The sequence below is a fragment of the Balaenoptera acutorostrata genome, chromosome 21, assembly GCF_949987535.1.
Source record: "Balaenoptera acutorostrata chromosome 21, mBalAcu1.1, whole genome shotgun sequence".
In the NCBI taxonomy this organism is placed as follows: domain Eukaryota; kingdom Metazoa; phylum Chordata; class Mammalia; order Artiodactyla; family Balaenopteridae; genus Balaenoptera; species Balaenoptera acutorostrata.
Genome location: NC_080084.1, coordinates 21,581,910 through 21,825,702, shown reverse-complemented (window position 1 = coordinate 21,825,702; position 243,793 = coordinate 21,581,910). Strand labels below are relative to the sequence as shown.

At 39.8% G+C, this 243,793-nt stretch overlaps 4 protein-coding genes across 8 annotated transcripts; 2 read left to right on the top strand and 2 right to left on the bottom strand.

The window, feature by feature from the left end:
* Nucleotides 1-9,900: 9,900 nt before the first annotated feature.
* Nucleotides 9,901-105,320, top strand: MTMR7 (myotubularin related protein 7). Of its 2 annotated transcripts, XM_007174021.3 has the most exons (14): nucleotides 9,901-10,013; nucleotides 46,509-46,631; nucleotides 47,848-48,010; nucleotides 56,437-56,594; nucleotides 65,841-65,969; nucleotides 72,721-72,855; nucleotides 82,386-82,518; nucleotides 94,412-94,521; nucleotides 95,587-95,712; nucleotides 97,928-97,977; nucleotides 100,112-100,312; nucleotides 101,924-102,064; nucleotides 103,399-103,525; nucleotides 104,238-105,320. In XM_007174021.3, the coding sequence occupies exons 1-14, from the start codon at nucleotides 9,990-9,992 to the stop codon at nucleotides 104,598-104,600; spliced, it is 1,983 nt and encodes a 660-aa protein (XP_007174083.1). In that variant the 5' UTR covers nucleotides 9,901-9,989; the 3' UTR covers nucleotides 104,601-105,320. The 2 variants fall into 2 exon arrangements, with proteins under 2 accessions (XP_007174083.1, XP_007174084.1); XM_007174022.2 differs by lacking the exons at nucleotides 9,901-10,013; nucleotides 47,848-48,010 and having other exon boundaries at nucleotides 46,511-46,631.
* Nucleotides 105,321-112,957: 7,637 nt separating this feature from the next.
* Nucleotides 112,958-153,508, bottom strand: VPS37A (VPS37A subunit of ESCRT-I). The gene is made up of 12 exons (XM_057537273.1): nucleotides 153,092-153,508; nucleotides 140,011-140,085; nucleotides 137,978-138,092; nucleotides 137,333-137,433; nucleotides 126,189-126,414; nucleotides 124,666-124,736; nucleotides 121,966-122,093; nucleotides 121,826-121,884; nucleotides 121,679-121,747; nucleotides 117,201-117,344; nucleotides 115,155-115,235; nucleotides 112,958-113,552 (listed from the first exon to the last, which is right to left on the bottom strand). The coding sequence occupies exons 1-11, from the start codon at nucleotides 153,214-153,216 to the stop codon at nucleotides 115,155-115,157; spliced, it is 1,194 nt and encodes a 397-aa protein (XP_057393256.1). The 5' UTR covers nucleotides 153,217-153,508; the 3' UTR covers nucleotides 112,958-113,552.
* Nucleotides 153,509-153,582: 74 nt separating this feature from the next.
* On the top strand, nucleotides 153,583-169,872 carry CNOT7 (CCR4-NOT transcription complex subunit 7). Its single transcript, XM_057537276.1, has 7 exons — nucleotides 153,583-153,737; nucleotides 155,319-155,529; nucleotides 157,375-157,568; nucleotides 161,188-161,349; nucleotides 164,098-164,242; nucleotides 166,460-166,570; nucleotides 168,214-169,872. The coding sequence occupies exons 2-7, from the start codon at nucleotides 155,413-155,415 to the stop codon at nucleotides 168,340-168,342; spliced, it is 858 nt and encodes a 285-aa protein (XP_057393259.1). The 5' UTR covers nucleotides 153,583-153,737; nucleotides 155,319-155,412; the 3' UTR covers nucleotides 168,343-169,872.
* ZDHHC2 (zinc finger DHHC-type palmitoyltransferase 2) lies at nucleotides 166,242-241,432 on the bottom strand. Of its 4 annotated transcripts, XR_009006506.1 has the most exons (18): nucleotides 241,034-241,432; nucleotides 213,250-213,276; nucleotides 212,043-212,137; nucleotides 201,953-202,073; nucleotides 198,019-198,088; nucleotides 197,240-197,272; nucleotides 191,040-191,160; nucleotides 188,741-188,873; nucleotides 185,963-186,089; nucleotides 185,591-185,683; nucleotides 181,374-181,486; nucleotides 179,499-179,573; nucleotides 176,423-176,514; nucleotides 172,676-172,845; nucleotides 172,452-172,594; nucleotides 171,752-171,841; nucleotides 168,164-168,284; nucleotides 166,242-166,551 (listed from the first exon to the last, which is right to left on the bottom strand). XR_009006506.1 is itself a non-coding variant. In XM_057537274.1 (13 exons), the coding sequence occupies exons 1-12, from the start codon at nucleotides 241,158-241,160 to the stop codon at nucleotides 179,533-179,535; spliced, it is 1,101 nt and encodes a 366-aa protein (XP_057393257.1). In that variant the 5' UTR covers nucleotides 241,161-241,432; the 3' UTR covers nucleotides 174,007-176,514; nucleotides 179,499-179,532. The 4 variants fall into 4 exon arrangements, 3 of the variants coding, with proteins under 3 accessions (XP_057393257.1, XP_057393258.1, XP_007174086.1); XM_057537274.1 differs by lacking the exons at nucleotides 166,242-166,551; nucleotides 168,164-168,284; nucleotides 171,752-171,841; nucleotides 172,452-172,594; nucleotides 172,676-172,845 and having other exon boundaries at nucleotides 174,007-176,514; XM_057537275.1 differs by lacking the exons at nucleotides 166,242-166,551; nucleotides 168,164-168,284; nucleotides 171,752-171,841; nucleotides 172,452-172,594; nucleotides 172,676-172,845 and having other exon boundaries at nucleotides 174,007-176,514; nucleotides 181,383-181,486.
* Between the last annotated feature and the right edge of the window lie 2,361 nt (nucleotides 241,433-243,793).

The following is a 243,793-nucleotide window of genomic DNA, read 5'->3' as shown; positions in this document are numbered from 1 at the left end:
TTAGTGTATGTGTTATGTACCCTGAAAAGAGACGAATGATATCCATTTATACCACTATTAGGGAATTTTGTGATTTTTAAAACTTTCTAGTCAGGGAAGTATATTGTTTAGTCAATTGTGAGTCTGTGTCCTGCTTTGGTTTTCAGGGATCCTGGGCATACAAAGGTGGTCATTAATATAAGGTCATGGGAAATCATTGTTGAGTCAGTCCCTACCTCTCTCAAGTCTCCTTTGTTCTTTAATTCAGACTTTTAGAGTTTAAACAGTGCTTTCAAAAGTTGGACCAGGGGGCTTCCCTGGTGGCTCAGTGGTTGAGAATCTGCCTGCTAATGCAGGGGACATGGGTTCGAGCCCTGGTCTGGGAAGATCCCACATGCCACGGAGCAGCTGGGCCCGTGAGCCACAACTACTGAGCCTGTGCATCTGGAGCCTGTGCCCCGCAACGGGAGGGGCCGCGATAGTGAAAGGCCCACGCACCGCGATGAAGAGCGGTCCCCACACCGCGATGAAGAGTGGCCCCCACTTGCCGCAACTAGAGAAAGCCCTCGCACGAACCAAAGACTCAACACAGCCAAAAATAAATAAATAAATAAATAAAGTAGCTATAAAAAATTTAAAAAAAAAAAGTTGGACCAGGATACCATCAGTTAAAATAGAATAAGATCAATCTTTCTCAATTTTCAGGAAAAGGAATTATCTCTCGAAATTTTTTCTCCTATAAATGTTCTTAAAATCTTTTGTGTTTGCTATTTCCAAGACCAAAATGAATGAACAAATTGTTAACAAACATGACCATAAAATTTGGGAGCATCCTACAAAGCAGATCTTTTATTGACACATTATCGTGGTTGAGATATTCCATATATGACTGCAAAAATAGTCACACATACAGTTATATATATGTAATCCTCTATCTATCCTGGTGGAATACTGTTTCATAGTCTGCAAAGACCACAGAACCTAAAGAGCTTTATGACTTCCAGATGCTCTTTAACCTAATAATGTAGAGAGGAAAGAGTTGAGATATTGGTCTTCAAGAGAAGTCACTTCCATTGGCACCCCATCACTTAAGGCTGCTCTGGGGCTTGTGGAAGTGTCCCCTGTGTACCCTCCTGCTTCTAAGGTGGAGGCAGGAGGTTTATTCCTAAAATGCAATGTTCCTTATGCGTTTTGATGTAAAGTCATATGTGGGAATTCAGTACAGTGTAAGTAGCAGGATGACTAGTACCATTGTTTGCAGACCCTTCTGAGGAATGGCCCAGAAATATAGTCATCGTTTGTGAAATCTGAGAACCAAACAACCTTCTTACAATGCGACTTTTGGACTATAATTCATTCCTAAGTTGGCGATTATTCATGCAGACTCCCTGAAAAACGACCAAATGATCAGGAACAAAACACTGAAAATAAATGTGATCTGTTCTACCTGCAGATGATGGGGTTCCCTATCTTGCGCCGTGTTCAAACTCTTTAGGCTTGTCTTTGCCGTGGCAAGACAGTCAATCACGTCTGCCAAATCCAACTGCAAACATAGGTGGTTCTCAGCAAGTTAGAGCCAGATCAAATCCTTGTTTAGTTCACCATCTTGCACAAATCTTGTTCACTGATTTTGTTTACAAAAATATTCTCTCTGCCAAAGAAGAGATGGAAAAATTCCCTTGCAGAGCCAGCATTCAAAATTACTCATTATCTCCACAAGAAACCCTAATGTAACCCAAGAACAACTTTTACATCTGTTTATTAAGAGTCTCAAGTTGTCCTGGTTATGAGATCTATGTTCATATGTATTTTGCCAATACTTAGCATCTGCATCTAAATTTTAAAAAGAAGGGGATTAAGATAAGGTTTTATTAATTACATATGACCCAAACACCAAAGATACATCTCAGATTTTTTACTAAAAGTTAAAGTCAGTTAAGTAATTTTTTTATAAAACATTGGCTTTGAAGCACAGAACATTCCTCCAAGCCTGATTGTACTTCATAGAAAAATCTTTGGGGTTTCTGGTTTTTTTGGTTGTAAAAACAGCATTGCCAAAATCCTTACAACTCAGGAGGGAGCGCCCTCCTCTTTTCTTTTTCCAGCTATTGTTACACACTTGAGATATTGTTTTTATTGTTTCCTTATGGAAAATAAGCCGGATTTTATCCTTGAAAAATGATTACTTTTCAGAAGGATTATTTTTGACCTGAAATTTTAGGAAGTATACACTTAAAATTCTCTCAACTCTTCAGTAGTTTTTTAAAATAAATAAATAAATTTTTTCTCCACAAAAATATTTGCTTTGACTCTTGACACTATGATGTGATTATTGATTATTACTTGTTTCTATTTGAAATACCTTTTTAAAGTACGCATTCTTTGTAATTATTAAAATGTTCAATGTAAATATTTGTAAAATATAAAAAAACAAAATTATAATCACCCACAAATCTACACCCAGATGTAATTGTTATGCCTGTGTCTTTTTCTTCTATTTTTTCTCTCTTTACTTTCACATACACACACACACACACACACACATTTTGAAACACAACTCAGATCACACTGTATATACAGGTTAGTATCTGGCTTTTTGGCTTAAAATTTTGTTATGAGCATCTTTCTATGTCATTAAGTATCCTTTGGGAAAAAAACTTTCAAGCTCATATAGTATTTCATATACAGCCACGCCACATTTTATTTTAAAATTCTATTTATTTTAAAAGTTAATTAATTAATTAATTTATTTATTTATATTTGGCTGCATTGGGTCTTCATTGCTGCGCGCAGGCATTCTCTAGTTGCAGCGAGCGGGGGCTACTCTTCGTTGCGGTGCGCGGGCTTCTCATTGCGGTGGCTTCTCTTGTCACGGACCACGGGCTCTAGGGCCACGGGCTTCAGTAGTTGTGGCACAGGGGCTCAGTAGTGTGGTTCGCAGGCTTAGTTGCTCCATGGCACGTGGGATCTTCCCGGGCCAGGGCTCAAACCCGTGCCTCCTGCACTGGCAGGTGGATTCTTAACCACTGAGCCACCAGGAAGTCCAAAATTCTATTTATTTTTGATATTTATTGCTTCTAATGTTTCACCAACCAAAGCGTGACAGGGAGTCTTGGGTGAACTGCAGCTAGGGCTCAGATGCTTCCAGATTGTTGGATTAGGCAGAATCCTGTCCCCCAGGGGTCCGTTGGAATACTGTTATTTTCACGGGAGCTGAAGAACATCCTGAACTTACGAAAACTTGAATGCTGCACAGATATTTGCGAAAGTCTGAAGAATTAGGGAGCCTGTGATGATATCAACCTGCCCCACAAAACCTAACTCCATCCAAAGAGAGAGAAATTCATCACGACTGAAAATGGGATCAAAATGAAAGGTACGTCCTAGCATCAGGGCTTGATGTCGGAAAGGGAGTGTGGTGGTTCTGCGTCCAAGGTTCTGACTGATCTCAGAAACATTCCGTTTCTGCGCCTGGTGGAAAACGGCAAGGTCCACGTATTGACAGATTGTGAACTCTGACACTTGGCAACCCAGGAGCTCTGCTTTGGACAAACCCTAAATGAGCTTCATGAGAAGGTCTTACCTTTCATTTCACAAGAATATCTGCCGTGGGCAGATGTCCCGCGCTGGAGCGTGACGGCGGCTTCACAATCTCACAAACTTTGAGAAGAGCCTGTTGGCAGCAGTGTAGGTGTCGATGACCACAGAGTAGCAGTGTTGACAATGGCAGCGACGGACCACAATAGGACGAAGTCTCAGCTGAGTACTGGCACTGAATGAAGCTGTCAAAGACCCAGAGTGGAACAATGGTGGGGAAAGGAAAAAACTCTCGTACTCTGGAATACTGAACATCTCTGATGTGAGAAATCCTCCAAACTGAGTGCAAGTTTGATTTTTGAATCAGAAGATAGAGGCAGCATTTCAGCTTCCCTGGCATCGAGAACAGCAGATTTCCAGCAGGTGAAGAGCAGCAGCATATTTTGGCTCTCACTGTGTCTGCTGCGGCAGGATCCTGCCCTGGCTAGCAATGTGGCAGGGGGCCACCAGCACTGGCTGTGTTTACACATTGGTTCCTCCGGAAGTATTAGGAAGAAGAGGACTCTATATAATGAAGATGGAGGCTTAGGGCTGTTGAGATTTTAGGTATTAATATTCATGTGATTGCCTTTATATTCCTAAGTTTCTGAAGCCTGAAATATTTACATTTCATAAATCATGTTGTTCGAAATATCTGTATCAAGTTGGGATCAGTGCAAACCACTCTAGGTATTTGTATTCATCAGCTTGAGTTGCCATAACAAAATACCGCAGACTGAGTGGCTTGAACAACAGAAATTTATTTTTCATAGTTCTGGAGGCTGGGAAGTCCAAGATCAAGGTCCCCCAAGGTTCAGTTTTTGGTGAGAGCTCTCTTTCCTGGCTTGCAGATGACTGCCTTCTTGCTGTATCCTCATATGATAGAGAGGGAGAGAGAGAGAAAGAGAGGGAGAGAGAGAGGGAGAGCGAGATCTCTTCCTCTTCTTACAATGGCACCAGTTCTATTGGACTAGAGCCCCACCCTTGTGACCTCATTTAATGTTTATCACCTCCTCATATTTGGATCTGCTGGGGTCAAAAAGCCACTGTCATAGATCTGTTTCCACCACAACTCAAATCAGCTAGAGACCCTTTTCTTACCCAAGGCCCCACTCAGAGCTGGTGGGCCTGACGGCCAACTCAGTAATAGGCTAGAGGGCTGCAAAGCAAAGCAACTTGCCTTTCATGCTGGAGAAGCTATTTCACCACTGCGGATGCCTAGAAACTTCACTGAGATGGCAGGACCCTGAATTTCCCCAGAAGGTATCTCCCATCCTCTGACACATGTGTGCTTTTCTTGGGCATCTTGGACCCCTGCAACTTTCTGTTCATTCCATCTGACCAGCATGACATTGTCAGTGTAGTGACCCAGCGTGGTTCTTGGAACAGGGGACTGATTAAGGTCCCCTGTGGACAAGTTGTGACAGAGATGCATAAAATTACACTTCCAGATGAAAATAAACTGCTTATGACGATCTCTGCTTATTGGAATGAACAGACAAGAGTTATTTTGGAAGAACTGCATTTGGAGGGAATGTTGAAGTGAATCTTGAAATGAACCTAGGGGATTTGATACACAGGAATAGTATGAACAAAGACATAAAGGTAAGTAAATGCAGGATATAGAAAGTGATTGATTGACTAAGTGATGCATTCAAAAAATATTTATTGAGCACCTACTAAGTGCCAGCGACTTAACTTTGCTGAGTTTGTAAAAGAGAAAGAGAAAGGTAGGATGTGACTGGGCCTTAAATGACAGAATCAGGAGATGGTACTTAATTAAAAGGCAATTGTAAACCACCTGAAAGTTTTTAAGATGGAGAGCGATGATTAGAGCTGCTTTTCATGAAGACTGATCTGGCAGCAGAGGTTAATATTCCAGCCGGGAAGAAGAAATGAGGATCTTAGAGCAATGGCAGTGAGAAAGGAAGGGGAAGGGTCAGCTGAGGAAAAGTTGTGGATGAGGAATCCTCATCTGTCTGGGTATGGGGGCCAGGTGAGGGACATCAGCCAGAAAAAACTCGAAGGTTCTGAACTTGAGCGATTGAGATTAACAAAAGAAGTAATGACGTCAAGAGGAGGTTTGGTATCAGGTAGAAGGTAATGATAATAATGATAGGAGCTGATATTATTAGATGGAAGCACCTTGAGGGCAGGACTGTGATTGCTTTGGTTCACACTTTATCCTCGGTGCTTGGCTCACAGAGAACACTCAATAAATATTAGTCACAGAATATATGCTTGATCTCACTGAATCGTCACATCCATCCTAAGAAGGAGGTGTAATTATGCCCCATTTTCTGCTATCAATTTTATTTTTTATTTTGGACTACCTCAGGCATATACAAATAAACAGGAAATAATGTAATAAACATCCATATATATATATAGATATCTACTCCTCAGCTTGAGAAAAAGAAAGTAATAGAGATATTATCATTATCTCCATTTTATAGGTAAGAAACCTGAGGCTGAGAGGGGTCAAAAACTTGTTCAAGGTCACACAGCTAGCACATGCTGGAGCTGTGACTTGAATGTAGGCCTGTCTGTCATACCTAGTTGGTGACATTGATGGGACATCCATGTGGAGGTACTCAACAGGTGGATGGAAATATAATATGTGAGGTACGGAGAGAATTTAGGATTGGAAATATTGACATGGGAATTGTCTGCATCAAAATGATGGTTGAAGGGACAGCAGTGGGAAGGGAATAAACAGTAAGTGCTCTGAGGATACAGACTTGTGTCTGAGTGATGTGCATTCCTGGAGGGAGAACAAAATATGCGAGTCTATTTTAAAACCTTGCCTGTACATAGAGTAAGAGCTCCTTTTATGCTGGTCCAGAGGGTCCCCTTTGGTTTCTAGACAAAGGGCAGAGCTGCCTGCAGTCCACAGGGTGCTTCATCTCTATGCCTGGCACAGGGCGAGGCCAAAGAAGACATTGGTATTTGGCATCACGGGCTTTAGAAAAATCCTGGAGGTGAGGATGTTATTTTTTCTAGGCAGAACCTCAAATGCAGCTCTAACCCTTTCCTACTGGGTATCTAGCCTGCTTCTAGCTGAGGCTCGGCTTGTATAGAGATGGGTGCCCTCCTCCACTCATATCCTCATGGACCGCTGAGGCTTAGTAGTGCTGAATAGGATTTTACTGAGTTTGTAATCATTAGCAATACTACCCTCCTGAGGAAAGAGTTCTTGGCTTCACTCCAAATCAGAAGTTTTAGTTGCCTCAGGAGAAATGTAAGAATTCTGGAAAAAGTCTTGCAAGTGTTTGATAAGCATCCAAATCTCCTCACGCCACTGAAGATCACAGCATTTGGGGAAGTTTCCAGTGAATATCAAGTTTGGATTTAAAAATTCCTATAGTAATATTATTTGCAACTAGACTATCCGTGTGATAAAAATTTCTTAAGGAGAGGTTCTGCAGAAGAAGTTTGGAAATGCACAATAAAGTTGAGGTCTTGGCAGATGACATGTGTCATCAGATCTCTTTAATGACATTATCAACCCCCTTGAAAAAAGATCAGAGACACAGAAGGTATATTATTTTGACTCTCAGAGTCCCTTCTCTAGAATGTCAGGATAGGCGAGGGTAGGTACAAAACTTAACCTCTAAATCTCAGTGGCTTCATGCAACGACCACCACTACAAAATGCTGGTTTTTTCACTCAAAAGAACCTGCTGTGACACTTCAGAGTAGCTCCCTGCCAAGTAATGACTTGGGGAAACAGCCTATTTTTCTCTTCATGTCAATCTAATGCTGAATAGTTTGTGGCCACAGTCACATTATATACTCAGAGTGAATTTATCATCATTATTTTCTCTATAATTTCAAGATAAGATCTCCAAATAACAAGACAAGGGAAGAGAAAGCTGGAGGGCCACACAGGTTTTGCAGAACTTTGGCTTCAAAGTGACACAGGTCCCTTTCCACAGCCCTGGTCCATGGTCCCACCCAACAGTAATAGAGTCGGGAAGCATAGTCTCCTGTGTGCCCGTGAAGGAAAGGAGAATTAAATATCTACCATTTTCACAGAGGTAGAAAAGCACTGAAACATGAGCACTAAAGATAAAATGAGGACAACTATATTGTGTGTTGTCAAGGGAAGAAGTAGTTTGATGAATATGCAGGTAACTAGGTCTTAACCCTATTGTCTGATGTTTTGCTTGATGGCGAAAATAGTTTTGTTGAATTTTCCATTCAGGATTCACAAATGCTAGCTTAAAAAATAATAGCCATTTTCCAACCTACTGGGCAAAGTGCACCTGTAGTGTAAAAAGTAAACTGATGTAGTATAAATCTGGATGTGGATCCCTCTGCAAATTATGTAGTGTTAGAAGAATACATTTTTTCTACCCTTCCTACTTCTTGCTTCTGGGGCCAGATGGAGAGATTTCTGCTCTGTGAACACTCAGAGGTGCAACATTTATCCAAATGACCCATGGTTCATAACAAATGCAACAGTAGCAAACTTTAAGAATTAAGTATATGATCCCGAGTTCACCTATTATTTCCCATATAATTAACATGGAAAATGTAGGAAGTAGGTCAATCTCCTTGAGGCTACTTTTGGCATTTCCACATGCTCTGTTGCCATCTTACTGGTCTACTTTTCACTTCCTTGGTGTTATCCATATCACTGTTATGGAACTTGGTATCCTCCTCCTCTGGGTCTCCCTTCAATTTCCCAGCATCTGCCATGATACCTTGTGCATGACCATCAGTAAATTAATATCAGTGTTTCTTAACTAAATGAATGGCTGGTTTCACTTTCTGCCCTACTTAGGATCAACATAGTCAGCTATTTCAATGATGTATTCTTATTCTAGCTCCTCTCACTCCACTGCCCTCCAACTCTTGCTGCTTTGTTCAATCTCTTCTGCCCCACTGGGTGGTGGTTCAGAGAAGCAGTGAAACATGGGGGCATGAGGCAGTGCAGAGAAAGTGAGAAAGAGCAGAGTGGCTGTCTGGGGTCAACACAGCTTGTGATCTAATAAGCTGGATAGCGATCGGGGCTGGGGGTCAAGTCGAGGAGGATTCCTCAGAGAACTGTTAGATCAAACCCAAATGTTTACTTATAGAGATTTCTTTCCCTATTGTTATTTTATTTCTAGCTTATTCTATGTTAACTTATCCTAATAAGTGGAATGAGGTCAGAGGCTGAATTGGAACCAGAGTGCTCCTGACGCTATTCCTGGTGTTTTTTAGTAACAAGAAATTATACTCTGGGTCAATTTTGCCATATGCAAACATCAGTTTACTGAACTTGTCCTAATTGCCTCCCAGAGTGGAAGGAGGATGAAATGATAAAAGATATGTGAAGGGGACATGGAAATTTAAAAAAATGCAATACTGTATTGATTAAGTAAACATTTATTTGGAAGGTTGCAATTTGCCTACCATACACTGGACAAAAAGAGATAAAAAAACCAATGTCTTATAGCCAAAGAATTTACAATCCAGGTAAAAGAGAGATGAGTAAGAGCTAGGAAAAAATTGGATAGATATTATTCTAAGAACTATGAACAGTTTTATGAAATAATTAGTTATGGTAAACCTCTACACACAGGTTTGCAAGAAAAAAAGGCGGGGGTGGGTGGCGCGCATTTCTTCCCTTTGGCTTTTCCAAATGGCTTGATACTAACAGTGGCAACAACTACTCTTAATATCATAAATGGAAGAATGATGCTTTATAATGGATGCTTTGTTATCTATATCTTCCAGTCCAGTTAGTGAGAGCTAAGTGAAGATGTCAAATGAGCCCCCAATACGGTGCCAAGGGAAAGTGTCTCTTCCAAGGGTACAGTCACAGGTTGGTGTGAGATGCCTGTCTTCCCAGCACTTTCTACGGCGCTAACACTGTTGCTATTTCCACCTTCATCCCAAACGCTCTGCCGCCTGTGCTGAAATATACAGACAGGGCCCAACAGGCCACACTGGATCTGGAGTGTTTGTGGCAGCCTTTTTCCTGCCCCACCCTGAAGTGCCACCTATCCTGGGACCCTCTGGAAGGAAGCCCATGGGAGGTGTGGAGCAGCGCTTAGTCCCATCTCTCCTCCAAAAGGCCACACCCAACGCAAGGCCCTCATTGTGTCTCGGGGAACAGTAACCCCACAGTCTTACGCTGGCTGCCCTTCTTCAGAGGAAGCGAGCGGCTCTGGCTCCCGCGACCCCAGCCAGGCAAGAGGCGGGGCGGCGACAGGCGGTGCAGGTGGCAGTGGCGCAGAGACGCGCGCGCTAGGGCCGCGCGGGCGCCCCGGGCCCCGCACGCCTGCCTCGCGCGGGCGCCGCCGCACCTGGGGGCGGAGCCAAGCCCGAGGCCCGCCCGCTCCCGGGCGCGAAGCCCCCTCCCCGCGTCCCTCCCGCCGCGCTGCAGACGCGCGCAGGTGCGTGAGGCCTCGCCCGGCCGGGACCTGCAGACGCGGGCTCGCCATGGAGCACATCCGCACGCCCAAGGTTGGTGCTACGCGCGCGGGCGGAGGAGGGAGAGCGGGAGCAAGAGGAGGGATGCTGAGCCAGCTGGAGGCCCGGCCTCCCTGTCCGGCGCAGACCGAACTGGCACCGCGAGCGAGCGAGGGAGGCGGCGCCGGAGCCTCTGCCGCTTCGCCGGGAGGCTGGGCGTCTCTTGCTGCCTCACAGGCCTAGCCTTGGCTGCTGCTGGATCTAACCTCTTGTCCTTGGAGATGCTCAGTGGACAGAGGGCTGGACGGGAGGGAACCCTAACTGTAAAGTAATGGGGCTGCTGGTAGGCTGATAAACGCTCCCTTCTGGTCTAGCACTAGGTTGCTGCTTTAAAAATTTTGTTTTTTCTGTTGGCTGCTCTGAGCAGCTGAAAGAGAAACAAGCCTTCCTAATAACAGGTGTAGGGAAACGAGTTACGTGCAGGTGCGTTGAATGCACTCGGGAAGCTTGTTGAATCTAAGGGTTCAGACCCGCCCAGCTCGCCCTGCTGCTTCTTGGTCCTCAGGCTATCAGCTGCAGTGCACCTTGCACCGAGCAGATGATCAATGTTCGCTGTAGGCTGAATATTATCAATCCTTCCATCTTCTTGCCTTTTCCAGTGGGTTGCAGCTTATAGATTCGTCCACTGGTCTGTTTTAAACAACACCAGCTCTTGCCAACTCAACAAAAGCGACTGGTCCCAGATCATTTCAGTTAAATAACACTGGAAACGTTGACCCATGTACCAAACCTTACTATTCATGGTTGTACTACTAATAAAATTTAAAGCAAAAAAGGTGATCAACATTCCTGATAAAAACCCTAAACTAGTGACAAAACCTATTTCAGGAACCTATTGGCTGTCTCTTGTTACTACCACTACAGCGCCTTGCGTTTCAGGGATGAGCTCCTGTTCAAAATCTAGGTCCTGACAGTGAAGTCAAAGCTGGAACTTAGGAGGCCCCAGGGATCGTATTCATCTCATGGGGCCATTCCTGTGCAGTAAGTCCAGTAAGAAAAATTCATTCCTAAATTCTGGAATGGTTCCTAAGTGCCTTTTTGTAAAGGCAGCTTTACAATTGTCTCATGTCAGTGGAAGAATAAAATCTTTTAGTTTGCCACATAATGTGAGTTCCAACAGTAAAGTTAAGTTGTATTGATTTTGCACTATGGAATTAAATTGTTGCTTCACAATCGGGAAATTGTAAACGTAGGGGAGAGTGCCATAAACCGCAAGATAGTTGGCTCAGAGCTTTCAGGGTTTAAGTGGTGCTAAATAATTTATTCTGGAATGAGGAATTTAACTCATGAACTCCCTCTGCCCTTGCCAGGGGCATCCTTTCTTTGTCTTGAAGAAGGGGGCTCTTGATAAAAATGATGTCTGATGTGAATGTCAGTAGTGAGAGGGTGACATGACACTGAGTGCCTTTCTTCCTATGGAATATGAATTTTGGGAGTAAAGGCCTTTTCTCATCCTTATTCAAACTCATTCTCTACAAAGCCATGTGTGCAAACCTGAACATCAAGCAATATTCTCACTTGTTCTTAAAACCCGTTTTCATAAACACCCTGTACCATAAATCTTCTATCAGGAAACAGAAAGAAATGGGGGGAAATGGATAATTGTCTGAAATTTCATTGAGTTGAGAGTCATGAACATTTAGGATAATGCAGGTGGAAAAATTAATTTAAACACTACAGAGGTTGGGGGGGGATCCAGTCCATTTATTCATTCATTTCATTCCACAAGCATTGGAGAACCTTTCCTGTGAGAAGCTCTGTGTTAGGTCCTGGGAGCACTGAGCACCAGGGAGCTCCTGGTCTGGAACGGAGGCAGTTGTAAATCTGGAGAGAGATGTGTACAAGGGACAGTGGGCAGAGAGGGCGATGGTTGGAGGATCAGCTCTACCGTAAAGGGGGAGGGAAGGCTTCTTAGAAGAGCTGAGTCTTAACACGCAAGGAGGATCAGGAGCATTGGAGATGCTGTCAGGCGGTTGTGTAAATATGATGTATTGTAATAACTCATTACTACCTCAAAGATGCTGAAAGCCTTAACAGCGATAAAGATAGAAATGATGACATGACATGATTCCTTGAGGTAAACAATATCATTTTATTTTACATTTTTAAAACAAAAAATTTTTATTTATCTTTTTTTTAAAATATAAATTTATTTATTTATTTATTTATTTTTGGCTGTGTTGGGTCTTCGTTTCTGCGCGAGGGCTTTCTCTAGTTGCGGCGAGCGGGGGGGTTCACTCTTCATCGCGGTGCGCGGGCCTCTCACTATCGCGGCCTCTCTTGTGGCGGAGCACAGGCTCCAGACGCGCAGGCTCAGTAATTGTGGCTCACGGGCCCACTTGCTCCGCGGCATGTGGGATCTTCCCAGACCAGGGCTCGAACCCGTGTCCCCTGCATTGGCAGGAGGATTCTCAACCACTGCGCACCAGGGAAACCCTATCTTTATTTTTTACTTCCAGTTTTATTGAGATAGAATCGACAGACAGCACTGGATAAGTTTAAGGTGTACAGCATAATGATTTGACTACATACATCATAAAATGATTGCCACAATAAATTAATGATCATTCATCATCATTTAGATAGAAAATTAAAGAAATAGAAAAAAATTTTTTCTTGTGATGGGAACTCTTAGAATTTATTATCTTAACTTTCATGTGTAACATACAGCAGTGTAAATTATATTTATCATGTTATACATTCCATCCCTAGTACTTATTTATCTTATAACTGGAAGTTTGTACCTTTTGACCACCTTCCTCCAGCCTGACCCCCTGGTAATCACAAATTGGGTCTCTCTTTCTATGAGTTTATTTGTTTGTTTTGAGGTGTAATTGCCCTACATCACTGTGTTAGTTCTTGTTACCCAACATAGTGATTCGATATTTTAAACAATTTCATTTTACATTTTTAAGTGCAGTACTAATTTTCACAGTATAAATGAAAAGGGACCGTACTACTTACAGAGCTTGTGTTGTAAAATGTATAATTTTAGATGGTCATATTCGTCTTTGTTTTGGGCTTCCATTATATTCTGGGGGGGTGCTGAATAGGTAGCTTGTCTTATATTGTACGATTTCATGTCTTAGGTGGCGTGTGAGGGGTATACACTCAAGTTTGAAGTGTATTTACCATGTGGCTGGCAGGGGTTTATTTTAAGAGGAAAGGAAATGCATGTATAATGTACAGTTGTCTTCCTATTACAGTGAAGTCATTTATTCTTTGTAAGCTGTGCGATATCCATCACGGCCTCTGTACTCTGCTTCAGTCTCTGGAGTGCAGTGTAAGGAGACAGATACCCATGAATAATCTGGATGCTTTGCACATCTTTCTTGCTGGTGTGTGTGTGTGTGTGTGTGTGTGTGTGTGTGTAACAGAAGCCTTTAACAGAGCATATACTAAGCAGGGTGTTTCTCTCCTGGAATGGTTCCTGTATAAGAAAAAAAAAAAAAAAAGTTCCAAGGAGGAGCTAGTTTGCAGTTGGGTTTAAGTTAGGACACCAAGCGTTACCTGTATTGCATCACAGTGAACTTCTTGTTTCTACTTCTCTGTCTGGTTTTCTCTGCCACTCTGAAAACTTGCTGGTAAGAAGAAACCCTGCAAGAAGCTTAGGGATAATTTGGGTTCAAGTGTTACTTAGTTATATATAAAGCCTTCAGGGCTTTTAGAAGTAACTTGAAGTGTTTTGTAGGGTTTGGGTTAGTATCGGATAGATGCTAATGTGTCTAGGAGCCTGGTGAAGTAATCTCTACTTTTTATGCTTTGGTCTTTCTGGAAGACATTTTTTTCCCACACATGTAAATTTGAGTTGTAAAATAGAATATGTGATGACCTCCAAAACTCCAAATAGACCTTGAAAGTGCCTTTTGTTCCTTTCCACCCCCGTCCCTGGTCTGAGCCGTTACTCTCACAGCCTCCTAACTGGTTCCTCTTTGCTTTTCTCCAATCCCTCCTCCACAGAGGGAGCCTGGCTGATGCTTTTATGACACAAATTGGTCATGTTACTTCCCTGCTGAAATTCTTGGGTGGCTTCCCTTTGTACCCAGGATATAGAGTGAGAATCCCCAGAGTGGCCTGCCTGGACGGACCCATGCTTACTTCTCAGCCTCATTCTGTGACAGTCGTCTTCTTACTCACCACCCTCTGATCACAACTAGCCTTCGTGGGTTTCTCACATGTGACAGGTTCTTTTCTGCCTCAGGACTTCTGCACTGCTGTTCCATCCGGAGGATACTCTTATCCCCGCTCTTCACCTGCCTAAATCTCTCATCTTCATAGTTTCAGATTAAATATAATTTCCTCAGGAAGGTATTGCCCAATTCTCCATCTAAATCAGGGCTGCCTGTTATTGATATATTCTGTCATGGAACCCATATTTCACCTTATGCCCCTTGTTACATAACATGTTTTATATATATGCCAGTGATTATTTGTTTCATGTCAAGCTCCCCTTTTAGACCAGGAGCCCCGTGAAGGTGAGGATCACATCTTGTTCACCCCTGTATCCACAGCACCTAACATAGTTTCTGGCGCCAAATAAGCACACAGTAAATAAATTAAGAATTGGATAATAGAAGGAATGAGTAATTCTTAATTTCAGCCCTTCAGTTTTTAATATTTTCTTTAGTAATCCAGGCCTTTTGTGCATTATACCCATGCTAGGTACCATATTGTCAGTCTTCTAATAGTATTAAGTACCTGTGGATGTCAATATATTTTATAAAATATATAGCATATATATAATGATATGTATTTTGTCATTATATATTGTTTTAATGAGACAGAATTAAAATAACATAAAATTCACCATTTAGCCATTTTAAAGTGTACATTTCAGTGTTTTTTGGTATATTTATATATTGTGTACCTCTCACCACTATCTAATTGGGAACATTTTCATCACTCCCAAAGAAACCTAGTACCTATTAGTAGTCAGTCCTCATTCCCTACTCCAGCCCTTGGCAGCCACTAGTCTACTTCCTGTCTCTATTAGATTTGCCTATTCTGGACATTTCATATAGATGAGTAATATAATTTGTGGCCATTTGTGACTTGCTTCATTTAGCATAACCCTTCCTAGGTTCATCCAACTTGTAGTAGGTGTTGGTGCTTCATTCCTTTTTTATTGCAGAATAATATTCCGTTTTGTGGATATACCACATTCTCTTTATCCTTTCATCAGTGGATGGGCATTTGGGTTATTTCCACTTTTTTGTTTATTATGAATAGCACTGCTATGAACACTCATACACTTGTTTTTTGGGAGAACGTAACTTTCCAGTTCTCTTGGGTATATCTCTAGAAGTGGAATTACTGGGTCATATAGTAACTTTAATTTTTGAGGAAACTATGAGTACATCTTACATATTATACAACTAAATCTTTTTTCTTTATATATACATCTAATAATCTAGAATGATTTATGTAGTATTCAGAACCTAGGCACTTTGGGACTAATTGTGTAAATGGGTGAAGAGATAGGTTTACATCAAAAGGGAGTATAGATTTTTATTGTTATACATTTAAACAATTTCTTAGAAAAACAACCTAATGAGATGAAGTTGTATTTACATCACTCCAAATTCACTTCTAATTTGTGATAATATGCCCTTTTTATATAGTTGAAAATAGCATGCTTTCTCTCTCTTATTGAATTTTTTGCCCACCATTATTTTGTATATATATTTTATATTCAGATGTCATCTCCCTATTTATTGTTTTAATGGTTGCATATTATTCATTTGAGTAGGGTTTGCTTAAACTGTATCCACTCATAGGGATGTGGGTTTTGTGCCCCTAGGAAAATACCTGGTACAGTTTTCTTAATTTATTATTGCCCAGAGTGGAATGATGAGAGTAGGAACAGTCTTTATAAGGATTCTCATTACGTGGTATCTTTCAGTATTGGAAAGCTTCTTTATGGTCCAGGGTTTATAACAACTCTTTATAGTCCCAGCGAGCAGAAACAAAGGGACTGCGGAGGAGAAGGTCTTGGCTCCGTATAGAGAAGTTCTTTACCACAATTACACCTGTTACAGAAAAGAAATTAGTTTATCTCTTGAAGGATTACAGGTGTCTTAAGCAGAGTCTGGATGACTCTTGTTAGCAAAGACATGAAGGTGTTTCAGGCATCTGAGGGGAGAATAGACTAGAATCCTGTTTGAATTTCCTCTGAGCCCAGTGCCCAGCTAGCCCGAGCTCCCTGCTTCTGACGCTGAGAACTTGCTGTGTCCCTTGGCAATCCATGATGACCATTGACAGCTCTAGCCATTAGGAAGTTTTCCTTACATTGAGTCAAAATCCGGCTCCCTGTAGTTTTTAGTAATTGTGTCTAGCTCTGTCCCCTGGGATGTTCCCCAATACATCAACCCTCCTTCCAGGAAATGGCCCTTTGAGGATTTCCTAGGATGCCACCACCTCCATAACCCTTCCCTCTCACCTAAGTAGTTGGCTTAGCGCTGCTTTTCTGGCAACCAACCAGTGGCTTGGTTTTACGTCCCTTTATATCCTGGTTACTTTACTCAATGAGTTAAAAATAATATATATGATTCCTTTAGGTTTTGTTGAACTGGGAGAGAGTAAAGTTTGCTAACTATTTTTTAAATTTAAATATCATCGAGCCACAGCTCAGTGGCCTTCTGGTGAGCTGACTGTGGAAGAGAGCCCTGAAGTGGTCTCCACACATTGAGCTGTGAAGTCAAGTCTCCCCTGCCTTTTCCTTGAATGATAGTATCTTACACTTAGCTTTGTTGAATGTTATCTCATTGGATTTAGCTTCTTGCTTAATCCCTGACACTGTTTTTGGATCATGATACACATCTGCTATTCTTCTCGGTTGGGTACCATCCACTATTTAACAGCCTTACCCTCTATTATTACCTCATCCATGATCTTATCCAGGGAAGAAACTAAATTAGGCAGATGTGACTTCTTAGTAGCTTAAGTGCGCCCTTATCTCTGCGGTTCTCCATCCTGATAACAGATAACACTAGTTCCCTCAGCTTTGTGCCATTTACCGTTTGATAAACTTGGCTTCCATCACCTCGCCAAATAGCTCATCAAAGAAAAAACTGAAGTAGTCTGCGAATGACTGAGTGAATCCTTCTGCTGATCGATAGTTTCCTTTTCTAGGTTCATACAAAATTCCATTAAAGAAGCCGTTTTAGAATCTTGCCTAGATTTAATGTCAAACTCACCAGCTTATAATTCAAAATTCCATACCCCCATTTGAAAATAGTGATGTCATTTGCAAGACCTCTTTGTGATAGAGATCAATAGAGTCATGAGAAGATTGGCTTTCTCTGTGTCATTCACTGTCATTATACCATCGGCACTAAGTGTTATCTCTTTCATCTTTATTTTAAAAAGTATACATTTTCAGGTTATAAAAGTGTATTTACTTTTGATTCCTTAATAGGAAAAATATGGAAATTGACCACTGTTAATATGTGAGTATATATTTGCTTGTTTAGAAATTTAGGATCACCGAATTCAATTTTGTAGTATGCTTCTTTTCATTTACCTTATTGTGGTCTTTGAAAACATGCTTTTAGAAGACTATGTGATTTTTTTATCCTATGGAAATGTCATTATCACATTAACCATTTCCCCATAAGGCTGTTCCAATAATATAATGAAGAATATCTTATGAATTAATTATTATTTGCATATAGGCTAGAGCCCTAGATGGAATTACCGTGTCATGGAAGATGAACAATTTTATGGTTGATATATGTTGCCTAATGACTTTCCAAAAATATTATATCAATTTTCAGAAATAGGGCATAGTGTCTTTCTCACTGTACCATTAATTATTTTAAAAATATTTGTTAAAGGGGGGATAGCACTGTGTTATTTCATGGTACATTTTTTTAATTTCTAGTGAGGTTGAAGCATTTTCAAAAATATGTTTATTGACTATTTTATTACTTTTCTCAATTATCTATTTATATCTTTCTCCATTTCAATAATTGTTGTTTTTTTGTGTGTGTATAGTATGTATATATATTTGTATATATATTTAACTGCCAGACTGTTTTCTGGAAGTGACTGCACCATTTTAAGATCCCACCAACAATGTGTGAAGGTTCCAGTTTTTTCGTATCCCTGCCAACACTTGTTATTGTCTGTCTCTTTTATTCATCCTAGTGGGTGTGAAGTGGTATTGATCGTGGTTTTGGTTTGCATTTCCCTAATGACTAATTATGTTGAGCATCTTTTCCTATGCTTAATGACCATTTGTATATTTTCTTTGGAGAGCTCTCTATTCAGATCCTTTGTTCATTTTTTAATTGGGTTATTTGTCTTTTTTAATTATCGAGTTGCAAAAGTTCTTCATATATTATGGATATAAGTCCCTAATCAGATATATGACTTGCAAATGTCTTCTCCCGTTTTGTCAGTTTTTTTTTCACTTTCTTCATGGTGTCCTTTGAAACACAGAAGTTTTGAATTTTGATGAAGTCCATCTTACCCAGTTTTTCTTTTGTCACTTGTGTTTTTGATGTCATGCCCATGTATATTTTTTTAAAAGCCCTTTTTTTCTGATTAAAAAGGTAATACATTACAGAAAATTTAGTTCAAAAAAGCAGAAAGAAAATAAAAGCCATGCATAATCTCAGTACCCAAGAAGAACTGCTGTTAACTTTGTATATTGTGAGCCCTTTTCTTTATATAAAAATGGAAAAGTGATATAAAACAAAATTACATTTGTTTTCCCTCTCTCTCTTTCTGTCTCTCTGTGCCTGTGTGTGTGTGTAATTTGGGGGGTGAGAGTCTGTGTTTTGTATGTCATAGTATACCATAAATATTTTTCTCACTTTATTGAACATTCTTCTGAAAAATGATTTGTTGTAACTACATGGCCTCACATGGTGTGGATGCATTATAAGTTATTTAGTGTTGGGAGGCAGTTAATTCTCCGTGGGTTGTAAACATTTCTCTTCTTTTGTCCTGAAATTATCTTTTCAAGGGTGATTTTATAGTAAACAGCCTTGGAAGAGAGAAATAGTTTCTCCCTTGGGCAAAGGGCAGATTCGTTTGCTGTCCGGGTAATAAAGACAACATTTTCCTCGGGGCCAAAGGTTGGCCAGCGTTGCTAGCAGCCCTCTTGTAAGATTGGCGTGTGTGGTGCCCTAAGCTCTGAGTTTGCTCATCTGGGACACAGAGCTGCTCTCAGTGCAGCATCCGCTGGGCTGCGGTTTCCCCTCAGACTGGGGAGGTGGGGAGGGGTGGGTGCAGGCACCTGATGCGGATGCGGAGCTCCTGCTTCCTGGTGTGCAGAGAGTAATGAAGTCCTTTGTTTCTGACCCAGGAGTCTTGTGTCTTCCCTCAGCAACCATGAAACTGCGGCAGGCTAACTTGTTAGGTTGCAAGCAGACTAAAATTTCAGACGTTTTACAGCTTTTAACTAAGTTGATTATCACTTAATATTTGATATTTAATTTGCTTCCATTTTGTCACTAGAACGAATAACTGTGATAAACATCAGTGAATTTAAATTGTTGGGCAGATCTCTCTGTTGCCTCAGATTAAATTTCTAAAGTGTGTTTTTGGGTTCCATTTCTATACATATCTTAAAGATTTTTGATATCTTCTGCTAGATTTTCCTGTAGAGTTGTGTCTGCTTTACCAGTGTAGCAGAGGAACTTTTTTCCTTTATTCTTATGAGAATGATATGTGAAGTGTGGTTTCTCATTAATTTATGTACTATAGCTTTGCTTATTGGTGAGATTGAATATACTTTTGGTGGCTGTTTGTAACAGTAGCAATATAATAATAGTACTGGTGAAAGAAAATCCTTCAGTAGCACTTGCTGTGTGCTAGGCACTCAATTCATTAGTCCTTGAAATAACTCTATTAGATGTAAGTATTATTATTATCCCCATTTTATGTATGAGGAAACGGAGGTGAAATAACTTACAAGGGACACGGTGAGGGTGCAGAACCAGACAGTATAGCCGCAGAGTTTGTTTTCTCAGCAGCTACGCTATCTTGTGTTTGGATGTTGAGAGTGGGAGAGAATGTGGTCTGGGTTTTCACTCCGGTCCGGCTTTACACTCCCAGGGCGAGGCCTTCTGCAGCCCTGCTCATATTCTTGCCTTGAGGCTGCCTCTGGATTATTAAACATGCCCCTTGTTTTTTCTTATTATTGCAGTTTGGTTTTATCGAAAGAACCAAGGTCAGCATTTTGTTTTGATTTAAGACAGATTATTGCCCAATTGTTAAAGTCTCTTCCGTTGCCCAATATTTGACAATATTGGGGAGGTAGTCTGTGTAATCAAATACACTATCTCACTTCAAAAGCAAGGCTGATAAGTTCGTTACAGTGAAACACGCCACTAGCGTGTAACGGCGGCAGTTACATTTTCTTTAGTTTTCCGAGTTGTGGTTAAGCAGGAGTTTTTTAAGCATTCCTCAAAACCACCTGCATTTCTTGAAATCCTCACTTCTAGTAGGTTTAGCAAAAGTTTAGTTGAAGTCTGGTTGTTTGGGTGCGAGTTGGGTGTGGGTACAGAACACATGGTGTGTCATAGACCTTAAGAATCCCTATTCATTCTATAGTGTATAAATGCAGGTAGCTTTCTAATTAGGGGATATACACTCTGTGTGCGTGTGTGTGTGTGTGTGTGTGTGTGATGGAGAAAATTCTATGAAGAAAAATAGCAAAATACAAGGAGAGGGATGTTGGTGGGAGTGAGTTAGGGTGGTTATCTGATAAATGCTTTATAGTACAGCCTTCCTGATAAAATGACATTTGAGCAGAGACCTAGAAGTGAGGGAGCAAGGCATCTGCTCACCTAAGGACAGCAGAGGGTCTGGAAGTAGGAGTGTGCTTGGAGTCTTCAAGGAGGAGCAGGAAGACAGGGTGGGTGAGGGGCAGGGATGGGGCAGTTGTGGGCAATGAGCTTTGAGGGGGAGCAGGGACAGAGAATGTGCGGACTTTCACTCTGGCTGTGAGGAGATCCACAGGAGGGATCCGAGCTTGGACTTACATTTAGCAGGATATTGGGCAAAGATAAACTGGGTGGAGGTAGGAGGGTAGGCAAAGCAGGAAGGGGAGTGGTGGGTAGCAGTGGAAGTGGAAATAAACAATATATTTAAAAGTAGAGTGCTAAGGATTTACTGACAGAGTAGAGATGAGAGGAGAGAAAAAGAGGAGTTAAGGACAGCACCAAGGTTGTTTGCCCCCCGCCCTGGCAGGGTGGATTGCTGAGACAGGAACAGCTACAGGAGGGGAAGATGGGAAGTGAGGTGAGAGGGAACCCAGGCCTCAGTTTTGGACACACTGAGTTTGAGATGCCTGTTAGACATACAAGCAATTTCCTTAATAGGATCAGGGAACCCCCTTAAGGAACTACAGAATGGCAATACAAGAGTGGCATACTTTTTTTTTTTTTTTTTTAAGATATGTGAGGTACATCCTTAACTTTTTTTTTTTTAATTTATGGCTGTGTTGGGTCTTCGTTTCTCTGCGAGGGCTTTCTCTAGCTGTGGCAAGCAGGGGCCACTCTTCATCGCGGTGCGCGGGCCTCTCACTATCGCGGCCTCTCTTGCTGCGGAGCACAGGCTCCAGACGCGCAGGCTCAGTAATTATGGCTCACGGGCCCAGTTGCTCTGCGGCATGTGGGATCCTCCCAGACCAGGGCTCGAACCCATGTCCCCTGCATTGGCAGGCAGACCCTCAACCACTGCGCCACCAGGGAAGCCCCAAGAGTGGCATACTTTTTTAATAGGACTGTTTCTTTTTTCTTTTTTATCACTTTATAAAGGTCTCAAATCCTTTTGAAAATAGTCTGATGTAAATAAATTCAGTCAATAAATACATATTCTGGAAAATTTTCTCATAAGCCGTATGCTTGTATGTTAGGTCAGGGTTCCCTATGGATCTCGTTTTTAAGGAGTAATTAACACTGAATTATTTTCAGTTGAATATTGAATTTTCTGTCTTGTACATAAGTAATATATTTACCCCAATAGTTTAATTTTTGTTCTTTTCCACCTTTGCCTATCATTTATCAATGATGGACAGTAAACAAATACATTTTCCAGCATGAGAGGAGTATAATATTTAAAGGTATGCTAGATTGTTCCTTTGTAATATGAAAGATTTTGCTTTGCTTTCTCTGGTTTCATCTGTTTTCAGAAAGCAAACTAATACACTTATAACTCAACAATAACAAAAAAATCAAGGAGCTCAATTAAAAAGTGGGCAAAGGACTTGAGTAGACATTTCTCCAAAGAAGATATACAAATGAAAGCATATGAAAAGATGTCCAACATTACTAGCTATTAGGGAAATGCAAATCAAAACCACTCTGGACTACCACTTCATACCCATTAGGATGGCTATTGTTTAAAAAAGATAAATAAAAATAACAAGTGTTGGCAAGGATGTAGAGAAATTGGAACTCTCAGACGTGGCTGGTGAGAATGTTAAATGGTGCAGCTGCTATGGAAAACAGTTTGGCAGTCCCTCAACTACTTAAACATAGAATTACTGTATGATCTAGCAATTCCGCTCCTAGATACATGCCCAAAAGTATTAAAAAGGGGGACACAAACAGATACTTGTATTCCTGTGTTCATAACTGCATTATTCACAGTAGACAAAGAACGGAAACAATCCGAGTGTCCAGCAGTAGAAGAATGGATAAACAAAATGTGGTATATACATATAATGGAATATACATATAATGGAATATTATGTAGCCATTAAAAGGAACAAAGTTCTGATATATACCACAGCACGCATGAACCCTTGAGACATTTTGCTGAGTGAAATAAGTCAGACAAAAAGCTTCAAATATTGGGTGATTCCACTTCTATGAGATATCTAGAATGGGCAACTTCTTAGAGACAGAGGTAGGATAAAGGTTAACAGGGGCTAGGGTAAGGGAAAATGAAAGTTATTACTTAATAGATGTAAAGTTACCATTTCAAGTGATGAAAAAGTTTGGGGATAACGGTGGTGGTTACACAACACTTTGAATGTACTTAATGCCACTGAATTGTACACTTTAAAATGGTTAAAATGGTAAATTTTATGTTATGTGTATTTTGCCACAAAAAAAAAAAACCAAGCAAAAACATTCCCTAACACATAACCAGTGCTGAATAAATAGTGAGTGAATTTGTTGAATGAATGAATGAATTCCAGCTATGCTTAATTTGACAAATGGACATCAGCTGTTAGCATGGTAGTGGAGGGGGTGACAGTGTGGCTCTGAAGTCAAGTGACCACCGTTTAAATTCTTACTCTGCCACTTCCTTATTAGGTATATGATTTTTTTTAACTTTAGGCATAATTTTTAAAAATGAGAAGTAATTCACATAACCATAAACATCACACTTTTAAAGCATACAATTCAGTGGGTTTTGTTATATTCACAGTGTTGTGTAACCATTATTACTGTCTATCTAATTTCAGAACATTTTCATCACCCCCAAGAGAAACTTCATACCCATTATGAATACCCAGTTTCATACCCATCAATTCCAGTTTCTCTCTCCCCACACTCCTGCAAACACTAATGTACTTTTTCTTTCTACAGATTTGCCTATTCTGGACATTGTATATAAATGGAATGTTACAGTGTATAGTCCATTATGACTGGCTTCTTTCACTTAGCATAACATTTTCAAGATTCATCCATATTGTAGCCTGTATCAGTATGTCATTCCTTTTTATTGCTGAATAATATTCCATTGTGTATATTCACCCACATTTATTTATCCATTCATCAGTTGATAAATATTTGGGTTGTTTCCACTTTTTGTTTATTATGAATAATGCTGCTGTGAACACTTATTTATATACAAGTTTTTTGTGTATGTTTTCAGTTCTCTTTGGTATATACCTAGGACTAGAATTATTGGGTCACATGGTAACGATATGTTTAATCTTTTGAGACGGTTTTCCAGAGAGGCTGCACCATTTTATAGTCCCGACAGCATTGTGTGAGGGTTCCCGTTTCTGTGCATCCTCACCAGCACTTGTTATTGTCTGTCTTTTTGATTATAACTATCCTAGTGGGTGTGAAATGGTCTCATATGGTTGTTTGATTTGCATTTCCTTGATGGCTAATGATGTTGAGCATCTTTTTATGTGCTTATTGGCTATTTGGGTATCTTCCTTGGAGCGATATCTATTCACATTCTTTCCTTTTTTACTAACTTTTTTTTTTTTTGGTGCAGTTTTAGGTTCACAGCAATATTGAGCAGAAAGTACAGAGATTTTTCTTATACCCCTCCCCCACCCATGCATAGCCTCCCCCGTAACCAGTATCCCTCTTGTTATAATTGATAAACCTACATTGACACATCATTATCATCCAAAGCCCATAGGTTATTAGGGTTCAGTCTTGGTGTTGTACATTCTGTGGGTTTGCACAGATTTATAATGACATGTATCCCTCAATGTAATATCATCCAGAATAGCTTCACTGCCCTAAAAATCCTCAGTGTCCCACCTATCTGTCCCTCCCTTCCCAACCCTTGGCAACCTCTGTTATTTTTGTGTCTCTGTAATTTTATCTTTTTCAGAATGTCATATGGTTGAAATCATACATTAGGTAGGCTTTTCAGATTGGCTTCTTTCACTTAAAATATGCATTTAAGTTTCCTCCATATCTTTTCATGGCTTGATAGCTCATTTCTCTTTAGTGCTGAATAATATGCCATTGTGTGGATGTATCAGAATTTATTCACTCACTTACTGAAGGACATCTTAGTTGCTTCCAAGTTTTGGCAATTAGGAATAAAGCTGTTATAGACACTTGTGTACCAGTTTTCAGCTCCTTTGAATAAATCCCAAAGAAAGTAATTGCTGGATTACATACTAAGAGTGTGTTTAGTTTTGTAAGAAGCTGCCAAACTTACTTCCAAAGCGACTGTACCATTTTGTACTCCCACCAGCAATGAATGAGAGTTCCAGTTGCTTCACATCCTTGTCAGCATTTGGTGTTGTCAGTGTTTGGATTTTAGCTGTTCTTGTCAGTGTGTAGTGGTAAATCATTGTTGTTTTAATTTGCATTTCCCTGATGACACATGATATAGAGCGTATGCTCATTTTGCCATCTGTATGTTTTTGGTGAGGTGTCTGTTAAGGTCTTTGGCTCATTTTTTAATCAAGTTGTTTTTATCAGAAATGTCTTTTGCAAATGTTTTCTCCCAATCTGTGGCTTGTCTTTTCATTTTTTTGACTGTATTTTGCAAAGCAGAAGTTTTTAATTTTCATTAAGTCTAGCTAATCAGTTCTTTCTTTTGTAGATCACGCTTTTGCTGTTGTATTTAAAAAGTCATTGCCAAACCCACGATCATCAAGATTTTCTTCTGTGTTATATTATAGGTCTTTGTTCATTTTTAATTGTGCCATCTGTAAGGGACCTCCTTCGTGGTCCAGTGGTTAAGACTCTACACTTCCACTGCAGGCGGCATGGGTTCGATCCCTGGCTGGGGAGCTAAGATCCTGCATGCTTGGTGCCGTGTGGCCAAAAAAAAAAACATACGTGCCATCTATATTTTTATTGTTGAGTTGTAAGTCTTTGTGTATTCTGAATACCAGATCTTTCTCAGATATATGACTTGCAGATATTTGCTTCCATTCTGTGGGTCTTTTTTTCATTTTCTTGTTATTCTTAGAAGCACAAAAGTTTTTAACTGTGATGAAGTCCAATTCATCTGTTTTTTCTTTGGTTGCTTGTACATTAGGTGCTATATCTAAGAAACCATCGCCTAATCCAAGATCACAAAGATTTTCACTGTGTAGGTCTTTGATCCATTTTGAGTTAATTTTTGTATATGGTGTGAGATAGCGGTCTGCATTCATTCTTTTGCATATGGGATTCCAGTTGTCCCAGCATCCTTTATTGAAGGACTTATCTTATACCCTTTAATTATCTCCACAACCTTGTGGAAAATTAATTCACTATAGTTGCACGGACCGTAGATGCCTGGGTTTCTTACCGGCCTCTCAGTTCTATTCCTTTGATCTCCATATTTATCCTTAATTAGTACCACACAATCTTGATTACTGTAGCAACATATGTGATCTTGAATGAGTCACTTGAGGTCTCCCAAAGCCTTGATTTTCTCATCTGTAACTCATTAGGAGACTAAACGAGAGAATACATTTAAAACACTTAATAATGTGACATTTAGTAAACTTCAGCTGTTTTTCTTAATTTTATTATCATCATCATTGCAAAAGGAGGTGGTCACCGGTTTGTATGCTGGAAGAACTTCTATGAAATTTGAGAATAAAAATTTTTTTCTTTATCCAAACATTTCATTTGATTTACTCATCCACTTCCTCACGTTACAGTGGGGTTGACTAGTTTTTCCTCTGAAGGCACTCTACAAAGAGTCCCTTCCTGTCACCCAACTCTAATTCACACCCATACCTGAGAGCATATTTTTCTTTTATAAAAAGTTAATTTCATCAAATGCGTGAATTTTAGGTAAGGTGTCAAGTTTTGCTCAGGAAGCCTCTGTCGTGGCCTCCCTTCCCTGGAGAAGAAGCCTCAGTGACATGGTCCAGGATTCCAGAGGGAGAGTCTTTTTGGAGTGGATGTGTGGGGAAGAAACTGAGAAAACACTCTGATTTTTTGTTTTTTTCTCTTTTAGTGGATGAAAGTAACATGGTAACATTGGTGTCTGCATTAAAGCTTTCAAAAGGGATACCATTAAGACATGATATACCTTGAAATATTTGAATGCTTGTGAGGAATGATCAAGACATGAACGTGTAACCTCCTACATATGTCCACTTTGGACATTTATTTATTTATTCATGAGTTTCAACATTTCTCACTTGAACTCACATTATTGACTGATTTGGTTTAGTTATCACTTCTGTCGTATCTCCACAGGCACACAGTGTCTGGAATGCTTGTTTTCACAGAACAGATGTGCGTGTATTTTCTCATCCTTATTTAAAGTTTATTTTTATTGGTTTTTCCATTCTGAACGGGACAAGCTGTGAAGTATGCATGAAATTAAACCTCTTGACCACACACCCAGGGTTCCGGGACTCTGTCCCGTGTGATGGATCCGTGTTGTATTCTTCTGGTGCACTCAGAGGGAGGCCGAGAAGCTCATTTTGTACCATATTTCTTAGGCCAGGAACAGTGTAAACTATTTTCTTCTGGTGCCCTTTCCCCTGGTGGACAGCTAGTGGGCAGCTAGTTGAAGCCTTTGGGAGTTAAAGTACTTCCCAGGACACAGGCCCAGCCCTTCCTCCCTCAGCCATTTAAAATAGTTTAAAAATAACCCCACTTAACGTTTTGTGGCAGGCTGTGACAACTTTATAAAAATCGTGTGTTTACTTTTCTCCTCTTTTTCGTGTATTAAAACACTGTTCATCACAGATTCCCGGAGAAAGAAATTTACTGCCAAGCTCTAAAAGAAAAGTTTCATTCCTCAGGGCATGTAGCAAAGCACAGATTATTTCGAATGTTCAAGGTGGAGTTGACTTCCACGTGGAAGTGAGCTGCTCAGCCTGCATGAGTAGTGGTGGTTTACCAAAGGGGTTCTGCCTTCTTGAGCTAAGCGGATCGATTCAAAGACCCTCTTCATGCATGTATTCTTTCACTTGGACCTTCAGCAGCTCTTCCTTGAGTGCTTTCTGTAGGCCAGGTGCTGCTGTAGGCCTTGGAGATCCATCCAGTGGTGAACAAGACAGGCTCCCTAGTGGAACCTGTGATGCAACTTACGTTGTAGGGAAGAATCAAGCAAACAAAAAATATTCCAATATTGCAATATAGATATAATTATGGTAAGCCAAGACCTTGGAAAATCGTCCACTTTTAGAAGGTTTATCTGCCAAATCCTGCTACCTTTCTTCCCCTGTAAACCTTCCAGGGTGGGCTTCTCAGCCCACTCAGAGTGAAAGGCAGTGTCCTAGCATCCTCTTGGAAGGCCTGACAGATGGCCCCGGCTGCCTGTGGCAACTCGTCCCCACTGTACACCAACTCTGGTCCAGACGTCCCACCTCTTTGTAGCCCCTTGAATTATTCAAAGATCTTCCTGCTCAAGGTCTTGCAGTGGTTCCTTTTGCCCGGAATGCTGTTTTCCCAGATTTCCTTGTGGCCGTCTCTCTCACTTCCTTTGGTCTCTACTGAAATGTCCAGTCATTTTCTAGGAGAGGAAGTCCCTGGACATGCTGACGCCCCTCCCCACCCAGCTGCTTATCTTGCCTCCGTTTCCTCCCTGGCACCTTCAGGCGTGCGTATATGTTTGTTTGCTTTGCTTGCTTATTTGTCATTGCCTGTTCCCTTGCCCCCCCGAACAATGCAAGCTCCCTGTGGGCAGTGACTTTGTCTTGTCCACCGCTGTAGCCGCATTATCCAGAACACTCTGTGCCTGGCACAGAGTAAAGGTGCACGGTGAAGATTCCTTGAATGAAGGAATCAAGGAAATGGTTTAATGTGACTGGGTCCAAGCTTCACTGTCTTTCAACAGCCTTCTTTCTTCTTCGTTTTTTTTTTTTTTTTTTGAAAAAATTTTTAATTGAGGAGTAAGAGACATATAGCAGTATTCTTAGTTTCAGGTATACAACATAGCGATTCAATATTTGTATACATTGTAAAATGATCACAATAAGTCTAGTTAACATCTGTCTTTTTTTTTTTATAAAGTGTTGCACTTTATTGTTTTTTTAAATTTTTACACTTTATTTATTTTTGGCTGTGTTGGGTCTTCGTTTCTGTGCGAGGGCTTTCTCTAGTTGCGGCGAGCGGGGGCCACTCTTCATCGCGGTGCGCGGGCCTCTCACTATCGCGGCCTCTCTTGTTGCGGAGCACAGGCTCCAGACGTGCAGGCTCAGTACTTGTGGCTCACGGGCCTAGTTCCTCCACGGCACGCGGGATCTTCCCAGACCAGGGCACGAACCCGTGTCCCCTGCATTGGCAGGCAGATTCTCAGCCACTGTGCCACCAGGGAAGCCCCAACATCTGTCTTATTTTTTAACACAATTAAGCCAGTGTTCCCCAGTAGTCTAGTGGTTAGGGTTCGGTGCTCTCACATTTATGCTAATATTTTATTAATTCAAAAGTACTTTACAAGAAAATACAAATATGGCTTCCAAAAAAAATGTTATACCTGGATATAGTACCAAGTTCACAGATTTTCATTTTGCAAGGACTATCAGGCTCTAAAAAGTGAAGCAACATTGTAACGAAAACTTTAACCCCAAGGATTCTCGCAAAACATTACAAATGACAGCACGAAAAAAATCTTGCATAGTAACTCCAAATTTAGTTCTACAGTGTACCCAGAAACTGGCAAGACATGGTGTCTTGCACAGTCTCAACTTTTCAAATAAAGAATGTTACAAAGAGCTATATAATCACAGTAATCACATAAAGAGTTTATGACCTAAAGCAAAATGACCTAAAATTTCTTGAAACTTGTCAGCTTCTATACCACCTGGGTAACGTCTTCCCAGTGTGAAGACTAGTTTTTTGTTGTTTTTTGTTGTTTTTTAAAATCTCTAATCTAGTTTAATGGTGCAGCTTTTGTTTTTACCTGCTGGCTTGTGTTCACAGCACTTTTGAAGACTGCTTGTTCAACCATAGCTGCATCCTATACCCCAGCTATGGAGAAAAAGGTAAAACCTCTTAGTCCCATGGCACTTAGTTTTTTGGGTTTTTTTAAGAAATTGCATTACTCCATTTTAATTAATTAATTTTTTAATTTATTTATGGCTGTGTTGGGTCTTCGTTTCTGTGCGAGGGCTTTCTCCAGTTGCGGCAAGCGGGGACCACTCTTCATCGCGGTGCGCGGGCCTCTCACTATCGCGGCCTCTCTTGTTGCGGAGCGCAGGCTCCAGATGCGCAGGCTCAGTAGTTGTGGCTCACGGGCCTAGTTGCTCCGTGGCATGTGGGATCTTCCCAGACCAGGGCTCGAACGCGTGTCCCCTGCATTGGCAGGCGGATTCTCAACCACTGCGCCAGCAGGGAAGCCCGGCACTTAGTTTTAGTTTTCACCTTCGCAGATGAAGTTTGGTGTTTTGTTTTGTTTTTTTGTTTGTCTTTATTCCTTGTTTCTTGTCCTTGCAACATCTTCCATCACTGAATATTACTTACCTTGTCTGAAAATTCAAATTCAATAATAGAGCATTCCTGGTTAATCATACCTGAATCTACCTATAAGCCCTCACATGCTTTGTTTTTACCATAGTGCTGTTAACTTTCAGTCACTGGACATGCGTGTGCTAAGCATTAGGGCACAAAGATGAAAAACACATAGTGTGCCCGTCCTCAAGGAGCCTCTCATCGAGGGGTTGCAGTGTTGCTCTGATGTCATTGTAATGGTCCATCATTTCAGGATGCCAGTAAGCCAAGGACTGCATCTCCTTTTTCCTTCTTCCCACAGTTCTAATGTAAGTGTGGGCCTGCATTGTTCATGGTGTTGCAGGGAATATTGGAAATAAAAGAACCTTCCTTGAGAATATGCATCCTGGGAAACAATTAGAATGGTTCAGTAAAAATAGCATGTAATAAGGCAGTGTAGAATAAATGGGAAATAAATAGTATTGACCAGAAGTGCCACAGCAATTCCCAGTCACAGAGAGGATGATCTCTGTGGACTGAGATGGTCACAGAGAGGCAGTACTGAGGAGGCGGGTCTTGGGTGTTAGGCTGGAGGGGACACACTGTGCTGGGTGAGTGACGTCCTCATGCTCCTGGGGACCTCAGAGCTCTGTGTGACGGGGCAGTTGTGCAGTCTTTCTAATTGGCCCTCAGAAGAGGTTTCCACATCTTTGTGTCTGCACGGCATTCTGCTGTAAACTCACTTCCCAGAATGGGAATGATGGGCTCCCAAGGGGTGTCCTGTAAGATGAGAAAGGGGGAAATGTGGTGCTGATTATAGCGTTTGTCCTTGGGGGCTCGGAGCCCGGGGTGAGGCATGGGAATGTGTAAATGGGCTGGAAACTGGCCGTGCCCACGTGGACAGGCTGTACCCCTTCGCCCTCTGGCACCGACACTTGTCAGGAGATGGTGGGAGGGGCAGGGGTGTCTACCGCTCGGTTCTCTCTGTGCCCAGGCTGTCTCCTCTCTTTGGACGAACAATGAGTTCCATTTGGCACAGTTTGCCCTTGGAAAACTGGTTTTCCATAGTTTCCAAAGAGCTATATGAGTAGATGGTTTAGTCCTTTGCTAGCGGTGCCTTTGTCAAAAATATGTCAACTTCAGAAGCGTTTTAGAATTTTAGAAATATTTTTAGAGGAAAATCATCATCATAAAATAAGCCTTTGCTTTCTATATTGCTTCCTAGCTAGGTCTTATTCCCCCAATATTATTTTATTTTTCAAAATGACTATTGTTTTTAAGCCAGCTATCTTTAATAGGTTGTTCCATAGGTTTATTCTATGAGTCACAATGGGCCCAGCATCTGTTCTTCATTTATTTTCCTCTTAATCTCTTTCTTCCTCTTTTTCTCTTATTTATGCTTGTTGAAAATGGTATTTTTGGTTGAGGTTATTTTAAGGTGGTGTTGAAATAAATCCTGAGACTGTCCTCTTGTTCAACAGCGCATGTTCTTTTAAGCCTACACATCCAGGGTCATCCTACCAAAATAAATTATATGGGCCCTGTGCAAATCTCTCAAGTGCCTGACTTTATTTATGAGCTTGGCTGCTGGCATAACGTTTATAGTTTCCCCTGAGCAAAAATGGGCTCCCTTTTCTTTTCTCTGTCTTTTCCAAGAATTGCTAGCAATCTCATTTCTTAAGTAGCTATAGGTCTGTGTCACTTACTATTTTAGCTTTATTATCCCCCTCAGGGAATTTTTAGAATTTAGTTGAATGTCAGTCAAATCAACTGTTTTATTTATTTATTTATCTTTGGCTGCACTGGGTCTTCGTTGCTGTGCGCGGGCTTTCTCTAGTTGTGGTGAGTGGGGGCTGCTCTTCGTTGCGGTGCACGGGCTCTAGGCGCGCGGGCTTCAGTAATTGTGGCACATGGGCTCAGTAGTTGTGGCTTGCAGGCTCAAGAGCGCAGGCTCAGTAGTTGTGGCGCATGGGCTTAGTTGCTTCATAGCATGTGGGATCTTCCCGGACCAGGGCTCGAACCCGTGTCCCCCTGCATTGGCAGGTGGATTCTTAACCACTGCGCCACCAGGGAAGTCCCAAATCAACTGTTTTAACAATTGTATAGGTAGATGGAACTCAACATTGTGCCTATTTATAGGCATTCAGGGCTATCTGAAATCATCAAGACATTTCCTTTACCTTGGCTTAAGCTGGATAAAAATATCCTTTTCTTTTTATTTTTTTAAAACAAAAAAATTTTTTAATTTTGGCCGTGTCCCGCGGCTTGTGGGATCTTAGTTCCCCAACCAGAGATCGAACCTGGACATGCAGTGAAAGTGCCGAGTCCTAACCACTGGACCACCAGGGGATTCCCCAAAACATCCTTTTCTATATAGGAAAGTTGACTGACTTTTTTCTTCTTTTAAAAGCAAATTTCCCACAACTTATATTTTTCAGAGTATAACCTTATTTATTGGAATTATTTGGAGATTTGTAGATCTGTAGAAATAAGTGTGTCAAGTACCTATTTCTTGTGTGGAGAAAGGTCTTAAATTTTACAGCCAATTGGGGAAATATGTAGATTCTTCACTTTGAAAGCTGACACACTAAACATCCTTATAACATGCATACAATTCAGAATCTTTATTTTCATTGTCCTTTTGTGCAACTAGCATAACAGAATATTCTGGATAAACCCATTCATTCTTTTACCTCTTACTTTTGAAAATTAGATCAAGATTACCGGAATGAACTTTTCTACCAATAGCTACCCATGGGTGAGTCTACACTCCTTGGATTTTGAGTCTGTTTCAAACTGGGTTTTAGTCTTTCCAGACCTGAACCCTCCTACTTCAGTTAACCTGCCTGATACTGGCTCTGTCTGGGCAGAAGTTGGTGCTTGAGGGTGTAAGATTGAAGAGGCGGGCTCTGTAGGCTAGTAGAGGCTGCCGGCGGAAGCCGCAGAATGGGGGTTATCTGCGCATGCGCAGATTCTGGTAGCTCAGTATGTCTTTGGAGAATAATCAGTGGCCTCTATCATATGATTTTGGCGATGGTTTTGGGTATTAAAAAAGGAACCTGCTGAAAAGGTAAGGTGCTGCCAGGCTGTGGGAGGCCCTGATCAGTAGTACTGGGAGCACTGAGGCTTTGAACAGCGAGTGATGTGACAAAGGCGTGAAGTAGGATGACAAGCTGGGAACAGAGGGCGTGGTAGCCGTGCGCCGGGCTCTGGCTGCTCGCCGTGCATTCTCCCGGGCTCCCTGAGGGCCCACGCCTGCTCTGCCCACAGTTTGTGCGCTTTTGTGTAGCTCACACCGGGCCACTCATCACGTCACTCCTGTGACCACTGTGACTGGCTTAAGTGTACGCATAGGACCCAGTGAAATGCAGCGAGGCTGCATGGGCTGCGGGGAACGCATCCGGTGAGGCTGGGTTTCTGGAGCCGTCGTGAGCCGAGAGCCGAGAGCCAGCAGAGAGGGAGGGGCCCCTGCCGAGAGATGGGGGGGCGCTGGGGGCTTTGAATCCCTGGCCAGTCTGATCGTTATGGTTAAATGCTTCATTAAAATCCCTTTTGGCTGCAGCCATATGAAGTTCAGACTTCTGTCTCTTGCTCCTGAAAGAGTCCTGATAGGTGGAGTCAGGTAATCTGCGGGCAGTGTTACTAATTAGGAGTCTCTGGGTAACTGGTCTGGGTCCCTGGCACAGAATAGATACTCAACAAATTAATAACATGAATTAATAAATTAATTACATTAACAAAGGATAAACTGATGGGTGGCAGCCGTCTCAGGGATTTTTAATAGGTGCCTTGCTTTGTAGTATATCTGACTGTATTGACTAAATTTTAGAGAATAATTTGGCTTCATAGCGGGATACATTTTTAAAAGACTTAATTTTTTAGGCAGCTTGAAAATAGGATTATTTTCATGCAGTCTGAATGTATGTATCCTACCCGCATCTCTCTCTGTGTTATGTCAAAGATATTTTATAAATTTTATGAAGGGCAGGATGTCTTAAGTATTTCTTCTGGTTACATGCCATATATTTTCTTGGATTGCGCTTTGTGATTTTTGCCTTTCCCTCATTTCTTCTCCAATATCTGACCTCTGAATAAAATGGTCCTGGGAAAAGACTTTCATTAGTTTTATAGTTTTAAACAGATTAAATCTGCCTTTTGGGAGAAGGATTGGTGTTTCTGATTTTTCTACCAAACGGCTGGATTAGAAAACTCCTGAAGCTTCCTGACTACCCCCGTTTTTTTAAAAATAAATTTATTTATTTACTTATTTTTGGCTGCGTTGGGTCTTCGTTGCTGTGTGTGGGCTTTCTCTAGTTGCAGCGAGCGGGGGCTACTCTTCGTTGCGGTGCGCGGGCTTCTCATGGTGGTGGCTTCTCTTGTTGCGGAGCACGGGCTCTAGGCGCGTGGGCTTCAGTAGTTGGCGCGAGGGCTCAGTAGTTGTGGCTCACGGGCTTAGTTGCTCCACGGCATGTGGGATCTTCCCGGACCAGGGCTCGAACCCATGTCCCCTGCATTGGCAGGCGGATTCTTAACCACTGCACCACCAGGGAAGTCCCTGACTACCCCCTTTTATGAGTTCAAGCAACTTTATGCAACTAGGAAAAACGTGTATCTCTTAATTTCTTTAATTAAAAATTTTTTTGCAAACCAGTCTATTATATGACATTTTACCATGTGATTTTATTTTTTTGATATGGATCATTTTTAGAGTCTTTATTGAATTTGTTACAATATTGCGTCTGTTTTATGTTTTGGTTTTTTGGCCGCGAGGCACGTGGGATCTTAGCTCCCCGATCAGGGATCCAACCACACCCCCTGCATTGGAAGGCGAAGTCTTAACTGCTGCACCGCCAGGGAAGTCCCTACCATGTGATTTTATTTTTCCAGTTTTATTGAGATATAATTGACATAGAACATTGTATTGGTTTAAGGTATGCAGTATAATGATTTGATATACGTGTATATTGCAAAATGATTACCACGGTGTTAGCACTCATCACCTCATATAGTTAACAGTTTTTTTCTTGTGATGGGAATTTTTAAGATATACTCGCTTAGCAACTTTCAAATATACAATACAGTATTGAAAGTACTTCTTTTTAAATTGGAAAAATCAGATGCTTTTTTTCCCTATTATAAGAGATTATGACAATTCCAAGTGGTCTGAAGAATGTTTTATTGCTTCATTTTTTTCTTTATCTATGTCAAAATATTCTGCAACTATCACTGAGTAGCCCGTCTTTTTTGCAAACTCTGTCGGTACCACTACTGTAACAGGGGAAATGGAATCACAGACACAAGGTGAGCATTCAGTGGGAGCAAGAATGAAATCTCTGAAGTCTCTGTTATGAACTTGTTTGTCAGTAATTACTGTTTATTCATAACTACAGAGATGGACGGCTTTTCTCTTTCTCTCTCACACGTGTAGTTACTCGCAGGTGGAATCATTCATTGTCCAGGAGCTCTGCATTCAAACTTAAAACATCCTACTTGGCCTTCCCTGGTGGCGCATTGGTTAAGAATCCACCTGCCAATGCAGGGGACACGGGTTCGATCCCTGGTCCGGGAAGATCCCATATGCCACGGAACAACTAAGCCCACAAGCCACAGTTACTGAGCCCTTGTGCCACAACTACTGAAGCCCGTGCGCCTAGAGCCTGTGCTCCACAACAAGAGAAGCCACTGCAACGAGAAGCCCATGCACCGCAACGAAGAGTAGCCCCCGCTCGCCGCCAACGAGAGAAAGCCCGCGCGCAGCAACGAAGACCCGATGCAGCCAAAAATAAATAAATAAAATAAATAAATTTATTAAAAAAATAATCCTACTTAGTGCCACAGGGACACCTACCATAAATGAAGCATTTCTATAATTGATGCGCGGCTGGTGAGAAGTGCACCTTGATTGCTGACGTGGTTCTCCTGCTGCCAGAAGGTCATGGCACCTTATGACGTGAAACAGGCCAGAGCAGCTGTCATGACTCTGGCCAGCAGGTCCTGGGACCACGTGGGAGCCAGGCTCTCCAGACCACCTCAGTACCATGGCGGGCACGCACCCCTCCAGACCAGTGAAGTGAAGAGACGGCGTTAACGTGGCCATTTTAACTTAATGCTCTACACCGAGTTATCAGTGCTTTAGCTTTAGTCAGGACTTTGTACGTGTTAACCGTGTAACTCTGTCATTGAAATTTTAGGGAAAATGGAGGATTTACAACGTTAAGCTTGGACCGAGGGGGTAAAGTATGGGAGCACATCTAGAGAACGGGTGTGGGCGTCAGACACTTCTGGTCTGAAATCTGGCTCTGCCGCTTTCTAGCTGAGGGACCTTGGGCAGTAGGTCTACAGGCTGCATGTGTATTTTATCATTTGCTCAGTGGGACCACTATGTCTAGTTTTCAGCCAGGGTTAGAAATAGTGTGCGGACAGCACTTAGTACAATACCTGGCACTCAGCAGTTGCTCAGTTAATGTGAGTGTTGTTGTTGTTATTATTACCATTCCTTCTTTCGTCCCTTCTGCTCAAGGGAGAAGTTGAGAGGAATCTTCCTCAACGGTGCTTCCTTCTTTACCTTCAGCTTTTCTGGAAAAGTCCTGGATTGGCCTGATTGTGATTCTCAGCAGATAATGAGTGAGTGAGCAGGTAGTGGGCGCTGCTTGAAGCCAGCACAGCCTCCGTACCCAAGACTGTGGATTCCTGAGGCCGGGCTCTGTCCTCGGGGGCTTCTCTCCGTTGGGCCCCGAACACTGGGCTGCAGTGCAGCCCCTGGGCCACTTTCAGAGAGCGTTGTGGCATCTGCCGTGGCCGAGGCTGGTGCTTCCTTTCCTTGGGAAGTCGCGAGAGCTTTGTTGGCCAACCGCAGTACCGAGGGGCTAAATTTCTTGAGATTTAGTATTGAGTCGTTGTCGTGTGTGTTTTCACAACTGCTGTTTTCTGGGTTTTCTAATGTCTCTCTGAAGCACCTCTGAGTTAACCTGTGCAAGTGTGGGAAGGCATTAAATACCTGTAGGTAGCTTTACAGGAGTCAGAACCCAGACAGAGTCGCTCAGCTGCCTGCACCCAATGGTTCCCTATCAGAACCAGAACCAGAACCAGAGTCGAGGCCTCCTGACTCACAGACAAATATTTTACTTTTCATGTTGCTGGACTTAGAAAATGTCATGATACCAAATTTAGCACGACAAACTATTTATCTAGTTGCTTTTCTTAGATTAGAACATAAACTTGTCTTGGGTTTTGGCCGCTGCAGACATTTTGATTTCTCCCTGTTCGGCAGCCTCTGGATCTCTTCCCCCGGATGCCTGGCCGTGACCCTCAGCCTACTTTACACGGGTTAGAGGACTCGTCTTCAGCCCAGGCAAAACCGGTGGTCAGTGCCGTTCATTTCCCTTTCTTTCATTAAAAGGTAACCCTACACTACACTTCGGACTCCCTGTCCTACAGAGCAGCTTTTCTTTTCCAGATAGTCAGAGATGATTCTAGAATCCCAAAATGTTCAGTAGTCCAGTATGCAACCTGCAGGGTGGAAAGTAAAGACTTCTGTTCTATTTAGATTGAAATTAGAAGGTGGTGCAATGGAGAATGGCTGTGATGGATGGGGGAAGGACCCAGCCGTACTTGTGTCCTGTTTCAGGCCTGGCAGTGCCGTGGAGGGGCCCCGTGTTTTCACTGAGGCTTTTCAGCCTCGGCCTAGAAAAGCTGATGAAAGCTTTTTTCCCCTCAATCTAACCTCAGCAGAGCAGGGATGGGAATGAAAAGGCTATTAAACTGGGGCACAGCCTTCTCCATTGAGTCTGTAAGATTCTTCAGGATGGACAAAGACTCCATCCTATTCAGCCTTTTGTTCTTCCCAGAACCTAACACCGTGCTACACAAAGGCATTTTGTTGAGTGGAATTGGATGTTTACTGTTCTTTCTTTTGGTTCTGAGAATCCTGAACGTCTCCTCGTGCCAACATTCGGGTTCCCGTAGCCCATTCCCAGGCCTTTTGTCTTTGGGTTTATCTCAAAGAACAATGTTCCCATAGTGGTTTGTGAATATAGTTTTACAATATAATTTTCTCTTAAATCATTCTGTTTTTAAAAAATAATTAATTAATTAATTAATTTTTGGCTGTGTTGGGTCTTTGTTGCTGTGCGCGGGCTTTCTCTAGTTGTGGCGAGCGGGGGCTACTCTTCGTTGTGGTGCATGGGCTTCTCATTGCGGTGGCTTCTCTTGTTGTGGAGCACGGGCTCTAGGCATGCGGGCTCAGTAGTTGTGGGTCACGGGCTCTAGAGCGCAGGCTCAGTAGTTGTGGCGCACGGGCTTAGTTGCTCCGCAGCATGTGGGATCTTCCCAGACCAGGGCTCGAATCCGTGTCCCCTGCACTGGCAGGCGGATTCTTAACCACTGCGCCACCAGGGAGGTCCCAGCATTCTGTTTTCAAATACTAATTTCATGTATAAAGTTGCTTAAAATAATTGTTAACTGGTTATCCTAAACATGTTAATTTTGGGTAACAGAACTAGAATGACCTCATAGGCATTCACCAGGGTCCACAGCCTCGGTGACCTGTGAGCTTGGCCTTTGGAGCTGGATAGACCTTAGCTCCAAGCTGAGCCTTCCCATGTACTGCTTGTGTGACCTGGGAAGATTTGTTGGGTCTCTAAACATAGCAGTGAAATGAGGAATATGTGAGGACCTAACTCATGGGGTTATTGTGGGGATTAACTGAGGTCAGATATGCAGTGACAGCACAGTGCATGGCAGAGAGTAAGTTCTCCAAAAATGTTTAATTGTTGTTTTTATTATTATTATTTTGGTAACTTTTACATAAGGCAACTGACGGCTGGGATTGGCCTGACCCATGCCATGTTGGTAGTATTTTGAACACCTCCATTCGATTCCCTTCAGAATTCCAAAGCTCTTCCCAGAATTTCTGCTGGTTCCCTCGGATGTTTGCATTTTCACAGTCTCCTCTAGCATAATCTGCTCCCACTGAATTAGTTCAGGTTATAGATTGTTTCACCATCCGTTTAGGCATCTCTGGTCCATGACTCAGCTGTGTTGTATTAAACCCGCCTCTTACTTAATTACACAGCCCTTGTCCAACCCATCAAGGCAGTATGGTATACAACCTACCCTCCTGAAGATTTGGGGCAAAGGAAAGGTTCAGTAAAGCAAAGGCAGAGATTAGATTTTTCCTCCCCATCCCTGGGTTTCTTTCCCCTGGCACTTTGCCACATAATCAAAAAATGCTTAAAATAAGGTATACATATTTTCTAAAATACACCAAAAGATTCACAGTGCTTGTGGTTTTTAAAAAAAATTATTTTATTTATTTATTTTTGGCTGAGTTGGGTCTTCGTTGTGGTGAGTGGGCTTCTCATTGCGGTGGCTTCTCTTTTTGCAGAGCAGGGGCTCTAGGCGTGTGGGCTTCAGGTGCTGTGGCACGTGGGCTCAGTAGTTGCGGCTCACGGGCTCTAGAGTGCAGGCTCAGTAGTTGTGGCCCATGGGCTTAGCTGCTCCGCGGCATGTGGGATCTTCCTGGACCAGGGATCGAACCCGTGTCCCCTGCATTGGCAGGCGGATTCTTAACCACTGCGCCCAGGGAAGTCCCAGTGCTTGTGTTTCAATTATGGGACTAGGGTGATTTTCTTTCCTTCTTCTGTATTTCTGAATCTTTAAACATTGCATAAATAAGCATGTTTCTTAATTTTTAAAAAGACCAGTTTTAAAAGCTGGAGGAGAAGCTTTGTAGGACTGGGGAGACTTCAGTACAAGCAGGATAAACACATCCTTGCCCAGTGTTCCTCGTCTCCTTTTTCTAGTCCTTTAAAACGTGTTTCTCACGGTTTCCTCCGAATGGGAGTTATTTTATTTCCTGTGTGCATCACAGTGTGAGACGCCCCCTGGTTGGCAACGCTCGTAGGCTTCTTTGTCTTGACGTGCCTGTTGCTTCTGGAAAGCTCTTTGCATGCTTTGGTCTTTTGCTGCTCCGGGATGGAGTTCGAGTGGTCAGGTTCCCAGCTCTGGCTTCTGCCCTCACTTCCACAAAGAGTAGAATCTCCACTTTCTCAGCTCTGATGAGTTCACTCCTCCAGCCGTTGTGTTATGGCTTCTGACCCCAGGGCTCCCACGACCCCTTCTGCATCTTCCGTGTTGCTGAGTCCAACGGGCATTTTACAGTTCTTGCCTTACTTGATTTCTCAGCAGCATTCGGCATAAACATTCTCCTTTTAAACCACTCCCTCTGCACCCTCTCCCCTGACAGCACGCTCTCTGGATTTTCCTCCTAACTGGCCATTCCTCCAGGTTTGCTTTTCTGATTCCTCCTCTTCCCTCAGAGCTTTAAATGTTGGATGCCCTCAGATCTTTCCTCTTGTCACTCTGCATGCTCTCCCGAGGTAACCTCTTTCAGTTCCATGATTTCAAATATAATTTATATGCCAGTGACTAAAAACTTAACTGCATTTCAGCAAACCTAAGACATCAGTGACTGTAAGATGCACTGAGATTTTATTTACCACAGAGAAAGAAAAAAAAGTACTGCCAGTTAAATGCCACAGTGGCTTCTTACCACATTAATCATAAGATACATTCCATTTTTGGAAATGTCAGAAAGTGAAAAATGTACATTCAAGAGTTAATGATAATAGTGTAATATCTTTTGCATAGATGAATTGCCATTTATTTGCAGAGCACGAATGCCAAGTGTGTCTTAAGCGTGGTGTTCCCAGGAACATGCAAATGAATTGCAATAACTTTGTCTTAAGAAGCTGGTGGTTTCCTGGGCCTCCCTGATGGCGCAGTGGTTGAGAATCCACCTGCCAATGCAGGGGACACGGGTTCGAGCCCTGGTCTGGGAAGATCCCACATGCCACGGAGCAACTAAGCTCGTGCGCCACAACTCCTGAACCCGCGTGCCACAACTACAGAAGCCCGCGAGCCTAGCGCCTGTGCTCCACAACAAGAGAAGCCACCGCAGTGAGAAGCCCACACACCGCAACAAAGAGTAGCCCCACTCGCCACAACTAGAGAAAGCCTGTGAGCAGCAGCGAAGACCCAACGCAGCCAAAAATAAATAAATAAAATAAATTTATATAAAAAAAAAAGCTGGTGGTTTCCTAAGAGTCATTATCTCTCCAAGTATGAAAGAAGCCTTATTACCATATGGTTTATTACATGTGTAGATGAGGTAGAATTAAGTTAGCCCGACAGTGAAGCAGAGTTATGGAACCAATGGGTCTTCATGATGGCATCCAAACTCTTGAGATTTATTTCATTTTTTCTAGAATTGACTGACTCTAGCATCACAGTCAAGAATGTTCTGGCTGTCTTAGTGTAAACCACGTGGTGGTCCCTGCACAGTGCTCCCCATCTTCACAGAATTTCTCAGATAACGGGATTTTAATTTTTATTACTCGTTTCTTTTATTACATCACTGGGAAATCATGCTGTTGGTGTTTCCCTCATTGTTTTTTATTTTTTCCCTCCCTCTCCTTCAGCATTACTTTTGACAGCTGTGAGACCTGTGAGAACGATCGCCAGATCTTGAAATGTAATTTTCCTGCAGCAGCATCCAAAGTTAACAAAAAGACATGGAAAAATCTCATTAAGTGTTCTAACCTACCACCATCTGCAAACCTTGTTCTTTTCCACTGAGGTTTTCTAAAAATAATCTAAGTGGTATAGCTTTCTTCACTTCTATAGGGAGAATAATTCATACTAAATACTTTGGCTTCAAAATACTATCTTATGTTCAATGTGGTTACCCTAATAAAATTTTGTTTCATTGGTTCTAAGTGCAGAGAAAATTATTTACATTCTGCATTTAGATATTTTTAATTGCTATATCAACCCTGGACCTCTGGTTAATTTAGCTAGGCACATTTCAGCATGCAAATGAGTTTTTCCCCATAGAAATGTCCTAAAAATAATATATCCCCTTGCTTTTCTCCTCCCACAGTCTCTTCCATGATATCTTTCTCATAGTCACTTCAAAATAGAATGTTTAATGACAAACATTTAAATACCATAATCCGGTTGCATGGGAATTGAAAAATATTCTCTTTAAAAACTCTTGGGTCAAAGAAGAAATAAAAACTGCAGTTATAAACTATCTAGAAAGTAATAAGAATGATAATATTGCAAACAAAACTCTTAAGATGCAGCCAAAGATTTACCTGGAGGAAAATGATTGGACTTAAAGCTTGTTATTAATCAAAAAGAATGAAAATTGATGAGCTATTAACCCCAAGAATTTAAAAATGAGCAAAGAGGGACTTCCCTGGTGGTCCAGTGGTTAAGACTCCACGCTTCCATGGCAGGGGACGCAGGTTTGATCCCTGGTCGGAGAACTAAGATCCCACATGCCTCATGGCACAGCCAAAAAGAAAAAAAAAAATTATAAAAAAAATTAAAATGAACAAAGAAACAAAAACCACATGATATACTCAAGGAAAGCACGTTAAAACATTTATTAACAAACACAAGCAGAAAGTAACGATTGGAAAAGAGAAAAATTAAGTTGATAAATCCAAGACCTGTTACTTAGTAGAAAAACATATGCATATCTAATCACAAAGAAATAAGAACATAGTTCACAATATTAGGAATGAGAGAAGGGGTAAGGAGAGAGGGATTTACCCACAGACAAGAATTAAAAGATTGTAAAGAATTTGAAAATCGGCAATAAGAAGATAATTTGAAAAGAAAATAGATGTCAAAATGAGATTTAGTAAAAAATAGAAACATTGAACAGATCTATAATTGCACAAAAAATTGAATGAATTATTAAAGTATTGTTTCTATATAAAGAAGTGCCCATATTTGTTTCAAATACTAAATAATTTGTATGTTGAAAGCTTCCTAATTAATTTATGTAATTTTAACTGTGATGATTTCTTAAAAGCATAGATGCAAAGAAACCAAAAAGGAAAACAAGAATAAAACAATTATAGCAGATAAAATATAAGGAATATTGAAACATTAACACACCGATTCCAAGTTGGTCATATACCAAGATCCAAGCCTTCTTTAAGGATTAAGAAATCTGTTACTATTATTAATAGCACAGGACTAAAATAAAAAAGTAAATATTCATCCAAATATATATTTAAAAGGCATGATGTTCATTCCTCATTTTCAAAAATCAAAACTCTTATTAAACTAGGAGTAGGTCACTTCCACTACGTGAGTTTTAAAAAATCAACATCAGACTCAAGGGTAAAATATAGGAAGTGTTCCCATTAAAAACAGATGTGCACATGAAAAGATGTTAACCATTAACCATTAGGGAAATGCAACTAAAAGTCACAAGATACTATCTCATACCTACTAGGATGGCTATGATCAAAAAAAAGAAATTATTTAACAAGTGTTAGCAAAGACATGGAGAAATTAGAACCCTTATAGATTGGTGGTGGGAATGTAAAATGGTACAGCCACTTTGGATTTGGAAAATAGTCTGGGAGTTCCTCAAAAGGTTAAACAAAGAGTTACATATGAACTGGCACAATTCCACTCCTAGGTATATATACACCCAACGTATGTCGTCATAAAAACTTGTATGAGAAAAAATTTGTATAAGAATGTTCATAGCAGCATTATTAATAATAACCAGGGCTTCCCTGGTGGCGCAGTGGTTGACAATCTGCCTGCCACTGCAGGGGACATGGGTTCGAGCCCTGGTCTGGGAAGATCCCACATGCCGTGGAGCAACTAGGCCCGTGAGCCACAACTACTGAGCCTGCGCGTCTGGAGCCTGTGCTCCGCAACAAGAGAGGCCGCGACAGTGAGAGGCCCGCGCACCACGATGAAGAGTGGCCCCCGCTTGCTGCAGCCAGAGAAAGCCCTCGCACAGAAACGAAGACCCAACACAGCCAAAAATAAATAAATAAATAAATAATTAAAAATAATAATAATAATAACCGAAAGGTAGAAACAACCCTAATGTCCATCAACTGACAAGTAGATAAATAAAAATGTGGTATATCCATATAATGGAATATTTTTGACAGTAAAAATAAATGAAGTACTGACACATTCTACAAATGGATGAACTTTGATTGAAACATGGATTGAAAACATGATGCTAAGTGAAATAAACCAGTCACAAAGTACAACAGACTGTACGATTCAGTTCATATGAAATGTCCAGAATAGGCAAATCCATAGAGACAGAAAGTAGATTGATGGTTGCCTAGTGCTGAGGCAGTTAGTGGGGAAAGAGGGCTGACTGCTACTGGGAACAGGGTTTCCTTCTCGGGTGATGAAAATGCTTTAACATTGACCATAGTAGTGGTTGCACAATGATGATCTACACAATGCTGTGAATATACTAAAAAGCGTTGAGTCGTATACTCTTAATGGATGAATTGTATGGTATCTGAATTCTGTCTCAATAAAACTGTTATTAAACCAATGAAAAGCAACACAAGAGTGTTGTTACCACTGTTATTTACTGTTATTCTGCAGGTTCTAGTGAATGCCATTAAACAAGGGGAATGAAGATATAAATATTGGAAAGGAAGAGATAAATTATTACAGAAAATATTCCTGTCTACTCAGAACATCCAAGAGACTTTAGTGAAAAAATTATTAGAACTAGTAAAAGAGTTTGGTAAAGAGGCAGTTATAAAACATACAAATAAAAATTAAGCCATAGGCTACTATCCTTACTATATAAACAGTTTTCATGAATGCATAAGAAATGATGACCACCTGGTATGAAAGTAAACCAATGATGTGAGGACTGTTTATGAAAGAGACAGACTGATGAATAACCATGTGAAAGAATGTGGAGCACTGTAGTAACAAAAGAAGTATTTTTTAAAACCGTAAGCTGGTAGGTTAAGAACACTGCTGTTGAATAACCATTCTTGATACACATAGACATTCACAAGGCCTCAGGAATGATGCAGCATAAATTGTATGCCCCCCAAATATAGTAAATACCTAATTCTTTATTTGCCTAATTAGATCCCTGGAAATTGGGAAGAAGTGGGACAAGACCCTCAAGTACTGTTCCCAGAAGGCTGGTTTGGTTCTAAGGGCTCAGAGGAAACTGAGGCAGTGGAATGTGTGGAGTGATGTTTGCCCTTGGAGTTGTCCTGACGATCCTGAGGGGTGTCCATTCAGTCAGCTGTCCCCGCAGGGCTTCCTGGAGCGGTTGAGAAGCCTTGGGCTCTCCAACTGCATCAGCACAACAGCTTCTATGTTAGACTAAAGAATGGAGCACATAGGATTCACTCGTCTCTCAGCTGCCTCATGGAAGCAAGTCACCATCCTGATTTGAGGGATGAGGGTTGAGCCAGTGTCTTTTTGTAGACGGTTGATCCTTGGCAGTAGTAAGTAGCATTGCTAAGCACTGCCATCCTTACTAGAATGTTCATCGAGTGTTTGGGGTGGCTCTGCCTTATTGGAGTCGTCCTTGCTGCTTTTTTCGTTTGCCTGGTAGAAACTGTCTTGTCATTTCCTTTACATTTCATATTGAAATGATCCCGATGCACATATTCTTAAAATTACTCTACATTTCAGAGATGTATGCTTGATAAAAGTTGTTTCCAGAAGTCTCCTGTAGCAGTTTGAATTTTAGCTCAGGGGTGAGAATTCTATTTATTAGAAAGATTTTATTATAAATATTAGCATCTTAATTTGGTAGATTTTCTTGGTAAGCATGCAGAACATCTTCTGATACTTTTTGCTCCTACTAGTTTATATGGAAGCAGATAACCTTGGGGCCATTTCTACAACTGAGAAACACATAGGAAAATACATTATTTTTTTAATAGAATGTGATTCATATATAGTTAATGTGTAAACTCAACTTTCATGCGTATGCTTCCTGCCTTAAAATTACATAATTACAGTGAAGTAAAAATGTTGACCTATTTAAAACACAGAAAGGGTATTCTTAAAGAATAGGATCTATACATGGGGAGGGGGAAGGGTAAGCTGGGACGAAGTGAGAGAGTGGCATGGACATATATACACTACCAAATGTAGAATAGATAGCTAGTGGGAAGCAGCCGCATAGCACAGGGAGATCAGCTCGGTGCTTTGTGACCACCTAGAGGGGTGGGATAGGGAGGGGGGGAGAGAGATGCAAGAGGGAGGGGATATGGGGATATATGTATATATATATAGCTGATTCAGTTTGTTAAACAACACAAACTAACACAACATTGTAAAGCAATTATACTCCAATAAAGATCTTAAAAAAAAATAGGGTCTATAACTCTTTTGTGGTACATTTAAGGTTATATTTAAGGAATTGGTGAATTTTTATCTTTTGATATACAGAATCATTGTGAGATCTAATTAAGAGGGCAAGTTTTGGTTTTTATTATTGGGAGAATTTTCAAAATCATATTTGGATTAAGCTCGAGATTACTTACTGATTGTTTTTTGTGAATAGCTTTTTTGCTCTACTATAACCCTGTCACATTGATTTCTCTAGGTTGAAAATGTCCGCTTGGTAGATGGAATATCTTCTAAAAAGGCAGCCCTTGGTACTTTGTATTTGACGGCTACTCATGTCATATTTGTGGAAAATGCACCTGACACAAGGAAAGAAACATGGGTATGCATTCCTTATTGTTGGCTCTATGTGTTTTCCATTGTTTTAAGTAACAAGTTTTGACCCTCTATTTTTTTGTTTGTCCTCAGGGTGAGGAGGGTGGGATTTGGCGTTTGGGTGTTCAGAGGACTCTTTTTGGAACGTGGGTTTTTCCTTTTTTCTGTAAAGGGTCACATCCACTTGATCTATTTACTCATTTTAAGCACTAATTATTTGAACATCATCAAAGATAGACATAGAAATAGCCAGAGCTATAAGTGCTGCGTGTCACAGCTGTCAAGTAGAGATTCAGTAATGTTAGTGTACCAGATACAGCATCTACACAGTGCTTTACTTGCAATCCACTTTATTTGTAGCTTCCTGTAATGCAGGCCATGTAGTCATTTTATTATGTTGTCTGCAGTTTTCTCATAATTTAAAAAAGAAAAAAAAATCAAGGGAACAGTCCCATCATCAGGTATTTCTGCTACATAATAATGAGACCATTAGATAGTTCTTATTTTATATAGCCACCCAACCATGACATTATGACCAGAACCAGAGTCCCTGAGTGGTAGATTTTGCCTTTTCTGTAGTCTGTAGACTTTATCTTTTCAGCAGAAGGTGACAGGCACTACTTAGTGGAGAGGAATTTAAAGAATGAAGTGTTGCCACTGAGGGCTGAGCAGAGAGAGACCCTCCTGAAACCGCCAGAGCACTTCAGCATGATTTCCTTTCAAATAAATCTCTTCTGCAGCCTGCCTGACCACCAAGAGCTTCGAGAACAACAATCTCACGTTGCTGTTGAACTTGAGAGCATTCCATGTGGGATTAAGGAGCAGGGTGGCACCTCCCAGCGGAGCTGTCTCTAACTTTTGTTGATTGCAAGGCTTATTTTACTAACTTCTCATGACCTTATTTAATTTTAGCTACTCAGTGCATTTCAACATTTGACGGCCCAAATGTTCCCTTACCTGGACCTGTGCAGAATTGTATGCCGAATAGTTTGCTTCATATAATTAGCTTGGATATCAGAAAGCTTGGCATTGAAAAATAAAATGATAAATTCAGACAGTTGGCTCTTACCCCAAACACGTAGGTTCTTGTCACCTGAGTGCAAGCCAGCTGAAGGTCAGGGAGTGTTTCTTGTCTATGCGTGTGGCTCAGAGATCTGTGTTACTTTTTGTCCTGTGTATCTGTTATTTGTGCTTAGTTTACCCACATTAACTTTTGGTGGTAGATTCTTCACAGTCAGATTTCCACCATCGAGAAACAGGCGACAACGGCTACCGGGTGTCCTCTGCTCGTTCGCTGCAAGAACTTTCAGCTCTTACAGCTCGTCATCCCTCAGGAAAGGGACTGCCATGACGTTTACATCTCTCTCCTCCGCCTTGCAAGGCCAGGTAGGGCAGAGCGGCTCGGCATTCAGCGTGGGACCCACTCTTAAGACATTCACAGATTGTGTTGAAGAAATATGGAGAATACTTCATAATTACAGTACTTTAGGAATTATCCCAGCCTTCAGATGAGGCCAAGAAATCTGACTGATAGAGTTCCTTGTCTTTTGAGGGGGGGGCCTCTGTCTGAGTTACTTACTCTATGAGCTTCTTTCATTATTCGTAGTTTTTATCTTGGAGGGGGTTATAGTTGTGCTTCACTTTCGGGGTGAAATCATCCCAAAGTATGCCCTTCTGATACTGTGGTGGTCAAGCCACCTTGACTGAGCCCTAAGACAAAACCCACAAATTGTTTTGTGTGGAAAACATTGATATCAAACAGGTCTAGTGCAGTTTTCCCTATTTGGGGGCTTTTAAGGTTTGGTTTCTGTTGCTTTTTGACAGTAATATGTATTTCCCAAGGTTGGCATAACTAGACCTTTGTTAGCATCAGTGAATGTTTGGGGTATGTATATGTTGATTCTCCTAAACAAAACCTCCTTAAGTGTTGTGGGAAGAATGGCTGATTTGAAAAATACATGCTATCAGTTACTCTCTGGTTACATATCCCTCATCTTAGGGTCTTTAGAATTATAGCTTATTATGCTTTAAGTCTAAGAAATTTATAGCTTACTATGCTATAAATGTATGAAAATCTACACAGGTGTTTTCTTGTCTATGTGGCTTGTGTGAACTGTGGGGTTCCTTTGTTCAGTGTCTTGGAAGTATACAGTGAAAGGAGGTCATTTGTGTAACAGTAACATCCATGGTAGTGTTTACCCAGAAGTCATTAATAAGGGAGATAGGACATGCGCTTATAGTTACTTTACTAAATGCTTTTTGATTCAGGACAAGAAGTTTGATTGTAAGCTCTTCAAAGCATTTGGTTGGGTCCTCAGATTCTTATGATACGACTGTATTGTCTGTTGAGAGCTAAGAGCTGAAGTTACGTGATGGGAACGTCAGAATCTGATCATTTTGTCTTGACTTTGCTCCCCTTTCACGTCAGCCCGTTGAGGCTTTTTCATCTCAGTGTGTTGAAAAGAACTGCCGAGTTAGCCAGAAAAGCAGTTGAACTTTTTGGAGGGCGCACTATAATTGGAACAGAAGTTCTGGGAAGATGTACGTGAGGTTGCATGCAGCAGAGAATGCGAGGGGAATTGCGCGCCAGCAGTTTCTGTGTCACTGATTAATGGATGCACCGGATGATAAATGTGCTCTGACCGGATTAATGGGAATTAGGAATAGCCCAGAGAACTGGGAAAGGGCTGAGGCACTGGAAGAGCAGATCACAGTGGCGGTGAGGGCTCTGGCCCCAGATGACAGTGAATGCCCAGATTCACATTGCGAGGGTCCCCAGGGAGGAACATCACTGTGTTCCCCTGCTTTTAAAAATATACACTTTTTCTTAAAGATGAAGTTTTGGGAGTTCAGTATTAGCTGTAGCCAGAGACCAAAGAAAGAAATTATAGTCATTAATTGAATTAAAGCCATTACCGTAGACGATTTTTTAAAAAGCCACCAGCATCGTGAAACATTGGAATTAGAAATGCCGGTTTATGTAAAACATAGTACTTTAATGAGTATGGGAAGAGGAAATAGAATCCAAGCAGCTTCACAGTTTAATGCTAAAGGCAGTGCTAAAATTAGGGCATATTACAGCCTGTCACCTTGGAAGCAGGGTGTTGAATCTGGGTGGAGGTGAGGCAAGGTGGAGGGAGTTTCCACCAGGGGTGGGGTGGCTTCTCAGACCATCCCAGGACCTTTTACAAATTACACCTTTGCACTTCTCAAGGTATTTCAGAAGAGGGGTGTGTGTGTGTGTGTGTGTGTGTGTGTGTGTGTGTGTGTGTTTGGTGGGGAAATGACTTTGAATTCCAGCAACACAATATCCATCTCTGGGGTTATTGTGGTTGGTCACCAACACAAATCATGTGTTTTCACCTCCCCTTATGGGCACAGCTAAGGTCCTATAGAGGACACTTTTTTTTTTTTAACAAAAGAAGAAATGTTTGGGACTCCATTTCAGTCAAGGCCTATGAGGGAGATAGCTTCAAAGTTCTTGAGAGTCTGTCTTCACTGAATTACGATTTCTGGGATAAGGGTAAATCAAATGACTAAAAAATTTGTCTAGATTTTATTGGTTTGTCTTTCATATGAATTCAGATTGGTCAGAATTTGGTCATGGACTCTGAAAGATCCCAGCAAAAAAATAACGTAACCAAATCCAGTAAGCTCTTTAATTCTTCGTAAAGAAATAAGTTAAAATAGGGCTGTGGCCCAAATGAGAAAATAAATTAATGCTGTAGATCTGATGTACTAATAAGGTTATACATTTTTCTGATTTGAAGACCCCTGTTTCTCAGAGGGCTTCCATTTTTCCCATGTTCTTTCTTTTCTCCTCCCTCTAATTAGCCTCCTGCTATTTATTTTTTTGTTATCAATTATCTTTCCCTCTGTAATGTTCTTGGGCCCTTTAATATTTAAGCCATCTCTTTTGTTTATTTTCCCATTTTTTATTAAATTGCAGTATTTTTTCAGCCCATCTTAGTCCCTAATTCTTCAGCATGTTTACTATGATTTTTAAAAATCTCAGGATTGGGCTTCCCTGGTGGCGCAGTGGTTAAGAATCTGCCTGCCAATGCAGGGGACACGGGTTCGAGCCCTGGTCTGGGAAGATCCCACATGCCACGGAGCAACTAAGCCCGTGAGCCACAACTACTGAGCCTGTGCGTCTGGAGCCTGTGCTCCGCAACAAGAGAGGCCGCGATAGTGAGAGGCCCGCGCACCGCGATGAAGAGTGGCCCCCGCTCGCCGCAACTAGAGAAAGCTCTCGCACAGAAACGAAGACCCAACACAGCCAAAAATGAATAAATAAATTTATAAAAAAAAAAAAATCTCAGGATTGATATAGTCTAATTTGCTTAATTTAACTTTTTACTGTTCTTATCTAAGTGCCACTCAAGCAATTTTTACAGTAACAATTTCCTTTTTATTGATGATACTAATCTCTGGGTCCAGTAGCCCTTTATTCCTAAGTGTTAACTTCCACAATCCTGATGTTTAATTCGAGCACTTGTTTTTTCAAAATAGACAAGAAAGTTCTCATTTTTTTTTTAATATGCAAAATCCAATTAATAGCTGTGTTATCTTCTCATCCCTCTTTAAATGGTTTTTCAATTACGTTTATTTTCAGTTGCCTGAATTCATTAGGGCATGTAGAGCAATTTAACTTTCCTTACTTTGGGTTCTAAAACCTCTGTGTCCTTCCAGTGACTGCTGGTGACTTTTCCCTTTCCTACCTCATCCTTAACATTGTGCTGATGCTAATTCACGTTTGTGTTTCCTTTCGATTTTTTAAAAATTTGCATAACAATCAATAATGTAATTGTATTATTCAGGTTTTACATTGGTTGTTACAAGTTTCCTTTCGATTTTTAAAGTACTTTTGATTTTAGTATAAATTACCTTCGGTTTTTCCCAGTTAGTCAATAATAAGAGAGAATGCCCCCATGTTTGTTTTTTTCTGTTTTCCTAACTGCTTTGTTCTGCCCAAAGGCTCTCTTATTTGGTGGAATGAACACCCTTTCCTTTCTTATGGGAGGAAGGGGCAGAGGTTAGATGCAGAGACAAGGCCATTTGTAGGCTTGGTGCTTCCAGGTTGAAAGAGTTTCCACTTGATGGCCCATATCTTCTCCAGGAGTAGAAAGTGGGATTATCTGAGCGGGAAGGAGTTGATGAGAGCAGTAGGTATCCAATCGATTGCAGCCACACATGCTTCCTTGTGTTAAGGCGTGCACTGAGCAATGATGCTAAAATAAGATAGTCAGTCCCATCTGTGTGTCTCTGTGCTTGGGTGGGGCTCATGCCGTCTACTTAGTCCTGAAACACTGACTTGGCATTCTTAGAACCATAGACAAAATGCTACTCATTCTTAGTTTAATGTAGTATTTGAGAAATTGCCATTTTTCTTTCTAAATAGAAGTCTGCCCTTGTTTAGCAATTATATGATTTAGGTAGGTAAATAAAGTAAGTGCTAGAATGATTTCCACATAAGCTTTTCTGAAAATTTTTTTAATTAGAGGTGCACATTCAGTTTACTGCCCCCGTCCAAAGGCATGCTGAGGGTTTGCTTCTTGTTGGAGGAGCTCTTGTGCCCTCCTAGTCCTGAGGCCCCAAGGGGCGAAGCCTTCAATGCATCCCCTGTTGAAGGTGCCAGGCCACGAGCAGCAAAAGGCATTTTATGTTGGATGTGATGGCCTAGACTTTGCGATGTGAAAAGCCAGTGGAGTATTTAACGTGTTTGTTTTAAGAGTGGGTGGAAAATCAGGGATTTGGTCTTCCCAAAGCACATAAGTATTTTCTCTCAGTTCAGATTCTGTAAAGACCGGAGATTTCTCAAAGCCCTACTTTGGTTGTTGTTGGTTTCAATTTACCTACCTTACTTATCTTAATAATGTTGATTACTAAACATTCTGCTATGTATTTTGCAAGAGATGGAGATGAGGGAACAAAACATTATGAATGGGAAATATTCAGTAAAATTTACATCTTTGTTTTTTTTTTTTTTTTTAATTTTATAGCTACTTTATTTATTTATTTATTTATTTTTGGCTGTGTTGGGTCTTCGGTTCGTGCGAGGGCTTTCTCTAGTTGCGGCAAGTGGGGGCCACTCTTCATCGCGGTGCGGGGACCGCTCTTCATCGCGGTGCGCGGGCCTTTCACTATCGCGGCCCCTCCCGTTGCGGGGCACAGGCTCCAGACCTGCAGGCTCAGTAGTTGTGGCTCACGGGCCCAGGTGCTCCGTGGCATGTGGGATCCTCCCAGACCAGGGCTCGAACCCGTGTCCCCTGCATTAGCAGGCAGATTCTCAACCACTGCGCCACCAGGGAAGCCCTACATCTTTGTTAATGGTATTTTTTAATTTCTCAGAGTAGGCAGTTCTTAGCTGAGGGCTTCTCCTGGGCTGGCTTCTGGGTAAGAAGCTTGCCCACATTAACAAGACTGAGCTTTGACTGACAAAAATGTGTTTCTCTGCCCGCATGTAGAATTTTAGGTAAATTGGGCCAAAGGTATGGTTGATCACCCTTTTCCTTAAAAATAACTGAAAGAGAAAATTTCATTATTTCAGTGGCAATCCATTCTGATGTCTCCTAATTCAAGAGTGATCTTCTCAATGTCGGTGACAAGTTATTCTTGCATTAATTTATGTGCAGTTTCCTCACCTCTTCCCAATGACAGCAAGAATGAGCCCATACCTAGAAAAGTATCAGTAGTCATAGAATGATTTTCTTCTTCTACCTTTAAACCTATTTGTAGGCATTTAGCAAATGAAATTTAACTTCTATTATTACCCCATCTTCCTTAGATCTTCTTTCACTGAAGGAACTGAGGCTTTCTCAAGAGATTCTTTTGGCATCTTAAACAAATTGCATTTGTGGTTAACGTTATGATATCAGAAGCCTGAGTCATGAAAATGGTACTTAGAGATGGAAAACATATGTCAGTGTCGAGCCGACCGTTCCCAGAACAGGATGTCAATTTTATATGCTGTCTGCTCAATTGGCTAAGATGACAAGAAACCGTTTTTACTGGAAGTGTCTGTGCTGTGTGTGTGTGTGTGTGTGTGTGTGTGTGTGTGTGCATGTACCTGTATGTGTGCATTTTCTTTGCTGAAATCTCAGTATGCTCAATTTTCAAATTTAGAAATATAACATTGAGAGAGACTGAAATAGACATAGCTTATCTCACTGATAAACCCCAGTCTTCTTGCTTCTTTTTTACAAGAAAGAGTGCATGTCTAATTCAAAAGTCTGGTACTTAAAATATGACCCTTATCTTATCATCCTTGTAGATGAGTCATTTCAGTAGTAATCAAAAGAAGCTGGAAACTTGAGTTTTGACCTTAGGCTGCCTGTGTATTTTTGCGGCCTTTTGCTGGCGGTGAGATGCTTTGTTGGACCTCCAGACACACATTTAGGAGCATTAAAGTGTCCACGCTGAATGCCATTGACAGATGAAGGAACAAATGGGATGATCTAAGAAAACTGTAAGGAGAAAGAATTCTGTTGAAAAAAAAAAAAAAAGATTAGGGGGATGGTTGGAAAGAAAATATACAAAAGCGGCCCATCTGGGGAGAAGAGAGAAGGGTCTGCCTTGTGGGGGGGGGGGCAGAGTGCCTGGTGGTGAAAGCCAGACTCCCTACCTCCTAGCTGTGTGACCCTGGGGACGCTGCAAAACATCCCTTTGCTTCGGATTTCTCATCTGTGCAAGGAGAACTGTCATGATGCTTACTAGATGGGTCAGTACATTTAATCAGAACAGAATCTGGAATGAAACAAGGGTTCACTGAGTATCAACCACGATTTATTCTCACCAGAAATGCTTTGATTTGCACTGTCCAGTAGGTAGCTCCTAGCCACACGGGGCTATCGAGGGCTTAAAATGTGGCTGGTCTGAACCAGGATGTGCTGTTTGGTGAGAAATACACATGGAATTTCAAAGACAGTACAAAGCAAAATGTATAAAATATTAATACGTTTTGTATTCCGTATATGTTGAACGATATTTTGGGTATACTGGGCTAAATAAAATAGTTTGTGAAAATTGATTTCACTTTCTTTTTACGGTTTTAATGTGGCCACAAGGACATTTTACATGACATACGTGGCTTACACCGTATTTCTGTTGGGCAGCGCTGGCCTAGTTGCTTCCCTCAATGTGGCAAGGCCAGAGCAAGAAAACCAAATCCTTGATCTTGCTGGGGATAGCTGTCGGGCCTGGCCTCACAAGCATAAAAGGTGATGCGTGAAGTCAGAGATGCCCTGGCACAACTGAAAGAAGGCTGTCCTCACACATCCTTCAACTCGCGCCCCGTGAACAGGGTCCCATGTACTATGAATGGAAATTTTTTAACGAATCCTGTAAATACTGTACGAACAGTACAATTATGACATTTATGTAGTTGTTAAAAGTTCAGGTGTTTCAAGTGCAAACATTTAAGTGTATTCCACGGTTTTTTCAACTGTTTTGTCATTTAGCACTGTTTGAGCATCAGAACATGGCAGTGGCCTGACCTCTGTGTATCTCTGAGAGGCCATCCCAAATTTGAGCTCGACATACATAAGCAAATTTGAGTTCTGGTTTTCTAAGGAATACATATGTTCTTTTTTTTAAAAAATTGAACTATAGTCGATTTACAATATTGTGTTAGTTTCAGGAGTTCAGCAAAGTTATGCATATATATTCTTTTTCAGATTCTTTTCCATTATAGCTTATTCCAAGATATTGAGTATGGTTCCCCGTGCTATGCAGTAAATCCTTATTGTTTATTTTATATATAGTGGTGTGTATCTGTTAATCCCATACTCCTAATTTCTGCACCCCCCCCCTTCACCTTTGGTAACCATAAGTTTGTTTTCTATGTCTGTTTCTGTTTAGAAATAAGTTAATTTGTATTATTTTTTAGAATTCACATAAAAGTGATATCATATATTTGTCTTTCTCTGTCTGACTTACTTCACTTAGTATGGTAATCTCTAGGTCCATCCATGTTGCTGCAAATGGCAATATTTCATTCTTTCTTATGGCTGAGTAATACTCTATTTTATATATATATATACACACACACACACACATATATATATCTCACATCTTCTTTATCCATTCATCTGTTGATGGACACTTAGGTTACTTCTGTGTCTTAGCTATTGTAAGTACACATATATTCTTTTTTTTTTTTTTTTTTTAATTAATTAATTTATTTATTTTTGTCTGTATTGGGTCTTCGGTTCGTGCGAGGGCTTTCTCCAGTTGCGGCAAGCGGGGGCCACTCTTCATCGCGGTGCGGGGACCGCTCTTCATCGCGGTGCGCGGGCCTTTCTCCATCGCGGCCCCTCCCGTTGCGGGGCACAGCCTCCAGACGCGCAGGCTCAGCAATTGTGGCTCACGGGCCCAGCTGCTCCGTGGCATGTGGGATCTTCCCAGACCAGGGCTCGAACCCGTGTCCCCTGCATTAGCAGGCAGATTCTCAACCACTGCGCCACCAGGGAAGCCCCATATATTCTTAATTACTTTTTAATCTCCATATTTTATGTGGTCTGAAAATATATTCGCTTTCAAAAGCAACTTAAAAAAAAAAACAAGATGGGGAAGGCCATGCTCCTGAAAGAAAAGCAGTTCTTGCAAAGTTGAGTTCAGTTGTCCTGAGGTCTTGTCGTTGTTGGGAAGAGGTGGGTGAACCCACCTCAGAGACAGGGTACCCCTGGGAGAGCCCTGAGGGGTGAGGAGCTAGGCTGGCCTCTCCAGCCCAGACAGAATGCATTTGGGAAAATTTGATTCTGGCTTTGACTTGGCTTGATTTGGCTTTATTCTGCCCTTTTCTTTTTTTGCAGTGAAATATGAGGAGTTATACTGCTTTTCATTCAACCCCAAGCTGGATAGAGAAGAAAGGGAACAAGGCTGGATGCTGATCGATCTCAGTGAAGAATACAAGCGAATGGGCCTCCCTAATAATTATTGGCAGCTCAGCGACGTGAATAGAGATTACAGAGTGAGTGGAGGCATTTGGTGAAATGCAGATACTTAATCCAGATGAAACCATGATTTCACATAGTTTAGCATGACTTCTGTTTGATCTCCTTCAATTTTGATAGCTCTTTGTGGGTACAGATGTGTGGATTTCCAAGTCTCCCTTGGTTATTGCCGGCTCTGTTTCCTACTTGCACCTAGAACCAGAAAGTTTGAACAGGGCCACCTCAGAGACCATCCCCTGTAACGGATGAGGGAGTGGAAACCCGGAGAGGCCCAGCGGCGGGCCTCAGGGCCAGCACCTCCCTTCTCCCAGCCAGTCTTTTTATAGCTCAGTGAGTGACGGCTGGAGAGTCACAGAGGCTCTGCTGGCAGCTTGGCATGAGCTCCTTTCTGTGCTCACTGAACTCTTGATTGGTACACAAGGTCACCAAGAGCCTTCCCTAGAGAAATGAGAAATATGTCTGCACTTACAGAAGGGAATGGGCGATGCAGGGAAGCAGGAGGGGCAGAGCCAATTCCATATTCCCCCTGAGGGTGGGCTTACGAATCAGTGTTGGTTTCCCTGTTAATTTTTAAAGTGTTTTCAGTAGTAAGAGTACATAAGAACATTGCAGAGAATTTACAAAAGAGAAAAGAGCCGGCATCCCATTGCCCTAACATTCTTCTAGAAGGTTTTAGATTTTTTCTTAATTTTTTTCTCATCTGCATAGTTCAATAACTTTTTTCTTACATGAGTAATGCATTTCATTGTTTACAATTGGAAAATGTCAGGGCAGAGGAGCCATTCAAATATATACAACAAAAGTGGAATCATACTACATATGCCTTGTGTTTTGCTTTTCTTCACATAGCATATTGTGTTATCCTGTCAATAAATATATTTTATATCATTTTAAGACATTATATAATATGACATAGTATGGCTATATCATATTCTATCTGTCTGATCTCTAATTTTTAGACATTCAGGTTATTTTTCACTATTTTAAATAACATAGTGAGAACATTCTGGTAACTGTACCTTTGCCCATGTTAAAAGTCTTTTTTTTAAAGACAGATTCCTAAAGGTGGAATTTGTATGTCAAAAGGTTTACTCAAATTTGTGTACATATTATCAAAAAGAACTGCAGAAAGATTGTACCGATTTATATAAATTCTCAACAGTTGTGTAGGAGAATGCTTGAGTCTTTGTACCTTGACCATTAAAGAGTTTATTTCTTAAAAATCTTTTGACAGCTTGATAGTGGGATAAGTGATTTCTCAATTTAATCTTCACGCCTTAATCTCTTGAATTGTAGTTTCGTACATGCTGACCATTTATATCTTGTCCACTCTTAATTGACCATTTCTGGCTGCATATTTTGAATCCTGATTACTTTCTTCACCTTACCATATGGATTTTCTATATTGTGACAGTATTCATATCAGTAATTAAATGACTGTGTAACATTCCATCAAATGAATGTACCATAATATACTTAAATATTTCCCTATTATTAGACATTTAGATTACTCATAATTTTTGCCATAGGAATAGTTCCGGGAGTAATATCTTTGTTCATATGATTTTCCCCATATTTTAAATTATTTTCTAAGGATAAATTCCCAGGACTAATTACAAGGCATAAGAGGCTTAAATCTTTTTCTTTTTAAGATTTCAAGCAGGCAGGCCATTGATGTTTTTGCTTTTGATCAGTATTTGGTTGTTAATTTCTGTTCCCTTGTATAGCAAGCAGTATATGCGACCTGTAAGATTTGAACTTTGGGGACTTTTTGAAGATTTATGTCTTCATAAAACACCCAATATTTGATTAATTATCAATATTTGATTTTATCAATGTTTTGAGTCTGGAAAAAATGTATATTCTCTGTTATTTGGGTATAAAATTCCGTCTCCATCTAAATTAAGTTTCTTATGAAATTTTGGTCCCTTTGTTCACTTGATTTCTGACAGAGGTATGTAAAAATTTCCCATTATGATTATTGATTGGACGTTTTCTCCTTACATTTCTAAAGTGTTTGCAGTATATATTTTTGAAGTTATGTTGTCCAGCACATAATGGTTTAGAACATCTGCTTGGTGTGCTTTTTATCAACTTAAAATATCACTTTTTCCTGTGAACGCTTTGAATTCTGTTTTGTATTATTATGTTTCTACTGTTTTCTTCTTTTTGTCAGAATTTGCCTGGTAGAGCTCTACTTATCCCGTTACTTTCAGTGACCCTATATGAATGTTTTGTCCTTTTAAAAAATATCTAACAGTGGGAATTCCCTGACGGTCCAGTGGTTAGGACTTGGCACTTTAACTTCTGAGGCCCAGGTTCAATCCCTGGTCAGGGAACTAAGATCCCGCATGCCGCAGGAAAATAATAATAATAATAATTATTAAAAATAATAATAATCTAGCAGTAGTTATCTTTGGGTTGTGAGGTGGAATGTTTTGTATTTTCTCAAATTAGGTATGGTTAGATTTTGATTTTGCAGTAACTGATATCTATGACATTGTTCTAGATACTATGCTTTGTGGCTTTACTAGTCATGTTTTTCCCCTTTTCATATCTACAGCTAGATAGTTTTTTTCTTGTATTTGCCTGTAATAATTTTGGAAATATACATCTTACTGCTTTCTTCCATTGATTATTGTTCATTTGAAAACAGCTGTTTATTTATTATGCCACTCTTCCAACATACACAAAACTTTGAAAAATATGAAATGAACAGCAGGGACCTGCATACTATGTAAGAACAAACATGGCCAATGCTGTTAAACCTCCTTAATATTCCCTCCAAATCACTTCCTGCTCCAGGGTCATTGACTGCAATTTGGTGGTGTCATTCCTTTCTATTTATAACGTTTCTACGTTTGTAAGTAGCAGCATGTAGTATTTTTTCGTGCGTTTTTTTACACTTTCTGTATGCGGTATCATGCTGAATGTTGCTTACTGAAACTTGACTTTTCACTCAAGTTGTATTTGTGAGATTCATTGCATTTAACAAACACCTGTATAATAGTTACCACATGCCAGGCTGTGTTCTAGAAACTTAACAAATGTCAGCAGTCCTGTGTGGTAGGTGTTGTTATTATCCCTGCTTTCAAATGGAGAAACTCAGGCAGAGACAGATTAAGTAACTGTCCAAGATGTAAAGAAGTTAGTAACTGTTGAAGCCTATAGCTCTTGTTTACTCATTCTTCACTATTGTATTATACTCCATTTTACAAATATACCATAGTTTAAACTTTTATTTATTCTTTTTCTTTTATTTCTCTCTTTTGTTTTACCATCTCAAATAAAGCCGTTATCTGGCTTATATATGACTCATAGTACATTTTGAGTTTCTACCTAGGAGTAGAATTTCTGAGTTAGAGGGTATGTGGATTTTAGCCTTACTAGATCTTGCCAGATTCTTTTTTATTTTTAAAGATTTTTTTTTTTGATGTGGACCATTTTTAAAGTCTTTATTGAATATGTTACAATATTGCTTCCGTTGTATGTTTTGGTCCTTGGCCGTGAAGCGTGTGGGATCCTAGCTCCCTGACCAGGGATTGAACCTGGTCTCCCCACATTGGAAGGCGGAGTCTTAAGCACGGGACCGCCAGGGAAGTCCCATTATTGCCAGATTCTTTTCCAAAGTGTTTGCATGGACTTACACATCTAAGATATGATTTCTCATTACCCCACAGACTTACCAACAGTTGGTATTTACAGTGTTTGGCGGTATCCCTACTTATTGACCCAACAGTCTTCTGGGAATTTCTTCTAAAGAGTTAGCATAAACGCACAGTGACATACACAGTTATTTATTGTAGCATTGTTTATCAAAGCATGTATTAGAAGAAACCCAAATTTCTTTAATAGAGGACCAGTTAAATAATTTTGGGTCTATTCGTATAATTAAATTAGTGTGTAGCCATTAAAAACATGTAGAGTATTTCCATGTACTGATAAGGAAGGATCGCTAAAGTATATTGCTAGGTTCAAAAAAGCAAGGCACAGTATCGTGAATATAGTGTGATACCTTTTATTTTAAAAAAGAGGGAGAAAAATAAGACTTGTTCATATGGATGTGTAATTGCCCCAAAGCGATAACCTAGAAAGTAGGTGGGAATGTGATGAATAGAACACAAGGGTGAGGATGTGCACCTTTTTGTATTGTTCTATTTTTATAACCATGTGAATTTATTAACTAATCAAAAAGTTAAATTTGAGAAAATGCCGGTTGAATTGGTGTGAAATAGATCTCAGTGTGGTTTTCTTTACATTGCCCTGTTGTCATTTATAGCTGTTGCAAATATCTCCTCTTAGGAGATATTTATGTACTGTGCCCAGAGTATCTTTTAATCCTCAGAAGTTTTGAGTTGTCAATGTTTCCTATTTTGTTTCATGGTTTTAGCATATTGTTTAAGAAAAAACCCTGGCCTGTTTGCTAACCTTTGTCCCAATTTACACTGTATAATTTCCATAGTTACATTTTCACTAATTATGATTATTATAGCTTTATAGTAAATCTTGATATTCTACAAGTCAGGTCCTTCCACATCCTTCTTCTGGATATACTGAATGTACAGATTATTTGGGATAGAATGGCCACTTTCATGATACTGAATTTTCTTTGTAATTACTTTTAAATCTAACAATCATAATCTTACACTGTGAGTGGGCATTTGGGTCCTTTTTGTCTCAATCATTATAAAGTATCTGGCTAATGTAATAGTTTGTTCCAATGCTAAAGCCAACCTTTGCAGTGAATTTTTAGCCTTGAAATTGAAAGGCAGGAAAATCCTAGTTTAGTAAAGAAAATTGGATATCCTTTTAAAATTTAAAAAAAATATGACACACCCTTGGGTGAGGAAGAAAATGACACTAAGGCACGTCTTGTGGAATAATATTTTCTTGAAAACACAGGTTCTTGTTATTTTTGATGAGGTTTCCTTCTAGACTTAACACCACAAACATGACTCACATTTAGTCACTTAAGTCCTACAGTATAGAGACTGCAAAACATGAGTTACTCAGCATTTTTTTCCCAAAAGTAATATACAGCAAACCCAAACTAACAATCAACAAACTGTTGAAACAGAAAAGGTGAAAACCTAGGGGATTTTCTGATTTTACAAATATCATTGAAATAGGGAGAAAGATGATGAACCCTCACTTGTTACCAGTTAAAAAATATAATAAAAGTTGGTTCTATCAAAATATTTCTGACTGTTAGTCCACTGGGAAGATTATGTCATCATCCGTTACTTTTGCTTTTAACCTCATGGTTGAGAAAAACCTCTACTTTTTCCTCCCTTCTTTTTTTTTTTAATTTTTATTTATTTATTTACTTATGGCTGTGTTGGGTCTTCGTTTCTGTGCGAGGGCTTTCTCTAGTTACGGCAAGCGGGGGCCACTCTTCATCGCGGTGCGCGGGCCTCTCACTATCGCGGCCTCTCTTGTTGCGGAGCACAGGCTCCAGACGCGCAGGCTCAGTAATTGTGGCTCACGGGCCTAGTTGCTCCGCGGCATGTGGGATCTTCCCAGACCAGGGCTCGAACCCGTGTCCCCTGCATTGGCAGGCGGATTCTCAACCACTGCGCCACCAGGGAAGCCCTCCTCCCTTCTTTTATAAGAGTTATTTCTTTCTTTTCACAAGTTATTTGATGTAAGTGGGGCTAGTGATGTCATCTGATGGAGAAGAAGCTTTTGTCCATGGTGGAAATAACACCATACATAGCGCACAGAGACTTAGGTTCCAGAACTGGCACTGCCCTTTTCTCTCCATGTGGTCTTGGGCAGGCTAATTATTATTATCATCATCACCTCTATCAGCACTGCTGTTATCCCTGTTTATAAGACACTTTCTTCTGGTAATCTAACTCTCTAAGCTAAGATTTCCTTTCTGTAACCTAACTCTTAAAATTGTCTTTCTTTAAATAAAATAATTGGCATTCATTACTAGGTTAAAATTTTAATCTATTTCTCTTGGAATAAAATTGAAAGTATAACCCAAACCAGTAATTTTAAAAAATCTTGTTTATTTCAGTTCTCTACAGCTATAGTTTATATATTATGTATTATTTTATGTATATATAAATCATTTCATGCTGCTCATACCCCTTTTCTTCTCCCCATTACATCATAAATTCCTTGAAATAAATTTTAGGTCTTAAATGTTGAAGAAGACCGTTGTCTTTATAGATATATCTCAGTTCCTGACAACTAAGCCTCACCCTAAAGTGCTCAACTGAGTGAGGGGTCCTCGATAAATACAGAGCCTTGGCTGGCCCTCAGGTGGATACTATGCTGCAGTGGTAAATACATGTATTGGGAGGTTGTAACCAGGGCAACAGAGATCAAAGACTCCTGGGAATGTGAACTCCTTGAGACCAGTAAATCTTTTGTTATTCATCACTGCTCTAGCACCTAACCTAATGCCTGGCACATAATAAGGATTCAGTAAACATTTTTTGATAGACACCAGTATTCTATGATAATCATCACACTTCTAAGAAACTAGAACTTAATGATTCCAGCCACTAAAAAGAAAGGATGATTATGTAACATGATAGAGGTGCTAATTGTCACTACAACGTCAGTTGTATTACAATGTACAAATGTATCAAATTAATGTTTTACACTTTAAATTATACAGTGTTATATGTTAAATATATTTCAGTTAAAAAAAAAACAACTTGTTGAATGAATGAAACAATTACCAAAAAAGATTCCTCTTGGCCAGGCGAAGCTAGACATGCAGGCACTCCAGGCAGGCTTATTTAGCGGAGGGCAAAGAAAATTGTTCCCTTATTAATTAAAAAAAAATTACTCAGGAATTGTCTTAACTTAATCCACTTCAGTTGGCTAAGGTTTCGGAATCTGGTGGCATAAATTGCACTGCGCTGTGCATTATTTGTTGTCAGAGTTTTAACTGCAACTGTGTGAGCTTGCTGCAAAAGTGATAGCCATCAGTGCTCTCCAGGACTGTTGTTTTAATTTCCACTGCAAAGTGCCGTCTACTTTCAGGAAAGCAGGATGAATTTACTTTTGTCCAGCTTGGTTAAGAAGTGGTATCTTGAAACTCCGTTAACTGGCGCTGTGAGTCTATTTTCCGAAGCACCGATTCTTGGCGTCTCTGGGGGCGTGGGAGTCCCTGTACTGGTGACATTCTGTTCCCTGCAGGGAGGCCGTGGAAGCTGGTGCAGCCTGACCGCCTTGGACGGGGCTCAGGTTGTTGAGCTCCTGGTGCTCGCGCAGGCCAGCCCCACAGCTCTACGTTTCCTGCTCTGTGGAGAGGCGGAGCCGTGGTGCTCTGAGAGGGCGGGAGGGTCTTCCCTGCTCTCCATGGGCAGAGGAAGGACCCTGAGAGGATAGAGCACATTTAGCTCCTTGAGTCGGTTGGGGCTGAGGGTATCAGGGAGAGTGGGCTCTGAGCGTTTACTCTCTTGGCCCCATACCAGGGAGAGTGCACATGGGGCCGTGACTGAGCCAAGCTGGGCGCCTTTGACCTTGGGAGGCCGTACATGGACACGGCATTTACCATCCCACTTACTCTGTGCTATTCAGAAAGGCCAAGGGCCTATGCAGTAAACATGTTGGGAAATCTCAGCCATGACTTAATTATTCTTATTTCATTTAATCATAAATAACTTTGTGATTCCTTAGTGCTGTTAAAGAAAGTAGGTAATTCCCAACTTACTGAAAACCTACCAATGTCCTTTTTAAAACTGCTATTTTAAGAAAACGTTGTTAAGTCTGGTGCAATGACTACATGTCTCTTGAACTCAGACGCGCAGGTGTGGTCTGTGTAGTAATGTTCTGGCTGCCTGACTCCAGAGAGGTCCTGACACCAGATTTGCAGGGAAGCAAGTGTAGTGTCTGTGGGCAGTAATTCCAGTAAAATCTCAGGTTCCAAGTAGGTTGGACCATCTGTTCTTGGTCTGGGATTTTTGTCTCAGTGCCAGAGCCCACGTTGACGTCTTTGGTAATCTTTCCTAAAATGCCTTTGGGGAAATGCTTTGGGCCTGGGAACTTCACTTCTCTGGCCCATCTGTCTCCTGCTCAATGTGGTGCCCAGGCTGGAAGCAGACAAGGTAGGCAGGAGGGCAGACGAGGGAGGCGTCGTCACAGAACAACTGATGTGAGCTTTGTGACGGGTTCTCGTGCCCTTCGGTCCCGTGGTTCAGAGTGGTCAGGGCGGGCGGGATGGTTAGAGGACGTGCAGACACACATTTCCCCTGCTGCTATACCTGCTTGAGGACTCTACTTGAAGCGCCCCAGAAGGTGCTTGACTTCTAGGAAATAAACAAAGGTCAGGAATTGCCATCTAAACGGTCCTCGTGTTGCAAAAGGATGGATTGGCTGCCATCAAAGCAAAATATGTGTCGAGCAACAAGTCGACTACTATTACTGTGGCCACCATTCCCGTTTCTGTCAGAATTAATGGTTGATGAAGAGCCTTGTCACGGGTGTCCTTGTATCAGCCCCGGGGGATGTCACTTCTGTTCCGTGTCACTTTTAGAGAATAGCAAGTGCTCAGTAGTTTGACTTCTTGAAGGTCATGAAGTTGGCAAGTTGGCGCTAGGATTTAAACCCCTGATTTCTGACAGAATTGCCAGACCATTCCAAGGCGCCAGAGCTTCCACGGGGGGAATCACTGCCAGGGATGCACAGAAAGAGTAAATCATTTCTTACCACTTCTAAAATCGTCACGTAAGAAACAAAAAGTTGTTATAATGTGTGGTGAAGGGTGGGAGCGCAGGGGAGAGGAATTGGGTTGGCCCCTGAAGAGTGGGTGGGCTTTGGGAAGATGTCCGGGGAGGGTGTTGGCTTGACTGTCACCTCAGATAGGAGCGCACAGAGGGTGTGTCAGGGACAGAAAGGTGCCCTGAGGAGGTCACCACTGGTGCTGGCATTTTAGGACATTGTCTTCCAGGGTCAGGCTATCTTAAACAGGCAGCTAAGGTTTTCTCAGTTGCCAGGATGCAGAATTGCAGTTTGTCCCTTTTCGATGAAAGAAATGCTCGTTTGTCACTGTCATACCTCCCACAAAGAGCCCTTGGAGAGAAGGGGCAACGCCTGAGGGCAGGATGTTAAAGAGTGTCTTGCTTTGCTTCACTGTGATTTCTTAGAACCAGCGCTTCATTTCTCTGAAGTGGCTCTGTTAACTTGGTTAAGAAAACTTAAATATGCAACCTGTAAGCCCAGTGAAATGGAATTTCTGGTGGCAGTTTGCAAAGCATGACTAGATTGCCTAAAATATCCCCTTGTGCTTTCCACAACAGGTTTGTGATTCTTACCCTACTCAACTGTACGTTCCCAAGTCGGCCACGGCACCCATCATAGTGGGGAGTTCCAAATTCCGGAGCAGACGACGATTTCCTGCCCTTTCTTACTACTATAAAGATAACCACGTAAGTCTCAAGGCATGCTTTTGTTTCATGCTTTGCTTTCCTTCTTTTATCATAAACAGGCCTTTTCCAGGGACTTCTGCTGTGTGTGGGGGTTTGAATTCTTTTTAAAGTATGTGGATATTGCTGTGTGTGTGGTACGACATGACACAACACAACTGTGCTTAAACCCTTATCTCCTGTAGAAGTTGACCTTCCATGTTTATTTGACAATAAAGGAATGGGAAAGAGTCACAACACACCTAACCTTAATCGTCTGAGTGAGCGCCGTCCTCTCTTCTAACTGGTCACCTTGGGAGGCTCTGTACTGAAGAGCCTTCGGAATGCCTATTTTAGAAAAGCCCCTAAAAGCCGTGGCACGTTCTTTTTCCTTCTTTTTTTAAATGGAACATAAATATGTTTTCTCTGTATCTTCAGTATAAGAAATCTTTCTTTATGGAGAGTGAGTTTCATTGTTTAAAATAATATTGGTAAAAGCTAGAATTAGGTTTGTCTGCAACTAAGAGAGACCATAAGTAACCGTGGCTTAAATAGGGTAGAATTTTATTTTCTCTCACATAAAACTCCCCAGGTCGGCAGTCAGGGCCTGGTGTCCTGGTTCTGCTCTACTCAGCCCTCAGGGATCCGAGCTCCTTGCACCTTTCTGCTCTGCCAGCCCTGGGGTGTCGCCCTCATCACGTGGTGTGAGAGGTGACTTTAGTACCAGCCGTGACCTCCACGCGGCAGCAGGTGGAAGGGGGCCCCGTGGTGCCCTCACTGCTTTCGGAGGAAGGTCCCCAAACTGCCATGTGACAGTACTGCTCTCATCCTATTGATCAGAACTGCACAGGGCAGGTGGGAAAAGACAGTCCTGTGGGTAACCATGTAAATCACAGCTAAAAACTGTGATTCCATTTCTGTGGAGGATGAGAAAACAAATTCGGGGAGACAAGAATGATCTTCGTTACCTGCTTTAGAGGTCATGTGACTTTAGCCAGGCGAAAACCGTTTGGTTTTCAAGTGAGATAACATAGCCTCATTTGACTTTAATCCCAAACTATAAACAACTGCAACAGATGTGTGTGAGTGCGTGTGCCGTGCATGCACCTAGAGGCAGGGCGTGGGGCAGGACCTATGTCCGCTCTTAAAAGGAAGCTTCCAAGAATACACTGAGCAATGCCAGCTTGGCCAGAGTAAAGCGTATCGCCTTCTGTGGCGCCTACTTTGAAGGGAGATCTTCACTCAGCAGTGTAAGGTCTGTTCATTGAAAGGATATAAATGGTCTTATTTTCAGTTACACTCACGGCTCTGAAATGGCCTAAAGAAGGCAGGTATTTCATTAATGTCCTGTACTATTTGACTCCAAATATATCTCAGCCTACACAGAGCTGGCCCAATGGTGAGAGGCAAAGGAAGATGTGAATCTCTTATTTTCAAAAAAATGATGGGATGAAAAGGGATGTGGAATTTCATGATGTATTTGAATTTAGGATGCCAGTAACATTTACTTTTTTTGTAGCATCCATTGATAAAGAGGTAAGAGAGGAGAGGGAGGGAGAATCTTTTATTGTTGTGTCAGAGGTGGGGATGGACTAGGTGTTTAAAAAGTGAGCTTAGTCCTTATCCTACTTCTTTTCCTTCAGTTTTGATTTTCTTGAGAAAAGGGATTTTTTGTCAGTGTGAGTATTATAAAGGGCAAACATGTAATGTCTGAGGATAGGATAGAATTTTTAGCAGTTAGGCCACAGAGGCCAGCTTCTTTGCCTCTTGACGTCGGACCCTCATCACCCCATTCCCGCTCTCGTGCGCTGTTCTTTACTGGATCTCCAAGCCCGGAAATGAACTCACACAGCCATCAGTTATAGTTAAAAATAATTGATTTCCTGTACTTAAAATTTTAAAGCAAACAGTACTTTAAGTTTTAGCTCTTCTTACAAGATGAAAATAGAGAAGGTTTCTAAGCATTGCTGAAGTATCTGGTTGCCCAGGGAAATACTTCACGTACATGCATGCCCACTCTCCCACCCCCGCGACCTAAAATCTATGCTGCAGGTAGAATACGATCAAATTTGTGGTTTTGTAACAACGCTCAGGTTTTAATATCCAGGTTAATTATGTAAGTGCTTCCAAGGTGACCAGGGATTTTTATAGCGGGAAATAGCATTAGCGAAGGTGGATTTCTGTGGTTCGATGGGACACACAGGAAATATCAGTGCAGTATTTCATGCTATTTTTGCTCAGAAAAACCCACACATAAACCAGGCATCTTCCGTGAAAAGTAAACAGCTATAAGGTACCTAAGTTTGCAGACCTTTCTTTCTTCCTTTTTGTGATTTTAGACTTTTTAGACTTGAGTATGTATTCCTACGCCAGTAGAACTCAGGCTTGGGAATAAGAATATCACATTTTCTAGTTAAATTCTGTTCCTCACATAGCCCCTTGTTCCCAAGGAGCACTGAAGATTTTGGTGGTGAGATGAGTTGGCCAGTGTTGGGTAGTGGGAATTGGTGATTAGATTTAGAAAAAGCTTGACATGTACCTCATGTCATGAACAGGAAGCCCCGTTGAGACTCGTTTGATATAAATCCCCCCGCTGATGGTACACAATTACCTTTGGACCGGCTTTTATCATACATGGTGTTGTAATCACTTCCTGTTCACCCGTTGGTGGGGTCAGGATTCCTGCCCTAGGGTTACTGGGCTGGCTGAACACATGACATCTGACACTGGACAAATGAGGTTGACAGCAGCTTATTAGTTACATATGGCCACTGCCCAGGGGAGGAAGGCACTGCATGCCAGGCAGGGCTGTAGGAAGGTTGCACTCAGGAATAGAGTGAACCAGCAGAGATGGTGTGAGACAGGCTTTGTAGTATCAGGAGGATGAGTAGACCCCTGGTTCCCAGGAGAGCATGTGATTGGCTGGTTTGAGTAATTCCATGGGCTGGCAGGGAACGAAACCCACTACTCGGGGCTGAGAAGGAGGTGCATCTGGTCCTTTGGGAGAAGGGTTGCTTAGCTGGGGACTTTATCCACGGAAGCAGAGTATGGAAGGGAGCTTGCTGCTGACCGTTTGAGGCCCTCCCAATTTTACCAGCTCTTAGGGGCAGCACTTAATGTTAATTTCAGGCCTGAAACCACACATGAGTTATATAGAGCCATCCAGAATCCTTCTGGATATCAAACCGTCCAACAGCTTTGTAGATCACAGTTAGAGATGTATCAGTGTCACTTGTGTTTGGAAGCTGCTGTGTCCTTTGTTCTTTCTTACTAAATATTTTAATTATTTTTAAGAAAGCAGTTCTGCTTTAAATCATTAATAGCATGGTATCCCCAAATCACAGTACAAATCTCTGGGAAGCCCAAGTCTGAAAGATTTCCAAAGACGCAATTTTCCTTAAGAAAAATATAGACCTTCTTGCCCTTCTTTTATAAATAATGTTTATTGAAACTTACTGTGTGTTAGGCATAGTTCTAGGAGTGTTATATACCTCATCACACTCTGTAGTTTTGGTATTATTATTATCCCTGTATTAAAGATGAGAAAAACCAAGGTTCAGAGATGATAGGTAAATTACCTAAGATTATATAGGAAGTGAGAACACACCTTGGATTAAAAGCCAGATCTTTTTGAATCCTGCCTCTTAATTCTGTCTCATGCTTCTTGACTTATTTACACACATGGGCGCTATATGATGTTGGTTCAGAATCCACGTTCAGGAAATATTTTGCTTGGATTCAACTCCTAGCTCTGTGACATTGGGCAAGTTCCTTTACCTCTCTGTGCTGTGGTTGTCTCATCTATAAAATGGAGCAAATAATAGATCTTACCGTATATGGTAGTTGGGAAGATTAACTAAAAATACACAGAGTTCTTCTAATAGTGCCTACCACATAGTAAGCATTCAAAAAATATTGGCTGTTTTAATTATCAGTAGCCTTTATAAATGAGGCTCTCATGACAGTTTACCATTGAGGAGTCTTATCTCTGCTCTCAGGAGGCTGACATCAGTAAGGAATGCTGCCAGGTGATGGTGCAATTCTGTCAACAGTCTGACTCTCTGCGGTGTGTATAGGGTGGACGGAGCACTTAGAGACCACTCACCACTCTTTACAGAGCGGACAGCTCTAGGCCAGCAATCACTGAGTCAGTGACGAATTCTGTTTGGAGCCTGTCTATAGATTATTAAGAAAATGTAACTACAGGATATTAACGTGGGGCTTCCCTGGTGGCACAGTGGTTGACAATCTGCCTGCCAATGCAGGGGACACAGGTTCAAGCTCTGGTCTGGGAAGATCCCACATGCCGCGGAGCAACTGGGCCCGTGAGCCACGATTACTGAGCCTGCGTGTCTGGAGCCTGTGCTCCGCAACAAGAGAGGCCGCGATAGTGAGAGGCCCACGCACCGCGATGAAGAGTGGCCCCCACTCGCCGCAACTAGAGAAAGCCCTCGCACAGAAACGAAGACCCAACACAGCCAAAAATAAATAAATAAAAATTAAAAAAAAAATTAACATGTAGTCTGTTTAATATATCTGGTTTAATTTATCAACTACATTTCATAGTATAACTCTGTTCTGACTTAACCCTTCACTGAAAACTGCTCTCAGCCTGAAGGTAAGTAGTAATAGTTGTCACTAATTGGCTTCATTTCATGATTGGACCTCCACTAGTTGAGTGAGTTTAGGTGCGCCGTATGCTTCCTTGGACAAATTCTCCCCATTGAGATATGTTCTCTTCCCCGTCTAGCTCTTCTGATAGAATCTAAGAAACTACCTGATGGTAGCTGTCCTTAATTAGTATTTCTTTAGCCAGACAAAGCGAGCTCAGAATTGTTTTCTCTGCAGTCAGAGCGGCTGACCTGGCCCCTCTGCCCATCACAGGAGACAGGAGCCTGGATGAGCGCAGGAGAACCGCCTGCGGCGCTTCACTCCGTGCATCCGGTGCAGCTTGCCTGCTGTCCCCAAGCCCCCTCTGGCCCCTGCCGTCACTTTGCCTTGCTCCTGGCCGTCCCCTCGCTGGCCGGCCTCCCGTCCACGGTCAGACCCCCGGGGCCCTTTCTCCTCCACTCTGTGGCTGGACTTCCGCTGCCAACAGCTCGAGAGTTCAGCAGCCCTGGGGCCGCTCTCTTGCCCCTTTGCTTTGCTTCCCACTCCGCGGGCACCGGCCCCCTGAATTCTGGCTGCAGGCACAGAGTTCCTGGAGCCCCTCAGTAATTGCCCCTCTCTGTCACAGAAGGTACTGGAACCCTCGGGTGGTTGCCCGGTTACTTGTCTGCAGTTCTCGGTCCTGCCAGGAGGTTCTCTGCTGGAGGATCATATAGTTAGTAAGAACCATCCCTGCCTTCTCCAGTGAGGAGTGCCAAAGCTCACCTTTTCTGGAGAAACGCAAACCCTGGCTAAGGAGTGCTGGCGTGGGCTTTAAGGACAGTTAAGCTGTGCTTTAACTCAGAGCTGGAGTGGCTTCCAGGATGAAGTCCTGCATGCGGGCGCCCTGAACGGGCTGGGCCACGGCTCTTTTCAGGCGAGGTTTCCCTGCTCAGCCTGCCCCGAGCCGGGGGGCTGCCTGCATCCTCTTACACAGCGGGCGCCTGGGCTCTGTGTAGGTTCTTCAGAAGAGTCATTCCTAGATTGTATTTGGTGATTTGAGTTCAGTTTAAATGTTAAAATAAATCTAAATCCATAAAAAGTACTTTGCCCACAGAAGTGTAAGTTTTACAGCTGTGAGGTTGTGGCTATACTCACCTATTAATAACTCAGGGAAATGTTTATGCTGTTATGTATATTGTTTATGCTGTTGTGTATATATATTTTTTTAATTAATTTATTTTTGGCTGCATTGGGTCTTCGTTGCTGTGCACGGGCTTTCTCTAGTTGCGGCGAGCGGGGGCTACTCCTCGTTGCGGTGCGCAGGCTTCTCATGGCGGTGGCTTCTCTTGTTGCGGAACACGGGCTCTAGGCGCGTGGGCTTCAGTAGTTGTAGCACGTGGGCTCAGTAGTTGTGGCTCGCAAGCTCTAGAGCGCAGGCTCAGTAGCTGTGGCGCACAGGCCCAGCTGCTCCACGGCATGTGGGATCTTCCTGGACCAGGGCTTGAACCTGTGTCCCCTGCATTGGCAGGCGGATTCTCAACCACTGCGTCACCAGGGCAGTGGTGTGGTGTACTCTTAGAACCGCAGAGTAGGGAAATCGAAGAATAGAACGCAGATCAGTTCCCCAGAAAGACCGTGCTTCCAGCTTACCTGGTCAGCCCAGGTCCACGCCTGCCGTCCTTAGAAGCTAGCAGCTGCCTGGGCTTCGTCACCGTGAAAACGCCCCCATTTAGGGTTAGAATTGGTTTTCGGTATTTGTGATGTTTCTAAATGGGCTAGTAAATGACGGAAACACTAAAGAAGTCACTTTTATAATTTTTATAAATTTTAGGAGAATAGTTACTTACTTTATATTTCTACTTTGGCAGGAAGATGAAACAGTAGTGGTGAAGAGGAAAGTAGGATATTTAACTGGCTTTACGTTTCCTAATTTGGGTCCCACCTAAACATCCTTACACATTTCTAATTTCTTACACAGAGAAACTTTTGCACTGCTTGCCCATGTAGTGGTTTCTTGACTTGAATTAGAAAGAAGGCAGCCTCGGTCTCCAGAAGGCACTGATACTTTTACGAGCTAGTGGTGGGCGTCAGTGAACTTTGGGGCCTTGCTGTGGGGATGGTCTTGAGGGTTCTGGGGAGGTGCCGTTGCACTGCTGCCTGATGCTGCCGCCTTGCTTCCCCCCAGGTTTCCATCTGCCGCAGCAGCCAGCCCCTGTCTGGCTTCAGTGCCCGGTGCCTGGAGGACGAGCAGATGCTCCAGGCCATCAGGAAGGCCAGCCCGGGAAGCGACTTCATTTACGTCGTGGACACTCGGCCTAAAGTAGGTGTCACCACGCTGATGTCGTCTTTGCCGCTCTGAGTCATGGAATGCGAGATGAGGCCATGCTCCCTGACCCGCTCAGGGAGCCCCATCTGCAGGGGGGCTGTTTCCCTTTGCACAGCCGTGCGTAGCTGCCCTGCTCAGCTGCCTTCTGGGGCCCCGGAGCTCCTGGAGGGCCTGACGTCAGCAGGTACTTTGGATATTTCCCCTGCTCTGAGCATTGTGCTTGGTACATAGCGCACACGATGAAAGTGTGGTTTCATGTTGGAGATGACTCTCCTAAATATACCAAATTATTTTTTTGGTTTGTTTATAAAAGGACCTTTCCTTCTCTGTGGAATTCCTACAGTTCAGTTTTTGTGAGATATTCACCTCTTCTACTGCAAATTCCACTTGTAGTGCTCTGTAGCTATGACTTGGAAAGATTTGCAAAATGTAATTGTTAAGTAAAAAAAGAAAAGTCACAAATTAATATGTATACTACTGTGTCTACGGAAAAAAACAAACTATAGTTAGGTAAAAATGTAAAATAGAAATTAAAATAGAAAATTAAAATAGAAAAAGATCTGGAAGGATAAACACTAACCTATTAAAATTGCATGGAGAAGGTGGGGAGGCTTGGGGGAGGTAGAGAACTTTCTACTTACCTCGTTTGAAAATATTATTTTATAATTACGCAGGTATTCATATATTAATTTTATAATTTAATAGAACAACCAACAGGAAATAATCTAGTTATCAACGGGTGGACCAAGTCCATCTTACGCTTACCACCCACTCAGCTTGATATGTTCTTGACACTAGTCAGGGTTAGGTCAAGTATGATTTGTAATTTCACTCCTTAGACCCATTTCTTTGTAAACCAGCCAACACATGGAGTCCTCAGAGGGACATGCCATTGAATACATGGAAACAAAATCACCTACAGGGACTGGAGTATATGGGACAACATGAGGTGACAGAGAGAAATGGCCTTGATTCAACGTATTTGGCACAGGAATTCCTTGCCAGTTATGAAAATATACCTGGGCCTGTGACTGTGAGAGAGAGCTGCATGCTGTTTCTCCACGTGGGTGTGGAACAGGTCCAGGATATACCACGAAGCAGCAAGAGTGAGCTACAGGAGATCTGTAGTATGCCATGTATGGAATAATAGTTAAATTATACAAATTATACGCTGTTCTATAGTTTTTCATTGAAAAAAATTTGAGGGTATGTGTAGTAAACTGTTAGCAGTGGCTTTTCTTGTGAGGTGAGAGGAGGATTTTAAGAAACCTTTATTTTGTAAATTACAGTGTGAAAGAATTTTTAATCATAAAAAGGTTGAAAGAACATAAGGACTTCAAAATGTTACACATAAAAGTTACCATGTGACCCGGTAATTCCACTCCTAATTTAAGAAAAATGAAAACATATGTCCACACAGAAACTTCTAAGTGAATATTCATTGTTAATAATAGCCCCAAAGTAGAAACAACCAAATTCCATCAGCTGAGAATGGATTAATAAAATATGGTATATCCATTCCCTGGAATATTTGTTGGCTATTATTACTAAAGGAATGAAGTACTGATAAGTGCTACAACGTGGATGAACCTTGAAAGTGTTAGGCTAAGTGAAAGAAGTAAGTCACAGAGGATCACATATTGTATGATTCCATTTATATGAATGTCTCTATGACAAATCCGTAGAGACATCAGGCAGGGTGGTGGTTGCCTAGGGCTAGGGGAATGGGAGGAAATGGGAGGCGACACCTGAGGGGTAGAGGGTTTCTTTTTGGGGTGATTAAAATGTTCTAAAAATAGATTGTGGTGACGTGGTATATTCACAGTTCTGTGACTATACCAAACACCATTGAATTGTATACTTTACATGGATAGATTGTATGGCATGTGAATTCTATGTCAAAGAAGCTATCTAAAAAAAAAAGAACATAAAGACATAGAGGGCTTCCCTGGTGGCGCAGTGGTTGAGAATCTGCCTGCTAATGCAGGGGACACGGGTTCGAGCCCTGGTCTGGGAAGATCCCACATGCCACGGAGCAGCTGGGCCCGTGAGCCACAACTACTGAGCCTGCGTGTCTGGAGCCTGTGCCCCGCAACGGGAGGGGCCGCGATAGTGAAAGGCCCGCGCACCGCGATGAAGAGTGGTCCCCGCACCGCGATGAAGAGTGGCCCCCACTTGCCGTAACCAGAGAAAGCCCTCGCACGAACCGAAGACCCAACACAGCCAAAAAAAAAAAAAGACATAGAAACATTAGAACAGGAAGGAGGAAATATGACCAACGGCCCAAGTCACTTCAAAGTCTACACTGAAGTTAGGAGTGGGTAATTACAGACAGGGTCTATACTCGTGGCCGATAAGAGAAATCGTGGAAACTGGATACTATCCGTTGTGTAGCCACTCAGACCCTGGCAATTTCGCTGCTTCTCTGAGCCCCATTTCATTAAATATTGTGATTCACGGTCTCGATCACTAAGTTTGATGTCTTCCTAGTGTAAGATCACTCACATCACTGCCCTCAGAACAGTTCCTTCCTCTCTAACGGGAGGGTAGCTGTGGGATGGCCGTGGAGGGGTGGGCAGTGAGGATGAGTTACTCTCAGATGCCAGCTCAGCAGACCAACCTTGCCGGCCAAGGACAAAACATGTTGCAGCTGGATCACATTCTAGTAGATGACAGGTAAAGGATTCCCTTGCTTTTGGACAGATTTTCAAAGCACAGCAGGGAAGAGCTTCAGACTGGGAAAGAAATAGCTTCTCTGCTTGAAGGTTTTCACTCGAAAGATGCCATGCTCTGACTTTTACTGCTCTCTTTCGATTTGTGCTTTCTCTCTGCTTCATCCTTCTCGCATTGACTCTTTCCCTCCCGTCATTGTGCCTTTTGCGTCAGGACAGTGGAGCTGCTCTGAATTTCCTAACGGTCAGAGACAACTTAATGAATGCCTGTCTTAGACACACGTACTGAAGACGAGATAAGAAAAGGACGGGAAAACAAGGCCTTTAAAGTGAATTGGGGTGCCCTTCTCCGATTCCATTTTCCTAGATTTAAATAGAGGCAGACAGGTTCGCCTGCTGCTTTAAGGGCCAACGACCCAAGCGTGTACTACGCTATGCAAACCTTCCGGGAAATGTGGCAGCTGTTGAGCCAGGCATAGTCCAGATGTAAAATAAATTAATCCAGAGGATTTGACGTGAAGGGTATATTTAGCACTGAGTGCGTTTGCTCTTGGCGATAAGAAGTTGGATGCTGATCCCTTAAAGAAAATTGGTGTCTCATACAAGTCGTGCCCTCTTCCTATTTCCCCAGGCACACACACCTTCACAGGAGTCTTCACCCGTTTGCTTAGAGCTCTCATTCTTTAAAAGATCACGTCTGTCGATTTTTATTCCTCGGTAGCCAGGAGACCAGGTCCATGTTTGCTGTGGGTGGTGGACAGACAGACGGGCCCTGGCCAGGTTTGCTCACAGGTTTACTGAAAAGGAAAAAGGCTAGAAGTCATTCTTGTCCTTGGAGCAAGGCTCGCCCCAGATGCTGACTGTTCCGATGAAAGCTTCTGCATTGCTTGTTGATATTAAAATCTCAGGAGGCAAAGGCAGTGAGGGCCTCAGCATGAACTGAGTATCTGTTAAGAAAAAACATACCCTCGAGGTCATATGTTGCTGCTAGAATTTGGTGCATTAAGAAGATAGGAGATCATGTTGATGCCATAGTTGTTGGATTTTAAAATGATATCGAACTCCTTCTATCTCAGCCTCGCTCATGGCTTTAACATTACTTTGTTCCAGGACTTTGCTGAGCTTGTAAAAATGCCAGGCACATTCCCATTCAATTCTTATAATACTCCTGCAAATTAGGAGCTGTTCTTTTCTTTTTATGGGTAAGGTCTCAGATTGAGAGAGGTTCAGTCATGCGTCCAAGGTCAAGCCGTTCAAATCTAGGCTTATCTGGCGCCCGAGCCCACGCTACTTCTGTTTGATCACGGTCTGTGGACAGTGATATCCAGGGAAGTCTTTGGGTCCACCGTCAGGTTCCACAGGGTTCCCCCTTCCGAGCACATCTGCAGTGAGGCTGGAGACTCGGAGCTGAAGGACCAACCACAGGCTCGTACACGCTCAGGCCGGGGCAAGAGGCGTGAGCCGGGCTCTGACGCCGGCGGCCTGGGAGGGGTGCTGGGCTGTGGAGGGAAGGGGCGAGCAGGCCGGCCAGGGGCTCAGCTAACGCCCGGCCCCTTGTCCTGGCTCCTTCTCCAAAGACAGCTTTGTGGTGAAATGGCCTCTGATTTCACCTTGTGAGCCATTCTTTAGCTGTGAAACAGGAGGTCATGTTGGAAGTTTTTCTGTGTCTCTGGAATCAGTAAGTAGGTGGTTTCCTCTCACTGAATCCTGTGAGGAGGGGATCTGGGAGTATCTGTTGCAGAGATCGGGGTGCGTGACAGAGGGGCAGCTAGGAGGTCACTTCCGCGTGGGACGTGTGGCCGACTAGTTCCACTGTGGCAGTGAGCAGGGGAAGGGGAAGTGGAGCGACCGTGGCGTTTAGTGGCAGTGGGGCATCTGCTCTCCCTTTTTGGCAGGACAGGGATGGAGGGGGGACCTGTGGGTCCAGGGGACACTGAGAAAGAAAGTTGTACGTGAGCCGTCTTGCGGAGGCCCAGCTCCCACCCCCCAGCTGGAGGTTCCCAGCTGCAGCTGACTGTGGGGTACGTGCTGGGGAGGGAAGCCGGGGGCCTCGGAACAGGCTCAAGCCAAGGTGGGTCTCCATGTCAGCGAGCTGTGTGCCTCCTCCTCCCAGGAGCCCACAGACTTGCCCCAGGATTTGGACACTTAATGCCAGAGAGGGCAGCGCTGGTCAGCAAGTGTTAACCGGAAAAGTAGTGACGACCAATGGAGAGAGAACAGCAGTCTCGTCCAGCTTTACATAGAGATATCTACCTCCTCTTTTATCCCCCTCTCTCCCTCCCCCTCCCCATATAAAGATAGAGCTAGAAGAAAGAGGAAAAGGAAGGTACCAAAGCAGACCCCTCACCAGTCCAAACGGCCTCTAATAAGAGAAGGAGAAAATTCTGCATCGTATATGGGGTTGGGATTTTCAGTTGAGCTGGACGGTGATTTCCTTTCTGATTGTATTCCAAAAGTTATTAATTCTTCCTTCGGGGGTAGGAAAGGAGGATTTTGATTAGCACAGTTGTAGACAGTAGTTGCAAGAAGTAAAATCATCTCTTATTTTCATGTTTATATCACAAGATAAGATTCTTCATTTCACCAGATACAGATGCAGGGAGAGAAAAGGACCATTAATTGACACTGCAGGCTAGACCATGGTCCAGTCCTCCTGCCAAGATCAACTTCAATTCTCATTTTCCAGCCACGTCAGATCAGGTCCTGTCATTCAGGTACAGAATGTGCTCTGCTGAAATAGACTCAGAGACTGAGATGGTGACCAGGCTGACCTTTAACTTGATATGCAGATTATGGTTGACTGAGTTTCCATGATTTTGATGTGTTTGATTGATGATTTAAGACTGGGGGGGAAAGAATCTGATTCAGTTCTTTTTTTAACATTCTTGGCCTGTTTGCCTCTCAATCTCACTCTGTTACGCATTTATTTGGTCGGTCAGCCCGTCAGTAAATCTTCACTGAGTGCCTGCTCTGTGCAAGCTTGATGCATAGGGTTCTGGCCATAAATGAGATCAGCCACCTTCCTGCGGAGCTCACGTCCTCTGCCCCACTCCAGTGGATCTTCTCTGTCATGGATACTAAGTCTCAAATGTTTCAATTAAGCCTGCTCGGAAGCCTTCAGTGGCTCTCTACTGCCACAGATAAAGTTAGAACTTCTTAATTTAGCTTGTGTGTAGGGGACCCTGATAATTTCTAGCCTCCTTTCTTGCTGCTGCCGCCAGACTTGAACCTTCCGCTGTGCTCGCACTGGTTGATTCACTGATACCCACCTGCTTCTTTGATTTGGTCCCCTACCTCTTCCCTTTCTCATCGCTTCATCTGGGATGCCCTCCCCCTTTCTCTCCATGCTTCCTGGTTATTAAAGCCCATCTCAAGTCCTCCCATCATGAAACGTTACCCCTGATGCCCTAGGCCACGTGGGGCTGTTCCAAATTCTAACTACTGCCACCGCCTCTACCAGGCTCTCAGCTCCTGCCCAGTCCTGGTGGGTATTATCTGTCGTTATTTGGTGCTGTGTGCTTGCACTTCCACACTTGATGATAAGCTTGTGGTGGCTGGAATCACTTCTTATTCACGTTTTTATTCCATTCAGTGCCTGGCACACAGTAGGTGTTCGTTAAGTGTTTGTTGAGAGTGAGTGAGTTTTTTTGTTTCACTTATGAGCTTCTTTGCACCCAAAGATGCTGAGATGATCAAATAGCAGAGTGACCTTGGATTAGAAAACAGGGCACTTTTTCCAGTACCACTTTTCAGTTGTCTGTTGTGTTCTTTAAGCATAGGTTGAAACTGGAATGCAGTTACCTCCATTGTTTTATCTGTTTGAGAATTTTTTTTTTTAAATTAGACTTTCTATTTTGAGATAATTGTAGATTCACATGCAGTTGTAGGAAATAATACAGAAGGATGCCTTGTACATTTTACCCACTTTCCCCCAGTGATAACATCTTGCAAAGCTGTGTACAGTATTGCAACCAGGATATTGACATTGATAAAATCCACCAATCTTGTACCGATTTTCCCAGTTTTACTGTAGTCGTGTATGTGTGTGTGTGTGTGTGTGTGTGTGTGTGTGTTTAGCTCTGTAAAGTCTTATCACATATGTATGTTTGTATATCCAGTACCACAGTCCAGATACAGAACAATTACATCACCACAAATAACCACTAATCTGTTCTCCACCTCTGAAGTTTGTCATTTCAAGAACGTTCTGTAATTGAAAACATGTAGTATGTGACCTTTTGAGGTTGTTTTTTTTTTTCACTATTTGAGAACTTTTGGGAGCTGAAATGAACAGCTTGTTTCTTGCCTGTGAAATGGAGTTCTCAGCCTAAGGGACAGGGCACCAAACTAGACTTAGTGTTTTATTTATGTAAGAGATACTCTATCTGAATGAATATACATATAGGTCCAAGATAGCTTCTGAATTTTTTTATTAATTATGAAACTGTATTTCCTGCTTTGAAGGGTCAGCTGGTGCCCCATTATCCTGACAGGGCCTGTAAAATGTGTGGAAACCTTGAGGAAGTACACTTTGGATGGTGGATTAAATACTGCCACCTCCTGTTCATCATGAGAAGTACCGTTGACTTTTAAGAGGCCATCTTTTGTGGCTCCTTTGCTTTTAAAGACCATCGATGAATTCTCCCAGGTCATAGGTAATCAACTACTAAAAACTGTGAACATAGGGTCCTAATTATAGATTAAAGTAATAATAGTGTTCTGGTTTTTATTCACTGCACTGTTTAAAAAGAGTATGGTATGTGGTGAGAAGGCTTAACTCGAATTATTCAAGATACAGAATAAACATAAGGTTCATGTAACATAAAGATACTTACACGTATCCTATTAACCATTTTATTTATGAAGCTTGTAAAGAATAAGCCAGCAACTTCGGAAAATAATTATACAAACCAGTGATATTTTTATAATAGTATGTTTCAAAAGAACAATGTCTATAGGTAATTTTAGAAAAATTTTCCTCGTAAAATATTTTTAACATTTAAAGCGTGAACATCAGTTGTCTTAAAAATAACACTATTTTTATATTTTTTTCTTTATTGAGACCAAACCCTTTATCCTTCTCATAGCATGCCTGGGAGAAAAAGGGGACGATCTTTTCGTAAATGGGAAACAGGGTAGTGGGGCGCGCCCCAGCTGATGTCACGTGAGCTGAATCACGGAGCAGGAAAGTGAGGGGCCTGCCATATGTTTTTCTTCTGTTACTTAAGTTACAAACCCACTATATCTGGTTTGTAGCAAAGCCTGGAGGAGCATCTGGAGTAGTATTGGTAGCCGCTCCCCACACGTGCCACCTCTGTCTGTCTGCTGCAACAGCTGCTAAATTGGTATAGCCTTCCATTCATTTCTGTTCTGCTTAACCCAGCATGCATAAACGTAAATGCATGTCTGTAGGTCGGCTTGTTTTACAAAAAATGGGAGAATCGTATGAATATTATTCTGGAGCTTACTCTTTTCACTTCACATGTCATGGCCCAGTATCTCCTCTCTTCTCCCCTCCCTCCCCTCTCCTCTTTTTTTTCTTTCCCTCCTCCCTCCCTCCCCTCGCAATATCTAGACATCTATATATCTGTCTATCTCTATCTCTGTGTCTCTACTTGAGCCTATTAGAAGTCCAGGGTATGAATATACCATAATTCATCCAATCATGGCCCTATGGAGATATTCATAGGTTTTCTGTTTTTTTACTCTCAACTATTATTAAAAAAAAAAAGAAGATTGCAGTAAACATCCTTGGACGTCTGTCTTTATGTGCTGGTATTTTAATAGTGTCAGAGTCTCACACATAGGAAATCTGGGTCAAAAAATATGTATGCTTTTAACTTAACTTGGCTTTTTTAAGCTTAGATTTTTGAAAAGTATGACTGTCCCCCGAGTGCTGCATTGTGGTCCTAAAAACTGGTATTTTTTTGGTGGTGAGTGCTCTGCCTGGGCCAGCCTTCCTGCCCTTTGTGGGCAGAGGAAGAGAACGGTCAGTGAGTGTTGACGTCTAGGATGCGATGACCCGCTTAGCTGAACAGCAAGAATGGAGTGTTCACAATAATACATTCATTCTAGAAATCTGTGTGTCTCTCAGCTAAGGCAGGACTTGTCCCCTTCTTGATTTTAGTTACACAGGAATAAGGCAGAAGTTTGCATATCATAAATTTCTTCTTCAAAGTCCATTACCATTTAACCCAGTTTGCACTAGGAACCGTGACTTTTTATATATGAAATTATGATAATGAATGTGGTAGAAGAAAATCCTCTCTGGAGATTTAAATAGGGTGGCCGGAGGAAATGTCTCTGGAGGCTTAACACCTGCTTGCCCTCTCTCTGTTTTGTTCAGCGATTCCTGCTCAAGGTTGAATTGGGTACCTGAGGGATTCTTGTAGGCAGATTAGAATGACATAACTATTCCTATACGTTGATGTGTTTATTGGCATTCTAATACTGGAAGATATAATAATTTAACTTACAGAGCTTTATGTTGCCAACTGTATCTGCTGATATTCTTCTGCCAACCTAAGGCTGTCATGTTTGGTATTAAATTGGGGCGACTTGGCTCTGTACAGAATCCCACATTGGATTTGGCATCCCTGACAGGGAACGTCTCCAAAAGGGCTTATCTATAGGATGCTTCCAGCTCAGAAAATGTTCCCACATCAACAAACTGATGTTGTTGAATTGTAAGCTCAGCACGAGTGTCTGTAGCTACCTAACCCAGCACAATGTTCCCGGGATTTAAAGCATGTTTCTGCGCATCATGTTGCGTGTTCTTATGGAGAGCCGTGAAGTGTTGTGATTGTTTCATGACTATCACTGGTGACTGTTCTGTTTTGCTGCCCACTGCAGCTTAATGCGATGGCAAATCGTGCTGCAGGGAAAGGCTATGAGAACGAAGACAATTATTCCAATATCAAGTTCCAGTTTATCGGGATAGAGAACATCCACGTCATGAGGAACAGTCTGCAAAAAATGCTGGAAGGTAAACCATTTCCTTATGCACAGCATTTAAAAAATGCAGTTAAATGTGTTAATGCCAAGATGGAGTAAGATGGTGTCTTGATGTGAAAATTGTGCTTTACTGTGATGTTGTTTGCAGGGGTGGGATCATTTGGGAAGAATATCAAAATGCAGGGACTCTTGAAACATTTAACAGCTATTCTCTTCTTTTTGTGTGTCATCGTGGAGTGGTTTTGTCACGTGGTGTTGGCTGCCAGGCTCTCTCCGGTGGCACCTAACACCGAAGATAAAAGTGCACGGGGATAGTTTTTCTTTCTCTCTCATAATAGTAGTTTGACCCATATTCAGGACCATTTGGAGATGAAGCAGTCCTACATCGAAAGCAGCCGCCAGCTGCTCACGTGTGGACATGAGGTTCATAAGCTGAATCCGAGCGGCTGAATGGCCATTAGGAGGATGTTGGGGGGTCCTGGTTCTCCCTTCCATCAGCAGCAAGTGCCGCAGTACGGCCAGGCTTCGGTACTCACAGGGAGAGGAAGTCGCAGAGCCGGGTTATGCAACATAGAGGAGTTATTCATGTGGCTACACCAGCTGTAAATGAACTGCCAGAAATCGTATATTCCAAGCAAAACCAGCTTCGTTTCCTGCTTACGCTCTTGCGCTTGTCAAGGCCCAAGGAGCAGTCTGTTGTCAGGTCCACCGCTTCTCCCTCCTGTGGGAGCCGAAGAGAAAGAGCGTGCATAACCCAGGGCTTCGTGCCTCTGGGCCAGGGGAGGCTGTAAATGCTGGGCTCGCGCTTCGGGGGGGAAGCCCTGGGGAGGCGGCGCTGTGTGCCAGGGAAGCGGGCGGTCCGGTCTGCACGGAAATGCGGGGTCTGTAGTGAAGAGGGACAAAGAAAGGGCTGAATTCCCTTTTTCTCGGGATACACGTTTGCTCTCAGTAACTCGTGCAGTTCAGTGCTTAATCAGAGCAGGATGTAATGAGAAGCTAGCGGTGGGGCTGCAGGGACTTGAGTGTCACAGACAAGCCTGATTTCCATTCTCCTTCCTGGATTCCTGGGGTCATCTCAGTCATTATGAGACCTTGAACACGTCATGTACCTTCTTTGGGGCTCTGTTACCTGCTATAAATGGAGAGGATTGGACTAATAATGTCTGTGGACCCATCCAGCCCTGACAGTCTGCAAGTCCACACTTTGATGCCCCTGATTGCAAATAGTTTAAAATTGAGGGTTTGAATGGTTAGACGAAACCTCTTCCTGCATCTTAAAAAAAAAAAAATAACGGCCCCAGAGCTATCTATCTCCATCTTACCTCCACGTGAAATTTGCCATGTCTCAGGTGACAGGAGCATGCCTTGGGCATTGAACTTCGTAAACTTTGGGAGATTATCATGGGCGGTGTGGTTCTCCCTGTTATAAGCTGTGCTTTTCACACAATGAAAAACTGGACTAGCTTGGTACTGTAATTGAACGGGTAGTCTAGTTTTAGTGTGAAGAGTGTTCATTATCAGGATCATTAAAAACATTTGTATGCTTTATATTTTTCATTTAGTAATTTCATAAGCTGACTTTTGAGAATCTATATTTTCTTCTATGCAGAAGGTGGCCCCCAGGAGTGCTTGTAACATGGCGATTTGGCTTTTGTTTTAAAATGAGCATTTACTTGGTTTCTTATTAGGAACCATGTCTCCTGCCCTCATACCTTTGGTCTGACTCGCTATTTCTAAAGGACCAGCGAACTGACCGAGTTCCGGAGGGAGGGCAGCCCGTGTTTCATAAGGGATCATGGTTCTTCTGCATCACTTTTTCAGCTCTGTGTCAGTGCAGTAAGCAAGGACAACTTTCTGGATGCCTTTCAGGGGACTTGACCAATGTTTGACTATCTGTTCTTACCAAGTAAATTATAAACTGCTCGTGGAAGCTCAGCTGATGAACTGATGCAATCAGACCCACCTTTTGAGGCTTTTATCCTTCAAACAGCTGTCTTGGCATCAAAGAGATCGGAAGGTTTGTACTGCTGGTCACTTGGTAGGAAGCGGAATAATGCATTTCCTTCATGATTATTATTTTTTTTCAAAATTTCTCTTATCAGGGATATTGATATTATCAGGATAGATTCTGAATAACAGAAATGAAAAATTGTTTGCATTCTGGCCCGAAATAGCCCTGTCTGTGAGCAAGAGCTGCAGGGTATTTCATCAGAAACTGAAATCTAGGACCAAGTTCACATCCGATGTAGGTCCTTTTATGGAGCTGATTGATTGCATGTTAACTTTGGTTTCTAAGTTCTAAACCAAACTATTTTGTGACATTCGCACCTCCCAGTGAGATAATAATGAAGCCTTTCAGTTATGTAGCAATTGTGTGATTTATTAAGTGCTTTCCACAGAGCCTTTCCTCTTGATCATATAAATAATGGCTTTTCCCTCAAATAATAAAAGGATGCCTTATATTTTCTTTCTTTTGTTGTTGTTGAAACAGGCAGTAGAAGAACCTGGAATAGGCTCTTTCCGTGGCTGAGGAAATTGTTATCAGATGTGGAAATAAAAACCTCCTAGGGCATCCTTGATTTGGGGGGAGGAAATCAGTGATAGGGAGGGAGAGAGGGGCACATGGAATTACCTCACATCCGGGCTTTGAAATTGAGCCGCACTATCGCGCCGCTTCGTAAATAAATACCTGTTTTCAAGGTAGGCGGGTGTTTATGGGAAAGACATGATGGCAGTGACACCTTCCTGTTTTTCAGTCAACATGTTCCACCTTTTGTATGTTGCCCAGAAAATTGACCTTTCTCCCCACCACTAGTTTCGGCGTGCCTGGATTCTATATGAATCTTAGATTAATATTGTTGGCCACAGTGTAGTTCTGTATAACTGACCCCTCATTCATTGATTTGTGCATTTAACTAAAAACAGAGCACCTGCTACGTGCCAGGCTTCCTCAGTATTTTTACTTAAATGATTCACGAATGGGCAGACCTTGAAGATATCGCAGGTTCGGTTCCAGACCACCTCAGTAAAATGAATATCGCTATAAAGTGAGTCATACGGATTTTTTGGTTTCCCAGGGCATGTGAAAGTTATGTTTACCCTATCCTGTAGTCTATGCCGTGTGCAATAGCATTAATATCTAAAAAAGCAATGTATGTACCTTAATTTAAAAATATTTTATTGCTTAAAAGATGTAACCATCATCTGAGCTTTCAGAGAGTTGTAATCTTTTCACTGGTGGAGGGTTTGAAATATTTCGAGAATTACCAAAATGTGATACAGAGGTATGACGCGAGCAAATGCTGTTGGGAGAATGGTGCCGATAGACTTGCTTGATGCAGGGTTGCCACAGACCTTCAACCTATAAAAAACACAATATCTGTGAAGTACAGTAAAATGAGGTCTGCCTGTATTTGATTTCACAGCAATAGTGTGCTGTACGTAATATTATCTGCACTTTATAGATGAAGAAAGTGTCTCAGTGAAGTTAGGCAACTCAATCTAAGATAATTCTTTAAAGAAAAATAAGTTGAAATAAATAAACATAGAAAAACATTTAAACTTGCTCTGATAATTAAAGAAATGTAGTTAAAACCTCAAAGTACCATTTTTCTCTTAAAAATTTTTTTAATTTAAATAAAATTGAATTTATTTAAATATTTAAATTTAAATACATTAAAATATTCAATACTGAAAAGAATGTGGTAAAACTAGTACTTTAAATATTTCTAGTATCATTGAAATTGGCAAGAGATACCTAATATATTTTGTTCTGAGATACATATTTTTACCAGATTAATTCCCCTTAGGGACTAATCCAAAATATGGTTTAAAAAAAGAAAGACATATAATACCTGTTTTGATATTAGTGTTTTATTTATAATAATAGAATTTTGGAAGCCTCAGGAATGTTCAACAATAGTAGACTGACTAAACACTCTACCTTTTGATAGAAAATTTTGCATCCATTAAAAATGATAAATGTGAAAAATATATTACTAACATGGGAGAACATGTATAATGTAAGTGAAAAATTCAGGTTGTAAAATTGTATACATACTCTGATTTGCTATACAGTAAACCATATTTATGAAGAACTTCCAGAATGATAATTGGATTAGAATGAGAGGACGATGGGTGAATTTTTTCTTTTTCCTTCTTTATTTACAAAATTGTCTATGGTTGGTATGTTACATGGAACACAAACGATACACACTTATCAGGTCACAGTTTCTGAGAGTCACGAGTCTGGGCATTTCTCATGTGTCAATGGGAAGCCAGGAACCCTCTGCCCAGGATCTTACAAGGCTGCAGTCAAGGTGCTAGCTGGACTGTGTCCTCATCTGGAAACCTGGATGGGGCAGAACCTGCTTCCAGGCTGATGCAGGTTATTGGCTGCATTCAGCTGAGGGCCCTGAGCGCTGTCAGCTGGCGGTCACCCTTAGGTCCTAGAGTTCTCTGCCATGTTGGACCTCCACATAAGCTGTTCACAACACGACAGGTTATTCTTCAAGACCAGTAGGAGCGCCTCTCTCCAGTTACAAAGTCCGGTGTATTACATTTTTAATTAAAAAGTTTTTAAAGACATACCCTTCTTGGTATCACATAACAAAGCAAGAATTGAGCCTAGTACTTTCCATCATTTCACCGTGATCCTCGTTGATCTGTGGTTCTTTTATTGGACAGGCTCACAGATAACCACCCACATGGTAATGATGATATAACATTTATGGGGTGATTATTATGTACTGGACACTTAATTTTTTAAATATACTTATTTTTTGGCTGCGTTGGGTGTTCGTTGCTGCACGCAGGCTTTCTCTAGTTGCGGCGAGCGGGGGCTACTCTTTGTTGCGGTGCACGGGCTTCTCATTGAAGTGGCTTCTCTTGTTGCAGAGCACAGGCTCTAGGCACACGGGCTTTAGTAGTTGCGGCACGTGGGCTCAGTAGTTGTGGCTCATGTGCTCTAGAGCACAGGCTCGGTAGTTGTGGTGCACGGGCTTAGTTGCTCCGTGGCATGTGGGATCTTCCTGGGCCAGGGCTTGAACCTGTGTCCCCTGCATAGGCAGGCGGATTCTTAACCACTGTGCCACCAGGGAAGTCCCAGACACCATACTCGTAACCACTTTGCTTTACAGTCTCTCTAGGTGGTGGCTTGGGTAGAAAGTGCCCTGGCCTGAGTGTCTGAAGATCTGGGTTTGGGTTCTTGCCTTAGTCTCTGAGTAAACGTGAACAAACCTCATTTCCTGTATTTGTAAAACAATGTAAGCAATATATCATTGCTGTCTAACTCACAGATTTGTTAAAAAAGATTCCTTGCAAACTGTAAAGTGCTTTCCAGTATAAGGTGCATTATGCTTTTTCTTGGGAAGCAGTACTGTAGTTTAAAGTAAGCACTGCGTAAAATGGACAAGCTAATGGGCTGTAGATTAATTCAGGCAGCTAGGCAGGTATTTGATAGATCCCCTGCTTTCTTATGGGTGGCTTTTCTTAATTTTTTTCTTCAAGAGACGTGGAGTAAGCACAATTTCAGAGGCATGGAAGTGCTTGCCTTGTGATACGGTCTGTGTCCACTCAGCACAAGTTCATCGAAAATAATTTAATAAACCCCATGCCGGGCCCGGTGGATGTTTTCTCAGCAAGTTGTCTGACAGAGATACAGACCTCAGCCTGACAGATGATCAAATGGAAGCAGGTCCAGAGCACAGGAACAAAGGCCCGGTGCCCATTCAGCAGTTTGGACAATGCTGTAGTGAAGGGCTGTTTGTAAGATTCAACTGAAAAGATTGGAATCTTTTTAGCAGGCCCCAAGTGGTAACCACTTTTATCGTTTCCCCTAGAATTGGGGACAGTGATGATGGAGAAAGTTTTGTGGTAAAGTCAGGTGGCCCCAGGGATACGTGACTTGTGCTTGTGTGTGAAGGTTGTGAGGCCCGATTGTTCAGAACCTTTGTTGGGTGTAGCAGCGACAGGTGAAAGCAGAGAACTTCGAGTGTGTTGTGGGGGGCACCACGGCCGTGGGTACTGTGCTCGTGTGACGACTCCCTGCTCTGGCGTCCCTGCCTGGTGCTCGCGGGTGCACCAGGGTCTAGAAGGGGACAGTCCCTAACACACCCGGCTCCGAGGTTCCCACGAAGTATTTTTCTCTGCTCAGAGGTAAGGTTGTAACTCTCAGTCCCGGTGTCCTTTTTATTTGATGCTTTCTTCCTCACCTCGTTACTTTATGTGGTGATGGCTACGTAAGCCTGGAAGAAATGGAAGAGGTCAACCCTTTATAGTCACATTTAAGTTTTTCATTTCAAAGTGAGTATTTCCTGTAACATGGCCTACAAGTTTATGCTATGAAGTTCTACCAGCTATGAGCTAATGAAAAGCTATAAAGGTTGATCTTTTTTCGGTTCTCGATCTTCTGACTTTCCCTATTATTAATTGCCTGAGATTACTAACCTATTAGACGAGACAGCCAATAAGACCTGGCTGAAAAATCTGGTCACCCTCCCTCAAAATTTAGCAATGTGGCATGGGTTTCCACACAGAAAACCTACTTTCCCATTAAAGTGAACTGCATAGCTCCACCCAGCGGAAAGGTTTTTTAATAAGTGTTCTGCTAGAGCAACAGGTCTCTTCGTCAGGCTCCACTAGTTATCAATCCGTGGTCACTTGGAAGAAAGAAATGCATCAAGGGTGTGTACCTGGCTCTCTCTGTGTTGTAAGAGGATGTAAAATGTGGCTGGATGGTGTCGCCCGACCTAGACTGAGATCTAATGCTCTAAGCACTGAGGCAGAGAGGAAAGAGCGTGAGCTTTAGGGCATACGTGTTGTGGCCGGGACTCCAGCTCAGTTATTTGCTGGCCGAGTAACCATGGATGACTTAGTAAACTCTTTAAGCCACACTTGCTAATCTGAAAATTGGGAGTAAATATATGCTGTATGGTAGATAACGAATGTAGAGGAAATCACTAGGAGCTGCATAGTTATTTCAGACAATCATTTGTACATCAGACAGTTGTTGAGAGTTTTCTATACGCTGGGCATTGCATAGAAAAAAAGCTTCATTTATTAATACAAAGTGATGTTACTGATTTTGATGTAGGGCAGAAAATCATGGCGGGAAGAGAAGATGTTGCTTTCTCAGAAGTGATCTTCCTGAGGGCTGTCCTTGGGTAGATCAGATGGTTGAATGTTTTAATTGGATGTCAAAGCCAAAGACTTCATCTCTGGGTGATTTTAGCAAAGGAGAGGACAAGAGAAAACAAAGATTTAATGGGAGAAGAATGGCTATTTTTTATCCTAATTATGCTGTATCTTGATGTTCCTTGGGACAATTCAAAGATCGAAAAATTTCACCCTCAGAATTATTGTTTTCATTTTATTCATCATGACAGCTAGCTTTTGGATAACTAGGACATTTACAAAAGGAGCACTTATAGAAGAACGTGTCTCCCATAAAACTAAAGATAGACATGACTCATATTAGCCACAAGGCGAGCAGTTTTTCCGTAAGGCTGCAGGTGGGATGGGGCAGTTCAGCGTCTGCTTGCCAGTGACAATGTGGCCTCAGATTCGATGGGTGCATTGGTCCTGCAGCTTTGCTCAGCCGGTGTGATGAGCGTGGAATGCTTTTCCACCAGTTACGTCCCCAGCTACGTGTACTGCTTATTTCACCACTTCTGTTATTTGCTGCCAACATCTTAATCTCAGATGGTTTTCGGCCTTCTCTCCAGCATTTACCACTGATATCTTACATCCACCCCGACTTCACAGGCTCTCAGCACCCCTTCCTTCTCGCAGACTAGACTTCTCTATTTTCATCTGCCTTACGTTTCCTATTTAGACTTGCTCATTCCTTAAGCCCTGTCTTTGGTTGAGTTCCTGTTCACTGAGAGAAAATGACCAAATCCCAAGCCTTATATATGGTAAATGTAACATAAATGGGCATATGTATTTTAAAATTTATTTGTGGCAAATTGTGTCTTTAGACACAAAATTCATATGCAAAGCTAATAAATGCTAATAGGGCATTCTTTTGTGAACCAGCTGCTTGATTTTCTTTAGGTCAATGGTAATTAGTATTACTGGAATGTGTGTGTGTATACATGCATTTACACACACATACATGTTTATTATAGCTCGACACAGACACATACTCATGCCCACGTATGTCTGCATATACTATTATCTATGCTGCTAACGCAAGCGGTGCTAGCACAGGTGTGCAGAATTTAGGCTGGATCGCAACTTACCACTTTCTATTAGCATCGAATTCTTTAGAGGAGGACAACGCTATTCAAAAATGGCTTTCTTGGCATTGTTAATTGTGTGGAGATTCCAGGAAATAGCATCCTAAACAAAGCTGGAATCTTATTGGTGTCCAGTAATATACAGAGAAGCTAATACACAGATCTCTCCAATTAATGGAAAGGCCTCTATAAAGAGGGTCCATGTCAGTTGGCAGGGGTGGGGAGGAGAGCACCACTGACATTAATAGGCCGAGTACACTTCACTGCAGAGTTGATTCTGTCACCAGGGTGGGCTGTAAGTAAAAAAGGGAGACGACAGGGCAGGCTTTACCAAACACTTCTGTTGTACAGGCCATAATTAAGTCATCTTTGAATGGTATCACCTGCTGGGATGTCCAGTTGAGGGAGATTACCATCATTTTGCTAGTTCTTTGAAGGCCGTTTCCTTGGGCTTGGGTTTTTGACTCCAAAATGGGAAGGAGACAAATCAAACATTAGGAGAGCTCAGGTATGTGTCTGGCTGGTAAGTAAGGGAGGGCCATGTACCTTCCAACTTTAGATCTTAGACACAAGGAAGACCAACCCCACAGGGTTCAGGTGGAGACTCTGCACCCTCACTGATCCCCACCCAGTCACTGTGTAGGAAGAAATGAGCTTGGTGTAGGAAATAGCTAAGGAAGATCATGGAAGGTTCATTTTCCTCCAAGTAAATTTCCTATTTCCTCAGGTGCCATAATTATCGATCTTTTTTTAAGTGTTGTTTTTATGTGTTTGTGGGATATAGTTGCCCTGTTATGTAAAACAAATGTCACTAGACCCAGGCACTAAACTCCAGGTTAGTATAATAAGTCTGGTTCTCTGTGATCTGTGGCTGACGCCTCTGAGGTCAGCTGGAATGAACTTTGTTCAGCAAAATGGTGTGTAAATATTGGTTCAGCTTTGGCAACAAGGGTGAACCGATCAGTATTTCTGCCTTATCCTGAGTTTATCCAAACAAACCCATCAGTTTTATATTTAAAAATCCAGGCGCTAATTCTTGGAGTCTCAAGTGTACCCCCATCTGTCCACGTGTATTAATCACCTGTGGGCTGACGGCTCTTAACCATCGCCGCTCAGCATGTGAGGGGAAACACTCTCTCAGCCGCTCCCTTGCGTGAAACCTCGGGAGGCTACTTTATTGAATGTACCCAGTTTTAACGTTCCCGAAAGCAGATGTGTTAAACAAGGAGCCATCCTCCGTGTGGAAGGAGAGGAGCTGACCTGGGAGAGATGCGGCAGCTGGTCCCCTGGGCCGTGAGCCAGTGACGAGGGTGGCCTGGGCATCCTCTCCACAGCACCTTTTAGGGCCTTGCTCTGTGAGCTGGCCGGTCCCCTCTTGCCACTGGCACAGGCCACCTCCCAGTTAGCTGGACAGCCTGGCGTCTTTATTTTTAAACTTGCTGTCATTTCCACACCTGGTGGGAAGAGACGGCAAAAGGGATCATTTGTTCTTGGACTGAGCTTCAGAGCTTGGATGCCAAGATATCCCTGTAGCTCCCTGGACTTTTTGAAACGAAGGAGGATGCCAGCTAGCCCTGAACCCGATCGTGACCACCGGAAACTTGGGCTAGTTCAGTGGAAAAAAAAAAAAAAAAACCCACAAAAAAACAAAAAACTGTTTGCAAGTCAGTGTTATCTGCAGAAGATTTAAAGGACTCAGGGGGTCCAGAGACTCTACGTGGTGGAATGTGTGTATTTTAGGATTAAGTTGAACGGTCTGGGTCACGGCCGGGGTTGGACAGAAAAGACCAAACAGCAGGCGCCCGCGGGAGAGGCCGCAGCACGGAGGGTGCGGGGATTGCGTCGTGCGCGCTGCTCGGAGGGCCTGGGCAGCGCTGCGGCCAGCCCGGCCCCGTCCGCGTGCCCGAGGGCAGAGCCACGCCCGGCCCAGTTTCTCCCCGGGGGTTGCAGCAGATTCAGCGTCTGTCTCCACACTGAGTACGTACAGCCCGAGGTCACGGGAAGATTTTCCCAGGGGCGCCCTGGCTGGATTGCTCTATGGCACTGACTTCCGTACGTGCTCCTCCCTAAAACTGCCTCGCCTGCCTTAGAGACGCTCCTCCGTCCAGGTGTGAACCAGCCGTCCTTTCCCACCTCCCCTGACGAACTGCCCTTTTGCCACCTTACAGACGGCGAACACACCTTCAGTCTTATTATGGTGCGTTATTCCAGGGTGCCTGAGAGGGTACATCGTGTTAAAAATCAGTGGAGGGGCACATGGGCAAAAACGTTTGAAGACTGCAAATCAGGTTAATCTTCCTGGAACAATCTACGTCGCTGCTGGTGGGGAGCCGGCAGCACTGTGACCTCAAAGGGACAGTGTCCTGAACCAGGGCGATGCTGGAGAGAGCTCACTTCTCCAGCTGGGCTTCCAGCTCAGGGCAAGCTTTTGGAAGGAGGAGTTTGGACTCTTGCCTGAACATATTCATAATACGGTTTTTTCTTAAGAAGGGCCTTAAAAGCTGGGAATCTCGGTGTTATTTTCTTCCTCACTGCTGCCGTCTGTGACTCAGAATTTAACTACTTGTGCTTTTTTTGTGTGGCTCTTATGTTGTGGGAAATACGAGTGAACCCTCTGCTATCTGGCATATTTGAGGGAAGGGCATCTGATAAATTAAGCATTGTTAACTGTTTTTATGTATTGCAAATGTGCAATGCTTTCATAGACTTAAAAGTTGAATCTGGGAGTTTAGAGTTGGAAGGGCATTTAGATATAATTTAGTACACCTTCCCTGTTTTAAACATGAAGAAATCAAGGCCCAAAGAAATACACTTTAAACAAACAAAATCTATGGAACATTATTCAATTTTCATTAATTTATAAGATTCCTCAAAAGGGCTTTTATAGGTATGAACCCCATGAACTTTGGAATGTCATATTTGTGATATGTAGTCAGATGCTGAGCCCTAAAGTTTTTTCATGCTTCATGTTAACTAAAAGATAAGCTCTCGAGATGAAATTGTGATAATATTATAGAAGTGTTTACACACCTGCCTTAGTTTTGTAAAATATAGGTATCATTGGAATCCTGGATTATCTTCATTTTCAACCAAAGGGAAAACCCCTAACCTGATGCTCTAGAAGCATTCAGAAGTGCAGGGTCTCATATTTAAGTTCACACGCTTTACTCCCTTTGGGTAGGGTTGTTGGTAGGAGGAGTTCGATCATTTCCATTTAAGACTTCTAGGACAGTTCTGTTTTGTATTTTTACTGCAGTCCGCAACTGAAGTGCTTGGATGATGGAGTTCTAGTTGGGAAAGTGCTGGAGTTCGTTATAGGAGTCTTTTCCTCCAGGGCATTCTTACTCAAGTGCTTCTTGGTGGCACATTTTGAATATCTTTGCTGGAAGAATAAATAAATCTTCTCTTATTTTTACTATGGTAACATTCAATGATTTTCATTTATTAGGGTTTAAACTTTACCAATATAATACTCCTAAACAGATGTGTCCCCTGTGACCAAAGAAGACAGAAAAGCCTTACTTGGAACTGTTCAGTAGAATGAGTAAGCTTGGGCATTTATCTTGACTCAAGTCTTCCAGAAAATACTACAGTGAAGGAATCATTAAACTGCCTGCAAATATGATCACATGTAAAATGAGAGATTTTCTGTATTTTTTTTCTGTAACACAATTTATCTTGCAGTGTGTGAACTTAAATCTCCCTCCATGAGTGATTTTCTTTGGGGACTGGAGAACTCTGGCTGGTTGAGGCATATTAAGGCCATCATGGATGCAGGAATCTTCATTGCAAAGGTATGCGAACGCAGAGAACATAAATTATGGGGCAGAGCGGCCAGTGTACTCTGACTGCGGAATGGAGATCTTGTTCCCTCGCATGAGCTCCTCTGTACTAAACTGGGTGATACCAAAGCTGGCTTTGCAGACCTCCATGAAGTTTGCCCTCTGAAGATGGGATTTTGTGAAAGAGAGGATGGTGTTCAGTTGATAGTATATCATCAAGGCGATCAAGTGGTAAAATACTTTCAGAATGGTCTCTCTTCAACTAGGCTTGGTCCTGGGTGGAGGGAATAATTTTCTATAGGAGGGTACATCCAAATGTGAGTCACTTGAGTGACCGAGGCCTGAAGCTTCCACCTTAGCAAACAGCTCCCCCTTTTCAGTGACGGCAGAAGCAAGTCATGTTCCTGAACCTGGCAGGTAGATTCTGTTCTGCCAGAGGAAGATTTTGCTGCAACTGCTTTTGAATGCATTGTCTATTTTGTTGTTCAGTGCGTTTTTTTTTTTTTTTAAATAAATTCCCCTCAGATTTATACCTAAAGACAACCATATCTTTTCTGATGACATGGTATGCTCCCCTTTATTAGATAATTCATTTAACAAATATTTATTCAGTGCTGGGCACTTTTACTTGGCTCTTATTCTTTTATCTCTAATTTCATAGTTTTACAATTTGTAATTTTTCTCTTTTTCTTTTTGAAAATGATTGCAGCCAGCAGCAGCTCCAGAATTTCATTTGGAAAGGCTTAAGGTGGAAACCCGGCGGGGAGGAAGTGAGGGTTGAAGGTGGGCTAGGAGACGTTCACACAGGAAGCCTGCTTGTATATGGTACAGAAGCCGGGCTTGTGGCTTCTGGATATAAGGGAAGGGAAGTGACGCTTCAGTTACCGGCACCAAACCTCTCCTTGGCTCCGCCCTAACTACACAGGGGCGTGAACACTCAATAAATGAAGGAACAGGTTTTGGTATTGATTTTTTGCCTGTAAATCTTTTTTTGATTCTTTCTGTGAGTACAAAACCAGAGCTAATTCTGATGATTTTTCCTGTTGATAGCCATCCTTTGCCCATCCTGTTTTTCAGGCAGTTTCAGAGGAAGGGGCAAGTGTGCTTGTTCATTGTTCCGATGGCTGGGACAGGACTGCTCAGGTGTGCTCGGTGGCCAGCCTCCTGCTGGACCCTCACTACCGGACTCTGAAGGGCTTCATGGTGAGTGTGGCCGCTTGGCCACTGTCCCACGCACGCAGCGCCTGGACAGAATGGACCTCTCTTCTCACAACTGTTGGCAACTTTTTCCCCTCCTCATCAACATTATTTTTCTCTTGGTAGATCAGCATGATTAATTAAAGGGAAAAAGGGGAAACAGGCTTGGAATAAGAAGGTGAATTTCTGGGATTTTGGAGCCAATTCAAATCAATGCTATTAAAGGTGAATTTGGGGGCAAATATAAAATATCTATTTAGCAGTTTGTAAAATAGTTTTATACATCATTTGTATTAATATATTTCAAGTTTGATATATATTTTCAAGTTTGAGGTAACATGACTATAAAACAGAAAACACTCTCCAGAAAAAATATTTGGAGAAAAAACTTTCTATAGGAAAAAGTGTTTTCACGTACTGCTTTTATATTTTAAATTGTCCTTCACAACTCTGGATGAGAATATTGAAAACTTTACAATGTTTTTTTTTTTTTTTTAAAAGGATTTTCTTATTTATTTATTTATTTATTTATTTATTTATTTTTGGCTGTGTTGGGTCTTCGGTTCGTGCGAGGGCTTTCTCCAGTTGCGGCAAGCGGGGGCCACTCTTCATCGCGGTGCGGGGACCGCTCTTCATCGCGGTGCGCGGGCCTTTCTCTATCGCGGCCCCTCCCGTCACGGGGCACAGGCTCCAGACGCGCAGGCTCAGCAATTGTGGCTCACGGGCCCAGCTGCTCCGTGGCATGTGGGATCTTCCCAGACCAGGGCTCGAACCCGTGTCCCCTGCATTAGCAGGCAGACTCTCAACCACTGCGCCACCAGGGAAGCCCTACAATGTTTTTGCATTCTTTGAAATTATGGGTACATCCTCTCCTAGATTTTGCACCTCTCAGATGTGCATCAAAACTTGACATGTTGCTTCCAACTGCAGAATATTTGTGTTAGTTGCCTGGAAGGGTGAAGCTTTGGCTAAGCCAGAACCAAAATCTTAAAATGACTGCAGGGACTTCCTAGCGGCTGGGAGATTACCTGGTTCCTGCCTCTTGAACCATGATTTGGTAGAAAGTGCTTCAGAGGATCCTGAATCCATGCTTGGGGTAGATGCTGAGCCAGGAAGCCTGATGGGGTAGCTCTACTGCTAGGTCTCCTTTATCGAGTATTATCAGCTGACACTCTGGGGACAAGAGAGAAGTGGCAGGTGTCCACTCTTGGGCTTTTTCTTTCCTTTTGTTTTGAATGTGTCAGAGAACTTCCTATTACCTGTGACAGCACTGAGACTTCAGAGTGACATTCCTGCTTCAGACCCCTCCCCTGGACTGAGGTTAGGGGCTGGAGTCCTTCATTTATGTCTGGAGAGTGGGGAGGCTGAGTTGCACACCACTGGGAGTCTCTCTCCTTCACCAACATTGGCTCTTTTTGATTCCTGCCCATTAAACTTAGGAGTTGTCAAGGCCAAACTTCAACCAGTCCTTACTTTTTTTAAGGGAAAAGCTCTGGCTGTTTTAGAGCATTGGTGATATTGATGGTACTATCCTATAGTATTTGATTAAAAAGTTGGTTTTTTTTAATCCAGACAATTTGAGAGTATAAAAACTCATGTTACCCCTAATTCCAAAGCAGGGCTGAAACTTCTCATATGTTCCAGACCCTCATCATTCTAGAATTCTTCTAAAGTATACTAAAGATCACTGGAAAGCATCCCTAATTGTTTCTTGTAAAACGGTTAGTATTTGCTATTATACTGATAAGCAGCATTGCCTGTTGGTTGAGAGTTGGGCTAGATGGGCTGTGGTGGCTTCTGGAGCTTGGTTACAAGGTGGCATCAACTACTTCCCAGTAGCGTGAGCTTCGGTGAGTATTTAACCTCTCTTTCAGTTTCCCCCTCTCTAAAATGAGAGTGATAATACCTACCCCACAATGAAATGAGATCGTACATGAAGCAGTATGAACAGTGTGCATTGAAAGCACTCTGTGGGTAGTGGCATTACATTTTCATGTGTCCACTCCTGTTTATTTTTCCTATGGAAGGCTTTCAACTTTGCCTTCTGACATGCACCTCTATAGCGGTGGATAGTGAGTGCTCGTTCATTTGCAGGTTACGGAGGAGAGTGACTTCTGCTCCAAGAACCTTTGAATTCAGAATCCTTCAGAATTATTGGTGCTGGTCTCTTATTTTCCTTCATTTGCTTCTCTCCATGATATTTATATTCTATCTTGTGTAGGTATTAATAGAAAAGGACTGGATTTCCTTTGGTCATAAGTTTAATCACAGGTAAGAAATATTTTAAAATCTGTTGTAGTGAATGTTTAGGATAAAAAAAATAATGTTTCTGAAGTTCTCAATTGAGTGGGGGAAAATAGCCTTGTTTTCAGAGTTTCCTTGTGTATCTTATCAGGAAGTTAAAATTTTGTTGAATATGTTTTATCACAGATAAAGAAGTTCTAACTCGAGAACGGTTGGTATTGACTGAGCAGAACTAACTAATGTTAAGTTCTTCCAGAAGAGACAGAAGCTTGTTCATTAATCGACCTAGAAAGGATGGACTCTCCCTTCCTTCCACACACATTTGATTTACTAAATTATTCCATTTTTGAAGTGCAAACATTCATTTTAAGCTGCACATTGTGAAATGCCTGTGGAACAGTTTCTCTTTGATCTTCCACAAGGGGAGTTAAATTGGGCTTATCCTGCGGCATTTGTGTCCCAGGCGTCTCTGGAGAGCTAATGTAGGACAGCGGCCCAGGCTTTGAGCCCAACAGATCCAGCCTCAAATCCAGGCTGTGGCATTTACTGTGTGGCCTTGGGCGTCTGTCCTCTCTGAGCGTTCGCCTCCCATCTGTTTAAAGGGGAGACCCTCCCTAATCCACGGGGTTATAGCAAGGCTTTTAAAAGCGTGTATGTGAATAGCCCAGCTCCTTGCCTACTAGCCCATCTACTGGGCTTTCAATAAACAGAAGCTACTGGCCTCATTTGATTAGTGTGGATGGTAACGTCTGACTGGTGTTCTGGTGTCTCTAATCCCTGAATGTTATGTGTTGTAGCTGGTATGGTCTCATCTTTTAGAGGTAAAATTTAAATTTAGGCAGCATGCTGATAATAATTTAGAGATTTTGATATACATTTTTGATTGAATGTTTTCCTAAATTAAATTCTGAATTTATGGAGCTGCGCATATTTATTTTTGTAAGTTTTTGCATTTAGCATTAGTTGAGCATTTATTATGTGGTTTTCTGGAATTCTGTTTTTATAATTAATTATCTTTCCCGGAAAGCACAGTGATTCAATTTTACAAATGAGAAAATTAAAGCCCCCAAACAATTAAGTAACCTTAAGATCAATTGTTATTTTCAGTTTTGGGGGTTCCACTGACTGTCTGCTAGGCACTTAGGATCTCTGAGGTAGAGGATCTGTGGCAGAAAGAATATAGAAATGGCTGATAAATATGTGTCCTGTGAGGAAAGAACATATTGGGCAACCCCTTTTTAAAGCTACCAAAGGTGAGTGGGACTAAACCTTTTGAGAGGTTTCCAGGCAGTTTCTAATGTTTCCACCCTGGAAAAAACTACTAAACCCGATCCTTGCTCATTCCTATTTCTCAAGTTGATTATCCGTGTCTGAGAAGGTGAGGTTCTATATTGTTATTCTGTATTTGATGTCACCCAAATCACCCTTTTGGATTCTTTCTAAAATTCACGTAATAGTATAAAGGACGAGGCAGTCTTCATTTAAAAATCAATACAAACATGAGGGAGGAGATTCCTAATGTACTCTTTTTTTTTTTTTCTTTTCTTTTTTTTTCCTAATGTACTCTTGAGAACAATGATACGAGAGATATAAAGGTATATGGGAATCTGTGGTCACGTGGAAATAAATTATTGACAAGTTTTAACACTGGTCTAGAAATGGAAATACCCCTAGAAACTTGGGGAACCAGTTTTTTAAAGCTGTCTTTCTTCCTCTTTTCTTCCCAACAAAACCATGCAAAAATGAAAAACTCTGAAGTTGCTTAGGCATTTCTTCCCATTCTCCCCCTGGTCACTAATTAAAGTGGAAGATTTATTTCAGAAGTTCTGATGTACTTTGCACGTTTGAATGAAAGGTTGCTCTCTCCATGGAAAGACTCCTTGAATTCTATCTCTAGCACTAACACTTCTCTTTTGTAATTATAACGTCAACATGTCCCTTCTTTGCCCAGACCTTCACTACAAAGTTTCTCTTGACATTAGAATTTAAAAAGTTATGTTTTTCCACTTCTTCTGCATTCCAGGTTTATAAAATAAGATCTGTTTAGGAACTAGGGTTGCTTCTATGATTGTTTTTGCATTTATAGCTTTCGAGTTAAAAAAACAAAAAAAAGAAACCCCCAAAAACCTTGCTGTAATGTCTCTCACACTTCATTTGACAGATATGGCAACCTAGATGGTGATCCCAGAGAAATCTCTCCAGTTATTGACCAGTTCATTGAGTGCGTCTGGCAGTTAATGGAACAATTCCCCTGTGCCTTTGAGTTTAATGAGAGGTTTTTGATTCATATTCAACACCACATCTATTCCTGCCAGTTTGGAAACTTCCTATGTAACAGCCAGAAGGAGAGACAAGAACTCAAGTAAGTGTTTCAGTGTTTGTTATCGAAAGAGTTTGTGACTGAGAATTTCAGATGGCCTTTCACAGTTCTGAATACTGTTTTAGCCACACATCTATACTGACAGAGTAAAGTTATTTTCTTTTTCCTGACATCACTTTAACAGTTTAATACCATCAGCTGACAAAGATAGGTACAAGTCCATTTTGCCCAGTTCCTGCCTAATGTCCACAGACAGGTAGGTAGACTTCACATACTGATAATGGAAAGGAAGCTTCTTGGAGTCAGAGAAAGCGATTTTTGCATTTAAAAGCAAAGAGTCAGACATCTTTGGCGGATATACTGTCATAAGAATTGCAAGTACAGTAGCCCCCCCTTATCCATGGTTTCGATTTCCATAATTTCAGTTATCCAAGGTCAACTGTGGTCCGAAACTATTCAATGGAAAATTCCAGAAAAAAAAACGATTCATAAGTTTTAAATGGTGGGCCATTCTGAGTAGCACAATGAAATCTTGTGCCACCCCTCTCCATCCTGCCCGGGACCGCCTGTTACTTACTTAGTAGCTGTCTCGGTTATCTGATTGACTGTTGAGGTTAACACAATGCTTGTGTTCCCAAGTAACCCCTATTTTACTTAATACTGGCCCCAAAGTTCAAGAGTAGTGATGCTGGCATTTTGGATATTCTTATTATGCCTAATTTATAAATGAAACTTTATCATAGGTATGTACGTATAGGAATACACAGGGTTCAGTACTGTCCACAGTTTCAGGCATCCACTGGGGGTCTTGGAACATATATCCCATGGATAAAGGTGGACTACTGTATAACTGGGAAAGTAAATTAGAAACTCAGGTCACTCTCTTATTCAGATTAAAACTGGATTGCTTTTATTGAGAGGGAAAAAGTAGATGAAATGTGGACTTCTTATAAAGTCAAAAACTTAACACAAAGTGACTTAAGAACTGCAAATGAAAGAACATTTTTGAAATTTTTATAAAATAAAATGATTTTAAGTGTGGTATATATAGTATCAGATTTAATTTAGGAAATGATCAGTTCAAATAAAATAGACTCTTACTAGTTTTATAGTGCCTGAATGGAAAGAAAATGACTTTTTCCAGTAGGTACTAGTTTATGTTTTCTCCAAGAAACTTTAATTCCAATAAATCGTAATGATTTAAAAGTAGCAGAGTACATCCTTTAAGCTCACCTGTTTTCCTAGTAGTTTTGTGATTTGTTGGGCTAGATTAGCAAAAGGGGCAAATGTCATAGGAATTCAGTGAGAATTAAATGAGAGAAAATATGTGAAGCAGTTAAATAGTACCTAGCAAATAATAAAAATCCAATGACTATTTGGGGAAAAACTCCAAAAAAATTCTTGTGGTTTTATTTTACACTCAGAGGGATTAAGCATCTTGCTGAGGCCAGTATGGAGAGCAGCAGAATCAAGACTGTTACAGAGCTCTCCTGCTGTACCATGAAGACACAGATTGCAAATGTCCCTGCTAGGGAACAGGGACACCTGATGTTCAGATAACAGTTTTTGATCCCTTTCCAGCTTTACTGTTACATGCCTGCTGTTTGTAAGAATGAAGATAAGCTGTATTCAGGCTTATTTTCTTTATAACAGAATTCAAGAAAGAACCTACTCTCTATGGGCTCACCTGTGGAAGAATCGCGGGGACTACCTGAACCCTCTATTTAGAGATGATTCCAGTCAGACCCAGGGAACCCTCCGTCTCCCCACGCCGCCATGCAACTTCATGTATAAGTATGTAAACCTCTAGGACCTTAACAATTATGGTTCTGAACTTAGATTCTGGCACTGTTTACCATTTGGAAGTTGAAGTGTATGAGCTTCAAAGCTTCTTTGAATGCAAACACACTGAAGGAAGATGCTTAAATATCTCATCTGGCATTTTTGCCAGTGTCTCCTCTCCCTCTCTTTTCCCCCCTAAATGTGGAATTCTCTTTAGAAGTCAGTGTTTTGTAGTAATGATATCCTAAAAATGTAAGTTCCAGTCTATTTAAAGTGAAGGAGGGAGGGAGGGAGGGAGGACCTTAGAAGTTAAATGTGGAATCACAGGTTTAGGTAGTGATCATGACACAGCTTACCTTCAGAAATACTGTGGCTTTGGTTCCCGACCACTGCGAGAGTGAATATCGCAATAACGAGTCACATCAATTTTTTAGTTTCCCAGTGCATATAAAAGTTATGTTTACACTATACTGTAGTCTATTAAGTGTGCAACAGCATTACATCTAAAAAACAATGTAACCATGTTATATACCTTAATTTAAAAACACTTTATTGCTAAAAAATGCTAACCATCATCTGAGCCTTCAGTGAGTAGTAGTAGTAACATCAAAGATCACTGATCACCATAGCAAACAAAATAATAATGAAAAGTCTTGAAATATTCTGAGAATTACCCAGATGTGACACAGAGACACACAATGAGCAAATGCTGTTAGAGAAATTGTGCTGATAGACTTGCTTGACACAAGGTTGCCACAAACCTCCAATTTGTAAAAAACGCCATCTCCACAAAGCACAGTAAAGCAAAGTGCACCTGTATTCTCATTTGCATTCCAGTATGCTTTACTGTGTAGGATAAAAAAGGGAGGATTTATTGCAAATGTAAATTTTTGGTGGTTGTGATAAAAACAAGCGAAAACCCTCAAAGTTAAGAGACTCCCTTTGCGGCTGAAAGATTCTGCATGTTAATACAAACACTCATTTTTCAAGTTGACTTCCAAACTAACAGCCATTTTCTTAAGCCGAAAAAAGAAAGAAAATGGTAACATGTACTACCTTCAGTCTATTTTAGAAAAATATGTTATGTGCCTACTAATTCAGTACCATCTATACAAGTAGACTCTTCATGAATTTATTCTCCCCAAAAGAAGTCTACTGATTCAAGAAAATGAAAACATCAACATGAAATTATCGCCTTAAGTAAGTGGCTTTTCTGAGCCTGTGCTTTGCATTTGGTTATTATCAGGACGGTGGGACTGTGGTTTGAAAGATTCCATAGAAGACCTGAGGATGTGGATGTACAGATTGTGACCTGATGTTTCACGAAGTGCTGCTGTCCTCTCTAGGTTTTGGAGTGGAATGTATAACCGCTTTGAAAAGGGGCTGCAGCCCCGACAGTCGGTCACAGATTACCTTATGGCTGTGAAGGAGGAAACCCAGCAGCTGGAGGAAGAACTCGAGGCCCTAGAAGAAGTAAGACACACTTGCTCTTGTTAACCTTATTTTGTGACGATCACTGTTCTGTGAAAGCCTCTCACGACTCGGGATGTGTGAAATGTAGCAACAGAGTCATTTCACGTGTTTAGCTGGTGGGTAACAAGAAACACAGCCCCCACCAGGTGAGCACTTACCTAGGCACTTAATACGTTTCAGACATCTGGCTTGGCTCGCTTCCTTGGTTTGCTTCGGGGATGATGAAAATATTAGGGAACTAGATGGTAGTGAATGGTTGTGTACCCTTGTGAATATACTAAAAACCACTGAATTGTACACTTTAAGAGGGTGAGCTACTTATATCTTAATTTAAAAAATTAGATAATGAACACCTCACTCCTAATTTAAAAAAAATGTATTTTGAGTTCACAGGATGAAAATCATTATGTAAAACCAGACAGGTACAGAAAGAAGGATGCCAGGTGCTCTACCCATGCTACGTTTTCTGCATTTTATAGAAAACCTGTGCTAAGGCAGTGCCATCCTTACATTAGAGATGAGGAAAGCAAGCCTCACAGAATCTAATTATTCTGTCCAAAGACATGAAGTCTAGTTTTCAACCCAAGTCCGTCTAAATCCCATGTTCTTAACATTATACCCAGCTGGAAGGTAACAAATCCCTTTAGGCATGCATATACAAAAAAGATACATGATTTATGATCGTTCCCTGAAATTGTTGTTTCTTTTTTAGAGGCTGGAAAGAATTCAGAAAGTCCAGTTAAATCGCACTCAAGTGAAGAGTAAGCAAAGTGAACCCAGCAAACACTCAGGGTTTTCTACCTCAGACAACAGCACAGCCAACACTCCCCAGGATTACAGCGGGAATATGAAATCATTTCCATCCAGGAGCCCTTCACAGGGCGATGAAGATTCTGCTTTGATTCTAACCCAGGACAATTTGAAAAGCTCAGACCCAGATCTGTCAGCCAACAGTGACCAAGAGTCCGGGGTGGAAGATCTGAGCTGCCGCTCCCCCAGCGGGGGGGAGTGTGCGCCGGGTGAGGACAGCGGCAAGGACCGCGATTCCGACGAGGCCGTGTTTCTCACAGCCTGAAGGTCCCCCGTGGGGTTCCCAAGTAAAGGACGCACACAAACACGCTCCAGAAATAAGGGAACAGTGCAATCTCAAATGACAGAGTAGCCCAGCAAATGATACAGGTCCTTGAGAATTATAAAATGTAGCAGTGAAAAGAAAAAAGCCCAGCTTGTAGTTCCTTCAGGTGTTGAAGAACAGGAAGTAGCCATTTCTTTTATCAAACAAGTATAAGGAAAATGATTCCCCATTTTGAAAATCATTCTAGACTGTGGAAGAAGTTTTATTCACTACAGAGCAGTGACCTCTACCATCACCTGAGGTTATCAGATCAAATCTTCCTTGATAGCCTGCAGCTGGTCAGAAAGTGCCCCGACCTCTTTCCTTCACACTGATCACTTGGGTCTTCCCCCTTAGTTCACTTCCAGATGCATATTTTGTTTCCTAAAATATTTTATGTTACCTTCCTTCCTGACTCTGTTATCAGTATTTCTAATAATGGAACACATTATGTTTAATAGACATATTTCTGTAACTGATGAGCTTTGTAACTGTGCTTAAGCTTATCTTTCAGGTTTATTCACTTTAACTTCTCCTTAGGTAATATATTTTAAATCGTTATAATAACTGCGTTGCCTTTTCCTGGAATTTCATATTGCTCCTTATTTAAAAAACGCTAAAAGACTTACAACACACTCTTCTCTAACACCAGTGTACCACCTAATAAAGTAGAAACATTTACTCTCTGGTTCTTAAATATGAATTTGGATCATATTAACTTTTTGAATAACAACCTTTGATTACTACTCCAGAGACTACATCACCAGGATGGCGTGGGTCAACCACCAGCCTGATCCCTGAAGTATGACTGTATAAAGTCACAGGGTACCATTTCAATGAGAGAAGATGGCACGTAAGAACTAGAGAATTTGGTTTTCATGTCTGTTTACCACGTGGAGTAAGTTCTGTCATTTGTTACCTTAGGAACCGTGTAACTGGTTAGTATTGTTTGATCGATGTTCTGTCTGCAGAGCCCACACAGCTGTCTCAGCCAGCAGCCCGTTCATCGACAGGGTCCGGTCGGTCGGTGGTGCAGTCTGACCAGAGAACGCGACAGGGCGCAGGTTTGCCTGGCTCGGGCTCCCGAGGGGACGTGCTGCTGGCCCTGGAGTCCAGTCCGCCCACGCCCAGGCAGAAGAAGAGCTGAGCCATGGTGCCACTGCCGCAGACTGTGGCTCCCGGCCCCTGCTGACCAGAAAGCCTGTTCAGGAAGATTTGGGAGCTGCCTGAATGGGCCTTCTCAGTCCTCCCCAGGCAGGAGACAGAGAGCCCCACCCACTGCAGAGCGTGGCCCCAGCCCCACCTGATAGGGAGGGGTGGCGAGAACACCTGGAAGCTGCGTACCACAGCAGCGCTTGAGCTGAGAAGCGGGTGGGCAGAGCTGACTGCCCTGAGAGCAAAGCCAGTGGCCCTGTTTGGCCAGGGAACCTGGGGCACAGGTTGACTTGAGACCATGAACAAACAGCGTTAGTGACCTTCGAGCAGCTTCTCCCACGGTGCCTGAGCAGGGAAACTCATCTGTAGCCCCACTTATTGCTGAAAACACACATCAGCATCAGCCCGCCTGACCAGGGAGCTTTACCAGAACACACGGGAAAGTGCATAACCCATCCAACAGCCCCGTTTACAGTGGCAGTTGAACAGAGAGCACAGCCTGTGACTTGCCCTGTCTGCAGAGCAAGACTGGTGGCCTGCACCTTCAGTGCACACCCCTGCCTGATTGATTCAGGTCCCCAAACAATGAGCTGTGCAGGCCTTGTGTCCCATCCTGCTGCACCACCAGGGCAGGGAAGCTAATTTCAAAGCCCCACCTAATGCTGAGTATAGTATCCAGTCCCTACTGTCTAGTAACATCACAGAATCCAGGCAACCATGAAGCCCATCCTACAGCCTCACTTGGGTAGGTGGGGAACCAAGCCAGTAGTCCTACCCAGCTATCTCAGCCAATGACCCTCCCCTCCCCTCCCCTCCCCCTCAGTGCTCAAACAGATGCCTTGCCCAAAAATAGACCACCTAAGTACATAAAGCAAAAACTAGCAGAGCTAAAAGGAGAAATAAAAGCAATAAAATAATAGTTGGGGACTTTAATACCCCACTCTAGACAATGGATAGATCGTCCAGGGAGAGAATCAATAAGGAAACAGCAAATGTGAACCACACTATATACCAAATGTACTAACAGACGTATACAGAACATTCTGTTCATCAACAGCAGAATACACATTCTTCTCAAGTGCACATGAACATTTTCTAGGATACACCATATGTTAGGCCACAGAACAAGCCAGTAAATTCAAGAAGATTGAAATCATACCAGGTATCTTCTCTGACCACAATGGTATGAAACTATAAATCAATAACAAGAGGAAAACTGGAAAAGTCACGAACATATGGAATTAAAACTCTCCTGAACAACCAATGGATCAAAGAAGAAATTAAAGGGGACATAAAGAGTATCTTGAGACAAATGAAAATGGAAACACAACAAAACTTATGGGATGCATCAAAAGCAATTCTAAGGAAAGTTCACAGCAATAAACGCCTACATTAAGAAGCAAGAAAGATCCCATATAAACATCCTAACTCTACGCCTTACGGAACTAGAAAAAGAAGAGCTGAGCCTAAAGTTAGCAGAAGGAAATAGCAAAGATTAGAGCAGAAATAAATGAAATAGAGAACAGGAAAACAACAGAGATTAACCAAACTAAGAGTTGGTTCTTTGAAAAGGTAAACCAAGGAAAAAAGAAAGGACCCAAATCAACAAAATTGTAAATGAAAAAGGAGACATTACAACTGATAGCACAGAAATAAAGACTTGTAAGAGGCTACTATGAAAAACTATATGCCAACAAACTGGAAACCCTAGAAGAAATGCAAAATTCTTAGAAACATACTATCAAGAGTGAATCAGGACAAAATAGAAAGTCTGAATATACCAATTACTAGTAAAGAGATTGAATTAGTAATCAAAAATCTCTCACGGAGGAAAAGCCCAGGACCAGAGGGCTTCAACTGGTGAACTTCACAAAACATCTTAAGAAAAATTAATGCCAGTCTTTCCCAAAAAGTAGAAGAGGAGGGAACACTCCCAAAACTCATTTTATGAGGACAGCATCACCCTGATAGCAAAGCTGCAAAAGAACATTACCAAAAAAGGAAACTATAGACCAATATCCCTGATGAATAGAGATGTAAAAATTTGCAATAAAATACTAGCAAATTGAAATCAGCAGCACATTAAAAGGATCATTCACCATGATCAACTGGGATATATACCTGGCATGCAAGGATGGTTCAACATACACAAATCAATGTGATAAATCATATTAATCAAATGAAGGAAAAAAACATTATCTGATTAGATGCAGAAAAAGCATTTGACAAAGTTCAATATTCATTCATGATAAAAACTCTCAACAAATTAGGTATACAAAGGATGTACTTCAACATAATAAAGGCCAAAAGGGATAAGCCCACAGCTAATATCATACTCACTGTTGAAAGGCTGAAAGCTTTTCCACTAAGATCAGGAACAAGATAAGGGTGCCCACTCTGACCACTTCTACTCAACAAAGACCACAAAGTAGACCAAAGTAGAAGGAAAAGAAACAAAAGGTATCAGAATGGGAAAGGATGAAGTAAAACTGTTTCTATATGTAGATGACATGTTTTTATACATAGAAAATTCTAAAGACGCCACGAAAAAAATCTGTTAGATCTAATCAACAAATTCAGTAAAGTTGTAGGATACACAAGTAACATAAAAGTCAATGGCATTTCTATAAACTAACAATGAAATTATCTGAAAAAGAAATAAAATGATCCCATTTACAACAGCATCCAAAACAATAAAATACTTAGGAATAAACCTAACCAAGGAGGTGAAACATCTCTACTCTGAAAACTACAAGACACTGATGAAAGAAATCGAAGACATAAATAAATGGAAAGGCATCCTGTGTTCTTGGATTGGAAGAATATCGTTAAAATGATCATACTACCAAAAGCCATTTATATATTCAGTGCAATTCCCATCAAGATTCCAGTGGCATTTTTTAAAGTAGTAAAAACAATCCTAAAATTTATATGGAACCACAAAAGACACGGAATAACCAAAGCAATACTGAGAAAGGAGAACAAAGTGGGAGGCATCACACTTCCCGATTTCAAGCTATCCTATAAAGCTATAGTAATCAAAACAGTATGGTACTGGTATAAAAACAAATAGATCAGTGGAACAAAATTATGAGCCCAGAAATGAACCCTAGCATATATGGTCAACTAATATGTGACAAGGGAACCAAGAATACTCAGTGGAGAAAAGATGGTCTCTTCCATAAATGGTGCTGCAGAAAGTGGATAGTCATATGTAAAAGAATGAAATGACCACTGTCTTATACCACTCCCCAAAATGAACTCAAAATGATTAAGACTTAAATGTACAACCTGAAACCATGAAACTCCTAGAAGAAAACAGAAAAAAGGCTCACTGGCATGTGTCCTGGCAGTGATTTTTGGATATGACATCTAAAGCACAAGCAACAAAATAAAAAATAAGTTAAGTAGAACTACATCACACTAAAAAGCTTCTGCACAGCCAAAGAATAATTGACAAAGTGAAAAGGCAACCTATGGAATGGAAAAACATATTTGCAAACCACATATCTGACAAACGGTTAACATTCAAACTATATAAAGAACTCATACAATTCTACAGCAAAAAAAAAAAAAAACAACAAAAAATCATTCCAATTAAAAAATGGGTAAAAGACTTGAGTAGACATTTTTCTCAAAGAAGATATATAAAAGGGTCAACTGGTATATGGAAAGATGCCCAGCATCACTGGTCATTAGGGAAATGCAAACCAAAACCAAACCATAATGAGATATCACTTCACATATGGTAGGATGGCCAACATCAAAAAGACAAGCAATACGAAATGCTGGTGATAATGTGAATTTAAGAGAACTCTTGTGTACTGTTAATGGGATCATAAACTGGTACAGCTACTATGGAAAACAGTATGGAGGACCCTCAAAAAATTAAAAATAAAACTACCATATGATCCAGAAATTCTACTTGTGGGAATACAAAGGAAAACACTAATTCGAAAAGGTAATCTGTACCCCTTCATGTTCATAGCAGCATTATTTAAAATAGCCAAGACATGGAAACAACCTAACTGTCCACCAGCAGATGAATGAATAAAGAAGCACACACACCATGGAATAGTATTCAGACATAAAAAATGAGGAAATTCTGCCTTTTGCGACAATATGAATGGATCTTGAGGGCATTATGCTAAGTGATGTAAGTCAGAGAAAAACAAATACTGTATGATTTCACTTATATGTGTAATCTAAAACGAACAAATGAACAAACCAAAGTTAGAGAAAAAGAGATCAGATTTGTGGTTAACCTGAGGTGGAGGTGGGGTTGGGGAATTAGAGAAAGGTGGTCAAAAGGTACAAACTTTCTGTAGCAGGGAATACCTTGTTAATGATACTTAGGATAAGTTGTAATGGCTTTTGCATTTTTATAACATAACTCACTTCATCCCACTCTTGTAGTTGATTATCAACTCTTAGAAACTTCTTTGCCTCATGTTGAGGATGAGACTTTAATTTCTTCCATTTGGCAGTATACATCTACAAAAAAAAATAACAAATTTTAAAAAAGTGACACAGTAACTATACCAAACAGAACCATGCATTTATTTTGAAAAACAAATACTATAAATCTTTGATATTTTAAAATTTAGTTCTTTAATGTGATGTCTTCCACATCAGACACAAAACTTTTTTCAGCCCCACACCAAATATTTTACAAAATATAATTTAAGCATATGTTCATTTAGACTACTTATAAGTTAACCTAACACTGAAATTTATTTTAAAAAGGTTACCTTTATTGCTTATTAAAACTATTGTGCTGGACAGAGCCAATCCAACAAGGCTAAAATCTCTAACAGTACATTCTCATTTTAAATCAAACAACAATCAAGGAAGTTTTATTTAGAGCAGTTGGTTTAAACCAATGTAAAACTGACTCAAGACAGATTACTTCCCAACTAGTAATATTTAGAGCTCAAGTGATTTTCTGGAAAATTTAATAATATGAAGTAGGTAAGCATTTTGATTATGACTCAGCAATCAACAAAGGACCTTTTTTAGAATAAAGGAAGGTGAAGAGAAGGGAAACCCTGGCATAGGTTTTTATTCTTTAAGAGCACATGATTAGTTTACTTTCTTTCCCTAAAAATGAATCTGAGCTGTCCTTCAATTTAAGCACATATGAATTATGATCACTTACCTGTCAATCTCTATTTCAATATAAATTTCCTAGTCTAGAATTATTCCTAGAAAATCTTCCAACTTTGAAACATTATGTTTAGCATGTATCACATTTATTTAGAAAACTTTCGTCTATTTTTGAGATGTTAGCCTTTAAATTTCTACCCATGACAAACCCCTAACTCTGAATAATAACTCCTAAGCTTTTCTCTACTATTGTGACTTCCATCTAGTTTTCTATTATGTGTTAAAGTAAAATCAGAATCTCTGCTTTGGCAGGCTTTTTTTTTTTCCTTCCTCTGGCACTGTTTCTCCAATATAGTCAATTTTAAGAAGAAAATAATATAGCCATAAAATTATAGAAAAGTCACTAAAATGTTTATTGTAGTAACAGAACCAAAATTCATACATATTCAAATGTAGACTATTGTCCATCCTGGATGACTTATATGACCTATTATCTGAACTGATTTGTCGGTTAAATGTAGGTAATGATCAGACTCCTCTTATTAATGACTGGGTTGTAAGGAGGTTATCTAAAAAATTAATTTTAAAAGGAGAAACCAAGGTATGTTAACTGGTACAGAATGAAACTGGGATAGTTTAAGTTTAAAGAATAAAAAACATTGAGATGAATTACTTATGTGATTGTGTAGAAGAGATCTAGTATATAAGAAAATGACTTTTTTTTTTTTTCCAGTGGAGGAAAAGGGGGATAAGTACCTAAACACCTAGACCATGTCTGAGTCATCATTGTATAGTATTTCCACAGTGCCTCATTCTTAGTCGGGGCTTAATAAAATTAGTAGATCGAATGAATTAATGGCTGTGGTCTGCTGGCCTCTTGTTCTGGGCTCTGCCTGGTTTCTCAGAAAGCTTCCTGATTGTTTGCAGAAGATTGGGACTACCATGTCCTCCATTGTGGTGACTGCTGGGAAAGCTGAAGCTTCTGTGACCACTACAGTAAGGAAAGGTTCCTGAATACCCAGAAGACTCTGCCACAGATTTGAGACACTTACCTCAGTTATCTCATCTACACATCCAGAATAATAATACCTTCCTCGTCTGGTCATTTTGAAGATTAAATGGCATGCCCTTAGCACAGTACCAGGAAGACAGGTGATTAAAAAAAGTTAATTTCTTTACCCAAATTATATCTTTATAGTCCGTGTGAATACCTGCCCTTCCACACACATAGACTAAGTATTAAGTATTACTCAAGTCTAAGAAAATAATTTTGTTTTTCCTAAAGTTCTATTGCTAAAAACATGTATAGAAAGAAGAAAAAAGAAAAGAAAAAAACGGTACTGTATGCTGGTGTTTGGAATGGCAATCATACTGTGATGAAGTTTAAATAAAAATTGTCATTAGGTTGTTTTGTGATTTGGATACTACTTTACCAAGCCTCAGATATCTAGTTCAAGATTTTCTACTTAATTAGCTTTCACAGCTACCCATAAAATATATTCATTCTGTAACATAGTATAAAAGCAAACTGTTTAACACAGTACAAGTTAAAGCAAAAATCCAATTAATTAAAAACTAGACTGCCTAAAAATTAATATTAATTTTATTTATTATTAAAGCTTTTCTGTTATGAAAAGCTAACACAGTAAAGGTCAGAAAAATTCACTGACTTTTTTGTATTTAAATTTACTATTAACAAAAATATTGTTTTAAACTTCAATATGAGGAACTTAGCGAGCATATCCTTATCTAACCACAAACCCAGCATATACTTATATTTACAAAGTTAGCATGAGGCAATCCCCTGGTGGTCCAGTGGTTAGGACTCCGCGCTTTCACTGCTGAGGATGCGGGTTCAATCCCTGATTGGGAAACTAAGATCCTGCAAGCTGCACCGTGTGGCCAAAAAAAAAAAAAAAAAGTTAGTATTAAAGTTTATGTTGGACTAGTTTAAATGAAACGCAGTTTTTTCTATTAGGTAAAATATTTATTTACCTGTATTGCCTCTTAAGTGCAACTTTAATTTTAAAAATAAAACAACAATAGGTAAAAACCGCTGGTTTACTCTTTTGATTTATTGTATGAATTAAAAGTTACTTCCTTGAGATAGCACATTGGCAGGTTTGGTGTTTCCTGACACTGTGAATATTTAAAAACAAATTATTTTTGAAAGTTTTATCATACAGAAAGAAACAGGAAGAATAAGTTTTTCTACAGTTGAAATGGTAATTTTTCAAAAAAGGTTGAGAGGAAAAAATCGAAACCATTCTTGATAAAGCAATGAGGCAGTTTCAAATTAAAATTACAAATTTAAATGAAGTAATTTTATAAAATATTGAAACTAGCTAAAATTACATGCATAGGTATTTAATCAATAATAAGAGAGGAACAGCAGTGGAACTTAAATATGATAGGATTTATCAACAACAAATAAACATTTTTAGTGCAAATAGTGCAGAAAAATTTCTCAAAGCAAAGATCATAGCAATCATTCTAATCTGTACAAAATCAGTCTCAGTTCTGTATACAATCTATATAGTGTATCTATGAATTCAGCCACTGTAATGAAATGCCAATTTGCAAATCATAAATATAAATGTGCTTAGTTTTGTGTCCCATTCCTCTCTTGGCAGTTCATGTTTTCAGGAAAATCTGAAAAGAAAAGAAAATCAAAACCTAAGATTTAATTTAAGATGATAAACTAAGATTTACCTATAAGAAGATAATCTGACTATGAGGGAAAAGAGGTAGGGAAAGGATGCTAGCATGCTCAGGTCAATAAGCGATTACTCAGTGCCCACTTACTTCTCAACCTTGAGAAATGCATACATGATAAAAAATCAACCCTTACCCTCAGGGATTAACAGTCTGATTTGTAAAATAAAACAATTCAATGTTGCTACTGATGTTAAGGACAACTAGATTGAGAAAAGGGGCAGATGAGGTTGAACGGGGGTTGAGAAATGCCTGTCACTTCCCTCCCTGTCGCCTGATCCCGTTTAAGGGAACCTCCCATGCTCCCTTCTCAAAGTCTACTCCTTTAGCCCAGCAGAGCGGGCAGATGAACACATGACACCAATCTCTAGGTCAAACTGCTTGAGGTCAGGATGGACACTGTCTATGCCGGGCCAGTCTCCTTCCCTGAATTGGTGGTGAGACCCTTGTCAGTCTCCACTGGCTGTTTGGACTGTCAGGATATGATCAGGCCTGTGGGCAGCGCTGCCTGAACGGCGTGCAGGTGCAGCAAAGAAAGCTCTCTGAGGAGCCAGCGAGAAAGCACATGGGAGCGAGAGACAGAAGAGAGAGGCAGAAATGAGAAACAAGCGGCCTTGGGAAGGGTCTGAGAAGGAGGAGCGGCTTTGGTTACTGATGGCTGCGTGTCGTGTTGTCACTCCCAGGTGACTGAGGTGTACTCTTCTGCATTTTGGCTCTGTTTCCCTGCGTTACCCAGTAACACGAGCTTTTAAAGTTGTTGAGGTGGGAGCTAGTCTTTGCCACCAGATCATTCCTAAAACAAGATAGGTGGAGAGGAAAACAGAAGAGTGTCCTGAGATCAGGTGAGAGCATGAACAAAGACACGGTGGTAGAAAAAAGAACATGACATGAGAGAACATAAGGGGAAAATGGAAAATTAAAATGGATGATGTAAAATAGAAGCCAGATTACAGAAGGTTTAAAACCAGAGAGAGAAATTTGGCATTTCTCATCCCTAGGGGTTCATTGCAGGTCCTGGAGCAGAGAAATGTTATCACAGAGTGGTATTTTAGGAAGATCATTCTGTCAGTGCTGAGCAGGAAGGAGAAACCCTGAAGTCAGAGGACTGGTCAGAAAGTTACTGGAATAATCCTGATGTGAGATGGAAAAGAGAGAGAGCGGAAATTCATTTTAAAGGAAGAAATGACAAAAGAGACTACTGAGAAATATGTCAACTAAGTAATATGGTATACTCCCCACACCAACTGAGAGAAAGGAACTAATTACAGCTTAAACTCTACATAAGTAGCTATCAAATACTGAAAAAAAATTCATTTAAGCCAATATCTTACTGAGAAAATATGCAAACAATTTCTACTGGTTATATGCTTAGGTATAAAACATTATGCTTAATATAAAGTATTCTACATGTTATATAGCACAATAGCTATAACGACAGTATTATGCTTAAAGCTGGCTGAACAATCACTGGTAAGAACACTTCATTAAAAATAGCCATGCAATAGCCTTAAGACTCAAACCTTCTAGAATACAATTTACCTATAATGGAGCATGAAATTGGCTGTGCATTGCTATCACTTGTTGAAGTTTCTCTTCCTTGGCTCTTCTACAGTGGCAAATCTAGAAGACAAATTATTTAAAATACCAGTCACTTCTCCAATAATCTTCCTACTACTAGCTAAATTTGACAGAATTCTAAGTAAGAATCTTCTAACTTGTTGACATTATTTAAATTGTGGATGTCTAAGGTAGAGCAGAATTTAAGAATCAAAAAGAAAAAAAATTTTAATTTTGTTTGGAAGATAATCTTTCTAAACTTCCAGAATGTAAAACACACTCTGATCCTTTATACCAGTTCTCTGATTATATAATTTCAAATATCTGTGTTTTAAAAATATGAAAATAAATCCTACTGTTGTTACCCAGGAAGCTTCACAAATAAAGACTTCAGGGCTTCCCTGGTGGCGCAGTGGTTAAGAATCCGCCTCCCAATGCAGGGGACACGGGCTTGAGCCCTGGTCTGGGAAGATCCCACGTGCCGCGGAGCAACTAAGCCCGTGAGCCACAACTACTGAGCCTGCGCTCTAGAGCCCGTGACCCACAACTACTGAAGCCTGCGCGCCTAGAGCCCGTGACCCACAACTACTGAAGCCTGCGCGCCTAGAGCCCGTGACCCACAACTACTGAAGCCTGCGTGCCTAGAGCCCGTGACCCACAACTACTGAAGCCCGCGCGCCTAGAGCCCGTGCTCCGCAACAGAGTAGCCCCGCTCGCGACAACTAGAGAAAGCCTCCGCACAGCAACGAAGAGCCAACGCAGCTAAAAATAAATAAAATAAATTAAAACAAAAACAAAAAAAACTTCAAGATACAGTTATATAGTACCGAAGAAAAATGGACCCAAAATCGACGCTTCACTAAGGCTATAACCGTAGTCACTGATGTCCCTGTACCTCAAATCTTCTCACGGAAAGCGGGGATAATAACGCCTGCCACCCCTTCCTGAACAGTTCGTACGTGTGTGGCACATCTGTTTTACAACGTTTACTAACAAAAGGTTATTTTTAAACTGTGATGTTTCAGAGAAATTAGGTAAATATTTAGGACTCTATCAAAGGACAAGATACTGCTAAGCAGACTTAAAATTTTTTTCTTTAAATATAATGGAAATACTAGAACAGAAATTATCCCCAGAATGTTCTCAGTAATATTAAAAACAAAAAAAAATTTTAAAAATCTGTATAGGGAATTCCCTGGTGGTGCAGTTGTTAGGACTCGGCACTTTCACAGCGGTGGCCTGGGTTCAAACCCTGGTCAGTGAACTAAGATCCTGCAAGCCGTGCGGCACAGCCAAACAAACAAACACACTATATAGGTTATTCTCTTTTTTTATTTTTTATTTTTTTAATGCTATTCTTGTCTGCTTACATTCTTTTTATGTATGTATGTATGTATGGCTGTGTTGGGTCTTCGTTTCTGTGCGAGGGCTTTCTCTAGTTGTGGCAAGCGGGGGCCACTCTTCATCGCGGTGCGGGGGCCACTCTTCATCGTGGTGCGCGGGCCTCTCACTATCGCGGCCTCTCATTGCCGAGCACAGGCTCCAGACGTGCAGGCTCAGTAGTTGTGGCTCACGGGCCGAGTTGCTCCGCGGCATGTGGGATCTTCCCAGACCAGGGCTCGAACCTGCGTCCCCTGCATTGGCAGGCAGATTCTCAACCACTGCGCCCCCAGGGAAGCCCCGGTTATTCTCTTTTTAAACAACTTGTGAAACAGGTTATTCAGAAGTATATTACAACTATTAAGACTAGACTTAAGCTAATTTACTAGCTTTACTACAGAACAATACAGATACTATCATTTCTGAAACAGAACCATTATGTGATTTACCTGCTTGTGTACTCACAACAAGCAGGTTTAAAGTGATAGCAGGATGTTGCTATCGTTCTCAATAGAGGCTCTTCAGTTTCCTCTCACGGCACTCAAAACTCCAGCTCAGTAATGTGCTAAGGTTTTTTTTACTCATGAATATACATAAGTTATTTGATATTACGCTGTCACTTGTCCTCAACTGAAGAGTATTACATACTGTTCTCTTTTCCATGAAGCTACTGAGAAAATCATCTATATCAGTTTTTCCCTCCAAGAAATCTTCTGCAATATTATCAGAGTCTTCCTCAGCTTCATGTGCAGCTACTTTCAATCTTGCCTGTAGGGCACTCGCACTACAGCTCTGAAAAAGAAAATCAAGTATATTAGTTTCTAATGCTCAGAAAAACTCCTTAGAGGGAAGGAAAATGGAGTAGAGGTAGAGGTAGGGAGAAGCAATTCATTATGTGCCTTACATAGGCTCTTTTTGAGGAAATGTGGTCCCATCTAAGTCCTCACCTTTTGGATATGAGATGGCTACCTACCACAATAGAAACGAATCCATTGCCTGCAAACTATTAAGTGAGAGAAACTGGGCAGATCACTGTCCTCTCTTGGGAATTTAGGAATCAGATCATTGTGGTAGGCACCCTCTAAGATGATCCCCAATGATCCTCCTCTCCTGGTATTCCTGCACTTGTATAATCCCCTCCCCTTGAGTGTGGTCTGGACCTAGTGACTTGCTTCTAATGAACAGAATATGGCAAAGGTGATGGAATTAAATTTAACCAAAGTGGTGAAGGACTTGTACACCGAAAACTACAAAACACTGCTGAAAGAAATTAAAGAAGACATAAATAAGTAGAAAGACACCCTGTGTTCATGGATCAGAAGACTTAATACTGTTAAGACAATACTACCCAAAGTGATCTCCAGAGTCTATGTAATCCCTATCAAAATGTCAACAGCATTTTTTGCAGAAATAGAAAAATCCACCCTAAAATTCATAGAGAATCTCAAGAGACCCCCAAATAGTCAAAACGATCTTGAAAAAGAAGAACAAAGTTGGAGGATTCATACTCCCTGATTTCAAAACTTACTGTAAAGCTACAGTAATCAAAACAGTATGGTACTGACAATCAGAAGAGACATATAGATCAATGAAATAACAAACACTCATACATATGGCCAAATATTTTCAAAAGTGTGCCAAGACCCTTCAATCGGGAAAGGACAGTCTTGGACAACTATTGCTAGGAAAACTGGATATCCACGTTCAGAATTAAGTTGCACCCTTACCTTACCTCATACACAAAATTTAACTCAAAATGGATCAAAGATCTAAATGTAGGAACTAAAACTGTTTTTATTAATAGTCATCCTAGTGGGTGTGAGATGGTATCTCATTGTGATACATCACATACAGGGATATATAGAAATACACCATTTTTAATCACCTTTACCTACACTGGTTATCTATCTTTACAAGTCTCACTCACACAGATAATGTAATTTTGCTTATTAGTGTAAGGTTGAGCATCTTTTCAAATGTTTCCATTTACTTATTCATTAAATACTCATTGAGTACCTACCATGTGCCAAGCACTGGACCAAGGTATTGGGTATACAGGGGGAAAAAAACAGGACAGGTTCCTGCACTAATGGCACCAACAGTCTAGTGAAGTGGTTTCCATACTTTAGAGTATAGAAGAGTCATCATCTTCAGAGGTTCTGAGTGAGCACATCTATAGAGACAATCCTAGGAATCAAGGATTTTTTTAAACATTTCAAGAAGTCAGAATAATTGCTATATCAGAATGTTTATTGGACCTTCATATTTCTCCTTTTGTGAGTTTCCTGTTCTTCCCTTTGCCTGTATGTAAGGTTTCTTTATGGACCATTGGCATTAGTATTTGTTTGGGCTTCCCTGGTGGCGCAGCGGTTGAGAATCTGCCTGCCAGTGCAGGGCACACGGGTTCAAGCCCTGGTCTGGGAAGATCCCACATGCCGCGGAGCAGCTAGGCCCGTGAGCCACAATTACTGAGCCTGCGCGTCTGGAGCCTGTGCTCCGCAACAAGAGAGGCCGCGATAGTGAGAGGCCCGCGCACCGCGATGAAGAGTGGCCCCAACTTGCCGCAACTGGAGAAAGCCCTCGCACAGAAATGAAGACCCAACACAGCCATAAATAAAAAAAAAAAAAAAAAAAAAAAATTTGTTATATCTGCTACAAATATTTGTCCCCTTTACTTCACTTTTGATTTTATGATCTTCAATGTATACAAAGTTTAAATTTATATATAGCTTAAATCGTCAGTTTTTTATTTTATGCTTCTGCCTATTGTCATAATGCTTAGAAAGGATTTTCCCATCATAATCCTAAAAAAAAAACTCTAGCAGATAGTTATCTCTCATAATTTTATGGTTTCCACCTAAATACTTACTCTATCTAGAGTATCTTTCTGTGTATGCTATGATATAGGGATCTAACTTTTTTCTAAATGGACTGCCTTTATTAAATTCTCATTTTTTTCTAACCAATTACTCATATATATGTCTGTTTCTGAACTGCAGAATCTGTTCCATAGAACTATTTTTCGCTTCCTACAAGGCTACTCTACTGTTTTAAATAAAGAGCTTTTATACTGTATTTTGATACTGGAAAAGGGTTTCTTTTTGCTCAAGCTCTGCTTGACTACTTTAACCTGTTTAGTTTTTCAGAAGAACTTTAGAATAAATCTGTTTAAATTTAAAAAAAAATACTCTTGGGATTTTGATTGGAAGTATAGAAGATTTTTAAGTTATTTTGGGAAGAATGAAATCTTTATAATACTGTATCTTTCAGTCCATGAATATTCTGTTACTCTATTTTTTCAAGTCTTCTTTTGTGCCATTCAGTAAAGTTTCCTAACTTATTTCATTGAGTTCAGTTCTAAATTTTTTACAGTTTTGTTTATATTGTAAATGAGTTTTTTTCTTCTACTTCATTTTGCACTGGTAGTTGCTAGATATCTAGAGGAAAACCTTCTCAATTTGCTATGATTTTTATTTGTTTGGTTTTGGTTAACAACCGTTTCACCTTTTCTTTTACATTATACCTCTTTTCCTTTTCTTGTCTTCTTACAGTGGCCAGAACCTCCCAAGCAATGTTAAAATAGCAGTGATACTGGGGCATCACTGTCTCATTCCTAACATTAAAGGGATCCTGGAAATGTTGAGTCATTAGGTGTGATGTTTGCTGTTGGTTTCCTTATTAAATTAAGGAATTAATTTTATCTTAGTTTACTAAGAGTTTGTCTAAGGAATGATGCTGATTATTGTGAAAAGCTTCTTCAGCATCTACTAAGCTTTAATAAGCATCTAAAGGTATTTTAGTTGACTCTGTCAGATTTTCCAGTTAAGAGTGTGGGAGGACTGCTTACATGTGACTCCTGACTCTGACACTTTCTATCTACATAACCTCAGGGATGTTATTTAATATCCATGTACCTCAGTTTCCTCATCTGCAAAATGGAAAAACAGTAACAACATCTACCTCATAGAGTTTTGGGTGGAATAATGGGCAATATATGTAAATAGCTTAGTGCAATGCAAAAGATACAACAATTGTACAATGTCAGCTACTATTATTTTATTCTAAAGAATGATCATCTGAAATCTATTATAAATTTATATTCGCCTTTACCATCATTTTTTTTGCTGTTGTCTATTTCTACTTTGTTTTACTAAATTGGCTTTACCTTCTAGAATTCCTGATTTTAAAGGAAACAGAATATTATGATTGGGTTATTGGCATGAGATATAAAGATTATATCCTCTTTCATTTATTTTAGTTTTTTTTTTTTAATTTTTTTTCCCTTTTAATTAATTAATTAATTAATTAATTATTTTATTTTTGGCTGCATTGGGTCTTCGTTTCTGTGCGAGGGCTTTTTCGACTTGCGGCATGCGGGGGCCACTCTTCATCGCGGTGCGCGGGCCTCAGTGTCGCGGCCTCTCCTGTTGGGAGCACAGGCTCCAGACGCGCAGGCTCAGTAATTGTGGCTCACGGGCCTAGTCGCTCCGCGGCATGCGGGATCTTCCCAGACCAGGGCTCGAACCCGTGTCCCCTGCATTGGCAGGCAGACTCTTAACCACTGCGCCACCAGGGAAGCCCCTATTTTAGTTTTTTAAATGATTTTTGCCCTTTTTATTTTTAAAGATTTGTTTTTTCAGGAACATGGGTTGAATTTTATAAAGTTTTTGATTTTCACATATTTCTAGCATAAAATCTATTATTTGTGGTGAATTATACTTTATACTTTTTATATATTATGTTTTTCAATTTGCTAACTTTTCATTTGAGATACTTGTATATAGGCTTACAAGTAGTCTAAAATTAAAATTTTTGTTGGTAGCTTTTATTAGAACAGTTAAACTGCCTTTATAATAACTCTCCCAGAAGAGTTCTTTATGGGGCTTTTTATATTTTTCTATTTTGGAACCAAATGCTCTTGCATGAGCACAAATGATTTACAATGGCTTATAACTGACAGCTGTTCATCTGCATAACTTAGAGCTGTTTATCATGACTTATAAACAGATAAGATAAACTCAGATACCTAATAAATGCTTTCTAGTAATAATGAATTTAAGAATGTGGCACATGCACATTAAGATTAAAAATTCTTATGGTAAAAGAAAAGAGCTAAACAATCTTACCTCGCTAAGTTCATGCTGCCTTTGCATCTTCTTTTCAAAAGTTGATTTCATTTGTGTAAGTAATTCATACTAAAAGAGAAAATTAAAATGCTATTTAATTCTATTTTAAAATTGTATGGATTTCTTAAAAAATGATAACTAACTCACCTTATCTAAAACAGTTTGCCTTTTGGCTTCCAAGCTGGGCTCCAAAAGGAGATTTTTTCCTGTTAAGATAAATTTCTAGTTTATTGCTAGGTAAAGATCACATTTTTCTTAGGAAATTTAATAAGTAAGGAAAGACATACTTGCTAGCTCCTCAATACTTTTCATTAAGTCATCCTTGTCAGTAATAATTTGTTTTAGTTGAGGCAATGTCAGAAACTGTTCTAGTAATACCTCCTCTTGATCATTCATATCTGTAAGTTGTGATACACTAGAAACACAACAGAAAAAATATGTTAATGAATATCAGTCATCTAGTTTTTTTCATGATAAATATTCACCATTTTTCAGTTTCATTCAGCTGAGAGTTCTAAATAATTTTTGACATATATATTTTTATATAGACACAGAAGAAGGCAAATTATAACCTTAAAAGCAAATAAAACATCAATCACAATAGAACAAAAAGTACTCTAAATACAGTACAGTGTCAAGTTACTACAGGACTATGAAGACGAGGGTTTATGAACAGCCCTAATAACCTACTAATTTCAACCTCTGAGCCTATTTACCTAATAGGTATGTGTCTGTGTACATATAGTCATAAAAATGTTTTTAAAAAGCAATCGTGGAAGGCTAATCCCAGAACAAAAATCATATCCAGAGAGTGAAAGAGGGAACTGGATGGGTGGGATAGGGAGGGAGGGAAACCTTTCTGAACCTAACTTTCAGTTTTGACTACATATAGATCCATATAAATGCATTATATAATTAAAAAACAAAATTAAAACAGAAAAAGCAGTCTAAAATTCAAAGCAAATGGAAATAAATGAACCTGGTTTTCTTTTCTAAGTTATATAATCATCCAGAGAAATTTTACTGAAAAGACTTTAAAAAATAGTATTTGGCTGTACATCTCTGGTGTGCTATATCCTAAAGACAAAAGAAGTGTAAAAAACAAAACAAATAAACAAAAACTTATCCTGCTTTCATAATCACTACTGATACTGTTATTTTATTGGTATTGTTATTTTGAAAAAGAACAAGTGCCTTTCAGAGAAATGGCTGGCTTCAGGTCAGGGAAAAAAAATGTTCATGTTGAGCCCATGACATCTTTGTTTTGCCAGAGTTTCCTATTGACTAAAGATAGAACTGTTTAAGCAGCAAAAAGAATAATGTTTGAATGGACTGAAACACAAATTTCTTTTTTAATTTATGAGTTTATAATAACTCAAAAACAACTACAAAAAAACAAAAAACACCTCGCCTATCAGAACTTTTGCAGCTAGCTTATGCATCAACTCATTATTCTGAAAATTAATAAATTAAGAGGAAAAAAATCAAGCATATATCTTGTCTTTCTGTATGAAGTATATTTCAATATAACTAAACTTTCCTCTTCTATGAAGGAAAGTCTTCATAGACTTCTGGCTAATTCTGGCAGTAGGAAATCACATTTGCAATCCTTAATGAAATAATGCATAGTCAGTGATTTCAAGTGTTTCAACCTGTTTCAATCCTAATGTCACTAAAAATAAGGCAACCAGACATCATTGCTGCCGTATGTGATGTAATAGGAAATATGCACTAACTATGATGTAAATATTCTTGCCAAAAGAATTAAACCTAAATTTTTTCCCCCAGCTTTCCTGAGACACTGTGTAAGTTTAAGGTGTACAATGTAATGATTTGATACAAAAATTGAACCTACATCTCATCAAAACTCTCTATCTAGCCACCAGTAGAAGGAAATATGAGAAACAGAAGAACACCCTCAATGCAACCACAAAGATGCAATCAGGCAACAACAGGGTATGGGAAATTCTATAGGACAAATAACCAGTTTCTTACATAAATATTTAATACTATGTGTATAATTTACTCTATATGCATTTACATGTGTATGTATATATATTTGTATGTATATGTATGCATGCATATGTGTATGTATATGTGTGTATATGTACATACATATTAATAAACGTGGGAGAAATGGTTCATGATTAAAAGAACTATAAAAGATAACAGTATTCAAATGCAATAGGTAGATCTTTTTTTTTTTTTTTTCAATTGGTAGATCTTATTTTGAACCCTGATTCAAATAAACTACCAACCAAAAGATTTAATTATTAAGACCCTGGGGAAGTAAGATAATATCAAAGAACTGAAGAATTAGCATCCATATTGTGAGGTATGATGATGACGTGGATTGGGATTATGGCAAAGAAAAAGTCTTTACCTGGTGGAGAAAATTAGTGAAGAACGTATAGGTAAAAATAACATAATATTTGGGATTTGGTTTAAAATAATCCTGACCTATACCCATACTTCCTGAAAAAAGCTGGAAGAAGGTGGCAAAGAGGTTCACCTTTTTGTATTTTTGACGTTTTCATAGTAATGTTTTTAAAGGGAAGGAAGAAAGGAAAGGAGGAGGAGAATACTCTACAACACGGCAACAATAACAGTCCCTACTTCACGGGTTGCTGCAAGCATTACTCCGCGTATGACTGCTTTAACATGTACGTGCTGTGGGTAAACTTCATTAATTATTAGCAGAGAATAACACATCACCACTTCCTACAAGTGACTGTAAAACACTGGATCAAATAAAGCTAAACTTTTTTTAACTGTAGGATTTCTCACAGACCAGTAACTCAATAAATATAACCTACAAGACAGACGACTGATTCATAGAACTTTCCCACTAAGACATCCACAATACAGGAAGAGTGATGATTTAAAAATGTTTTTTAACTTAATATGGATATGAAAATGATGATGTAGTTTCTATTTACAAATTAAATAGACAACAAACACCAATGTTACTCTCCTAGTTTTCTTACCTTAGTTCTGAGAGTTCTGGAAATACATCAGGGATATCAGGCATCTTGTAACCAAAACCATTTTGGCTTATCTAAAGAGAGTTTGAAATGGTGTTAAATTTCAGCCATCTTTTTGACTGCTCCTGTTTGGTTACAAAAGTAATTTTTAATGTACTGCGTCCCATAACTGTTTCATTATCACACTTAATCTTTGCACTTCACATTTTCCTTACCCTCCCCTTCTTTCTTCATTGTTTTTTTCAGTGTATCTTTATACATATAGGGTTACTTTTTTTTTTTTTTTTGATGGGGATCACGTGAGTACCTGTGTTTAGCTCTTGGACAAGTATACGGTTGTAAAATAAATCTCCTCAGTGTATCTGTGACAAATGTGGAGAATTATCTGTGGGTTTCATTGATGTATATGAATGTTTGTCTCAAGTGTAAGGCATTAAGTATAGAGAAATTAGTAAGTTGGCAAAAATCTGAATAGTTACCTAAGTTCCATGAGAGAGTAGGGTAGGTAAGGAATAGAGTATACATTGTTTGAATACAGATGACATTTTAAAATCAAGCACCCATGAAAAGTTCTCTTGTAATTTTATTTATACTACTAAACTATTATCATTTGTTCATAATATTCATTAATACAATGATGAAAGGTTTTGGAAAAACGAAGTCCACTTGGGTCTATATTCTAAATTATTACAAACACTGAAATTAGTAAAGTTGATTATGATAATTTTTTAATATTCGAGTATTACTATGGGTGATATTCACTAAGGGTTAAAAATGAAGGTTTTTAAATCCCTTTAATATGTTTAATGCACAGTCTCTCCCTCGGTAACATCCCACATGGCAGCAGATACCAGCTTAATTTAAGAACACACAATTTTTTACACCAATGAGACACTGGATTAAAAGTCCTCAGTACGCTAGAGCAGACCCTCCATAATCTGATACATGCTTCTCCTATACCATCCTTCTCATATCTTTGCCTGTCCTATATGACAACCAGAGGGCTCTATAACAGGCAGCTTCACAAAGATGCCATCTGGTTTATGCTCCCAAATCTTTGTCAATGCTGTTGCCTCTTCACAGAATTGCCTTATGTGACCCCTTATCATCCTGGCAAATTCATTACCATCTATCAAAACTTGGCCTCAAGTGTGAATTCATTCAGTCATCTGCCTCATTTTGAATGAGCACCTACTATATGCATCAGGCATGCTTTGAGGCACCAAGCATAAAGTGGTTTAAAGAAAAAGAATTGCATCTTCTATAAAGGTATCTTTCTAGCTCTACGATGGTCCCTGGGAGCACTGACTATTCCCGTAACTGTGTCTTTGCCGTAGCTCTAGACTACCTCTTCTACTTACAATCATTTAATTATTTGCTGGTTACCTCTTTGACATTGTTACTTAAGGTGAAAATGTGATTTAATCTTTTTATCTTTTGTGCCACGGTGGCTGCCACACTGGAGGGATATAATGTTTGTTGACTGAATACTTCAAGGGTACAAACTACAGATATCTGATACCAACCGGTGCTGCAGTGTCTGTTGTGGGAACAGGCAATGGCAGATTTGAAAGGACACCAAACGAAGGAGCAGCAGGTTTGGCTGCTGTATGACTTGTCGCCGAAGAAGAAACAGTGTCAGCAACAGATAAAGAACCGACAGTCCTGGAAGCTTCTTGTGGGGGATATGGAGGAAGAAATGGAAAACCCGGAGAAGCACAAGGAGGCGTCCCACCTGCTTTACTGTACAGGCTGAAGAGAAAGAGAGGAAAAACATGAGGTTAGATTTTAGGGGTAAGTTTGTAAAAGTATTCCTAAATTGTTCTAAAAAACAGTAGTTATGCAGTACAGATGGCAGGTGCCATTAGTTATTATAATTACATAAGTGAATCAGATATCATATAAATTGATAAAATACGAACACCCCTCAAGAGAAAATTTCCGTTTCTTTCCATGAAAAAGAAAAATGTTTTAGAAAATATACAATTCAACTGGTCACACTGGAAGTGAACAGAATGCTCAAAACTCAAATATGGCCTTTCTGCTGGCATCAATGAGTATCTTCATAGAAGAAATGGAGAACATTTAAGTCCAGGAAATTTATTCAAGTGTAGCTTGAATAAATTCGTAGCTTTCATTATATCTGGCAAAATCTGACTGCAAGTCAAGACTGCTTTTCCGGAAAATTTCAAAGAAAAATTAAACGTATAGATGAGCCGCTAAAAATGTTAAAACATAAAAAAGATGCGTATAAAAACTACGTATCTATTAGAAAAGCGGCACAGCAGTATGTGCTCAAGATATAATCAGAAAATAATTGATTTTTGCAAGGTAATAAATATTGGGTTCTGGATCAAGATGGTGACAAAGGAAGATCCTGAATTCACCTTCTCCCACAGAAATACTGAATCAACAGCTACACAGGGAACAATTTCCTCTGGAAAAAACCCTGAAAACTAGCTGAGCGGCTCCTACACGTTGGGCAAACAAGAAGAAAATGACATCTAAGCTGGTAGGAGAGGCTGAGACACAATCTCACCATAAACCCCACCCTCAGCAGGACAACCCACAAGCTGGAGAAAACTCAAAACCCAGAGCTTTTCCTGAGAGACAAGCCCCCAAAACATCTAGCTCTGAAGACCAAAAGAGCTCATGTCCCCGAGACTCACAAGGCTACAGCGAACTAAGAAACAATTCTTACAGGGCTCGTACTCTTGGACTCCCCTGCCTCAGGGCCAAATGCAGAAGAGGACCTGACTTAACGTGAAAGAGGCTCATTTGCCAATCTTAAAGCATCAGCTCGAGGCAGCGGCAGGCATCTAACTTAACACACATCTAGGGGTCCGCTGGGATGCTTTCTGGGGATGGTGGCTGGTGGGTGACATCTTGTTTCCCATCTGCTGCGCTCCAGAGACCCAGTATCACCCAGAGGGAGCTCCTACATGCATCTGGTGCTCTGGTTTCTGCAGCTGCTGCCCAGGGAATATCCCTTGATTGCTTGACTCTGGATGCCAGGCAGGCTAAGATTCCTGGGTCCCGTAGGATTGTAACAGTCAGAGAGCCAGTTGTTGGCAGACTATGACCCCCAGGACACTGCATAGACAGCAGACAGAAGCAACCCCCTGTCTTCCTGTGAAAGAGGCCTACGTGCTCGTCCAGGGGCTTGGCCATCTAGGCACCCATGGAGGTGCTCTCAGGGAATGGAGGCCAGTGGACGCCCTCGCCGCACTCTCGCCCTCGCCGCACTCTCGCCCTCGCCGCACTTGCGCCCTGCCTCACTCCAGCTCACCACTATCTTAGAGAACGGAGCTTATACCCTTGTTTTCACAGTGGCAACCAGAGGACACCACAACACTGTCTGAATCTGACAGCCAGCGGGGCTCACACTCACAGAAATGGAGAAAAAGTTCTTAATCAGCCACCCCCCCAGGGGAACAGCATGGGACAACAGGAGCTCAGTCTTTCTGTTGACAGAGGCCTATTAGCTTATTATCATAGCTATAGCCTGAGGGGCAGGCTTCTAATTAAACACAACTCCAAGGACTAAATGTAATCTTTCCATAGACTCCAGAGGGCGGGCTCTACTATCTTTGTGCTCTCCCTCTGCATGTTCCAGAACGCCAGCATGTCTTGGAGGGGAGATCTTACATGTGTCTGGGGTCCCGGTTTTGTATTTGGTGCTCTGGTTTTTGCGGCTGCCAACCAGGAATGCCCCTTACTTACCTGGCTCTGGCGGCCAGGGGGGCTGACATTCCTGGGTCCCATGAGAGCAGAACAGTTGTAGACAGTTCTTGGCAGGCTACCACACCAGGGCACTGCAGATGGCAGACTTAAACACACCCACAGTCTTAATGTGAAACAGGCGTATTTGCTTATCCTGAAGCTTCAGTCTGAGGGGTGGGCTTCAGGCTTGGAACCCATGTATGTGAAGGCCTACGGAGGCGCCTTCAGGGAACAGAGGCCAATGGACACCATGTTTTCATTCTCATCACCTGGCTCAGGTGGCCAGCAGGACTTAATAAGCCTGTGGTCCCACAGAACTGTATATATTTGCATACATTAAAAGCTGCTGCCTGAGGGTCTTGCTTCCAATCAGCCTAAATCTAGGTATGGCTATCCTCCCCTGTGGGGTGATGACAGGTCTTGGCACACCCTTAATTCCTGGGAGCTATTAAAAATATAATAGGTTGCTTGGACAATTACAAAGGCTTGAGAGACAGTCAAGAGCCAGGGTAGGGTTGAATGATAAGGTTCATCTCCTAGTCCTCAAAACTGGGAGAGGAGACTGTTTTATCTTACACAGAGTCAAGCAAAAAGAAGAAACAAAGAAATATGTTCCAAATAAAATACAGGATATTCTGGTAACTGACTGTACTGCTGAACTGAATGAATAAGCATTTTCAGAACTCTAATGAAAAACTGATGAACTCATAAAAGTGCTAACAAAAGATCAAGATGAAAAAAAAAATTAATTACATGGGACTGAGTGAACTGATGAGGATGAGTATAATTTTTGTGACTTTCTGTCTGAATTAAAAAAAAAAAAAATCCCACAAGGACTCAGAGGCAAAGAATATACAAATCAATTTTCACTGCAAAGTAAAGGAGCTGTTACAGTGGAGGATTACTGGACTGAATGTCAATATTATGACATAGTATGAGTGTGTTTCATGTTTGGTAATTGCAATCATTGTTGCTTTTGTTGTGGTCATCCATGTACAATGCTTGGTGTCAGTCTATTTATCTCTTGTAAAAATAAAATACAGTGTGTGTGTGTGTGTGTGTGTGTGTGTGTGTGTGTGTGTGTGTGGAAAAATAAATAAATAAATAGTTATTCTTTCAACAAAAAAAAAAATACAGGATAAAACCTCAGAAAAAAAACCTTAATGAAATGAAGATACATAATTTACCTGATAAAGAGTTCAAAGTAAAGGTCATAAAGATGCTCCCTGAACACAGAAAGAACCTCAACAAAGAGAAAGAAAATACAAGAAAGAATCAAAGCTGGAGAATACAACAACTGAACTGAAAAATATTCTAGAGGGATTCAACAGCAGACTGGATGAGGCAGAGTGAGAAATGGAATATTTCCTGCCATATCAGTAAACAAAGGATGTCACAGTCACCGGCCAGAAGAAATGATCGGTGAACTGAAGACAGGGCAGTGGAACTCACATAATCAGAGCAGAGAAAAAAAAGGAAAAAAAGTGAAGATAGCTTAAGGGACTTACGGTTTGTATTATAGGGCTACCAGAAGGAGAAGAGACAGAGAAAGGGGCAGAAAAGTTATCTGAAGAAATAATGGCTGAAAACTTCTCTAACCTAGGGAAGGAAACGGGCATCCAGATCCAGGAAAGCCAGGAAGTCCCAAACAAGATGAACCCGGACACATTTTAATTAAAATGTCAAAAGTTAAAGACAAGGCAAGGATCTTAAAAGCAGCAACAGAAAAACAACTTGTTAGGTACAAGGGAACCCCCATAAAACTACCAGCAGATTTTTCAGCTGAAACTTTGCAGGCCAGAAGGCAGGCGAATGACATATTTAGAGTACTAAAAGAAAAACACTTTCAAGAATACTCTACATAGCAAAGTTCTCATTCAGAATTGAAGCAGAGGTAGAGTTTTCTAGACAAGCAAAAGCTAAAGTAGTTATCACCACTAAACCGACCTTACAAGAAATGTTAAAGGGACTTCTTTATGCTGATATTACATGCAAACAGAAACCAAAAGAAAGCTGGGGTAGCTATACTTATATCAGACAAAACAGACTTTAAAACAAAGACTGTAATAAGAGACAAAGAAGGGCGTTACATAATGGTAAAGGGGTCAATCCAACAAGAGGATATAACAATTATAAATATTTATGCACCCAAGATACGAGCACCTAAATATATAAAGCAAATATAAACAGACCTAAAATGATAAATAGAGAGCAATAAAATGAGAATAGGGGACTTGGGACTTCCCTGGTGGTGCAGTGATTAAGAATCTGCCTGTCAGTACAGGGGACACGGGTTCGATCCCTGATCCGGGAAGATCTCACATGCCGTGGAGCAACTAAGCCTGTGCGCCACAACTACTGAGCCTGCATTCTAGAGCCCACTTACTACAACTACTGAGCCCACATGCCACAACTACCGAAGCCTGCGTGCCTAGAGCCTGCGCTCCGCAAGAGAAGCCACCGCAATGAGAAGTCCACACACTGCAATGAAGACCCAACGCAGCCAGAAATACATACATACATTTATTAAAAAAAAAAAAATAGGGGACTTTAATACCTCACTTACAAAACTAAACAAATGGGACTACATCAAACTAAAAAGCTTCTGCACAGCAAAGGAAACCATCAACAAAATGAAAAGGCAACCTACGGCATGGGAGAAAATATTTGCAAACCATATATCTGACAAGGTATTAATATCCAAAATATATAAAGAACTCATACAACTCAACAGCAAAAATACAAATAATCTGATTTAAAAATGGGAATCTGAATAGACATATTTCCAAAGAAGACATACAGATGCCCAACAGGTACAAGAAAAGATGCTAATTCTTTGATAATTAGATTACTAACTATCAAACTTGTTGGAGTGACTATTATCAAAAAGATAAGAAATAACAAGCATTGGTAAGGCTATGGAGAAAAGTGAATGCTGTACACTGCTGGTGGAAATGTAAATTGGTATAGCCACTATGGAAAACAGGATGGAGGCTCCTCAAAATAGAACTACCATATGATCCAGCAATTCCACTTCTGGGTATTTATGCAAAGAAAATGAAGCCACTAACTCGAAAAGATGTCTGCTCCCTTATGTTCACTGCAGCACTATTTACAATAGACAAGAGATGGAAACAACCTCGTGTCCATCAGTAGATGATGAGATAAAGAAAAGGTGGTGTATATATACACTGAAATATTATTCAGCCATAAAAACAAAGAAAATCTTGCCATTCAAAACAATATGGATGGACCCTGAGGGTATTATGCTATGTGAAATATGCCAGACAGAGAAAGGCAAATACCATACGCTCTCACTTAAGTGTAGAATTTAAAAACGAAAAACAAAAACAAAAAGCACTGAGCTCATAAATACAGCAAAGAGATTGGTGTTTGCCAGAGGCAGGTGATGGGCAGCAGTGGGCAAAATGTGTGAACATGGTCAAAAGGTACAGACTTTCAGTTATAAAATGAGTAAGTCCTGGGGAGGTGATACACAGCATCATTATGGTTAATAACATTATACTGCATATCCGAAAGCTGCTAAGAGTAAATCTTAAACATTCTCATCACAAGAAAAAATTCTGTAACTATGCATGGCGATGGGTGTTAACTAGACTTATTGTGGTGATCATTTTGTAATATAAATTACTATTGAATCATTCTGTTGTACACGTTACATGTCAATTACACCTAAAAAAGATAATATTTTACATTTAATAGTTTTTTTCTCTTAGAGCTGTTCAAAGAGAACCATGCTCTAAAATAAGCAGTGTAATTTAGGCCTAAATGCAGATGAGAATTATCTAAATACCACTACTTAAATTAATATAGTTAAGTTTAAATGGGTCAGTCACTCTTGTATAAAAGATAAAAAGACTTTTTTAAAACATAGGATACTAAATACTTTACTTTGTATTTGTGGTACAATAAGAAACATATTTTGTCTTTGACCAGGTTCTAGGCAAAGTGCTCCTAAAATCCTGGTAAGTTCGTAAATGATAGGACCCTTTTTCGTTATTTGTAACATCTGAGTTTATGCTAATGAGGTGACTTAGGCTGAGTCCCTATATAGTCTGAGGACGGGGTTGGTCACCAAAAAGACCAAGTGACAGAAAGTTGGAACTTTCAGCCCCACCCATCGATCTCAGGGAAGAGGGGGGCTGCTGAATAATCTCTATAAAAACCCTTGAACAATACGATTTGACAAGCTTCTTGTTGATGAATGCATCCACATGGCAGGAGGGTGGTGCACCCCAGTTCATGGGGACAAAAGCTCCTGTGCTTGGGGCTCTCCTAGACCTTGCCGTGCCCTATGTACCTCTTCATCTGGCTATTCATCTGTATCTTTTATAATATCCTTTATAATCAACTAGTAAACATAAGTAAATTTATTTTGGCGTTCCATGAGCCACTTAACAAACTACTCAAACCTGAGGTGGAGGTCGTGGGAACCTGGGATGTACAGCACAGGGAACAATCTATACATTTTCAACTGGTATGTGAAATGGAGCAGCCTGTGAGACTGAGCCCTGAATCTGCGGGATCTGACACCATCTCCCGGTGGATAGCATCAGAATTAAGTTAAATTCGTAGGAAACAGTCAGTGTCTGGCGAGAACTGGAGAATTACTTGGTGGTGTTGGAAAAAAAAACGGGTATCAGAGTATTGAAATGTTCCAAAATATATCAGGCTTAAACAATTTTTTTAAACGGGAGTGCTATTGTTTCATGACATAATTTAATGTCATATTTAATGACATAAGTTAACATAAATTGGAATTGTGTTGGAAGAAAACATTTGTCACAGATTTTGAAATTATAATACTAAAGCTAATATGGAAAAATAAATAAGAATATAGAGAAAAGTACCTGAAAAAGGAGGGTAAAGAGAGATTAACCCTGCCATATAGCAAAACACATTAGAAAACCTTAATAATTAAAAAAAAAAAACACAAAACTTTTTTAAAGCATAACACTGGCAATGGATAGGTAGATCAATGGAACTGAATACAAAATCCAGAAAAATCACAAAGATATATGGCAATTAAGATATAATAAAAAGAATCTCAAATTAGTAAAAAAAAAAAAAAAAAAAGATAGATTGGTCAATAAATAGCATTGGGACATCTGGAAAAAATGAAATTGGAGCCAAGCCCTCATACCTATAATAAAATAAAAACCAAATGTATCAAATTTAAAATGTTTTTTGGATTTTTTTTTTTAAATCTTAAAAGAACTGGAAGAAATCACTGGGAAATTAAAAACTTGGGGTGGTAAAGGACTTTCTGTGATCCCAAATTCAAAAGTCATAAGAGAAAATAATGATAAATCCCATGATCTAAAAAACAAAACACAACAAAACAACAAAGAAAACCCCTCTACATGATAGAGCCCGTTATAAATAAAGACAAACAACAAATTGGGGGAAGACATCTGAAACATGTCATAGGAAAATGGATAATTTCTCTAATATGTAAAGAATTTCTCCAAATTAATAAAAGACTAACAACCCAATAGCAAAATGGAGAATAGGATAGAATACACAGGTTCAAGGAAAGGAAAAAAAAAAATCTCTAAATCATAGGAAAAAATTGTCAATGTCACTGTAAGATAAATACAAATAAAGTTATACTAACACATTTTCCGCTTATAAATTAGCAAAGATCCATTTTGATAATTTACTATGTCAGCAAAGGGAATAAACATTGCGTACAGGAGTAGAAATTGGTACAACTTAACTCTGTAGGGCAATCCTGCAGTATTAGTCAAAATTACATATATGTATACCACTTTGAGAATGTATCTAACAAATAAACTTACACTTGGGTAAAATATTACTTTTAATGTTATTCACTGCATCACTGAGGGCAAAGAAGGATGGGCCTTTTAGGAAAGATTGGAAACAACAAAAATGTCCATTAATAGGAGTTTTGTTAAGTTATGCTATATCCATAAAACAAGTACTTTGTGGTCATAAAGAAGAATGAGGAAGTGCTTTAGCAACCAACATGGAAAGCTCTCTGAACCATACCATTTAGTGAGGGAAAAAAGGAAAAAAAGGGCAAGGGAATAGTTTGCTACCATTTCTGTGAAAAAAGAGGGAATAAAATACTATGTGTACATATTTCCTCGTATATGCATAAAATATCTCAGGAATTCTATACATATGCACCCAAATGAAAAACTTTGGATACCAATAAGAAAAAGTAAACTGCAAGGGAAAAAGTGGAAGGAGACTTTTTGCCCCATACCCTTTTATAGTTTTAAAATTTTAGAGCCAAGTGAATATATGATTGAAAAAATTAAGTTTAAAAAAGTTCTCTAAAAAGCTTGTTTATTTCAAAGTATGGCTCACCTTTATCTTAAAGGTTTACTTTTATGTAAAGGTATATTATTAACAGGTATGTAAATATAACATAAGTTATTTAGAAAGAATATGTTCAATGTGAGGGAATATTTGTACTATCCTTGAAATAAAGTCTTAAGAATTCTGAACCAATCTGCTTTATTTTAATCTCAGTAGCAGGGACAACCTATAAAATAATCTAAGAAGTGTATCAAACTTGCTTTTTAACAATGTGTACTGTATCACAGTTGTTGGCTTATATCTTCAAATAAGGTGAATGAGATATATTTAACTCTTTCCTGACAGAAGATAGGAAATCCAGTTTTTAGATAAAGAATATCAGCGAGGCTTATGACTCCAGGACAAAGACACAGGAGGGCAAAGATGATGGCTGGGGCTGATATACCCAATGAATGGGATAATCTAGCCTAAGCAGATTTCCAGGCAGTGTTAAAGATGCCACCTGACTTCGGAACAAGAAAAAGTTCTTGGAAATTAAGTAGAAGAATTGGGTAATTAAGCCAAGAGATATTACAGAAGAGGAAGTAAAGACTGTAAGAAGTTGTATGATCATGCAATTTCAGAATATCTGAGATAAAAAGTTACAAAGCATCAGGGACTTCCCTGTGGCACAGTGGTTAAGAATCTGCCTGCCAATGCAGACAGGGGACACGGGTTCAAGCCCTGGTCCGGGAAGATCCCACATGTCGTGGAGCAACTAAGCCCGTGCTCCACAACTACTGAGCCTGCACTCTAGAGCCCGTGAGCCACAACTACTGAGCCCATGAGCCTAGAGCCCGTGCTCCGCAACAAGAGAAGCCACTGCAATGAGAAACCCGCACACTGCAACGAAGAGTAACCCCCGCTCGCTGCAACTAGAGAAAGCCCACGTGCAGCAATGAAGACCCAACACAGCCAAAAATAAATAAATAAATTAAATAAATTAAAAAAACAAAAAAAGGTTACAAAGGATCAGAAATCAAAATGGCACTGGACATCTTGGCAACAGAAGCCTATATATAGACAACAGAGGAATGCCTTCAAAATTCTCAGTGGAAAACCACTTCAACATAGAATTTGAACTCTACCAACTTTTAAGTGTGAGGGTATATTAAAGACATTTGCAGGTAAAAAAAAAAAAAAAAAAAACGAAAAAAGAAGTCTCAAAATTATTCTTCCAAGCATCTTGTGGCATACTGTATTTTCCAAAAATGGCCACAGCACTATTTCCGGTCCCATATACTCTTCTAGAACCTTGCCACTCCACCATAAAGAGGAAGAGCCTATTTTCTTCCCCTTGAATCTGATCAGGACTTCTTGATTGCCTCAACAAACTGAATGAAGCAGAAGCAGAAGCAGAATGAAGCAGAACAAACTGCATGACTTCAGCAGCTATGTCAGAGAAGGCGAATACGACTTTCTCATAACTCGTTCAGGATGTTCACCCCAGGAGCCCAGCCGTTATGATGTGAGGAAGCCCAGGCTGCATCTAGGTATTCTGGTTGACCTCCGCACGTAAGGCCTCTGATGAGAGCCCCTGATGATGAGTAGAGCAGACAAGAGCTCTCCCTGATGAACCCTTCCTGAACTGAAGATCAGTGAGCAAAATCAGTGTGTTCATTGTTTTAAGCCACGCCAGCTGATGCAAAAGGTGGAGCACACACAAGCTCTCTCTATTGGTCCCTAACCAAACTGCAGATTCACAAGGAAAATAAATGTTGTCATTATTTTAACCACAAGTTTTAGGATAATTTGTCATTCATCCTTAGTAACTGGAACATGCCGTTACTCAGGAAGCTATAGGGAGGCAGTAATGCAAGAAACTAGGAAATAGCCTGAGAAAGAAAAAAACAGGATGCAGGAAAAGGAGAATCTAACACAGGAGAGCGGGAAAGGGAAATCCCAGGATGACAGCTTTATAGCAGTTGTGGAGTAACTAATTCAGAATGGAGGGGGAAAATGGAGCAATGTCTGCAAAGAGAAAATACCGGAGCCTAGAGATTACCTGACAGGTTTGATGATATGAAAAAACGATTTGAAAGGTATTTTTCAGAGCTGCTAAAAGATGTGGAAAATTAAAAGATCAAAGAAAATAAAACCAATGGAAAAATCGAAGTAATTAACCCCAGAGAAAAGCAAAAAGTTATACCATCAGGGAAATATAATCATTATAAAGTACTAGGCTCAGCAGCAAGGAATATTTAGAGAGTCAATGTAATGAAAGTACCAAACATGAGTTTAAGTAAAAATCAAAAATTTCTCAGAGGATGAGGGAAAAGGAAGGTTTGTGAAAGATAAGTAAAATCCTCATCAATTCACAATAGGAAGTCAATAGATAGTATCTAAACTGAAAGAATCAAGAGATAGCAGTAATGTATATATTATTCAGAAAGATGAAGGTAAATATTAGAGAAGCAGCTTAAAATAGAAAAACACAGTTGCCTCTGAAAAGTATGAATGTATCTGTCTGTGAAGGTGGGGATGTGGAAAGCAGAGGATTGCCTTTTAACATTATTTGAATTTTTAAACTATATTTTGATTACTTAGATCAAAAGTAAATAAATGTATATACAAACTCTTTCGATATAAATATACTTACTATGGGAAAGCTGTTGAAGCAGGAGCTAAAGCTGGAGGATTCTTCCAAAACTCATCCAACAGACTCTGAATAATTTTCCCAAGATCTGAGTGCATTGTAAACTAAAAGTAACAGTAATACACGGTGATCAAATTCATCTTCAGAAAAAGATTATAAAGTCTCATTAGGATAATTTAACTGTAAAACTCAATCTTAAATCCACTTTTGCAAGTCAAGAATTAAATGAAAAGCAAAGGATATTATGTCAATTGAACATATCAGCAGTCCACAACTTACAATATTTTCTTACAGAATCAATACCATAAATGAGGTTAAAAGTTTAGTTAGTCAATAATGGAGCTGAAATATTTCCACATTTCACTATTGACAATAATTTGAAGGTTCAAAGGTAAATACTGAGTACATTTAAGTTACAGTCCTTCACATTAATCAATCATATATATATACATATATATATATATATATCCTAAGAAATTTAAGGCATATTTGAATTTTATCCCTTCCTAACCACTATAAAAGATCTACTATGAACCAAAGTTCTTAACATCAACAGGTCCTCACCACTGAAAAACAAATAACCTTCAAATCAGGATTATCTATTAAATACAGTGAACATTTTTGAAATAAATTATATCATATACATACATTGTTTACTAATGGAGAGGTAACATACACTCCTTGTTTATCCACTAAGTGATGTCGTATTGGTGGATAAACACTGATCACTGGTTTTTCCTGAGGAAATTGTGGAGGAAGCAATCTGGTAAAGGTAGAACAGATTAAAAAACAAAAACAAAGACAACAAATGTGATATTATACAGTCATAATCCTAAAACAAAGTTACTTAAAAGCAAATAAAATTTTCATACTTTCATTTGGATTACTCAGTAATTAGTGCTCTACTATGGTTGTTGAGTTGATCGAAAGTATACAAAAAGATACACTTTGGCAACAAGACTATAAAGTAATTCAGTATAGTAAAACCTTCTTAATGTGGAATAAGGATACCGTGAATTATAGACTATTCTTCACACCATGCCAATTAATTGCTTTCAAACACAATATACCAAGCTATCCAAAATCTCAGCTAAGATTAGACCAGGCATTTTTATCAGGTGAACCCTAATTTAACCCAGTCTGGCTATTTAGTGGACCACAGGTTCTGGCCATGTACTTTTCTTATGGCTTTCCTACTTTTGAAATACTGCCAAGAATTAGTTCATTATATACTGAATTTTTTAAAGAGTTAAGTGGATAAAATGGGAAGCGCTAGGATTGGAACAGTGTAGCTGTCATCATGCCTTGGTTCTATAGGGCTCTCTTCTAAATGTCTCAATTAACACATCTCTCCCAACTTTGAGGTCAATCACATGGTTTCAAGTAAATAACAGTAAATTCTCAATACAAAAAAATAAAAAGAGTAAAAATCTTAACCTTTTTTGAACTACTACAAATTTAAAAGAATTTTTAAAAAGTCTTTAAAAATGAGAGTTTACTGGACATGGAACCCTGTTTTCCAAATCTCTAAAACTCGGACAAGTATGTCCCCTTAAATTGCCACTCTGTTCCCCTTCTGGCTCAGAAAACTATTTGTTGGCAACACTGTCAAGAAGAAAACTGGGTCCTTGTCGGCTTCTCCTACCTAGCTCTACCTAAGGCAGGTGATGAGAGATAAAACTACTTCATTTATATGGTTAAAGACGTTAAACTAGTTTGGTAAAAAAAGGGCAATGAATGGCCTTTGGACCCCCACCAATCTGGGTTTCTCTCCCCACTACACTATTCACTACCTATTGGTCTGTAATTTGTTCCAATTTGCAGGGCTGCTGTGGTGATTCAGAAACTCCCACGTATCAAGATAACACAGCATAACGGTTGTCACTGTTACATAGTCATGCTTTAACCCACGCGTTCAACTAGGACTTAACGAGGCCTCCTATGTGCAGGCACCATGCTGGGCAAGGAGGATAGGACGATGAACAAGTGTGGTTCCTGTCTTCAAGTTAAGCGCCTTTTTACCTCACCCGAACACTCGCTCTAGTCGCTAGCCACCTGAAGCAATCTGAGGTACCAACTTAATTCTTTCATGCTGAAGACTCGTAACTGCACTTAAGGCTAAATGAGTACTTCAGCAATCACTTTGTCCAACCTTTCCTCTTTATAACTTAATAACCTCATGATTACATTTTCAACTTTTAATTTTTTTTTTCTTTAAAAATAATTAGCAGATCAAAGTCAGTCTTGAACTTTCTGGTTGACGTAGTATATGTTGCCGAAAACTAGAATATTTTCACTTACTTCTGATGTAAAAGTGTCTATATCTCTAATGGTTTTCCACACATGATCCCTTCGAGTGTTTGTCATTATCATTCTTACTCTTTCAGCCTACCTCCAGCTTAGACTTTAGTGCAAAACAACAAAAACGATTACGTCTTTTTATTACATTTCCTCTTTTACAGTTTCTTACAGCAATATCTATTACAACGATGTCTTTAAAATTTTTTTATTTCACAAAATTGTAAGTTTAATAAACTATAGTTACTAGAAAGGGAAATAAATACTAGAAAGGGAATAAATTCACTTTTAAACAGTTTACTTCTAATAATAGCTAAGAAACAAAATAATAAAAAGATTTTAAAGTCCTATTACATGAAAAAATAGGATACAATTCTACTCACATATTAATGTTAATTGTCAGGTTGTTTACGGTGAATGGCAACCTGTATTCCACATCTTTCTGTATTTCAGCTATACTGTAGGAGAAAATTTGAGAAAAAAAATTTATCTAAAGTTATAAAAACCATTGATGTTAAAAACAAATGTTAAATATTTTTAGAGGCTACTAAAACTACTTTATTTTAATAATAGAATTTAGATGGCCAATATAACTTGTATCTTGAGGGGAAAATGATCATGTTTATCGAATAAGCAGGCAATACTATTCTGAGATATGGGCGGGGTGGTTGTTGAGAGGGGGAGTTAGATGGTGAGGTAAAGAGACAAAGAAAAACTCTTGTATTAGTGCTAGATCGATCTACTATCACTTTATCTAATTCATCCTTAGTAGAAGCAATTGTGAGCCCTCTAGTTAAAACAGGTCAGCAAGACATCTGGGTTCTGATTATAATTCTGCTATTGCCCAGCTGTATAGACAGCTGGGGAAGCCTGGGCCTTAAGAGCTTAAACTTAGAAGTCTGGATGAGATGTCTCCTACAGTCTTATGATAGAGACCGCTGGCTGCTTTTCGAAACCAAATACTCCCCTTCTTCCTAAATAAGAGAAGCCTGATTTTATTCTGAGTAGCAATGTTCTAACTTTTCTTGCAGCAAGTTGTTGCTATAGACTTAAGTTCCAGTCAATAAAACATAGAAAAGTTGTGAGGTGGCATTTCCAGGAAAGCATCTTAAAAGGGAACAAAAAAACTGGTAAGAGTCCATTTGCCCTTCCAGCCTGGCCCTGACAGCTGAACTTCTAACAGCCATATGGGACCAGGAGTGAGTCCATTTGCCCTTCCAGCCTGGCCCTGACAGCTGAACTTCTAACAGCCATATGGGACCAGGAGTGAGTCCATTTGCCCTTCCAGCCTGGCCCTGACAGCTGAACTTCTAACAGCCATATGGGACCAGGAGTGAGTCCATTTGCCCTTCCAGCCTGGCCCTGACAGCTGAACTTCTAACAGCCATATGGGACCAGGAGTGAGTCCATTTGCCCTTCCAGCCTGGCCCTGACAGCTGAACTTCTAACAGCCATATGGGACCAGGAGTGAGTCCATTTGCCCTTCCAGCCTGGCCCTGACAGCTGAACTTCTAACAGCCATATGGGACCAGGAGTGAGTCCATTTGCCCTTCCAGCCTGGCCCTGACAGCTGAACTTCTAACAGCCATATGGGACCAGGAGTGAGTCCATTTGCCCTTCCAGCCTGGCCCTGACAGCTGAACTTCTAACAGCCATATGGGACCAGGATTGACCCCGAGAATGGGAGCCACACACTAGGGCGAGCTCAGCAGGAAGAAGTAGCTTGGGTCCTTGATGGCTATGCAATTGTCAAACTGAATTTCTTGTATGCAGAGAAAAAGAAACTTTTATCACGTTTAAGTTACTATTTTGGGAGTCTTTGTTACTAGCAGCTGAATATAAATGCCAACTCGTTTAAGTCCCATATACTTTAACATTCTACATTTAGAATTTTTTATTTTTAATTGCAGGCATGCAATTATTACAGTTATAATCTACCAACCAAACCTTTTGGGGGATCACCTGGAATGCTAACCAACATTCGTAATCTTTCCAAAGGGAAAAATGTTAAGTAATATTAATGAGTTAACGCTGAAAGGAAGCCTAATATCCAAACGGACATGAAACTTTTTCAAGCATAAATACCTTTGAAAGATCTAGCAATTACATAATTTACTTTTTGTTCTTTTGGTTGCTTCAATTAGTAGCTTTAGAAAACCTCTTATTTTCCTCATTTTCTTTTTTGGACTATGACTTTTTTTTGCCTTCTGATAAAAATCTAGCCTCTCAAATATGTAAATTTTAGGTAACTTGAAAGGTTCAAAAGTGTTGGGATGGAGTTATGGAGAAATCATAGATGTCTCCTCTGACATCCCATGGAATGAGGTTATGACTGATGAGAAGAAATGGTTGAGAAAAGACTCAAGAAGATATTCAATATTAGGACTAACACAATTTTTATGAAAGTTTCTCTTTGGGGATCAAGTTTGGACTAGGATACCAACAGCCTTCTCAGTTGTATAAACATTATGTTATCAATAAAATGGCTTAAGTTTTTTATTCCTCCTTGTTATCTTAGGACCCTAAGGTGTCCAATGCTTTAAGGGAATACTGATCACGAAAGTATCCACCAGTTCAAAGCCAAGTGGAGCATCTTAGTGATTAAGAGCACGACCTCTTAAATTAAGCTTCTGGGATCAAATCCTCTACCATTCACTTGTGTGATCATGGACGACTTACTTAATGTGTCTAAGCCTTATCTCTCACATGGTAAATGCGGATGTTAAAAATACCCATCTACCTAAAAGAGTTGTTAGATTAAGTGAGATAATGCATGTAAAGCCCTCCCCACATAATACCATAATAATTGTTCAATATGTTAGCTATTATTAAATAAGCATTTAGAACACACATCTAAATTGGAGCCTGTCTAAATTTGTAATACTAAAGTTTTAACTCATTTTTTCAGACACTGTATTTTTATAGAAAACAAAGTGAATTTGATTAAATTGATTTTTACTTAAATCATTGGCTAGAAGTGTTCAATTCACTGTTCCCATAATTATGTTCTTGACATTTATTAAAATTTTTGACAAGTTTCCTCCACAAATGAGGTATCAAAAATAACTAAAGGTAAAAAAAAAAACAAACTAAAGGTAATATTTGTAATATTAATGAGAGCTAAACCGTCATTAACAAATCCCAAAACAACAGGTCAATCACGGCAATTGATGGGGTTCAGGACATGCTACCCCTAAATGTGGCACCTTGGCATCTTGAATATTTTAAGCTGAAGGAGTATGAGAAAATAGCAGAAACAGGAAGGTTACTCTGACCTCCTCCCCCCTCACCCTTCTTCCCTGAAACAGGTCATAAAACCTCATTAAGAGGTGCCCTCCCCATGCCAAGAGGAAAGGAGCATCCTTATCTCAGAAGACACAGGGACACCAAGAAGAATCCTAACAAACCGGCCTTGCTATGTCATCATTGTACCCTGCAACCACATGCCCCCTGCCCCGTTTCCTACAATTACAGGCATACTTCACTTTATTGTGCTTCATAGATATTGCCCGTTTCTTTTCTTTTTCCTTTTTTTTTTTTTTTTTTTTTTTTACAAATTGAAGGATGGTGGCAATCCCGCATAGAGCAAGTCTATTGGTGCCATTCTTCCAACAGCATTTGCTCGCTTCATGTTTCTGTGTCACATACTGGTAATTCTTGCAATATTTTAAACCCCCCACCAGCAGAAAGACTGTGACTCGCTGAAAGCTCAGATGACAGCATTCTTTAGCAATAAAGTATTTTTAATGAAAATATATACATTGTTTTTTAGACATAATGCTATTGCACACTTAACAGACTACAGTATAGTGTAAAGATAACTTTTATATGCACTGGGAAACCAAAAAATTCATGTGACATGCTTTGCTGCGATATTTGCTTTATTGAGGTGGTCTGGCACTGAACCCGCAATATCTCCAAGACGTGGTTCATACCCCTTAACCCATCATATTCCTCCACGACTGTCCACTCTTCATCAAACCCAGCATAAAACACTCAGGTCTGTTTCTTTGAGTCTTCATTTCCTTTTGAAGGCCCCCCTGATATGTAAAACTCACATTAATTAAATTTCTATGCTTTTCTCCTGTTAATCTGTCTTTGTCAGTTTAATTTTCAGACCCAGCCAGGGACCCTAAGAGCATCAAGGAAAGCTTTTTCCTCCTCTACACTAGCAGTGTTAGACAAAACGGCAGATATTTGTTCTACTTAATTAAAACAAGAATCATTCCCTGAATCTTTATCACAAATTTATTTTGAATTTTTTGCTATTTTCAAATAACTCTAAAAAAGTTATTCCAAAAATAATTCATTCTCATTTGAAAAAACATTATTTTTCCAAATCAGCAAATGTTATTTTACAATATTTTTAAAAATGGCTGCATAATGTTCTAGTATATTGTTAAACTATTACATACTATTAGATATTGAAACTGAGCAGGACCCTGTGGGGCTCCTGGGCATGGAAGCCTTTCTGTGTCCACCGTTTCTTGTTTGTAAGGAACAGACTCCAGCCTCCATTACCTTCCCTGAATTCTAAAGGGCAGATTGGAACAGTTGCTAATCAGGGAAGGGAGGGGATGCAGAGACAAGGGAGGAGACCACCTGAGGCCAAATTAAAGGAGTGCAGGCCCTGAACACACCCTGATCCTTATTAGCAACTCAGCCCTTGAACCATTGCTATAAAACTCTTCACCAAATCCTCCCAGGTTGGGACACAGTTTCTCAGGGCATGAGCCTGCTATGTCCCCATTTGCCTGGCAAAGCAATAGAGCTATTCTTTTCTACTTCTTCCAAAACTCTGTCTCCGAGATTTGATTTGGCACTGGTGCACAGAGGCTGAGTTTTTGGCATCAATATTTAGATTGTTTCCAAGTTTTACTACTATAAACCATACTTTGATAAACATTCTTACAGCCATATAGCCATATCTTTATGCTGGCAGGTAAGTACTCTTTGGATGTAAACACACATACACACACACTTTGAAGTAATACTGTAATCACACCAGAGAAAATTTAAATAGCCTTCCATTAATAATTTTATTTTCTAGGTTCTCTGAGAGCAGTGAATTACTATGGCTTTACTTCAGTGGCTCTGAATCAGTTTGGGACTAAAGAAAGCTGAAAACAACAGAAAACTTTGTCAGAATGTGTGATTAACGGGCATCCACATTTCTTTAATAGTCCCTAAAACTGTAAACAAACAGATCTTGAAATGCAAGAGAGACACTAGTTATGGTTAAAAGATTCCTTTTATAGAACAATCATTTATCTCCTTACTTCGTATCCTGTGTAAACTTGTATTTTGTAACTAAGACTAGGTTCAACTGAACAGCTACCATATATCCAGCATCTTCCAAGGAAATGGAAATAGTGTGGTCTTTGCTCTGATGGGGCACACAGCACATCAAGTGACTGAAAAAGAGCAATTCAAGATACTGATTGCATGCATCTCCCGCAGGGTTGGGTAGCTCAAGGGAGGGTTTTTAGGTGATCCTTTCCAAAAAAGGGTTTAGATGCTTCAAGACAGTAGATGAAGGTTAGACAATTTCCCTTTCCCATCCCATTTTCTCCAGGAAATAGCAAAACTGACTTTTAAAAAGCAAATCTGTAACAGTGCTGGAAAGCAAATAGTACCATAAACTGACAAGAAACTTTGAGGAATCTTAGAAAGATAAAAAAAGATGGGATTAGATTTAAGGAAAAGATCAGCGTTAAAAAAAAAAAATAAAGAAAATAAATACAGGAACTAATGACAACCCAAAACATAAGACCAGAGCAAAGTAGGAGCAGTCTGAAGGTCCTCCAAGCCCTTGAACAGATTCAGCGCAAACCAGAGGGTGGAGGGTGGGGCAGGAGCGCCTCCCAGGGCGGAGCGCGGGGACACGTGGACCAGCAGGAAGCTAGAGCACTCTCCTGGTGCCCTGCTTGTTCCAACCAGCGGGCAGCAGTAACATCTGCCCCCTGAATAACACAGCACGTAGCCTCTAAGATAGCAGTGCCTTAGGAAACTACTGATTCCCAGGAAGCCTCCATTTCCAAAAGACAGCTATCAGCTTGGCCCATAACAAAGCGAGTCATTCTTTTTCACCTATCACCTGAGGCAGGCTATGAGAAACAGAATTAAATATCTACAAACAAGTCAACCAGGAATCTCAAATACAGAAAAGGTTTGAACAAAACAAAACCATGCAAGGCATGCACCAAACTCAACAAGCCCCAAACACAAAACTTCAAGGAAACAGAGTTAAATGAGCAAACAGAAGACTCTCAATTTGTATAATATCCTCAGAGGAACAAAAGAAAATAGCCCTTGTGTTACCGAGTCCAAGCTCGAACTCCTCGCTGCACGACAAGCCAATAAATTGAGAGACGAGTTGTTGGGGTAAGGAATAGCGACTTCATTTGGAAGCCCAGCAGATCAAGAAGATGGTGGACTCGTGCTCCCAAAGAACCATCCTGCCTGAGTTAGAATTCGGGCTTCTTTTATACTAAAAGGGGAGGGAGTAAGGCCAAACATTTCCTGTTTCCGGTCAGCCTCCGGAGGGGATGTGTTAATTTCTTCCTCCCTGCAGTCATTCACAGATGGGCCTGTGAGGATGTTTCCTGTGAGCTAAACAAAGGTATTTTAGCTTAATGCTCTTAACCTGGGAGGCAGGGCTCCCAGAGATGGGCCATTACGTATAATTGAAGCTAATAGGCAACATCCATTTAGTGATTAACTTGTAATAGAATACAAAGGTTCTTTCTTATTAACACTTGCATCCACTCACACACTCACTCACACACACACACACACACACACACACACACTGGTTGATATGAAAATGAATAATTAAGAAACTGGAAATTTAAAATAAATAGCTAAATAGCTCAAATAGATGGTTCAGTGCTCTGCTTGGAAGACGCTTCATACTGTATCCTTCTCTTGGAGAATACTGACGCACTTTAGCATATTAAAGGCTTTTAGAAATTCTAGAGTACTCGATTTTGTTTTCTATGTCTGTTTGACATGGACCACTTATTTTACAGTATTTGTTGAACAGTGTTCTGTAGAAGACATTGGATCATGACAGAGACGTGCAACGAGCTATAGGAACACAGAGGAAAGAACCTAACGTAAACAGGGATGGGGGTGGTGGGGTATTCTGGGTAAAAAACAGTATCTGAGCTACATTGAAAAGTCAAGTAAGAGTTAACCTCAGGAAAGAGAATCGGGGAAATGAAGTGTACATTCTAGACAGAGGAAACACAATTAGGAAAGCTTCAGTAGGAAATAATAACTCTAAGAGTCTCCGTATCCTTTGCCCTAAAGAAACTTTACATTGTGTCTGCAGACACGTTTCCATCAGTCACGTCACCACCTCGTGTGACAACCAGGCTTTAAGCTAAGGAGGCTGGCAAGAGTTAGGAAGCTACTAAAAGGAATAACATGGTCAAATTCAAATTTTAAAAAGATGACTCTGGCACCCATGTGGAAGAAAAAAGTAAGGGAACAAGACTGCAGGCAGAGAGAACAGTTACAGCCCAGGGGCAGCAGGGATGACTAAGTGAGAACAGGATGACCAGGCTTTTGGCGTAGGTGAGCAGGCAGTGGAGACAGCTGGGAAGGAGCTCAGAGGTAGCAGGGGAGGAGATGTGGTTGGATTCACCTGGCAATGGAGAAATGACGACCTGGGTGGTAACTTTTTTTAAAAAGCAGGTATGGACTGATATGACTAGAGGGAAAATTACCTAGAGACACAGCCCTTGAGTGTTATGATCTATTTAGGAAAATCTTTAAAGGGTAACACGCTTCATTGTGTCATATACTCTGCAATTATAACTTTTAATCACTGGTTAGAGACTATATGATTTAATGTATCAAATTAAAATTCACTTAATTATGGGATTGTTTGATATACATAACTTTTAAGTTCACTATAAGAGTTCAAATTTATAGAGTCAAAATATTGACATTTTGTAGGTTTCTGTAGCTTCAACAGGCTAAGGCACAGCAGATTCTCATAGAATTTTTTATTGCAACAAGTCAAGGTGATTTTCTTCCACAAGAAAACTTTACTCTCAAATACCTTTAAGAGTTAGAAAGGTACATGAATGAAGGCAGTTGCTTGTAGTACAAAAGGGTGTGATTGCGAACTGGTAAAATGGAGAAGGGCGGCCCAGTAAATAGGACAGCTACTCTTAAGCTGAAACCAAGCACTGTTGTGGGAACTGTTGCCAGATCTTTCTATTTTAAAAGAAAAGTTGGAGAGGGCAAAGGCTATATGGGAAATCTCTGTACCTGCTGCTCAACTTTGCTGTGAACCTAAAACTGCTCTAAATAATAAAAACTATTTTTTAAAAGTTGGGAATTTGGATATTTTAATGAAAAATCTCAAATTATGTTGACAACAGATCCATTAAAAAAAATACAACACTAGACAAGTTAAAACATATACACATATCCTCTCATTACAAACTTTCTGTGTTATCAAGTTTGCATGTGAGTCCTTATGAGCTGACAGTAAAAACTACAGAAAGAAAGGTTTGGAATCTAGGCTTACTAAGAAACCCATGAGTTTACAGGAGACAGCCTTATACCTGGGAGCAGGGGGTTAAACTTAACAGCTATAGGGTAGAAAATTATACAATAGCAGACTCTCCAAAGATGTTATAAGGTTTTTTAAAAAAATTTGGGTAATCAGAAAGAATATCCAAGGACTGGCAACAAAAGAAGATTTCAAAACAATTTTTAAAAACTATGAGGTTGGCACTATTATATTTAAGATACAAAAATAAAGTAATTGGTATTTACAGAGTACTTACTGTGTCAGATAACATTCTAGTTTCTTTATATGGATTGTCTGAAATCTTTCAAAATGAAATCTTACATTTCATTTGTGAAGAAAAGAACTCTCTGGAATGGACTTGCTTTCTGAATGGAAAGTCAGAAGTAGTCCTGCCAGAGGCAAATGAGCTGTAGGCTTGTGAGCAATTCATAAACAATAAGCTGGCTAGATCCATGTAGGCTAAGAGGCAAAGGTTCCAGGCACACTGATTCTATGCAGTGGAAAGAAGGAATACAATCTGTTGCCTGTTTACTGTGTCAGATACTCTAATAAATGTTTATATATATTACTTAAATACCAACAATCCTGCAGAATAAAAAATCACAATTCCTGATTCTACAGATGGGAATTCGAACTCAGACTTCACCTGTCATGTTGCTTTTCCCAATGTCAGTAATTTTTGCTTGTTTGCATTTATGTTCCTCAAATTCATTTTGTCTAATATCTCATACCATAGTGAAAAAGACAGCAATTCTGATAAAAATAACTCCCAAATTAGATTTTCTGATTAAATATAAAATAAAAATAGGGGCTTCCCTGGTGGCGCAGTGGTTGAGAATCTGCCTGCTAATGCAGGGGACACGGGTTCGAGCCCTGGTCTGGGAAGATCCCACATGCCACGGAGCAGCTGGGCCCGTGAGCCACAACTACTGAGCCTGCGCGTCTGGAGCCTGTGCCCCGCAACGGGAGGGGCCGCGATAGTGAGAGGCCCGCGCACCGCGATGAAGAGCGGTCTCCGCACCGCGATGAAGAGTGGCCCCCACTTGCCGCAACTAGAGAAAGCCCTCGCACGAACCGAAGACCCAACACAGCAAAAATAAAAATAAATAAATAAAATAAAAATAGCACCAGAATTACCACTTAACTGATTATTAAAATGGAGAAGTCCTTTACTTGAGAGAGTTGATCTCCCTAAGTAAAAGGTAACAAAGAAAGAGTACTATTTGTATACCTTTGAATTTATATAGTTAATTACAGATAACAATTACCATTTACAACACAGCTCCAGGTTGTTCCTTCAGAGCTAAGGAAATAAAATAATAAAGAACCTAATTAACTGTAGATACTGTGAGAGTTAAAACCAGGATAGTGAGGATGGTAACTGTTGAGCTACCATCAGATTTTAGTATTTTCTGATTGCAGGTTCAATGCAGGGAGATACTTAACAGCTTCACTTCTGAAGAATCTTTAAATACTGGGATTAGTGAGTATCACTTGGGGTAGTTTCAGCTGCAAGTATCAATAATTGAAAAAACAGGCCGAAAGTGTCTTAAACAGTGAGGGGTTATTTGTATGTATAATACAAATGTGTATGTTATCGTATAATCTTATACAGCAAGAAGTCTGGAGGAAGGAAGTTTCCAGATCTGGTTAATTCAGCATCACAATATTATCACAGACTTTCCATCTTTCTACTCTACCACATTCAGTAGTCAGTCTGCTTCCTTCATGATCCAAGCAGTTCTAGATGTCCCATGTAACACAACAATATCCAAAACACAAAGAAGCACTTCCTCTTAGACACTTCTATTACTAAGAAAATGTTTTGAGCAGCTTCCCAGCAGACTCCTTCTCCAACCCCACCGACTAAGATTACGTCAAGTGTCTTGCTTCCACAATAACTAGCAGTGGGAATGAGACCATCATCATTGGCGTAAACAATCATTATTTACCTAAGGTTGAAAGAGCACAGCCGCCATTAAATAATTGGTCTCGCAGACCAGGAACCCATATAAAAACAATGTTCTTCCAAGAAATCAGAAGAAATGGATTTAGATGGGAAATCAACAGTGTCTCTTAGAGTGAGCTTCTTTAGGAAGTAAAAGAAACAACAGAATTAGTTCTACTCCTGCCCATAAAGTCAGGAATTTTAGTGGTAAATTGAATACTGTGATGACTGTTACTTAGAAGGTGGAATAAAATTCTTGAGCCTAGTAATCTACATAACTTTGTTTCCATTTCCGTAGCAGACAAACGTGTTATTATATTTTGGGTAAACACTTCTTTGGTCATCATTATGACAGTGTCCCACTTGCCCTGCCTTACCAGTAAGACTTAGATGAGGAATAAAAACACATAAAATTCAGCTAACCTTTAGGAGAGGCCTGAGGAAGATGAGGAGGTAGGAATTTCTTAAGGTAACTAAAAAGAAGCTTACATTAATTAGAGAAAGGGAATTAAAGAGACTCTTTCCTGAAGTGGGATTTTTTTTTAAATTATAAGGAGTTGTAAGGTAGATGAGAGAATGGGGTGGGGAAAGGTTATTGAGGAGACGAAAAGAAGTCAGACACTTTCACGCCAAGAAAGAGCTACTGACCCTATATTTGGAGAAGGGATAGAGTATTAAACATGAGGCAGGTGGGCAGCATGCAACAAGATATTAATACTCATAACTGAGGAAGTTTTGTATTATTCATTAAAATACCGTTCGAAACATTCTTTGAACTTTTACAAAGTGCACCTTCAGAATAACCAATCGCAGTGTCTTTTTGTACAAAAATCTTTAAGCATAAGTTGTAGTACTGAATTTGGTTACTCAAGCAACATACTGTCAGATACTGCACACATACATCATTTTTACCAGCTAGTTTTAAAATGTCTGTCATGAGTTAAAAGGGCAGACTTAACAAGAATAGGTAGATGACATTTTTTCTGGGATCGTACCATTCTTTGAAAAATGGAAGTACATGACCTCCTTAACTGTCACCAGAATTATCCAAGTATAGTTTATAAATGTGAAATATTTCAATAAAAACTTCAAATATTTTTATAAAAGAACTTAAAAGAATCAAGTAATTAAAGTTTGCTGTTCATAAAACACTACAAATATGTAGATAATATCACACGTCTGATTATGTCCATAATTTCTGGCTCAAAAAATAACAAATAAAATACATCCCTTCTGCATTTGACTCAGAGTATTTACCGATCCTCTTAAGCCAATTCCAGAACTCCTTAGATTAGCAATTCCTGCCTTAGAATCTCACCTTATTTGGAAGGCCAAAAAAATAAACAATAAATTTCACATCAATCGCTTTCCTTATTTACCAGCCTTAGCAGCAAGGGACTTTGGAATATTTGAAAAATTCAGCTCCAACCTCAAAGAATAAAAATTTACCAGCAGTGAGAATATCTAACAGAATATACTAAAGGCTTAAAAGCAATTAATTCCAAAAGTATGGTTCTAAAAAGTATTTTGGCAATAGTAGTACTAGCATAGTATACAAACAGTCTTTCAAGGTGATGCCTTCTAAGGAGATAAACTTCCGTTGTTTGTTAAAAAGAAGTCACCTTATTTCATAAGCATATTTTGTAAAAGTAGCTCTTACAGGTTAGTAGAGAACACTATTTGGACTAAGATTGACTTGTAAGAACTCTATGAACTTAATTTTCCAAAAAGAAAGCCACCATTAAATCAAATACCATGCCATTCTTTCCTGTTTAATACCACAAATTCTCACCTTTCTAAAGTTCTCAACAAGCAGAACAATTGAGACAAAGAACCAAGAAACACCTGAAGTTCAATCAGTAACAGGCCTCATTTTAGCCAAACTCATTTTGCAGTGATTTTTTCTTTTAACACTATATCTAATTTAAAACTATTCTACACTATAACTTGCTTGGGAAAAAATCCTTAGTGTAACAGATAAAATGGCTCCCAGTAGTTCCTTCCACAGGAATTAATCAATTTTAATCTCTCTGAATATATATATTTCAAATGTATGAAAAGTCTATTAAGATGTTGACACCTTTACATTAAAATGTGCTGACACTCATGTAAATATACTTGCATAATTCATATAATAAAAAGAGGCAGTTCTAATTTTTGAAAACCACTTGAGGTCACAGAGTTTTGCAATATAACGGGCTGCAGAAAACCAGTTTACAATAAAAACAGTTGAATTCATTTGAATTGCAAAATATTTCTAATCTGACCACGCTGAAAATGAACAACTCATACAACGCCAAGAGAACAATCAAGATGACTCTAAGGCAATTCCTGAGTGTGGGAACAAGAATAACAAAGTGAGAAATGAACAGAGACTGATAGTTGCCAGCTCGGGGGAGGTGGTTAGAACAGGGTAAATCTTCTATTAGAGACTTCAAAGGATTGAGTATGTCACTCCCAGAGAAGAACTCACTGGTGAAAACTGTCTTCCCTTTTCTTTAATGTTGAAAGTTTTTTTTTTTTCAAAAATGGTCCACTATTTGTGAAACTTGGAGATTACTCTTCACGATTCTTTTTACCCAAGTACAGAATTTTAACAATTCTGCCAACGCGGCAAACAGGTGGGCAAAGGGAAAGATTAGTGAGGAAGCCGGGCAAAGCAAGGCATATTGGAGACAGACTATGAGACAGATTACAGTCAGCAGCGCTGGGTCAGGAGGGACGAGCAAATCGGAATTAGAGGAGCTGAGCGGTGGTGGGGCGGGACGGAGGGAAGGAGGGCCCGGAAGAAAATCCTGAACGTGGCTCAGGGATGGGAGAGCAAGCGTGAGAGCCAGGACGAAGGGAGGTAGGTCAAAAGGCGGCAGCTGGCGGGAGTCGGCCTGAGGAGCTGCGAGTGTGGTTAGGACCAGCCCGCCCTCCCGCCCTACTTTTTCTTCCTGTCGGAGAGGCAGCGACCAGTCACCTGGAGTGTGAGTTCCGGAGGGACTCGATCAGCCGCTGCTTCTGCTGTTGGAGGCTGGTGAGACCACCGGGGGACCCAGCCGCGGAGGAGGAGGCGCTCTTGGTCAGGGGAAAGAGCCAGCTCATCCTCCACGGGTCCCCGGGCCCGAGGCCCTAGAAGGCTCTGGCCTGCTTCTCCCAGCTGCTCAGCCCGGCGGTTCTCCAGCGACAGAGGAGGAGACGGCAGGGACGCCCCAGCCCAAGTGCTGGGGAGCCGCGTCTTCTCTAAGCAATCCCGGCCGGGGGTCCTCGGGGTCAGGCGGGCATGCTCTGACTGCGGACAGCTGGAGACAGGAAACTCGCCGCCCGGGACCGGCAGTCCTACCTTCACGGCCCTGACGCCCCAACCACTCAGGACGCCTGACCGCCCAGCTCTCCACCACCCCAGCTTCCGTCACCTGCGTGCCCCGCCCTCTCTGCGTGCCGCGTCATCATCTGGCGCCCCCGCCCGGACGTGCGAGAAGCGACGGCGCAGCGCGGTGCGGCGCAGCTCCGGCTCCCCTTTCCCCCTTGCCGGGCGAGAGGTGTCTATGGGGCACCCGCCGCCGCCGCTGGGTGCTGTCTCTATGGCGAGGAGGAGGAGGAGGAGCGCGAGCTCAGCGACACAAGTAGATCTTGCCACAGACTTGCGGGGGGAGGGGCGGGTTGGAGAAGTAGGAAGGGGGCGGGAATGACGAACCTAAGCGGGTGCGCGATGGCGCCAGCTGGAGCGCGGCTGGCGAAGGAAGGGGCTGGGCGGCGGGTGGAGGGGGGAGGGTAACTGGGGCTGGGGGATATGTCAAGGGGGTGGCGCGGAGTGATGACGCGAAGGCTTTGTACCTGGGGCTTCGATGCTGTGGGGCGGAAATTGGGAGTGGAGGGCGGTGGCCTAGATGCCTTAGCTTCTCGTATGCGGTGCTTGGGAGTCCATCCGGCTCCGGTCAATGGTTATCAGCACCTTCTCTCTGGCTCTCTGCCAGGGAAGAGAGTTATCTGTGACTTGAGTGTGTCTGTACTGTCCTCGCGTTGGGAACCCGCTGTTCGGAGATGCTACCTCCAGTAATGAGAAGGCCTCTGATGCCTCTTCGGGGCGTCTGGAACTGTAGTAGAGAGAGGTGGAGGAAAGCAATGTTCAACTACGGGGTCTTTCCGCTGTGTGTGTGTGTGTTTGTGTTTAGCGAAGAGGCTTATAAAGGAAGGGGCCCTGGATCTTTCCACTGTGTGTGTGTTTGTGTTTAGCGAAGAGGCTTATGAAGGAAGGGGCCCTGGATCTTTCCACTGTGTGTGTGTGTTTAGCGAAGAGGGTTATAAAGGAAGGGGCCCCTGGATCTTTGGTTTCTGTTCTTGGAGCACTCGAGGTTACATTTGTGACTGCAGAGCTTAGAAGGGGAGGTCATAATTCCCTTTTTTACACTTTATGTTATGAATTTTTTCAAAGTTGTGTGAAAAATGAAAGCGCATCTGGAATTTCCCTGCTCAAGAATCAAAATGTTGGTCTGTACTGTTATCATTATATACCATGAAACCTGTGTTTAGGGACCAGAAACGTGACGTGTTTGGTAACCAGGGAAAATGCTCTGGTTTTTAGGAAATTAGAAACAATTTGAAATGCAGACCCTCTATTGCTTGCTTTCTTTCTCCATCCACAGTTACAGACATGGAAACAGTTTCTGTGGCTGTTATTTATTGCTCAGAAAGAACTTTTTTTTTTTTAAATTGGTTTACTTTTGGCCCCTCCAATCTGACTTGAATAAATCCCAGTAGATTTTGTAGTTAAATCAGACTTTGAATGTTCAGTTAATGAGGAATAAAAGCAAATACTATCTTTGCCCTAGTAACATCTGATCTGATCTTTTCACATGTATATCAGCATGTCACTTTTCCTTTTTTTTTCTGGAAAGGGATGTCTTTATAAAGTTTAATTCAGAGAGTGAGTTAAATTCAGAGCAATTTTTAAGTAATGAAAAATTTTAAAAAATGATTAGTATGTACACAAAAAACACTGTTTTTACATAACATATTAGAACCAGGAAACCTGTGTTGTAGTCCTTTTTATCCTACTGATTAGCTGTGTGACTTTAGACAAGTCACTTTCTAAACTTTGATTTTCTTATAAAGCAAGGACTGTGAATAGATAATCTCTTAGGTTTCTGTCAACTCAATTATTCTGTGATTCAGATTCCTCATATAGCTGGTTCTTATTTTGACAGGTACATAAATAAAGGATAAAGTATTTTATGAAACAAATCTTCAATCAAGTATAACATTTTGATGCTTGGCAGCTAGACTCCTTGTGCCCTCACTATGCCAGCAGCAACTGTAGATCATAGCCAAAGAATTTGTGAAGTTTGGGCTTGCAACCTGGATGAAGAGATGAAGAAAATTCGTCAAGTTATCCGAAAATATAATTACGTTGCTATGGTATGACTATGAGCAAAATCCTTAAAATGCTTTTTATGAAAGAGGAAAGGGGATTTTAAACATCTTGAATTCAACCCTTCTGGCTGATTTTTTTTAGTGATTAATTTAATTATAAAAAGAGAATTTTGTCTATGACCTCCAACTAAAGACCACCAAGAACACACCTGCAATATGACAAGTTGGGTTTCTTACTCATTGCACTGAGGGAAAATGCATTCTTAGAACCATGGGGCATTTGAATAAGAGAGTGTTAGGACTTTTAGGATTTGGGCTTGTGGCAGGTGGTTTTAGGAAAGGAGTAAGGAAGCAGGGCTTTGCTCTGAACTGGATGCTGTTAGTAAGCTCGGGTAATTCCATGATAGGGTATCTTATTGAGTCTCAACTAGAATGAGAGAAGACTGGAGTGAGGCTAAAGCTGTAAAGAAGCAACAGTCACTCAGCCAAGATAGAAAGATGTTTGGTCATTTTTGTGGTTTGGACAAATGTCTGTGTTTTTGCTTATGTTCAGTCATGATTACAGACTGGCCTTGTCTGATGTTATAGTGTGAAACTGTTTATATTCAGCAGAAGAATGCTAGGACCTAGCTGTGAGTGCCAGGTCTGCTCCTAGCAACATTAAGGCCTAATATTAATACCAGATGGAACTCCTGAATGTCTTTCTCAAACAAATAAATTCACATCTCCCAGTGAAGCATTGTTGGTCTGCAGTTCTTTGTTTGTTTTTTAATTACCAGTGGAGTTCCATGGACACACAGTACTGTTAAGCATTTCTACTTTTGCATATACTGTTCAATCTGCCTAGCTTGTCTACTCAGTTAATTATTTTGCTTCTTTACTACTGTGTTTTGGCTTCTCTACTGTTTTCTAGATTATTAGCTTCGAGAAGTAAGAGATTAGTGTCTTAATCATCCTTTCTTCCCCGACACCTAGCATAACACATAGCATCCAATAAAGTGGTTGTTGAGTTGGACTGAATTTAGAAAAGTTTTAATTTCTTTACTGCTTCATATGAGTTGGTATTTAGGTTTTCTTCTTAGTTTCCTAATTTGAACTTTAATACTAAACTGATATACTATTTTCTTAGTATATTTAATACAAATAAATTAATACTCTTTTTTTGGGAGGGGCAGGTTGATTGGTTAAAATATGAATATTTGAGTGTACATAGATAATGTCCTATTTAATAGATGTACTTACAATTAGAATGAAATTATTTCTTTCTAGTAGGAATTCATAGTGATCATTTCTTTCTCAGATGATAAGGAGTGACAACATTAGAGATGTGCTTAACATTCTACAGGAATGAGTGGTGGCATGCAGTTTTTAAGGATGTGCTTTCTCTGGACTGTAGAGAGAGTACTGTTTTAGCCCAAGAAATTAGGAGGGTTTTGGTGTTTAGATAATCCTTACTTCAGAAAAGCAATCGGAAAGTATGGTGCATTTTCCATTCTTTTTAACCAGTTCTTCATTGGTTTTAACATTAGAATACAGTGAGCATAGTTTCACACACCTGTTGAGAAACATGAATTTGTGACTTTTTCCCCCTTCCTTGGGAATAGAGTACTCAGTTGCATTATTATGTGTATCTAATACACAGTAGTTTTTTACTAATATGATATTTAAAGTAAGAAGAAGTCATTAAGTTTGCAGAGTTTTATTTTATGGTTCTAAAAAGTAATGCTCTTCCTAGTTAAAAGGTACTTTGCAATTGAACGTGAATTGTGTAGAATATCACCTATAACAGGATTCTTCGACTTGTACCCCAAATTAATTATTTATTCTAGGAATTTGTGGATTGTGGTTTCGACCATTTAGTAAATAATGAACCTTAAAACTATTTTACAGGACACCGAGTTTCCAGGTGTGGTTGCAAGGCCCATTGGAGAATTCAGGAGCAACGCTGACTACCAGTACCAGCTGTTGCGGTGTAACGTGGACTTGCTGAAGATAATTCAGCTAGGGCTGACCTTCATGAATGAGCAAGGAGAGTACCCTCCGGGAACTTCAACTTGGCAGTTTAATTTTAAATTTAATTTGACGTAAGTGGGGAATAAATTTAACCCAAACTTTTTTTTTTAGTTTAATTTTAGGAATTAATTTCCCTCAAGTGTGACAAATGAAATTCTAATTGAATTTGATGTCATTATCCTGGAAATATTTAAAACCTAAAATTTCAAAAGTTTACATTTCTTTTTATCATGGGACAAAAAAATTAGGATAAAGAAGACTTAAATGCAAATACTTTGAGTTTTAGAGATGTTATTTGAAAAGTATGACTGCCACTATTTTGAAATTTGGAAAACTGGGTTGATAGAAAAAATAATCTTACAACATTAATTTTGCTTTCAAACTTTGAGTGCAATTTGAAATATATATGTTTTTGTTGTAATAGTTATCCTTCTTGTGAAGAGATTTTTATTACGGTCATACTCCAGTGTATGAATAGATTACACGTCACAGGTGGTAAGATAGTTCTTGGAAACTTGGGTGCATTTTCCTTTTAAATCAATATTATATAATGTTTATATTCTCAGGTCAGTCCACAAAACCTTTTGTAAGTTACCTATGGGAGAAGTAATAGTATCTTTGAGCCTGGTGTTTCTTTTAGAAACAATTCAGAATCTGAATTCTAACTCAAGCCCTGGGTCAAAACCCAGTTTCTTTACTCACAGTACTTCTATATCATTGGTACGAGTAGTCTTGATAGCTTAGGGAAGTTTCCAGTGTTTCGGGGTAAGGGCAGATTGTTTACAAACTGACTGTAAGATGGGGAAATGTTTAATACATTTTGAGCATATTACTGTACTGCACTGTCCTTCTGTTTGACAGCCTCTGATTGTTTCATATGATCTAACATCCAATTTGGAAAATTGTAAAAGAAGCTGTAGGACAATTAATGGTAGTGCCACGTAAGAACCTCCATTCTCTGTAATGTGATACTTAGCATATAAGATCTAAAGAAAAGCAGGGCTCATGAATTCAGAGGGTAGTGTTGTCAATGGTGCAATAGTATGGCTTCTAATTGCATTATGTTTAGCCTGACTCTTTGTTTTTACTCTGTTGAATTTAATAATATACACTCCAGAACCTGGTAGAGGGTGAAAGGTACTCATCTCTATTAAAACTGGTAATAACCATTTATAGGTACTTTAGTTCCGAAAATTCCCTTTTATCCTTTTCCCAAAAGATAACCCTTTTTTTTTTTTTTTTTTTTTTTTAATTGATTGATTGCTATGTTGGGTCTTCGTTTCTGTGCGAGGGCTCTCTCCAGTTGCGGCGAGCTGGGGCCACTCCTCATCGCGGTGCGCGGGCCTCTCACCGTCGCGGCCTCTCCCGCTGCGGAGCACAGGCTCCAGACGCGCAGGCTCAGTAGTTGTGGCTCACGGGCCTAGTTGCTCCGCGGCATGTGGGACCCTCCCAGACCAGGGCTCGAACCCGTGTCCCCTGCATTAGCAGGCAGACTCTCAACCACCGCGCCACCAGGGAAGCCCAAGATAACCCTTTTTAAAATCAGTTCTTTACCATTTCATTTGTTCCATGTTACCTTTTTTCCAAGCTGATCGTTAGAACATTGGTCTTTACTAAGATACTGCTGTGATCGCATTACGTGAGTAGGTGACCATTAAGTGTCTCAGTTTTGGTAAAGTTGACAATCTCTGAAAGACGTTTTTTTCTTATACAGAGAGGGCTACTGTAGTTTTGCTACCATTCATACTAATGTTAATATCTTAAGAGATGTTTAAGGATACAGTGAAGAATATTATTTAAGTAGAAAGGGTCAGTTGGAAGATAAAACCAGTTCTACCTAATGTGGAGAAAGAGCACCATGAATCTTGGATATTTTGAAGAAAGATGAAAATTGACTTTTTTATCGAGTGCCTAGAATGAATGTGTCAGCAGCAGCTGTGCTAAGCCCCAGGGACATAATGTTGAGGAAAGTTGGTCATAGTCATTTCACTTAGTGTTCCTATAACTCTTCTGTCTGCTTTCTATTGCCAAAGTCCAATGTTTGGGAATTTGCTCTAAACTGAATTTGGAGTTGCTATGTACATGAAAATTAAAGTATAATTTGATACTTGATCATAAAACACCAGAGGTACTCATCCAGGTCTATCTCCTGGAGGTTGTGATCCAGTAGGTCCAGGTGTGGGACTTGGGAATCCATATTGTTGCTGAGTTCTCTCAGTGATTGTTATCATTGGGCAGGTTTGGGAAATACTGATTTCAATAGTGCAGTACTCCTTGGTGATACAACATTGAACAAAACAGACAAAAATCATTGCCCTCTTCAAGCTTAAGTTCTGATTGAGAGCGAGATAATAAACTAAAATAAAAGTAAAGTGAACATATGGCCCAGAATAACGTGTGCCTGGAAAGAATCTGGATGCCTTTGGTTGGTTATAGTTGCTAAAGCGTGTCTCTTAGCACTGGGGCACGATGAGTGAGATTCTACTTGTTCAAGGTACATATTTTAGTATAATAAGGACAATAATACCTGTTGTGTAATGAAAAAACGTGGACTTACTCAGTCCCCTTCTGTAACAATGGTTTTCCAGGGACATTTTCCAGGGAAGTTTGACAGTGATCGTTGTGGTTCCTCTGTTTTTAAATATTTCAGTTGCTAGTTTTGTTATTTTTCAAAGACATTTAATAGTAAATTGATTTCCAGAGAGTAGACCATAAGGATACTTTTTGGCCTAAGTGTAATGTTCCTTTTGGTTTTGTTTTATTAAAGCTTTTATAGAATTTTCTTTTGCTAAGTGGTAAAAACCAGTATTCTCACAATTTTAAAAGTAAATAAAAGGAAGCATCCAGTGGGCAATGCATGAAATACTTTTCATTTATTCTCAGAAACATACTTCCATTTTGATCACTTTTTTGATTTAATATAATGTTTTGGATACCTGTGTGTTTGTGCTTACAAATTAGAGATGGCTTTCTTTTTGGCTTAAGTAAAATCTTGAAAGATTGGTTTTATATTTAGATTTCCTGGCTTGATTTTTGGGAGGTAATCTTCTAGGAGTAAGGTTGTTAGAAGAAGAAATTAATGCTATTCTAGCAGAGCCCTTCATTTTAAACAGTTTACTGCCTCTCAGAGCTATTTGAAAGGCTCATCGTTAGTGAGAGGAGGCATCTCCTTTTTCTTTAAGACGGAATGTGGTTTAACTCAGCCACAGCAGGTGTTTTCTACTCAGTCTCTTTCCTGCTGAGAGCCCGGGAGATAGACACAGGCCTTCACGCCCGGGGCTGCAGCTCCACTTGGCAGCATTAAACGGGCTGCTGAGACCGAAAGCCCCCAATAAGAACACATCTCTTACTTTGTGGTGGTAGCTGCTGGTGAGAAGAAGACCCTTTGTTTCAAACCCAGCTAAATTTACTTAACTTGTGAAAGGCTAATGAAATTGATAGTAAAGATGAAAATCTCACCATTGGACTGTTGTGAATGATTATTTACTATATGAACATTTTTCTAAAATACTAAATGACCTTTGTATTTAAGTTGTATTTTCCTTCCATATATGTGAAGCATTGGAATAAATGGACCCAAGCCCATTCTCTCTCTTGATATTTCCGGCGCTGTAGTTGTAGATGTAAGTGGGAGAAAAACAGTTTGGAGTATGGCACTTTTGAATGTTGTCTTTCTTTTTCTTCTGCCAGGGAGGACATGTATGCCCAAGACTCTATAGAGCTACTAACAACATCTGGTATCCAGTTTAAAAAACATGAGGAGGAAGGAATTGAGACCCAGTACTTTGCAGAACTTCTTATGACATCAGGAGTAGTCCTCTGTGAAGGGGTCAAATGGTTATCATTTCATAGGTAAAAAGATTACATTGAAAATGGCATTTGTGTTACCATTTCCTGGCTGCTTCACACTTCACTTGGGTCACTGTGTCAGCAATTTCAGGCTTAGTTACAAAAAATTGGCTGCCATATAGCAGTCTCCTAACTCTTCACAGGCTAATGTTGGTCTACTTAAAGATGAATTTAATGATATGGGATCCATTTTAGACTAAGAGACAGTATTGCATGTGGAAAGAGTACAGGCTGGAAAAATAGACCTTGGTTTAAATCCAGCAGTGCCATTTGGAATCTGTTACCTAGGGTTATTTAACATTTCTAAGCCTTAGAATGAAAACATTTATTCATTTTTTAAAAAAGTTATTTATTATCTACCATATGCCAAGCACTGTGGTAAGATTCTAGGCATTAAGCTACGAACAAAATAGAGTAAAATCTTTCATTTCATGGAGTTTACATTCTGGTGGGAGTAGGCAGACAATTTTTTAAAATGATGAGATGTATATTGTGGTTTGTTAGATGGTGATTAAGTGCTATGGAAAAAAAAATGGCAAAGAAAGCTAGGGATGGGTCTCTGTGGTAGATTTTAATGTTTTTTTTTAATAGAGTGTCAGGAAGAAATCACTTAGAAGAATTATCTTACAGAATTGTTTTAATGGTTGATAATAACATATTTAAGGCATCTAGTAAAGTGCTTTACACACAGTATATTCTCAATAAGTGGTAGTTTTAAATTCTTATCATAAAATAAAACCAGATTGTTGAAGAGAATTTCTGGAAAGGAAATTAATTCCATTTTGTAAATATAGACTTTTAGGTAAGAGAAAGAATTTTCCTAAGTAAACTAAATTAAATTGGCAGCCCAGGGACTAATAGTGACCTTCGGAAGTTTATTTGGCCTCTTGTTATCTTTTTAAAAAGCACTGCATTTTGCATATATTACTGTTCTTATACTTGGTCCACTTCACACATTTAAAAAAAAAAAAAAAAAAAGAGTTTCTGCATGCTTTAGAATTTCCAGTGCTGGCCTGTGTAATGAATGAGAATAGTGAAGGACTGTTCATATTGTCAGCTTCAAGGCAGTACTAAGCAGTAATTTTTGAGTTGGAGTATTGAACATACTAATTTCCACCTATCATCTTTTTTCTCTATTCTCCATTTGAGCCTATACCTCAGGAGATGAGGCTTAAGTCTCTGGTAATTTCAGGAATGTTTTTTGAGCTCTTTTTTTTACTTTCCTGGTCATGAAGATACAAAAGAACTGGAAAGCATAGTCCTGTTTTTTATTACTATGTATGACAGGTTCTTTCTTTCAAAAAATACCCTGAGCAAATACCATGTGCTAGGTACTAGGATAAGATGAACAAAAACAGAAAGGGGTCATGTCTTCTTATAGTTTAGAGTCTGGATTAGACTGTGATATATTTGAGTATTTGTCAAGATCTGTTAAGATTTTATTCTACTAAATGTCATTAAATATTTTCTTCATATTCTAATCTATTTCTAGTAGATAAAGACTAGTTGAAGAACTTTATAAATCCTAAACTCTAATATGATCTTCCTTTTACTAGTATTGATGCTAAGCAAATATATTGACATATTTTAGGTAGACAGCAAAGTTAGTTACTTCCTTGTTAGCTACCAGAAATTTAAAGGTTTCTGCTGTTTATTGTTTATTCCTTGATATTCCTTAATGGTCTTCAATGTAAAAACATTTTTTTCTCTTTTTAAAGTAAGAAGTAAAATTCTAAACATTGAATAGAAATTTTATTTGTAATCTCCCCTTGAAAGATATGTTAAATAGCATCTCTCATCAAATATCTGAGTCCCAACCATGTGCCATAAGGAAAAAAAACTTGGAGATGTGACACCTGTCCTTTAAACATGCGGAGAAAACAGTACATGGACTTTCAAGGGAAGTACAAGAAAACCACTTGTCTGAGGAATCTGTGGGAGCTGAGCTCTTGAGGGAAGGCATCCTGTGGGGGGTCCTTAAAGGAAAGGTAGACAGGGAAAAGAAGGGGGTGTGATTGTGGCACGGGAGTGTAGAGAGGTATTGATATAAAGCTGTGGAAAAGCCAACCAGTAGGGAGAGGAGGTGTTGATTTGAGAGTGTGGGAGTTGGTTTTTTATTTTCTAGATACTAGTTCTCAGCCTTTACTACCTTCGCTTCAAGGTTCAGCATTACCATTAGTATCTCTTGCGGATGGAGACAGGAACAAAATTTTGAGGGAAGAGAGTATTAATAAAATCACTTACGGGAAGTGAAGATACTTTGTTAGGGAATTAACTGTTTGGGTTTTTGAAGTGAATGACCTTGTTATGTAAATGATGGGAAAATTTGCATTATTTTTGCCTTCTGAATGCCAGTTTTCCTGCATCATTTGACATTTTTGCCAAGTTTCCTTTCATCTTTATTTTTTGAGATATCTGCTATGGACAGTTTGATACTCTTTAGAGAGTTCTCTATTCAAGGATTAGCAAAATAGTAGTTTAGTGACTACACGCTTAGGAGGGTAGTAGAGATCTCTGTATATTGGTATCCCTGAACGATGAAATGACACTGTCTGTAAAAGATGGCATTTTCCCATTATAATTGTAAACATGTTTATTTTCTCTTTTCTTCTGTGTACTTTTTTCTGGTTCATTCTTTTTTTTTTTTCCTGCCTACAGTGTGACTCACTTAAAAGTTGTATCAGAAAAAAATATCTTTTCATTTCTGTGGTATTTATGGTCCCTCTTCTTTATTCTTTAACCCTTTTGTAGTGGTTATGACTTTGGCTACTTAATCAAAATCCTGACCAATTCTAACTTGCCTGAAGAAGAACTTGACTTTTTTGAGATCCTTCGATTGTTTTTTCCTGTCATTTATGATGTGAAGTACCTCATGAAGAGCTGCAAAAATCTCAAAGTAAGGCTTCGAATGGCTTTATCTGTAATCAGCACGGTGTTCAGAATGGGTGACTGACTTATAAGGTGCTGGGTTGGGATGTTGATTTAAACCCTATTTTTAAGTTTTATGTTAAATGCAGTTACATTATCTGATCATTTGATTCCTTTTTTGCATAAATAATTTATAGGAAATCCTTTTTCAGAGCTTCAGTATATATTGGCAGAATAAATTTTCAACAAGATTTAAACAAAAGATCAGATTTTTGTCATTGCTTGCCGGATTGAACATAAGCTAGCACAGAATCTGAGCCTCTCAGGCACAGAAGTGCAAGTTCTCACTCTCTTGCAACACGCACATCTTTCCACGCAAGATAAAGTCTGAAGTGGCCAGCAATGTGCAGATATAGTCAGTCGTGTAGCAAAAAGAGTTTCCCCTTCAGCTTACCTTCGTGAGAGATTATTTCCTTGGGTCTAGTCATAGGGTCATGTTACTAGGAGTAAATTACATAGCTAAAAGGGTTTTTTTTCCTCCCCTGGCCCATAGATGTCAGCTTGTTAGTAGTAAGTGCTAGTAATTGGGTAGGTCCTGTCTAGACAGCAGCTTACATTCTGACACTGCTTACCATGTGTGTAATGATTTGTTACTTCTGAACATTAATTCTTTCAAAAAGAAAAGAAAATGTCTTTATTAAGGAAAAGTGCTCTTTTAGTCTTAGAATGAATTCACTATGGGGGTACAGACTCCTAAGGAATATAGTGGTTTTGTTTTTTCTGGTGTGTTTGTGTTTAAGCTGTAATTCAAGAAAAACATTTATGTAAAGTGGTTGCTTCATAGAACTTACATCAAGGTTGATCAAGTTTTCTCCTCACCAACTTTTTAGAAGTGCAAGGAAGGTTATACTTTTAGGAGATGGTAAAAACTTTGAGTTTTACTTTTATGCAGAAAGAAATAATTTCGGAGTTGAATAAGGAAACTTTGCTTTTGACAGATGAACTGAAAATCATGAGAGTGGTCTTTTGTCCAGAGTTTGCTTGCCGCATTACAGGATATAGCATATAACCAGGGAAATTTTTAAGAAATAAAGGATACCCCCTGAAAGTATTGTGTGCTGAGAATCCAAGGCATAAATGTTTTAATCTGGCGGTGGAAATGCTTTTTAAAATTGACATGTCTGTACAGTGACAGTTTTGGGGAACAGAGAACTGAATTATTGTTCATTATGTGTATGTTGTTGAAAAATTTCTACGCATATTAGATATTCTGAATATGCCCCGAGTTACCGGCAGTGTTAAAATTTAGGTTAATGACAAAGGTACTTTTTGACCTATAGTCAGTGGTACTGAATGGCTCTATTCTGTTGCTCTCCTAAGCAGCTGCTAATGATACCTAATCCTTGTGCTATTTTTAGCCCTGAAGCAGCTGCTGTGCAAAGCACTGTTTCAAGCTGTGATGTAGAGAAGGGCTAGTTTGCTGGTAGAGGCCTTAACAATTTAGAGAAATTTCTTTGTGTGTGTTTTGTCGTCGGTCCTGATGTTTCTTTCCTTTCTCTCCTCCCATTTTCCCCCTCTTTATTCTACTTCCCTCACTCTCTCCTTCTTTTCTTGTATTCTTTCTCTTCCTTTCAATCTCAGTATCTTTTTTTTAATCCTAGCAATATTTAAATAGGGGGGTGTTTAGCAGACCCTTCTAAGGAGTTGTATTCTTACAACTTTTTTAAACTAACAAAACCATAGTTAAGCACTTAGTGAATTCTTATGGATTTGATTAATCATAACAGCTTTGTTTTGTGCAAATTATTTAGATGAAACTATTTAGAGATAGATTGAAGTGAAGCTTAAGAAAATTTAAAGTAACTGCCTACAGTCAGTTTTATAATAATTGATGGGTGGATAGAGGGACTGTGAATGTACTTGGTAAATGTTACCCTGTGTACCTGTTACCTTATATACGATCTGCTTCCCCCATATCTTCAGCGAAGTTATTTGCCTGCCACACGCCTTAAAGAGTATGATGAAGATAAGTTTTCCCAATTAAGATCTCATTTTTTATTAAATTATAAACATCTCCCACATTCAACAAATACATCAGTAATTCACATTCTCTGTTTTTTGCTGATCTTCATAAGGTCCATCTTTACATACTGAAGTTCATTTCTATTTTGGTCATTGTCCAAGTTATGTAATTTGTGAATTCGAGTGTTTCTTTCTTTTGACAAGCAATTTTTCTTTCTTGTAGGGTGGTTTACAGGAAGTTGCTGAACAGTTAGAGCTGGAACGGATAGGACCACAACATCAGGCAGGATCTGACTCATTGCTCACAGGAATGGCCTTTTTCAAAATGAGAGAAGTATGAAGACATCAGTGCATTTTTCTCAGTTGGTTGTTAGGTTGAGAACATTAAAATCTAATGGCAAAAGTTTTGGGGCAATAAGTACATATTAAGTGAAGATATGATTATAGGTACCATGTAAGTCATACTCAACTACACTTGAATGAAAGTAATCAAAAGTCATCATAAGTCATCTTGAAATGTAGTTCAGAAGGCAATGAAAAAAAATAAGTTCTTTGTAGAATAAAAAATTTAAACTACCGTAGAAGTCATGTAGGTCCAACCATATTATTTCTTAGGTGAGGAACCTGAGGCCAGATGCAGGTAGCCTCTACCCAAGGTCATACACATCACTAACGGGAGAGCTCCAGAGGGCTTCCTGCGGGCCACGTCAGCGTGGCTTCTGTCAAGTCAAGGGATCCATATGTTAAGTTTCCCCTGGCACTGGCTTCTCTTAGGTATTAAACTGCTGCTGAAAATACTGTTTGCTCTTGCCACTCTTCAGTTCTTTGAGGATTTACAGAGTAGGACTCATGCTTTTTAGTAGATTCTTACAAAGCAGTTTTGAACTCTAAAGGGGTTAAATCTGAAATAGTTAAATCAAAAATCATGTTGGGCAGACACTCCTTAAGTGGCAAAAGGCAAAGATAAGTTCTTCAAATATAAAGAAGTTAGGTATGGAAGAATGAAATTTAATGAACCCAGGTCTACTCTTAGGTTAAGTGACAGGTATACTTCACTGTAGCTAAATGCAAAGAAAAGAAAGCCAGTTGTGCAGAAACAAAACAGAACGGACTTTTTTGCTTACAAAAAAGTTTTCCTTCTTGCAAAATATTCACTGTAGAATTCTTTTGAGTATATCCTCTTAGACATTAAAGAAATGACTGAGAATACTTCTGGGAATTTAAAACTTTTTGTAGAAATGTATTAATAATACATACAATAGAAAGCATATAGCTATTTTGCCAAGTGGTACTGATTGAGAAGTGATTTGGACTGTTCATGACAAGTAAATATTTTGTTTTGTTACTTCTTCCCAGTGCTTCATTAGAGAATTAAGACAACCTTCTGAGTTTTCAGTTTTGCATTTAAAAAATGCCTTAATGGTTCAATTAATGGTGGATTCTCTGCTACTAATTCGTTATCTTTATTTTTCTTGGCTTTATTAAGGATAATAACCTAATCTGAATGTTCAGGGTGTGCTGTCCAGACATGTTTGGGGTTTGATTGTTTTCAGCCAACTTAGCCTTGCACATAGACTCAAGGCTACTTATAAACCTAAACTTCCCCTCCTCTGCCCATTATTGGCTATTTTTATTCATTCTCATGATTAAGTATTATTAAATTAATGGAATAAAAATGCCTGCCATTTTTCCATTACAAAGTCTCATAAAAATGGTCTGAGTGTTAATAGGAAAGGCGTTGTGTTTATACATTTTTTTGGTAGTCTTTTTCTTTGGTTTCTTTTGAGCTCTGTACTTCTTGAGAAAGTCAGTCTTATACGTTTAAGTTAAATGTGTGGCTTCAGAGGAGCACCGCAGAAAAGAGCTGTCATTATAGTTAATGAACAGTCAGTACTTACATTGCTGAAATATAAATTACCAGTGGTACCTTTTGGTTAAAATTATCTTTTTTGTTTTTCTTCCAAAATTCCTTTTTAGATGTTCTTTGAAGATCATATTGATGATGCCAAATATTGTGGTCATTTGTACGGCCTTGGTTCTGGTTCATCCTATGTACAGAATGGCACAGGGAGTGCGTATGAAGAGGAGGCCAACAAGCAGTCATGACATGAAATAGTTCTTTTATTTTTATTTTATTTGAGCTACACACATGCTTGTATATAGGTTTTATCTCTGGTTGAATCCCTTGAACAACAGACATTACTTTTTTTTCCTTTCATAGCTCATTTTATTTTCTGCCTTTCAGTAGTACTAAGTGTGACCATTCCTATCTCAGATCTTAATAAATAGAAAAGCATTCAGGTTAAATCTGGCCTTAATATACTTGTTAGTAGGCATGTGTGACAGAGAGTGGGGAAAGCTATTCAGTAAATCATATTGAATACTTTGATAAACATTACTTACTTGAGCTTGGTTTTTTCCCTTTCCTAAATTAACTAGCACTGACTGTAATTTATTTCCCTGTTTCATGTCTCCCTTCCATTCTGCAGGAGTTTTAGCTATTTGAGATTGTGGACCATCAATTTTGCACTTTAGAGAGTGATTCTGACTCAAATCCTCTGTTTTATCAGCAGTTTTGGCTTTTCTTGCTCTTAGCTGGAAAAATGACCATCTGCCAACTTTATACAGTATTTACTTGCTTTTGACCCACAGAATATAGAACATGCATTGTGCAAATGGTTGATTCGGCAAGACTACAAAAAAAAAAAAGACAAAAAACTACTGAGGAGCTTAGTAACTGCTGTTTCTGTACGTAGTACTTAATCTCCCAAGCACATCTAGTGTCTGTCAGTTTCTAATTGGCATGTGTAGGCTGCTCTGTGACTGAAGAATTTTTCAAACCAGCTTTACACCCTTCAGGAAAAATCCTTTGTGATTGGATGTTTAGTGTCTGCCCGGAAACTGGTATCCAACATGTTAAAGCTGCAGTTATTTTATGATAGCACACTTTCCTTGATCTGCTTCTTTTTATTCCATCGCTATTTACCCTTATTTTTAATTTTTTAAGATTTCATAGCCATACTTAATGATGCTCTTGATTTGTTGATTACACAAATCAATTTCATTAAAACCCAAAGATTGCAAGTCTTTAGGTACATTTTGTACCAGATTAAATTAGAAGACAAAAAGTTTGTGCTTTCATAGTTGCTACAAAGATAAATAATGGAGAGATTTGGTGCAAAACAACAAAATACAAAAAATATTAAATTTATTAGCTATATACAGTGTAGCTAATAAAATTACCTGAGGAGTGTAATGCTTGTTTATTTTTTTGTGTATATCTTTGCAATCTATTTTATATATATTGACAAAAGAGACTGTGAAATATTTAGCCATGCAGAATATGTGACCAGATCAGAGCATGTGTAGGAAGACACTTCGGTAATCATTAACTCTGCCCTGAAATGACGGACTACAAGTTATGATGTATGTTATCTGCACTTCAATCAATCAGTAGTAGTAGCAAATCTCCAATTGTTAGCCACATTGGTTTGTTTCCCTTGTACATTCTTTATTCATGATACTTCCATGCTGTAACTGGGTGGTCCTTTTTAAACAAAACATTTGTGAAACAGAGGGATTATTTGTTTTTAAAGCTTTTGTAAATAAAGGCTTCAGAAATGTTTTCTTATTATATGTTGATGACTGGTAATTTTGTTTTAGAAATATTTGGGGGTTATTGTGGGTCGTTTTCTTTTTTTTTTTTAATTTGGGCAACTGAACAGAACTCAGTAACTTCAGTAACTTCATTAACTAGCTGATTTTTAATCTCTTAATTGAAAAAATCAACCTGCGCCTTCTACATTTCAACAGTGTTGGCTTATTTTTTATGCATACCTCAACTAGTTGTTAAGACTTGACTTCTGTCTCCCCATTTATTCTGAAAGATGTACAAAGTAAATGCATTTGGTATAACTTACTGTGGCTTCTTTTAAAGTCAACACAATATAGCAGGTATCTAATTGGTTTCTTTTTCTTTTGATCTTTTATAAAGATTGCCTTCTGAATAGCCATGTAGTTGCTGAATTTCAGTTTGTAATTGCTGAATTTCAGAGTTTGTATCAATTTTTTGGTTTTGGTTTTGGTTTCTGTCTCCAAGAACTAATATATTTTATAACTTCTAAAAGAGGAACATTATAACCTTTACTAAACCTAGCTTTTGGATAAAAGATATTTGATCATTTTTAAATGTTCCTAAGCCATTAATTCTGGACTCACCATATTCTGTTAAATCTAGAGCAAGAATCAGCAAATTATGGCCTACTGATCAAAACCAGCCTGCTGCCTGTATTTTGTATGGCCAGTGACATGAGAATGGATTTTACAGTTTTCAAATGGTTGGGGGGAAAAAAGAGCATCTCCTGACATGTGAAAATTATGAAATTCAGCGTTTAGTTGTCCATAAATAAAGTTTTATTGGATTGCAGCCACAACATTTATGTACCGTCTATGGCTATCTTTGCACTACAGTGGGACAGTTGAGTAGCTGCTACAGAAACTGCCTATGGCATTCTCATCATTTCGTGTTTCTGCTTGGTACGCTACAAACTCAGTGATGGAGATGATGACCCAACAGCAGTTGTGCCATGTATATCTCTGAACCACAACATTTTATTATTTGTTTATGTTACCGATTCATACCCACTGTGTCAAAACAAGAAAAGGGCACTTTGGTGTGCTTTTAAGGCACGTTGGAGTGTGAATTATAATCAAATTATAATAAACTGTGACACTATAACTGTGCTGAAAAAATACAACGTATGTTGACATAACTAGACTAAGCCCTCATCACAGTATTCCCAACTCATGGGAAAGCGACAGTCAGGAGAATTAGCAATTTTAAAATGGAGTATCTCATCACAGCATAATTTCTTCACGAAAATAAGGCTGCAGCCAAAGTATGTTTACAAGTGGCCCATTTGTTAGCCAAGCAAAGCTGTTTACTGATGGTGAGTTATATATCATGTCTGAACGCAGTAGCCCAAAGAATGTATCCAGAGAAAACTTAAGCTTTGTGTACAGCTTTCTGATGAGAACAGTTGGCTTAAAGAGTGGGGCACAACATCAGCAGTTAATTATGGAACAAGACAAATCATTTTGAATGTTTTTCTTTGGCTCTTAATGAGTCAGATGTTATCAGTGCCAGCTGTTCTTTATTTTTGAGAAATCAGTGCTGAGTTTGAGTAAAGAAGAAATAACTACAGGTGAGAATATTTTCAAAGAAGTTGAGAAACCACTAAGTCAGTACAACCTGAAGTGGAATCTACTAGGATGTGATATAACTGATGGTGGTAAAAGTATGCATGGAGCAGGAAAAAGTTTAATCAAATTTTAAAACTTGTGGAAATGTTAAGGTGTTTGGTTTGGTGGGGACCCATTTCACTTGTGTCATACACCTTTGTTTTGTTTTTTTCCTAACAAGAATTAACATTGTTTACTAATAGCTGGTGTCTTATACCACTGCAAAGACCATGTAGAAAGAGCATAAACCAAAAAAAACAAAAAAAAATCATACCTGAAGTATACACATCTGTATACAGACTGTCCTTCTGTTGATTCTTTCTAGCCATTGCTCCAGGGCTCATCCATATTCTCTACTTCTTGCCTAAGTATATTTTTTAAAGAACTTTAAAACATGTTTGTATGTTACACTAAGATTAGTGTATAATCAAGGTTGCTTTTTTAAAACATTCAAGTTTCACATTATAAATGTCTGATTAGGGCATTTAAGATACTTTCAATACTAGGCTTTAGGGGCTATACATACTGACAGAAAAAGACACAAACCTAAATTCTGACAATAGTCTTAGTTTCAGCTGAATAAAAAACAACAGAACTGAAGCTTTCCATGGTAACAGTTCTTTAATTCAGCATCAACAGAACTCTACTTTGGGGCATTATGTTTTTTTCTTAATTTGATTAAGCACCTTAATCTGTCAAACAAGAAACATTAAGTATTAAATTCAGGTCAGGATTGAACTTACATTGTTAAATCTTCCCTGGAAGATGCAACATAAATCAGTTTGTTTTCATGAATCATAAAATAATATGTCCTTTCTGAGCAATAAGGAGCTGCTTTAGCATAAACCAGAGCTTAAAATCACTTATCAAAAGGCCCCCTTTGGTTTAACTGGTACTCAGAAATAAGTCAACACAAAAGATGAATAATATTAACACATTTTCCCCCCAACTGTAAACCAACAGTACAGAAATACCGAATGCTGGCTGTATGAACAGGAACATCCCAAGATCTATGGGCGTTGTCAACATTTTGTTTCTGCTGTCACTCTCCTGCAGTGAGAGGGCTGCAAGTGATTTAAAGTTGTCTTTATCGGCATTGGCCAGACTTTCATTTGACCTAAAGAACAATTCAAGGGTGTCAGAGGCTGAGCTCCTAACAACCTAGACTGCATTATGGACAAGGATCCTCTTTACTTACATCCTTTTTTTTGGAAGATGGAAAAAACATCCTATTTCAGAGCCTCCTGCTATACTGAACATCGTGCTGGGAGATACTTCATCGTTTGTGATCCACGGGAGTTCCTTTGAAACAAGCCTACTTGAACTCATCCCTTCAGTGATGTCCACTTGATACAAATCGGGACACTACTGTAAAAGAATAACAAATCCATCATGGCAAAGACAAAAGGGTGCACAGGTTTGGACCATTATAAAGTCTAACACAGTTGCCTGTGTTCTGTAACAAAGTAAGATATTTTGGTAGTAAATTCTAAATCTAGTGGAGGAAGAGATTGCTCAGTTTTAAAATCAAGACTTCTCTAACGTTGGAATGTATTTAATGTTTTTAGTAAGTGACATGATCAAATTGCTAAAGTTTTAATAAAAATTAGAATCTATGAATTTTTACCAAGGTAAAAAAATTCCAGTGGTATCTTTGTAAAAGAGTAACAAATACTTAAGGTGTGTAACACAATTTGCTCCCACAGGTAAGAGGAAATACTTCTAAGTTGGCTAAGTATGTGGAAAAGGAGTGCAGGCTGTTAAAAAACATTTGGGGTTACTTAGAACAGTTTTCCACAGAAGGATCTTACCCAGAGATGTATGTTACCAGTGAAAATCCATTGTTGAAATGCATCACTTCAGATAAAATGTTAGCAGATCAGAATTTGTAGTCTGTGGAAGGGGGATGGTCGTACTGGAGGATACCTTCATCACAGTTTACAGTGTAAGTGGATTTGCGTTTAAGTTTTATGAGGTTTGAATATACGTGGTGGTTTTTCATCATAGTATCAAAACTATCACTTTTACAAGTAAATATGTGACAATACTTGTGTACCACAGTATACAGTATAACTTAAGAATCAGCCCAGCAGGTTTACATGTACTATTTCAAAATAGGGAAAATTTGCTAGTTTATAATATAAGGGAGTAACAGCTTTTTCACAGGTTGTTTTCTTGAAGCATGAATCACATTACTAGCTTAATTTTTTATGAACATGGTTTATAAGACCTTTGTGTATGATTTTCCTAGTGAAGATGGTTTTTTGTCAAACATATGCCGTATTTCCAACAGTTATCTACTGATTACAGCACGCCCGAATGTTAGTCTTTTTCTAATTGTCCTCAGACTCCTTTAACTACTAATGGGCAATCCCCTCATCCTGTCATCCTCTTCTTCTCCAAAGACCTATGTTATAACCAGGATGTAGACATGAATCTTGCCTGCAGGAGCTCTGGTAGATGATTAGGAAAAGTATATCTTTAAAGCAATTTAGATTGTTAGTGCAAAGGCAATTTCATATAGACAGCTAACAAAGGTGATCAACCAGACTTTATTATGGTATAACAGGAGGGAATTCATAGATAAGCACTTACTTGAATGTCTCATCATTGTATTCAGATGCAGTTTTTATCTTTGAAAAAAACAAATCTTTCACTGCACAATGGCAAATAGCTAATGTATATGAAGCATTGTACAATATTTCTAAATGAAAAAATTCTTAAATATTGATACCTATATGATATAATCTCTAAAAACAGGAAAAATCAAAATTATTTAATGGACTGTCAGGACTTATACTTCAAGTGTCTTCAAGTTTGAGTTAAGCAATTAAATTTTTTAAAGTAAAGTGTTTAAAGTGTTTTTAAGGTACATTTTATAAATATATACAAAACGTAGGTCTATTTGATGCTCTGTTCACTCAGATAAAATTTATACTGCAAATCTAATGATATGCCATCATCTCCAAAAATTATAACCCCTTAGAGTTAAAAACAAAACTAAACAAAAAACACTTTAAAGATTAGTCACTGTATGAAACCAAAAAGGGAACCATTACAACTTAATGAAAAAAACTTTATTTTAAAAAATGTTTTCATCTGATTCTAATGTGTATTGACTTATGTATTTGAATAATTACATGAAAGAGCTAAAGGGAGGGGGGGAAATTAACAGTACTCTAGCAAGGTAAAGAATAAAAATCCCTCTTTTTCCCCTAATTTCTAGTTAGACAGGAGGGGACACCCAACAGAATCCTGTCTGTAAAAACAGCTCTAGTACTGTGCTTTGAAAAACATCTGGCTGCACATAATTGCACATAATTCTTAATACATTATGTGATGCTCTTGCCCTTAAGACTTCTAACAGTAGCTATAGGTTCCAACCTGGCACTTCAGGTAATGAAAATGATGACCTAACAATGCTTTAAGATAAAAGTAAGAATGTATCGTATCTTCTGAGTTTTCTTGAAGTAGATTGTCAGATCAAAATCTTTAGCTTTAAAAAAAAATCTGAAAAAGACCACCATCCTGTTGCTCAAAGAATTGCACTCAAATGATTTATAAAATGGACTGGGCTGACACTGGTTCTTTCATAAAGTCATTTAATATAAAACTTCACATTTTTAGCAAGGACGAGTAACTGCAAGGATCTGTTACTCCATTATCCTCTGGAATTCTAGTCTACTTTGTGTTGAATTTATCTAATTCAGATTTTGAAAACTCTAATACCATTTTCTCTTTGTTTAAATACCAGTTCCTTAGCTGTGTAGTCTTAAAGGGTAGTCTGGTTTAAATTCTCAAAATCAGTACCAAAAAAATGTATACAGCGTATTCTAATTGCTAACATTTACAAAACTTGCATTCCATCAAATTAAAAAAGAATAAGACTTTTTAATAGTGCAGAGAAGGCACAAGAGCTTCTTAGTATATTTACTGAAGCCGAACATTTCGGCATCAACAAACACACCACTGTAGTTTATCTTAAACTCAGTTTCCAAACAGCACACCATTCAGTTCATGTTGGACTAAATTTCCAAAAGGATATGACTTTTGTTTGATGATTTGCATAATTTAATCTTAATAGGTATTTGAGGACCTATGTAGTTTAACTGTCATACTTCTGATGAGAGGAAAAAGAAATAATATAGATGTCAATGAAGGATTAATCCATTGGCCCATCAGGAATTCTTAACAAAAATTCAATATGTTTGCTATGTTCAATAGGAGAAATAACCTAAAAAGAGACTTTTAAAAGCTAAACCAGCAAAAGAATATCATAAACCAATCTTCATAATTGTTATTATAGACTTCCCCCATTTTCAGATAAGTAAAAGAGACGAAAAATATATTTCTAATGTAACAGAAATGTATTAATTCTGACAAAGATTTTCCAGCCAGTTGAGCTCAAGCTTCAGTGATCATACTTCTTTTCCAGCAGGGAACAAAGGCTAGAATTAAAGTCTGGCAAAAAAAAAAAAAAGGATGGTCATCTTCAACTGCAGGCCACTTGAAATTTGTAATGAGTTCATGGTTTTTACAGTTCACGCAGTCTAAGGCTAGAATCACATCGGAGGGAGTAAACAAGTCTCGTCTGCTACCTCCACCTTCTCATAGGTAACAGGTTTTACGAATAAAGCTTATATTATAATGTTACGTGAAATCTTTTAAATCTCAATATCTTAATGGTCTCAATTTTCTGAATCAGAAAATCAGAGGATCAGTGGGTTTTTTACGTGGTAAGTTGTGCTCCCCAAATATCTGGGTGAAAACTGGTCCATGAATTTATTCCAAGTTTTTATGATAGGAGATATTTTTGTCCTTGATTCATAAACCATAACTACTTTTAATGTTTAAGAGGAATTTGTGTTAGTTGAAACAATCTGTATACTGGAGTAAAAATGTGTTATGTTTTAAGCAACAGCTCGGAGAGAAATAGTCAATTCACATTCTGCATATCCAGCCACAGGGGATGGGAACAGCTGGCTAGTGGTGCCTTCCTGCAGGAAGCCTCTTCCATCCATCGACAGCACTGATTACCTTGGGATGAAACAGAAAACGTGAAACTCTTGTGTTAACTATAAAAATACAAGCAAACAAAAAACGAACCAACTCATTCACTGTTGCAATAACATCCCTTGTTCAAAATTAAATGTTTTCTATACTAGAAGGCTCATCAGATGGGTTCTTGAATATAGACAGACCTTTACATCAATTCTCAAACTATAATACACACATACAAGAGAAGAGGATCTTGTTAAAATGCAGAAAATACAGATTCTGATTCAGTAAGTCTAGGGTAAGGTCCACAATTCTGCATTTCTGTTAAGCTCCAGGTGATGTCAGTACTGCTGGTTTGGGGCCCCAATTTGAGCCACAGGGTTCTATGTTCTTAGTTCTGAATTTGTCTGAGGCCAATAGGAGTTTACAAGTGACAAGTGAGTTGTTAGGGGATTTAGGGAAATAATTCTGAAACACCATGTGCATAGAAGCACAGCATTTTAAAGTTTCTACTGTGTAAGAGTGAAGGTTGGGCAGGCTAAGTTTAATCTATACTTTAACACTATTATGGATTTAGGCACATTTTGACTGTGTGGAAACTATACTGAACCAAGAAATATTTTATAAAAAGGCCACAGGTCATTTACTAATGTAGTTGAAAAAGGAGAAGAGATATCATTTAGTAATATAATCAAATTAGGTGTATCAATATCAGATAATATTGTTCAGTATAAATGTGTATTGAATGAATTGCAAGTCTGAGGTATAAAGCAGGAAAAACTTTAAAAAACTATTTTGACTATCAGCTACCTTAGGAAAATTCAATTTTTTAAAGGAACTTTTCACTGGTATGTCAACAGAATGAAAAACATTACATCAGAAAACACTTTTTTTTTTCTTTCACGTCAACGCAGTTAATTCATGCTGCAATTGGGTTTTTATGACCACTACTGTCATATATTCAAATGTAATAAAATCAAGTTTCTGTGAGATATTAAACGTCAATGATGTTATTTTATCACCCATTTACCAACTGTTTATTTAGAACCTACTATGCGTCTGGCACTGCAAAGGGTTGAGAATAATGATGAACAAACACAACACTGATCTTGTCAAAATACTGGGAAATCTACCGGATTTACACACAAAGTTACGTTACTATGTAAGCTTATAAAATATTTAACACAGATAACCTCACAAACAATGGTAATTATAACTAATTCAACGTACTAAAAAAATCCTGTGAAACTCTGTATGCTTTACAGAACTATGTTCTGTAAAATACTTTGCTTGTGGTATTAGCTAATGATTCGTATTTATATAATCAGTTATATTTTAAGAATTAGTTCCAGAAATTTACACTGTATTCGCTAATTAACCAAATGAAGAACATTAAATTTTCACTAGCCTAACCATAGTTACAATCAATCTGATCTACCATACCATCGTATAGAGTCATCTAAAACCAAAACACTGGCCAACTGGCACACAGAATCACATGGCTATTCATCAAAACCAAAACCAAATAAAATAAAAACCAGATATCCATGAACTACTTCGACACAATTTTGTTTTAGGTGCTGCTCTCTTGCTAGGTCACAGTTTTATAAGTAGAGAGTTATCTTGATAACTTCAATGTTCAATTCTTCATATATTTTTTTTTAATTTTAAAAAATTTTATTGAAGTACAGTTGATTTACTGTGTTGTATTAATTTCTGCTGTACAGCAAAGTGATTCAGTTATACATATATACATATATTCTTTTTCATATTCTTTTCCATTATGGTTTATCAAGGATATTGAATATAGTTCCCTGTGCTATACAGTAGGACCTTGTTGTTTATCTATCCTATATATAATAGTTTGCAACTGCTAATCCCAAACTCCCAATCCTTTCCTCTTCCACCCCCCTCCCCCTTGACAACCACAAGTCCAATTCTTCATATTGCTTATTGTAACAGTACACATAGTTGTTTGATTTATTAAGATGTTTCTGGCTCTGTTCCAAAGGGGCTCCTTATTGTAGCTTTTTATTGACTGCAGCCTTATAAATAGATTTCGCTTTAAGGAAACTGATTTGGAACTATAGGTTTAAAAAAATTACGGGTTAAAGAAAATGACTTGGAACACCTAGTATTTTAAGGGTGACACATGCTCTAGGGTCCTACTGTGACCAAAAATAGGGGTAGCAGAGATTTGTGCTAACAAGATATAATTATCTTGTATTTAGACCCAGTGAGGTTCAACTAATGGGTGGTCAAGAATAAGACCACTGGATATCCTGAGGGAAAGAAAAAAATAAAAATAAAAAATTGCATGATCCTATGAAATGACACTTGTCATATAAAGTTCAATATTTTAGGATCAATCTTTGCTATTTAATGCATTACTATAAAAATGAATTTTGTTCATCAACTTGTATTTTATCAAGTTAACCTAAGTACTAGCTAACATTCAAGCTAAATCCATGTCCAGAGGTCTCCAGCATGACTGATGCAATCCCAAGGGTCAGCTAAGACATCTTCTATTTGAGTCACTCAAAAGTAAATGTTGGGACTTCCCTGGTGGCGCAGTGGTTGAGAATCCGCCTGCCAATGCAGGGAACCTGGGTTCGAGCCCTGGGCCGGAAGGATCCCACATGCTGCGGAGCAACTAGGCCCGTGTGCCACAACTGCTGAGCCTGTGCTCTAGAGCCCGCGAGTCACAACTACTGAGCCCACGTGCCACAACTACTGAGCCCACGTGCCACAACTACTGTAGCCCGTGCCCCTGGAGCCCCTGCTCCACAATGGGGGGGCCACCACAGTGAGAAGTCCATGCACTGCAACAAAGAGTGGCCCCCTCTCGCAGCAACTGGAGAAAGTCTGTGCACAGAAACAAAGACCCAACACAGCCAAAAATAAATAAATAAATTTATTAAAAAAAAAAAAAAAGTAAATGTTTATGGAAACTATTTGCCCTAAGAGAGCTAGAGAACTGTTGAAAATATAAAACATAACAATAAAGGAAAAGCTTTTCTTACTTCCGTAAAGTATGAGTAAATTTTGTTAGAAGAGTTAATTCTCATTCTCCATGGTCAGTGCAGGATTGCTCAGACCTTCAAGAAAGAACATAAGTTAGCAATTTTTGTTGTTGCTTTTGAACAAATAGGCAGAGACTTGTTTATTCAGTAATGAATCCTGCCAGTGTTTTTCCAAAGGTGACCTGTACGTAGTATGGGTATTTAGAAGACGTTATATAGAACACACACACACATATACAGTACAGTCGGCCACAAGCGGTGTCACAAAAAAAGCACTTTAAAAACAGTTAAATATATACACCTGAAGAACTAGGGGTGAATAAAATAATGTAAGAAACATTGAGCCTGGCACTTCTCACACTACCTTAAATCACTGTTTTCTAATTCTTCATCTACCTATCTCATTCTTGTCAAACTAATCTTTGAGCCCTTTCTCATCTCACCATTTTCATATTTCTCTTCCTCCTTTTACACCATCCTTTAAACTTTAAATAATTTCTCAATTCATCTACCACAGTAACAGAAAATTAATCTATGTCTCCAAATTTACAGCACACAGAAACCAGAAAATCACTTCTACATTAATGTAGAACTATAAAGTGAAATACGAATCTCTTCTGAAAGAGAGTTCTTTGTCTTTCTACCCCCCAAATATACATCACTTCTTTGTCTCTACGGAAACTGAGGGATTCAAAAGGCAAACAGGTGTCATCAATTTTGTTTAGGTAATACCTAGTCCCTCCCATAGACTGAAAAATGGAATGGAATGTTTGAAGGTGGAGAAACAGACCAAATTATGAATACTCAAATCATGGGGATCTTCAGAGGGCATACACATTCCTCAAGAACAAGACTCTTTAAAGAAAGAGAGACTGTGTCTGATTATATATTAAATAATGACTTAAGAATTTTTACTCAGGACTATCCGTTTGTTTTTCACTAAATCCCAAAGAGATTTCAAATAAACCAGGAAACACTTTAAAGTGCAGTAAGCCACAGTCAGGCAAGCACTAGGAAAAGGTTTGAAGAAAAGACTAGAAATGAAGGAGAAACATTTGAAGACTTAAATAGGTCAATTTGGAGATTTTCTGGCTTATAGTGCCTTAATAGAGCATGCATGGTTTTGCACTCAGGAGACCACACATATAATATATACACACCCCTGCACATATGATCACATATTTTGTTTAATACTTAACAACCCTAAGAAATAAGTAGTCTTTTAAAGATGAAGCTAAGTCTAAAGGAGGTTAAGTAACTTAACAAATACCACACACTGATTAGGTGCCCAAATTGGGATTTGATATCAGGTCTGTCTGCCTTCAAACACTTCCTTGTTTTTTGCCAATAAACTATATTGACCCAAATAATCAAAAGATTAAAATCAACAATAACAAGAGAACTGTGAGTTGGATATGAAGAAATAACAGGTAGCTAAAGTTATGGCAATTCTGCAATGGCTTTACTTCGACATTTTGAAATGGATAGAAACTTTTGAGTAAAAACTACGTAATTTGAGAGCCCTTTCAGTAGATACTTTTCAACCTTTTGCCTGAGCTTACTGCACTTTTTCCAATTTTTAAATAAATTATATTTTGAGTTTATCATTTTATTTAATATGCGATAATAAAGATTTGGTTCTCTAAACTGGAAAAAAGCAATGTAAATCTGTTTTTCACAAAATGATTTTCTACAGCTTCCAGACATTAATCAAAGCACTTCACAAGCAGTTCTTTGAAAACAGTTCTATGTTTACAATGGTAGTCTGACTCCAAAACAAGAAAAATTCTACAGGTAATAAGAATGAAAAATTTTTACCACTTTCACCTTTTAAAAATAAAATATATCGGACTAGCCAAACAAGCATACTCTTACCAGCTTTACCTTTTCCCAGGTTTGTGCTGTTCTCCGTCCAAGATTGAGAATCAGTAAGAAGGTGGCTCTGGGACTCTCTCAATGGCTTTGCAGGAAATTGATGGTTTTCAGGACTGAATAACAATAATTATCATCATGATCATTAGGTTAACTCTTGATAGTATTAGGGTGAGCGTTTTGCAAAGGATGGAACTCAACCCACTTGTGGTGCAAGATAATTGTAGGAGTTACCCAAGAGAATTTGGGGAAAACAGGAACAAGGCATTAAATCACACTGACTCACAGTGAAAAAAGTGTTCTCGCTTCAGTTCACTTTTCTTTCTTCTGATTACAATACAATGACAATCTCTGACTTTGGCAAATCTCCATTCTTAATATGGAGAATAGGCCACAGCCTAAGACTTTAGCAGGTAAGAGAATCTACTTAGAACTTAACAGTATTTTATTATTGATTTTATTTTTTTTTAAGTTATATTCTATGGCAAATTATACTAATTTCTCATTTATGACAGTGATATAAAGTTTGGTTTAAAAAAAATTTAAGTGGCAATTTAAATAAAAATATTAAAGAAAAATATTAATTTTACAAGTGGAAAAAAATATGGAAAAAAGTAAATGAAGATGATGGTAGAAAGATAAGTTTGAGAAAAACTGACCTATTTATTGTTTCTACAGTGGCCTAACTGCTCTCGAACAAAGAATTCTCTATCTTTCTCTATAAAACTTAAACAACAAATTTGAACATTATCTTGCAGGGATGTTGAAAACATCTGACATTATCAGGTCTTAAAAATCTGATGTTTAATTTGGTAAATAAAGAGTTTAAAAGAAAGACTTTAGGTTTTAAAATTTAAATAGACATGCCACATATGACATATTAGATGGTATGAAAAAAATATACATAAAATAACATTTCACTTAGATTAAAAAAATTATTGGCACAGAAACTATTAGTGTATTTTTTTACAACACACCGAAATAGAAATTATAATAATGTTCAAAAGAAAAACCCACTTAAAATTCTTCCAAGAGTAATTTCACATATTTTAGTTGACTATAACTATTATATTTTTTAAAGGCTATGCCTTTGCTCTTTAATAATTACCTTATATCTAAAATTTGAGACTATTTCAATTTTGTGCTGCTTTAACAACCCCTTATTAAAATTTTGGGAGGAAAATCTTAAAAAAGAAAAGCCTGTCTCCTATTCATATGAAATATCTCTTTTACTCTAATTCTAATTATTCCTCAGGAAAGGGACCTTAGACCAAGTAGAGTGAACTAAGTCCTGGTTTAAGGACTGCTTGGAGATCCATTACTGCTAACAGGAATCTAACAAATGGCAAGGATCCACTCATTCAACAACACTCACTGAGTACCTGTTACATCAGTGAGTAAAGTCTTTGATCTCATGGAAATTTTGTTGTAATTGAGGAAGAAGTATAATAAATATATAGTAAGTCAGGTGGTAAGAAGAGCTCTAACAACAGTAAAGGACAGTATAAAGGGAATGGAGGGGCAGGTTACTATTATCCAAGGGTTTCCAAAGGCGGCCTCTACTGTAAAGCTACACCTGAGCAGAAAGTAAAGCGAAGGCACAGACCATTCAGATATCCAGAGGAAGAACCTTTAGGAATAGGAACTGGCAAGTACAAAGCCACTAAATAAGGAACATGCTTGGTATATCTGAGGACCAGCAAGGTCTGCGTGTCTGAGGATTGTGAGTGTCGGGAAAGTGGTACGGGGTGACATCAAGAGGTGTTGGGGAAGAGATTAGTCAGCCCAAGGTAAGGACATTCATTAGCTTTTATTCTGATCAAGAAGGAAAATCAGTGGAGGGTTCTGAGCAGGAGAGTGACACCATATGATTTATGCTTTAAGAGGATCACTCTGACATTTTAATGGAGAATAAACTGGAGGAGGGCAAACATGGAATCAGAAAGGTCAGTAACGAAGGTATTGAAATAATCCATGTGAGAAATGATGGCTTGGACCAGGAAAGCAGCCTTGGAGGTGGTAAGAAAGTATCCAGGTTATAGATATATTTGGAGGGGACATCTGACAGGATCTACATCTGTATATACAGGGTCCCTGAAAGAGAGGAATCTAGTATGACTCCCAAGCTTCTGGCCTGAGCATCTGGGAGAATGGAGGTCACTACTACCGATACATGAAAGCATGAAGAAGAATCGAGTTTTGGGTGGGGCGAGGGTATAGATGGCTTGGAATCAAGAGTTCTGCTTTGCACCTGTTCAGCTGGCAATGACTTTTAGATGTTTAGGTGGGACCACTGTGTAGACAATCAAATATACAACTCTGGAGTACACAGGAGAGACCAGCACTAGCCACAGAAAATTCATAGGGGCTAATCGGGGGAAATTACAGAATTTTGTAGGAGAGACTTTAGCTGTCAAAATCCAATCTCAACATTTAAAGGAAAGGGAAGAGAAGCCCGGAGAGGTTACTTGACCTCTTCTAGATCACCTAGCTGGGTAACAGTGCCAGAACTAGGATTTCTCCCAATGCCCACTGTACGTTTAGTACGAGAGATACTATCTCTAAAACCCAAATAGTCTTAAACTACAAAAACCTCTTAACAAGGATAAAAAACATTATTGAAAACTACTGTTACATTTTATAAAAGCAGGAAAGCATTCTAAGTAATTTATTAAAACTAGATTTTTCTGCCCTGAGGTATTAAAAAAAAAAAATTAGCATTTAGCGCTGTAGAATTTTTAAGCCAAAACTCACAGGGCAGGACCCAGTAAGACTCTGGTGCCTTTGAATGTCCCTGTGACACACATGAGAATGGCCTCCTCATTAACTGGTCGAGTCTGGACTGCACATAGCTCACTCTAGGGATGGAGGGGGCAGATAGGTTTCATTTCATGACAATTTAAGATGATTTTGGAATGGCTGCCAGAATCACCACCTTGAGATGGATGCTGGGGTCACATTAGGCTCCAGTGGACAAAGCGCTGTGACCAATAAGAAACACGAACTAGATGGGGAGACTATAAGCATAGGTGCTGTGAACATAGCATTCCAGCAACTAAGAAAACCTTTAAAATTTAACTAATGATATTATGGGTATGCTTTTACTATTGGCTTTCATTTAAAAATTAGAGGTATGGTCACATCAAAAAAAAAAGTCTGTCTTGGGGCTTCCCTGGTGGCGCAGTGGTTGAGAATCCGCCTGCCAATGCAGGGGACACGGGTTCGAGCCCTGGTCTGGGAAGATCCCACATGCCGCGGAGCAACTAGACCCGTGAGCCACAACTACTGAGCCTGCGCGTCTGGAGCCTGTGCTCCGCAACAAGAGAGGCCGCGATAGTGAGAGGCCCGCGCACCGCGATGAAGAGTGGCCCCCGCTCGCCGCAACTAGAGAAAGCCCTCGCACAGGAACGAAGACCCAACACAGCCAAAAATAAATAAATAAATAAAATTAAAAAAAAAAAAAAAAGTCTGTCTTGAACATGTAAAAAAATGTTTCAACTTAACACTTCACGTAGAGCATTTTGAAACCTTTAGATAGTTTTGCCTTTTGGCAGTTAGTAGCCAAGTCAGAATCCAATTTCAGGTCTTCCTCAAATGCCTGATAGACTGGAACCAAAAGAGACTTCAAGCAGTAGCCAAAGTCTCCAGACAACGGATTTCCAAGACTCCTTCCTTTCTCTCTCCACAGAAATGGCTCAGATCATGCTTAGAGGTCTTTAAAGAGTACCAAGAATATGGTGCCCATTGCTAATGGGACTGTCAAGCAGATGTCTGGGATTCCATTTCATCTCCAAAGGCCTGATCCAGGCAGGGACGTTTTTTGATCTCTTTATAACAGTTACGGCCGAGAAGAAAGGCCTGGAGGGTCAGAGGGAAAGTTTACCCTGTCTGCTCACCTAATCACTAGGGGGACTAATTTGGACTTACATTTTTTTCTTTTAAGCACCACATTTTAAAAAATCATAATTTATTTCAGTTAACAAAAATGTATAGAGAGTTAACACCTGTTTACTGACCACCCAGATTAATAACAGAATTTTATAATTATGACTGAAGCTCCCTAGGTACCCCTCCCCAGTCATACTTTCCTCTCACCCTCATTCCAGGTAGAAACCAGTGTAGTAAATTATCTTAAGTTCTTAAAATTCTTTTTCAAAGGAACATATGATCGAAGGACGCAAGAGGATAAAATATATTCTTTGAAAGTAATATGGACTCACTTTTTAGAAGATGAATTCAATCCTGCAGGAGTAGAGGGCTGTTCAGGGTCCTGGTTAACAAGGCAAGTTGGAAAGGAGCAGCCATCACCTAGACTAAAATTAAAATAAAAACTTACAATTATGCAGTAAAAAAGACGATCTCTGTGAGTACAACATAGTTAGTTATATTATGGACAAAACGTGCATATCACACATTGGCTTGAATGTGGTATGTTTATGGAGATGTGAGTCAACTGATTTCCACATTGATGTAATAGTGAGTCATAAAATAATACTGTAAAAAATAGGAGTTTTTATGCAGAATTACAGAGTTCTTTTGTTGGATTACTTCCACTTTCGGTCTAAACCCTGAAAATTTGCACAACAAAGTACCTTGAAAAAATGGGTAGCAACCAGTACCTCTTCTCATCACCAAAAACCTGTCGCATATTTTTACTGAAACCCAAGCTGAATCCATTCTTATCTGTTCCATGTCGAAATGCTGGACTTCTAAATGCCTCTAGAAAAGATGGTAGAGCAATCACATGAGTAAACAGCACATCATCTAGCAACCCCTATAGTTAGAAATGACTGAATTAAATGAAGAAACTCTGAAAACCAATGGCTAGCCTCCTGCGACTGCTTATGTGCCTATCAACAGCCCTGCAATGAAGACTGTCTATTCTTTTAAAACAAACATAAAATATGATTAGCTCTATTTTAGTTTTTAAGTAACCCTTTTCTTCTTGCAGCAGCACATCTGCATTGTTGAAAATTAGAAAATGCAAACAAGCAAATAAATTAAAACTTTACATCTTCTAAATCTTTATTAAATGGATGGCTGGATGGATAGAGAAAATAATTACAAATGTACATTTTTTTAACCAAAGTGAGACTACAGATACATTCTACAACCTTTTTTCAGTTAATAAATTCCATGTTCCAATTTCATTAAAATTTTATCTCATCCAATCATAATTTTTTTTCTAGCTGATCAAAAATGTACTTTAAAGCTCTTTGTCCAAACCAGGGTCCAACGCAGAGCCATACATCATAGCTGGTTATGCCCACTCTGCATTTGGAAGCTGAGGTTCAGAGAGACCGTGCGACTTGCTCAAAATATCACAAAAAATAAATGACAGAAGTGGAACTTGAACAAGGTCATCAAAGTTCTGTCTATTATGCTACATTTTCTTCTTAAATAATGCCGAGATGCAAAATCTAAAATGTTAGTTTTGGGGTGCAAATAAACATAGAAGTGTACTGATTTCTGCCCATAATTTAAAAAAGGAAAAACATAACTAGCAGAGTCATGGTACTATGAAAAATGTGATTTGCAAGATCCTTAACATTTATCAACCTAGGTTATATAGATTTTTATAAAACATTTCAATAATTATAGGACCATACTGTCCAGAGGAAGCCCTTTCAGTGTTACAAGTTAAATCTAGACGTTTCTAGAAGTTAAAAGCTAGTAGAAAAATTTACGTTTGAAAAATAATTTAATTGCTCTACATATAATTTGAAATAAGGTACTTTGTTTAGAAATTATTATACCAATATTTTCACCCTAATAGTACTTGCTGGGATAAGATTTCACCTGAATACTAAAAATGAACATTCCCTGACTATATACTACAATTAATCTTCACTGACTACTATAATAACGGAATCTCATAGCCAGTATCACACTGTTTTGATTACTATAGATTTGTTGCAAGTTTTATAAACAGGAAGAACTTAACAATTTTTTTTTGGTGGATACTGTTTTTGCTATTTGGGGCTCCTTGAAATTCCATATGAATTTGAAGATTAGCTTTTCCATTTATGCATGAAAGGCCATTGAAATTGTAATAGAAATTTCAATAATTTCCTTTGGGATCGTTCATTGATAGTATATAGAAATACAACTGATTTTTTTGCATATTGCTCACGCAACTTTGCAGATTTTATTAGCTCTAATAGTTTTTATACGGCTTTCTATATATAAGATCATTTCATCCACAAAAACAATAGTTTTACGTCTTCCTTTGCAATTTGAATGCCTTAATTTCTTTTCTTGACTAATTTCTCTGGCTAGAATCCAGTACAGTGCTGAACAGCAGTAGTGAAAGAGGGAATCCTTGGTTTATTTATTTAGGGCAAAGGTTTATTTTTCACCACTGAGTATCCTATTAGCTGAGAATTTCTCATAAAGTCCTTTGTCAGGTTGTAGAAGTGCTCCATGGCACGTGGGATCTTCCTGGACCAGGGTTTGAACCCCTGTCCCCTGCATTGGCAGGCAGATTCTGAACCACTGCACCACCAGGGAAGTCCCAAGGTTACCTAATTAAACTCCTTTTTTATTTCTGCAAGGTTGGTAGTAATGTTCCCACTTTCATTTCTGATTTTCATGATTTGAGTCCTCTTTTTTGCTTTCTAGTTATAGGCTTGTCATATTTGTTGGTATTTTCAATAAACTAATTATTGACTTCATTGATCTTCTGTTTTTTAGAATTCTGTTTCCATAATGTCTTGTCTAATCCTTATTATTTCCCACCTTCTTCTGGCTTTGGGTTTACTTTTTGCTCTTCTTTTCGTAGTTCCTTAAGGTGTAAAGTTATTGATTTGAGGTATTTCTTTTTTAATGTAAGCATTTATAGCTATACATTCCCTGCTAAGCACTGATTTTGCTGTATCCCATGTCTGCAGGGCTTCTGAACATACTGTTTTCTCTACCTGAGATGTTCTGGCTCTTTCCGTGACTGACTTCTTAGTTTAAATATACTTTTTGCTTTTGTGAGCTCTTCCCTGACCACTCCATCTAAATAGGTTCCCTTCTACCATCCCCAGACCTTGATTCATACCTGAACATCCTGTTTGTTTCATCCTGTTTGTTTCAAAGCACTTCGCATTTTGTAATTACGTTTATGTTTGGTTATTGATTTTCTGTGCCCCTCGCTAGACTATTTTACCCTTGCTAACCACTGTATATACACAATGCTTTACACACAATGGACAGTCAAAAAATATATGGAATGAGTGAATTTGTATTTGTCCCGCAAGACAATGTGGGAAACAAGAATGATTTTACAACTTCAGGACAGGTTAGCATTTAATCATATGGCAACTTCTGATGAATATTTGGTTTTGTATTTAAAGTTCTGTTAACTACAATAATTGGATACTCACCTAATGTAGATTTATTTTTGCTGACTAGCCAACAATGATAGCCAAACAGAGAAGACAAGCTGACAGAAAACATCGCTGCAGCAAAGAATAAAAACATAATATGGAACTTGGCTTGAGTATCAGGTAGGCCATTCTATAAAGAAAGGAAGAAAATAAAATGCTTTGTCAAAGGGATAAGTATTCCCCTACTTTTGTAAGTGAGATTTTTTGCTTAAAATTCTTCTTAAATTTAGGTATGGAGAAAGATATACGGTTTTATGTTAAAACTTTGAGGAAAAAGATACATCTTCAGGTTCGAATAAATGTTTACTATAACGTGAATATATATGTATATATACATGAAAAAATATATTAAAATTTGGGATATTTATTTTCTTTTGTATAACCAAATTCATAGAAAAATTATGATGTGTGTAAACTATATCAGTAGGGAGCAAGATAAAGGGAGCTATAAAATATAACTTTTAATTTACTTCCTGAAAATGTTTTGTTAACATACTCCAGATTTACAAATGCTTAAACAGTTTGATTATAATGCCAGAAAATGGAAGGTTAATTGGCACAATTTAGCTACCCTTCTCATTGATGTTTTACATCACTACAAACAACAGCATCAACTACAAACACAAAGAACACATCCACGGTAATACTTCAAGCTACTTTAAACAACGTCATCACAAAAAAGATCAACACTAGTTTATAACACCTGTCTAAAATAAATCTTACAATACCCATGGGATGAAAAAGGCCATCTCAAAGCAAAACCAGACTGACTCTCCTTGTTCGTATGTCCAAGGAGATCTGGAGTCCCTCTAGAATGGCAGGCTTGGGGACACTTAGTGAAGCACCAGAGCTGCTAGGACGTGTCCCCTTCTGATATTCTGTTTCAATATCCTGTAGTATCTGTCAGATTGACCCAGGTCACAAGATCTCACTGACAGCTTTTGACAGCAGAGTCATCACAGTGAAAACCAGTCATTCCTTTACAAATTTATTTGTGGTTTGGAAATAAAACCATCCACAGGAATGGGGAGCAGTGAGGCCATAGGCTCTCAGACATTCATTAGAGAGCATTCTTCCAGCTGGACACTGGAAGTGTCCTTGAACGCTAGGCCATGTTCATTCACCTGTGGATTCCTAGCACTTAGCAATATAACTGGCACATAACAGGATTCAATAAATCTTTAGTATTGAATGTGGTTCAAATCTCACATCAGTGATCTAGCAATTCAGAAAGCCTTACCATAATAAATGATAATTTAATGAATGTAATAAAGCAACCCTGGCAGGGGATAACTGTTTTTTTACCATTGTTTGGTGTTCATGAGGAATATCTTTGGGTATTTAAAACACATAGTTCTAATTTCATTTTGCTTACATTTAAAATACACAGTGAAGAAAACAAATGAGCTGCCTAAAGCATATACAATACCTAATAACAATTCAGGACATTATAGGTATAATAGTTTAATAATCGTTTTACACATAAAGAAAAACTTCTATTTTTCAATACTAAGAAAAAAATTCTTCTTATATGGTCAATTCTCGTTATTCGCAGTGGTGCTGTTCTATAAAGTTGCCATGAACACTGAATTTGTGAATCCTGAACCATTTCTCCTGGGAAGATACAGAGTTAGGGTCCCGTAAGCCTCTGGTCATAATATTTTTGTCGAATGGTCAATACGTAACCTTGTTCTGTGTGTTTCTGCTTGTAAAACCTAATTTATACCTTATTTAGCATATTAAATAACAGAACTCACAGCCACCAGCACCATAACTCAGGCCTGAAGGGAGCTTATCTAAACACTAAACACATGTATTTTCTCCGTCAGGCACATCTCAGTCTCTTCTGCTCACCAACACTAGACAGCACTTCAGCGCTAGGCTTGAAGACCTTTTAAACAATGAAATCACCAACAAAAAAGCACAAAAAATGCAAAAGACATGGCACTAAATAGAATGAAAAAGCACACTGATTTACCGTATGTGAGTTCCAACAGGAACGCAGCAGGTCCTCTGGTTTGATCTCAACTAGAAATGTGCACATGGGTGACTCCCATTTTCCCTACTCTGTGCATGTTTGTAAGTGACCACAAAAGCTATGTTGAGTATTGACTCTGAGGTTACAGATAAATGTTAGCAAATAGGGGAATTCACAAACACAGAATCTGCGAATAATGAGGACTGACTATATATAAGTTAGCTCTCTTCTATAATTAGCGTCTGGATTAATTCACTACTGAAAATCTTTAATACGTATTTCTGTATACCAAAAAAAGTCACCAAGGTAATGACTTACGGTCCAAAATTTGACAAAATACTGTAAATCTGTAGCAGCAATAAAAAGGCAGTACAGCAGAGAATAAGCCAAGAAAAGGAGGAAAAATTTATAATTTGAAAATCCAACACAATTGTTCACCCTGTTAACAAAACAAAGACAACATTTTCAATGAGTTTTACATTGTCACCCTAGGTATACATATGCTCAACCTTAATACAAGTATTTTGTTTCCTAACATTTAAAATTTATTGGCATTTCTTTAAGCATAACTCAGAAGATTTCCTTATACATACAAACATTAAAAAATCCACTTCACTAAAAAGGAATCTCTATGTTCAGATTTTTTAAATTTGATATACGTGTAATACTGCTTTAATCAATCATGACCCTACACTTCCTGTCCGGTTATACAAATAAACACGTGCCTTAAGCATAGATCCTGTGAGAAATCTACTAATGCCAAGCAGATAAAAGGAATTTTCTAAGTTCTTCTCTGTGTTAACCTTTGGGTTTGATTTCTAACTATGATTAAGTTAATTTTAAAATCTTTCAAGTTTTCCCAAATTAGATGAAATTTCTTCAGAGACTACTTGCATGCCGTCAGTATAGCACTGAAGCAACCAGATTATCAAAGCATATTAAGTGGTACGTTTAAGAAAAGAAACAGGACTGGGAACCAGACAGCCAGGTCGTCGTGCACATTTGATGCTAAATAACTATGTGGCCCTGATAAAGTGCCATCGTCTCTAAGAATTTCATTTTCCTTATCTGTCAAACAAGCACTCTGAGATCCTTTCTGAGAGACAGCTCTGTATGTTATGATTCCAAAAATGGAGATTTATAATTCTCAGTCCTCACTCTGAAATCACTCTGTTTGGTAAGAGGGGTGGTAAGAATTCAAACTACTGTACCAATAAACATAAATACAAATATAACTCATACTTTACAGTCACACTTTTTCTATCAAAGCTTTTCCCCTCCTTTTCATAAAGACAAGGGAATTCCTAGATAATGTATAAATGTGACACAACACCTAAGTAGAACTGGCTGCTGTCTTCACGGGTTCACTTTGTTAATTGGTATAATAAACTCATTGCATAGAACACATAGGTGTTTCCTCTCCTCAAACACCTTTGTTCCTACTCTTATGTTCATATAAGGTAATCTTGCTCTCTACTGACTTTGCCAGTAAACTGAAACATTTTTCTTTCTCTCTTAAGGTGAAACTATGTTCATATGAAAAACGTTTACTCAGTCACACAAGATGAACGAGTTCTAGATCTGCTGTACACCACCGTGCCTGTGGTTAGCAAACTGTACTGTGGAGTTAAAAATTTGCTAAGAGGATAGAGCTCGTGGTAAGTGTTCGTACAATTAAAAAAATTTTTGTAATTAAAAAAATTCAGAAGTCAAACACTGGGCTTATGAATAAACAGAAATTTGGAACAAAAATGGAAAATGTGTACATCTTCTGCCTTAAAAAATATAAGGCAGGGCTTCCCTGGTGGCGCAGTGGTTGAGAATCTGCCTGCCGATGCAGGGGACACGGGTTCAAGCCCTGGTCCGGGAAGATCCCACATGCCGCAGAGCAACTAGGCCCGTGAGCCACAATTACTGAGCCTGCGCGTCTGGAGCCTGTGCTCCGCAACAAGAGAGGCCGCGACAGTGAGAGGCCCGCGCACCGCGATGAAGAGTGGCCCCCGCCTGCCACAACTAGAGAAAGCCCTCGCACAGAAACGAAGACCCAACACAGCCAAAAATAAATAAATTAATTAATTAAAAAACATATATATATAAGGCAAAGGGAACAGCATTAGATTTAGTAATTTTGGAACTTAAGGGTACTGTGTATGACAAATTCATAAAGAAGGCAAAACTGTGGGTGCACGCTGTATGAAAACAGTAACATTTGCAGTTCTAGAGATTACAGGGTGAGTGCAAACCAGTTACTGAGATTGCCTCTTACGACATCTGAACAAAATAATGGCAAGAAATAATACTGCAAACAGTTCCATACTAGCCTAGCCTAAATGTACTCTGTCACAAAAGGATAGAGGCTATTCCCTGTGCTTCCGTGCGTTGGCTTCAAGAGGAGAGAACGGGCAGACAAAGGCTGGGTGCGTTAAGACTGGACATGTGGATGGAGACGACGACTCTTTTGTGGCCGAGGGGAAAACGAGAAGGGAGAGGAAAGACTGTTTCTCTTCCTGCAGGAATGCAAGAAGCAGCTTTTGTATTAGATGACACATAGCGTTTTTATAGAAAGGAAAATGATTTTGAACGTAGATTTTACAACATGTACTTTAGCTTACTTTAACTTCTACTTAGGGGCATGGTGTAACTTGCCATGTCAGAGCCAGGAAACAGGAGAAAGTCAGTAAATAAAGACCAGGTATTTTAGAGTTTGATAGGTACTTTGAACTTGAGGAAATAGAGTAATATTTATTTTGAATAACATCTTAGTCTCGTCATGACAGACAGCTTTTGGTTAGACATTTTAACTGCCTACTACTCTGTAGACTCAATTTGAAACGGAAGTGCATGTTTCTGAGTCTGAATGACTTTATATGGAGAAATAAAACACATTCTAGGTAAATATACCTTATATGTTGTTTAAATTCAGGGTAAACAGCTCTTGGCTCTGTTTTAGGGAAATTGCTTTCTGAGCCTAAATTGGAAAAAGAACATAATATAAAAAAAAAAAGATGGAAAGAAAGTAGCCTCTGAAGTCCAGAAAACTTGCTATATGACTTTAAGCCGACTCTTTAATTTATCTGAGGCTCACTTTCCTCTTCTTTAAAATGAAACAAATAATTTCTAATAATATCTGTCACTGTTATAAGGATTACAGATTTTACAGCTATATGGATATATCATCTTTAGACATTACAGGCACTCAATAAACTGAGGCTAAAATTATTTAATTAGTGCTACCTAACCACTGGCAAGCATGTCAAGGTATATTGTTAATATAATTAATTGATAAACGGAAACTTTTTATTAAAAGAAAAAGCACTTCTCTGATAGGAAACCCAATAAGGCAAATACTACTTTAGTTAAAAAAGAAGTGTGAGGTTGATCTCCTGCACCCTGATGGGTACTCTTAACTGGCCACAGCAGATAGGCTGAAGTCACTGAGAACAGAAGAGGTATGGCTCTATGATTTTTCCAACACTAAAAGTTGACAGATACTGAACTTCAAAATCATACACAAGACCTGGATAAAAAGGTTCCCCACAGTTTGGGAACATACCAAAGGTCTTAGTAAGCGACTGTTACACATACACATAATGGCTGTAGAAAAAGATCTTTTATATACTGATATGAAACAATTTCCAGGCTATATTAAGTGAAGGGAAAAAAAGGCAGAGACCCAGTCCATAAGGCAAACACTTGTGTTAAAAAAATGCGTAAAAAATTTTCTTGTGTGTATAAAAAATATTAAACACACGCACACATACAGATTTATATCTGAAAAGCACACGTGACATGCAGCAACCAACACTGGTTCCCCGTGAGGAGTGGAGGAAGGGGCGAAGAAGAACACCTGCACCTTTTTATTTCTGAATTTAGAACTGCGAGTGTGTATTATCTGTACATTTTTTTAATTTAGAATTTTAATTTGAAATTTAAAATAAGTACAATGGCTGCGCCAGCCAGCTGGCATCAGGTGAATATTAGGTCCTCGGCACCAAACCCTTCACCAGTCGACCTGGCTACTGCCTTCTGCAAGGGGGTGCCCGCATCTGGACGGCAGCTGGGGCTGCAGCACAGGAGGTGGCAGTGCAGAGAAGCAGCAACGCAGAAGCTGAAAGGCACCGCGGTCGGTCCATTCAACTTCTTCCACGTTGCCACGCGGTGCGAAGGTGACAACAGGTAGTGTATAGACGTGTAATCTGAAACCATTTTTTTAAAACTCTAGGGTCACATCTGTTCCCCTTGACTTACGTAATAGGGTCTGTCAAAATTTGAAAGATTATCCAATTATGCTATGTTTCTTTTAAAGCCAAATTAATTTCAGGTTTAGGAAGACTGCTATCAGGACTTCCCTGGTGGCGCAGTGGTTAAGGGTCCACCTGTCAATGCAGGGGACAAGGGTCCGAGCCCTGGTCTGGGAGGATCCCACGTGCCGCGGGGCAACTAAGCCCGTGCGCCACAACTACTGAGCCTGCGCGTCTGGAGCCCGTGCTCCGCAACAAGAGAAGCCACCCCGATGAGAAGCCCGTGCTCAGCAATGAAGACCCAATGCAGCCAAAAATAAATTAATTAAAAAAAAATAAAGAAAGACTGCTATCATAATAAATCATCATTTCTATATGTGTAATTTTCTGAGGATAGCCAGGGCATGGCAAGCTTTATAGGTGTGCACTAGCTTGGGATTAATCCTGTTTCCAGCTCTCCACTGCTTATCATCACTATCCGTTATTACTTTAAGATAGGAAAACGGGAGTGAACTCTATGCCCCTGATTTCTTTACCACTCTGCTCAATCACAGCTAGACCACCCAGCTATCCAGAAAGGAGGAGAAAAGCCAAGAAAGCATGTGTGCCTGGCCAGTCCCTCACTGGGTGAGAGTGGCCTCTGGAAGCATTAATGCCCTGGCACTTCTGAATTGCCTGGATTATGAGCTGAACAAACCCCCCAGACAGAAGAAAGCCCTCAGGCAGAGAAGCAAAGAAAAGCCGGTGCCCAAAGTGGGAGTAGCGGGTGGGCTTGGGAACTGTCCACCGCAGGTGCAGAGAACGCACAGGTGGCTGGTGGGGCTACGGGGGCGGCGGGGAGGAACTGACAGCAGGTGTTACTGGAAGGATCAACAGAGGACCATAAGGAGGACTAAGAAAACTTATAACTGGAGATATCAGGGGGAAAAGAACGTGCTGAGAAAGAGGACAGAACGAATGGAATGAGGGGAAGAATGAGGAAAGCAAAAGAATGACCTCGGGGCTTCCCTGGTGGCGCAGTGGTTGAGAATCTGCCTGCCAATGCAGGGGACACGGGTTCGAGCCCTGGTCTGGGAAGATCCCACATGCCGCGGAGCAACTAAGTCCGTGAGCCACAATTGCTGAGCCTGCGCGTCTGGAGGCTGTGCTCCGCAACAAGAGAGGCCGCGATAGTGAGAGGCCCGCACACTGCGATGAAGAGTGGCCCCCACTTGCCGCAACTAGAGAAAGCCCTCGCACAGAAACGAAGACCCAGCACAGCCATAAATAAATAAATAAATAAATAAAAATTAAAAAAAAAAAAAAGAATGACCTCAAATGAAAATTAATACTCCAAAGAGAGGTTATTTACTGACATCTTTCTCTGAGAGGAGCATTATTCTCATAGGCATTAACTAGCCTTGACATGTTAAAGCAGAAAATCTAGGTGAAGAAAAGTACGGGGTACCCTGGACAGAGATAAATAACATTGCAAACCCGACATTCCTCTATTGTTCCCGGCAGCTAAGATAACCACTTACTATGTATGTTTCCACCTACCCCTGGTGTAGATTTGTGGGCATGTCTACCTTTCCCTAGTGCCACCCCTGAAAGAAGATAAGGCCTTTAGAATGATCATGTTTAATGTCTAAATCCAACCTGGCTGGCAACTTTAGCGTGGTTGTCACACCGATGTGCACATTGAGATGAAGAATTATAAGGTAGAAAAATCAACCTTCATTAGTTAAATAGATCTTTCAAATAATCCTCTATTAAGTTATCTAATTTCATGATTTAGACTTTTTTTTTAAATATTAATGAATTCTAAGTGGAAACCCTTGTTTAAACATATGTGTGTATTTGTATATTTCCTATTCTACTCCTAAATGTTAAGTTTTATTTAAAATAGATTGTTAAAGCTCTAGATGAATTCATTCTTTATTAGAAACTTTGAGTGCAGTATTGTATGTAATTTATGCGTACACTTTGGTGTAATTTCTGAGAAGTATTTTAGAATCTCTGTGTTTACGCATGTGCATACAAAGAAAACCAGTTGTTCTGAGCAAATATGAGAAAATAACTTTTACACTGTTAACCTACTGGTGTTAAAATTATTTCATGGAAACTCTCCTGAAGAAAGGCTCTTCTGAGCTAACTAAACAAATACTAGGAACTTAATCTGAAAGGTCCTCCTAGGTCAGCTAAGGCAAGATTTCATTTATAAAAAGATTTAAATAGATCTATGATTCAACTTGTTATGTTATAAAGGACAGAAATTTCTTTTAGAGCCACACTCACCATGGGCAATGATGATCCATCTTCAAAATACACCTAAAAAAAAATCACACACACAGAACTCAACATCCCACAGAAGTTTAATCCCAGTACATTACAAAGAGGAAATACTATTTCAAGAGAGTTGTGGCGAGTAAAATATCGCAAAGTTATTTACTTATCTAAAAACTGAATAGTAGCCAAAGGCTTCATCTAAAATAAACACAGTAAACACTACGGCCAATTCTAGACGATCCAATAGTAGAACTTTAAATTCAAAATATACATACTTTAAGATGCAAATAAAATAATTTTCTAAAAACAAGCAGTATGTTAATATACAACTCTTACGCTAAAGATAAAGTGCAAAATGTCAACAGATTTATAGAAAGTCTGGATAAAGCTTTTCCGTTAATATCCAACCTTAAGCCAAGTAGTACTGTCCTTGTAGTATAAGTATATAATAACATCTGACTGTCATGAAGCCAACTGAGTTATCTTTATAAAGAGGGAAATGAATCACAGAAGTACTTGTTAACTAGAACCAGCCAAGCATGAGCTGTGAAAAATCATGCACTTCATTCATATCAGCGAAAATCTGGGGGGCGAGGGGCAACCAATCATGGCCCTCAGCCACACTCATATTAATGCAAGGGACCATGCTGGTTATACTTCCTAAATAAAGGCCCGAGAAGCATGAATAAGGAGAAAAGGAAATAATGCGGAAAGCGGTGAGAAAAGAAACGTATTAAATAAAAAGACCACCAGCATGTAGACATTTGAGAAGTAAAAGGTTTTCTTACTTATCACAGACGGAACAGTGATGGCAGCGGTCTGGTTTTATAAGTTGGCATCTGTCACAATAGCGGATTGCTATGAACAAAGAGTTCCACTTAGCCTTAGATTTAACAGTGAATTGAATACACAATTAAATAGCTCTTAAACATCTATCCAAATCTAAATTCTAAAAAGCATAATGAATTTAAATTCGGTAAAAATGACATATTCGACTGTATAAAAACAAAAATGGAATGACTTGCCTGTAGCCTCAGTTCTCTGGAGAGGTTTCCCAAGAACAGAAAATCTTTTGGGGAAATTTTTCTAAGGCACGCTCAACTCTAACTATACTATATAATTATAAAGCAGTCACAGTAAGATTCACAAAGGGTGCAACCATGTCCATTTCTATCAAAGTAAACAGAATGTCTCCCTCGACTAAATCAATTCATTTCCAGTACCCTGCCAGGATAACTAGGGGAGGACACAACCACATTCTAGAAGTTTTTTGAGAAACACATTTTAAAAATTTGTGAATACACTCAATTGGTTGCTTGAACTGGGAAAGCACTCACATCTTTTCTGTTGGGTGAGATACAAGATTAGAAGTGAGTATTGCAAGAGGTATTTCCAGTAGAGAATTTTAATTCTTGTGACTGAAGTCCTGATCCTTTCTTCTCTAATACAGATATCAAAGACAATTATGGAAGATTGATTTGGAGATGCTCTTTCAGTACACAGGCATCTGACAGGATGCACTCAGTCTGCCAAAATTACAGGAGATCAGTTAAGTGGGCAGTCCAGTAGGACCAGCAAAACCAATACTGATGAACTTAAAATTTGGAAAAAATACTTGCAACAAGCAGTTACCAAGATTATATTAGCTAATACTATAATCTCTAAAAAAACAGAAATGGTTGCTATAAACTAAGAATAAAATGAGGTTTATTTTTAAGAACACAAGGCCTAGATGGAGTTGTTTTCAATGTTGAAATAATTCCTTAATCATCCCCTTATAACTTTCTTTTTCAGAAATTCCAGAGATGGATGGCATGGCCTGCTCATCTCCTGAATGAAGAAGCCTCACAGGTACATCCCAAGTCAAGCTCTAAGGTATCACTGGCTCATGCGAAGTATCAAAGTGTGAGGCAGTGTTTTCCAGAAGGAATATAATGTGAGCCACGTGAGTACTTTTAAATTCTCTGGGAGCTACGTTAAAAGAAGTAAAAAGAAACAGGGGAAATTAATTTTAATGATATATTTTATTTCACCTAATATATCCAAAATATTATTTCAACATATAATTAATATAAAATATTAGTGACATATTGTACTTTTTTTTATACCAAGCCTTTGAAACCTGTTATGTGTTTTACACTTACGGTCACATTTTAAGTTGTCAGTAATCACAACTTAAAGACTAGTGGTTACCATAATGGGCAGCAGGGGTCTAAAGTCACGGAATTTCCAGGTGAGTTTTGGTGGGCAATGCTAGATTCTCTCCAAGTGGTGATTATCTCTAAAGTACACTGGGGTAAACAAACCTTTCAAATTAAAGTGGGCACTAACTCACAAGAAATCAAAACAACGTAGAAAAAGGTTTTGTTTACAGTCTCGCAGAAACAGAAATTTAGTCTTATAATAAAAAAACACTCCATGTGCCATATTATATTCAACTAAAATCATCCCACTGGAATTTTAATTGAGCCATCTAATTATCATTTAAAAAGTCTTAACAGTGGAGGGGGCATTTCATTTTAACTGTCTTGCTTGAATTTTTTGAGAATTCATTCATGTATTATGTGATTTAAAACTTTTTTGGTACATGTTGAAAAGGAAGCATTACCAACATCTGTGTGCAAAATGATAAACTAATTACCTCACTTCTAATGGTTACCTTCCACGTCAAAAAATCTACAAATCTTTTTTTGTAGGAAAGGATCGATAGCAAGGGAGAGCTAAAAAAAAGCAAATAGTCCTCATTAATAAAAATAAAAATAAATAATAATATGATAGAGTTTGGAGAACCCTGTAAGAAAGCAGGAGATGGTCGGATCAGGAGAAAGCACAGGGCAAACAGAAGTGAGATGAGGAGTCTTAGTACCTGCCTCACTACACCCTACACCCAAGTCCGTACACGGTTGAATTTGTTCTCTGTGTACAGCAGTCAGTGTACAGGCAGCTAGTATTTTTCTCTTTTAGGTTTGGAGGAAGGACTGTGGATTGAGAATCAATGGGAAAACCCCAAATTATACTGCCATCTACTTTCTTCAATTCTCTTAAGACGTATAAAGTGTGTGAACATCAACTGAGCCTTTCATTGCTTTAGTCCGCGGCCTTTCGCAGGGTGAAGAAGGAAGTTATCCAAACAACCCAAGGGTCTTGGCTGGGGATGGGGTGAGAAGGATCCCACTCACATTCCTGCCTTGGGGGTACTGTTGCTGCTCCACTGGACATCCTTTCTGCATCATGACTACCTTTACGTTCCACATATTCCAGAAGGAGATCAATCACACCAGCATTATAATCTATTACACTTTCTGTAATTTGAGTCAGTGACTCTAGTCAGTTAATACTGATTTTAGCATGCATCCAGAATTTTTGCACTAAAAACAGAAAGACTGTATCAGGAAGTTCAGATTCTGTTCCAGACTGTCACAAATTTTGAGAATCATAAGTTCATCCCAGGAGATAGGCATACAATACAAGAGATGACAGCCTTACCCAGTACATAACCCACACAAGGAGATAACTTATAAATCCAAAGGGTAGTTGTTATTAATGAATAGTAATACTTTATCCTGGTATGACTTATACTTCCCTCCTTGGTCTTACTGTGGTGTAGCAAGGGGTCTAGTAGAAAAAGCACTGCACTAGGAATGAGGAGACTAGATTTTTGCACCTGATACTGTCACTGCCATCAACTAGTTTTGGCAACTTGTGTAGTAACTTATTTTTAGGGGGGCTTAAATCTCCTCAATATTAGTTTAGGCTTATACAGGGTGAATATATGTAAACATACATAAGCACATCACTCTCTTTATGGGATAGAACCAGTGGCATAATATTAAATCAGGGAATGACCACTTGCTCATTGAGAAACAGTAAAAACAACAGGAAAAAATCGTGTGTGAAGCTCAGCGTTATATTCAATTATGACGCTGAGTTAGAAACAAATATAAATAATATAAAAATATTAACGAGGTATTTTACAGTCCTTTTTTTCATACCAAGTCTTGGAAACTAGTTGTGTGTTTTACACTTAAAGCACATCTCAATTTGGACTAGCCACGTCTTAAGTGCTCAACAACCACATGGGGCTAGTTGCCACTGAAAGGGACAGGATACATCTGAAGTCACAGAGTTTCCTTCTGGGTGAGCCTCTGTGGGCAAGTACCGGTAGTCCATGTGTGTCAGTTTTTAAGACAATTCTTTAATTAGATAGCTGTTAAATTACCTTAAGAATCTTAGTCCAAGTAAATGAGATTTATTGAGTTGCTTTTGTAAAAAAAAAACAAAACATAAATTTTAAAGATAAAGAAATTTTATCAATACCCGAATTAAGTTTTGTATAATTTACATACTAAGTTTTAAATTTATGTAGAATTATCAATGTTATGTTCATTACAGATACTGCTCTTTTGAATTAAATAAGAATAGGAATTAAAACTTTAAAAATGAACGCAACTACAAATCAAGTTTCAGCAGTTCTAACATCTTCACTGAGTCACAGCTAGGAAGGCAGAATAGAAGTCAAGTCAGTTCTGACTTGGTTGAGATCTCTGTGCCACAGCGTTACTCATCTTTCCATTCTGTTTTATGGGACTGTACGGGAGAGATTTAATAATAATCCAAGCTGAAGCACAATGTGTTTCAATGAGTGTGTGACAGTTTCAAGTATAGATATGCTTTCTAACCATCACCACAACCCACCCTGCCAAAGCACTCGTTATCCTCTACCTCCAGACATGGTCCTGGTGTAGATGGGAAGGTCTCTGGCTGCTCGCCTAAGAACTTCCTGATGGGCTTCTCCTCTTGGCTCTCTCTCTAGCAATTCTTTTTCTGCATAAGAGAGATGGAACTGTGGAAGAAGTTTAAATTTTAATCAGTGTTCTCAAAGAAATGATAACATATTTATCTACTATACCCACAAAGAGGTATTTATAAAATATTAACAGTATATAGCATATAAATTCAGAGAGGTAATAGATTTGAAATCTGGGCAAGTCTGTTAATCTCAAGGATCATTAGTTTATAAATCTAAAAAAAGGGAAGAATAATAATAATACCTACTTCCTCAGATGTTTGTGAAGCTCAAGAGAAATAAAGTATGTAAAAGTGCTTTATGAACTGTAGAGTTCTATCCAAATATTAGTTACATTAATAGATGAAATGGCAAAATAAACAAATTTGGTTCAATGGATGCATTTTTCAATTGGTTATAATTAAAAACAAAAATAGAAACAAATACATCAAGCATGTATTCTCATCTAAGTGAGTTTTAACTTAGGGATAATCATTACATGAATTCTCTAGCACTCAGAAGAACTAGTCATTGATTTTACTTCTTATACTGCCAATTGGGCCCAACCAATTAAAAAAAATACTTATTTGAGAAAAATGAAAATCTGTTTGGGCTCCAACTTGATAATCACAAAAAAATGGTTTTAAAAGTCTATTTGAACTCCTATAAATGTACTCCAGGAGACATGTACAAGGGTATTCACAGCACCATTGTTTAAAATGTAAAAAACTAAACACAACCCAAATGTCCATCGAAAGGGGAATAGATAAATAAATTGGAGTATGATCTATCCAAATAATTGAATCCTATACGGCACTTAACATTTAATGAACTACAGCTGTGTACAACCAAGACTCTCAACCTATTGATGAACAGATATATAAAATAAACTACTATATATTATTATGGTTAGGGATATGTATAAATGATAAAATTATTTAAAAAAACAAGGAAATGATTAACACAACACTCAGAATAGCTGTTACTTCTTGAGAAATGCAGGGAAATAACAACATAGAAGTACACAGAAGATACTTCAAATATAAATAATGCTTCTATTTGGTTGGGTGATTGTTTAGGTGCTTTCGTTTTATTATTCTTTAAACTGTGCCTTATATATGGTTTTTGAATGTAAGACATATTTTACAATTTTTAAAAAGTTTTTAAAAAGTGATTTAAGTATGTCAGTGAAGGAAAGAAAAACAATTTGATGAAAATGAGGTCATGATATTTGAACCTAAATCATTATCTTCAGAGAAATAAAAATTAAAAATCTTTGTTTAGAGGTTGATAATTCTACTGAGGTTATTTTAAAATTAGAAACAAATCTTCAGGGCTTCCCTGATGGCGCAGTGGTTAAGAATCTGCCTGCCAATGCAGGGGACACGGGTTCGAGCCCTGGTCCGGGAAGATCCCACATGCCGCAGAGCAACGAAGCCCATGCGCCGCAACTACTGAGCCTGCGCTCTAGAGCCCGCGAGCCACAATTACTGAGCCCATGTGCCACAACTACTGAAGCCCGCGTGCCTAGAGCCCGTGCTCCGCAACAAGAGAAGCCACCACAATGAGAAGCCCGCGCACCGCACTGAAGAGTAGCCCCTGCTCACCACAACTAGAGAAAGCCCGCGAGCAGCAACGAAAACCCAACACAGCCAAAAATAAAAACAAATAAATAAAAAAATAAAAAATAAATAAACTAATCTTCAGCTTCCAAATGTAAATAATTTTAAGGTACCATAATATTCACAAATGCATGATTTTTAATATAGTTGTAAAATTTCAGACTCATTAAGGTAAAGAAAATAAAAATAAGTTTTCTCTAAGTAGAAATTTACGTAATATGAATTATTCTAAATTAGTATATTAAATTTACTTACATTAAATTAGAAGGTATGTTACAGTTAGGCCCCTTAAGAGTTTGTGAAAGATATTTGAAAAAAAGTATTCTCCACATTAAATATTCCTCCTGCAAGATGCTCACAGCATTTGCTTACTATTAATTAATTTCATAGTGTTTCAAATTACACTTTAACCAGTCCTTTTTCAAATGAATATGAATAACAAATAAATGAAGGCCACATTTATAAAGGCTTGGTGTATTCGTTCTATCAGATGCTCTTCACTTGCTTGCTACCTTAAATCTCAGTTTATAAAACGAAATATATTTACACAATTTTCCAGATTGCATGACTATATCAATGAGGGCAGTGAGTGGCAGTGAGCGGTGCTGAGTCTCAAACCCAGGAAAAAAAGGACCTTGCAGCCTAATCCTAGAGGCTGGGGCAGGAGTAGCAGCAGATTAAATACCTTAGAGTCAAAGAAAAGTTTGGGAACCACATTTCCAACAGGGGGAAAACTATCTCCCAATTGGATCGTGGATTCCTAGAATCTATTCCATTGTTTGCAGAGTTACTCTGAAAAAGAAGTTCACTGGGGAGCAGAGGCAATGAGAATGCTGTCACCATTCAGATCTTACTAACAGAATTAAAGACCCAACAAAGAAAAATTCAAATTGTTTATTGACCCATCATATGCAATCATATTGGTCTATCAGAGGATTTGCCAGATTTTCTTTCTTACTTAAAAATTCCAGGTTGGGCACCACGCACCTGTTGATGACACTACTTTAAAATTTGAAACATGCTATTATTCATTGTTTAAAAAAAAGAAAACACTGACAAAGAGGTAAGTGTACTGACGGTCTTTATAGAACTGTGTATCTTGTTTGGAAATATTTGAGTGGTAGAAAATGTATAACATCAAATGATGCTGTAATTCTGTAATAGTCAAGAAAACGTAGGGTCGATCTAGAGGAAGTATCTATTAACTTTGTACATGTTGATTCCTCTGCCTAGAACATTATTCCTCACACTTTCTGGATGGCTCCTTCTCATTTTGCAGGTTTCAGCTTAAATGTCATCTTCTCAAAGAACTTCCATGATTCCCTTACTAGGGTAGGGACCCTGATAATTCTGTCCCTTCCCCCTGCCATACTCTCCATCAGGTCCATGTGTGATTTCTTTGTGTTACACACCATAATTTGAAATTATTTTGTTGGTTCATTTGTCCTTTGTCTATCTCTTCCACAAGCATGTAACCCCACAAGGGGATCAAGCTTAGCACAGAGTAAGCCCTCTGCTAGAACTGTGGAATGGACAAAGGAACAAGTACCAGGAAGCCTAAGTCAGAACACTGAATATCACAGCAAAAGTTATTTTGTATCCTAGTCTCTAACTTTCCATTGTCAGAACCATAAGCCCCATAATTCAGGCAGATATATCTCCCTTGCCCATTTCTAAAAGTAATTTAAAACCTAGCATTGAAAATTAGTTTCGTAAAAGACTTAATACTAAAAAGGAATAAAACCATCGCCATTTTATTACATTTTCTACAGAGTTCTGGATCCTTCTAACTTTAGAGGTAAATTCTAGTAAGTGATAGAAATGAAGAGTCCTTAGTATGTTTAATACTTTTATAAATAAATAAACATAACACACTGCAACCATCAGGTCCTAAAAACCAAATACCTGTTGGTGGAATTGTTATTTATGTAAGATGGATGTCAAAATATCTAGTTCTATCTTGGAATGCACCAAATATGCAGTCCCCTCCCCCTCAGAACACTTTTATGTGCAAACGCACATCACACATCTGAGGAAAGATGACATCTGCAGAGATCTGAAGGAACGAGAGACCTCCTGGGGTGAAAAAGATAATATACCTGACCTCCAATTTTCCAGATTGCAGCGGTCCTTTGGTCAGTAATGCAAGCTGTTTTTGTTTAAACAGTTTTATCAATTTTGATTTATACAAAAATTGAGAAAATGGTACAAGGTTCCCATATATCCTCTCATCAACTTGCTGATATTCCTAACATCATATATTAGCATGGTACATTTAGGACAATTAATGTATCAATATGGATACACTGTTATTAACCAAAGTCCACAGTTTATTCAGATTTCCTTAGTTTTCACTGAATATCTTCTTTTCTGTTCCAGGGTCCCATCTAGGAGACCACAGTACATTTATTTTTCATGTTTCCTTAAGTTACTCTTGGCTGAGACAATTTTTCAGATTTTCCTTGTTTTTGTTGAGTTTGACAATTCTGAGTAGTACTGATCAGGTATTCTGTAAGATGCTGCTCTACTGGAACTTTTCTGATGTTTATCTCATGATTAGACTGGGGTTACGGGTTTTGGGGAGGAAGACCACAGAGGCAAAGTGCCATTCTCACCACGTCATATCAAGGGAACATACTATCAGTGTGACTTAGCACTGTTGATGTTGACTTTAATCACCTGGTTGAGAGAGTGTTTTTCAGGTTTCTCCACTGTAAAGTGACTCGTTATTTCCCTGTCTTCGCCCTGTACTCTTTGGAAGGAAGTCACCACATGCAGCCCACATTTAAGGAGTGGAGATTTATTCTTCCCCTCCTTGAGGGCAGAGTATGTACATAAATTATTCAGAATTCTTCTGTAAAAGAGATTTCTCGTTCTCCCCATTTATTTATTCATTCAATCATTTCTTTATATCGGTAGACTCAAAGATACTTATTTTATACGCTGAGTTATAAATGAACACTATTTTATTTATTTTCCTGCTGAAATTGTTGCGGCTTTGGTCACTGGGACATTTTCAACTGGATCCTATGTCCCTTTGATATACCACCACCAATGTATTTTATTTTATTTTTTGGAGTACCTTTTACTTTTTGGCATAAGACGCTCCAGCCTCATTTTCAAAATACCCTGCCCTAGTTCTAGAATCAGCCATTTCTCCAAGGAGCCCTTCCTCCTTTCCTTAAAGAATGATATTAGAAACTAACATCTGGGATCAAACACAGTTTTCAGATTAAAGGAGAGTATAATTTTAAAAGGGTGTACAAATTAAGAAAAAAACCCAGAATCCAATAATAAACAGAAAACTCAAAGAATTGTATTTCCTTTTTTGCTAGTTGTTTTTGACTTAGGACAAAAATTAAAATATAACCTCACTAGTATCTAAAATGTCCAAATTAAAACGTAGAACTTTTTTTGCCTGTTAAATTCACAACAGTTTTCTTAAGAACAGCATGCAGTGCCAAGGTTCTGATAAAAACTGGTGGCTTTGGAAATTGCTGTAATTATTCTGGGAAACAATTTGGCAAGTGACTTAAATTTCCTTCGTCTAGTAATTCTACTTCTGAGAATTTATATTAAGAAAAATAACCCAAAATATGGGTAAAGCTCTATGAACAAACACTTTAACAATGCTGTTTATAACATGAAAAGTTGGGATCGAACTCAAAAATCCAGTGTTTCAGTGAGAATATCATGTTGTTATTAAAAATGACAATAAACCAAGGAAGAACTATTACATGAAAAAAACTGGAATATGTGTCCTCTGAACACCACTAGGAAAAATAACCAGAAAGAAATTCAGAATGTAAACTGGCTGAATTAGTGTGGTGAGATATTTTTTTTTTTCTTTCTGCCTACTCTTCGTTTTCAAAATATAATTTCGTATGGTTATATTACTTTAATATCAGGAGAAAATGTTATGAATTGAAAAACTTTATTCTCTGAACAGTGACAAGAAAATATTTACATTATTTTCTTATATTATCTCTTCTCCTACTTTTTTAGTCCCATTTTCCAAAGACTTTTAGCACTTGAGAGCACTTTATTGTCAGTTGAAGTCCAAGACCCTCATTTTACAAGTGAGGGGTCTCTGGCTGCAAATCAATTAGAAGATTAAGCCCAAAATCTTGCATTTTATTAATGGAATAACCCAAGATTCTTAACCAGCAAGCAAGGGCTCTTTCTTTCATGACACTGGTCTCCAAACTCTTTTGATAATGTACCCCTACCAGTAAAAAATAATTTGAGACTGCACTGCCAATATATGCATATTTACTTATTTATAGATGTGCTATTAGCTAATATAGTATGTATCTTATATAAGAAACTTTAAAAAAGGAGAAACATAAAAGAACAGCATATAAATAGAAGTTTGGTTATTTTTTTCCTCCATGCGCCAACTGATGTCCTGGCACACGTCCCCTCCACAGCCCCCCACGTGGGGTCCACTCTTCATGCTAGAGTGTGGTGCAGGGACACGAGTGCAGCCTCCATGGTCAAAAGGACTTTGCTTTGAATGTTATTAGCTCTGCCACACACTAGCACTTGATGCCTTAGGATAATTAGTTCATGTTCAAGCCTGTTGCTCCATCTGTGAAATGGTAATAAATAATATCCATCTCCTACAGTAGTATGAATCGAATAAGGTCTATGTCTTCTGTACAAAAGTCATCCAACAAGGCCTGGTACAAAACTGTAACTTCACTGTCATCAACCTCCACTACTCCCTCAATTCTGCGTTTTTTATCATTTCATTTTTCCTCTCTCTCCAGCTGCTATTTCAAACCTTCTCTGCTCTTCCAAACCTCAGTCAACCTACTTCCCCCATTATTCTTAGTTGTTGATCTCACATATAATTTTAGGGAGAAATCAGAAGTCACTTCAACTTTCTGCCAAAGCTATAAACACAAACCTGTCTCTATACACGTAACTTCTCAACTTTCAGTCCTTTAACAAATATTTATTGAGTACCTTTTAAGGGTCAGACACCAGGTACTGGTGATGGATTAGTGAATAAAACAGATAAAGTTCATGCTGTTGTAGAGCTTGTATTCTAGGGATGGTATAAAAAATGACTATGGGATGAATTACAGAATGATATGCCATGGAGAAAAACACAGCAAGGTAAGGTTTAGAAGGAAAGCAGGGATGGGGTTTTGCTATTTTGGAGGAAGTGGTCATGGAACGCCTGAAAGGTACTCTTGGGCAGAGACACAGAGAGAGCAAGAAAAGGAAGGGCGTGGCCATGCCGTTAGCTGTAAGAAGAGTGTTCCAGATCAAGGGGTAATAGCCGCTCTCAAGGCCCCTGAAGGAGACACACGCTTAGTGTGCTGGCAGAACAGCAAGGAAACCGATGCGACTAAGACAGCATTACAGAGGGTCAGAGAAGTGGTGTGAGGCCAGGCCATGCGCAGCCTTTTAGGTTACAGCAGAGAATTAGGGTTTTACTCTGAGTGAGCTCAGATATGACAGCAGAGTTCTGAGCAGAGGAATAGTATGAACTGTCTTGTGTTTTGAAAGGATCACTCTGGTACTGTGCTGAAAATATATAGAAGAGGGCAAACACAAAAGCAAGGAAACGTGCTGACAGGGTACTGGACATATACCAGCAGGGATGCTGGTGGCCTGGACCACGCTGGGAGCATGGAGGGGCGTGAGCTAACACGTGGGTGCTCTGAGGGTATGGCCTACAGAATTTGCTGATTGACAGGGTGTGGCGTCTGAGAGAAAAAGAGTAGCCAAGGGTGACTCCAAGATTTTGACCTGAACAACCGGAAGGATGGAATTGCCATTATTGAGATGGGAAAAATGTAGGAATAGAAGGATTTGGGGACCAAGTAGAAAATCAGAAGTTTATTTTCAGGTACTTGGAATTTGAATTTGAAATTCCTATTAGATGCCAAATCGGAAGCTGGAAAGGAGTCTGGAGTTTAGGAGGGAGGATCAGGCTAGTGATTAATTTGAAAGCGATGAGACGGTATATAAAGTCATAATGTAGATAAATAAGAGAAGAGGTCCAGAGACTGAACTCTGGGATAATCCAATGCTTTAGAGGTTCAGGAGATAATGAGGAACCAGCAGAGGAGACCAAGAAGGAGCTGCCACTATAGATAAAAATAAAATTATTTTAATGAGAAAGGAGTTAAGAACATTCTAGAAAGAAAATTATGGCCTGGTGTACACAGGAAACCATGTACATAAGAACTACTAGAGTACAAAGTGAGGAGTCAGAAATTTGGACAAGAGTCATCGTTGCCAAACTAGGGAGACTGGCCTTCACCCCGTGGGATGGGCAGAGTCACTGAATAGACACAAGCAGCAGAGTGAAGGATGGATTTTTGCAGAATTCTCCGAGGGAATGCAGGCAAGATTGTCAAGGGTGACACCACAGAGAAGACTGCAGTGTCTCAGATGACAGAGATGACCAAGACTCTGAATTAGGGCAGTGATGGGAAATAAAGAGAAAGGGGCTGGAACTGAAAAAGAAAAATTAGGAAGTGCAAACATTTCCAGGATTTGGATGCTGGGGGAGGCGCAAGGATGCCAAGCTTCTGGCTCGAATGACAACGTGGTTGGCAGTGGCATTAACCCATAGAAGAAACAGATGAGTCACGGTTTGGGGAAGGAGAGGGTGGTGGCTTTAGTCTCAGATGTGTTGTGTTTGCGGTGTCAGTGCAGTGATCAAGGAGCTATGTTTGGCAGGGAGATATATAAATTTGAAATTTGTGGGAGAGGTCAGGCTAGAAACAGATCTGGGACTTGTCAACACAGAGGTCACAGGCAAACCACCAGAGTGGATGAGATGACCTATGATAAAAGTGAGCATTTTCCTTCAAGCCTACAACTAAGGCCAGGATGAGGGTAAGAAAGATGATAGGAAAGAAGAGAACATGGTAGGAGGGAGGAAAAAGAGGCAGGAAAAAAAGTAAGTAGAGAGAAGAAGAAAAAAAGTCTATATCTAATGCATTCTAGGCCAAGCATGCCATTAATACTGTGCAAATATCTGTGGTTTTGTTTTTAATATCCTTTCCCAGTTCATACAGCATATTTATTGGCCTTTTTGACCACAGCTGCATTTCAAACAGATTACTTCAGGAAACAATTCTAAGTGATGCCTACACTTCTTTTTTTTAACGTTAGCTTACTAAAACTGCATTTTTATTACTGGAGCAGAGTTTATTTCTATTCAACAACCATGTACTAGACTAAGTGTCAAGGGTACAAAAATGAGTAAAACACAGTCCTCTGCTTCAAGGACATTTAACCAGGATTAAACACCCAGAAGCAAAAAGTTCGCCAGAATGATCTTTTCAAAATGCATACATATTTGAACATGTAACTCTATTTAAAACCTTCTGTAGCTGAAACTGCTAGTTGTCCCCCAATATCTACTCCTTCCAACGTGGTTAACATGGCCATTGAGAATAAAGACTAAATTTCCAGTCTTCTGTGCAATTAAATGTGGCCATAAAACTAAGTTCTAAATGTAAGTGGAAATGGCATCAGCAACTTCCAGAAAGTCCTTAAAGAGAAGGACATTTACTTCTACTCTTCTTTTCTACTTTCTCTGGCCTGCTGTCTGGAATGTAGACATGATGGCTGGAAATGAAGCAGCCATTTTAGGCCAAGAGGTAATGTTGGGAACGGAGGCTATACATGTCAGAGCAACAGGGTAGGAGCCTGGGTACCTGACAGCTGTAGACTAGCTACACTTTGAAAGCAGAGAAGATTGGGCTTCCCTGGTGGTGCAGTGGTTAAGAGTCCACCTGCCAATGCAGGGGACACGGGTTCGAGCTCCAGTCCGGGAAGATCCCACATGCCGCGGAGCAACTAAGCCCGTGAGCCACAACTACTGAGCCTGCACGCTAGAGCCTGTGCTCCACAACAAGAGAAGCCACCACAATGAGACGCCCATGCACGGCCCCCACTCGCCGCAACTAGAGAAAGCCCGCACGCAGCAATGAAGACCCAATGCAGCCAAAAATAAAGTAATTAATTAATTAAAAAAAAAAAAGAAAGAGAAGATTAGTTAAGTCGTTAATTTGTTGTTGTTGTTTCTGGCGGCTGACAGCCAACTAATGCACCATTAGTATGACAATTATAATAGAAATGTGTCTACCTTCAGCTCTATCTTTTTATCTATCTATCCATCCATCCATCCTTGTGTCTGACTCTAAAGTAGAAATGGAACATATAACATATTTAATATTGTAAGTATAGTACTCATCCAGTGCAAAAATAATATTTATCAAGTGAAAATTCAAGTATTTAATTAACACATTAATATAAAAAATCACTACACTAAGTTTGCAACATTAATAAAAAGACATAAAACTCATTCTTCAGACATCAGTATTACAGACTTCCATCTCTAGGACATAACTATACTAATATTTTAACTTACTTCTTTTGAAGGATTCATTGGTAATGTAAAGATAGTTTTCCAATACGACCAGACAAACATTGCAAAAAGTAGATGATAAGCAATCAGGCACACAACTAAAATGAGAGAAACAAAATTATCACTTTAATATGCAAATACATACTAAAATCATGGTATTCACAAAAGATGTGCTTGTTCTAAAATAACCAAATAATTTAATTATTTAATTACTTACTATCCCATGATTAGAACCCTCCCATCTGTAGACAAGCCCATCTATCGGCAAAATGGCTACAGGGACCTCTCCTAAGTTGTAAAAATAAGGCAGTTATGCCTGCAACTTTAAATCATAAACAAAGTGTTAAACGAATGTTAAAACATTCAGGCTGTAAGAACTTTTGCTTCACTAACGAAGAATAGCAAAAGCAGTTCCTGCTTGAGCTGTTTGCCTATTTTGCTCAGCTCGAGTCAAATCTGGTGGTCCTGTTTCAAGGACAGTAGTTTTAAACAGAGATCTTCTGAACAAAGAGAGATTTCCTCCAAGAAGAGTTCAAGTTTCTTACTGATCACATAGGACAACTGTTAACAAAAGCATTCTGAATATTTTTTTAAGGTAGTGTACATAAACACACTTTGAATGGTATTTTAGTCTTGAAGTCCTATGCAAAGCTGAAATATTAATTTTGTATACAGTGATAATGATTAATTCTGGATAATACATTAATATATAACTTACTTGTGTAAGATACAGTTGAATAAAATATGCTAATTTAATTTAAAATATAGCATGTTTGGTATTTTTAAACCTTAACAGCCATTTTCGCTTTTTAAAAGAAGCTGATATTCCTATTATAGAACCATTAAAACATTCAGTTACCTCACAGGCACTTAAATCAGTGTGAGATGACTAGACCCAATGATATTTTTCATGAATTATATAGGTGACTCAGGCATGGGGTCAGACTCTGAGTTGAAACAGGAGATTGTTGATATTCCTGTGTCTTGAAGCCATAAGAACCTTGGCACAATGACTGCCATTTCAGGGTCAAGTTCTCTGCCAAGCGTCTGAGAGAATTCAGTCTGGGCACTGACAGAATGAGACGCCTTTAACCCATCCTGACTCCAACATTCTCCAAGTATGACTTGCTCCAACCAAATCTAAATGAATGCTATTCGTTTTTTCCAACTATTTTTAAAATTTTAGACTGAAGGCAGTGATATGTCTTACCTTGTTCTCCAATATTTTCCATGGACACTATAGAAATAAATAGAGAAAAGAGACAGGCAATAGGTTACAAGAAGCTTATGGAAAACAGAGGGCCTGACAGAGAGAGAAGACGCTTGAGTAGGTTAATAATTTGGCTCCTTTTCAAACCAACATTCTTTAAATATTTGTTCAACGTTGTTTAGAGGAGGCACGAGCCCTGTGGCAGAGAGGTGGGGAGGGAAGGCGGGTGGCCGCCCTCAACCAGGCCCCCCGCTGGCGTTCCAGCCCTGCCTCTCATGCAGAAAGCTAACCCTGCCAAGCGTGGCCCTGGCGGGTCTTACTCCTATATCGATCTGTTTCTCGGGTTCCCTTCCAACTACAGAGTTCGGATAAAAGCTCTCCAGCTCCTCACATTGCCAGAGACACTGATTGCTCTTTATAAGTTGGCAACCACTGAGTTAGCTTTCCAGAAGGAAAAAAAATGTGTCCACGGCATACACTTCTCTTGCCGTATTTCTGAAAGGATGAATTCTTATGCCCGATGACTAATTGCTTCCGACTGTACAACAAGGGGCCCAGACCACGTGCCTGAGAAACTGCCATCCCTGAAGGGCTGCTGTAAATATCGCAAGGTGGCAGGTAGATCGAGGGCAGGGACCACAGAGCTCAACAGAGCTGGGACAAAAAGCCCCACTCGGGCAGTTTTCTTGCCTTCTGTATCGTCTACTTGTTTTGTTTCCCATGTGGTCGTCCTCCATTTGTACTAAAGTCTTTAGGAAGCTCTGGCCTGTCTCAGTTGTAGCAGGGGAAGATTTGACTTTATTTATGTAGTTTTGTTCCTCCTTGGCTATTTAAAGGGGTACAGTATTCTGGGCCTTTGTCCTGGAGTATATTTTCATTGCCTTAAGAAGCACTGAAATCAGAGGGTAATGTTGTGAGAGATTTTTAAGATTACCTGATCCAACCACCCTCCTTCACAGGAGAGCCACCGTTTAGCCATTTCTAGAGTGAGCAGGAGACACAGTTTTGGAGAGCAGCCCACCCCCTCAATGGATGGCTCTTAAGAATGACTGTACGGGGGCTTCCCTGGTGGCGCAGTGGTTGAGAGTCTGCCTGCCGGTGCAGGGGACACGGGTTCGAGCCCTGGTCCAGGAAGATCCCACATGCCGCGGAGCAACTAGGCCCGTGAGCCACAACTACTGAGCCTGCGCGTCTGGAGCCTGTGCTCCTCAACCAGAGAGGCCGCAATAGTGAGGGGCCCGCGCACCGCGATGAAGAGTGGCCCCCGCTCGCCGGAACTGGAGAAAGCCCTCGCACAGAAACGAAGACCCAACACAGCCAAAAATAAATAAATTAATAAATTAATTAATTAAAAAAAAAAAAGAATGACTGTACGATCAGAGGGTGCCGAAATGAGCCTCTTGTGGCTTCTACCTATGGAATCTAGGCTTCCAATCTGTAGCAATAAACAGAAAATCTAAATGGCAGACCTTCATATGTTCTCTCTTAACCCAAAAAATAGATGATTTCCAGATTTCTCACCAACCTTGATGTGGTTCCTTTAAATATTTCCTGGTCTCTCGATCTCCTTTTACCTTTCTGATCCCCAGGATGGGACAGGCAGACACAGATGATCTCTGACTTACAAACGCCCTGTTCCACAGGTGCGCTTGTCCACCAGCGGCGAGAGTCATATGCACTTTCTCATAGAATACGTGAAGAAGTTAATGTGAGGCCAGAGGAAGGACCAACCTGTCTTTTCTGTCTGACCTCCACCTCTCCCTTCAGGCATTTCTCTCCAGGCTCTGACTTCCCTGTCTTCAAAGTGCTCCAAAATTGACTACAGTTCTTCCTTGGATCAACATTTCTGCTCCTTCAGCTAATCTAATGAAATGCAAAAGCACTTTTAATTCATTCGTGCATTTATATAGGAATGACCCTTAATGACCATTTCAGAGGTGCTGGTGTTTTAAAGAAAATGTATTTGCTAACCCATGACTCTAGCTGTCAGAACTGAAACAGTAAAACAAAATAACATTAAAAAAAAAGAAAAAGTACAGTTAGTATGAGGTGAGAAGTTTTTTGCCCTGGACCATTATTATATTGACTGGATATGCATTCAAAGACATCTTTTAAAAAGCTATTTCTGCCCTTCACAGTTTGTTTTTCTCTTAATGTACTCCAAAATTCACAGATCTTCTTCTTTTTTTTTTTTTCATCTAAACAAGTTACTCATGGATGCATGCTTATGGTAAATAATTCTGATAACATTTATAGAGTTAAATGTGAAAGTCCAAAAAGGCTTCAATTACACTCCCCAAAATTGTGAGCCTACCCAATTTCCTATGAATGTAAAATGTCTTTAATTTTTGTCAACATTTTAGGCCAAAATAAAAAGTCATTGTTTTAGTATTCATTTCCCTGATTACTAGTGAACTTTAAAAATTTTTGTTAAAAAATAAAATGATTGGCTTTTCCTATTTCTTCTGATTAAATTACCACTTTCCCATTGGTCTACTTCTCTTTTACTTATTGAGAGCCTTTTATATAGTACTCTGGGAAGTAATCCCATATTTGTTACATATGTTCCAAATAAAGTTGTGTATAACTACTTTCAAATGACTTAATAGAGGCTTCCTTGGCGGTCCAGTGGTTAAGACTCCGCACTTCCAACGCAGGGGGCGCAGGTTCGATCCCTGGTTGGGGAACTAAGATCTCACATGCCGCATGGTGCAGCAAAAAAAAGACAATAAATACTAGCAAAATCTTATGGTTTGTCCTTGATTAAACAGCAGTATCAAAACTTTCAAACTGACCTATTTCACTAACAGATATATGGACTATACTTGGTTTTGCTTTATGATCTTGAGGAAATTAATGTTCTTTCAACCATGTTTACCTGTTTAGTAGGTCAATGGTTCACCTTGTAATTTTCAATTTAGTGGAAGAGTTGCCAATTTCAACATTTCCTTTCTCGGACAAAACCACATAGAATACAATGTTATTTTCTATTCTGCTCATAAATGACTGTTTAAGAAAAGGTTATAACTTAGCCACATATGTTTCCAATATATATGTATATAAAGATAATATATGGGAAATACAGACTCATTTTTGGAAAAAATAGATGGTAAGTCAAATAGACGGTAAGTCAAATGTAATTTGACTATTTACATCAACATGAGAATTAAACAGCAATACTGATCATATTTATGACAGATCTTCCAAAAATCTACTGGGTTTTAATGTGAATTTTGAGTTTTATTCAGTATTATTTAATTTTATTATTTCACAGAATTTCAGTTTGGTCTATTTAAAAATTATGCTGATACTTATTCTCCAACTACACACATAAAGAAATTTCAAATCTTTTATAACCATCTTTAACATATTTTCTAAAAACGACTTTTGAGGTAATTTAATATAGTTATTTCTGTTTTTATTAAAAGAAAATGGAGGCAGATGAGCTTTACTCCAAGTCACAATGAGTAGCACATTAGTTAATTCTATCTGAGAAATTCTTTTATTTTCAATTTTAAAGTTTTACACACGTGACAAAAATATTATGACTTGAGCTCTGCTGGATCTTACTAAAAGTAGTTCCTTATTGAAGCACAATAACTGGCATAGAGCATCTGCCCCATAAATGTTTACTGAATAAAAAAGACAAAAAGGGCTTCCCTGGTGGCGCAGTGGTTAAGAATCCGCCTGCCAGTGCAGGGGACGCGGGTTCGAGCCCTGGTCCAGGAAGATCCCACATGCTGCAGAGCAACTAAGCCTGTGCGCCACAACTACTGAGCCTGCGCTTCAGAGCCCGCGAGCCACAACTACTGAAGCCCGCGCGCCTAGAGCCCATGCCACCACAATGAGAAGCCTGTGCACCGCAACGAAGAGTAGCCCCTGCTCTCTACAACTAGAGAAAAGTCCACACATAGCTAAGAAGACCCAGTGCAGCCAAAAATAAATAAAACAAATAAATTTATTTTAAAAAAAAAGACAAACAGAAGAAAACACCACTAATTTGAATCATAAAAGTGGAATCCCAAAGCACACCTATGTTAATTCTTTCTTCTGTTGATTTGAAAATTTCAAGAACAAAGTTATTTCTTCTACCTGTCATCTTAGCACACTGTAGAAACTCAACTGGTAATCTGCAAAACCAAGAGTAATCTTATCTGTACTGCCTGCTAGCATACATCCCCAGAAGTGAAGACAATACCTCATTACACAAAGGAGACAGAGACGACCAAGTGGTTCATGATCCTCTAAAAATTAAAAGCTTGAAGAAGACACTGGCTTCAACTTGGCTTCAAGCAACTTTGAAAGAAGATAGAAAGGTTTTATACGTTTATAGGGTTTTTCCCTACTAATTTTGGCTCTTCCTTAGTATTTTACTTTTTAATAGTTCAGTTTGTCAAAGTGAAGAAGAATCTTACTAAGCACAACCACCAAACTAAAGAGCAAAGGCTCTGGATAAAGACTGGCAAAGCTCCATCCTATCTCTGCCACTTGCTGGTTTACACAGTGATTCTACATATTCCATCACGAAGTGAGGGTAGTAATAGCAACAGCAATATCATTAGAGCTGTTGTGGAATTAAAAGAGGTAATACATGTAATGTACCTAACATAGTACCTGGCACACAGTAAGCCCCCCAAATATACAAACAATTATAATACATGATATTTAATTTTGCGAACACTAGCTGTAATAGATAACATATAGGAAAGGGGACTACAAATGAAGAAAAATTACAGAGACAAGTAGTATTTGTACAGACCTTTGAAAGACATAAATGCAAAATTCTGACTAAAAATAGACTTTACAAAGTGAAAAATAAAAGTTGAAAAATAACTTAGATCTCCATATCTTGCCTTTGTATATAGATGTGTCATTCCAGAAACGTGATAAATAAAAATGGTGGTACTGATCCTTACACAGGGTAACGAGGAGACATAAAAACTTCATTCCTGATGCGGCAGTCAGCCCATGTGAGAACTTCACTTAAAAGTGAGAAGATCTATTTTGGATGGGACACAATCTGTCCAACTTAATGAATAAGAACAATGACTTTTTTTTTTAAAGGCCTAAATCTTATATTCATTCCAAAAAAGTTAGATGCAATTTACTCTTGGGAATAAGAGCACTGCTGTTATTACACTAAAATATTTACCCTTCATACATCTGGTGAGTATCTAAATACATACAATAGTAACATCAGGGGTCACGATTTTAATTTTCATTTTAAAAACTTAACTGCCTAATTTTATCTTGGATTAGCCTAATTTCTTTCCAGTTCCATAGCCTACAATGATAATATGCTGCTTTAGAGATCTCTAACTTTCAATCTACCTGCAGGACTTAAAACTCCTCCCAGATTAAGTGCAGTACAACTAGGCAACAAGAACTCTGCCTTGTTGAAAGATCCTAAAGAATGGAAGTACTTTATTGGCACTGGTGGTCTATTGGAAGAGAGAAAGTGGGAATGATAAATTATTACCAGTGTTTGCAAGAATGTTCCTTTTGCCAAGAGCAAAATGAAGGCCTTTAAGAATTACATCTTGGGGCCTCCCTGGTGGCACAGTGGTTGAGAGTCTGCCTGACAATGCAGGGGACACGGGTTCGAGTCCTGGTCTGGGAAGATCCCACATGCCACGGAGCAACTAGGCCCGTGAGCCACAACTACTGAGCCTGCGCGTCTGGAGCCTGTGCTCCGCAACAAGAGAGCCCGCGATAGTGAGAGGCCCGCGCACCGCGATGAAGAGTGGCCCCCGCTTGCCGCAACTAGAGAAAGCCCTCGCACAGAAACGAAGACCCAACACAGCCAAAACTAAATAAATAAATAAATAAATAAATAAATTTATTAAAAAAAAAAAAGAATTACATCTTGGAATCTGGAAGTGTCAATATAACGGCAAGGCTGGTAGGTCGGGTGGCCAGTTGTGTTTCCCGGCCACCCTTTCTGCTAACCCTCCTCCTCCCTCATTAATCATTCCTCTAAGAAACAGAGTGGGGCATTAGAGAAAAGGCTGATTGGTCAGCCATGAGTTTAGAGTTGATGCATGATACTTTTGTTGTAGTACTGATCTTTAAGAAACTCTTGTGTAAAAATAAACCGGTAAAACCAAAGTTGAAGAGTCAGACTGTCAGCCAAAGTAGTAACCCCTAATATACAAAAGTATGAAAAACTGCTTCTTATTCCAAACCTGACTTGAGTAAACATCCTTAAAAATGCATACAAAAAAAATTAAAGGCATACCTCACTTATCTCTTCCGCATGAATTATCAAGCAGTCATTTAATCCAGGGGTCAGTAAACTACAGTCCTCAATCCAAATATAGCCAGCCATCTGCTTCTGTAAATAAAGTTTTTTTGGAACAGAGACACGCATTCATTTACATGGCTATTTCTGTGCTACAATGGAGAGTGGGTAGTTGTGACAGGAAGAGTATGGCCTGCAGAGCCTAGAATATTTACTATCTGGCCTTCTATAGAGAATGATTTTCAACCCCTGTATAAATATAGTTCTCCAGAGAAACAGAACCAATAGGGTGTGTGGGTGTGTGTGTGTAGAGAGAGAGAGGGAGGCCGGAGGAGGCAGGAGGGAGGAGGGAAGGAGAGAGAGAGAGAAGAGGGTAGAGAATGAATGAATATGAATTTTAAGGGTTCGCTCACAGGGTTATGGGAGCTGGCAAGTCCAAAATCTACAGAGCAGGCTGGCAAGCTGGAGAGCCAGGGAAGGGTTAATGTTGCAGTCTTGGGTCTGAAGGCAGACTAGAGGCAGAGATGCCTCCTCTTCAGGAGACCTCAGTCTTTGCTCTTAAGGCCTTCAACTGATTGGGTGAGGCCCACCTACATTATGAAAGGTAACCTGCTTTACTCACAGTCTACTGATTTAAATGTTAACCACATCTAAAAAATGCCTTCACAGCAACAGCTAGACTGGTGTTTAACCAGACAACTGGCCACCACAGCCTAGCCTAGTTGACACATAAAATTAATCATCACACCCTGCATCTAGAATCTAATTTTATTCTAAAAATAGTTGACTAAGAAGACGTGTGTTGATCTTCTGTGTAAGTTCTGAAGCCAAGTGTATTATTTACTGTAAATTAATAAATTGGAATTATAGCTAGCAAAGTAACTACATAAACTAACTTTATGTATCTGCTAGAGAGAAAACAATAATAAAATCCTTTGTCATACTCTAAAAACTTGACTGCAAATAATCCTATTCAAATTAACTTTATATATACCCCCATATGATTCCCTAAGGATGCTATCCAACCCTATTTTCTAAAGAGCTCTAAAAATATTAGAGCCGATTTAGTCTAGATTGATTTAAATTCAATCTTGATTAAAAGCAAAGGTTCGTCTCAAAGATCTTTCCAGTCCTATATTTTGCCAACTGATTTTTTAAAATTTTGCTTCGGTGATTATACAATTGAGAGTTTGCTGTCAAAAATGTTATCTATTGATAAGTAGCAGCCTACCCATTAGTCAGTAGCTTGAATCTAGTTCAACGTTCAGTCCTAAGTACATCCAAAATCCAAAAAACTTCAGATACTAAAACAAGCCTTCATAGTAGGTAAAAAAAAAAAAAAAAAAGTACTTTCCCCCTTAAATTAGCAAAGAACAGTTACATAATTTTTTCCAGAACAATCTGTTTTTGGGGTATTTTCATACATTTTCACAAATGTATATGGCTGTGATTTTTTATTTCTTTTCTTAATCTGAATTTTCTTTTTCTTGCCTTCAAATTCAAACTCTGTTTTGGAAGAATAATTTACTTTTATTGCATAAACACAGTACCTTCTCTGTATAAATCCACTAGGGCAGTCTGACACAGATATATCTTAGCCCCATATATTCAGTCTGATAATGAAGAACACCAAAAGTAAAGAATTGGTTCTAATGAGTGAATCTGAAGGATAACTTTATATCCAAGCTCTTATTTTTTTCTACTTATCTTTAACTCATCTATTGAAAAACAGTCACTGACTCCACCATAGTTACACCACTGAGGATGAAATGGTAAATGAGACGCCATCCCCCTGCTCAAAAAGCCTAGAGTTCATGGGGCCATTTTACTTAGAAGTTGAAACTAACGGAAAAAACAAGGACATTAAAACAGTAAAACATTTTCAATTAAGAAACAGAAGCCCCTCAGATTCATAAAATTAAGATGAAAATAGGAAGAGTGTTACAAATATACTTTAATATCTCCTGTCCTAACATCTCTCCTTTGACCTCACGTCTCTAGCTGCCACCCCATTTTTCTGGCCCTTTCACAGGAAAACTTATTTTAACAATCATCCAAACGCACTGCCTCTACCCCCTAATTTCTTTTTTTTAATTAATTAATTTATTTGTTTATTTATTTATTTATTTTTGGCTGCGTTGGGTCTTCGTTGCTGGGCGCGGGCTTTCTCTAGTTGCGGCGAGCGGGGGCTACTCTTCGTTGTGGTGCGCGGGCTTCTCATAGAGGTGGCTTCTCTTGTTGTGGAGCGCGGGCTCAGTAGTTGTGGCACGTGGGCTTCAGTAGTTGTGGCTCGCGGGCTCTAGAGCAGGCTCAGTAGTTGTGGTGCTGGGGCTTAGTTGCTCCGCGGCATGTGCGATCTTCCCGGACCAGGGCTTGAACCTGTGTCCCCTGCATTGGCAGGCGGATTCTTAACCACTGCGCCACCAGGGAAGCCCGTACCCGCTAATTTCTTGTTACTTCCTCAACCACCACCAAGTGGTTCTGCACCCCCAACATTCCAGTGCTATCAGTCCTGTCAAGGTCACCAATACCCTCCCTAATTCTTGGTACTCAAGTTACTCTAACAGAATTAATTACTCTCTTTTTGAAATGTTTTGTTGAACTGACGGTGAATTCTTTGGTGAAACCGGCCAGTGAAAACCCCTTGAAGCAAAATCCTTTGTCCTTTCAGCTACCTTCCAAGAAGCACTAGTTCACTTTTAATGTTTTAGAGATCAAATTGGGTCAGTAGGAGAAATACATCAAATCATTCCCATGAATACTGGTGACACTGCTGCTAGACCATTTTAATAAGAGAAGCCACCTCAGTGAGAAGCCTGCGCACCGCAACGAAGAGTAGCCCCACGCTTGCTGCAACTAGAGAAAGCCCGAGCGCAGCAACAAAGACCCAATGCAGCCAAGAATAAATAAATAAATTTTTTAAATAAATAAATAAATAAAAACAAAAACTTGGGGCAAAAGTCATTCTACAAATAGAATCGGTGGGTTTGTAGGAACTGTTTTGTCAAGGACAGGAAAACAGTTTCAGAATAGACACAAAGAATAAGGGTAAGGCTTCACATCACCTGGACCCAAAAACCATGGTTTCCCATGTGGGTTCTCACGGTTACATAAAAGCCAGACCTCACAGTGCCAACCACAAACACGGGGCAGGCAGTCTACATTCCTTGTCAGATCCCCATATGGTTCCTTAAACACTCATTCTGCAATAAGAAAACCATGGTCTCTTTTAAAATGTCAACTGATGTCATCTCACTAAAAACCCTTCCGTGGCTTTGCACTGAATTTACACTGAAGTCCAATCTCCTTACTCAGGCCTCAGTGCACCAACATGCTCTGGCTCCTACCCACCTCTCCAAGATCACTTCTCATCGCTCATCCTCTTGCCCACTAAGCTGCAAACGGGCTGACCTTCCAGAACACACTAAACTTTAGTGTCTCTACCCTCTTCACCTGCTGCCTCTCCTGGCTCACTCTTGATCATCCTTCAGCTTGCAAGTTGCAGGTCAGTTTCTCATAGAGGTCCTCCTGTCCAGTACCCAGCTACAATCCTTACCACCACACACTGTATCTTTCTTAGCACTTAGCACAGTCTGTAATTGTTTTTATTTGTTTCTTTTCCATGTCCTTCACTGAGGTTTGCATCCTGGCTCTGTCCAGTTTGATGTTTTATCTCCGCCTAATTACTTATTCTCTCATCAGTCTTATCTCAATATTTATCTCATTGAGTTGTTTTGAGAATAAACTAGGTAATGTAAGTAAAAACACCTCGAATAGAAGCTGGCATATATGAGGAGCTCAATAAATGTTAGATGAATATGGAGCATAAATAAATCACAAAACAGTGAAACCTTAAGAGTAGGAGTTCCCCAAGGTTTAGTGTCAACAGTTTTATAAACAACCTGGAGAAAGAAGCACACCATGCATTTTTAGCTTGCTGGAGTGCTACAATTTTCTGGACAGTGAAATGCCAAGTTGATGGAAATAAATTGCTGGAAGAACTTTTGAGTGTAAATAAGCAGAAAAATGCAGGTGAATTACCATGTGGGCAAATTAACATAATGAGAAAACACTAAACCAGTGAATTTTAAAACTACATTTTCTTTCCCTACTCCTTCCAGATCTCTTTTCCTCTCAACTCCACCCCCATCCCCACCCGACCAAGGCCTGTCCAGGTTCTGATAGGGTCTGCCATGTATCAGCATCTCAATGTGAGGAGTGGAGGAAATTGTGTAATTTGGGGAGAAGTAGGATTTCCCAGGTGGTCTGATGCATCCCCTCTGCCTCTACCCCAGGATTTATGTCTAACAAACTATACTGATCTAAACTAGATGTTTTGTGTGCTAGAAATTATCAAACAACCATGGAAAAATGGTCAAGGAGAACTTCTCCTGAAGAATGGCACAATGCAACAACAAAGAAAAAAAAATGAACGGCAGTAAACCAGTCAATATAAACCAAGACACAGGAAGGACGGGAACCGTAAGAACAGGTTATGATGTCCATTGACAGAGGAATGGATAAAGAAGATGTGGTACATATATACAATGGAATATTATGCAGCCATAAAAAAGAATGAAATAATGCCATTTGCAGCAGTATGGATGGACCTAGAGATTATCACACTAAGTGAAGTCAGACAAAGAAAGACAAGTATCATATGATATTGCTCATGTGTGGTATCTAAAAAAACGATACAAATGAACTTATTTACAAAACAGAGTCACAGATGTAGAAAACAAATTTATGGTTACCAAGGGGGAAAGTGGGGGAGGGATAAATTAGGAGATTGAGATTGACATATACACACTATTATATATAAAATAGATAACTGATAAGGACCTACTGTATAGCACAGGGAACTCTGGTCAATATTCTATAATGGCCTGTATGGGAGAAGAATCTAAAAAAAGAATGGATATATGTATACGTATAACTGATTCACTTTGCTGTACACCTGAAACTAACACAACACTGTAAATCAACTATACTTTAATAAAAATTAAAAGAAAAAAAAGAACAGGTTATGATCCAAAAGGTTATGCAAGTCATATGTTATCTCGGTGGTCAGGCCTCCATATCAGCCATCAAAAGCCTTTCTAATGCTTAATGTACCTGAAACAACATTACAAAATTGTGAATTAACAATATTACAAAAATTAGCTACTCTGTGTCAGGGGAGCCTTTTTGAGTTTGGAACATCCAAACTCACCTCCCTTCCATCACGGTAGACAAGAGTCTGCCCTCATTCTCTTCCCCTACCTTCTGGGCTATGAGAGCAGACGTTCCTCCCACCCCAAGTCTTCAGTGATGACTCCTGTATTAGTCGGTCTGGGAAAGTACCACAGACTTCGTGGCTTCTTTATCAGACAGCTATTTCCTCACAGTTCTGGAGGATACAAGTCTGAGATCAAGGTGTCGGCAGGACTGGTTTCTTCTGAGGCCTCTTTCTTTGGCTTGTGGATGACCATCTTCTCCCTGTATCTTCACATAGTCTTCTCTCTGTATATCTTTAGAACCAAATTTCCTCTTCTTACAAGCACATCAGTCATACTGGATTATGGTCCACCCTAATGACCTCATTTTAACTTAATTACCTCTTTAAAGGCCTTATCTCCAAATTCGGAAGTCCTGCAGGTTAAGACTTCAACCTATGAAGTTGGGGGAAGACACAATTCAGCCCGAAACACTCTCTGAAATAAGCCTGCAGCTCGAGCAGGGTGAAGGCTGGGTCGGGGTGACAGGGCATCACTGGGCTGGTGCGGGGGGGTCAGATGACGAGGGGCAAGAATAAACTAAAGGAAGGGAGCGTTTTGTTAAATGTTTACTCTATGCCAGGAATTGTGCTAATTCTTTTCAAATGTTCATCTCATTTAAACCTTACAACAATCTATAAGGAAGGTATTATTATCATAATTTTAAAAGTTGGGAAAACAGTCTCCCAAAAGTAAAATAACTTTCCTAATGTCATTCAGTCATAACCTGTGGTGCTAGGATCTACATATTAGGTCTGTCTGACTCCAAAACTCTTTCAAGGATTCCACTTGCCCTCCCAGGATGCGTGACATCTGGCACCCCCGACTGCATATCCCTTCCAGGCTTCTTTGTCCTGGGCAGCTGTTCCTTCTCCGGTTGCTCCCACACAGTGGCCCCTCTGTGTTTAACACCTGGGCCGCTACCTGCTACTTGTGATGAGGGATGTTCTGGAGATCAAGGTTTAAGACGTCCTCTTTTTGTCACCCCTCCTCCACCAACCAACTTAAACATAACCTGGAAGCAGGTCATTTTACAAACTTTGGGCACCAAAAAAATTCAAATATTTGGTTATATTTCAGTGCTGAGAGCTTGGCTTTCCTGAGTTCTCAATTCAAGAGTTGGGGAAGGAAGAGAGCTCCGGGTTCCGAGGATAAGAGTGAGATGGTGATGCGGGGAAGAGGATTAGGAGAGGACACTGGGACTTCCTGACCCGCCTTCTCAGGAGCAGAGGGAAAGCTCATTCTTGAGGTCCGTATAGCCCAGGTACACTCCCTTACGGGAAGACCCCTCACTTGTAGAAACTGGCAATGAAGAGCGACGGAACATACATCTGTCCCAGAAAGGGAATTTGTAATCCTTACCGTTATCAAAATTTTCCAAGTTAGAAGTTCTTCTCTCTCTCTCTCTCCACATTTCTTTAGCAATTTGACCAAATCATTGTTCTCAATACCTAAGAAGCTCTACTCTGCAGAAACATTTGGTGTAAACTCTGACTTTCCCAACTGAAGGCTGGGAACACACCGAATGTTTGTACTTAATCATTAGGGATGTGTGGGTCTTCTGATTTATCAGTTTTGAAAGGGGAATGAAGATTTTGTCTCACGATTATGGCCCTGAAAAAACTCACTGCCACTTTCTTCTCAGCAAAGAGAAAGACAATTCCTGACTCACCGAGTGTACTAAGCAGTACTGTTAAACAAGGGAATCTGATCTCAGGGCTGGTCCCTGGCTTAGTGTCCTCACTTCAAAGCTTACTCAATGGAATCCTATGATCCCTCTGTCTCAGTTAAAGTAGAGGAGATTCCCAGTGCCAGCAAGTTGTACAGACTTCAAGGCAGGTGAGTTTATTTACCCTGTTAGACAGAATTGTACGGGTCCCCCCTCTTCCACACATGGCTACAGCTCAATTCAAGTTCCAACAATGCCTGGGTCTTTTCAACTCCAGTCCCCTTCCTTTCCAATTCCACATGCCCTTCTTTGGGTTGGCCCTGAGAGGCATGACCGACTCCTCTGAATCAGGCAGGTTGGTGTGAACAATACACCTTCAGCAAAGTTCTACCCGGTTCCCAAATAATGGTTGTCTACTATTGGGGGAAGGTCAAGCAAAGACTTCAAATCCTGAAAACATCCCCTTCATTAGTCAGAACCCAAATTTTAGAACTGGAAGGGCCTTAATGATTATTTTGCTCAGTGTAACTACTCATCTTTCTTATATATGTATGTATTTATGTATTCGTAGTAAGCAAAAATCCCACTTGTATTTTGGTTATTTCAGCATTTAAAAATACACATATAAGATCAGATGGAAAGAATTTTTGTAGTGTATTTTTTAATGTCATTAGATCAATCCCTTATTACCTGGTGTACTCAGAATTATCAAAGAGGACAATACTGAGAGAATTTTTTTTTCACTACCAAACATTAGCTTTCTGATTTATTAAGTAGAAAAATCAGTGCTTCTTGTGTGCTTCTCCATGGAAACAGATAACCTTCTAAAACTATCTCCCGGGGTTAGCAGCTACATGTTGAGTACCAAATGACCAGGGCACTTATAACAGAGCACATATAACATATTTAAAAATTAAACCAATATTTCTAGGCTCACGTAAATTATCTGACACTTCTATAGTACTACAGAGAAAGAAACGAAAGGGACAAAGCTATAATTCCAGCCTTTGTGTTTATGATGTTCATCAGAATAGAATTTACAGTGGCACACTTGAAGGGATGAATTAAAAGATTTAAAACAACATTAGCACCAGCAATAATTACTGCAGTAGAGCACTGAGTCGCAATATCTATTAAAACATGCAAAGGTATTAAACTATTCACTGACTCACCCTTCTGTACTGGGTATTGAAGGGTGAGTCAGTATTTTCTTTTATAACAGTATTTTCTTCACTGTCATATATTCATGAAGTAAACTTCTCACACACACAATCTTTCTTTGATCTCAGCTTGAATTACAGTATGCCTTGTTCCTCTTACTTGCAGCAAATCATACCCTTACTCTATACTGCATTTACCAACAGCACTAGCACAGCCCGCCGGCCAGTAATTGCCGTGATAGTACCTATATTCAGTTGCAGCAAAAGCAAATTTGACATAGTTGTAAAACTGGCAGGTCACAGATGAAAGACGGGCCCTACTACTGCTTAAGGCACAGTATAAGAGCACAATAGTATACAAGTACCACCTAATTATAAGTAGACGTATTCATTAATGTAAACAGGAAGTTCTACGCAATTGTGTACAGAACTAAGACAGTCATCAATGCTTGGACTGAGTCTCTTTCTCTGCTCAATGTGTGAGCTGAATCTCATGTTTCCTACTTGTTTCTCTCCACCAATTAATGTACTGATCTTTGTTTTCTGTTCCTGAAACCACTGTCACTTACTCTAGATCTGCAGACAAAACAAATACCCTGATATTCATTCATGAATCGTGTTCACTCCCTGTGCTGTGTATAAGGACCTAGCTCATGATTAACACCGTGGGATACTGACGCATCCACAGACACAGGTATGTTTCCTCGACTTCTCCCCACCAGCTCATGCCACCAGCTCATGTTTACCCAGTATATGTACCATTTAAACTCATAACATGTTGCTCTTTAAAAAGATAAAATTTCTACCAGTTATCATTAGTGCTCTGGTTACCCAAAAATTGTTGTTCAATTTTAGACTACGTACAGTAGGCCAGCAGCCCTCAACATTTCTGCCTTGGCCGTACCTGATGGCCGGTGTTCTCATGAGGGACACAGTCCCTAGGAATGAAGAAAGCTACTGCATGGGCAAAATGGAGTTACTCACAATTCCCTGACCACCAGCTTTCCTCCTGCACTGTGAAAGGGCAAGGTAGTTAAAAACTACTCCGGGGACATTGATATGGACCTCACAGACACTTCCAGAGACCTTCAAGTTTAGATATGTTTACAAGGGTATATACAGGCTTCTCTGGAATCACACTTCCATCAAAATCACCTGCTCCAAGAAAACAGCATGGCAGGCCTCAAAAATTAAACACAAAATTACCATATAATCCAACAATTCCACTTCTGGGTATATACCCAAAGAACTGAAATCAGAGACTTGAACATGTATTTGCAGACGAATGTTCACAGCAGCATTATACACAATAGCCAAAAGGTGGAAACAACCAAAATGTTCACCAACAAATGAACAGATAAACAAAATGTGGTGCATAATACAATGGAATATTATAGACCATTAGGAATGAAATTCTGACACATGCTACAACATGGATAAACCTTAAAGACATATGCTTAAGTGAAATAAACAGACACAAAAAGACAAATACATGGTTCCACATACATGAGGTACCTAGAATAGTCAAAGTCATAGAAACAGAAACTAGAAGGGTGGGTGCCAGGGGCTGGGGGAAAAGGAGAATGGGGAATTACTGCTTAATGGATGCAGAGTGTCATTTTGGGAAGATTAAAAATTGCTGGAGGTGGATGGTGGTGATGGTTGCACAGCAGTGGGAATGTACTTAATGCCACTGAACTGCACACTTAAAATGCAGTCAAAATGGTAAATGGGTACAATGGCAAAATTTTATGTTACGTATATTTTATCACAATAAAAAGATTTAAAAATCACCTGCTCCAGAGACTATTCCCAAACCACAAATTAAACTAATATTCACCTGTAGCTAAAGTTTTCTTTCTCATCTCTGGTTATTTCTACAATGAAGGATTTTTGTTGTTTGATCTTTTCAAGAAAGTAAGCTCAGAAGTGGTAAGTAAAGAAAAACAAAGCTTTGTTGAGATGCAGATGTCTAGCTAGGCATTTCCACCAAAGTGGTTCATTCAGAAGTCTTCCCAGATTCTCAGTGTCTGAGATTCAGAACACCTAGGCAAAATTACAAATTCCACACTTCCTTGGCCTTTTTCAGTGAATGAATGCAAAATCCAAAGACTTCAAGGGTCTTGGGTATTTTTGGATATTAACTGCATACATGTATCCATCTCAGATTGACAGCTTCAAATGAAAGTTAAATTATGTACAGCATATTCTATTTAAGAAGACTGGGGCAAGGAAGGGGGAGTTGAATATTTTAGAAAGTCTTTCTTTTTTTTCATCTAAAATGGGTAGAAATTTTAGCATTATAAGGGGAGATTTTAGTTAGCTGAAAACTTTTAAAATGGAATATAGCAGCTCTGGGCAATGCTGGCTAAGTTTGAGTGCTTCCTGCAAATGCATTTCACTCATTTTTTTAGTGATTATTTTATATTTATATATTAGGGCAAATATTTTGCATATTCTAAATTGTTCTTAATCTTTTAACTTTTCAAATGGGTTATAAAATTAATGTTGTCATCTAAATCCTTATTATAAATGATTACATTTCAATATTCAGAAAGAAAAAAAAGAGGCAATTGATTATTATATTTGTGTATTAGTTCACTAGGGCTGCCATAACAAAGTACCACAGACTGAGTGCCTTAAACAACAGAAATTTATCTTCTCACAATTCTGGAGGCCAGAAATCTAAGATCAAGATTTAGCAGGTTTGGTTTCTTCTGAGGCCTCTCTCCTTGGCTGACTTCTCCTCGTGTCTTCACATGGTCTTCCCTCTATATGTGTGTGTCCAAATTTCCTCCAATCATATGGTATTATGACTCATTCTAATGACCTAATTTTAATTTAATTACCTCTTTAAAGGCTCTATCTCCAAATACAGTCATGTTCTGAGGTACTAGGGGTTAGGACTTCAACATATGAAATGGTGGGGGGGGAAGGGTACAACTTGGCCCATAATAATTTGAAACCATAAAAATATTACAAACTCATTTACGAACATCTGAGTGATCAAATAATAAAAAGCTAAGCAGGTAATTCTCTCATAAAGGATTCACGTTCTTTGAAGCTTGAAATGTCTACTGCGATCACAAAAGGCTCAATTAAACAAGTTCAGTGGGCATCCATTCCTTTAAGAGAAGTATGTCTTGAACGCTACTCTGTGTCAGGCATCAAGGCTTCAACTGTAACCAGACAGGGTTTCTGCTCTCATGAAATCTTCTACAGGTAATCTTCAGATAATAAGAAAGTTAAGCTTATCTAATAGAATAAGGTCTTTTTAATTTGGATTGAAGGAATAACAGATATCCCAGCGACTCACACACTGCTGTATGTGTTTCATTTTAGTAAAACTTTTGAAATTAAATTCGGGGGTCTTCAGAGCATAGTCAGTAATAAATTAAAACAAGAGTTCAATCTCACATTGTTAAATTCTCAGTCCTTATTTTACTTGACATATGAGCCTATCTGTCAACATCGAGTGCTCCCTCCTCCTTGACACCTTCTCCTCCCCAGGCTTCAGGACCCCACATTCTCTTAGTTTTCCTCCACTCCACTAGTCATCCCTTCTCAGTCTCCTTTGCTGGTTCCTACTCATCTCCTCAACTCTCAGTGCTGGTCACCTTTGGTCCTCGTCTCTGCTCAATTTACGTTCACTCTCTTGTTGGGACGAATGTATCCGATGTTAAGTCTTTAAATCGATTTAAACGCTGAGGACTCCCAAATTTACTCCTCCCGCCCAGACTCTCTTCCCAATGCCAAACTCATCTACGCAACTGCTCACTCAGCAGCTCTGTTTCCATGTCCACATAACACTGGTGATCTACGGTCACCCCATCCCCACCCAGCTCCGCTCTACCTACATCTTGTGCATCTCAGCTCATCTCCATTCGTCCAGTTGCTCAGGCCAAAACACTGGCATCGATTGGCTCCTTCCTTTCTTTCACAACTCACAAATGTCTGTCAGGAAATCCTGTTGTCTCTAAAAATAAATGCAGAAGCTGGCAACCTCTCTCCCTTCCCACTGTCCCCACCATGGTCTGACACATCATCATTTCTCACCTGGATTGATGAAGTGGACAGCCCAGAGTACGCAGCAGCCAGGATGATCTTTTTAAACGTAAGTCACAGCATGTCACTGTGCTACCCAGCACTCTGCCACGGATCCCCGTTCCACCCCAAGTAAAGCCAAAATCCTCACAATGGCCTGTGAGGCCCCATAATCTGTACCTTTTCTGCATCTCTCTGACCTTGTCACCTACGTCCCTTCCCCCTGCTCACACCCCTCCAGCCAAAATCACCTTGTTCCTCCTCTAACACGCTCACACTCTCCTGCCTCAGGGCCTCCATACTGACGGTTCCCTCCGCCTGAGATGCATTTCTTCCCAGTGCAAGCATGGTTCAATCCCTCAGCATCTTTGAGTCATTGCTTAAATTCCTTGACCATCCCACCACACCCACCCACACACACACACACACACACACACACACACACACACACACACACACGCATGGATAAAAAGATGTGGTCTATATATACAATGGAATATAGCTTGGCCATAAAAAAGAATGAAATCTTGCCATTTGCAGCAACATGGATGGACCTAGAGTGCATTATGCTAAGTGAAATAAATCAGACAGAGAAAGACAAATACTATGTGATTTCACTTATATATGTAGTATCTAAAAAACAAAACAAATGAACAGCACAACTAAACAGTCCTAGATACAGAGAGCACACAGGTGGTTGCCAGAGGGGAGGCTGGTGGGGGGAGGAGAGAAATAGGTGGCGAGATTAAGAGGTACAAACTTCCAGTTGCAAAATAAATGAGTCACAAGTATGCAAAGTACAGGGTGGGGAATATAGTCAGTAATTATGTAATATCTTTGAATGGTGACAGATGACAACTAGACTTATTATGGCGATCTAAAAACTAAAAAAGGAAAACTTCACTGGCATTCCCAATCATTTTTGCTCTGCTTTTTGCTTTTTTGTCATGATACTTAGGACCCTCTAACACATTATATAAGCTACTGTGTCTCTTATTTGTCCTTCCTATCCTCCAACTAGAATGTAAACTCTAAGAGCCGTTAACAAATATTTTTGAATGAATGAATAAATTAGAGAGGTACTCAATAAATTATGGATGGTTTGAAATGCATTCAGTTCTTGGATTTTAAAATTGCTTGCTAAAATGCAAGTTTATGGGGGCCTACAACTGAATCACTGCTCTCCACCCCCTCCAACCGACATACAGCTCTCAGTTCTGCGTATCATAGTTTTTAGTATGTCCTAGTCCTGGAATAAGCTGCATTTCATTAAAAATATGCTATAATTAAAACCTTGATTAAGTCCAGCTGGTCTCTGCCCTTCATCCCTTCACACTAATGGACCTCCCTGGAGGTGCCCTGTATAATCACTAGTCATAGTTAAGCACATAAATCCCTTACTGCCTTTCTTCCTACAACATGTCACATGGAGTTGGCCACCAAGTAAAAAACCTGATCACATATTAGTCCCTGCAATTCAGAGCAGGCCTGGGACTTATAGTTTGAGGCTCATAACATTGAAATCTTTTTCTCGGTTGGTTAATGGTACCAGGTGTCTCTCATTAGGGCTCAGCATCAGCTGTTTCGGAGCAGGCTGTTTTTCCCACTATCATATGCCCAATGTGAATTATACGGACATTACAGAGACTGTACTTTAAGCTGCACCATCTCTCACATCCCTACCAATTTGGTGAAAAGCCACACTTCAGATTCAGCCACCTACTACCTCTCCTGAGATGACCTTCGGGCCCCCAAAACCATCAGGGACACAATCTAGTCTGGGTTTTCAGTCACCTCATTCTAAACATACTCATTCAAATACAGTGAAAATCCATTTTTTACATAATGCAATAAACAGAGTCAGAAATTTAATTTTATCTATATATATAAGAAAATAGATAAGCATTACAAAGCATTCTGGTCTGCCAAATTTCACCGAGTTACAATCAAATAAATCTATAAAGTTCTTGGAAATACATGAACTGCTTTTTACAAGGACTGTATCTATTATAAGATGACCATGAAGATAAACAAATTACCTTGAAACTACTGTACTCTTTGGATATTTGGTTTTAAAGGATGTAGAGAAAAAGGTTTTTTGATTATTGCTTGGTGTTTATTTTACTGACGAACTGATCTGGACCATTCTGTTCCTTTAGGGTGGCGATGCTAGTGAATAAATCCAAAGAGGTCAAAATACTTTAAGTATAGCAGGAAAGCTTAATTGACACTCTACATGAGGAGAAATTTCAGGATACCATGGAGAAATACTGGCAAAGAAATAAAGCTCAGTCATCTGTAAAAGCACTTCTCTTTCATTTGCATTTAAAAATGTAATCGACAACATATCTAAATGAACTACCATCAAGTATGCATTTTAGAGTGCAGAGAAGCGCTAAGATGATAAATGCAGCAGATATTTTTGCTCCAGTGTCTCCCAAATAAAAATGGATTTTTAACATTTCTGGCACAAATATTTATAATTGAATTTAAAAGTCATAGTCAGATGAAAAGTCAAATTAGGAAAAATGATACACAAATGTTTCAAATGTGATTTAACTTTAAAGGAAAAATTTCAGGCAATCATAGCCGGTTACTTAATTGCTAACATATGCTTCTTAAGAAATCAGGTCATCTACCTCCTCCCAGCTGCCCTCACCCCACCCCCTGCCCTGCAAATTCCACCCTTTTCCATTCTCAGCATTTGACTGAGATAACAATTAAGATATCACAAAATTACCCTTAAAAGAATTAGAGAAAAATATTTCAACAATGTTTAATGGACTATTAAAGAAATTAATTCAATTATGTTATGCTTTTACTATTAATTCTCTGTTATATATCTACATGGTAATATAAAATCGTAGGCTTCCACATACTATTAAGACTACCTTTCTAAACAATCTTTGTAAAACTGTTTGCCCAATGGAGAACATTAAGAATCTATGGCAAATCTATCATTTTGCAAGTAAGATGAGATAGTATTTCTCCAGTCATCACAATGTTGGAGTCTCAGGGGACCCACGAACTCACCACTTCCTAGAGGAAAGAAGACTGAGAGATGTGATACAACAGTCAAAATGCATGAAATCAGCAGTATAAATTACAACATGTAAAGTCCTGGTTCCATTTTTCTGAGAAGAAAAACCACAAATTTTCCATCAAGATGAAAAAGAAAAACAAATGAAACAAAGATCACTGAGAATCTTCTCACTGAGAACTCTCCATCTATACTAATCTCTGGAATATCTGTCCTTTTGGTTTGTTTGGTTTTTGTCCCCCTGGCACTTCTTCCTACCACGGAGGCCAAAGAGATCAAACACCTGCTCTTGCTAAATAAAACCTGTTGCCTGGGGGTGTGGGCACGACAACAGGTCAGCCAGCTGGCGCTCCCAGAACCATCCTTACGGAGACACGGGGAGCAGGGATGCCTCCAGCGCTCGGGATGGCTGGCCGCTAGGGCAGCCGCTCCCGCCAACGGTATGACATCAGCTCTGCTTCACCCACCTGCTCTTGGTTTCTGCTCATTTTCTAAGCTAGGTTCTCCAGTCTTCCCATGGATTCAATGAGTTGTGGTCCGGAAGTTCTCACATTTACCCACCAAGTCACGGGCCCTAAGCTGAGAGCAGAGTAAAAGTTGCCCGAGCGTTAGGTAAGAAATGAGGCAACTGAAACAACCACGTAGCACGTAGCTGAGGCACAAATTACTGGTCATAATCTCGCTCTGAGATGTTTCTACGTGGTAGATCGATAATATGATTAGCCAGGCATTACTAGCGAAGCGCTCTCCGTCAGCTCGCCTCACCTGCTGTACTGATCGCTCTGATTTAACACTGGCCCAGCAGCCAACGCACAGGCTCCCGGGACGGGGCTGTTTCATTTTCCATTTCTCCTTCCTGCCCCTGGGCCACGCGAGCCGCATTTTGAAAGTTACCGACCCTTCTCCTCATGCGCAAGCTGGAGGGAAGGCTTCAGTTTTGTTCTGTTTTGCTTTTCCAGAGGCAATTTTTCCCCTTAGCTGTGAGGAAAAGATGTCTATTCAGTTCTCCTCTAAATCATCTCTGGGGAAAAAGTGCCTAGCACATAACAAAGGTTCAATAAACGCTTTTGAATGAACCCTGCTCAAAACCCTCTGAAGCTGGCCTCTTTCTAACCTTGCGGAAATGCACCTTCTCTAGAGACAATTATCTTGACTTAAGAAACCACCCCTTCAGCTTCTGCTTAATTACTGGAAACACTTGAGCAAGTATTTATTTTGACAGCACGGACAGGGCATTCTCAGTAAGCATTTGAAAGTAAACTTTTTTTCTCCACAACAAACTTTAAATTGAGTTTTGACTTCTAGACCCTCTTCTCTTACCTATTTACATTTACAATTGTTTCATAAAAATCAAACACATTAATTCATTCGACTTTTAGTGAGCACCTCTGCATGCTAAGTACCATGGTAACTGCTTTACCTATGTTATCTCTAATAGGATTTAATAGCAAACAGTAATGCTGCATTGTCCAATATATAAATTAAAAAGAGTTTTCTGACACACTAAATGGAACCAAGAAAGCATTAAGCAGTCTTTTTTTCTCCTTTCCCACTGACTATTTATATTAAAGTCAAATGGTACATAGGTCAAGAATTTGGAGTATATCACATTTTATACATTTGAATTTTAGATTTGAAGAAATGTTGAATTCTTATCCCTCTATTTGGACAATTAAAAATCTTGAAAGTGATAATATCAAGAAAAGTTAAAGAACTAATATATTTTAAATCAACTGTCAACAAGAAATAATTTCTAAGTATTTAGGCATTAAACATTTAGCATGTGTACATCTTCTATGGATGTGCTTTCTGTGTCATTTAAAACTATTTTAATAATTATAGATGGTAACACTTGTATTCTCAAGATCATTTGTTAGTAGTTTTTTCTAAAAAAGTTTTAATGTCCTGCATAATTTTTAAAAATGATAGTTTACCAATAACAAAAACACAGTTCTTTCTCTGTGGGGCTCAAATTCATTTCATGATGGAAAACAACTTAGAGCCCCATTCAGTCTCCATCCTTGAACGTGCAATGGCCTTGAATTAATGGTAGATCACAACAGAATCCACGTATGAGGTTTTATATGTTTTATCCTTAAAGATATCCTTAAAAGAAGGAAAACGTAGTTTTCTATCTCCTAAACTGATCCCTAAGTATGTAGACTAATTCTTTGAATTCTTGAACATCTTCAATAATCACTGTGGAATGTAAGAGGTTGCAATCATTTCTGAGAGGTGTTAATTAATAATAAAGACTGCAAAACCATGAGTAAAACCCCAATATTCTAATGGTCTAACTTCTAACATACTCCAGGGTCAGCAATCTATTGCCCAAGGGCCGTCTGGCCTGCTGACTATTTTTATAAATAAAGTTTTCTTGGAACACAGTCACATCCATTTGTTAAATTATCTAAAGTTGCTTTTGTGCTACAACAGTCGTGCTGAGTGGTTGTAACTATCTGGCCCAAACTATAAACCCTTTGAAAATTGTGAAATCGTTATATAAAGGCTGTTTCCCTTACTTTCAGAGCTGTGTTAACTCTTATTAAACAACAACAATAAAGTTTAATGGACTTGCTACAGGACTTCATTGGGCTAGAGAGATGCGGTGAGGGGTTTGCAAGGAAAGGGAGACATTTTAACATTTGTACCACAGAAGCTGAAGTCACATTGGTTAATTTGGAAAAAGGACATAGAACTGGTAGCAACTCTTGGACATTTAATGTCTGCATCTACGAATGCCAGAGACAGTTGGCCTAAATGATCTTTAAGCTCTGCAATCTTCATGATTCTCTGAAATGACTTCAGTAAATCCATAAGCAAACCCAGAACCATATGAGCACACAACTTAATAATAAATGTTTCATGGCGCCTGCCTAAGGTGAAGGCAGGGAAGGAATACATTTTAGAAAAGTGAAAACCAAAATTATTAAACAAGGGCATGTGGAGCTTTCTGGTACTATTCTTGAAACTCTTCTGTAACTTTGAAATTACTATCAAATTAAAAGGTATAAAAATAGTTAAAACAATTTTAAATGTTAGCACTTAAAAGGGAAAACTTCAGTTACCGTATTCAACAAAGTTAACGCAGCGACTGCCATAATGTTTCTGGAAAACACATAAGCCATGCTTAGTATGTTCCCTGAACCAAGCATGCCTGCAGATTACCGTCATTCCCTCTATTCTGCATCCTAATTACCCACCTTACAAATTTTACCCTTTGAATTTATCTTACTTTATGGAAAATGAGCTAACTAGTAATTGAAGGGATCAAAAGACAGATAAGACACAAAAGAAGCTGGAGTGGAGAGAGTAGTAGGAGGGAGAGGGAGGGACTAGAAGAGACCAGTTAATCAATTAACTAGATAAACATGTTCCGAAATGATCGCAAATAGCAGCAGCTCTGTATTCTCTCTTCTTTGGTAGACTAGGAAGGAAACTTACCCCAAATACTTGACTCTCATACAATATATGTACATCCCATATATTTTTTATGTACACATATTCCAAAGAGATATGAGTTTATTTTTTCTAAAATACAAACACTAAGCAAACATTATGCTAATTGAAAAAGTGCCTAGAGAGCCACACATCCACATTGTTAAATATAGAAACTAACTGTAATGAGAATCATTATCTCCAGTTTCCAAGGATACCAGGGTAAGCACTACTCCTAAATTGCAGTTAATTCAGCAAAGGGCACAAAGTAATTTATATTCAGGGTCATCTCTGCTGACAGCAGATACAGAAGCAAGGCCAGGGTAAACCGCCCTGTTTTTCTATTCTGTTTGTTACTCACTCCAATTCCCAACCCCCAACCCCCATCCTCTGGTCCCAACCCTGGCCAATGTTTTATGGGTAAAATGTGGAAAATCTGATGGTAAACGGCAACTTCCAAGAGAAACAGAATCCACAAAGGACAGGGCCATCAGAGATGTGAATAATGCTGGGGGGTAGGGAAGGTTGGCATTCCTCTCTGCTTTGTTTGTGAAAAGGAGAGAAGCCTGGTTTTGTGTGCCTGCCACACTAGTGGCCCTTTTCCCGGTGCCTGTAAGGGAACTGTACAGTTAATTTCAACTTCCCACCCAACCAAGGCTATCCAAGCTTTTAGAGCTTACCCCTCCTAAACTGCCATAGCGTCTAGAATCATTTTCAATTTGCTGTCTTCTTGACTCTAGGATCTAGACTTTTCATACGATTACTTACAATTTTTTCTATAGCTTTAATAGAAAAACTACTTTCTGACAACTTCAGAGAGATTGCCTCTGAATCATTTCGTTGTTGTTGTTTATTCAAGGCTATTTGTTGATTGCTTTCAACATGACAGGCATTGTACCAGGCGAGGGAGGCAATGACGAGAAGTGACATGAGACTTCATTTTTGATCTCCAGGGAAAGTATCAAAAACAGGCCATGTCACTTAGGCAGTTTAAAAAGAGGCATTCCCCCCTCAGTCAAATTTTCACTTACTAAAATAGTGATGTGGATTTCATGGATATTTTAGATTTACCTTAAACTTACAGAAATTAAAATAAAAATATATAAAATATATATAAATAATATCCAGATAAAACAGCGGTTTTCCATTTAGCTCCTCCCCCATCACCTGTCCACTCAATACAGTAAGACATCCTATGTAGAACTCAGCTGGGGCAGAGATAATCGTAAGGGACGAAAAGCTCTCCCAGCCTTCATGTGTTTCCTCCTGATGGGCATGAGACTGCATCAGGCTAAGCTTCTTAGCTTAATGTGATAATGTAGATGAATAAATTGCCTGTTTTGATAACTGAGGCCTTCTGAGACTTTCCTCTTTTACACCAGTTACAGTAATTGAAACTGCTCACTGCTTCTAAGAGAAGGAATGAAATACAACAAACGTTTCTAATAGTTATGTAACATTTCAGTATACCTCAATAAGGCAAGTTGTTTTCATATTAACAGTTAATACAAAAAGTACATGTTTCTGAAAATTTTTTCCTATACATTTTTGATAACTTGAATGCTACATACTCAGTTGCACTGTCTTGATGATTTCGGTACCCAATCCTTTTTTTTTTTTTTTTAAAAAAGCTACTTTTGTACTGAAATATTGTTTCTAAATTCAATAAAAAAAAAGTAATAACATCAAATTTTAAAACTATATGAAATGGGAAGTTAGTCTCAATTCTGATAAAAGTTATGTCAGTAATTATCTTGGTGTATTATTCTGACACCTATTATTTCTCACAAGGGGCAACATTTTGAGGTAAGAAGGCTTCAGAGAAGATGCTATATCTGAATCTTGCAGCTTGCAAAACGCTTAAATTGAGAAGGTTCACCTAAACAGGCCACTATTTAACCTTTCTCCTGGCCTCACCGGAAGCTAGTGCTCCGGAGGGCGAAAACACAAAAAGCGTTCTCAAGTCACTGGCAGAAAGGTCATCCTCTGGTTTATCACCTTTTCTGACAACACGATGAGCTTTCACAAAACCTCTAAGGTAGAAACCGGCTTACATTAAGGAACAGAATTGTATTCCCTAATCGTGCGTAATCAACTTTTTTTCTTCTCATCTTCAGCGCTGCAAATACCCCATCCAACCGATTCTGGAGCCTAAAACTTGGACTTGAGCCACTTGGCTCTCTGGATGAAAAAACATCAGATGGTCGCCTCCTTTTTCCCTTCTATTATTCTAACATCTAAATTACGGTCTTGCGTACTGCATATATCTTCGAAAATACTTTATAGTAGCTCACCACCCACCCACCTCCACCTCCTCTTCACTAGCAAGTGTCCAATTGGCAATGCTCAAAGATCATAAAGGCAGCAAAAACGCCCCTGAGGGCTGTCACAAATTTTTAAAAAGTGGATTAAGGACAACCAGAAACGGGCAGCTCTGACACGCGAGGCCACCGTCCCCCGCGCGGGTCTGGCGCAGCTCAGATCCCGGGCCCAGCTCGGAGCCCTCCAGCCTCCAGCGCAGCCTCCCCGGGCCTCAGCCCTCGGCGGAGGCTGGGGCGGCGGACACCGCCGTTGTCCCGGGTGCCGTCCTGCCGAGGGCGGGGGTGGCTGGGCTGCGCGAGCGTCGGGGTGGAGGTGGCACCGTAACCGGAGAGTTGCGAGGGGAAGGCGACGGTAGCGCGAGCGGAAGGAGGCTGCCCCGAGGCTGTTTTCGGCCGCGGCGCCGGCCGACAAGCAGCCAGTTGGCGGCGCCCGGAGCGCGACAGGCTCCGGGGTGGGAAGAGCGGGCGCGCGGCGCCGTGCGCTCGGCGTCCCCGCGTCCCGGGACTGTCAAGTGGGCGGCGGAGGGGGCGAGGGGCGAGCGCAGAGGCCGCTGAGTGGCCGGGCCGGCCCTCCGGGGGCGGGGGGAGGGCCGAGCGCGGGCGGGCGCGCACTCACCTATGCACAGCTGGATGGCGTAGGCGTAGTAGGACCAGCCGAGCAGGAGGCTGATGAATACCACGGGGATCCAGTACAGCACCCGCCGGCACCGCCGCCTGACGCTGCCCGGGCCCGAGGGCGCCATCTTCCAGCCGCATCCACCTGCCCAGCTCCGCCGCCGCCGCCGCCGCCGCCCGCGGGCCTGGCTCCGGGGCTGGCTGGCCGCGCCCGGCGTCCCCGGCGGGACGGGCCCGGGGGCGGCGGCCGGTTGCGCCGCGGCCACTGCCGCCGCCGTGGCGCTAACTCCCCATCCCGCAGCCCCGAGCCGGCGCCGCGGACTCCCGGCTCCTCCGTCCGGCGGAGGCGGTGGCTGCGAGAGGAGGGCGCGGAGAAGGCGGACGGGGAGGAGGCGGAGGCGGAGGAGGTTGGGGAGGAGGAGGCGGCGGGAGCCTCCGCCCCGCCTCCGCGCGTCCCGCCCGCGCCCCAGCCCCCCCGCGGCCGCCTGCCCGGCGCGGCGCGCTGCGCCCTCGGGCGGCCTCTTGCGGCGCTCCGAACCGTCCCCGCTGCGCCCCGGGGCCTCGCGCCCTCGTCGCTGGGCACCTCAGGGGCGCCCGAGGCGGGGAGTGAAGGCGCCCACCTTGGCCCTCCCGCCCCCGGCTTGGCCCCTAGGCTGGGGCGAACGCGCCGGGCAGGGGGCGAGGACCCTTGGCGGCGGACGCGGGCCGCGGAGACGCGCGCGGGGCAGGGCCGGGAGGGGCAGCCCCGGGAGTCGTGCGCACTGACCGGACCCCTCACCGGCCCCGCGCGGAGGGGGCGAGCCGCCACCCCTGGGGATGCGCCTCGACGAAGTCCGTAGGCGCCGAGGCCAACGTCCCTGCCTCCTGCTAGGAAGGGAAGCCTCAACTTGCGGGTCCCGGTCAACAGGCGGGGGGCAGCGAGGGCGGGGCTGGTGCTCCAGAGCCGGAGGCTGGCGCGAGCGGCCGGGGCGCCTCCTTTGCACGCGGCGTTTTGGGGGGACGCGGGAATGCACCACCAAGAGGGGCTGCGGGGCCGAAGTCCGCCGTGCACTGTGCGTGAGGAGGAAGCACCTTGGGTTGTGAATCCAGAGACCACCGGAGTTAGAAACACAAATCATGTGCTCTGAGAATTTGAACTCTTAAGCCACTTAGGGATTGTAGGAGCAGCCATCTATCTCCACCGCCGCCTCCCGCAAGGCCGGGGCTTCTCTCGGTGTACGCTTTTTTCCCAGCCGGTTCTTCACTACAGTGTTTTCTTTTGTGGTGGCAATTCTCAACTTAGCATACAGCTGGTTCTAAAGTGATTGCTAAAAACCCCGAAAGAATCCTGAAGGTAGTGAGACTGAAGGCCCGGCTTGATGGTTGCTGAAACGGAAAAGAAACGAATGCTTCCGAGATTGTTTTCTTTCTCCTTTCCTCTGATTATGAGCGCACCTGACTCCGCATGGAAGCACCCCAGTAAATGGAGTGTCTCTGATTATGTGCATAATCATTATATATAATGTGCACGATTTTAACATTAATGAATATATGTGTGTACACCATACGGCAACCATATTGGATGAAATTACTTTGTATTCATCTGTAGAATGAACAGATAAAAAGAAGTACTGGGGCTTCCCCGGTGGCACAGTGGTTGAGAATCTGCCTGCCAATGCAGGGAACACGGGTTCGAGCCCTGGTCTGGGAAGATCCTACATGCCGCGGAACAACTAGGCCCGTGAGCCACAACTACTGAGCCTGCGTGTCTGGAGCCTGTGCTCCCAACAAGAGAGGCCGCGATAGTGAGAGGCCCGCGCACCGCGATGAAGAGTGGCCCCCGCTTGCCACAACTAGAGAAAGCCCTCGCACAGAAACGAAGACCCAACACAGCCAAAAATAAATAAATTTTTAAAAAAATACTGATTTGCATAAAGAAATTTAAGCTCTTATGTCTTTGCGATTATCTTTCTGAGATCATTTCTATCCCAGTGAATCACTGTATATTGGTATAACGCCTTATACCCTTTATGGATATCCTATAGGGTAGGTTAATATAAGAACATAACTTCCTTGGAATCCTCAGCTTTTCCCATGGATATCAAATTTATGCTCCCAGTCCGAAGACTCTAAAAACAAGAAACAAAACTTCGTACCAGGACTGAGATACCTCCACAAAATGAGAAAATGAGTGTTGAAGGTCACTGAAGAATTCTAAGGAATGAAAAGTAAGGGATCAATTTTCCCATACTGGAAACAGTGGAAGAAAGCGCAGAGTGTGCCTCTTTAGATATTCGATGCTATAGTGCCCTGTGCTGCTTCTCTGCAGTCTTACAGGGTCTTGAGATCAGAAATGGAGAACATTCGACAGTTTTCACATCTTTTAGCCTTTTGGAAGAATATGCAGGTGTAACATCTTTGAAGGACGCTACTTTTTTTTTTTTTTTAAAGATGCTTTTTTAAAAAATTTTATTTTATTTTTGGCTGCGTTGGGTCTTCGTTGCTGCACGCAGGCTTTTCTCTAGTTGTGGCGAGCGGGGGCTTCTCTTTGTTGCGGTGCTCAGGCTTCTCATTGAGGTGGCTTCTCTTGTTGCGGAGCACGGGCTCTAGGCGCGTGGGCTTCAGTAGTTGCGGCATGGGGGCTCAGTAGTTGTGGCTTGCGGGCTCTAGAGTGCAGGCTCAGTAGCTCAGTAGTTGTGGTGCACGGGCTCTAGAGCACAGGCTCAGTAGTTGTGGTGCACGGGCTTAGTTGCTCCGCGGCATGTGGGATCTTCCCGGAACA

What these genes read in the sequence shown, in the direction of transcription:
- MTMR7 (XM_007174021.3), top strand. Translation starts at nt 9,990, where the DNA reads ATGGAGCACATCCGCACGCCCAAG. An exon ending in ACACAAGGAAAGAAACATGG is followed by an intron (nt 46,632 to 47,847) that starts GTATGCATTCCT and finishes TTTTGGTGGTAG; the next exon opens with ATTCTTCACAGTCAGATTTC. An exon ending in GGTCATAAGTTTAATCACAG is followed by an intron (nt 97,978 to 100,111) that starts GTAAGAAATATT and finishes TTCATTTGACAG; the next exon opens with ATATGGCAACCTAGATGGTG.
- VPS37A (XM_057537273.1), bottom strand. Translation starts at nt 153,216, where the DNA reads ATGAGCTGGCTCTTTCCCCTGACCAAGAGCGCCTCCTCCTCCGCGGCT. An exon ending in CTCCGGAACTCACACTCCAG is followed by an intron (nt 140,086 to 153,091) that starts GTGACTGGTCGC and finishes TTTCTCCTACAG; the next exon opens with TATAGCTGAAATACAGAAAG. An exon ending in GGCAAACTGTTTTAGATAAG is followed by an intron (nt 121,748 to 121,825) that starts GTGAGTTAGTTA and finishes TTTCTCTTTTAG; the next exon opens with TATGAATTACTTACACAAAT.
- CNOT7 (XM_057537276.1), top strand. Translation starts at nt 155,413, where the DNA reads ATGCCAGCAGCAACTGTAGATCATAGCCAAAGAATTTGTGAAGTTTGG. An exon ending in AAATGGTTATCATTTCATAG is followed by an intron (nt 161,350 to 164,097) that starts GTAAAAAGATTA and finishes ACCCTTTTGTAG; the next exon opens with TGGTTATGACTTTGGCTACT. An exon ending in CCTTTTTCAAAATGAGAGAA is followed by an intron (nt 166,571 to 168,213) that starts GTATGAAGACAT and finishes ATTCCTTTTTAG; the next exon opens with ATGTTCTTTGAAGATCATAT.
- ZDHHC2 (XM_057537274.1), bottom strand. Translation starts at nt 241,160, where the DNA reads ATGGCGCCCTCGGGCCCGGGCAGCGTCAGGCGGCGGTGCCGGCGGGTG. An exon ending in CAATGAATCCTTCAAAAGAA is followed by an intron (nt 202,074 to 212,042) that starts GTAAGTTAAAAT and finishes CTTCTTCCACAG; the next exon opens with TTCCATCTCTCTTATGCAGA. An exon ending in TTGAATTCATCTTCTAAAAA is followed by an intron (nt 181,487 to 185,590) that starts GTGAGTCCATAT and finishes ATTGTTATTCAG; the next exon opens with TCCTGAAAACCATCAATTTC.